This window comes from Ranitomeya imitator, chromosome 1 (assembly GCF_032444005.1).
Source record: "Ranitomeya imitator isolate aRanImi1 chromosome 1, aRanImi1.pri, whole genome shotgun sequence".
In the NCBI taxonomy this organism is placed as follows: Eukaryota; Metazoa; Chordata; class Amphibia; order Anura; family Dendrobatidae; genus Ranitomeya; species Ranitomeya imitator.
The window spans coordinates 861,620,254-861,850,487 of NC_091282.1; the positions used below are offsets into that span (position 1 = coordinate 861,620,254).

At 46.2% G+C, this 230,234-nt stretch overlaps 6 protein-coding genes across 7 annotated transcripts; 3 read left to right on the top strand and 3 right to left on the bottom strand.

Annotated features, from left to right (window-relative positions):
* The first annotated feature begins 2,128 nt into the window (after positions 1-2,128).
* On the top strand, positions 2,129-69,399 carry PPP2CB (protein phosphatase 2 catalytic subunit beta). Its single transcript, XM_069742221.1, has 7 exons — positions 2,129-2,578; positions 49,272-49,481; positions 54,919-55,092; positions 56,505-56,594; positions 63,962-64,123; positions 67,987-68,105; positions 68,671-69,399. The coding sequence occupies exons 1-7, from the start codon at positions 2,477-2,479 to the stop codon at positions 68,741-68,743; spliced, it is 930 nt and encodes a 309-aa protein (XP_069598322.1). The 5' UTR covers positions 2,129-2,476; the 3' UTR covers positions 68,744-69,399.
* A 17,559-nt stretch (positions 69,400-86,958) lies between these two features.
* Positions 86,959-152,866, bottom strand: UBXN8 (UBX domain protein 8). 2 transcript variants are annotated; one of them, XM_069742285.1, is made up of 9 exons: positions 152,644-152,866; positions 120,100-120,222; positions 117,312-117,382; positions 112,092-112,214; positions 102,503-102,580; positions 101,450-101,590; positions 99,671-99,712; positions 91,899-91,973; positions 86,959-89,572 (listed from the first exon to the last, which is right to left on the bottom strand). In XM_069742285.1, exons 1-9 carry the CDS (start codon positions 152,726-152,728, stop codon positions 89,411-89,413), a joined length of 900 nt encoding a protein of 299 aa, XP_069598386.1. In that variant the 5' UTR covers positions 152,729-152,866; the 3' UTR covers positions 86,959-89,410. The 2 variants fall into 2 exon arrangements, with proteins under 2 accessions (XP_069598386.1, XP_069598392.1); XM_069742291.1 differs by lacking the exon at positions 102,503-102,580 and having other exon boundaries at positions 152,644-152,855.
* Positions 121,557-125,986, top strand: LOC138651759 (uncharacterized). Its single transcript, XM_069742232.1, has 2 exons — positions 121,557-121,692; positions 124,575-125,986. The coding sequence occupies exon 2, from the start codon at positions 124,581-124,583 to the stop codon at positions 125,838-125,840; it is 1,260 nt and encodes a 419-aa protein (XP_069598333.1). The 5' UTR covers positions 121,557-121,692; positions 124,575-124,580; the 3' UTR covers positions 125,841-125,986.
* Positions 127,056-129,392, bottom strand: LOC138651768 (uncharacterized). Its single transcript, XM_069742245.1, has 3 exons — positions 128,968-129,392; positions 128,093-128,503; positions 127,056-127,735 (listed from the first exon to the last, which is right to left on the bottom strand). The coding sequence occupies exons 2-3, from the start codon at positions 128,501-128,503 to the stop codon at positions 127,205-127,207; spliced, it is 942 nt and encodes a 313-aa protein (XP_069598346.1). The 5' UTR covers positions 128,968-129,392; the 3' UTR covers positions 127,056-127,204.
* LOC138651769 (uncharacterized) lies at positions 129,756-134,175 on the top strand. Its single transcript, XM_069742261.1, has 2 exons — positions 129,756-129,892; positions 132,764-134,175. The coding sequence occupies exon 2, from the start codon at positions 132,770-132,772 to the stop codon at positions 134,027-134,029; it is 1,260 nt and encodes a 419-aa protein (XP_069598362.1). The 5' UTR covers positions 129,756-129,892; positions 132,764-132,769; the 3' UTR covers positions 134,030-134,175.
* On the bottom strand, positions 135,245-137,450 carry LOC138651774 (uncharacterized). Its single transcript, XM_069742273.1, has 3 exons — positions 137,157-137,450; positions 136,282-136,692; positions 135,245-135,924 (listed from the first exon to the last, which is right to left on the bottom strand). The coding sequence occupies exons 2-3, from the start codon at positions 136,690-136,692 to the stop codon at positions 135,394-135,396; spliced, it is 942 nt and encodes a 313-aa protein (XP_069598374.1). The 5' UTR covers positions 137,157-137,450; the 3' UTR covers positions 135,245-135,393.
* Positions 152,867-230,234: the final 77,368 nt, after the last annotated feature.

Sequence of the window (230,234 nt, forward strand, 5' to 3'; positions counted from 1 at the left end):
GGTGACAGTGGTGGGATCTCCTCAGCGTTATCTGTCCCACAGTGGTGACAGTGGTGGGATCTGTGTGATCTCCTCGGGCGTTATCTGTCACACAGTGGTGGGATCTGTGTGATCTCTGCGGTGTTATCTGTCCCACAGTGGTGACAGTGGTGGGATCTGTGTGATCTCCTCAGGCGTTATCTGTCACACATTGGTGACAATGGTGGGATCTGTGTAATCCCGTCGGCGTTATCTATCACACAGTGGTGGACTCTCCACAGTGTTATGTCACGCAGTGGTGGGATCTGTGTGATCTCCCTGGCGTTATATCACACAGTGGTGAGATCTGTGTGATCTCCGAGATGTTATCTGTTACACAGTGGTGGGATCTCCTCTGCATTATCTGTCACACAGTGGTGACAACGGTGGGATCTGTGTTTTCTCCTCAGCGTTATCTGTCACACAGTGGTGACAGTGGTGGGATCTGTGTGATCTCCTCGGGCGTTATCTGTCACACCGTGGTGGGTCTGTGTGATCTCTGCGGTGTTATCTGTCACAGTAGTGACAGTGGTGGGATCTGTGTGATCTCCTCGGGCGTTATCTGTCACACAGTTGTGGGATTTGCGTGATCTCCTCGGTGTTATCTGTCACATACACATAGTGTGACAGTGGTGGGATCTGTGTGATCTCCTCTGCGTTATCTGTCACATAGTGGTGAGAGCTGTGGGATCTGTGTGATCTCCTCTGCGTTATCTGTTACACATTGGTGAGAGTGGTGAGATCTGCGTGATCTCCTCGGTGTTATCTGTCACACAATGTGACAGTGGTGGGATCTGAGCGATCTCCTTGGCGTTATCTGTCACACAGTGGTGGAATCTGTGGGATCTCCTCGGTGTTATCTGTCACACAATGTGACAGTGGTGGGATCTGAGCGATCTCCTTGGCGTTATCGGTCACACAGTGGTGGAATCTGTGGGATCTCCTCGGCGTTATCGGTCACACAGTGGTGGGATCTGTGACCTCCCTGGCGTTATTGGTCACACAGTGGTGGGATCTTTGTGACCTCCCCGGCATTATCGGTCACACAGTGGTGGGATCTGTGTGATCTCCTCTGCGTTATCGGTCACACAGTGGTGGGATCTGTGATCTCCCTGGCGTTATCGGTCGCACAGTGGTGGGATCTGTGTGATCTCCCGGTGTTATCGGTCACACAGTGGTGGGATCTGTGTGATCTGTGCATTATCGGTCACACAGTGGTGGGATCTCCACTGTGTCTTCTGTTACACAGTGGTGGGATCTGTGTGATCTCCCGGCGTTATGGGTCACACAGTGGTGGGATCTGTGTGATCTACCCGGCGATATCGGTCACACAGTGGTGGGATCTGTGTGATCTCCCGGCGTTATGGGTCACACAGTGGTGGGATCTGTGTGATCTACCCGGCGATATCGGCCACACAGTGGTGGGATCTGTGTGATCTCCTCTGCGTTATCGGTCACACAGTGGTGGGATCTGTGTGATCTCCTCTGCGTTATCGGTCGCACAGTGGTGGGATCTGTGTGATCTCCTCTGCGTTATCGGTCGCAGTGGTGGGATCTGTGTGATCTCCTCGGCGATAATGGTCACACAGTGGTGGGATCTGTGTGACCTCCCCGGCATTATCGGTCACACACAGTGGTGGGATCTCTGTGATCTCCTCTGCGTTATCGGTCGCACAGTGGTGGGATCTGTGTGACCCTCCTGGCTGTTATTCTTAATAGCATACCCTTATTCCTCAGTATGTCCGTTTCCTATCTTGCAATGTTGGAAAGTAAGAATTGGGAACTGTAATATTACCATGTCCTGTATGTGACATTTGTAGGTACAGTTCAGTTGTTTCATAACTGCAAAAAATGCGTTTGCAGTGGTGTTCGAAAATGTCACTTTTTTTTTTTACAGCGATTCTTGACAAAAAAAATAATCTTGTCCTTAGAGAATCACAGTAATTATGACTAGGCCTACACTCTGGCTTCACTGTCATATTTTCTGTTGTCAATAAAGCACGCCTTTAAAAAAAACCCACACAACTGTCTGTTTCCCAGTGCGCATACGTCAACAACACTGCCTGGCAACGGCGTACGTAAAGCGCGACTCCCCTTCCTCTGCTGTAATGAGCAGTGCGGGCGCGGTCCCGGTGTCTCTACGTCTCCTGATGTTTACCATTCAGAGCCCGTGAACGCGCACGGCGCCCCCAGCCCTCCCCTCGTTCAGTTTGACGTCTTCGTGCGCGGAACCGTCAGCAGCCCCCTCCTCGGTGCTCGCTCCCGGCTGTGGGGGTGAAGGCGAGATTGAATGAGACGGAGGAGAGATAGAACGACGCAGCGGTGCGGCGGCCTCCTGTTCTGAGACAACAGCCAGCCCGGGTTACCGCCATAGCTGTGACGTGAGTGTATGTGCCAGGAGCGGGGCTGAGAGTGTCGTATTGTGCGTATCCCGGGGGCGCTCGGGGAGCTGCAGGACATGGAGGACAAGACGTTCACCAAGGAGCTGGACCAGTGGATCGAGCAGCTGAACGACTGCAAGCAACTGAACGAGAGCCAAGTGCGCACCCTGTGCGAGAAGGTGAGGCCGCCTCATTCACATGGCGGGGAGCGCTGCCTGCAGTCCCGCGTGCAGGTCCTCCCCTCCTCCCCTGCGGCCCGGGTCCTCCCCTCCTCCCCTGCGGCCCGGGTCCTCCCCTCCTCCCCTGCGGCCCCGGTCCTCCCCTCCTCCCCTGCGGCCCGGGTCCTCCCCTCCTCCCCTGCGGCCCGGGTCCTCCCCTCCTCCCCTGCGGCCCGGGTCCTCCCCTCCTCCCCTGCGGCCCGGGTCCTCCCCTCCTCCCCTGCGGCCCGGGTCCTCCCCTCCTCCCCTGCGGCCCGGGTCCTCCCCTCCTCCCCTGCGGCCCGGGTCCTCCCCTCCTCCCCTGCGGCCCCGGTCCTCCCCTCCTCCCCTGCGGCCCGGGTCCTCCCCTCCTCCCCTGCGGCCCGGGTCCTCCCCTCCTCCCCTGCGGCCCCGGTCCTCCCCTCCTCCCCTGCGGCCCGGGTCCTCCCCTCCTCCCCTGCGGCCCGGGTCCTCCCCTCCTCCCCCTGCGGCCCGGGTCCTCCCCTCCTCCCCCTGCGGCCCGGGTCCTCCCCTCCTCCCCCTGCGGCCCGGGTCCTCCCCTCCTCCCCCTGCGGCCCGGGTCCTCCCCTCCTCCCCCTGCGGCCCGGGTCCTCCCCTCCTCCCCCTGCGGCCCGGGTCCTCCCCTCCTCCCCCTGCGGCCCGGGTCCTCCCCTCCTCCCCCTGCGGCCCGGGTCCTCCCCTCCTCCCCCTGCGGCCCGGGTCCTCCCCTCCTCCCCCTGCGGCCCGGGTCCTCCCCTCCTCCCCCTGCGGCCCGGGTCCTCCCCTCCTCCCCCTCCTCCCCGGGTCCTCCCCTCCTCCCCCTCCTCCCCCTGCGGCCCGGGTCCTCCCCTCCTCCCCCTGCGGCCCGGGTCCTCCCCTCCTCCCCCTGCGGCCCGGGTCCTCCCCCTGCGGCCCGGGTCCTCCCCTCCTCCCCCTGCGGCCCGGGTCCTCCCCTCCTCCCCCTGCGGCCCGGGTCCTCCCCTCCTCCCCCTGCGGCCCGGGTCCTCCCCTCCTCCCCCTGCGGCCCGGGTCCTCCCCTCCTCCCCCTGCGGCCCGGGTCCTCCCCTCCTCCCCCTGCGGCCCGGGTCCTCCCCTCCTCCCCCTGCGGCCCGGGTCCTCCCCTCCTCCCCCTGCGGCCCGGGTCCTCCCCTCCTCCCCCTGCGGCCCGGGTCCTCCCCTCCTCCCCCTGCGGCCCGGGTCCTCCCCTCCTCCCCCTGCGGCCCGGGTCCTCCCCTCCTCCCCCTGCGGCCCGGGTCCTCCCCTCCTCCCCCTGCGGCCCGGGTCCTCCCCTCCTCCCCCTGCGGCCCGGGTCCTCCCCTCCTCCCCCTGCGGCCCGGGTCCTCCCCTCCTCCCCCTGCGGCCCGGGTCCTCCCCTCCTCCCCCTGCGGCCCGGGTCCTCCCCTCCTCCCCCTGCGGCCCGGGTCCTCCCCTCCTCCCCCTGCGGCCCGGGTCCTCCCCTCCTCCCCCTGCGGCCCGGGTCCTCCCCTCCTCCCCCTGCGGCCCGGGTCCTCCCCTCCTCCCCCTGCGGCCCGGGTCCTCCCCTCCTCCCCCTGCGGCCCGGGTCCTCCCCTCCTCCCCCTGCGGCCCGGGTCCTCCCCTCCTCCCCCTGCGGCCCGGGTCCTCCCCTCCTCCCCCTGCGGCCCGGGTCCTCCCCTCCTCCCCCTGCGGCCCGGGTCCTCCCCTCCTCCCCCTGCGGCCCGGGTCCTCCCCTCCTCCCCCTGCGGCCCGGGTCCTCCCCTCCTCCCCCTGCGGCCCGGGTCCTCCCCTCCTCCCCCTGCGGCCCGGGTCCTCCCCTCCTCCCCCTGCGGCCCGGGTCCTCCCCTCCTCCCCCTGCGGCCCGGGTCCTCCCCTCCTCCCCCTGCGGCCCGGGTCCTCCCCTCCTCCCCCTGCGGCCCGGGTCCTCCCCTCCTCCCCCTGCGGCCCGGGTCCTCCCCTCCTCCCCCTGCGGCCCGGGTCCTCCCCTCCTCCCCCTGCGGCCCGGGTCCTCCCCTCCTCCCCCTGCGGCCCGGGTCCTCCCCTCCTCCCCCTGCGGCCCGGGTCCTCCCCTCCTCCCCCTGCGGCCCGGGTCCTCCCCTCCTCCCCCTGCGGCCCGGGTCCTCCCCTCCTCCCCCTGCGGCCCGGGTCCTCCCCTCCTCCCCCTGCGGCCCGGGTCCTCCCCTCCTCCCCCTGCGGCCCGGGTCCTCCCCTCCTCCCCCTGCGGCCCGGGTCCTCCCCTCCTCCCCCTGCGGCCCGGGTCCTCCCCTCCTCCCCCTGCGGCCCGGGTCCTCCCCTCCTCCCCCTGCGGCCCGGGTCCTCCCCTCCTCCCCCTGCGGCCCGGGTCCTCCCCTCCTCCCCCTGCGGCCCGGGTCCTCCCCTCCTCCCCCTGCGGCCCGGGTCCTCCCCTCCTCCCCCTGCGGCCCGGGTCCTCCCCTCCTCCCCCTGCGGCCCGGGTCCTCCCCTCCTCCCCCTGCGGCCCGGGTCCTCCCCTCCTCCCCCTGCGGCCCGGGTCCTCCCCTCCTCCCCCTGCGGCCCGGGTCCTCCCCTCCTCCCCCTGCGGCCCGGGTCCTCCCCTCCTCCCCCTGCGGCCCGGGTCCTCCCCTCCTCCCCCTGCGGCCCGGGTCCTCCCCTCCTCCCCCTGCGGCCCGGGTCCTCCCCTCCTCCCCCTGCGGCCCGGGTCCTCCCCTCCTCCCCCTGCGGCCCGGGTCCTCCCCTCCTCCCCCTGCGGCCCGGGTCCTCCCCTCCTCCCCCTGCGGCCCGGGTCCTCCCCTCTTCCCCCTGCGGCCCGGGTCCTCCCCTCCTCCCCCTGCGGCCCGGGTCCTCCCCTCTTCCCCTCCTCCCCCTGCGGCCCGGGTCCTCCCCTCTTCCCCTCCTCCCCTCCTCCCCCTGCGGCCCGGGTCCTCCCCTCTTCCCCTCCTCCCCTCCTCCCCCTGCGGCCCGGGTCCTCCCCTCTTCCCCTCCTCCCCTCCTCCCCCTGCGGCCCGGGTCCTCCCCTCTTCCCCTCCTCCCCTCCTCCCCCTCCTCCCCTCCTCCCCCTGCGGCCCGGGTCCTCCCCTCTTCCCCTCCTCCCCTCCTCCCCCTGCGGCCCGGGTCCTCCCCTCTTCCCCTCCTCCCCTCCTCCCCCTGCGGCCCGGGTCCTCCCCTCTTCCCCTCCTCCCCGGGTCCTCCCCTCTTCCCCTCCTCCCCGGGTCCTCCCCTCTTCCCCTCCTCCCCGGGTCCTCCCCTCTTCCCCTCCTCCCCGGGTCCTCCCCTCCTCCCCGGGTCCTCCCCTCTTCCCCTCCTCCCCGGGTCCTCCCCTCCTCCCCCTGCGGCCCGGGTCCTCCCCTCTTCCCCTCCTCCCCTCCTCCCCCTGCGGCCCGGGTCCTCCCCTCTTCCCCTCCTCCCCTCCTCCCCCTGCGGCCCGGGTCCTCCCCTCCTCCCCTCCTCCCCTCCTCCCCCTGCGGCCCGGGTCCTCCCCTCTTCCCCTCCTCCCCTCCTCCCCCTGCGGCCCGGGTCCTCCCCTCTTCCCCTCCTCCCCTCCTCCCCTGCGGCCCGGGTCCTCCCCTCCTCCCCTGCGGCCCCGGCCCCCCCGCGTGCGGGTCCTCCCCTGCGGCCCCGGCCCCATAAAGTGACATGTGCACAACTACAGAAGGTTCCAGAGTAGGTTCCCACACTATAAACATGTATCAAAAAACTTGGCACTCAACTTGATGTGATTGATAACTATATTTAATGTTTATGAGGTAGTAAACAAAAAATGTTTCGGTCAAAATTAGACCTTCATCAGTTACCGTTCACTTTACTTAAAAAAATGTCTGAAAACGACAAGAGTGCCAACTAAATCAAGTGTGTGCCGATAGGTAATATCCCTTTAAATGGGGGTGGTGGTGCCTGCATCAATGCGGCGGACCTGGGATGTGGTGCCAGACGCGATATCCACCGCTAGTCCTGCTTGTTTTGCTGGAAGACCTAGCCATGACCCATATTTAATGACCTGGCGGAGGGAAGGAGGTTGTCACTCAAGATTTTACGGTACATGGCTCCATCCATTCTCGCATTGATGCGGAGTAGTCCTGTGCCTCTAGCAGAGAAACACCCTCAAAACAGGTTTCCTCCATGCTTGACAGTGGGGACGGTGTTCTTTGGGTCATAGGTATAATTTCTCTCCCTCCAAACATGGTGAGTGGAGTTAATTCCAAAGACCTCAATGTTTCTCTCATCTGACCACAGCACCTTTTCCCAATCACTCACAGAATCATCCAGGTGTTCATTGGCAAACTTCATTTGGATGGGTCTGCACACGTGCCTTCTTGAGCAATGCAGGATTTTAAACCTTTGCGGTTTAATGTGTTACCAATAGTTTTCTTGGTGACTGTGGTCCCAGCTGCCTTGAGATCATTAATAAGTTCCTCCCGTGTAGTTTTAGGCTGATCTCTCACTTTCCTCATGATCAATAAGCCGAGAATTTCAGCCCATTTTTTTTAGGCTGAAATTGCACCTCTCGGCTTATACTCGAGTTATACCCAGGGGACGGCAGGGGAGGGGGAGCGGCAGCTGTCTAATAATACCTGCTCTTGGCGCGGTGTCCCTTGTTCCCCAGCGCGGCAGCTTCTTCCTGTATTGAGCGGTCACATGGTACCGCTCATTACAGTAATGAATATGGACCCCAGTCCCATAGGGGTGGAGCCGCATATTCATTACTATAATGAGCGGTATCATGTGACCGCTCACTACACTAAGAAGCTGCCGGCGCCGGAGAAGCAGGGACCGCGCCAGGAGCAGGTGAGTATAAGCAGTGCGCTATATTCACCTGCTCCCCGTTCCACCGTCGCCAGCCGCCTCTGCGTCTTCTGCATCCTTTGCACTGACACTCAGGTCAGAGGACATGGTGACGCGATTGGTGCACGCCGCACTCTGCCTGAGCAAGTCAGTGCAGTGGACGGGGAACGTAGCAACGGCGGTGCAATGTGGAGCAGGTGAATATAGAGTGTCGAGGGCCTGAGCGACGAGAGGTATGTGATTTTTTTTTTTTTTTTTTTTTTTTATTGCAGCAACAGCATATGGGCAAATGACTGTATGGAGCATCTTATGGGGCCATAATCAGCATTTGTGCAGCATTATATGGGGCAAATGACTGGAGCATCTTATGGGCCCATAATGAACTTTATGGAGCATTATATGGGGCTCCTGATTCAATATGGATATTCAAAAACACTTAACCTACTGATGTCTCAATTAATTTTACTGTTATTGGTATCTATTTTTTTTATTTTGACATTTACCGGTAGCTGCTGCATTTTCCACCCTAGGCTTATACTCAAGTCATTAAGTTTTCCCAGTTTTTTGTGGCAAAATTAGGAGGGTCAGCTTATACTCGGGTCGGCTTATACTCGAGTATATACTGTAACCCACGAGGTGAGATTTTGCATGGTGCCCCAGATTGATGTTGATTGACAGTCATTTTGTATTTCTTCCATTTTCTTACTATTGCACCAACAGTTGTCTCCTCACCCAGCATCTTACTTAGGCCGGTTTCACATTAGCATTTTGAGGAGCTGCGGAGGGCTGCGGACTTCCCCCGTGGAGCCCCGCCCTCGGCCGCTAGCTCCGCCTACTTCTGCATGCGGCCTGCATACCTATCTTTAACATTAGGTACGCAGGTCGTGCCGCTATATGCGGATGCTTCCGCATGCGTCGTTTTGACGGGTGACCAGCGTAGGACGCAGCTTGTAGCAATTTTTTTTTTTCTCTGCATCGTCAAAACGACGCATGCGGAAGCATCTGCATACAGCGGCACGACCTGCGTACCTAATGTTAAAGATAGGTATGCAGGCCGCATGCAGAAGTAGGCAGAGCTAGCGGCGGACGTGCGGCCAAGGGCTGGGCTTCACGGAGGAAGTCCGCAGCTCCTCAAAGCGCTAGTGTGAAACTAGCCTTATGGTTTTGTAACCCATTCCAGCTTTGTGCAGGTCTATGATCTTGTCCCTGACATCCTTATAAAGCTCTTTGGTCATGCCCATGTAATGTAATCCATGTCTGGGGGATAAATAGTTTTGAATCTGAACGGTGCCAAGATGCGACCGTTCAGGCTGAGAACCACTGGTGAATGAGCTTGCAGCAGATTATTTATCACTGGTTCTCAGCCTGGACTGTGTCTTTATTTACCATATAACTATAGGATTAGCAATGGATAGGTGTCTTATGGATGCCTCTCCATTACTAAAGGCCCCGTCACACATAGCGACGCTTGAGCGATTCCGACAACGATACGACCTGTCGGGGATCGCTCAAGCGTCGCTATGTGGTCGCTGGTGAGATGTCACACAGTGCGATCTCCCCAACGACGCAGCAGCGATGCGGCGAACTGTAGCGACCTGTAGAACGATGCTATTTCATGACGATTCAATGGGACGTCCTGTCAGCGAGGTCGTTGGTAAGGTGTCAAACACAGCGATGTGTGCTACCCAGCGGGACCTCAACGATCAAAAAATGGCCCAGGCCATTCCGACACGACCAGCGATCTCACAGCAGGGGCCTGATCGCTGCTACGTGTCACACATAGCGAGATCGCTACTGAGATCGCTGTTGCGTCACAAAACTTGTGACTCAGCAGCGATCTCGCTAGCGATCTCGCTGTGTGTGACGGGGGCTTAAGCCGTGGGCTTGGTGTCACTAGACAATACAAAGGTAACGGGCAAAGTGCATAATAGATGTTCCTTTTCATGGCGACTGTGGGCTGCTATTTTTAGGCTGGGGGAGGGCAATATCAATGTCCCCTCAGCCTGAAAATACCAGCCTCCAGCTGTCTGCTTTAGCAAGACTGGTTGTCAAAAAAATTGGGGGACCCCCACACTGTTTTTTTTTTAATTATTAAAATAATTTTAAAAACAGAGTGAGGACCCTGTTATTTTTGATAACCAGCCTTGCCGAAGATGACAGCTGAGGGTTGCAGCCCCCATCTTTCAGTTTTACCTGGCTGGTTATAGAAAATTCAGGGGAACACACTTTGGATTTTTTGAATTTATTTATAGCACAGTCGGTGGGTGATGTATACTCCCGTCAGCCGCCTCCTGCTCTGTTATTAGTTGAATAGAACGTTCATCATTCTCCCCTGCTCGCACTGATCGCCGGCAGAGCAGGGGAGAATGAAGCGAGCGGTCTTCAGCACCCGGGTACATGTCAGACAAATGATGTTTTATGGCCTGTGCTGCTGGTAAAAAAATGAACATGTCAGTGTGTTTTACCCATGGTCTGCAGAAAGACTGACATGTGCACAGACCTATTCACTTGAATGGGTCTATGTGTGTGTCTTTTGGTATGTGTGAAAACTGTCACCACATGTACCAGACACACTTGACTTCTGAAAGAGGCCTTACTCTGTGTTACCTGTAGCCTGAAAATGTTAGAAGTAGTCTTCAGGGGGAGTAATTTGATTGCCCAACTTGTTGGTGATAATAGTTGGTTCTGCTTCTCAGAAAACCATAATAAAGAAAAAAATTGCTGAAGAATATACTTTAAATATTTTGTTTAAAAAATTGTCTTTAAAGTACTTTCTAATAATGAAATTACTTTATCGTTTTATTACAAAGGGTTTATTCACCCCCTATTGGGTGAAGCGCTTATTGGCTCTCTGTTTGAGCCGAGTGTCATCTTGCTGTGATCCTTTTCTCTTGCATGAAAGAATCGCATCTGCAGAGAAGACAGAGATCTTAATTCCTCTATCTTCTCCATTGTCCGAGTGTACATCAGTTCCATGTTTCATACACATCCATAAACTTTGGAGGCATGTGATCCCGATCTTAAGATGTACCTTGAGCATTCTGCAATTGTTTTCTCACGGTGAATCGGCATGAGAAAAAATAGCTAATCTGCACTGCCCATAGTATAACATTGGACCAAGTGCTATCCGATCACATAGCACTCAGCCAAAAGGCAGAAAGGAATGGAAAACAAGCAGGTTGGAAGGTGGATACAGTAAGCGCTGTTCCCCGGCGCCGGGTGTTGAAGACAGCTCTCATCACTCTCACCTGCTTTGCCGGCGATCGGCGCGAGCAGAGGAGAATGATGAGTTATATTCAAGTCAGAACAATAACAGCAGGTGGGGGGTTTTGGGACTATTACTCCCATCAACCTACACCTGCTGCCACTAATAACAGTGACAGCAGGAGCAGTTGATGGGGGTATTCCTCACCCGCCACCTGCGCTATAACTAAAGTAAATGAATGAAAAACCTGTCATGGGTTCCCCTGTATTTTTGATAACAAGCCAGGCAATACAAACAACTGGGGGCTGCAACCCTCAGCTGTCATCTTCAGCAAGGCTAGTTATCAAGAAAAAAGGGGTCCCCACTTTGTGTTTTTAAATTATTTAAATAGAAAAAAACGGTGTGGGGTCCTTCCCCATTTTTGACAACCAGCCTTGCTAAAGCTGACAGCTGGGGGCTGGTATTCTTAGGCTGGTCAGGGGCCATTGGTATAGGCCTCCCTGCAGCTGCCCAGAAAAGGCGCATCCATTAGATGCGTCAATACTGGCATTTTGCTTGGCTCTTCCTACTTGCCCTGTAGCGGTGGCAAGTGGAGTTCATATTTATGGGGTTGATGTCACCTTTGTGTTGTCAGGTGACATCAAGCCCACAGCTTAGTAATGGAGAAGCCCCTTTAAGACTCCTATCCATTACTAATCCTATAGTTGTATGGTAAATAAAGACACAGCCAGAATAAAGTCTTTTATTAGAAATAAAACAAAATGGTTTTCCTTTTATATTTAAAAAGACCGTATTTTTTCGACCATAAGATGCACTTTTTTTCCTACAAATTTGGGAGGAAAGTGTGAGATGTGTCTTATGGTCTGAATGTAACATGTGGGTAGGAGGCAGCGGCGGAGTGGGATCACACTCCCTGGAGGCAGGAAAATGTCGCCGCTGCAGGAATCTGGCGCTGGGGAAACCATGTGGTCCCGATGCTTAAAGTGAAGGAATATTCATTAGCCGCTTCCCCGCCTACCTGTCAGTGCCGAGCAGTGGGCGGGGAGCAATGAATATTCCTTCACTTAAACAGCGGATCCACATGATTTCCCCAGTGCTGGATTCCTGCAACGGCTGGGGAGATCTGTCAGGTGGAGAAGGAGGCGGCGGCGGCAGGAGCAGGGTGCCACAGGAGGGGTCGCAGTTGCATACCTGACAGCCCAGCGCGGTCTATGCTGATGCTGAGTGCTCTCGTATAGGACATAATGAAGAAGGCAGGCTGGAGCATCACATGACAGTACAGAGCCCTCCCTCTACATTATGTCACCACAGGTCCTTTAGACACTGCACTAGAAACAATGCAGCTTCCTCTTACAAGACCTGTGGTGCTGTTATGTGCTGCTCCAGCCCTTCATTACCTCAACCAGGTCCTGTAAGGTGTAGAGAGAGAGAATTTCGGTTTTCTAGCCTGGCTGGCTGCAGGACCTGCACTGATGTGATCACAGCCTGTACAAGTGAGAAATAATTAAAAGGATAGCAACTACAACACATAAAAAGCACTCTGCCACTGCTCTGGTGAACTATAGCTCCCAGGATGCCATAGGATCTGCAGGACATGCTGGGAGTTATAGTTCTCCCAATGGGATCTTAAAGCAGCACTCCAGTGTTATTTTTCAGTGCTGGAGTGGAGCTTTAAATATAAGCCCAGTGCCCCCATTCTTATATTCATACCCCCCCCCCCTTCATTCAGTACTTTACAGACACCACACTGGTCCCGCAGCACCATCTTCTACCTGTAGCTTCCAGCATAATAACATACTATTATATATAATAACACCACCACGTATAATTCTATGTTATTTATGTTACTAAATATTTTACTACATTTTTTTTGCTTCAAATATTTTTTTCCCTTATTTTCCACCTCTAAAACCACGGTGCATCTTATAGTCTTATAATTGGGTGTGTCTTATAGTCCGAAAAATACGATAACACAGTTATACCCGCCTAACACCTAATTCCACCGAAGCCCTCGATCTCCTGTAATAAAACAGCAATATACTATACCTGTCGGTTGTCCTGTGCCACGCTGTAATCCATGGCTGGGGGATAATTAGTGCCAAGAGGCGACCGTCCAGGCTGAGCACCACTGGTGCATTAGATGCTGCAAGCGCAGCCTCTGTGACGTCACTGAGGCTGTGTTCCCAGGACCGTGGGAAAATGCCAGTGACGAGGTCCCCGCATTTCATCACATCCATGTGTGTTCTCCGTGTGCAGGACGTTTTGCGGCCCATGCTGACGGTAAAGAACGGACATGTCTACATATGGGGCATACGGACACACAGTCTGTGGAAACACGCTGACATGTGCACAGACCTATTCAGTTGAATGGATCTACATGTGTCAGAGTCTCCGGTACATGTGAAAACTGTCACCACACGTACCCGAGACATGGATGTGTGAAAGGGGCCTTATAGTGTATTTTAGTTCTGCCTAAGTAAAATAACTAGGGAATAGATGATGTCTGCCCTGTACCATGAAATGAAAATGCACGTTATTGAATGCCCTTGTCTGACAGCCGTTGGTGTAGTTGATCAGCGGCCTGTACTGGTATATCTAATAGTGGTATCTGTTGCTGCCAGCTAAGTACGTTGGCATTAAGTTTTACCTTTCTAGTGGTATGTGCAAATTATGCACATTTTGCTGTGGATTGCACTGAGGTCTAAGGGTATGTGCACACGTCAGGATTTCTGGCAGAAATTTTCCTGACAAAAACCGGACATTTCTGCCAGAAATTCACATGCGTTTTTTTCGTGTGTTGTTTTTTGCGTGTTTTTTATGTGTTTTTGATTTTTTTTGGGGGTTTGTTTTTTTCCAAATGCATAGAATAGTGGGAAAAACGCGAAAAAAACGCAAAATTAATGAACATGCTGCTTTTTTTTACCGTGATGCGTTTTTTTTCGCAGAAAAAAATGCATCATGTCCACAAAAATTGCAGAATGCATTCTAAATGATAGGATGCATAATGCATGCGTTTTTAATGAGTTTTTATAGCGTTTTTATCGCAAAAAAAGCGGAAAAAAACTGAACGTGTGCACATACCCTTAAGGTACCGTCACACTCAGCAACTTTGCAAAGAGAACTACAACGATCCGTGACGTTGCAGCGTTCTGGATAGCGATCTCGTTGTGTTTGACACGCAGCAGCGATCTGGATCCCGCTGTGCCATCGCTGGTCGGAGCTAGAAGTCCAGAACTTTATTTCGTCGCCAGGTCGGCGTGTATCGTCATGTTTGACATCAAAAGCAACGACGCCAGCAACGAGCATAGGCCCCCTAGATGTGTCGGATCGGTACACTCCGGCTGTTTTACATGGAGCTAACAACCAGCGAGAACGAGAAGTGAGTCGCCATTACGTCACTGGATCGCTCCTGCATCGTTCTGGAGCTGCTGTGTTTGACGTCTCTACAGCGACCTAAACAGCGACGTTCCAGCGATCTAGTTTACGTCGGCTCGTTGTCTATATCGCTGCAGCATCGCTGAGTGTGACGGTACCTTTAAGCAAAATTCTCAAGTCCAGTGTCAATAAATATTCTGTTTAGCTTAAAAACAAGCTTTTGCTTGCTGATTCCATCACTCCTAGCTAATTTTCCATGCCGTCCTTGGTACATCCTGGCCTTTCTTGGCAACATTTTGTCCCATGTAATTGTTACTGGCACACACTGTTGGCACAGTAACAGCCGGGGCTTTTTCCAATGTCCGTGAAAAAAAAAAAAAAAATAGATGAATCCATGACACTTTGAGGTTGGTGTTTCCTTGTGAGTGTAATTGGAATGATTACAGCTCTCCGTTCAATGCGGTGATCATTATTAGTAGTTGCTATCGGCATGTATAATCCTTATACAGTGGGGCAAAAAAGTATTTAGTCAGTCAGCAATAGTGCAAGTTCCACCACTTAAAAAGATGAGAGGCGTCTGTAATTTACATCATAGGTAGACCTCAACTATGGGAGACAAACTGAGAAAAAAAAAATCCAGAAAATCACAGTCTGTTTTTTTAACATTTTATTTGCATATTATGGTGGAAAATAAGTATTTGGTCAGAAACAAAATTTCATCTCAATACTTTGTAATACCGTATATACTCGAGTATAAGCCGACCCGAGTATAAGCCGACCCCCCTAATTTTGCCACAAAAAACTGGGAAAACTTATTGACTCGAGTATAAGCCTAGGGTGGAAATGCAGCATTTACCGGTGAATTTCAAAAATAAAAATAGATCATTATTTCCCCATTGCTGTGCCATATAGTGCTCTGCACCGTTCATATTTCCCCATAGGTGTGAACCATATAGTGCTCTGCACCGTTCATTGTGCCCCCTAGCTGTGCCATATACGGTGCTCTGCACCGTTCATTGTGCCCCATAGATGTGCCATATACGGTGCTCTGCACCGTTCACTGTGCCCCATAGCTGTGCCATATACGGTGCTCTGCACCGTTCACTGTGCCCCATAGCTGTGCTGTGCCATATACGGTGCTCTGCACCGTTCACTGTGCCCCATAGCTGTGCCATATACGGTGCTCTGCACCGTTCACTGTGCCCCATAGCTGTGCTGTGCCATATACGGTGCTCTGCACCGTTCACTGTGCCCCATACATAGCTGTGCTGTGCCATATACGGTGCTCTGCACCGTTCACTGTGCCCCATAGCTGTGCTGTGCCATATACGGTGCTCTGCACCGTTCACTGTGCCCCATAGCTGTGCTGTGCCATATACGGTGCTCTGCACCGTTCACTGTGCCCCATAGCTGTGCTGTGCCATATACGGTGCTCTGCACCGTTCACTGTGCCCCATAGCTGTGCTGTGCCATATACGGTGCTCTGCACCGTTCACTGTGCCCCATACATAGCTGTGCTGTGCCATATACGGTGCTCTGCACCGTTCACTGTGCCCCATAGCTGTGCTGTGCCATATACGGTGCTCTGCACCGTTCACTGTGCCCCATAGCTGTGCTGTGCCATATACGGTGCTCTGCACCGTTCACTGTGCCCCATAGCTGTGCTGTGCCGTATACGGTGCTCTGCACCGTTCACTGTGCCCCATAGCTGTGCTGTGCCATATACGGTGCTCTGCACCGTTCACTGTGCCCCATAGCTGTGCTGTGCCATATACGGTGCTCTGCACCGTTCACTGTGCCCCATAGATGTTCCACATAAATTTGTGCCGCCGCTGCCGCAATAAAGAAAAAAAACCACATACTCACCTCCCTTGATTGCAGCTCCCGGCGTCTCGTTCCGGCGCCTCCATCTTCCCGGCGTCTCTGCTCTGACTGATCAGGCAGAGGGCGCCGCGCACACTATATGCGTCATCGCGCCCTCTGACCTGAACAGTCAGAGAGCAGAGACGCCGGGAAGATGGAGGCGCCGGCCGGGAAGATGGATCGGCGCCCGGCGGCTGGAACGAGGACAGGTGAATATAACATACTCACCTAGTCCTGGCGATCCTCGCGCTGTCCCCTCCTGTCTTCGGTGCCGCAGCTTCTTTCTCTATCAGCGGTCACCGGCACCGCTGATTAGAGAAATGAATAAGCGGCTCCGCCCCTATGGGAGGTGGAGCCGCTTATTCATTTCTGTAATGAGCGGTCCCACGTGACCGCTGAAGAGAGGAAGAAACTGCAGCGCCGAAGCCCGTGGGACGGCAGGGACAGCGCGAGGATCGCTGGGACTAGGTAAGTATACCCCAGCGCCCTCACCCCCTCACCCGCCGACCCCACCGCTACCGTGACTCGAGTATAAGCCGAGGGGGGCACTTTCAGCCCAAAAATTTGGGCTGAAAATCTCGGCTTATACTCGAGTATATACGGTATATCCTTTGTTGGCAATGACAGAGATCAAACGTTTTCTGTAAGTCTTCACAAGGTTGCCACACACTGTTGTTGGTATGTTGGCCCATTCCTCCATGCAGATCTCCTCTAGAGCAGTGATGTTTTTGGCTTTTCGCTTGGCAACACGGACTTTCAACTCCCCCCAAAGGTTTTCTATAGGGTTGAGATCTGGAGACTGGCTAGGCCACTCCAGGACCTTGAAATGCTTCTTACGAAGCCACTCCTTCGTTGCCCTGGCGGGGTGCTTTGGATCATTGTCATGTTGAAAGACCCAGCCACGTTTCATCTTCAATGCCCTTGCTGGTGGAAGGAGGTTTGCACTCAAATTCTCACGATACATGGCCCCATTCATTCTTTCATGTACCCGGATCAGTCGTCCTGGCCTCTTTGCAGAGAAACAGCCCCAAAGCATTATGCTTCCACCACCATGCTTTACAGTAGGTATGGTGTTTGATGGATGCAACTCAGTATTCTTTTTCCTCCAAACACGACAAGTTGTGTTTCTACCAAACAGTTCCAGTTTGGTTTCATCAGACCATAGGACATTCTCCCAAAACTCCTCTGGATCATCCAAATGCTCTCCAGCAAACTTCAGACGGGCCCGGACATGTACTGGCTTAAGCAGTGGGACACGTCTGGCACTGCAGGATCTGAGTCCATGGTGGCGTAGTGTGTTACTTATGGTAGGCCTTGTTACATTGGTCCCAGCTCTCTGCAGTTCATTCACTAGGTCCCCCCACGTGGTTCTGGGATTTTTGCTCACCGTTCTTGTGATCATTCTGACCCCACGGGGTGGGATTTTGCGTGGAGCCCCAGATCGAGGGAGATTATCAGTGGTCTTGTATGTCTTCCATTTTCTAATTATTGCTCCCACTGTTGATTTCTTCACTCCAAGCTGGTTGGCTATTGCAGATTCAGTCTTCCCAGCCTGGTGCAGGGCTACAATTTTGTTTCTGGTGTCCTTTGACAGCTCTTTGGTCTTCACCATAGTGGAGTTTGGAGTCAGACTATTTGAGGGTGTGCACAGGTGTCTTTTTATACTGATAACAAGTTTAAACAGGTGCCATTACTACAGGTAATGAGTGGAGGAAAGAGGAGACTCTTAAAGAAGAAGTTACATGTCTGTGAGAGCCAGAAATCTTGATTGTTTGTTTCTGACCAAATACTTATTTTCCACCATAATATGCAAAAAAAATGATAAAAAAACAAGACAATGTGATTTTCTGGATTTTTTTTTTCTCAGTTTGTCTCCCATAGTTGAGGTCTACCTATGATGTAAATTACAGACGCCTCTCATCTTTTTAAGTGGTGGAACTTGCACTATTGCTGACTGACTAAATACTTTTTTGCCCCACTGTACATTGTCTAAACGTTAGCCCTTCCTCCATTGTTTACACCACTAGTTCGGGACTGGAGTTTGCACAGTGTGATGGACACTTCTTTTCTACACCAGTACGGTGTTAATGGTTCTCTATATACAGCCAATCTTGCCCGCCATCAGACACGTTTTCAATAATGCCCCTGTCCGCTGTTGAAAACCAGAAGCCAACTGCTTCTAAGAAGTGCAATTGCTTCTTCAACAGCATGAAGAACTTGTAGATGAAGTATTGGTGACCATCCTGGTAGACAACACTGCATGAAATAATAAATACCGTAGTTTATATTGCAGTTAAACATTGCCCACTTAAAGAGGACGTTTCACCAGGTTGAGCAGGTTAAACTGGCCACACCATGGAGTAGTGGCTGCAGAGCTGAAAAAAACTTCTATTTTTTATTTCTCTTCTCTGTTACGGAGATATTAGCCTGTAAAATTATTAGGTTATATTTTATGATAAACCTAACTGGGTGTTTTCAGAGACTCCTCTTTGGGCTCTTGTAACTTTTCCCCTCCATGAAGTTCACCAATGCTAATCGGGAGTTGTTTTACGGGGCAAAAAACGAACAAGTCGTTAGAAGAGCTGTAATGAAAGCTGTCCCTGATAGTTACAGCTAATGTTTAGAGTAAAACACAGCGAACTACCTCCAGCCTTCATCTCACTAATATAGGATTAATACTGTATTTTGGTGGTCTCCTGAGCTGTTACTGTGTTCTTATGGGGTTAGTCACTACTGAGGGGAGTCACCACTGTTCCAAATCTTTACCTGAGAAGAATGGATTTGATGGGAGTCCTAGAATGTATTCTAACAGTGGCTCCACTCCTTACTTTTACTTCCGAATAGTTCTAGAACAGTAAAATGGATACAGTGTTCGCCAACTATATAAATTGTCTACTTTCATTGATGCCATTGACAGGCATCTAAGTACAGACCACAGTTTACAATTGTAATTCCTGTACAAATCGTAAGAATTAAAAATAACAAAAATGGAGGCCACATAAAAGTGTGATTTGTGAATGGGAAAAATATTGATCCTTAACCGTATTTTTAATTCTAACACAAATCCAGAATGCATGTTAATGTCATTCATTTATCAAGAATTAAGGATCTACGTTACTGTGCCTGCAATGTAAAAGCAATCATAAACCTATACCAGGCTCACATTTATTGGAAGAGTCACCGGCAACAGGAGTCCAGTCCATCATTGTCTGTAAACCGTAGCTGGGCACTCCTTGCTTTGTCGCTATCTGTGAGAGTCGACAATTCCTTTTACTATAGTGACACATGGAGTAACCAGTTGTAGCTATAAACAAAGGAGTGGACTCCTGTTGCTGTGACTCTTCCTTACCTATGAAACCAGTATAAGTATATCGTTATGTTCTATAGAGAATGAACAACTCTGTAACGAAGCCGCCGCAGTAGGGTCTGATTGTGAGTGAATTTGTTGCATTTTTTATCAGGGTGGTTTTGATTTAAATCTAACTGATTTAAATCACGATTTAAATCATGATTTAAATCACTAGTCAGTAAGGCTTGATTTAAATCAGTGATTTCAATCAAAGTTTCTACCTAAACTAGTTCTTGCTACTTTAACGTGCAAGTAGATGAAGATTTTATTTAGAATCACTTTTTATATTACTTTTTTCTCCCCAGTTTAATGGGTTAATCATTCAAATTTGGACACCACTGTTCTGTTGTACTTAGGAAGGAGAAAAATAACCTGACCTTAATAACAATTTAAATAGATTTGTTCAACTGAAACAATAACAACATTACAGCATAAGTTATTTGCTTAAACAAACATCCATGTTTGTTAACTAATTTGGCTAAATAAAAAAAATAAAAAAAAAAAAAAAAAAAAAATATATATATATATATATATATATATATATATATATATATATATATATATATATATATATTATAAGAAACTTAGACTGTCAGCCCAGCCGACACATGAAAAACTTAAATACTACTGTCCCCGCTGTCCTCTGTAGCCCACTTGTCGTCATCATCATCTTCTTCTTTGTTCCTATTCATAATCTGGAAAAGAAAAACAAGCTTTCCTGCTTTATTGGGTCCCAACCGATTTCTCAATTTAGAATGAATGAGTCCAAAAGAAGAGAATATTCTTTCAATGCCTGCAGAAGAAGCTACCGCTGTTAAAAGTGAAATCATTACTTGAACAGTCTCTAAATCCAAGCGCTTAAGTGACTTCCACCAGTTTACTGGTGTGACCTTCCTTAAAATATCTTCAGCAAACATATATTTCTTGAATGGTTCCCCCTTAGCTCTGAAGTTTATTATAGTTGGCATTAAAGATGGAGGATTGCTGGATACCCATGTCATAGCTAACTCCTCTTCCTCAGCACTTAGGTTTTGACCCTGATATTGAATATTGACAATATTTGCCAAAAAATGAGCTGGAGTCAGTGCTTGTCCCATTCGTTTGTTTACTGCTTGTAATTTAATTCTGTCCATGTGTTGTACTGTTTTTAAATGTTCACTCAGTTCCTTCCAAATTTCAACAGCATCCGCAATAAAACAGCTATTTTTCTGTATTTTGTTTAAAGCTTGAGAGATGGGTTTCAGGAAGCTCAGCATATGTTCAACATTTCTCTTAAGCCCAATGTTGAGGATTTTGGCCGTGACAGTGCCATCTATTTTATCTCAATTTTCTTCACAAAGTGTCATCAGAATAGGCCAGTTTTTTATATACTGCTCAAAACAGTCCACCACAGAGTTCCATCTAACATCTTGTGGGAGCGTTAGCTTGGTTCCACCCATACTTTTTAGAGCTGCTGCAGCAAAATGATTATTACGGAAGTATTTAGCAATTTCAACAACATTAGCCTTTATTCCTGGAACACTTAAGTCTTTGGCTAAGAGGTGCAGCAAATGAGCACTGCAACCATATGTTATTAGCAGCTTTGTATTCCCTCCCTGCTCTTCTAAATCTCTTCTCATCTTGGATACGTTTGCAGCATTGTCAGTGACCAAACTGCGTACTAGACATTTGAATTTTTGTTCACATGTCGTTATAGCTTTTACTGCCACTCCTTGTAAGTATTCTGCTGTGTGTGCATTTCCTGACATCAGTTGTTTGTGCAAGGAAGACTTTACCTTCTTCTGTTGTTATACAAGCACATACAATAGGATCATTGTGGACATTACTCCACCCATCAATACATAGGTTAACAATTTTACCCTCCAGAGCTGTTGCACATTGCTCCATTGCTGCAACATCAGCTCTGCTGGGTGGACTGTATCCTGGTCTCAGTGACTGAACCATATTAATGAAATGTGGGTTCTCAGTCAGACGGAAAGAAGAGTTCGTTGCATAAATAAACTGGGCAATTTTTTCATCAATCAACTCTTTTTCTAATCTGCTAGTTCTTATCACAAACCTATCTATGGTGGTTCCAGGAGGTAAAGGTTTTTTCTTCCTTTTGGTTGATGGTGATATGTGGCTGTGGGTGTCTGATGATGATGCTGCTGCTAATGAAGCACTATCCTGGATGGATATCTCTGAAACTGTAGAACAGGATGATGGTGATCTTGGAGGTGGATAGTTTCCAGAATCCATGAATTCCCCTAAACAAAAAAAGTCAATGCTGTTATTTTATTGTTTATACAATTTCTGCTTCTTGTACACAACACATCACTGCGCCTGCCCCAAAAGGAGTATTTGTTTTTCTTCATAACTGTACCAAATGACAGTAACATGCAGTAATAATAAGAAATATAATTTTTCTCATACATGACAGTTCAGTCTTTAGAAATAGGATTCAATAAAAATGTTTACCAACCTGAAGATCCTGCCTGTTCAGAAGTGTTTCTTTGGTCATCTTCATCACCGCACTTCTCATGATGTTGCCTCATTCGCGCCACCAGGCCTTGCATCTCTTTGTTGCATCGTTTGCATTTTGCACGCATGCCTGCCTTACCGATAGGCGAAGGAGCTTCATTAAAATATTCCCAAACTGGGTCTCTTTTACGGCCTGCTGCCATTATAAGGAAAGAATGTAATAAACCTCAGATCGTACACACAAACAGATCCAGACTTGTCTGTCTGTGGCTATGCTGCAGTATTGTGCTCAAAGTTTCACTTTCATTTTCTTGTCTGCTTACCCTTCCTCCTCCTCACACTTAGATTCACATTCTTCTTGTGTTGTGCAGATCTATTCCACTCCAAACAATCAGAAACATATTGTCTAACTTCTTGGACTTGGCACTGAAGGGGTTGATTCTGTATTCATAGGTTTGTAGAACAATAGGATTAAGGTCTTTTTCTCAACTCTGTTCATGTTGTAACATTTTTGCCGTGAAGAAGAGGCTGGGACCTTTCACAGTGGGTGCCGGAAACTGTGGCTTGTACGCCGCTCCAGATCTCTAACTATTAGACAAGCAGGTGTTTATTTGGGAATGCTTCAGCAAGGCTGGAATTGGGCAGGTTAATGTTTGCGAAGGACGTATGACTCAAGCCGCAATTTTCTGAAATTTTTAGAACTAAAAAAAATGGCTTCCCCTTAGACTTCATTCAGACGTCCATGATTGTCGTTGATATGTGTATGTATATGTAATATATGTGTGTATATGTTATACAAATTATCTATATATATAATTGTCTAAGGGTCACTTCCGTCTGTCTGTCCTTCTGTCAGTTATTCGTTCGCTGATTGGTCTCGGCAGCTGCCTGTCATGGCTGCCGCGACCAATCAGCGACGGGCACAGTCCGATTAGTCCCTCCCCTACTCCCCTGCACTCACTGCCCGGCGTAATCCCCTCCACTCACCGCTCACACAGGGTTAATGGCAGCGGTAACGGCCCGCGGTGTAACGCACTCCGTTACCGCTGCTATTAACCCTGTGTGTTCCCATCTATTTACTATTAATGCTGCCTATGCAGCATCAATAATAAAAATAGGTCATGTTATTAATAATAATAATAATAATAAAAACCTGCTATACTCACCCGCCGCCGCCTTTTCCGCTCCCGTCCCAGCGCTGGTGTGCGACAAGGACCTGCCGTGACATCACGGTCATGTGACCGCGACGTCATCATAGGTCCTGCTCACACCAGCCCTGGGACCGCAAGCTGCCGCTTGCAATGGAGCGATCCCGGGAGCGTGGCAAGGAGCGAGAAAGGCGGCGGATGGTAAGTATAGCAGGACTTCCAACGGTCCTTCGGAAGGTGAGTATGTTTATTTATTTTTTTAAGTCTCTATACTACGTGGCTCTGTGCTGGCCAATATACTACGTGGCTGGGCAATATACTACGTGGCTGGGCAATATACTACGTGACTGGGCAATATACTACGTGGCTGGGCAATATACTACGTGGCTGGGCAATATACTACGTGGCTGGGCAATATACTACGTGGCTGGGCAATATACCGTACTACGTGGGCTGGGCAATATACCGTACTACGTGGGCTGGGCAATATACTACGTGGCTGGGCAATATACTACGTAGACATGCATATTCTAGACTACCCGATGCGTTAGAATGGTATCTAGTTTATAATATAAATAATTTTATTTTTAATTTGCCTCCACTGCGAGGAAAATGTATCTATACATGAGTCATTTAAATCAATGGTCATTGCTACAATGAGTACAGTGATCTAAACTACATTAGTTTACATCAGTGTGACTCTGCTGATATCCCAATCTCCTAAATTTCTGCATGGCTATTGACTATAAGGCTATGTGCACACGATGCGGATTTAGTGCGGATCCGCAGCGGATGTTTCCGCGCAGAAACGCTGCAGATCCGCACTGTGATTTACAGTGCAATGTAAATCAATGTGAAAAAAAAAAGCCGTGCAGATGGAGTGGAAAAATCCATGCGGAAATGCTGCGGATTTCAAAGAACTGCATGTCACTTCTTTTGTGTGTTTCTGCAGCGTTTCTGCACCCCTCCATTAACAGAAATCCGCAGTGGCAAAAACCGCAGAAAATCCGCGGCAAATCTGCACCTGCGGATTCTGCCAGGAGATGAGATGCGGATTTTGTGCAGAAAATTCTACACCCCATTTCGCAATGTGTGCATACAGCCTTAATAGTTGCAATTTTAACAGTCCGACACTGCAGTCTAAAGGTACCGTCACACTAAGCTACGCTGCAGCGATACCGACAACGATGTCGATCGCTGCAGCGTCGCTGTTTGGTCGCTGGAGAGCTGTCACACAGACAGCTATCCAGCGACCAACGATCCTGAAGTCCCCGGGTAACCAGGGTAAACATGGGGTTACTAAGCGCAGGGCCGCGCTTAGTAACCCGATGTTTACCCTGGTTACCGTTGTAAATGTAAAAAAACAAACACTACATACTTACATTCCTGGTGTCTGGTCAGGTCCCTCGCTTTCAGCTTCCAGCACTGACTGAGCGCCGGCCGTAAAGTACAGCGGTGACGTCACCGCTGTGCTTTGCTTTACGGCTGGCCGGCACTCACCAGTTAGTGCGGGAAGCTGACGGCGGGGGACCTGACCAGACACCGGGAATGTAAGTATGTACTGTTTGTTTTTTTTACATTTACAACGGTAACCAGGGTAAACATCGGGTTACTAAGCGCGGCCCTGCGCTTAGTAACCCGATGTTTACCCTGGTTACCAGTGAAGACATCGCTGGATCGGTGTCACACACGCCGATTCAGCGATGTCAGCGGGAGATCCAGCGACGAAATAAAGTGCTGGACTTTCCCCAGCGACCAACGATCTCCCAGCAGGGGCCTGATCGTTGGTCGCTGTCACACATAACGATTTTGTTAACGATATCGTTGCTACGTCACAAAAAGCAACGATATCGTTCAGTGTGACGTACCTAAATTTCTGGATTTCCTGTGCACAACTGGACATTTTCTACAAGAAATCCGCATGCGTTTTTTACCGCGTTTCTGGTGCCTTTTTTTTGCGGATTTTTCCAGATGTTCCCAATGCAATAATATAGTGGGAAATCCGCAAAATTAATGAACATGCTGCGTTTTTTACCGCAATGTTTTTTTTTTCGCGGAAAAAAAACGCATCATGTGCACAAAAATTGCGGAATGCGTTCTAAATGATGGGATGCATAATGTATGCATTTTTTCACATTTTTATAGCGAAAAAACGTGAAAAATCTGCAACGTGTGCACACAGCCTAATGTTACACCTCATTCAGATGTCTGTGTGCTGACCGCGCTTGCACAGATTGTCGGCCGGTCTCCTGACCAGGACTTGAAAGCTTCATATATTCCTTTATGGAGGTAAACAGACTACTGAATTTGTTCTTACATGGTCAAACTTATTGTGTAGCCTGAACCTAAATCGTCACAGAAGCAAAAAGGACAAGGCAGTTTTAGGGTGTTCTGTAATGGGAACCTTTGAGCCCCCACAGCTATGAAACCCAGGACTGTATAACCTTCAGCGTATTCCCATGTTAGACCTCTGTCATTACTGTTTGCACAGTGTTTTAGATGTGTCCGTTTTAACAGGTTCTTCCTACATGAGGGTTGAACTGGATCTCCTGCTGCCGATTTTCAGGTCCAGGAAGGCTTTCCACCCCATCACCTAGGCTCGTCCAACTCTGGTTATACTGATCTTGGTAGAAGAGAGATGTCGTTCTGCCTCTTGAATAGTCAGATCATACGTGCTGATTCCCGGATTGAACGCTTCTTACTTAGAATAAATGTGATATTGTGTTGTCTCAGAAGTATTTATAGATTTCGGCAGTTCCGTGAGCTCCATGACAACCCATATGCCTGATACATGTGCATTCACTGAAGAGTAATGGCACCAATGGGGCTGTTTTCTAGCTCTCTCCTACAGATCATTGTAAATTGTGCACACTAAATCATAAGTCTACATTCACAAGTATATGTTTTCATGCATTAAATCTGCATTCACTAAATGCAGATTTACTGTGGATTTCACCCTGTGCATTGCAGAGTGCAGTGCCCAGTGAAAAGCTACTATACAAATGGTCATGGATCATGCAATCTACTCGACAGATCAATTTCTGCTGCAAAATCTTACCCACTTTGCTTGTAGTAGAAAATAAGCCGTTTATAACTTAATTTGCAAATGATCCGTTTTTTGCTTACTGGATCAGCTTCAAGTGGAATATGACAGATGGTTAATTAACCCCTTAGTGTCCAATGATTATTATTATTAATAATTTATATAGCACCATTAATTCCATGGTGCTGTACATGATGGATATATCCGTCATTGGACGCCTCCACCTGTTTGCTGCGGGCTGCGGCGATGAACCCGCACCTTTTCCAGCACATGACATCTGATCAACCCACGGCTGTTAATATTTTAAATGCTGCTGTCAAACTCTGACAGCGGCATTTAACATGCGCTTCCGGCAATCGCGCCAGAAATTCTCCCATCGGTGACCCCCATCACATGATCGCAGGTCACCAATGGTTGGCATGACAACCAAAGGTTTCCTGCAGACCTCTGTGGTTGTAAATACTGGGTTGCTATGAGCACTGCACGATGGCCAGCGCTCATAGCAAGTAATTCTGCTACTTACAGGCAATCATCGCCGGTATGTAGCAGAGCCGATCAGGTTATAGCAGCTTCTAGTATCCCATGCAGACTATTGAAGCATGCCAAAAGTAACAAAAAAAAAAGTTTTTAAAGGTAACCTGTCACCCCCAAAATCGAAAATGAGCTAAGCCCTCCAGCATCGGGGGCTTATCTACAGCATTCTGGAATGCTGTAGATAAGCCCCTGATGTATCCTGAAAGATAAGAAAAAGAGGTTAGATTATACTCACCCAGGGACGGTCCGATGGGCGTTGCTGTCCAGTCCGGGGCCTCACATCTTCTTACGATGACGTCCTCTTCTTGCATTCATGCTGTGGCTCCGGCGTACTTTGTCTGCCCTGTTAAGGGCAGAGCAAAGTACTTAAGTGCGCAAGCGCTGGGAAAGGTCAGAGAGACCCAGCGCCTGCGCACTGCAGTACTTTGCTCTGCCCTCAACAGGGCAGACAAAGTACGCCGGAGCCGCAGCGTGAATACAAGATGAGGACGTCATCGTAAGAAGATGGGAGGCACCGGACCGCGACGCCCATCGGACTGGACCACCTCTGGGTGAGTACAACATAACCTCTTTTTCTCATCTCTCAGGATACATCGGGGGCTTATCTACAGCATTCCAGAATGCTGTAGATAAGCCCCTGATGCCGGTGGCCTTATCTCACCTTCGATTTTGGGGGTGACAGGTTCCCTTTAAGTAGGAATGTTTTAGAATCATTTTTTTTTCCTGCTAGCTAAATGACGGCACACTTTATTAATTGTTGTAATAATAATTTCCTCTTTTTGTGGGTTAATAATGCACTTTTAGCACTTTTACAGCAATTTTCTGAAATATGTAGAACAAAAAAATGGCTTCTCCTTAGATTTCATTCATGAATCTATATGTAAAATATATACAGTTGTGCTCAAAAGTTTACATACCCCGGCAGAATTTTTGCTTTATTGGCCTTTTTTCATAGAATATGAATGATAACGCCAAAACTTTTTCTCCACTCATGGTTAGTGGTTGGGTGAATCCATTTATTGTCAAACTACTGCGTTTTCTCTTTTTAAATCTTAATGACAACCCAAAACATCCAAATGACCCTGATCAAAAGTTCATACCCCATTTCCTAATGCTGTGTATTCCCTTTCTAACTTCAATGGCAGCTTGAAGTCTTTTGTGGTAGTTGTGGATGAGGTTCTTTATTTTCTCAGAGGGTAAAGCTGGCCACTCTTCTTGGCAAAAAAGCCTCATGATCCTGTAAATTCCTGGGCTGTCTAGCATGAACTGTGCGCTTGCGATTTCCCCAGAGTGGCTCAATGATATTGAGGTCAGGAGACTGAGATGGCCACTCCAGAACCTTCACTTTGTTCTGTTGTAGCCAATTACAGGTCAACTTGGTCTTGTCTTTTGGATCGTTGTCATGTTGGAATGTCGGGGTACGTCCCATGCGCAACTTCCAGGCTGATGAGCGCAAATTTGCCTCCAGTATTTGCTGATAATGTGATGCATTCATCTTTCCTTCAACTTTGACCAAGTTTCCTGTGCATTTGTAGCTCACACATTCCCAAAACATCAGCAAACCACCTCCATGCTTTACAGTAGGAATGCTGTTCCTTTCATCAGAGGCCTTGCTGACCTCTCTCCAAATGTAACATTTATGGTTGTGGCCATATAGTTCAATTTTGGTCTCATCACTCCAAATTACCTTGTTCCAGAAGTTTTGAGGCTTGTCTCTGTGTTGTTTTGCGTATTGTAGGCAAGATACTTTGTGGCGTTTGCGCAGTAATGGTTTTCTTCTGGCATCTCGACCATGCAGCCCATTTTTCTTCAAGTGCCTCTTTATTGTGCATCTTGAAACAGCCACACTGCTAGTTTTCAGAGAGTCCAGTATTTCAGCTGATGTTATTAGTGGGTTTTTCTTTGCATCCTGAACAATTTTCCTGGCAGTTGTTGACGACGTTTTTGTTGGTCTACCTGACCATGGATTTGTTTTTTCGGAGCCCCTGATTTTCCATTTGTTAATCGCAGTTTGAACGCTGCTGGCTGGCATTATCAATTCCTTGGATATCTTTTTATATCACTTTCCTGATTTATACAGTTCAGCTACCTTTTCCGTAGATCCGTTGACAATTCTTTTGCTTTCCTTATGACTCACAATCCAGAAACGTCAGTGGCTGGATAAAGGATGCAACAGTCTATCTGGATCCCAGAAACTCACTCAGCTTTTATTCAAACACACTGATTACAAGCAAACAGGTCACAGGTGAGGATGTTACCTTTAGTAACCATTCAACCCCATTTGTGTCAACTTCTGTGCATGTTATCAGGTCAAAATCACCAGGGTATGTGAACTTTTAATCAGGGTCATTTGGATGTTTGGGTTGTCGTTATGACATTTAAAAAAAGAAAAAACAGTAGTTTAACAATAAATGGCTTCACCCAACCACTAACCATAAGTGGAGAAGATGTTTTGGTGTTATTCATATTCTCTGGGGGGGGAAAACAATAATGCAAAAATTTTGTAAAGTCTGTAAACTTTTGAGCACAACTGTGTGTGTAATATATATATATATATATATATATATATATATATATATATATATATATATATTTTTTTTTTTTTTAAATAGCTCTTGCAATACCGTCAGTCTGCATACGAGAAAACAGAAACTTACCTTAGTTTGATCTGATTTGTGGACCAAACTCGTCCTTTCAAGTGTATGGGTCTGCAAAAAGACTTGTCCGTGAGCTGCATCGTGTCCGATCTGTTTTTCACTGACTGTTTGATGGAAGTTATGGCATTTTTTTTATTCCATCCATTGATGGTAAGTCAGTCAGAGGTAATCGAGATAGTTGGTTGAATCTCAAGCCTCAAGAGAGCATCAAGTGCTATTAAAGGGAACCTGTCACCCCGTTTTTGAAAGATGAGATATAAATAGTGTGAAATAGGGGCAGAGCTGGGCTTTACATTAGTGTCCTTTTGGTGCCTTTATTCCCCCGGGATGCTGCTGAAATACCTTTGTGAAGTGTCCGTTTTGTCCTGTCAGTCAAGTTGGTCAGGTCGAATGGGCGTTGTAAAATAGCGGTTCCTCCCCCTGATTCTCGGCTTGTCTTTCGTAAACGCGATCTGTGAATAGCACAGATCGCGCTTTTTCTTAGCGCCTGCGCAGTGAATTTGCCTCTGGCGCCTGCGCATTATGTTTTGCCCATCTGTGGGCAAAGCATAATTGACATCATTGCGCATGCGCGGGCCTTCACTTTAGCCGGGGTGCCCCGGAAGTTGTCATATCGGCAAAGTGTTATTCTGGATGCCGTATCTCATCCCACACTGCGAGCGTAAGTTTTGTGCCAAGATCGCTCGCCTGCCTTACGCTCGCAGTGTGGGATGAGATACGGCATCCAGAATAACACTTTGCCGATATGACAACTTCCGGGGCACCCCGGCTAAAGTGAAGGCCCGCGCATGCGCAATGATGTCAATTATGCTTTGCCCACAGATGGGCAAAACATAATGCGCAGGCGCCGGAGGCAAATTCACTGCGCAAGCGCTAAATATAACGCCAACGGCGGAACTAAACTTCGCAGGGAATCGCATGAGGTGGGGGAGGAACCGCTATTTTACAACGCCCATTCGACCTGACCAACTTGACTGACAGGACAAAACGGACACTTCACAAAGGTATTTCAGCAGCATCCCGGGGGAATAAAGGCACCAAAAGGACACTAATGTAAAGCCCAGCTCTGCCCCTATTTCACACTATTTATATCTCATCTTTCAAAAACGGGGTGACAGGTTCCCTTTAAAGCTCTGTCCACTAAAGCGGGAACCTATTTCTTATTATTGGGTATCTCCACCTCAGGAAAGCAAGCTCTGGAGAACACTCTGAGGACCACGTCTTATCAAAATGTAGTGCCTGCCAAGTCTTCTTCTGAGACAGAATAATTCCTTTTAGATCTCTTCTTCATGATGAAATCTAAAATTACTGATTTCTTTCACCTGCACGTGCCACTGGGGGAGGGAGGGTTGGTTGTAGTCATGAGGCCACCAACACATTACATAAAAGTTAGAGAAATCTGCTGACTGACCAAGGACCTTTTTAACATTGGTTCTGTATTACAAAATGGGACATGACAGGATATGTAGATTATTCTGCAGACAACGTGCTGTCAAAACCAGCTGAGCTCACACCCAGTGCTTCACAATGTGATACACTCCCTGACAGAAGTTATGTCGCTTATCCATGTTATGTAAATAAAAGCTTATAACCTGATGTTAAATTCATCCATTGGTTGTGTAAATTATTCTTTTGAAAGCTGAAACCCCCTGAAATGTGGTTTAGGTTAAGAAAATAAATTGGCTTTAATGCAGAAATATTGATCAGTTAACGGTCACAGAATAGTCAGTTTTTGTAAAGACAAAAGTTTTGTCGCCCACAGAAAGTAGTGTGATATTCAAACAAATAATTAACTTAAAATACAAATATATATTGCACATTGGTTAATCAAGTTGTGGTGCTATTAGAGTTATATTTAATATTTTGTGTGACTTCCATGAGCTTGAAGGACTGCATCCATGCGGTTCAACAATGATTCATACAATTTATTAATGAAGTCATCAGGAATAACAATGAATGCAGTCTTACATGCCTCCCAGAGTTCATCTAGATTCTTTGGTTTTGTCTTCCAAGCTTCTTCTTTCTTCCTACCCCAAACATGCTCAATGATGTTCATGTCTGGTGACTGGGCTGACTAGTCCTTGAGCAGCTTGATCTTTTTTGCCTGGAGGAACTTTCTTGTAGAGATGGATGTATGAGATGGAGCACCATCCTGCTGCAGAATTTGACCCCTTTTATGATTTGGAATATAAGAGTTAGCTAATACAGGGTGGAGCGCTGTAATTTGCTTTTTTGCACTGCATGCTATGGCGGCACTGTCGGTCGAAGAGAGGGGAGAGTGGGTGTGGCTTACAGTGGCTGATGGGAGATTTGTATTCCTCTGCCTTTCAGTTGCCATCATGCAGTGGACACGTGAGGAGAGGTCATTTTGTGTTGAAGCGTATTTTTCAAATGCCCACTCGATCATTGCAGTGCAGCGTGCTTTTCGTTTACAATTCGCTGTTCCTCCACGCGGACGTGTTCCTGGACGGCAATCAATTGTAAATTGGGTGAATGCATTCAGAACAGCAGGGAATGTGTCATGTGTACGAAGGGGACCTGAGAGAAGGATTACAACACCACAAAACATCGAGAGAGTAAGAGCAGCAGTACTGCAATCTCCGAAATCTGTGTGGTGCGCCATATCACGAGTAGGCATCATTGGTCCTTACTTTTTTCAGGATAATGGTCGTGCCATAACTGTGAACTCCGAACGGTACTTGTCTATGATACAGGATTATTTTCAGCCGGCTCTTGAGGCAATGGAACTAGAGGATACATGGTTCCAACAGGATGGTGCCACTGCACACACAGCGAGGGTTACCATGAATTGTTTGAGGCAAATGTTTCCTGGACGGCTTATCTCTTTGAGGGGAGATGTGAACTGGCCAGCACGCTCACCAGATTTAGCCCCATGCGATTTTTTCCTTTGGGGTTACCTGAAGTCTAAGGTGTATATCAACCGTCCCAACACCTTGGAAGACCTAAGGAACAATATTGAAGCTGAAATTGGCAGAATACCAGTGGACATGCTTGTTAGAGTTCATGAAAACTTCAGAAAACGTATGCAGCAGTGTGTGGATAGCGAAGGTCGACATTTGCCAGATACACTATTTAAAACCATGTAATTTAAAAATTCCATTACTGTTCAGTATAATTAAAATATAAAATAAATTTTTCTAATGATCATAATTTTTTTATTTCATTCCCAAATCAGCAAATTACCGCGCTCCACCCTGTACTTCTTGATATTTTAGGCTATTGATAATTCCCTTCAACCTTGCAAATGTTTCACACACCCCCATACTGAATCTAACAACAGACCATGATCTTTCCACCACCAAATTTAACTGTTTTCTGGGTGTATTTTGTATCCATACGGGCTCCAGTAGGTCTCCTCCAGTATTTGCGGTGGCTGTGGTGTAATTCTACTGAAGATTCATCAGAGAAATCCACCTTCTGCCACTTTTCCAGCGTTCATCTGTTTAGCAGGCTGTGGGACTTTGCAAATGCCACACAGTTTTTTTATTTGCCTTTTGTTTAGTGCTGGCTTCTGGGCACTGATTCGACCATGGAGGCCATTTCAAGCCATTCTGTGTCCATTAACTGATCGATATTTCTGCGTTGATGCCAATTTATTTTCTTAACCTAAACCACATTTCGGAGGGTTTCAGCTTTCAAAAGAATAATTTACACAACCAATGGACGAATTTAACATCAGGTTATAAGCTTTTATTTACATAACATGGATAAGCGACATACGGTAACTTGAGTCAGGGAATGTAGAAGAAAGGCAGCACCCTCCGTGGGCTTTATTCCATACGTAAAATACTTCTCCTAGTAGGCAATACTGACACTAAATGGGACAGAAGATTCACTCAAGCATACGCTTCATTGGGCCTGAAAAACGTCATGCCGGTGTCTGTAAATGCTTCTGATGTTTATACTGTAACCATGACAGTGAACACATGCAATAAAGCTCTAGATGTGTTAACTACAGAACCATTTTACATTATGCAAAGTGAGAGTTCTTGGTATATGTAATTTTGTGTCCATATGGGGCCCTCTAAATCAGAATACCTATACGTCCCTTGTACTAAAGCAAGATCAACAACCCCTCCTTCCCAAACCACACACGGGCCTGCAGCTGTTAGAAGATACAAATGCGTCTATTCATTCCCAAGAAATTGGTTTTAACTCGTTTGGAAATGAGGCATAAAGTGCTTCTGGGCGTAGCAGAGCACTTAAGGAGCCGCCTCCTCATTAGGTTGTTTTCCTGGCCAGCACCAGCCTCTTTAGCATGATCACTGTCTGATTTCCTTGCCCTGATGTCACACAGTGAGCTATCTATCAAGCTAGAAAGGCTGGTACTTCTTTGATTGTCAATTTCTCTGGAGTGAAGCAACAAATACATCATGGAAAGGTGTCAATGGATTTACTTTTCAAAGCCCTGCATGCTCGTATGTGCGGCTGGTGGGGATAGTAGGTTGATCTTGCGCACAGATTCCCTTTTACGGAGCATTTTAAATCAAGAATAATATCTGTTAAAGGAGGTAAGCCTCTTTCTAGTCACATGCATGGTGAGGTAGTACATCTTGCTGCATCAGTAGTTACAGTACAAGAGACTTCTCTTGTTATTGCACTCAGTACATAGTTTAACCCAGTGTTTCCCAAACTCCAGTCCTCACGGACCCCACGGCTCATGTTTTCAGGATTTCCTTAGTATTGCTCAAGTAGTGGAAGTATCATCAAGGCATCGGGAATTGTCTCACCTGTGCAACACTATGGAAATCCTGAAAACATGACCCGTGCGGTCCATGAGGACTGGATTTTGGGAAACGCTGGTTTAACCATACCCCTACTTGGGATCTTATGTTCATTGTTGGCATTCTGGACACGTTCAGTACTTGCCACACTGTACATTACAGTACGGCCCCCCAGTGATAGGATCACCGATCCTTCCTTCTGCCATTAGCCCAGGAAGTGTAGAAACCTGAATATACTCTTGTAGCAGCCCAATCCCAATAATACCGTGTATGGCCATGTTACTGAATCAGAGCAAGGTGCAACAGGCAGAGTGTAGAAGTTCTGTCTAAATAAAATAATTATAATTTTTTTTTTTTTATGAAGGGGAGAGGATACAATAGGAAGTACATCCATTTGGTTGTCTCCTCCTGGTTTTCCAAACTGACTTCCGATTTTGTCATGACAGTGGCATTCATCCCAGGGACAATGCTGGTTAGGTGCAGACTTATAATAACTACACCCAGGCAGTAACAAAACATGTCATCACATCAGGCTTTTGACAACCTGTTTGTCTTTGGCTTCCTAGACATAGTTTTGTTTCGTCAAGAGGACCTGCCTGCTGAAATTGGAGGTCTAAATTGGCTATTTCGGACTCTGGCCGTGATTATGGTTCACCTGCCTAATAGATCCATAAAAACTGTCAGAATAGTCTAGTGCCTTTTAGGGCATCTTTAATTTAGTGTGATGGGATTTTTCTGCAAAGCTTCTCATGGCCTTTATTTTTAAGCTGGAAAGGTCCTGCTTTGCGAATTGGTGGCTGGTCTGTTGCATTGCTGCAGCCATCTCCTCACATGAGAATTTTAAATAAGACCATTTAAGGGGAACCTGTCAGCTGATTCCTGTTGGCCAAACCACAGACAGCATTAATCGGACTAGCACCTGCATTGCTCTGAAGTACTGCTGCTAGATTAAAATGTCAGCCTAAGCCAAACAGGCAACACTACCTGCCTCTGGGACTAGTTCCCTCATGCCTTGCCACACTTTCAGCTTTGTTAGTAATAATGCAGCTGGTCACTTATTTATGTCTTATATAACAACTCTCAGAGAAAAACATGGGTTCCCTAAAAAGCCAATTACTGTCTAATTGACTGAAAGTCTCAACCCATATGTAAAAAGGACTAATGAGTGTATACTCCTACAATACTATTAAACACACAAAATGGAGTTCTATACACATAAAAATGTAAAAAATGCATAAGCTTTATTCAAAAATACAAAATACATCATAATACACATAAAAAATGAAAAAGACGAACTACCTAGTAAGGATATATGTAAAACCTCAGCACAACCTATATATATATGTGTACTCACACCAAGACCTATAATACATACTGCTCTATAGAGGTCGTATACCATCCAGTTAGTACCTAACAACAATGTGTGTGCAGATCACTGGATGTGCATGTGCATCTGTATGCACTAATGCTATGTCACAGTGACCAGCATACATAAAAAAGAGAGAGATAGAGCAAAATTACTGAGTGCAATATAGAGTTGTCTTACCCATGGTGGAGGGAAATAAAGTGCCGAGGTGCCAAATCAACCCCCCTGACGCGCGTTTCGCGTATGCTTGTTCACAAGAGGGAAATATAATATATATGCACATCCAGTGATCTGCACACACATTGTTGTTAGGTACTAACTGGATGGTATACGACCTCTATAGAGCAGTATGTATTATAGGTCTTGGTGTGAGTACACATATATATATATATATAGGTTGTGCTGAGGTTTTACATATATCCTTACTAGGTAGTTCGTCTTTTTCATTTTTTATGTGTATTATGATGTATTTTGTATTTTTGAATAAAGCTTATGCATTTTTTACATTTTTATGTGTATAGAACTCCATTTTGTGTGTTTAATACACTTATTTATGTCGCCTGTGATTTAGGCAGCTGAAATCAGTTCACCGGTTCCCTGTAAAGAAAATCTGCCAACAGGTATTTGCTATCCCATATGAAGGGAGGCAGAGACCCGATTCCAACAATGTATCACATACTGTTCTGCTTGCTGCAGATTTTATAAAATCACTATTTTACCTGCTGCAGACCTGCTAGTTCTCTGAATGCTCCTCATTGTTTAACCTACACTGATCACTGTATAAACTGTGCGCATCACTGATTGGCAGCTTTCTGTGTACACTGTGCATAGGCAGAACGCTGCCAATCAGTGGTGGGGCGGGTTCACAAAGTTCATGACTATGGAGGACTACATGGCTGCAGGTTTACTAGTCCTCTAGTGATAACTAGTGACTTTATCAGAACTTCAGTAAGCAGCCCAGTAAGTGATACACCGCAGAAATTGGGGTGTTTGCCTGAATGTCATGCTGCTGTGAAGTTAGGTGGCAAAAATCTGGTGACAGATTCCCCTTCAAGAACAAAAGATAACATTCGATAATGATTTGCTCTAAGTATCATTACTTAACATGAATCTGTATAGCTGCACCCTTGTAACCAGGTACAGTATATCTTCACAGGTCTCTCCAATGTGCAGAGGTTTGCAAAAGTATTCACCTCTCTTGACATTTTTTTTGTGCTTTGCTAACTCACAATTTCACAGTACATTTAAACAACTTGCCTACAACTGTGAACATTTTTGTTTTCGTTTTTTTTTTGTAAAGCAAAAGAACAAAATAAGTGAAACATTCCGTGTGCATAACTATTCTTCCCCCTAAAGTCAGTATTTTGTAGAACATCCTTTTGTGGCATTTACAACTGGATGTTGCTTTGTATAAGTCTCTGAGCTTTCCACATCTTGCACTGGGAGCTTTGCCCATTCTTCATGGTAAGACTGCTCTAGCTTTTTTAACCCCTTAATCCCTTATGACGTACTATCCCGTCGAGGTGACCTGGGACTTAATCCCCAGTGACGGGATGGTACGTCATATGAGCGCAGCCGGGCGTCAGCTGACTATCGCAGCTGACATCCGGCACTATGTGCCAGGAGCGGTCACGGACCGCCCCTGGCACATTAACCCTCGGAACACCGATCAAACATGATTGCAGCTTTCCGGCGGTACAGGGAAGCATCGCGCAGGGAGGGGGCTCCCTGCGGGCTACCCTGAGACCCTCGGTACAAGGCGATGTGCTCACCTTGTACTGAGCGTCTCCTCCCTGCAGGCCCCTTATCCGGAATGGCCGCGGGGCTACATCCGGATCCTGCAGGGAGGTGGCTTACCAGCGCCTGCTCAGAGCAAGCGCCTTTAAGCCTGGAGCAGTGCACGTCAGATCGCTGATCTGACACAGTGCTCTGCAAAGTGTCAGATCAGCGATCTGACCCTATAACATGATGCGCCCCCCTGAGGTAATGTTATAAAGTAAAATAATAAAAAAATATTCACACATGTAAAAAGTAAATAAAAAATAAAAATTCCTAAATAAAGAAAAAAAATATTGTTCCCATAAATACATTTCTTTAAATAATAATAAAAAAAAATAAAATTACATATTTAGTATCGCCGCGTCCGTAACGACCTAACCTATAAAACAGTCTTGCTAGTTTACCCCTTCAGTGAACGCGGGGAAAAAAAAGGCAAAAAACAACGCTTTATCATACCGCTGGACAAAAAGTGGAATAACACGCGATCAAAAAGACGGATATAAATAACCATGGTACCGCAAAAAAACGAGCCGCCATACAGCATCATCAGCGAAAAAATAAGTTATAGGACTTCCTCAGAATAAAGCGATGCAAAAATAATTATTTTTTCTATAAAATAGTTTTTATTGTATAAAAGTGCCAAAACATAAAGAAATGATATAAATGAGTTATCGCTGTAATCGATCTGACACGAAGAATAAAACTGCTTTATCAATTTTACCACACGCGGAACAGTATAAATGCCGCCCCCTCCCCCCCCCCAAAAGAAATTTAGGAATTGCTGGTTTTTGGTTAGGTCATTCTGCCTCACAAAAATCGGAATAAAAAGCGATCAAAAAATATCACGTGCCCGAAAATGTTCCAATAAAAATGTCAACTCGTCCCGTAAAAAACAAGACCTCACATGACTCTGTGGACCAAAATATGGAAAAATTATAGCTCTCAAAATGTGGAGACGCAAAAACTTTTTGCAATAAAAAGCGTCTTTAACCTTCGTCCGGCTGAGTAGGTACAATTGTAACTATTCCTTTTTAAAATTGCAATAACTTTTTTTTCTCGAAAAGCCTGAGAGGGCTGAAATTTCGTGACATCTCTGCAGTTTTGGTCCAGAATATATTGCCCGAATTTCTTTCCAACAATTTTATTGGGGAATTTTAACTTTTAACAAGGAGGAATAAATTAGGAAGGGGAGGATGGGATATGAGGATAGGGAAAAAATAAACCCCTATAGCAATAGGGGAGACAGGCAATCAATCATATAGTCGGTTAGTGTAGCGTAATAAGTTAACATTAAGTAGCATAACATATTGAACAATGAGTCAAATTTTAGGAGGTCGCTAAATAAACAGATTGGTGCTATGCACAAATTCGCTGACTAAACGTTCGTTGGAATGTTATAAAGATGATATATATATATATATATATAAAGCTTAGTCTAAAGTCGCTAAGTAGACCATTAGAGTATAAATATGAATGCCCGTCGTGGACTCTAAGTTTGGTGTATAGTAAGTAATAGCTTGACGTGTGCGGGAACATCTCCTGATGGCCCCGTAGCATTGTGGGCAGAAAGTCTGGCTCAATATCAAAGCTAATAGTTGGGAAGAAGATAATTTTGACCTATAAGTGTAGTAATAATGGTAAAGATTTTAAATATGGGACTGGACTCCCAGTACTGTAGTAGGTAATCAGTATGTAGTAGGAGTAGGTAACATTATGTATGGAACAGAACTACACTTCAGGTAGGACCATTGTAGGTTCTAGAAGGATTCAGACCATTTTGTTTCAGGAAGGATAAACCCGCTTTAGGGGTTGTAATATGTACAGTTCCGGTCAGGAGTTTCACCAGAAGAGTAGAGGATGGCGACCATGAATAAGAAAAATGGGACCTTCGGAGCTCCCGCGTAACTGGCGCAAAATCCCGTCTCTTTTTCAAAGTGTCTTTAGACAGATCTCTGAAAAATGTTAGGTGGCTATATGGGGAGAGTAGGAAGTTTTTTGCGGAGGAAAGGTCAAACAGTTTACCTCTAACCCATGCTGGGAAAAAGGAAACGATGATGTCTCTTGGCACGTCTGGCGGGAGGGACACAGGTCTTTTAATTCGGTAGGCTTTTTCAATGATGTTCGTATCGTTAATATCTGGTATAAATTTAGAGATCATTTTGAAAACATAGCTTTTTAGGTGAGGGGGTTTGACGGTCTCCGGGACTCCTCTGATTTTCACGTTGTTTTTTCGTTTATGGTCTTCTAGACTCATCAGGTTACATTTTAATGAATCAATGTCTTTTTGTAAGCTCTTTAGCAAAGCTGTGGAAATAGGAGGGGTCGGTGAATTGTCTGGGAAAGGAAGGTCCAAATCTTCAAGTGAATAGTCTTCCATACTACTGTTTGAGGAGTATATACAGGAAGCGTCCGAGTCATCTTTATGTGAAGAGTAGCTACATTGGGAAGACCTTGAGGATGACCCGGTTGAGGAGGAACCAAGGCTTTCGGCAATGGAAGTTAGTGCATCCCTGACATAGGACTCAGACGCTGTCTCTGTACGTGATGATCTCGTGTTTAATGCATTGAAAGAGAATAAGTATTTATCCAATATCAGGGATCCTTCATCCATTTTTTTATTAATGATGTCGCAGAAGTTTTTTAGCATATTATCCATTGCTAGTTCAGTGGGGGGTCCATCTGCACCTATCTCTTCCTCTGTGCCAAAGGATGGGTATGAGATTTCTGAGGTAGAACCTCCCTCCCCCTGATTGTCATGTCTGTTATCTCCCTGTTGTGGGGCAACCTGTGAGCGATGATTTTTTTGTGGCACACTCTCTGGTTTAGTCTGTGACACCGCAGTATTTGTAGCCTGATAATTTCCCCTCATCTGGGGTTTGGGCTGCGGTATGAATGAGGGGGCATCAAATCTTAGTGTGCGGCTTGTATTTTGGCTTATTGAACGCCTAGCAGCAGCATTGCTGCAGGGTGTGGGCGGAGCTATAGTTGGGGTCTCGTCCGGCCTCCCCCTCCCTTGTCTCGTCTGCTCCGGTGTATTTGCGGCTCCGTGTCTTTTCAAGACAGCTGTGCCGGACCGTGGACCCGGACCGGGGGAGTCCGGGGGCTCCAGCGGCAACACCGCCTGCTCACCTGAGTCTCCCTCTTCAGACGTGCTGCGGTTCCTTCCTCCAGCGTCTGTGTCATCGCTTGCCATGGGCGGAGCTTTGGACGGAGCCGTGGGCGGGGCCTCAACTCCACTCCGGCTTCCCCGCTCCGCCCGCAGATGTGGAGCCGCCGCTCCCCGGCTGGCTTCAGAGGTCTTGCCGGTTCGCTTAGACAGAGCAGAGCGCCCCAGGGGCACCGGAACGGAAACCGCCCGTGACCGGAGCTCACCTGGGGCTTTTTCTGCGTTAGGGTCCGGGCACAGTTCTCCGGGAGCTTGACTGCCGCGCTGGGTGGGCGGAGTTGTGGGCGGAGCTTCAGCGTTTCTCCTTCTGCTCGGACTCGCCTGCTCAGACGAGGCCGAGGCTTTGGGCCTAGTACTGGAGGCACCTCCGGTCTTTGTACTCGCAATAGGGGGTCTTGCAAATGTCACTGCTGGAGTCGCTGTGGATGGGGGCTTCTCCAAGGGTCCTCCTGTAGATGAGGCTGGTCTAAGGCACAAAGGCACCGATGAGTGCAGCGTCTTGTCCTTCTGTTTGTGTAGGCCTGCAGCAGGGCCACGGCTGGGGACCGCATGTCCCTGAGTTACTTGTGCCTTCTTGAAAGCCGATTTTTCCATTATGTATCCAAGTCCTGGACACTTTAGCATAAGTTTTAAGTAGTTTCTTCCCAAAAAAAGTAAGCAAATTGCCGCTTATAATAAGGGATTTAGCAGGAGCTCCTGAGACACAGGTCTGCTCCCAGTCCCTTGCAAGCCACGCCCCTCGCCCGAATTTCAATAAAATATATATGAAGGTACAATTGTACCTCTGCAGCCTGTTAATGTAAAATTATGCAGCCTGACGAAGGTTAAGTGTGTGACGGCTGCCAATCATAAAAATCCGCTAAAAAAAAGCTATAAAAGTAAATCAAACCCCCCTTCATGACCCCCTTAGTTTGGGAAAAATAATGAAATAAAAAAAATGTATTTCCATTTTCCCATTAAGGTTAAGGTTAGGGTTGGGGCTAGGGTTAGGGTTTCAGTTAGAATTGGGGGGTTTCCCTGTTTAGGCACATCAGGGGCTCTCCAAACGCGACATGGCGTCCGATCTCAATTCCAGCCAATTCTGCGTTGAAAAAGTAAAACAGTGCTCCTTCCCTTCTAAGCTCTCCCGTGCGCCCAAACGGGTTTACCCAAACATATAGGGTATCAGCGTACTCAGGACAAATTGGACAACAACTTTTGGGGTCAAATTTCTCGTTACCCTTGGGAAAATAAAAATTTGAGGTGCTAAAAAACCATTTTTGTGGGAAAAAATTATTTTTTATTTTCACGGCTCTGCGTTATAAACTGTAGTGAAACACTTGGGGGTTCAAAGTTCTCACAACACATCTAGATAAGTTCCTTGGGGGGTCTAGTTTCTAATATGGGGTCACTTGTGGGGGGTTTCTACTGTTTAGGTACATTAGGGGCTCTGCAAACTCAATGTGACGCCTGCAGACCATTCCATCTAAGTCTGCATTCCAAATGGCGCTCCTTCCCTTCCGAGCTCTGCCATGCGCCCAAACGGTGGTTCGTTCGCCCCCCCCCCCCCCCCCCCCCACATATGGGGTATCAGCGTACTCAGGACAAATTGGACAACAACTTTTGGGGTCCAATTTCTCCTGTTACCCTTGGGAAAATACAAAACTGGGGGCTAAATAATAATTTTGTGGGACAAAAATAATTTTTATTTTCATGGCTCTGCGTTATAAACTGTAGTGAAACACTTAGGGGTTCAAAGCTTTCACAACAAATCTAGATAAGTTCTTTAGGGGGTCTACTTTCCAAAATTGTCACTTTTGGGGGTGGGGTTTCAATGTTTAGGCACATCAGTGGCTCTCCAAACGCAACATGGCATCCCATCTCAATTCCTGTCAATTTTTAATTGAAAAGTCAAACGGCGCTCCCTTCCTTCCGAGCTCTGCCATGCACCCAAACAGTGGTTTACCCCCACATACAGGGTTCCAGCGTACTCAGGACAAATTGCACAACAACTTTTGTGGTCCAGATTCTTCTCTTACCCTTGGGAAATAAAACAAATTGGAGCTTTTGTGTGAAAACAAGTTAAACGTCAATTCTTATTTAACCCCTTTCTGCCAGCTGACGGAATAGTACGTCAGCTGGCAGATCCCCTGCTTTGAGGTGGGCTCCGGCGGTGAGCCCACCTCAAAGCCGCGACATGTCAGCTGTTTTGTACAGCTGACATGTGCGCGCAATGAGCGCGAGCGGAATCGCGATCCGCCCGCGCCCATTAACTAGTTAAATGCCGCCGTCAAGCGCTGACAGCGGCATTTAACTAGCGCTCCCGGCCGCGCGGCTGGTAGTGCTCGCACCGCTGACCCCCGTCACATGATTGGGGGGTCAGCAGTGCATTGCCATAACAACCAGAGGTCTCCTTGAGACCTCTATGATTGTTGATGGCCGATTGCTTTGAGCGCCACCCTGTGGTCGGCATTCAAAGCAACCCTGCATTTCTGCTACATAGAGGTGATCTGTACTTCACCTCTATGTAGCAGAGGCGATCGAGTTGTGCATGCTTCTAGCCTCCTATGGAGGCTATTGAAGCATGCTAAAATGAAAAAAAAAAAGTGATTAAAAAATATATAAAAGTTCAAATCACCTCCCTTTCGCCCCAATCAAAATAAAACAATTAAAAAAAAAATCAAACATACACATATTTGGTATCGCCGCGTTCAGAATCGCCCGATCTATCAATAAAACCAAAGGATTAACATGACCGCTAAATGGCGTAGCAAGAAAAAAAATCAAAACGCCAAAATTACGTTTTTTTTGGTCGCCGCAACATTGCATTAAAATGCAATAACGGGCGATCAAAAGAACGTATCAACACCAAAACGGTATCATTAAAAACGTCAGCTCGGCACGCAAAAAAATAAGCCCTCACCTGACCCCAGATCACGAAAATTGGAGACGCTACGGGTATCGGAAAATCGCGCAATTTTTTTTTTTTTTTTTTTTTTTTTAAGCAAACTTTGGAATTTTTTTTCACCATTTAGATAAAAAATAACCTAGACATGTTTGGTGTCTATGAACTCGTAATGACCTGTAGAATCATAATATCAGGTTAGTTTTAACATTTGGTGAACCTAGCAAAAAAGCTAAACAAAAAACAAGTGTGAGATTGCACTTTTTTTGTAATTTCATCACACTTGGAATTTTTTTCCCCTTTTTCTGTTACATGGCATGGTAAAACCAATGATATCGTTCAAAAGTACATCTCGTCCCGCAAAAAACAAGCCCTCACATGGCCATATTGATGGAAAAATAAAAAAGTTATGGCTCTGGGAAGGAGGGGAGCAAAAAACGAAAATGAAAAAGCGGAAAAAGCTCCGGGGTGAAGGGGTTAAACATTCCAAAAATTCTTGTGAAACACTTGAAGGGTTAATAAACTTCTTGAATGTGGTTTTGAGCACCTTGAGGGGCGCAGTTTTTAGAATGGTGTCACACTTGGGTATTTTCTGTCATATAGACCCCTCAAAATGACTTCAAATGTGATGTGGCCCCTAAAAAATATTGGTGTTGTAAAAAGGAGAAATTGCTGGTCAACTTTTAACCCTTAAAACTCCCTAACAAAAAAAAAATTTGTTTCCAAAATAGTGCTGATGTAAAGTAGACATGTGGGAAATGTTACTTATTAAGTATTTTGTGTGACATATCTCTGTGATTTAAGGGCATAAAAATTCAAAGTTGGAAAATTGCGAAATTTTCGCCAAATTTCCATTTTTTTACACAAATAAACGCAAGTCTTATTGAAGAAATTTTACCACCATCATGAAGTAAAATGTCACGAGAAAACAATGTCAGAATCATCAGGATCCGTTGAAGCGTTCCAGAGTTATAACCTCATAAAGGGACAGTGGTCAGAATTGTAAAAATTAGCCCAGTCATTAACGTGCAAACCATCCTTGGGGGTTAAGGGTATGTGCACACATTGCAGATTCGTGTGCGGATTTTTTATTGCAGATTCAGAAAAATCAGCAGGTAAAATGCCTTGTGCATTTGCGGCGTTTTTTGCGGATTTGTGTTTTTACATCTGCGAATTCCAATTATGGAACAGGTGTAAAACGCTGCGGAATCCGCACAAAGAATTGACATGCTGTGAAAAATAAACTGCAGCGTTTCCGCGCGGTATTATCCGCACCATGTGCACACGTTGCGGAATTGGTTTTCCATAGGTTTACATGGTACTGTACACCACATGGAATCTGCTGCGGATCCGCAGCCAAATCCGCAATGTGTGCACATAGCCTAAGATTATTATTTATTATTATAGCGCCATTTATTCCATGGCGCTTTACATGTGAGGTGAATGGTTTCCTCTGGTGAACAGCAATCTTCAAGTCTGACCACAGATTCTCAATTGGATTAAGGTTTCCCCTTAGGCTATGTGCACACGTTGCAGATTTGGGTGCAGAATTTTCTGCACAAAATCTGCATCTCCTGGCAGAGAACGCACGTGCAGATTTGATGCGTTTTTTTATGCGGATTTTGTGCGTCTGTCTTGCGGATTTCATGCGTTTTTTTACCCCTGCGGATTTCTTTGAAGGAAGGGTGCAGAAACGTTGCAGATCTGCAGAAAAGTGAGCTGCTACTTTCAATCCGCTGCATTTTCCATGTGGAATTTTCCGCACCATTAGCACAGCATTTTTTTTTCCATTGATTTACATTGTACTGTAAATCACTTTGCGGATCTGCAGTGTTTCTGCGCGGAAAAGAACGCTGCCGATTCACAGTAAATCCGCAACGTGTGCGCATGGCCTAAAACAACTCGTGTTGCTTTAGCAGTATGCTTTGGGTCATTGTCTTGTTGGAAGGTGAACCTCCGTCACAGTCTCAAATCACTGACAGACTGAAACAGGTTTTACTCAAGAGTGTCCCTCTATTTCACACTATCCATCTGCCTCTCAACCATTTTCTCTGTCCTTGCTGCCGAAAAACAGTGTTCTTGGGGGTGATGAGCTGTGTTAGTTTGGCGCCAGACATAGTGTTTACGTTGGTGGCCCAAAAATGTAATTTTGGTGTTTCCTCACCACAGCACCGTTTTCCATACATTTGGGGTCTCCCACCTGCCTTTTGGCAAACTCCAAAACAAGCCTTACAATTTTTGTGTAGAAGTTAAGGCTACTTTCACATTTCCGTCGGTACGGGGCCGTCGCAAGCCGTCGACCCGACGTATGTTATGCTAAATTTAGTACAACGTGGGCAGCGGATGCAGTTTTACAACGCATCCGCTGCCCGTTGTGAGTTTCGGGGAGAAGGGGGCGGAATTTCGGCCGCGCATGCGCGGCCGAAAATGACGGACCCGTCGCATAAAAAAAAGTTACATTGAAAGTTTTTTTGTGCATCGCGGCCGCCAAAACACGACGCATCCGTTGCACGAGGGATGCGACGTGTGGCCATACGTCACTAATGCAAGTCTATGCAGAGAAAAAAGCATCCTGCGGGCAACTTTGCAGGATGCGTTTTTTCTCCAAAACGACGCATTGCGATGTAGGCCATAAGACGGAAGTGTGAAAGTAGCCTAAGGGTATGTTTCCACATTCAGGAAACGCTGTGTTTTTGAAGCTGCGTTGATCCGCAGTGTCCAGATGTTACAGCATAGTGGAGGGGATTTCATGAAATCCCATCTCCATTGTGCATTAAAAGACGCATGCGGCAGACCCGCGAAAACGCACATGCGGCGCATCTTTTAAGAACGCAGCATGTCCTTACATTGCAGAAACAACGCAAGGACAGCGCAGGTGACCTGCCAGTGACCTCAGGTGCAGATTTACCTGCGTAAAATCCTGACCAAATCTTGATGCAATCCTGAACGTGGACACATACCCTTAGGCTTTTTTCTGCCACCTCTATGGAGTGTATGGCTTATTGTGGTCGCATGGATAGATACTCCAGTTTTTACTTGGGAACTCTACAGCTCCTTCAGGGTTGCCTCTGTGCTGCCTCTATGACTAATGCCCTCCTTGCGCGGCCTGACAGTTTTGGTGGGTGGCCCACTCTTGGCGGGTTTGTTGTGGTACCATGCTCATTCCATTTTATTATGGATTTGATGGAGCTCCAGGGGATCATCAGAGATTGGGATATTTTTTTTATAGCCCTACCCTGACTTGTCCTTCAACAACTTTGTTTTGTTGACACTTATGAAGGTAATTGCTTGCACCAGAAATTTTTAGGGGCTTCTTATCAAAAGGGGTAAATGCATATGCAAATACCAATTATAGTTATTTGATCCCATAAATGTAAGTTATACTTATATTTTTCTCATTTCCCTTCACCCACTTAGACTATATGAAACCAGAACACATGAGCTGCGCGCACAGTGAACAAGCCCGTAGAGACATGTTCACACCACCAAGAGACTTGAAAACACAAAAAAGCACAGTAAAACCAAAAACACACTGTTGCAAAAAAATCACAGTGGACAGCAAGTGCTAGTAAAAAGATGGAAAAAACAGGGTATTTGGTTGATAAGTTTTTTGCAAAAAATGTATATTAAGCCGCTCTATCAAACGTCAAGGTATACCCATATCAGAGCAGTCCTAACTAATGTATGTAATCCCTATCTGATGTATTTAAAACCTGGTCATATGTACAATACCTGTATGAGCAGGATTCAGAAAAGGAATGTCCATGTGGACACGCTGGACAGAACGGCTCCTGTGCGCACAGCTCAAAAAAAGAGGGGTGGAGGCCTCCCCAGTCTTGTGGACACAAGAAAACAATTATATGAAACCAGAACACATGAGCTGCGCGCACAGTGAACAAGCCCGTAGAGACATGTTCACACCATCAAGAGACTTGAAAACACAAAAAAGCACAGTAAAACCAAAAACACAGTTGCAAAAAAATCACAGTGGACAGCTGGACAGAACGGCTCCTGTGCGCACAGCTCAAAAAAAGAGGGCTTGTTCACTGTGCGCGCAGCTCATGTGTTCTGGTTTCATATAATTGTTTTCTTGTGTCCACAAGACTGGGGAGGCCTCCACCCCTCTTTTTTTTGAGCTGTGCGCACAGGAGCCGTTCTGTCCAGCGTGTCCACATGGACATTCCTTTTCTGAATCCTGCTCATACAGGTATTGTACATATGACCAGGTTTTAAATACATCAGATAGGGATTACATACATTAGTTAGGACTGCTCTGATATGGGTATACCTTGACGTTTGGTAGAGTGGCTTAATATACATTTTTTGCAAAAAACGTATCAACCAAATACCCTGTTTTTTTCCATCTTTTTACTAGCACTTGCTGTCCACTGTTATTTTTTTGCAACAGTGCGTTTTTGGTTTTACTGTGCTTTTTTGTGTTTTCAACCCACTTAGACTATTTAGTGCTGATGCATCACACACAAATCGGATTACAAAAATATTTAAACACAGGTTGTAATGTAACAAGATATGGGTAAAAAGCCAAGGGGGTACATAGTTTCACAAGCCACTGTGTGTACATAGGAAGATAGACCTGTCAATCACCTGCAGCTGGGAGCCACACTGTACTAATCAGGACTCTCCCTAGAGTCCATAACTGTTTTTTTTTTAAGTTTAGTTTTTTTCTTCATACTATGTTGTCTGAAACATTAGGGCACTGGTTCACTTTCCGGTGTGCTCAGCTTTTCTTTTTTTTTTTTTATGGGCATAATTGACATTTTCATGTTTAAAGCTAAATATACAGTACATGTGCGGGAAATGCAATATTGTCTGACCCGACCTTCCTCCTTTCTATCAGCTTGCATAGCTTAAATGCATAGCCACTCCACCAGCTGCTTTCAGCTGAACATAAAGGGTTAATTATATTGATCCAATCAATCGAAATTATTTTGCCTAGACTTGAAGAATCCATTTGTAGCATTTAAATTATTCTGCAAAGAGGATCGTCCTGCAGCCATTGTGTGTGATTTATACGGTCAGTCACAAATATGTTCACTATGCTGAGAAAATGAAACTGTCACAGTATGGCAGACACAGATATTCATTATTGAGATTCCCAGAATACTTTTCTGCAAGATTTTGAAGTGTGTCCGTGGACTTTCCACTCAATTTTGGATTGTCTGTGGGAATGTGTGCCCATTCATCCAGAAGAGGATTTGTCTGGGTTACTGTAGGAATTCCAGTTCATCCCAACGATGTTCAGTGGGGTTCAGGTCATAGCTCAGTTCTGCAGCCACTATTCTCATCATGCTTTATGGACCTTTCTAGGGGTTTTGACCAGATCTTTTGGAAGCAAAATGCCTCTATTGTTCCTAAGCACACAAACCAGGATTCTTTTCCTGCTCACCCTTAACCCTGCCCTCTGTAACTTCCCATCTGTCCTGGGGTGGTCTTCTGCTGTTGATACAGGATTGGGAGCAGCATTCTTGTGGGATTCCCAAACTCTCTCCTACATAGTCTGTTGGTGATCTAGAAGTGCACATTTCCTGCTGTCCCCTGCATTCACAGCACAGGCTAGCACATTCACAGCACACTTCCCACCAGAAGCCTCCACCTTCCCCACTCCATTGCTGCCACCCCAACGTTTTCTGCTAGATTGGAAGTGATCCTGTCCGGACCACCAGTCACATGACCCTGGCAGGGGCCTCGACTGTCAGGTCACTGGTGGTTGGGGCATAATCACTTCTGGTCCCATTGAGCGGGGATGGGGGATTCCGGTGGTAGGTATAGCATGGTTTTTCTGTTACATAGACTGCTTCTCAATAAATATTGATATTTAGTTTTTTTCTAAATGTCCTTAGATGTCCAGCCCATACAGAGTAACTAAAAACATGAGCCTAGTAACGGGAGAATTTCTAGGCGCTGTATGATTGTGGTATGGCAGGAGTGTGCTGCAGTGGTGGCTAGCTCACTGTGTTCTAGGGGCAGGAAGACTTTATATACTGTATATGCATAGTTCTGGATAGCCATTTCCATGCAGACCTTTACAACCTTTGCCATAATAAGAGACCGGGTGTACTAGGGGCAAATTGTGAGTCTAAAAAACCAAACTCCATTAAAACGAATAGTTTCAGAAGTGTGTGTATTGCGCTGCTGCCCTCCTGTGGTCTTCTTGGTTCTGTACATTAGAAGCTGCTTGACGTAGCTGGGTCTGGAAATTTCCGAGTAGCATCTGTTGTGTATTGGAAGTACATTGGTAGCATCCCGCCAACCGTAAAATGTATGGGTAAGGTGAATAGTTCCAGACTCTGCCTGTGAGGCCATGTTGCCACATTTTTAATTTGTATATGTGTGTTTTATGTTTAAGGCAAAAGAAATTCTTACTAAAGAGTCAAACGTGCAGGATGTTCGCTGCCCAGTCACCGTGTGCGGAGATGTCCATGGCCAATTTCATGACCTCATGGAGCTCTTCAGAATTGGGGGCAAATCTCCAGACACTAACTACCTGTTCATGGGAGACTACGTGGATAGAGGCTATTACTCTGTGGAGACCGTTACTCTACTTGTAGCACTAAAGGTAATTATTCAGGGTTTTTTTCTATTGTGTGTCACCACTTCATTCTCCATAGTTTATTATTATATAATTATATAATGATATAGGTCATTTGTGTCCTATTTATTAAATATACCTACTTGTTAAAGGGAATCTGTCAGCCATGTAATCTTAGAGCAGCATGATGTAGGGGCTGATAGCCTAATTACAGTGATGTTAGATACTGGGCTGTATTGTGCTGTTTTAGTACAATGAGTGTTATGAGTAGGAGATTATCACTAATAATAATAATTTTATTTATATAGCGCCAACATATTCTGCAGCGCTTTACAATTATACTGTAGAGGGGATTTGTACAGACAATAGACATTACAACATAACCATAATCACAGTTCAAAACAGATACCAAGAGGAGTGAGGGCCCTGCTCGCAAGCTTACAAACTACAGGACAATTGGCCTTGTGCCTTCTATTCCAAACCCAGCACTAATTAGCAGTGGTCTGTCACTGTACACTGAAAGCTGAGCTCTGCTAGGTCGGCAGCAAACTGTGACTGTGTCTCTAATAACTCCTGCACTCAGTAAACTAAGTGATACAACACTGGATTTGGGGTCTCTACCCCTTCACCATGCTTCTATCAGATTACATAGCAAAACCTGCTGACAGGATTTCCTTTAATCAGCCAGTCATTCGCACCAACACAATACATAAATGTATACAAGTTCAAGATGGTCAGTCTATCTGTAGACCAGAAGACCCTCTCTAAACTCAAACCAAACGGACCGTTCAAGTGTATCGTTTACAGCAGCCAAAAACTTCATCAGGTCCCACTTGGGGAAGTTGGCTAGCTGAAAGACAGGAATAACACAGTTGTCAGAGGGATCATGTGTGCTAGACACAATGCAAATGAGTCATAAATGGTGATGAGTAGTGTTGAGCGATACCGTCCGATACTTGAAAGTATCGGTATCGGATAGTATCGGCCGATACCCGAAAAATATTGGATATCGCCGATACCGATATCCGATACCAATACAAGTCAATGGGACATCAAGTATCGGAAGGTATTCTCATGGTTCCCAGGGTCTGAAGGAGAGAAAACTCTCCTTCAGGCCCTGGGATCCATAGGGATGTGTAAAATAAAGAATTAAAATAAAAAATATTGATATGCTCACCTCTCAGGCGGCCCCTGGACTTCACGCTGCTAACCGGGAGGCTTCTTTGTTTAAAAAGCGCGCCTTTCGGACCTGTGAATGACGTCCCGGCTTCTGATTGGTCGCGTGCCGCCCATGTGACCGGCACGCGACCAATCAGAGGCCGCGACATCATTCGCAGGTCCTCAATTCCTAGAATTAGCAGTTTTGTGAATGAGAATGACGTCGCGGCTTCTGATTGGCCGCGTGCCGCCCATGTGACCGGCACGCGGCCAATCAGAAGCCACGACGTCATTCTCATTCACAAAAACTGCTAATTCTAGGAATTGAGGACCTGCGAATGACGTCGCGGCCTCTGATTGGTCGTGTGCCGGTCACATGGGCGGCACGCGACCAATCAGAAGCTGGGACGTCATTCACAGGTCCGAAAGGCGCGCTTTTTAACCCTGCTGTTCTGTTCGGTCTGGGGAGACCTATTTTGAACTTTGGTATTTTTTGGGGTGTTCAAGATGCGGTTCTGAAACTTGTGGTTGATTGACTTAAATGAGGATGGGTCGGTCGGCCACGGGTTTCAGAGCCGCATCTTGAATATTTTAAAGAATATTGAAGTTCAAAGTCGGTCATTTTTGACCAACAGAACAGCAGGGTTAAACAAAGAAGCCTCCCGGTTAGCAGTGTGAAGTCCAGGGGCCGCCGGAGAGGTGAGCATATCAATATTTTTTATTTTAATTCTTTATTTTACACATCCCTATTGATTCGATACCGATACCCGATATCACAAAAATATCGGATCTCGGTATCGGAATTCCGATACCGCAAGTATCGGCCGATACCCGATACTTGCGGTATCGGAATGCTCAACACTAGTGATGAGCGAGTGAACTCCTTGCTCGGGTGGTCTCCGAGTATTTGTGACTGCTTGGAGTAGAGGCGTGTCTAGGGTTTCTGGCACCCGGGGCAAGAATTCATTTTGGTGCGCCCCCCCCCCCCCCCCAAGGCCATATGCGATTTGCACACTTAAGGCCCCTTCACATTAAGCGATGCTGCAGCGATACCGACAACGATCCGGATCGCTGCAGCGTCGCTGTTTGGTCGCTGGAGAGCTGTCACACAGACAGCTCTCCAGGGTAAACATCGGGTAACTAAGCGCAGGGCCGCGCTTAGTAACCCGATGTTTACCCTGGTTACCAGCGTAAAAGTAAAAAAAAAACAAACACTACATACTTACCTACCGCTGTCTGTCCCCGGCGCTCTGCTTCTCTGGTCTGGCTGTGAGCACAGCGGCCGGAAAGCAGAGCGGTGACGTCACCGCTCTGCTTTCCGGCTACCCGACGCTCACAGCCAGTGCAGGAGGAGTGCAGAGAAGCAGAGCGCCGGGGACAGACAGCGGTAGGTAAGTATGTAGTGTTTTTTTTTTTTTTTTTACTTTTACGCTGGTAACCAGGGTAAACATCGGGTTACTAAGCGCGGCCCTGCGCTTAGTAACCCGATGTTTACCCTGGTTACCAGTGAAGACATCGCTGGATCGGTGTCACACACGCCGATCCAGCGATGTCCACGGGAGTCCAGCGACGAAATAAAGTTCTGGACTTTGTTCAGCGACCAACGATCTCCCAGCAGGGGCCTGATCGTTGGTCGCTGTCACACATAACGATTTCCTTAACGATATCGTTGCTACGTCACAAAAAGCAACGATATCGTTAACAATATCGTTATGTGTGAAGGTACCTTAAGTCATGTACCCACTCCTCTCCCTAATGCTCTCAATGTTCTGTGAAAAACTGAGAAAAGCAGAAGAGAAGCTCGTTGTCACAGGACCGCAAGTTTGAAAATTGCACATGAGTGAAGTGTCCATGTGACGACTACTGGAACCTGCAGCGCTGAATCCTGACATCGCAGCTACTGAATTCTCACGAAGAATGCACTGCACACTTTTAGGGTTTTCCCTGGCTCGAGAACAGTCATGTCAGCACAAGCATGTGATTTGTATACTTCTGACCACATTCCGACTAGACGTGCCCGGCCTCTCTCATTTCATTTTCATTGAGTGAGGCCACAAATGTCTAGTTGGCAGGTGAACGCATGTAAGTAAATCACCAGCACCAGAGAATCCTGACAGTGTGCAGTGCGCACTGTGAGAAGTCAGAAGTCTGCAGTCACAAAGAATGACTGCAGACTCATCACAAACCTGGACATCCCCTTTAATGTTCCTAACATAAATAAAAACATGAGTTAGTCAGTATCACAAATAACATTTACATCCAGGTACCTTTATAGATGGCGTCGTCTCTGGAGCCGTTCTCCTTTTCTTCATCTTGTCCAGACCCCATTATGAGTTTTCTCATCCACAGCAGTCTCTGCAGACTTCCATCTTCTCTGCTCTTTTGCAGAAAATCTCCACATGACGCCCTTAAAGATACAAGTGTCATTATAATGCTCCTGAATGAAAAATTGCCACTCACTATATTGTCTGCATAAAATATGACCCCCACACTGTCCCTCTTATGGTACATGCTCTTTACACAGACCTCCCCTTTCCATACCGGCCCCCATTTTCACACTGTCCTCTCACACTGTGTCCCCCCTATAGGGCCCAGTATTTATACTGTACTGTTTCATCACACTCCCCCTCCTTGGTATACTGTCCCCTCCTGGCTGTGCCCTTACACTGTCCCCCCATGCTACGCATGCACACATCCCAACACCCTCACTCCCCGTACTCTGTCCACATTTTCACATCGCTACTCATACTGTGTCTGCATACGTTCCCCCTTTTGCTCCCCAAACTGTCTGCTCCCATCCCCCATACTGTTTCCTCATATATGCCCCCATTCCCTGGTATTGTTTCCTCATACATGCCCCCCATCTCCCCCTTTGCTCTTCGTTTTGTGTCCTCAAATCTCCCCCACACATTAAATCCCCCATCCCCACTCCAAATATCACCCCACATATTAAACACCCCCATCTCCATGACAAATCTCCCCCACACATTAAATCCCCCCCATCCCCATGAGATATCTCCCCCCACACAGATTCAATCACCCATCTCTCCACTCCAATTCTCCCCACACACAATAAATCCCCCCATCTCCACTCACATTAAATCCCTTCTCCACAATAAATCCCCCCATCTCCACTCATTAAATATCCCCCACCCAATAATAAATCCCACCATCCCCACTCACATTAAATCCCCCCCCATTCCCACTCATATTAAATCCTCCCCTACACCTTCGGTGTCTTCAGCTCCACTGGAGCACTTACCACCGATCTGCGTCTCAGTGCCTCTGCTCTGCAGCGCGGGCGAGTGACGTCAGCAGCGTGATCACATGACCAGATCACGCTGCTGGCGTCGCTCTGACCCGGCAGTCAGAGCTTCAATTGTACTCGCATCTCAGATGCAGTACTATTGAACACTGGGAGCCGGCGCGCTGCAGCTTCTCTGTGCCGGTTGTCAGCTTGATAGTCGGCACAGAGAACAGCTGACTCCCAGTGCAGGGGCGGCAGAATGCAGCCGCCAGGGGAGACACTGCGGACCGCCGCTTTAGGTGGCCCGACTGCGCCCCCCTGCCGGCTGCGCCCGGGGCACATGCCCTGGCTGGCCCCCCCTAGATTTAGTTTTCCTTGCCGCAGCTGCATGATTTACAGCTGACAGACAGCTTGAATACATGTGGGGATTCCCTAGAAACCAGGCAACCACCACATGTACTCAGGCTGGCTAGCAGCCGTAAATCATGCAGCTGCGTCAACAAAAACAAAATCTCCGAGCAGTTACAAATACCCTGAGACCACCTGAGCAACGAGTACACTCGCTCATCACTAGTCATAAATTGTCCTAAACCACATAATGTATTGTGTCCCCATCCCTGCATCTTTGGCTTGATAAAGGGCTTTCAGGCCTGAAACGTTGCCGTTGTGTGACACTGAAGTTGAGTGCCAATAAACATTACTGGAGAATTGATGAGGATCATATTTGTCGCCTTGGTCAAATGTTGTTCTGCGTAGCATGAGATCTCAGTTCATCTCCTTATGTGGGTTGTGGTGTAACAGAAGATTTGGAACATATTGCCATCAATAAATCTGGAGAAACATTTGGTTGCTGACCTCGCTAAGTGCACTCTACAAATTCAGACAGTTTTGATGGACTGATTTATTAGACAGGTGCTTATAGCAGTGGCCAATGAAGTTCAGATTGTCGTCGTTACGTGATTTTCTCTCTTATACTATTTTCCTATGGCAAATAATAATTTGAGATATAAATGTGTGTGTATTTAATTTAGTCGTTTACATGTATGTTTTCCTACCTAGGTTCGTTACCCGGAACGCATCACAATATTGAGAGGGAACCATGAATCTCGACAAATTACTCAAGTCTATGGTTTCTACGACGAGTGTCTACGGAAATATGGGAATGCAAATGTATGGAAGTATTTCACAGATCTCTTTGACTACTTACCATTAACGGCTTTAGTTGATGGCCAGGTACGTATTTTCTGCCTCCTAAGATTGAAAATGGCCATTGTGGTCTTTGAAGGAAAGACAGACTGGACTGCTGCCATTGTCTCGTGCGTGTTCTATGTTACAATATCAAACATTTATACCTCACAGTCAGCAGTGAGAAGAAAACCAAACCCTCATTAGGAAGAATAATTACCGAGCAGCTCTGGGTCAACTAGCTTCATTCTCTCGCTGTAGTCGCTGTTCCACCTACACACTTTATTTACAATGCTAATGTCAGGGAACATGATGAACCCATCTGAGCCTGGTGGCTCATGTAATGCACTGCAATACTCCTGCATAATGCCGACAGCCATCCTATTAGGCCCTGGACAGTGCATTGATTTCCCAAACCCATCTGTCCCATGCACACATCGCCCCCATGATGACCTCTTTATGTTGTTTGTGTATATTGTAAGCAGTTTATTAGGTACTTTCTCTTGTTTAGGATGTGCTCCAGTATTGCCTATTATAGTAGCCATAGCTAAGTGTGTTTTTATTTTTAGTTTGGAAAAAAATGGAACTGTGCAGTTTAAATGATGCTTTGTAGCATGTGATAGATGCCAGATTTAATATATTTCTTAAATTAATGGGATTGTCCACCACTAAAACGGTCCCTTCTCATTCCTCATGTTTGGCCCCATTAAAATACAAACACCTCTGAAATGCAAACCTCTCCGGATACAAGTACTCCTCTCTGGAGCCATTCCAGTGGTGTAGGCACTCATGTTCCTGGAGCTCACATTAGGTGGTTACATCAATGAGCGCTGGCATCACTGTCTCCTTCAGACATATTGAACAGGAAGCCAGGGCCGCGGCTGCTCTGACTGTCTTTTGATGTTCGATTTGTCCGAAGGTGGGACCAGTCACATCAGCGGTGATCGGTCGCAGGGCTCGTGTGATGTAACCACCTCACATGAGCTCCATGAGTGCAAGTGCCTACATCACTGGAATGGCGCCGGCACAAGAGGGGAGTATAGGTATTTTTATTTCAACAGGTCCAAACATAGGGAATGAGAGCGTTGACCAAGTAGTGGACAATCCCTTTGAAGAGTCGCCATCGTTTTAATTTTTTTTATCATAAATTAATAGTGCACATGAATATAAGAAACTTTGTAACATATCAAGGAAATCTACTTTTTACACTACCACTGGATAGATCATTTATTCTCAATCCAATGAAGCCTGTATTGTGATGTCAGATTCTTACATTACTGTGATGGGAGATGGCAGTTAGTGCAGATAAGATTCCATGTAGAGGGAAGGTAGCAGAAGAATGGGAGTTAAAGACAGAGCTCCTTCCTGCTCACATCTTCCATCTACATTGATGACTGCTGGTACTGATAGTGGGTTATTAATATGGAAAACGTGTCACTAAATCTTTCTTCTTTTCTTAGATCTTCTGTCTCCATGGAGGTCTTTCCCCATCTATCGATACGCTGGATCATATTCGTGCTCTGGACCGCTTACAAGAAGTCCCACATGAGGTATTAATGGAACTACCACCATATTGGAGCAGTAGGAATCTTGATAGGCACGTCTTAGTCTATAGCGAGTGTATAGGCACATTGCTAGCATTACTCCTGCCTTTATGTCCATTGTGAATATTTATTGTAAGTAACGGTATATCGACAGCTGTGACTTTAGTCTACTGGCCCCTAAAATCTAAAAAGATAGATATGGCAACAAATCACACTAGTGGAAGGAGTCCTATGTCACAATGGCAAGTAGGAAGTTTTGCATGAAGTTCTGTAGATTCATTAGCATTTCTTGCAGTTGAGGTTAATTTTCTTCTATTCTAACTTGTCTGGTAAATATTTCACAAGTAAAATGAAATGGTAAAAACGGTTGTCCAAATGTGCTTGAGTGGAGCTCTCGGACAACACCGGAGCCGGGTTTTTGCCGAGATTGGGAATACATTGGATATTGTATTCATTTAACATACAATACGTTGACATGATTCTTGATTGTACTATTGAGTGGAATTGCAATAATAATATATGTTGTGCATAAATATGTGATTCTTCAGAATTTGTTTTAGTCTTTGCCTGATGAAGAGACCTGAGTAGTAATGAAAGCTTGCAATTTGTTACCATCTTTTCAGTTAGCCATTAAAAGGTATCAACCACTGAGGACTCTCAATTCTAAATAATAATATAGATACTTTGATCATTAAGTTGCAATTATTATTAATATCTGAAGAAGGATACCCCAACTTTGGTAGAGTTTCAGAATGTGAATACCCGTATATACTCGAGTATAAGCCGACCCGAGTATAAGCCGACCCCCCCCTAATTTTGCCACAAAAAACTGGGAAAACTTATTGACTCGAGTATAAGCCTAGGGTGGAAAATGCAGCAGCTACCGGTGAATTTCAAAAATAAAAATAGATGCTCCATACCATTCATTATGGCCCCATAGCTGTTCCATATAGTCCTCTGCACCATTCATTATTGTCCCTTAGATGTACCATAGAAAGCTGTGCCATATAGTCCTCTGCACCGTTCATTATTGTCCCATAGAAAGCTGTGCCATATAGTGCTCTGCACCGTTCATTATTGCCCCATAGCTGTGCCATATAGTGCTCTGCACCGTTTATTATTGCCCCATAGCTGTGCCATATAGTGCTCTGCACCGTTCATTATTGCCCCATAGCTGTGCCATACAGTGCTCTGCACCATTCATTATTGCCCCATAGCTGTGCCATATAGTGCTCTGCACCGTTCATTATGGCCCCATAGCTGTGCCATATAGTCCTCTGCACCATTCATTATTGCCCCATAGCTGTGCCATATAGTGCTCTGCACAGTTCATTATTGCCCCATTGCTGTGCCATATAGTGCTCTGCACCGTTCATTATTGCCCCATAGCTGTGCCATATAGTGCTCTGCACCGTTCATTATTGCCCCATAGCTGTGCCATATAGTGCTCTGCACCGTTCATTCTTGCCCCATAGCTGTGCCATATAGTGCTCTGCACCGTTCATTCTTGCCCCATAGCTGTGCCATATAGTGCTCTGCACCGTTCATTATTGCCCCATAGCTGTGCCATATAGTGCTCTGCACCGTTCATTATTGTCCCATAGCTGTGCCATATAGTGCTCTGCACCGTTCATTCTTGCCCCATAGGTGTGCCATATAGTGCTCTGCACCGTTCATTCTTGCCCCATAGCTGTGCCATATAGTGCTCTGCACCGTTCATTATTGCCCCATAGCTGTGCCATATAGTGCTCTGCACAGTTCATTATTGCCCCATTGCTGTGCCATATAGTGCTCTGCACCGTTCATTATTGCCCCATAGCTGTGCCATATAGTGCTCTGCACCGTTCATTATTGCCCCATAGCTGTGCCATATAGTGCTCTGCACCGTTCATTCTTGCCCCATAGCTGTGCCATATAGTGCTCTGCACCGTTCATTCTTGCCCCATAGCTGTGCCATATAGTGCTCTGCACCGTTCATTATTGCCCCATAGCTGTGCCATATAGTGCTCTGCACCGTTCATTATTGTCCCATAGCTGTGCCATATAGTGCTCTGCACCGTTCATTCTTGCCCCATAGGTGTGCCATATAGTGCTCTGCACCGTTCATTCTTGCCCCATAGCTGTGCCATATAGTGCTCTGCACCGTTCATTATTGCCCCATAGCTGTGCCATATAGTCCTCTGCACCGTTCATTATTGCCCCATACATGCGCCATATAGTGCTCTGCACCGTTCATTTTTGCCCCATAAATGCTCCATATAAAGCTGTGCCATTGCTGCTGCAATAATAATAAAAAAAAAAAAAGCCATACTCGCCTCTCTTGCTTGCAGCTCCCGGCGTCTCGTCCCGGCGTCTCTCTGCACTGACTGATCAGGCAGAGGGCGCCGCGCACACTATGTGTCATCGCGCCCTCTGACCTGCACAGTCAGAGCGCAGAGACGCCGGGAAGGCAGAGCGGCGCCCGGCGTGTGGAACGCGGACAGGTGAATATAAAATACTCAACTAGTCCCAGCGCTCCTGACGCTGCCCCTGCCTGTCACACTGTCTTCGGGTGCCGCAGCTCTTTCTGTCAGCGGTCACTGGCACCACTCAGAGGAATGAATATGTGGCTCCACCCCTATGGGAGTGGAGTCCATATTCATTTCTCTAATGAGCGGTCCCACGTGACCGCTGAACAGGGGAAGAGCTGCGGCACCCGGAGACAGTGTGACAGGCAGGGGCAGCGTCGGGAGCGCCGGGACTAGGTGAGTATGCCTCAGCGCCCTCTCCCCCCTCACCCGCCGCCCCTGCCGCCCACCGTGACTCGAGTATAAGCCGAGAGGAGCACTTTCAGCCCAAAAATTTGGGCTGAAAATCTAGGCTTATACTCGAGTATATACGGTATATGCATAGAAAAAGTGAAAGTAATTGGTGTGGCAGTACGGATTGTCTTGGAAGGTGGAGGAGTTACGGTACCCCTTTCCCCCTTCAAATCCACCAACTCTCTATATTCGCTATATGTTTGTAGGAGTTACCATGTTGATAAAAGAAGTTTGTGACATGCCAGTTGCTTCAATGTTTCATGGAGCAAGCCGGAGGTCACTAATCAATGTAAGTCTATTAAGGCCTCATTCTGGCTCTCATAGACTTGCATTGAGAGCTTATGATGTACCTTCTGAGTTCCCGGGCACTCAGAAGCTGCGCTCACAAGATAGCGCTGCAGGACCAGAGTGGCCTGGAAAAATGGTGAAGATGCTGGAAGGGTGAGTATATGACCAGAGGAAGGGGACAAAGAAAACCCCTCTTGGGTGGTGCTTTTATGGTGTTTTGAACAGCTGACATGTGCCAGCAATAGCCGTGGGTGGAATCGCGATCCACCCGTGGTTATTAAGTAGTGAAGTGCTGCTGTCAATCTCTGACAATCATACCGGAAATACGCACACCACACCGGTGACGTGATCGGGGGGGTCATCAGTTCGTCGGCATGACAACCAGAGGTCTCCTGGAGACCTCTATGGTTGTCAGTGCCGTATGCTATGAGTGTCACCCAGTGGTCGGCGCTCATAGCAAGTCAGTATATCTGCTACATACACTGTGTTCCAAATTATTATGCAAATGATATTTTTCTCGGATTTTCCTAAATGGTCGGTGAAAATGACAGTCTAATAAAAGTCATCACCCGTTAGAGTATACATCGAATTTTATTGAAGAAACATCCCAATGATAACAGTATAATCTCCAAAATAAATAAAAACTCAAACTGCACTGCTCCAAATTATTAGGCACAGTAGAATTTCTATACATTTGATATGTTTTAAAGAACTGAAAATGATCATTTGTGGAATTTGCAGCATTAGGAGGTCACATTCACTGAACAAAACAGCTATTTAACTCCAAAACTTCCTAACAGGCCAAGTTACATGTTAACATAAGAACCCTTCTCGATATCACCTTCACAATTTTTGCATTCTTGAGTTTTTGGAGAGTTTCTGCTTGTACGTCTTTTCATGAAGTCAGAATAGCCTCCCAGAGCCGCTGTTTTGATGTGAACTGCCTCCCACCCTCATAAGGCCACATTCACACGTTGCGTCCTGTCCTGCGGGTTTTCCCGCAGCGGATTTGATAAATCTGCAGGGCAAACCCGCTGCGGTTATCCCTGCAGATTTATCGCGGTTTGTCCTGCGGGATTTTACCCCTACTATTGATGCTGCATATACAGCAATATGCAGCATCAATAGTAATGTTAAAAATAATAAAATAATTAAATACTCACCCTCTGACGTCCCGATCTCCTTGGCGCTGCAGGCGGCGGTCCGGTTCCAAAGATGCTGTGCGACCAGGACCTTCGGTGACGTCACGGTCATGTGACCGCAACGTCACCGAAGGTCCTGGTCGCATAGCAAACCTGAGACCGGACGGCCGCGTGCAGCGCTGAGACTTCAGAGGTGAGTATAACATGATTTTTTATTTTAATTCTTTTTTTTTAACACAAATATGGTTCCCGGGGCCTGGAGGAGAGTCTCCTCTCCTCCACCCCGGGTATAACCCGCACATTATCCGCATTACTTCCTGCATGGTGGGCACAGCCCCATGCGGGAAGTAAGCGGATCAATGCATTTCTATGGGTGCAGAATCGCTGCGATTCTGCACAAAGAAATGACATGGTCCTTCTTTTTTTCCGCAGCAATTCAGCGAGGTTTTTTTCGGGTTTTTCCGCATCATGTGCACTGCGGTTTTTGTTTTCCATAGGGTAACATTGTACTGTACCCTGCATGGAAAACAGCTGGGGACCCGCAGCGGCAAAATCGCCGTGGTTCCGCAGTAAAAACCGCATAGTGTGAACATACCCTAAATCTTTTGCTTGATGATACTCCAAAGGTTCTCTGTACGGTTGAGGTCAGGGGATGATGGTGGCCACACAATGAGTTTATCTCCTTTTATGCCCATAGCAGCCAATGACTCAGAGGTATTCTTTGCAGCATAAGATGGAGCATTGTCATGCATGAAGATGATTTTGCTCCTGAAGGCACGTTTCTGCTTTTTAGACCATGGAAGAAAGTTGTCAGTCAGAAACTCTACATACTTTGCAGAGGTCATTTTCACACCTTCAGGAACCTTAAAGGGCCCTACAAGCTGTTTCCCCATGATTCCGGCCCAAAATCATGACTCCTCCACCCCCTTGCTGACGTCGCAGCTTTGTTGGGACATTGTGGCCTCCACCAACCATCCACTACTCCATCCATCTGGACCATCCAGGGTTGCTCGACACTCATCAGTAAACAAGACAGTTTGAAAATTTGTCTTCATGTATGTCTGGGCCCACTGCAACCGTTTCGGCTTGTGAACACTGTTCAGGGGTGGCCGAATAGTAGGTTTATGAACCAAAGCAAGCCTTTGAAGGATCCTACACCTTGAGATTCAAGGGACTTCAGAGGCACCAGCAACTTCAAATATCTGTTTGCTAGTTTGTAGTGGCTTTTAGCAACTGGTCTCTTAATCCGATGAACTTGCCTGGCAGAAACCTTCCTCATTCTGCCTTTATCAGCACAAACATGTCTGTGCTCAGATTCAGCCACAAATCTCTTAACAGTACGATGATCACGCTTAAGTTTTCGGGAAATATCTCATGTTTTCATCCCTTGACCAAGGCATTGCACTAGTTTATGCTTTTCAGCAGCAGAGAGATCCTTTTTCTCTCTCATGTTACTTAAAAACTGTGGCCTGCTTAATAATGTGGAACATCGTTTTTAAGTAGTTTTCCTTTAATTAGAATCACCTGGAAAACTAATTATCACATGTGTTTAAGATTGATTTCAGTGATCCATTGAGCCCTGACACAATAACATCCACGAATTTATTTGCAAAAAAATTAAATCTTTATGAAACTTAAATCCAATTTGCATAATAATTTGGAACACAGTGTAGAGGCGATCTGAACATTGCCTCTATGTAGCAGAGCCGATTGGGCTATGGCAGCTTCTAGTCTCCTATGGAGACTATTGAAGCATGCCAAAAGTTACAGAAAAATGTTTTTAAAAATAGAAAAAAAATATAAAAGTTCAAATCACCCCCCTTTCGCCCCATTCAAAATAAAACAAAAAAAAATCAAACATATACATATTTGGTATCGCCACATTCAGAATCGCCAGATCTATCAATAAAGAAAAAGGATTAACCTGATCGCTAAACGACGTAGCGATAAAAAGTCAAAATGCCAGAATTACGTTTTTTTAGACGCTGCAACATTACATTAAAATGCAATAATGAGCGATTATAAGAACATAACTGCACCAAAATGGTATAATTAAAAACGCCAGCTCGGCACACAAAAAATAAGCCCTCACCCAACCCCAGATCACGAAAAATGGATACGCTACGGGTATCGGAAAATGGCACTTTTTTTTTTCACCACCTAGGTACAAAAGAACCTAGACATGTTTGGTGTCTATGAACTTGTAATGACCTGGAGAAACATCAAATGCAATGTCAGTTTTAGCATTTAGTGAACCTAGCAAAAAAGCCAAACAAAAAAACAAGTGTGGGATTGCACTTTTTTTTGCAATTTCACTGCACTTGGAATTTTTTCCTATTTTCTAGTACACGACATGGTTAAAATCAACGGTGTTGTTCAAAAGTACAACTCGTCCCGCAAAAAATAAGCCCTCATATGGCCATATTGACAGAAAGATAAAAAATGGCTCTGGGAAGAAGGGGAGTGAAAAACGATAACGTAAAACTGCAAAAAGCTGGGGTGTAGGGTTAAAAGTCACAATTTGTGCAAATTTTCTGCATCAATGTGCAAAATTTGAAACTCGCCTGCCCTTATTGCACATTGGATGGTGTACTAACTACAATGCTTGAAAAGTTGGCACTAAATGTACCATTAAGATGAGAGGCGTTAGAATATGGAGTGGCGGAGTTGAAATGTGAACACTAAGGGCATGTTCATGCGTGGTGTTTTTGCTGCGAGGTTTACAGAGTATATTTTCGCAGCATATTTTGTGCATAAAATACACAGCACTTCACAGTATCAGAATAAACCATGAGATTTCTGAAGTTTCATGCAGTCTAAAGTTTTAAGATTTTTTTTTTCTGATTGTATTTTGAGCCCTGCTGTGGTTTTGCCAAGCTGCAGCTTGTCAATTCTTTCAGCGTTTTTTGCAGCGCTTTTCACCCATTACAATTGATGGGTAAAAAATGCTACAAAAGCTGCAGGTACTTTATGCAATTGTTTGCCTGCCACCAATCGGGTTTTTGGTGCGGGAAAAAAAAGCTGAAAACGGGCAACATGTGAACATACTGATTTGGCTCAATTTACGTCATCATTGATAAATATGGGCAATTGTTTACTATTTGCTGTTTTTTCTTTTCTGCTAAATTTGTTATTCTTCTAGGGGCCAATGTGTGACCTTTTGTGGTCGGATCCAGATGATCGTGGTGGTTGGGGCATTTCCCCTCGAGGTGCTGGCTACACTTTTGGACAGGATATTTCTGAAACTTTTAACCATGCCAATGGACTCACTTTGGTGTCACGTGCTCATCAACTTGTAATGGAGGTATGCCTGGAAGCAATACATCAAAATACCAGTATTGTTTAGCATTACATATTGTATATTTCATTGTAACATACCGTACTTCAGTTTTATTGCAGTATGACACAGAGTGGGAGTTGCTGGATTTTAATTCATTTTTTAGGATGAAAAAACAAAGTTGAAACTAATAGGCTATAATCCAATGGCAAATAAATACATCAATGATGATAAACTATTAAAGAGAAACTGTTTAACCCTTTCGCTGTCAAGGTCATATGTAATACAATCGTGACCCAAAACGTGGCTAAATGTAAAATAGATTAGATCCTAGGGGCATGTTGACACCCAGAGTTCTAGGATTCAGTTGATATTAGGTTGATTGTTCTAGATATAATAACCTGGGCAGAATACTCAATTTCAAGTTGGAGCAGCATGAAAACTTTTGCTGGTTCCAGTGACCAGAATGGGAGCAGAAACTTGGCAAAAAAATATGGAAGAAAGATCAGAACCTCTTAAAAGGAACATGTCGTGTCTGACAATGCTATTAACTAGTGATGAGCGAATATACTTGTAACTCGAGATTTCCCGAGCACGCTCGGGTGACCTCCGAGTATTTTTTTAGTGCTCGGAGATTTAGTTTTCATCGCCGCAGCTGAATGATTTACATCTATTAGCCAGCATAAGTACATGTGGGGGTTGCCTGGTTGCTAGGGAATCCCCACATATAATCAAGCTGGCTAAGAGATGTAAATCATTCAGCTGCGGTGATAAAAACTAAATCTCTGAGCACTAAAAAATACTCGGAGGTCACCCGAGCATGCTCGGGAAATCTCGAGTAACGAGTATATTCGCTCATCACTACTATTACCTGTAGATATAGTGCTAATAGATGCAACTGGCAGAACGTATGTTGGGGTGAAGGGGGTGGGGTGGCTAACCTGTTCAGATCATCTTCTCCAGTGGCCTATTGTGCCTAGGTAAAGCGCATTACATTTTATTACTACCTAGCAATATTGAATTTAATGATTCGTCCATCTACTGCACATTATCTGCACTTCTATCCTTCCTGCATAATACCCTTGTTCCTTACTATGATATACTCTACAGCATAAGGGATATATGGTTAAATAACCTTGTATATTGTATACATAACCCCTGCTGGGAATACTCACATTTATAGATTTAAGCACTTTTTTGATCCACCTTCTCTGGATAGGATTAGTATCCCCTCTACTGGACACTCTGTTGTTTGTTTTAGTACCTTTCTCTTATTTGTATTTTAATTATCATTAACATTATGGTTCTCTTTTGGCTATTTTTCATGTAAGTCCGAATTTGTTTGTATGCCGCTAATCTGCAGGTTGATACTGTTAGAAAGAAGTCCGGTCTTACTGAAAATGTCGTCGGACTAAATAAACTTTATTCCTCTCGGGAGCCGTCGGCTTTTAGTCATACAGGCGCACCGACACTACTATTGCCACTGAGAGTGGCGGCTATAAGCACGCCCCGACACTTTGGCTGACTGCACTGGAGACTGAGCTGCACTGGGGCATGCTTACAGCTACCACTCTGTGGTGATGACTGACATCTCCCAGTAGGAACAAAATACATTTTCTCCCAGGAGCTGCACTTTCAGTACTGTGGCCGGGTACCTTTCTAACCATATTAACCTGCAGGTTAACCCTTGTTTCTGTAGGTTAATAGCGGTATCTGTAGTGCACGTTCCCTTTAAGGATGTTCTACATGGGGTACTAAGAGGCTGAATGGATGTTCTTTAGACTTGTCTTGTAAACATGCATGTGACCCCCAAGCAAATCGCTAGGTATAGCGTTAATGCAGAGGTAGTGGGCACACGGCACCGCTGAGCCGGTGAATAGTAATAGTCACATGCTGTATTTTAGGTTGGGCCAGTGGCGGAGAGGCAGTGCAAAAACAGCAATGAGTAACGCCAACGTTGATACTTTTGACTTGGTGGAAGCCTATAAGGATTAAATATATACTGGAAAACACCTTTTAAAGACACAACTTAAATAGTCTACCTAAAAGAAAAAATGTGCACGCTTCAGAAGAAATGTATTCTTGGATCTCTCCGCAGCATTCGACACTGTGGATCATCAGCTCCTCCACACTATGCTCCACTCCATCGGCCTCAAGGACACCGTTCTCTCCTGGTTCTCCTCCTATCTCTCTGACCGCTCCTTCACTGTATCTTTTTCTGGTTCCTCCTCCTCTCACCTTCCCCTTACTGTTGGGGTTCCTCAAGGATCAGTCCTAGGCCCCCTCCTCTCTCTATACACTGCCCCTATTGGACAAACAATCAGTAGATTTGGTTTCCAGTACCATCTCTATGCTGACGACACCCAATTATACACCTCTTCTCCTGATATCATGCCTGCCTTTTTAGAAAACACCAATGAGTGTCTTACCGCTGTCTCTAACATCATGTCCTCCCTCTATCTGAAACTGAACTCCTCGTGTTTTCTCCCTCTATTAACATACCTTTGCCTGACATTGCCATCTCCGTGTGCGGTTCCACCATGACTCCAAAGCAACATGCCCGCTGCCTTGGGGTTATACTTGATTCTGAGCTTTCATTCACCCCCATATCCGATCACTGGCTCGCTTGCAACTCAAAAACATTTCTAGAATTCGCCTTTTTCTTACTTTCGAATCTGAAAAAACTCTTACTGTTTCTCTTATTCTCATCTGGACTATTGTAACTCTCTACTAATCGGCCTCCCTCTTACCAAACTCTCCCCGCTCCAATCTGTCCTGAATGCTGCAGCCAGGATCATATTCCTCACCAACCGTTACACAGATGCCTCTACCTTGTGCCAGTCATTACACTGGCTACCCATCCACTCCAGAATCCAGTACAAAACTACTACCCTCATCCACAAAGCACTCCATGGCTCGGCACCACCCTCCATCTCCTCTCTGGTCTCAGTCTACCACCCTACCCATGCCCTCCGCTCCGCTAATGACCTCAGGTTAGCATTCTCAATAATCAGAACCTCCCACTCCCGTCTCCAAGACTTTACACGTGCGGCGCCGATTCTTTGGAATGCACTACCTAGGTTAATACGATTAATCCCCAATCACCACAGCTTCAAGCGTGCCCTAAACACATTTGTTCAGATTGGCCTACCGCCTCAACACATTACCCTAACTATCCCTGTGTGGCCCATTCAAAAAACTTAAACCATAATCAGGTTCCTCGCACTCATACGCTTTATGCAGTTATTAGCCCTCTGTGTCTGTACTGCTACATACTTAGGCAGCTAACTGGTTCATGCAGCTTTACATGAACACCTGAGCCTTACACTATGGCTGGTCCGAACAATGAAGCAATTGTTACCATCCACCTCTCGTGTCTCCCCTTTTCCTCACAGTTTGTAAGCTTGCGAGCAGGGCCCTCATTCCTTTTGGTATCTATTTTGAACTGTGATTATTGTTATGCTGTAATGTTTATTGTCTGTACAAGTCCCCTCTATAATTTATAAAGCGCTGCGGAATATGTTGGCGCTATATAAATAATATTATTATTACTATGATAAACTCATGATTGGCTTCTTTACACCCCATATTATGCCCCAAAATAATAGCTACTCCAGACTTCAAGACAGTCTAGTGAGGTGTAACATGGTTTTGCCACATAATACATCTAATTCCAATGTTTGGGTGTCGTGCGACTTAATATACTTTTAACTCCAACAGAAAAAACAGATTCTTAGATGCAAGTGGAACGAAAACGTACATCACAATTTCGTAAAAAATCAGACATCAGAACATGACAGGAGAAATAAATATGGAACAACCCCCCCTTGCTTGAATGTTGCTCGGCGGTCTTTTATTTCCTAGTATTACATCCATCTGTTGTCTTGCAGGGCTACAACTGGTGTCATGACAGGAATGTGGTCACCATTTTCAGTGCACCTAATTACTGTTACCGTTGTGGAAATCAGGCAGCTATAATGGAACTGGACGACACCCTAAAATACTCCTTGTAAGTGGCTTCATGTAATGTAAATCTGTTTATATGTCTAATGGCAAAAGTCACCGAATAGATCAGCGGTATCGAACTCGTGACCCAGGGACCTTCAGGAGAGCTTCATCTGCTAAGGATTTTGTTTTAGCCTCAAACAGTATATGCTCTAATGTCATGTTTTTTGCAGTAAATCATTTTAGCAGCATTGTAAATTAGATTTCCAAAAACCTCATTTGCCCACTGTGGGGAAAAAAGTCTGTGTAAATTGGTAGACACTGGAATCTGCGGCCTGTCCCTTCCGATTTCACCAGCACTAGGCTGTAGTGGCGTTGGCCTGTTGGAAAATACCCATGTGATGGAGTACTGTGCAGCTAAAAATATGGCTTTAGTCTCCCCCCTTTTTTTTTTTTTTTTTTTTTTTCTGATTTGGCCTTTACAGGTGGAACTGTTATGGAAGATTGTAATAATTTCTTTAGGCTTGTTAGACAGTCTCGAATGAATGATTGCATATCGTCTCTAGGCCGCCTTGCTGATATTTCACTCTGTTTTTAAATCCTAACTTGATTTTTTCTTTTCCCTGCAGCCTCCAATTTGATCCTGCTCCTCGGCGCGGAGAGCCGCATGTTACCCGACGCACTCCTGACTATTTCCTATAAGCGATCTCTACACATTGCCTTCATCTGTGCAATTATACTTGGCATTTAAACAACATACACGCGTCTGTATATAGACATGCAAACCAACAAATGAAAACCAAAATTATTTAAACATTCAGAATCTGCTGTTAAATCTCCCTGTCCTGACTGTCCCTGAAGTACACTTTTCATTTCCCCCAATTTATATTCCCAAACAAGCTAGAACACCACAATCACGGACCAAAATGTGCCATACTGTTGATGAAGCATTTAGCACAATTTGAGACTGCGGATAAGAACATACAACGCATAGTCCATTAGTCAGTTTGCCTGCTGTATTTGTATAACTTATGTTTCCTACTGAACTGTGTAAGCAGTTGGTACAAGGGAAAATACAAGGCCTTTACCCCCCTAAACCACCCTTTGCACCTACTTTGTAAATTTTAGTTGTAGTGATAAGCTGGCATGACAACTACTATTTGGAGTTATTTTTAAGAAAATGCACAAGCTAACCATCCACTCTTTTTTTGTTTTTAAAAAGTACAGATATATTGGACAGATTTGACATGAGTGTTTGCCATAACATTACCGTACGTTTTTTCTGTATATTTGTCAAGAAAGTGCTTGCGGCTCCTTTGGTGTATTTGAACAAATAAACTTTCAATTGTAGACCTCCAGCATGTGTGGAGAGTGCTTTTTACTTAGAAAAAAGGAACAAGGGAATGAGTGCGGGGATTTTTGGGGTCATAAAACTATAAACTTAGAGAAGGGTTGGACAATTAATTTTCCAGAGAGGCCACAGGAGAAACTGATTGTTGTGGGGTGCCAAACCAACAGGCTGAAATTAATTTGGCTCAATATTAATATCACCATATTAATTATATTAATTGTATCACTTAATATTGAGCAGAATCAAGTATGCCGACATCACACTATATACTTTTTGCACTTGAATATAGCCCCTTCTATATAACATATGAACCCCGCACTGCCTCCCCATGTCCAGCATAGGAGCCCCACACAGCCTCCCCATGTCCAGCATAGGAGCCCCACACAGCCTCCCCATGTCCAGCATAGGAGCCCCACACAGCCTCCCCCATGTCCAGCATAGGAGCCCCACACATCCTTGCCATGTCCAGCATAGGAGCCCCACACAGCCTCCCCATGTCCAGCATAGGAGCCCCACACAGCCTCCCCATGTCCAGCATGAGCCTCACATAGCCTCCCCATGTCCAGCATAGGAGCTCCATAGCATCCCCATGTCCAGCATATGAGTCCCACACAGCCTCCCCATGTCCAGCATATGAGTCCCACACAGCCTCCCCATGTCCAGTATATGAGCCCCACACAGCCTCCCCATGTCCAGCATATGAGTCCCACACAGCCTTCCCATGTCCAGCATAGGAGCCCCACACAGCCTCCCCATGTCCAGCATAGGAGCCTCACACAGCCTCGCCATGTCCAGCATACGAGTCCCACACAGCCTCCCCATGTCCAGCATAGGAGCCCCACACAGCCTTCCCATGTCCAGCATAGGAGCCCCACACAGCTTCCCCATGTACAGCATAGGAGCTCCATAGCATCCCCATGTCCAGCATATGAGTCCCACACAGCCTCCCCATGTCCAGTATATGAGCCCCACACAGCCTCCCCATGTCCAGCACAGGAGCTCCATAGCATCCCCATGTCCAGCATAGGAGCCCCACACAGCCTTCCCATGTCCAGCATAGGAGCCCCACACAGCCTCCCCATGTCCAGCATAGGAGCCCCACACAGCCTCCCCATGTCCAGGATAGGAGCCCCACACAGCCTTCCCATGTCCAGCATAGGAGCCCCACACAGCTTCCCCATGTACAGCATAGGAGCTCCATAGCATCCCCATGTCCAGCATATGAGTCCCACACAGCCTCCCCATGTCCAGTATATGAGCCCCACACAGCCTCCCCATGTCCAGCATAGGAGCTCCATAGCATCCCCATGTCCAGCATAGGAGCCCCACACAGCCTCCCCATGTCCAGTATATGAGCCCCACACAGCTTCCCCATGTACAGCATAGGAGCTCCATAGCATCCCCATGTCCAGCATAGGAGCCCCACACAGCCTTCCCATGTCTAGCTTAGGAGCCCCACACAGCCTCCCCATGTCCAGCATAGGAGCCCCACACAGCCTCCCCATGTCCAGGATAGGAGCCCCACACAGCCTTCCCATGTCCAGCATAGGAGCCCCACACAGCTTCCCCATGTACAGCATAGGAGCTCCATAGCATCCCCATGTCCAGCATAGGAGCCCCACACAGCCTCCCCATGTCCAGCATAGGAGCCCCACACAGCCTCCCCATGTCCAGCATAGGAGCCCCACACAGCCTCCCCATGTCCAGCATAGGAGCCCCACACAGCCTCCCCATGTCCAGCATAGGAGCCCCACACAGCCTCCCCATGTCCAGGATAGGAGCCCCACACAGCCTCCCCATGTCCAGCATAGGAGCCCCACACAGCTTCCCCATGTACAGCATACGAGCTCCATAGCATCCCCATGTCCAGCATATGAGCCCCACCCAGCCTCCCCATGTCCAGCATATGAGTCCCACACAGCCTCCCCATGTCCAGCATAGGAGCCCCACACAGCTTCCCCATGTACAGCATAGGAGCTCCATAGCATCCCCATGTCCAGCATATGAGCCCCACACAGCCTCCCCATGTCCAGCATAGGAGCCCCACACAGCCTCCCCATGTCCAGCATAGGAGCCCCACACAGCCTCCCCGTATCCAGCATAGGAGCCCCACACAGCCTCCCCATGTCCAGCATAGGAGCCCCACACAACCTCCCCCATGTCCAGCATAGGAGCCCCACACAGCCTCCCCCATGTCCAGCATAGGAGCCCCACACATCCTCGCCATGTCCAGCATAGGAGCCCCACACAGCCTCCCCATGTCCAGCATAGGAGCCCCACACAGCCTCCCCATGTCCAGCATGAGCCTCACATAGCCTCCCCATGTCCAGCATAGGAGCTCCATAGCATCCCCATGTCCAGCATATGAGTCCCACAAAGCCTCCCCATGTCCAGCATATGAGTCCCACACAGCCTCCCCATGTCCAGTATATGAGCCCCACACAGCCTCCCCATGTCCAGCATAGGAGCTCCACACAGCCTCCCCATGTCCAGCATATGAGTCCCACACAGCTTCCCCATGTCCAGCATAGGAGCCCCACACAGCCTCCCCATGTCCAGCATAGGAGCCCCACACAGCTTCCCCATGTCCAGCATATGATCCCCACACAGCCTCCCCATGTCCAGCATGAGTCCCACACAGCCTCCCCATGTCCAGTATATGAGCCCCACACAGACTCCCCATGTCCAGTATATGAGCCCCACACAGCCTCCTCCATGTCCAGCATATGAGCCTCACACAGCCTCCCCATGTCCAGCATAGGAGCCCCACACAGCCTCCCCATGTCCAGCATAGGAGCCCCACACAGCCTCCCCATGTCCAGCATAGGGGCCTCACACAGCCTCCCCATGTCCAGCATACGAGTCCCACACAGCCTCCCCATGTCCAGCATAGGAGCCCCACACAGCCTTCCCATGTCCAGCATAGGAGCCCCACACAGCTTCCCCATGTACAGCATAGGAGCTCCATAGCATCCCCATGTCCAGCATATGAGTCCCACACAGCCTCCCCATGTCCAGTATATGAGCCCCACACAGCCTCCCCATGTCCAGCACAGGAGCTCCATAGCATCCCCATGTCCAGCATAGGAGCCCCACACAGCCTTCCCATGTCCAGCATAGGAGCCCCACACAGCCTCCCCATGTCCAGCATAGGAGCCCCACACAGTCTCCCCATGTCCAGCATAGGAGCCCCACACAGCCTCCCCATGTCCAGCATAGGAGCCCCACACAGCCTCCCCATGTCCAGCATAGGAGCCCCACACAGCCTCCCCATGTCCAGCATAGGAGCCCCACACAGCCTCCCCATGTCCAGGATAGGAGCCCCACACAGCTTCCCCATGTACAGCATAGGAGCTCCATAGCATCCCCATGTCCAGCATAGGAGCCCCACACAGCCTCCCCATGTCCAGTATATGAGCCCCACACAGCTTCCCCATGTACAGCATAGGAGCTCCATAGCATCCCCATGTCCAGCATATGAGCCCCACACAGCCTCCCCATGTCCAGCATAGGATCCCCACACAGCCTCCCCATGTCCAGCACGAGAGTCCCACACAGCCTCCCCATGTCCAGTATATGAGCCCCACACAGCCTCCCCATGTCCAGTATATGAGCCCCACACAGCCTCCTCCATGTCCAGCATATGAGCCTCACACAGCCTCCCCATGTCCAGCATAGGAGCCCCACACAGCCTCCCCATGTCCAGCATAGGAGCCCCACACAGCCTCCCCATGTCCAGCATAGGAGCCCCACACAGCCTCCCCCATGTCCAGCATAGGAGCCCCACACATCCTCCCCCATGTCCAGCATAGGAGCCCCACACATCCTCGCCATGTCCAGCATAGGAGCCCCACACAGCCTCCCCATGTCCAGCATAGGAGCCCCACACAGCCTCCCCATGTCCAGCATAGGAGCCCCACACAGCCTCCCCATGTCCAGCATATGAGCCCCACACAGCGTCGCCATGTCCAGTATAGGAGCCCCACACAGCCCCCTCCATGTCCAGCATATGAGCCCCACACAGCCTCCCCATGTCCAGCATAGGAGCCCCACACAGCCTCCCCATGTCCAGCATAGGAGCCCCACACAGCTTCCCCATGTACAGCATAGGAGCTCCATAGCATCCCCATGTCCAGCATATGAGCCCCACACAGCCTCCCCATGTCCAGCATATGAGTCCCACACAGCCTCCCCATGTCCAGCATATGAGTCCCACACAGCCTCCCCATGTCCAGTATATGAGCCCCACACAGCCTCCCCATATCCAGCATAGGAGCCCCACACAGCCTCCCCATGTCCAGCATAGGAGCCCCACACAGCCTCCCCCATGTCCAGCATAGGAGCCCCACACAGCCTCCCCCATGTCCAGCATAGGAGCCCCACACATCCTCGCCATGTCCAGCATATGATCCCCACACAGCCTCCCCATGTCCAGCATGAGTCCCACACAGCCTCCCCATGTCCAGCATATGAGCCCCACACAGCCTCCCCATGTCCAGCATAGGAGCCCCACACAGCCTCCCCATGTCCAGCATAGGAGCCCCACACAGCCTCCCCATATCCAGCATAGGAGCCCCACACAGCCTCCCCATGTCCAGCATAGGAGCCCCACACAGCCTCCCCCATGTCCAGCATAGGAGCCCCACACAGCCTCCCCCATGTCCAGCATAGGAGCCCCACACATCCTCGCCATGTCCAGCATAGGAGCCCCACACAGCCTCCCCATGTCCAGCATAGGAGCCCCACACAGCCTCCCCATGTCCAGCATGAGCCTCACATAGCCTCCCCATGTCCAGCATAGGAGCTCCATAGCATCCCCATGTCCAGCATATGAGTCCCACACAGCCTCCCCATGTCCAGCATGAGTCCCACACAGCCTCCCCATGTCCAGTATATGAGCCCCACACAGCCTCCCCATGTCCAGCATAGGAGCTCCACACAGCCTCCCCATGTCCAGCATATGAGTTCCACACAGCCTCCCCATGTCCAGCATAGGAGCCCCACACAGCCTCCCCATGTCCAGCATAGGAGCCCCACACAGCTTCCCCATGTCCAGCATATGATCCCCACACAGCCTCCCCATGTCCAGCATGAGTCCCACACAACCTCCCCATGTCCAGTATATGAGCCCCACACAGACTCCCCATGTCCAGCATATGAGCCTCACACAGCCTCCCCATGTCCAGCATAGGAGCCCCACACAGCCTCCCCATGTCCAGCATAGGAGCCCCACACAGCCTCCCCATGTCCAGCATAGGAGCCCCACACAGCCTCCCCCATGTCCAGCATAGGAGCCCCACACAGCCTCCCCATGTCCAGCATAGGAGCCTCACACAGCCTCGCCATGTCCAGCATACGAGTCCCACACAGCCTCCCCATGTCCAGCATAGGAGCCCCACACAGCCTTCCCATGTCCAGCATAGGAGCCCCACAAAGCTTCGCCATGTACAGCATAGGAGCTCCATAGCATCCCCATGTCCAGCATATGAGTCCCACACAGCCTCCCCATGTCCAGTATATGAGCCCCACACAGCCTCCCCATGTCCAGCATAGGAGCCCCACACAGCCTCCCCATGTCCAGCATAGGAGCCCCACACAGCCTCCCCATGTCCAGCATAGGAGCCCCACACATCCTCCCCATGTCCAGCATAGGAGCTCCATAGCATCCCCTTGTCCAGCATATGAGCCTCACACAGCCTCCCCATGTCCAACATAGGAGCTCCATAGCATCGCCGTGTCCAGCATAGGAGCCACATAAACATAAGAAAAAAAAAACACATGCTCACCTTGCTCCCATTCCTATGGCGCTCTGCTTCTGATGCCATTTTGCCAGCTGTTTCACACATTGATTGGTGGAGGAAGGGGCCAGAGGCAATGCAGTCATCGTGGATGGAGAATGACAGTGGAGACAGTAAGCGGGTGGACATGGTGTAGCGGGTGGACACACTGTGGCCCGTGGACACGGTGTGGCCCGTAGTCACTGTTTCAGTCTGAACTAGAGGGAACAATAAGAGGAATTTGAGATGTGGTAATATAACCTATAGGGGACTATTGAAGGAATCTGGGATGTGATCAAATTATAAACTAGAAGGGGCAGTTATAGGACTCCACAATGTGAGAACACTATAAACTATAGGGGTCAATAGGAGGATCCAGGATGTGAGAACACTAAAATAGAGGGGACAATTGGTATAATCTGGTATATAAGATTATAAACTACAGGGGACAGTTGGAAGAACCCAGGTTGTGATGAAGCTATAAACTAGAAGGAACAATTATAGGACTCCAGGATGTAAGAACACTATGAACTGGAGAGGACAGTTGGTGTAATCTTGTATCTTAATATATACTTGCCTTGTAATGTCTTCACATCCCGTTCCGCCCAGATGTGTCCAGATCCCAGAATTCCAAGCTGTGGAAGTTCACCGACCTCCGTATTGGGACACCCAAGTGATGGGTGTCTCAATATGAAACACCAGCGGAACACACACACACACACACACACACACGGGATTGGGCTGGCCACTCCATAACTTCAATTTTGTTGGACTGGAACCAAGGTTTTGCTACTTTACAGGTGCGTTCAGGGTCGTTGTCTTGTTGAAGTACACATAAGGGCATATACTCTTCAGCGTCAGACGTCTTCTTGTATTTTAATATATGCAACTAATCCATGATCCCTGGTATGCGGTAAATAAATAGGTTTGGTCGGCAACATAGTAAGTGAAACATGCCCATATCATGATGCTTGCACCACCATGTCACTGTCTTCAGAGTGTACTGTGGCTTGAATGCAGAGTCTGCGGCCCTTGGACCCAAAAATAACAATTTTACTTTCATCAGTACATAACATTTTCTCCATTTCTCCTTAGGCAAATTGTATCCGCTTCAGTACATGTCGGTTTTTTTCTTTTTTTTTTTAGAACACTGGGACTTTGTGGGGACTTCTTGCTAGGAGATTAGCTTCACACAGGCATCTTCTAACGGTCACAGTACTCACAGGTAACTTGAGACTGTCTTTGATCATCCTGGAGCTGGTCATTGTCATTCTGACTATTCTTCCATTCATTAGAATGGTAGTGTCTCGTTTTTCAATTTCTTCCACATCTCTCTGGTTTGGCTTTCCAGTTTAAAGGGAACCTGTCACCTGAATTTGGCGGGACCAGTTTTTGGTGTTTGATTCACCCTTTCCTTACCTGCTGGCTGCATGCTGGCCGCAATATTGGATTGAAGTTCATTTTATGTCCTCCGTAGTACACACCTGCGCAAGGCAATCTTTTCCCAGTTTTTTGTGGCAAAATTAGGGGGGTCGGCTTATACTCGAGTATATACGGTATGTTGTTCTTCTGAACAATGTCTCGAACGACCCATATTTCTCAGGTTTTCAAGGAGAAATGCATGCACATGTCCCTGCTTCACCTTTAAATAAGGGCCACCTAATTCACACCTGTTACTTCACAGAATGATTGACCTCACTAATTGAACGCTACATTGCTATTATTTTAAACCCCCCCCCCCCTTTCAATTAATTATTCTAATACAAACTCAAAAACATGCAGATCGTGAATGCCGAGTCTGTTGGTTTTCTTAGAATCTACTGTATCAGCTGGTAAATTTTGACATGTGGTAATATAATTTATATAAAAAACAGTGATTAATCTGGTTAGTCATATTGGACTGCTATAATTTTGAACACTACTGTAACATTATAAACTATAGGGGATAGTTGGAGGAGTCTGGAATGTGAGAGAGCACTAGAAACTACATGGGACACTCAATTTGACCAAATATGAGACATACCGTATTTTTTTGACTATAAGACGCACCTAGGTTTTAGAGGAGGAAATTAGAAAAAAAAATGTGGTTAATTCTGTACTTAATATATCCTGGTATATATGGTCCCCTCATCCCCATCCTGGTAGGCATGGCTCCCTCATCCCCATCCTGGTAGGCATGGCTCCCTCATCCCAATCCTGGTAGGCACGGCCCCCTCATCCCCAGCCTGGTAGGCATGGCCCCCCCTCGTCCCTATCCTGCTAGGCACGGCCCCCTCATCCCCAGCCTGGTAGGCACGGGCCACCTGATCCCTATCCTGGTAGGCATGGCCCCCCTCATCTCCAGCCTGGTAGGCATGGCCCCCCTCATCCCCAGCCTGATAGGCACGGCCCCCTCATCCCCAGCCTGGTAGGCATGGGCCACCTGATCCCTATCCTGGTAGGGATTGCCCCCCCCCATCCTGGTAGGCACGGCACCCTCACCCCCAGCCTGGTAGGCACAGCCACCTCATCCCCAGCCTGGTAGGCACAGGCCCCCCTCATCCCCAGCCTGGTAGCAGCAAACAAGAACAAGCGTATGCATAAAAATAGGGATCACCACAATATAATTGAGTAGAACAAAATCTTTATTCAAAGGACAACGTGTACAAAAACATTTAAAAACATCTAAAAACATATAAACAAAAATAATGGGTCCACCAAAATAACAAGATAAATGTTGACAAAAACATGCAACCCACACAGCTGGTACAGGTACTTGATCACTATATAGTATAAGTCCCAACTGATACCGACCGCACATCCAATGCACGTGTGCACATTATAGAAATATTATTGTGACGCCCAGGAGACCGGGATACCCAGCACCGGACCAATGGAGTCTGTCTCTTGAGGGGGATGTCACGGGTGGCTTGACCCGGTGCTGTGGCCTCAGGCAATGCACAGTGTAAGGGGTATCATGAGGGGACAGGCACTTACTTGATCAGCAGCAGGTTCTCCCAGCGGTGACGATCCTGATCCTGGATAGATGGCTATTGTCCAAATGAAAGACTGAGGCACTGAAACGTTTAACCAGTTTACTTTAACATAAAAGGATTTACAACCAGTCCTGTCACCGGAGTCTGTATGGGAACTCTGAGTTACTTTGACCCTGCCGGGGTCTTCGCCTCTTATTGTGCGCAATTTCTGTGTGGCCCTGCTGCTGTATGTGAACTGGCTGCCGGCCCAATCTGTCCCCTCCGGGTCCTGGTTCGACGGGCAACCCGAGTCCTTTTATCGGTTTACCCCCTCTGGGAGTACCGCTGAACTCTGTGTCTGTTGCTGCGTCCGGCCCTAGTGAAGCTGATATCACCTCACGTTTTTCCGGTTGCTGTATTATATATAATGAATACAGCCACGGATCCGGTATCCGTCTTTGCGCCTATTCTGGGTAGTGATTAATGCTACCCGGTTCTCACAATGTCCTTTTTCTCTATCCCTCTTCTCCTCAGGCCGGTGATTTAGGCCTGGTAACAGTCACAGGGCTGTTAGAGATTCAATTGTATGACCTCTCACTTTCAGCTCCTTAGCCCAACTGCCATTTCTTCTCTCAGACCAGAATGGATCAAGGGGAGTCTCTGGAGCTCCCCCTTCTGGCCGGAGGTGGTAGTGCAGTCTTGCTATTTTAGTATTTGTACTTACTGTCAGTAACTATTTTTGTGGCAAATACCCCTAGGGGTGCCACATTAATATTCCAAGGTACTGGGCAGATAAATAGTTACTCATAGGCCACAGACAAACGTGGTCCCACAAATAAACCAGTACCTGGTGGGGATCTAGTACAAAGATTCTCAATACACAATAATTACCCCACTACGTCCTCCTCAGTGATCCACAAATAAATCTTGCCCAGTCCTAGTGCCGACACCTCTATGGGCAATCCTAAACCAACAGGCCCGTCATGTCAGATCAGTCAAGCTGGGTGGGTACCAAGACCCACGCGTATCGACGCTCAAGGCGTCTTCCTCAAAGTCAATGTGGTACTGCTCACATTGTTACCTGATATATATGGTCCAAAATCATGTACTGATCCCTGACAGCTGTGCCGGGACATGGCGGCGCCGGAGATTCCACCCGGCGTCATAGACAGTGTACTGCGCAGGCACTGAGACGCCGGAGTCCCAAGAGGCTGTGCGCGGACATCAGAATATGCGCATAGCAGCCAAAGTCCGGATTTGGTCACCATGGGAACCGCAAACGTAAGTTACATACAAAGCATCCGCCAAACATCAGAGTGCGCAGATCTGTCAGTGTCGTTAGTCACATGACACAGGAACACTAAGCTCACCACATGTGAGGGTTTTTTTTTTTTAATTCATCGCCCCGTACTACGCATGCACCCACAGGGGAAAATATCCCCCCATGCGTAAGGTACATACTAGTGCGGCGGTGCAACAATAGGCTATACATAGGCCACAGCGCCTATACCTGTTAAGTGTGTGGTAACCCTGATAGCCGCCGGTGCTATCCAAATAGATATTACTGCAACATCCATTTTGCTGTACAAAAGTACAGCAACATAGACATGGCCCCCACCAGCATCAGGGATTTTAAACTACCCATCGCCACAGCGGTTCCAGGAAAAATAAGGCTCACACACACAAAGATGACACACACATACAATCAAACAATAACCCTGGCCAGGGTACAAGCACCAACACATCCACGTCCACACATCGAAAGTAGGGGTGTGACAACAATCTAATGGATATATCCACCATCCACATCCATAAGGGGTGAATGGGAGGCTACCACCACATCAGGTGATGGTATTAGCAAGGAAAGCTTGCTTATGCTCTTTATTCCAACACTGTGTATTTTGAAACCATATGAGCTTCTTTCATAGCACTGGGTATATTCTGCTCGACCGCCTTGTGTATATTTGGGTTGGAGGATTATGTAAGACCTAAGTTGGGGGCAACCATTATTCTTTCCTTGCTGATACCATCACCTGATGTGGTGGTAGCCTCCCATTCACCCCTTATGGATGTGGATATATCCATTAGATTGTTGTCACACCCCTACTTTCGATGTGTGGACGTGGATGTGTTGGTGCTTGTACCCTGGCCAGGGTTATTGTTTGATTGTATGTGTGTGTCATCTTTGTGTGTGTGAGCCTTATTTTTCCTGGAACCGCTGTGGCGATGGGTATTAGTGGTTTATTTGTGGGACCACGTTTGTCTGTGGCATATGAGTAACTATTTATCTGCCCAGTACCTTGGAATATTAATATTTCTATAATGTGCACACGTGCATTGGGTGTGCGGTCGGTATAAGTTGTGACTTATACTATATAGTGATCAAGTACCTGTACCAGCTGTGTGGGTTGCATGTTTTTGTCAACATTTATCTTATTTTGGTGGACCCATTATTTTTGTTTAGATGTTTTTAAATGTTTTTGTACACGTTGTCCTTTGAATAAAGATTTTTTTCTACTCTTAATTATATTGTGGTGATCCCTATTTTTATGCATATGCTTGTTCTTGTTTGCTGCTACTGTTTATTGGTATGCATATGGTGATCCCCTCTCATTAGAATATTTTGATGGTGCCCGCTCAAACCAATGTTTATACATCCCCAGCCTGGTAGGCACGGCCCCCCTCATTCCCGGCCTGGTTTGATTGGCCCCCTCATCCCAAGCCTGGTTTGATTGGCCCCCATCCTGGTAGGCATAGCCCCCCTCAACCCCATCCTAGTATGCATTGCTCCCTAACCTGGTAGGCATGGCCTCCATCATTATCTGGTATGATTGCCCCCCATCTCCATCCTGGTATGCATGGCCCCCATCAGAAAAACATTTAAAAAAAAAAAAAACAAAACCATTCTACTTATCTTCCCTGTGCTCCCTTGCAGCGTCTTGTTCCAATGCCAGTAACTAATTTAGGGTATATGCACACGTTGTGGATTCCATTGCAGATTTTTCTGCGTGGATCCTGCAAAATCCGCAGGTAATCCTGCGTTTTACCTGCGGATTCACCTCGGATTTAGTGCCGTTTTTGTGCGGATTTCACCTGCGGATTCCTATTAAGGAATAGGTGTAAAACGCTGCAGAAATTAAACCGCAGCATTTCTGAGTGGAATTTTCCACAGCATGTGCACAGTGGATTTGGTTCTCCATAGGTTAACATGCTACTGTAAAACGAATGGAAAACTGCTGCAGATACACAGCGTCAAATCCGCTGTGGATCCTCAGCCAAATCCGCAACGTGTGCACATACCCTTATGCCTGTAAGCAGCACATCGCAGGGACGTCATGCTCTGCTTACAAGCCGAGGACAGCTGCCGAAATACTCACTGCTCTCCACTCCGGGTTTATGTGCATGGAGAGCAGTGAATATTCATTGCTCTTTAATAGCGAGCACAGTGTTAGCCGCAGCTGCCGGGAGTTCACATGTGCCGCTACTAAAAGGGAATGATTATTCACTGTATTCCATGCCTATGGGAGTGGAGAGCAGTGAATATTCATTGCCTTAAGTAGGAGGCACAGGAATGCCTGGCAGCTGCAGGAATCTGGCTGCTGAGGCTAACAGCGTGTACACTATTGAAGAAAAATGAATATTCACTGCCCTCCATGGTCATGGAATGCAGTGAATATTCATTTCTCTTTAGCAGCTGCCGCAGCCAGAGCGGGTGCATCCGGACTATAAGACGCACCCCCCATCTTTTTTCCACATTTTTGGAGGAAAAAAGTGAGTCTTATAGTCCTAAAAATATGGTTAGTGAATCCACGGTTTCATCTTGGGCTTGCTTGCTCATGGCCAGAAAATGCGTGCAAAATCTGTAATGAAGAATATAAAAAGATCAAGCAGCATAGACTTCTTGTAGCACTACTAATAAAATTATAGAATCTATTTTCTGGATGGTGACTAGCTTTACTGTTTTCTTTAAAAAAAACAAATTAGTGATCGTTGGTCATTAATTTGTGAAACAATTTGAAGCAATTTATTAGAACATTGTGAAGGGAGGCTAGCGCAGCCACGACAGCCATCATGTATGCGCCAACCTGAGGTCGATACAAGTCAAGTCTTGGTAAATGTAGTCAAATGTTTTCTATTATAATTTAATTGAGTTTCAACTTCTAAATACATTACCCTGAAACATAAGCATGTTCTATAGAAATTTTCCGATTTATCTACTTGTAATAGGAGATATTATGACATACACAGGATTGTGGCAAAATCAGATAATTACAGCTCAGGTTGTTGTGAGCCAAAAAAAAATTGCCTTGTGCAGGCGTGTACTAAGGAGGACAGAGAATGAACTTCAATCCAATATTGCAGCCAGCATGCAGCCAGCGGGTAAGGAAAGGGTGAATCAAACACGCGAAAACTCCGCCCATATGGTATGAAGAGCACATCTCAAAATGGTGAACTTTGTGAGTAGCCCTGCAGAGAAGAGCAGATCTGGGCACTCATCTACTGGACTTGGGGTTTTAGAGATAATTTGAGTATGGTATGCTGGAGACAGGATGATACTACCAGTCAGAGGAGGTGCTTGAAGCTGGATGTGACTGTGTTGGGAGTGTGTGATGGGAAAATGCTGAATGGGGGTTTGGTGGGAACCCCTGGATCTTGGTATACTGCTCCGAGATGAATTGTGTAGAAAAGCTTTGGTTATCATTATACCCATTATGGTGGCTTTGGTTTCCACTACTGTGAGGTGAGACAGGAGCTGGATGTGGCTCACGACCCTCTTGCAGAGTTGAATGTGGCTCTCGAAGTCAGAAAGGTTGGGGACCACTGCCTTACACACAGTCAAGGCACCCAGAGGCAGCAAAACGACCCCAAAACATCTTGGTACCTACAATCAAATATGGTGGAAGTTCAGTGTTCTTTTCTTTGTAGGCCTCATTCCATTTTCGGTAAACAGTAGAATGATGTGCTTTACCAAAAAGCTCTATCTTGGTCTCATCTGTCCTCAAGACTCTTTTCCTGCCACAGTGTTTCATTTAATTCAAATGTCTGCCGATAGTTTGTGCGAATACTATTGACCCTGAGCCTGCAGGACCGCAAGTTTCTTTGGAACTTGATTGGGGCTGCTTATTCATCTTCAGGACTATCCTGCATTGAAACTTTTCATTAATTTTCTCAGCCATAGAAATTAGCTACAGTGCCATGGGTTGTAAACTTCTTCACAATCAAGATCTCTTGAGGTGGACTTATAACCTTGAAATTGTTGATATTTTTCAACAATTTTCATTCTCAACAATACTCAATAGGACAGTTCTCTTTTCTTTCTGTTTTCCATGCTTAGGGCTTGTTTCCACTTGCGAGATATACGTCCGAGTCTCGCATGTGGAAACGAAGCTCTGGTGCCGGCACTTGGGAGCGGAGCGTGCAGCCGCACGTTCCGCTCCACAGTGTCGGCGCCAGAGCTTCATTTCCACATGCGAGACACGGACGTGTTTCTCGCAAGTGGAAAAGAGACCTTAGTGTTAGTGTGCCACACACAATGCAAAGATTGAGTCAACTTCTCCCCTTTTTATCTTGGTTTCAGGTATGATTTTCATATTGCCCACACCTGTTACTTGCCATTGGCGAGACTGTTTCAAGCATATCATGCTTGTTCAAAGTTTTTTACCCACAATTTTGAAAAGGTGTCAACAGTTTTGTTCAGCCCATTTTTGGGATTTGGCGTGAAATTATGTCCAATTAGCCCTTTTACACTCTTTGTGTTGTTCCAAAACATACAAAGGGAATAAACATGAAATTGCAATCATTTCCTGGGATAAATATTTCATTGTTCTGAAACGATTTCATGGGTGTTAACACTTTTGGCCATAGCAGTATATAAATGGGGTCTTACGAGACCAAATAAAATTAGAGAGTAAAGTCATAATGACAATTCAAGTTGCCTACAGTTGCCAATAATTTTCAATTTAAAAAAATAATAAAAAACATTGGGTGTTTTCCTTTCACCTTATGGGGTATAGTATGCAGGTGCTCACATGTTAAATGTTTGGTTTGTTACTAAAAGTCTTATTAAAAAAAGTCCTTTTTTAGTACTATAAAGTGTCAGTAAAAGTAGTGTGAAGTGGGCCTACTATTTTCGTATCAGTACAAAATGACTTTTTAACCCCTTAATGACAGCCAATATGTGTCTTTTAACTGACCCGAGATATAAGGGAATATCCTCCCCATACAGGTGACAATCCAGCAGCTGTTGACTGTCCACTATAGCTGACAACTTGCTGTATCAGCCACGATCAGTGTTTGCACCATCCAAATCTGTTTAACCCCTTAGATGCTGCTGTCAATAGTGACTACATCATTATAAATGGTTAACAGAGTGTGAGGGCTTCCTCTTTATCCAAATTGGTGCCCTCAGATCATGATTGTGTGGTCCTGATGTTTGCCGTGGCAAGTCATGACCAAATAGTGGCCTTAAGGTACCTTCACACTGACGTTGCAGCGTCCTGGATAGCGATCTCGTTGTGTTTGACACGCAGCAGCGATCTGGATCCCGCTGTGCCATCGCTGGTCGGAGCTAGAAGGCCAGAACTTTATTTGGTCGTCAGGTCGGCGTGATTCGTCATGTTTGACAGCAAAAGCAACGATGCCATCAATGTTTTTACATAGAGCTAACAACCAGCGAGATCGATAAGTGAGTCGCCGTTACGTCACTGGATCGCTCCTGCATCGTTCTGGTGTTGCCGTGTTTGACGTCTCTACAGCGACCTAAACAGCAACGCTGCAGCGATCGGCTCATTGTCTATCTCGCTGCAGCATCGCTGAGTGTGACGGTACCTTTAGAGTCTGCCGGCTATAGTAATCTGTTCAGAAGTTAGAGAAATTTTTCTCAAATTTTTGATATTTTTTTTATAAATAAACACAAAACATATTGACCTAAATTTACCATTATCATAAAGTGTAATGTGTCATGAAAAAACAATCTCAAAATCACTGGGATTAGTTGAAGAGTTGCAGAGTTATTACCACATAAATTGACACTGGTCAGATTTTAAAAATTTGGCTCTGTCACTAAGGGGTTAAACAAAGAGGTGCTCAGTGCATCCTGAATGGTTGAGCAGTTCAGTGCACCTTTCCACCATCTTGTTTATCTACCTCTGTCCTCCTATTCCTGGATTGAAAGGACCAGCTTTACAGAAGCCAGAGAAGGATGGAGATGGGACAGGTAGGAAGGTGTACTGAACTGCTCGGCCATGCCAAGGGTGCACAAAGATACTGTGCTTGGTTTGAACATTCATTTTGTGCTGACAATCACTTTAACCCCCTTCATACCAGGCAATTTTTCATTTGTGCACTTTACATTTTTCCTCCCTTCTTCCGACAGCCATAACTTTTTTTTTTTTAGTCAACATGGCTACATGAGGTTTTGTTTTTATGCAAAATTTGAAGTTTTGACGAAATTAATTTTAACCCCATTCACCACCTTGGGATTTTCAGTTACTGCGTTTTCGTTTTTATTTATGGTCCCCTTCCTCCCAGAGCCATAACTTTTATTTTTCTGTCAACTAAATTAATTAGTGTTAGGGGCACATGACAGCCGATCAGATCAGCTGTCAAGTGCCGGAAAAGGTGCAGGCTCATCGCTGTGATATCAATCATAGGGCATTAAGGGGTTAAAGAGAATCTAGCAGCAGATTTTTGCTGCGTAATCTAAAGACACCATGAGGCAGGGGTTAAAACACAGAATTCCTCTTAGGGTATGTGTCCACTTTCAGGATGGCCGGCGGTATCGTCGGAGCGGTTTGCCGCTCTGCGGTAAGCCCCGCCCCCTTCTGGGACGCGATGATGCCGGATGTGTTCACAGCACACATCCGGCATCATCGCACCCATCACATAGGGTCCTGTGCTATATCTTGCAGCGTCGCCGCAAGATATACGGACATGCTGCGATCTGAAAAGACGCGCATGTCCGGAGTCGGAGGGCCGCCGCGTGCGTGTTACCACGCATAGTGGAGACGGGATTTCATTCAATCCCCTCCACTATGCTGTAACATCTGGACGCTGCGGCTCTATGCAGCGTCAGACACGCAGCGTTTCCTGCACATGGAAACATACCCTTAGGTTTTGTTTGCTTATAATGATTGTTTTAGAAACCAGTAGGTATCATTGCTGTGATTAGCTGGTGGTGAGCCCTGGTACCACCCGCCCCCTCCTGTGATAAGCAGCTCACTTTCTATAGACTTTGTACATAGAGAGTGTGGTGGGGGCAGGGTTAGCTTCCTCAGCTCTGCTTCATCGCTAAATCTAAAACCTCTGTGTGAGAATGACTGCACCCAGCAGTCTGAAGTGATGCATTATTGGGTTGAGCTTCTCTTTGCCTACACTGCTCTCAGATGAGGTAGCAAAAACCTGCCGACAGATTCCATTTAAATGGTTGACAGCTGCAGGCAGAACTCATATCTCGCCACTGCTGTTAGACAAAGATGCCAGCTATGTAATGCATCTGACATCTAACAGTCAAACGGTGCTCTCTCTCTTCTGAGCCCTGCCATGCGCCCAAACAGTGACTTTCCCCCACATACAGGGTATGGGTGTACTCAGGAGAAATTGCACAACAAATTTTGTGGTCCATTTTCTCCTGATACCCTTGTGAAAATAAAAAAAAATTGATTTCAAAGTAAACTTTTTGTTCATTTTTTCCTTCCACATTTAGTTCTCGTGAAGCACCTGAAGAGTTAATAAACTTCTTGAATGTGGTTTTGCGCACCTTGTGAGGTGCAATTTTTAGAATGGTGTCGCTTTTGGGTATTTTCTGTTATATTGACCCCACAAACTCACTTGTTTTTTGATATTTACTGCAATCATATATTTTGTACAAAGGAAGGAAATTAATAAGAATAAATGCAGGTTGTTGCTGTTTTGAGGGGTCTGGGGGAGCAGTAAGGCTGCTTTCACATATCAGGTTTTTTTCTTTCAGGCACAATCCGGCAGTTTCAGGCACAATCCAGATCCGTTTTTTTCTTACGCCGGATCCGTTTTTCTCCCATAGAGATGTATTAGCGCCGGATTGTGCCTGAAGGACATGCGTTTCATCCGTTTTGTGCCGGATTTGTCCCTTCAGGCTTTTTTGCCAGACACAAAAAACGTTCACTGCAACGTTTTTTGTGTCCGGCGAAAAAGCCTGAAGGGATGTTTCCGGCAATAAACGCATGGAACGGATGTGTGAATGAACGTTCCCGGCTACCAAATCCGTTTTGTAAACATTGAGCATGCCCAGAAGCTTTGTTTTTTATTTAGGCATGGGAAAAAAATCTCTCTCCTTCTCCCTCTCCTCCAGGAAGTCAAAAATCCATGCGGAGTAAAGAGAGCCGGATCCAGCTAAAAAACGGATCCGGTGCATCAGTTTTTCACAATTTACGCCGGATCCGTTTTTTGGCAAATTTGCCGGATTTAGCTTGAAACCAAAAACCTGATGTGTGAAAGCAGCCTAAGGTTGCCTTTAAAGCAAATTTGTCAGCAGGTTTTTGCAATGTAATCTTAGAACAGCAGGAGCTAATCCCTCATATGACCACGCCCCTTCCTCTGATAAGCAGCTCACTGTCAATAAACAATGTACATAGAGAGCTGTGTTTTGGGCAGGATTAAGCTGGGTTCACATTGCGTTCATGGTGTCCGTTAGACAGACTACGTTACACCGCGGCATAACGTGGTGTAACGCAGTCCGTTAACGCCGCCATTGAATGCAATGTCGGACGCATCGCTAGCGCATGCCCACAATGGGCGTGCGCTAGCGATGTGCCGTCATTGAGTGACGGACCCCGAGACGCGGGCTGCAGCGTTTCCGGGTCTGTCACCACTAGCGCAGATAGAGCTAGCAGATGCTCTATCTGCGCTAGCACGCTGCCAATACGGCACTTGCATTAATAGCAGCCCGTTAACGTAAGTGTTGAACGGGCAGCTATTAACGCAATGTGAACCCGGCCTAAGGCTATGTTAACTCTGCTACATCTAAAATCTGAACTGCACACAGTAAACTAAGTGACACATCGCTCGAATCAGGGTCTCATTTCCTACATTATGTTGCTCTCAGATGAGGTAGCAAAAACCTGCAGACAGAGTCACTTTAAGTAGCTCTGATGTGTAATTTATAGCTGAATCATGCTATTATTTGCAGCCGGGGAGACTACCATTGGGGACTCGAATGCATCCCACCAAAGCCCATCTGTTAATGTAAAAATTACACTCTGCCCTTTTTCTACGACAGGTAAATGAGAGACATCTGCCTTTGATCTGAGGCAAGAATCAAAATCACACATTCTATGGGTCTGTGAAAAATCATTGAAAGCACATGTATGCCATCTGTGTGCTGTCAACTTTTAACATTACAATGGGTGGGAGAAGATTTTCATTATACTTATTATTTTCGTGAGAAAATCACTGATGAAAATCGTTTTTTTTTGATGTATGAGAAAAATCATTGAATTTGGAATGTAGCCTTACTTTCAGAGATATTGGCATATTAGTTCCACTATTGAATGTATTATTGTAAACAAACTAGTTGACACCATTTTTTTTTTCTTACAGTCCATTGCTATTCAGAATTCTGTTTTTTGTGGACAATCCCCTCTCCCTTCAGGCATTTCTGGCTTCACGTACACATAGAACGGATTCTTGCTTCTGGATTCCACAACACGTCACTTTGTGTTGAAAGCTTTGGCATCTCGCCGCTGCTATAAAAGCTGCTTAGGCTCGGTTCACACCTATGTTCAGAAATTCCATTTGTCTGTTCTGTTTTTTTACATGAATTGTCTGCTCTAAAAAGGATCAACTGCATAACTGAAGTAAACAGAAGCAGGGGGTTCCAATAACTATTATGGGGTCCAAATGGCCTCTGTTGTGGGTCCGTTTTTAAAAACAAAAGTACTACATTATGCGGATCAATTTTTTTACAATTTCTTCAAAAAACAGGAGAAACTGAGTTCCCAAATGCAGTTGTGAACCCAGCCTGAGCCAGATACGACAACAAAGGGCTTAAAAACCTACCCTTAATATTGTCAGGGATCAAACCGACCGTAATCACTGGAAAATAGAACAACACTTTCACGATAAACGTCATCTGAAACTTAACATGCAGTGGAAAACGGAGGCTGTAATGTGATCATAAAACTGATCATTTAGTAAATATTCGAACAGATTGGTTTTCGATTTTTCACCCAAACTGTAGATCAGTCTTATTGGTTTCCCCTTTGGAACTTGCATTATTTGTGTGGGCATCCCTGATGTGGATATAAAGTTACTACGGATCTTTTTCTTCAATATTTAAGGCTGTGTGCCTTGTGATGCCAATATTTTCCAGTGTTACATCCTCTTCCAGTTCTAGAGGACATCTTGGCATAGGCATACAAATTGAATAAAAGACCGGGTGATAGCCAATTTTCATCATCCAATCCAGCAATACCTGGTAAAAAAAAAACCCAAGACAAAAAATCTTATTAAAATGATAAATATAAAGGCTTTGAGCAGCTTGTCAACTGTTTTTTTTTCTTATTTTCTTTCAAAATAATTTTTCAATTCTGTCAATAATCTGCTACTAAAGGGAACCTGTCACCTCACTTTTCGCATATGAGCTGCAGCCACCGTCATTAGGGGCTTATATAGAGCATTCTGTAATGCTGTAGATCAGCCCCCGATGTAACCTGCAAGAAAAACAGGTTATATTATACTCACCCAGGGGCGGTCCCGGGTCCTATGGGCGTCGCAGGTCCAGCGCCTCCTATCTTCATGCGATGACGTCCTCTTCCTTGCTTCTGTCGCTGGCGTACTTTGTCTGTCCTGTTGCGAGCAGAGCAAAGTACTGCAGTGCGCAGGCACCGGGAAAGGTCAAGGAGGCCCAGCACCTGCGCACTGGAGTACTTTGCTCTGCCCTCAACAGGGAAAATCAGTACGCCTGCGCCGGAGCCTAAACAGAAGCAAGGAGGAAGACGACATCGTATGAAGATGGGAGGCGCCGGACCCGGACACCCACTGGACCGGGACCGCCCCTGGGTGAGCATAATCTAACTTGTTATTCTTATCTTTCAGTTTACAGCGGGGGCTTATCTACAGCATTACAGAATGCTGTATATAAGCCCCTAATGGCGGTGGCCGCAGCTTATATGCGAAAAGTGAGATGACAGATTCCCTTTAACAGTAAGGGCTTGTTCACATGACCGGATAAAAAAAAATAAATAAATGGTTGGTTTTATCTAGAAAAGTGGGATAATTTTTCTTCTTATTTGTCATCCGCATACAATCGTTTTTTTACCAACAGCTAATAATCATGTAAAAAAAAATTTCTATGTTACAGAATTGTAATGTATCTGTAAAAATCAGATGCTATACTGTGGCATCCAATTTTTTTCTTGCGTCCATAGACTTGAATGAGTGAGTCATCTGATTTCCGGAAGAAAATTGTGAACGGTGCCAATCTTTTCACAAGCCGAATCAGTCAGTGAAAAAATTGTTCATCTACCACTGCCTTGCTGAATAACATTGGTCAGAGGGCTTTTTTTATTTATGGTGAGCACTCAGACCCAAAATACGGTCATGTGCACAAGCCCTTGCTATGATTATCTTCAAGAGAAATCCCCATAAAGGGGTTTCCTGGGACTTTAATATTGATGGCCTATCCTTAGTGACTCCAGCCAATCAATTGTTTCCAAGGATGGCGGTGGTAGCGCAACTGCAGAGCAAAGCTCTGTCAATGGAACAGTAGTCACGGTTGGGTACTGCATATTCACTCCTCATTGATTTGAATAAGGTCGATCTGTAGTACCCTACTGCGGCCACTGACCATTTTGGCCGCTAGAGTACAGGCAGCATGAATCAGACACTAGCTATGTTATTTTAGGCAGATATGTTTTGTTCTGAAACACTGATGAGGGCACCATGCTGGCTCATTGGTTAGCACTGTTGCTTGTGGTTCAAGACGAACAACATCTGCAAGGAGTTTGTATGTTCTCCGTGGGTTTCCTCCATGCACTCCAGTTTCCTTCCACACTTCAAAGACATACTGATAGTGAATTTAGATTGTGAGCCCCAATGGGCACATTGATGAGGATTTCTGTAAAAGCGCTGTGGCATATGATAGCGCTATACAAGTAAGCATAATAAATAACTGCTTAGTTTCAGAGAAAACATACTTTGAAAGGACAGGAAAGCTGACTACTCCAAGAGACAGGACCTTTGCGGCTTCTCCCCGCCTTACTCCCCTAGACAGACAAGTACGGTATATAGGGAGAAACCTGTCAAGGCTAGACAGTCCCAAACTTTCAAAGTAGGTAGAGAAGTTCAGCATACAGATACATCTCTGTATAAAATAGGCTTCTTTATTTCACATAAAATAAAAACCTTGGTACACACCATATGAAAAACTAAAACTGAGAACTAAGAGCAAGTAATTATGGGAAACAAGGTTTATACCAGTATTTGATCACTTGATCAATGACAGTGCTCTGAAACACGTTTGGCAGTCTTATTTTTTTTGTACGGTCGGTACCAAAGTTTTTTAATATTATATATAAGAAGAAGATTGTTCTATACGAACAAAGAGCCATATACCGGATTTCTCTACATTGGATTTTTCACCTTGTTACCCTCTAAGCTAGCCATGTATTGGACCAGGTTGAGTTTGTGATTGGGACCACAAGTGAGATTACTTTTTTGCTAACTAAACCCACTTTAATATTAATATGTGTGGGTAAAAAGGTCCTCATTTAACATCCACTTTACTTAGCAGCACTTACAAGAGAACTGTAGGTCTTGTAAAATCGTCTTCTATAAACTCGACCACTGGGGCACCGTAAAGCTATGGTGACGACCTTTAAACAAGTCAGAAAACAGGCATGTAAGACATGTAATAAACGGACTCTCTAAAAAAGAGTCTATAATCATATTACTGCTTTCATTTTAATTTAATTCCAATGGTAGTGTGCAACGCCTCTACGATTTTATTAATTTGCTTATGTGACCATGCTACATAAAGGCTGTGTGGAAAATGTCTGTATCAATGTCTATTTTATTGCATCTACCAAAACCAGCCCAATTTTACCCAGTAACGTAAAGGAAACTTGTACTGCTCGTCACCAGCCTAAGTGTAATCCCGGTATTTCATTTCACCTCGTCAGTATAACTCAAGTCAGTTTTGGATGAAGGGCTCATATTCTTCTGCATATAAATCGGACGACTGCAAGCCGATAAAAAAAAAAAAAATCAGATTGCACTCGGACTAATGTTATTCACTGGTTTAGTGTTCATCTCCAGTATTTTTTCTCAGATCGAACTGAGAAAAAAATTGAAGGATGCTGCGAGTGGTCGCGTATATTGGACGAGACTCGCCAAAGCAAGTCAATAAGTGCGAGTAAAAGTGTAAGCTCCACATTGGGGAAAAAAATTCCTCCACATAAGGCAATCAGACTAGTTCCCTGGATCAACGTCCTATCAATGAATCTAGTATATATAACCTGTAACCTTATACTTTTCAAAAAAGGCATCCAGTCCCCTCTTAAATTTAAGTAATGAATCACTCATTACAACATCATACGGCAGAGAGTTCCATAGTATCACTGCTCTTACAGTAAAGAATCCACGTCTGTTATTATGCTTAAAGGGAACCTGTCACCCCCAAAATGGAAGGTGAGCTAAGCCCAATAGCATCAGGGGCTATCTACAGCATTCTGTAATGCTGTAGATAAGCCCCAGATGTATCCTGAAAGATAAGAAAAAGAGGTTAGATTATACTCACCCAGGGGCGGTCCCGCTGCGGTGGGCGTTGTGGTCTTGTCCAGGGCCTCCCATCTTCTTACGATCACGTCCTCTTCTTGTCTTCACGTCGCAGCTCCGGCGCAGGCGTACTTTGTCTGCCCTGTTGAGAGCAGAGCAAAGTACTGCAGTGCGCAGGTGCTGGGAAAAGTCAGAAAGGCCCGGTGCCTGCGCACTGCAGGTCTTTGCTCTGCCCTCAACAGGCCAGACAAAGTAAGCCTGCGCCGAAGCCGCAGCGTGAAGACAAGAAGAGGACGTCATCTGATGAAGATGGGAGGATACGGATCGGACCGCAGAGGGGAACGCCCCTGGGTGAGTATAATCTAACCTCTTTTTCTTATCTATCAGGATACATCGGGGGCTTATCTACAGCATTCCAGAATGCTGTAGATAAGCCCCTGATGCCGGTGGGCTTAGCTCACCTTCCATTTTGGGGGTGACAGGTTCCCTTTAAACCTTTTTTCCTCCAACCGCAGAGGATGCCCCCTTGTCCCTGTCTCAGGTCTATGATTAAAAAGATCATCAGAAAGGTCTTTGTACTGTCCCCTCATATATTTATACATTAAAATAAGATCACCCCTTAGCCTTCATTTTTCCAAACTAAATAGCCCCAAGTGTAATAACCTATCTTGGTATTGCAGACCCCCCAGTCCTCTAATAACCTTGGTCGCTCTTCTCTGCACCCGCTCTAGTTCAGCTATGTCTTTCTTATGCACTGGAGACCAGAACTGTGCACAGTATTCTAAGTGTGGTCGAACTAGTGACTTGTATAGAGGTAAAATTATGTTCTCCTCATGAGCATCTATGCCTCTTTTAATGCATCCCATTATTTTATTTGCCTTAGTAGCAGCTGCCTGACACTGGCCACTAAATGTGAGTTTGTCATCCACCCATACACCCAGGTCTTTTTCATTGACGGTTTTGCCCAGAGTTTTAGAATTAAGCACATAGTTATACATCTTATTACTTCTACCCAAGTGCATGACCTTACATTTATCCCCATTAAAGCTCATTTGCCATTTATCAGCCCAAGCTTCTAGTTTACATAAATCCTCCTGTAATATAAAATTGTCCTCCCCTGTATTGATTACCCTGCAGAGTTTAGTGTCATCTGCAAATATTGAAATTCTACTCTGTATGCCCCCTACAAGGTCATTAATAAAAATGTTAAAAAGAAGAGGGCCCAATACTGACCCCTGTGATACCCCACTGCTAACCGCTACCCAGTCCGAGTGTGCTCCATTAACCCCTTCATGACCTTGGGATTTTTCGTTTTTCCGTGTTCGTTTTTCACTCCCCTCCTTCCCAGAGCCATAACTTTTTTATTTTTCCGTCAATTTGGCCATGTGAGGGCTTATTTTTTGCGGGACGAGTTGTACTTTTGAACGACATCATTGGTTTTAGCATGTCGTGTACTAGAAAACGGGAAAAAAATTCCAAGTGCGGTGAAATTGCAAAAAAAGTGCAATCCCACACTTGTTTTTTGTTTGGCTTCTTTGCTAGGTTCACTAAATGCTAAAACTAACCTGACATTATGATTCTCCAGGTCAGTACGAGTTCATAGACACCTAACATGACTAGGTTATTTTTTATCTAAGTGGTGAAAAAAAAATTCCAAACTTTGCTTAAAAAAAAATTGCGCCATTTTTCGATACTCGTAGCGTCTCCATTTTTCGTGATCTGGGGTCGGTTGAGGGCTTATTTTTTGCGTGCCGAGATGACGTTTTTAATGATAGCATTTTGGTGCAGATACGTTCTTTTGATCGCCCGTTATTGCATTTTAATGCAATGTCGCGGCGACCTAAAAAACGTAATTATGGCGTTTCGAATTTTTTTCTCGCTACGCCGTTTAGCGATCAGGTTAATCCTTTTTTTAATTGATTGATCGGGCGATTCTGAGCGCGGCGATACCAAATATGTGTAGATTTGATTTTTTTTTTATTGATTTATTTTGATTGGGGCGAAAGGGGGGTGATTTAAACTTTCATATTTTTTTTATTTTTTTCACATTTTTTTAACTTTTTTTTTTTAACTTTTGCCATGCTTCAATAGCCTTCATGGGAGGCTAGAAGCAGGCACAACGCGATCGGCTCTGCTACATAGCAGCGATCTGCTGATCGCTGCTATGTAGCAGAAATGGAGGTGTGCTGTGAGCGCCGACCACAGGGTGGCGCTTACAGCCACCGGTGATCAGTAACCATAGAGGTCTCTAGGACCTCTATGGTTACCATCCTGACGCATCGCCGACCCCCGATCATGTGACGGGGGTCGGCGATGACGTCATTTCCGGCCGCCCGGCCGGAAGCGGTAGTTAAATGCCGCTGTCTGCGTTTGACAGCGGCATTTAACTAGTTAATAGGTGCGGGCAGATCGCGATTTTGCCAGCGCCTATTACGGGCACATGTCAGCTGTTCAAAACAGCTGACATGTCCCGGCTTTGATGCGGGCTCACCGCGGAGCCCTGCATCAAAGCAGGGGATCTGACCTCAGACGTACTATCCCGTCCAAGGTCAGAAAGGGGTTAATAACCACCCTTTGTTTCCTATCCCTGAGCCAGTTCTTAACCCACTTACACATATTTTCCCCTATCCCCATTATTCTCATTTTATGTATCAACCTTTTCTGTGGCACCGCAAAGTTACCGCAGTTCATTGGCTGTGAACTGCAATAACCTTAGCGACGTCTGCGCTCGTCACAGCAAGCGGATGCACATGCTATTCTGTGTGTTCCAGCGGTCATGGTGAGCGTTCACATTACTGATATCACTGCTCATCACAGCCTCCCAATGTAGCAGAGTCAAGGATCGTCATGGGACCTCCTTGTTATGGTTTTACGGGGGACCCCCTTGGACTATTTTATTTTTTAATGGTATTAAATGGGTAAACGAGGGTCAGGGACTTTTTTTTTTTTTTTTTACAATTAAAGGAGTTTTCTCTGTTTATTTCTTTTGACTACAGGGTTACTAATGGGGATGTCTTATAGATACCTCTTCATTACTAACCTCTGGGCTTGATGTCAGCGGACATTACACAGCTGAGATCAACCAAAAAACAATTACCCCATTACCCCAATTGCCAATGCACCCAATTGCCAATGCATCGTGAAGAGCCAAGGCTAAGCGCCATAATTGGCACATCTAATGGATGTGCCATTTCTGGGGTGGCTGAGGGTTGGTGTGATTAGTCTGGGAGGAGGCAACTATCCATGGCCCCTTTCCCCCTATTAATATCAGCCCACAGCTGTCAGTTTAGCCTTTGCCAGTTATTAAAAATAGGGGGAGACCCCTTTGTAATAACTAGTAGAGGCTACAGCTGTGAGCTGACATTAATACCCTGGGAAGATTCATGAATAGTGTCCCCTTCATAAAATAATAACAGCAGCCCCCAGCTGTCTGCTTTCCCTCAGCTGGTTATTAACAATAAGGAGGGGTCCCACGACTTTTTTAAAATTATTTATTTAATAGGTTTAAAAAGGCTAAACACCCTTTAGTGCCACATGAAAGACAATAAAGGGTGCTAGTTTATTATATGTAGGGTAGGCTTATGACATTAAATATCTACAGGACATCTATCCTATCTATATCTGTAGGAGATAGTTTTCTAAGTAATAAAGCAATCTTTAAATCACTGAACTGAGGTATGTAAAAACTGATGTTCAAACCACATTGCATACATACTCATGTCATACCGATGCTACTTGATAAAAATCACATTGTACTCGCATGACACTCGTCCTACTTTTCAGGAACACGGGAGCGATTTTATTTATGCAGATGAGTGTGAGCCCTTAAAGAAGACCTTTGACCAGTTTAGCATGTTAAACTGGCCACATAATGGAATAGTGGCCCCAGAGCTGAATACAATCTTTTTTTTCTTTTTTAATTTCTCCTCTCTTGTAAAGTTTAGGTTATGATTTAACTTCAGAGGGGCGTTACCATATATTCTTCTCTGGGAGCCTGTAGTTTGTCCCCTGCATGACGTTGACCAATCTCAGCCCTGATTTCTGCAGCTACAGAGTAGTATAGAGTAGAGCGTCAGTACATACACTTCAAAATCTCGTCAAAAGGCAGGCAGTGGAGACAGGGGTGATCACAAGCACTTCTAAATATCCTCTAAGGCACTGCTCCCCAACTCCGGTCCTCAAGAACCACCAACAGGTCACGTATTCAGAATTTCCTTAGTATTGCACAGATGATGTAATCCTTGCCTTTCCAAGTAATGCAATTATCACCTGGGCAATACTAAGGAAATCCTGAAAATATGACCTGTTGGTGGCTCTTGAGGACCGGAGTTGGGGAACACTGCACTAAGGGCAGTCAGTGGCAGTACAGCAGAGATAAGTGTGATAGCAAACACTCCCTATTGGGTCAGTTGTCAGTCTCCCTGATCAGTCCCCCAGCCCTCAACGTCATCTTCCTGAAAAAAGGAAATGGCATGCACTGTGCGCCAGCTGACATCTGCTGGCCAGTAACCGGCAACAATAGGGAATATTTCCAATTGGCTCCTTTTGATCACTGTGACCCTATCACAGTGATCAAAAGAAAAACCAAAAAGGGTAACTCAAATCCCACTTTGTCGCCCCCTTAGTTAGATAAAAATTCTAAAATAACAAAAAAAAATTCTTCAATTTCGTTGCAGTTGGGGTTAGAGTTGTGTTACAATTGTTTTTCGCATTTAAAAAAAAAAAAAAAAAAACAACAACAAAAAAAAACCTGATATGACGCCTAGCGTTGAGAGCAAGTCCTCCCTATTCCAGTTTGCATCGGGTGCACGGAGTATTGCAGATCCCCATATGTTTTCTTTTGGGTGTTTAACCCCTTAACAACCAGAAATATTTTTGGTTTTGCATTTTCATTTTTTGCTTCCCTTTCCCAGAACCATAACTTTTTTATTTTTTGGTCAAAATGGCCATGTGAGGGCTTGTTTTTTTGCAGGACTTGTTGTACTTTTGAATGACATCATTGGTTTTAACATATCGTGTACTAGAAAGCGGGAATAAAATTCCAAGTGCGGTGAAATTGCAAAACAAAGTGCAATTCCAATTTTTTTTTTTACTATGTCCACTAAATGCTTAAACTGACCTACTATTCTCTGAGTCATTATGAGTTCATAGACACCAAACATGTCTAGCCTCTTTTTTTTATCTAGGTTGGAATTTTTTTTCACTAAGTCTGTAAAAAAAAAAAAAAATTGCGCCAATTTCCGATACCCATAGCGTCTCCATTTTTCATGATCTTGGGTTAGTTGAGGGCTTATTTTTTGCATGCCAAGGTCTTGAGTACATATATACGAATTCTGGAGTGCATATATCACTGGTGTTTACTATAAAGGTCGGCGTGATAACAGGAGAAGTGTATAATTGGGTGTCGTCAGCATAGAGATGGTACTGGAAACCAAATCTACTGATTGTTTGTCCAATAGGGGCAGTATACCAAGAGAAGAGGAGGGGGCCTAGGACTGATCCTTGAGGGACCCCAACAGTAAGGGGAAGGTGAGAGGAGGAGGAACCAGCAAAACATACAGTGAAGGAGCGGTCAGAGAGATAGGAGGAGAACCAGGAGAGAACGGTGTCCTTGAGGCCGATGGAGCGGAGCATAGTGAGGAGGAGCTGATGATCCACAGTGTTGAATGCTGCGGAGAGATCCAAGAGAATTAGCATGGAGTAGTGACCATTAGATTTAGCTGTTAGTAGGTCATTAGAGACTTTAGTGAGGGCAGTTTCAGTAGAGTGTAAAGAGCGGAAACCAGATTGAAGAGAGTCGAGAAGAGAGTTATCAGAGATAGCGGGTAAGACGGGAGTGGACCAGGCGCTCGAGGAGTTTAGAGATGAAGGGAAGATTAGAGACAGGTCTATAGTTAGCGGCACAGTTTTGATCGAGGGATGGCATTTTAAGTAATGGATGTATGATGGCATTTTTAAATGAGGAGGGAAAAATACCAGAAGTGAGAGAAAGGTTGAATATTTTTGTTAGGTGAGAGGTGACAGCCGGGGAAAGGGACTGGAAGAGATGTGACGGAATGGGGTCACTGGTGCAAGTGGTTAGGCGAGAAGATGCAAGGAGCCTGATTACTTCTTCTTCTGTAACTGGTTCAAAGTCAGAGAGTGAACTAGATGCAGTGGGGGAGGGAGGACAGTGCATGGTATGAAGAGATTGGGAGATGATTTCCTGTCGAATGTGGTCAATTTTGTCTTTGAAGTAATTGGCCAGATCGTCAGCGCGGAGATCTGTGGTTGGGGCCTGCACTCTTGGGTTGAGTAGGGACTCGAATGTGTCAAAGAGACATTTAGGGTTATTGGACTGTGAGGTGATGAGGGCGTTGAAATAGGTTTGTTTGGAGAGGTGAAGGGCAGAGTTGTATGTTTTTAGCATGAACTTATAATGGATGAAATCTTCGGGTAGATTAGATTTTCGAGTCCGCGCGATTGTCAGGATCTATATGTACAGGGTTGTGGGGAACACCGCTACTGCAGCGCCATACATATATGGCACGTTGGGAAGGGGTTAAGTTTGGACTTCATATTATATGGCCTCATGTCTTTAATGGAAAACTTCTTCAAATCTATGCATAACAACTGGCTTTTCTTTTCTTTTTTTTTTAAAAGGCAACAATAGAGAGCTCCATAGGAAAATATAACATCTAATTTTTACGTTATTAGCACAAAAAGGCCAAAAGCGATCACAACTGGTTTAGTAGACCACTCTGCTTATTATGCAAATGCTTTTGGGTATATCTGGTGAAAAACAAACAATACTTACACCTCCCTCTGATTCACTGGGTTCTTCTGGAAGAATAATCACCTATTAATACAAACACAGTTACTGCATTATTGCCCAATGTAAAGAAATTCAACTTTTGCTTTAATATATAAAAGTATGAATTATGTAATTTTTATCATTTAAAGGGAACCTGTAATGTCAAAAACGCTATTAACTTGCAAATATGAGGTTTAATATGCAGTGGAATCCCCTCAATTCTAACTTCAACACTAACCCCAACACACCCCTAACCCTAATCCCAACTCTAGCCATAACCCTAATCACAACCCTAACCCCAACACACCCCTAACCACAACCCTAACCCCAACACACCCCTAACCCTAATCCCAACCCGAACCCTAACCACAACGCTAACCCCAACACACCCCTAACCCTAACCACAAGCCTTATCTTAACCCTATTTCCAACCCTAGCCCTAATTCCAACCCTAACTCTAAGGCCGGAGTCACACATGCGAGAAACACGTCCGTGTCTCGCATGTGAACAGCAAGCTCTGGCACTGTGGAGCGGAGAGTGCGGCTCTATGTGTTCCTATGCGGCCGCACTCTCCGCTCCACAGTGCCGGCGCCAGAGCTTGCTGTTCACATGCGAGACACGGACGTGTTTCTCGCATGTGTGACTCCGGCCTAATTCCAACCCTAAGGCTATGTGCCCACGTTGCGGATTCGTGTGAGATTTTTCCACAGCATTTTTTAAAAATCCGCAGGTAAAAGGCACTGCGTTTTACCTGCGGATTTGCAGTGTTTTTTGTGCGGATTCCTATTGAGGAACAGGTGTAAAATGCTGCGGAATCTGCACAAAGAATTGACATGCTGCGGAAAATACAACACAGCGTTTCCGCACCATGGGCACAGCGGATTTGGTTTTCCATAGGTTTACATGGTACTGTTAACCTGATGGAAAACTGCTACGAATCCGCAGCGGCCAATCCGATGCGGATCCGCAGCCAAATCCGCACCGTGTGCACATAGCCTAATTCTAACCCTAACCCTAGTTTTAACCCTAATTCTAGCCCTAACCCTAGTGGGGAAAAAAAAATTTTTTCTTTATTTTATTATTGTCCCTACCTATGGGGGTGATAAAGGGGGGGGGGGTCATTTACTATTTTTTTATTTTGATCACTTTTGGAAGATGGCGGCGTCCATGGAGAAGGAGAAGACGGACGGACACCGGGAGGCTCGGTAAGTATGAGGGGGGTGGGATCGGAACACGGGGGGGTGGATCGGAGCACGGGGGGAGCGGACAGGAGGAGATCGGTGGCGGGGGCAGATCGCGGTCTCCAGCCATAGCTGATGCTATTTGCAGCATTGGCCATGGCTGGATTGTAATATTTCACCAATTTTCATTGATGAAATATTACTATCGCTCTGATTGAAAGTGAAAGCGAAACATCACTTTCAACAGCCAATCATAATGATCGTAGCCAAGGGGGGGGTGTGAAGCCTGGGCTCAAGTAACACTCCCCCTGTCCCTGCAGGTCGGGTGAAATTACAGTTAACCCCTTCACCCGACCTGCAGGAGCACGATCCGACCATGACGCATATGCTGCATCACAGGTCGGATTGGCACAGGTTTTCATGACGCATACGCTGCGTCAAAGGTCGGGGAGGGGTTAAGTTCTCTCTGAAATAACACATACCTGGCTGTAATACTCATTTTGCTTGTGGTTTGGGCAGCATGAATCAGCTAACAGGTTCCCATTCTATAGGAAAACCTTGTAGGTCTGTTTTTATGGCGTACTTAGCAGTATGAACATACCCTTTTGGGTTTTGGCTGTTCTATCCGTGGTAAGGGCTTAGTGACATGCTCCGGAAGTTTCCTTTTCCGTACGGCTTCTTCATTTGCAGTTTCCACATGACTGTTTGGTCCTGCAGAGTCAGTCTGTGAATTCTCTGCCTCCTGTTAGAAAGAAAAGCTTTTTACTTCATGGGAACAGCCTTAACCCATTGCCTCTGCAGCTAATTTTTACATTTTCCCCTCCCTTTCCACCAAAAGACATACCTTTTTTATTTTTCAAATGTATTAAATATTAAATATTTGCGCTCGGTTCAATCCCTCATTGATTCCATGGATAGCCCATCATAATAGTAAAACCTTATAGCATATAAATGATGGCAAAGGGTTAGAATCGTGCTTTGCCTATATTTCGCGTGACCAATAAGGCTAAAATGTGAGTTAAAAAGATGAGGGCACTTAAGTTAAAAACTGGATTAGATTACCTGTTCCGCCGCGATGCTTAATGAATCACTAAGTGCTTCCAGTATTTTAATGTCGTCGTAGCAAAAAAATCTGTGCTTAGTGGTAGGAGGTTTTCTCTTGAGTGTGAAGACCCTGGGCCCTGCCCCGGCAGGTGGCAGATATCACCCAGGAGTCGTCACCAGCGTGGAGCGGAAAAACTATGCCGCTGCCGCAAGTGGCCGCTAGGTTCACTGTAGGTACAGGACCTTGCGTGACGTCACGGTCACGTGATTACTCACGTGACTGGCTATAGGAAGCAAAGTGGACCAATTCCTACACGTTTCAGAATAGACGTATTCCTCCTTCAGGGATGCTGGTGACGACTCCTGGGTGATATCTGCCACCGGCCGGGGAAGCCCAGGGTATTCACACTTAGTGATTCATTAAGCATCGCGACGGAACAGGTAATCTAATCCAGTTTTTAACTTAAGTGCCCTCATCTTTTTAACTCACATTTTAGCCTTATTGGTCACGCGAAATATAGGCAAAGCACGATTCTAACCCTTTGCCATCATTTATATGCTATAAGGTTTTATTATTATGATAGAAATATAAGGATTTTTGTGTACTCACCGTAAAATCCTTTTCTCCGAGCCATTCATTGGGGGACACAGACTGTGGGTGTATGCTGCTGCCACTAGGAGGCTGACACTAAGTGATACAAAAAAAGTTAGCTCCTCCCCTGCAGTATACACCCTCCTGCTGGCTCTCAGCTAACCAGTTCGGTGCAAAAGCAGTAGGAGATCAATAATAACATATGAGAGTATAGTATATCAAATTATATATGAGAGTATAGCATGTAAAAAAAATAAATAAAAATATATATATATATATATATATACACACACATACATATACATACACACACATATATATAAGCATGGCATGTGAAACTATATATGAGAGAATAGCGTGTTAATTATAAAAAACAAGTACAAACTAATAACAGGGCGGGAGCTGTGTTCCCCAATGAATCGCTCAGAGAAAAGGATTTTACGGTGAGTACACAAAAACTCCTATTTCTCCTTCACCTCATTGGGGGACACAGACCGTGGGATGTCCCAAAGCAGTCCCTGGGCGGGAACAACATCAGAACAAACCCTGTGTAACGCCACTTACAAGTGCGCCACCGCGGTCTGCAGAGTCCGCCTGCCCAGACTCACGTCTGCGGAGGTCTGGGAATTATGGTGCTTCAAGGGTGCATGCGGGCTGCATGAACCCGCAAAGCTGACAGATGCGCTTTGCTGACGCCTGGTGCCTAGAACCCCACGAACCTCGATCGATCGAGTGGAGTGAAAATAGGCTGACGTCTAACACGGAAGGACTTCTGGATGTGTAAAGAAACCACCAGACTAACATGGCCGAAGACACGGCTAAGCCCTTCCTGAAAAACGCCAGGAAGCCCAAATGAGGTGTCCATCCTCTCAAAGGACACCATCCTCGACACGTACTTGCTCAGGGCTCTCACATTGTCCAGGGAATGGGGCACCCATTCCGTTTTGTGGACTGGAGCTGAAAGAGAAGAAGGAAGAACGATGCCCTCGTAACAGTGGAAGTACGATACCCCCTTGGAAACAAGGGATGGGGACGGACTGAGGACAACCTTGTCTTGATGGCAATAAGGAAAAAAGATCTGAAGGAACAGAGCGGCCAGCTCTGAAGATTCGTCTGAATTGACCTGGACAACGCGGATGTCCAGGATCACTGGGGCGTTCCTGTTTCCTAAACACCCTCGGAACTAGTGGGAAAGGCGTGAAGGAGCTGGTATAACAGAAGAACCAGAGCATGCACAATGATGGCTATTGGGTCTCGAAGCCAAATCATGAACTGGAGTACATTGGCGTTCAGGCTGGACGCCATCCGATCTACATCTTCCGGATGAATTTCCCACTCACTTGAGGCGAGATCCTGGCGGCTGAGGAGAAGCTGCCGCCCAGAGCTGTACTCCTGGAATGAGTACTGCCGAGATCACCGGATGATAGATCTCGGCCCATCAGAGAGGGTGAGGTACGTAGGTCAAGGTCTCTGACCGCGGGTACCTGGTAGATGGTAGATGTATTGCACAGCCATGATAATATCCGACTGAGTTTGGATGGGGAGACCTGCCAGAGAGCATTGGGCCTGCTGCAGGCGCAGAGGTACCGTTGGGATCCTCAGAAAGAACTGATCGGGAGACTGGATTCCCGAAATAACCAGAGGCCTTGAGCTGGGACGCTCCGTAGTTACTAGCAACCATTGAACCAGAAGAAGGGATCTTCCCCAGATGAGAAAGACGCTCAAAGATTATCCTTTGTAAACCTGTTTGACCTGTAGAAAAAAACAAGCGTAGCGAAGGGAACTGCCTCCATTGCTATTATTCTACTGAAGGATACTCATAGCAACTCGGATGGAATGAGGGCAGGTACCGATTGGGGCTGAAATTCAGCCCTGTCTTGAGGACCCGCGTCTTTTAACGACATAGCAGAAGAGAGAGCCCACAACCAGACAGGCCATTCTGGCATTTGCCAGAATTGCCGGATGGCCATTCCGGCCCAGAAAGAGGGGATGAGTGACCAAGTGTGGGGGCTCCCTGTTGAAGGACCACGGCCTTGTTTCAAGGGAGGACTCCAACCCTCTGGAGGTGTCCAGCATCGTCCTTACAAAAGGATATCTGCTGGGCTGGAAACGAGGAAGACCTGTCTGAGTCTATCAGCTAGCCCAGGGAAGGAAGGGTATCATAAGGTACATATGTATATAGACGGGTTCAGCGTAATCCTGGAAGGATGGTTGGAAGTCGACCAGATAGGAGAGAACGGCCACGCACCCAGAGTGCCAGAGGGGCATGACAGCCGTCATGAAAATGGCGAACACTTTGGGAGCAGTAGCAAAGCCGAAGGGCAAGGTCATGACTTGTGAAGGTAAGCATCCCGAATGTCGGTGGATGCCAGGAAAAAACTCCAGGTTTTCCTATTGAAGTGATGGCTGAGTAGGGGAACTCCATCCAAAGGAGGATGACCTTTTCGAAGCTTGTTAGAAGTTAGAGTTCCAGGATCGGTCTTACCTTTCGGTCCTCTTTTTGGAACCAAGATCCCTCAGATCTAGACTGTCCTGGACAACCCTTCCACTGTTGGTTGGCTCCTTAGGACCCTGCTATCCTTTGTGCCCACGTGGGGAACACTCCCAATTATTTACCGAATAAGCGACCACTCTGTAAGGAAGTGATGACAGAGGCTTTTTTTTTTTAAAACGCAGATTATGCTTCTGTTCTCTGATCCATAAAGCTGAATGAAATGGGATTCGCTGCAGACAGCGTCGTGCAACTAGCCGCATTCAAAGAGGCATGCACCAGAAAAGCCTCCCGCTCAAGAGATTCGAATGGCCCGCTGTACTGTCTCCGGAGGAGAGATAATTGATCTGAAACAAACAAATATAGACCAGCACTGGAACCATCAGTAACAAAAAACTTCATAGACCAGGCACTCTATGGTGAGGTGTGTGGCATATTGTACATAGGACACTCCTATGTGTTGCGGACACTACTCAATCTTTTTGTAAATTAAATAAGCTAAGTTGTCCGACCAGTAGACCATTGGTCTGGTAACCCGTGTGGGCTAAGGAAGGGTAAAGCGCTGAACTCGATGCCGCAAGACGGAACGAGTCATTGTCTGACAGTCCGTGGCATTTTTAAAAGATGATCCATCGGGCAGGAAAACTGGTAGGCGCCAGAGATAAAAAGGATGAACTCTCAATCAACCAACCTCTTAACAGGGAGGTGGAGAGGAATCGTCCGCTTCCTCGTATCATCCGCTAAATAGTGGCGATGCAGAGGGGAACTGCTCGGACGTCAAAAAGAAAGGCATCTGTACAACTATGATCAAGTACCCTGGAGGGCAGGGTTGACATCAGGCCCGGTGGTAGCAGAGTATACGTAGAGGGGACACTCCATGTGCTCATTTGCTGATGATGACATGAGGAGATCGGTGTCCTTTGAAGGACCCGTCGCCCTTAAAAAAAAACAGTTAAACCAGGCATGGCACCTCATGACGTTTGAAGAAGAGTCTGTTTCTAGAGCAAGTCCATTTGCGATTATTCATTGTGTTTACTATTGCGCTACCATGGTGTTCGCCAGTAAGTCGCTTATCCGGACGCTCACTGTCCAGGAAAATTGCAAATGCACTACTAAGGGTTTCCGTTTTTGAGGGACCCTGGGTGATCTAGAGGAAGACCTTGTCAAATTACAGAGATTGTGGCCTAAATGAGCGAATCGATCCTGTTCTGAGGCTCTGGCGTACGATAAGTCCAGATCCAAGGCGATGTCTGATTCATATGCGGAGTCTTGTTCCTCTAGAATATATGTGGCCCCTGCTAGCCTAAAGCTCCCATGTAGGGGAGGATCTATGTATATTGGTCTTGCGAGCACGTCAAAGCCTGGGGGATCAATCTCTTGTCAGAGAAGCCATGGATTATGCCAGATGCGAAGCCCCTTGGGGGGAGCTAGGTACTCTGGGAAGAGCTGGGATCGGCGGCGGCGGTGGAGGGCTCTTGTGCTCATTTGAACTAAGTACTGTGTTAAAGGCGGCCGGCTTCTGGCTGGTCATGACTTTAAGAGCAGAGAAAAAACTGGTCATGAGTCTCTTTAAACTAGGAAACCTTTAAGACCAGGGAATGCTGGTCATGTGTCTTTAAGGCCAGGAAATGCTTGGCGTGTGCCTTATAGACCAGGGATTGCCATTCACTTGCTGGTCATGTGCCTTTAAGACTAGAGATTGCAGGTCGTAAGCATTAAACAAAACAGGGAACGCTAGTCCCTTTTATGCTGCCGGTGCATACGGGGAAGGGGTGCGGAGGGAGGGATTGCTGTCTCCTTACCCGGATTCTGAGTCCCCCTTCTGGAATAGCGCTGTTTTCAGTGTTGAATACCCCCGATGCATGCAGCAGCCACTTCCGGATGAGCATGTGTCTGGAAATGGCAGGAGGAAGAAGATGGCTGCCGAGAATAGAGTTCTCGTCCTGAATGAGAGGCGCCAGAATAAGGAGGCGGAGCCTGAAGCGCGGCCTAATAGGGGGCGGAGATCCGGGTTGCAGCCTACACAAACCTGAAGCCGGGGGCTAAATTTTTTAAGCCAGCCGGCGCCGAACGAGGGAAAACGGGGAAAGAAGCCGCCGATTGCGCAGAGCCCTCCACCGCTCGAGCCCCGACACTTACCCCAGTCTGCAGCTTTGTTCAGCAGGTCAGCTGCTGTTTGGACGGTGCAGGGATAGGAAAAGTCCTCAATCCATCATCCCTTTGGAGGTGGAGACGAACCGTCCGCCTCCTTGTACCATCTGCTTTTCATGGTGGTGCAGTGGGGGCTGCTCGGACGCCACGCTGGAAAGTGCCTCTGAACAGCCGAGGGTAAAAGCTGGTGGGCAAGGCTGAATGTCCGGCAATAGGCCTGGCTGCAGAAGAGGATACGTGGAGGTGACACTCCAGTGCTCGTCTGATAAGGGAGGGGGGAGATCGGTGCCCTTGAAGGGGCCCGTCGCCCCTAGAATCAGCTCAGGCAGTGGCTTCCCGCGTTGCAGGAGAGGATACGGAGAGGTAACACTCCCGTGCTCGCCTGTTGTTGGATGGGGAGATCAGAACATGAAAGAATCCGTCGCCCCATTCGTCCGTTGTAAAAGGTAAAAAGGTAAAAGTAAAGAGTTCTTTGGGTCTGAATAGCAGACCCGTCCGTGTGCCTCCTACGGACACTAAGCAAGAACTGGTTAGCTGAGAGCCAGCAGGAGGGTGTATACTGCAGGGGAGGAGAGAACTTTTTTTGTATCACTTAGTGTCAGCCTCCTAGTGGCAGCAGCATACACCCAAGGTCTGTGTCCCCCAATGAGGCGAAGGAGAAATAGGCAAAGCACGATTCTAACCCTTTGCCATCATTTATATGCCATAAGGTCTTACTATTATGATGGGCTTTCCATGGAATCAATGAGGGATTGAACCGAGCGCAAATATCTACCTTTTACATTTGTCTATAGATAGTGGGACAAAGGAGTGGTATTGTCTCATTATTTGCAGCATGGGCTCCAGCTACGTTAGCGCCACTCGTGATTGATTATTTCCTTTTTCATTTTTCAGTACTATTTTTCGGTTATGTTGTAGGTTTTTGAATGACACAATCTATTTTAACCACACAGTTTAGTGAAAAAAGGGGAAAAAATAATTCCAAGTGGGATGAAATGATGGGAAAAAATGCAATTCCGCAATTGTTTTTGACCTTTTGCTTTTATGGTGTTCATTGTATGGTAATAATGATTCCCCGTGTCAGTAGGATTATGATGATACCAAACTTGAATAGATTTTTATCTTAAGTGGTGAAAAAAATTCTGAAATTTGTAAAAAAAAAAAAAAAAAATTGTTTTAAGGGTCCATTTTCAGAAACTTGTAACAATTATATTTTTCTGTCAATTGAGCTGTGTGAGGGCTTATTTTATATGCCCCGAGCTGACAGTTTACTGATACATATTTGTTTTAATGGGTTTTATTGCATTTTTATTTTAGTGAGGTGCGGTGAGTGAAAAACCACAATTTAATGGTTTTTTTTTCCTTTGTCTTTTTAGGGTGTTTGCGATATACAGGTGCATTTATGACCCCAGCCTTATTCTAATTTACTGAGATAATGATTTTTTGTATTGAAGAACTGAAATCAATAAACAAAATTAGAACAACATCAAAAAGTTTATTGATTTCAGTTCTTCAATACAAAAATTGAAGCTCATATTATATAGAGTCATTACAAACAGAGTGATCTAACTCAAGTGTTTATTTCTGTTAATGTTGATGATTATGGCTTACAGCCAATGAAAACCCAAAAGTCATTATCTCAGTAAATTAGAATAAGGCTGGGGTCATAAATGCGAGTGCAATGCAAGAAACTTGCGCGAGTCTCTCACCTCAATACCCGGCAATAGATGTTTAAATGTCGCTTAACCCCTTAATGACCGCCAATACATCTTTTAACTGACCTGAGATATAAGAGAATAGCATCCCCACACAGGTGACAATCCCGCAGCTGTTGGCTGGACACTACAGCTGACAACTTGCTGCATCAGCCACGATCAGTGTTTGCACCATCCATATCGGTTTAAAGGGAACCTGTCACCCTCAAAATCGAAGGTGAGCTAAGCCCACCAGCATCAGGGGCTTATCTACAGCATTCTGGAATGCTGTAGATAAGCCCCCGATGTATCCTGAAAGATGAGAAAACGGTAATTAGACCTACCGGTAATTGTATTTCCAGGAATCCATCCTGACAGCACCATTGGAGGACGTCGTCCTTGCCCTCTGTGGAACAGGAACAACAAGCGGTTAAAAGGACCCTCCCCACTCCACCCACCAGTGATTTCCTAAGTACCACATCTGGATGGATGCAAAAAGAGTTTATTAATATCTTTACACTAATGTTACATCACATTAGTATATAATACAATCTTGCAGTGGGAGGGAACTAGTAGTGCTGTCAGGATGGATTCCTGGAAATACAATTACCGGTAGGTCTAATTACCGTTTTCCAGTTCACCACCTGACAGCACCATTGGAGGAATTCCAAAGAATGGTAATCTAGGGTGGGACTACTGCATGTAATATTTTTCTACCAAAGGCTAACTGTTCTGATGAGACATTTAGTTTATAGTGTCTGGCAAAGGTAGAAAGACTGGTCCAAGTTGCTGCCCTACAAATCTGCTCTGCTGATGCTCCCCCTTTCTCTGCCCATGATGTAGCAATAGCTCTAGTTGAGTGGGCTCTAAGGATATCTGGGGGATCTTTCCCTTGGGCTGTATACGCTAGATTAACAGTAGTTTTAATCCACCTTGCAATGGTTGATTTTGCTGCTTACCTGGTTGATCCTGCCCTCCTTACCGCTTCCATGCGGTGACCGTGCCTCAAAGGCCTCTCCTGAGGCCGGCGCTGCTGCTGGTGTCCCGAGCTCTTCGCGCCCGGAAGTGACGCGGCCGGAAGTGACATGGACGCTGTATCTGGAAGCGGACGTGCCGCTCATGCAGGCTGCCGCCGCCGCTGATGAGAGCGAACGCCGCTGATGGAAGCGGCCACTGTGCTGGAAGCGGCCGCCGCACTCACCCCCCAGTAGACAGGCGCCCAGACCGAGAGCCCCCTGTACGGAGGAAGCGGACCTGACCCCAGGAGCAGCGCTACACTGGGGAGGCTGAGGGACCCCCATGGCAGGTATCAGCAGCAGATATTCGCGGTGGAAGGGAAAGGCTGGGCCCCCCGATCTCCACCATCTGCACAGCACCATCGGAGAAGCTTGCCGTTCCTATCCACAGTGGGACAGGGAAAACACTGGTGGGTGGAGTGGGGAGGGTCCTTTTAACCGCTTGTTGTTCCTGTCCCACTGGGTCTCTCTGACCTTTCCCAGCTCCTGCGCACTGCAGTACTTTGCTCTGCCCTCAACAGGGCAGACAAAGTACGCCTGCGTCGAAGCCACAGCGTGAATACAAGAAGAGGACGTCATCGTAAGAAGATAGGAGGCCCCGGACCGGACCGTGACGCCCATCGGACTGGGACCGCCCCTGGGTGAGCATAGTCTAACCTCTTTTTCTCATCTTTCAGGATACATTGGGGGCTTATCTACAGCATTACATAATGCTGTAGATAAGCCCCTGATGCTGGTGGGCTTAGCTCAACTTCGATTTTGGGGGTGACAGGATCCCTTTAACCACTTAGATGCTGCTGTCAACAGTGACTATATCATATAAATGGTTAACAGAGTGTGGGGGCTTCTTTATTCCAATTGGTGCCCTCAGATCATGATTGTGCGGTCCTGATGTTTGCCATGGCAATTCACATCCAAATAGCGGCCTTAGAGTCTGTCGGCTACAGTGACCTGTTCAGAAGTTAGCGACATTTAGGTGGTAAAAATACACATTTTCATTTGTCATGTCACTTTGCATTAATTCCTGAAAAGCACCTGAAGGGTTAATAAACTAACTGACAGCAGTTCTCAATATGTCAGGGGGTGTTTTTTAAAAAAATGGTATCACTTTTGGGGGTTTCTCTCTATATGGGACCCCTAAAGTCACTTCAAACCTGGATAAGTCCCTAAAAAAAATAAATTTTGTAAATTTGCTACATTTTTAAACCTCCTAAAATGCTAACAAAATAAAATAACATCTTACAAATGGTGCTGATGTAAAGCAGACATGTGGGAAATATTATTTATTAATGTTTTGCTGTGGTATGACTATATGGATTCAAAGTTTAAAAATTGCTAATTTTTTTACATTTTTCTCAAATTAAAATAATAAAAATAATATTTTTTTTATAAATAAACACAAAACATATCGACCTAAATTTACCATTATCATAAAGTATGTGTCATAAAAAACAGTCTCAGAATCACTGTGATTTGTTGAAGCGTTCCAGAGTTATTACCACATAAAGTGACATGCCCCTTGAGGAAGGTACTACTACCGAAACGCGCGTCGGGGTGGGCGGGTGACCCCAGGAGACTGTTCCATCATTAACAAGGTATTGTTTGTATACTATGATCTAATTCACTATGATTATGGCATTGAATTGCTTGTTTTGCACCTTTGCCACATGGCAATATATATCTATTTATTGTGTGAATACTATGTCTTCTAGATATCTGTATACCTTGTATCCAGGGGGTCACCCAACCTTGGGCAATTGTTGATGCTGGTTACATCTGTTGTCATCTTTTAGCCCCATGTATCCGTTTGTTTGTATAGAATTTTTTACAATATATGTTTAATAAAGTAGATGATGTTTTTGGATTTATGACTGCTTGGGTTCTTTAGATGTTAGTATAAAGTGACACTGGTCAAATCTCAAAAATTTGGCTCCGTCACTAAGGGGTACAGGGTTAAATTGGTGGACCATAGTCATTTTCATCCAAAATCCCACATATTGATTGCTTTGTTTGTAAACTGAAATGATGACTGAGCCTTGGTTTGTAAAGTGACTAGACCTCAAAGTATTGGGCTGTTCCCAACACTGCAAGAGGAAAAGCAAGTCTACGCTTTATTGGCAAAGGAAGGTAAACGCTCAAAACTGTTCGTCCTTTCCAACCATGTGGTCCCCGTTTGTCACTTAAAAGTAACCCTACCATACCATACACATCCCTATGTGCAGTGTCCCTCTTTAATGTAGGCTCTATATACTTACACCAAGTGTATAACCTTCAGTTAATTTCCACGTTTGTCCTGTCATCTTGTAGAAGCGCTCCTCTAGGTTTTTAAGCTTTTTGTCCTGCCGTGGTTTTAAAACATTCTTACTGTATTCACTTGCCTGTCATCGAGAGAGAAGTGCCGTTATTCACTTATGACACCAAGTGCATGTATGTAGGACACTTAGGCAAGAGTAGACAAGATTTTAAGGGCAAAGTATAGCCACATACACCTTAATAATAATTTTATTATTATTATTGTTTATTGTTTTAGCATGTTGTGTACTGTAAAACAGGGTAAAAATTCCAAGTGCGGTTAAATTGCAAAAAAGTGCAATTCCACAGTTTTTTTTTTACCATGTTAGCCAAATGCTAAAACTGACCTGCCATTATGATTCTCCAGGTCATTACGAGTTCACATGCATGTAGAGGAGCGGCGGAGACACCATCACGTGTTTCTCAACGCAGGCAGTGAATAGCCAGGCCTTTCCCCGGGAAGGAACAACCAAGGGAAGGGCAGCATCCAATAAAGGAAAACATACAATAAAGGAAAACCACCTATGCCAAGCATGGTATCCATCCCCGAAACAGCTGTCTGTGGATGGATACCATGCTTGGCATAGGTGGTTTTCCTTTATTGTATGTTTTCCTTTATTGGATGCTGCCCTTCCCTTGGTTGTTCCTTCCCGGGGAAAGGCCTGGCTATTTACTGCCTGCGTTGAGAAACACGTGATGGTGTCTCCGCAGCTCCTCTACATGCATATGCATATTTGGGGGCAGTGTTCTGGATCACTGCGTTGAGAAACATGTGATGGTGTCTCCGCGGTGTTGGATGTTTTGGTCTCCACGAGGTCAATCATCCGTGCCTTTATATTACGAGTTCACAGACACCAAACATGTCTAGGTTTTTATTTATGTGGTGAAAATAAAAAAAAAAATCGAAACTTTGGTGCCAATAAAAAAAGGCACCATTTTTTCTGATCTTTGGCTGGGTGAGCACTTATTTTTTGTGTGCCAAGTTGACGTTTTTATTGATACCATTTAGGTGTACATACGATATTTTGATCGCCCGTTACTGCATTTTATTGCAATTTATTCTAGATTTATTTATTATAGATTCTGAGCGCGGCAATACCAAATATGTGTATGTTTGATTTTTTTATTGTTTTATTTTCAATGGAGCAAAAGGGGGGGGCGTTATTAGAACTTTAATATTTTTAATAGTTTTAAAAAATTTTTTTAACCTTTTTGTACGCTTCAATAGTCTCCACAGGAGACTAGAAGCTGCAGCACTTTGATCGGCTCTGCTACATACAGGCGATGATCAGATCGCCTGTATTTAACAGAAATGCTCACTTGCTATGAGCACCGACCACTGTATGGCGCTCATAGCATTCTAGCTATGACAATCAAAGAGGTCCGCTGGAGACCTCTGGTTGTCATGCCAACCCATCGATGATCTGAGATCACGTGACGGGGTCACCGATGGGCGGGATTTCCATTGCGCTTCCGGAAAGCGCAAGTTAAATGCCGCTGTCAGAGATTGTCAGCGGCATTTAACTAGTTAACAGCCGTGGGTGGATCTCGATTCCACCTGCGGCTGTTAGAGGCACATGTCAGCTGTTCAAAACAGCTGCCATGTGCCAGGAAAGATGTGGGCTCACATCAAAGGGATGGATTCCGGGGTGGGCATAATATTACACCCAACGTCGGAAAGGGTTTAAAGGGGTTTCCTGTTTAGCACCTAAATTACCTAATGAGAATAAAAAAAGAAAACAAAAAAAGAAAAATCATATTTCTGATCCAAATATCTCAAATAGAAGAGGTAAATCTTTACAAGGAGTCTTGTTTTCATAATAAAGGGGTTGTCCACCTTATAGGACAGTTTACATTTTTTTACTTAAAGGGCCACTGTCACCCCCCTCCAGCAGTTATAAGCTAAAAGAGCCACCTTGTGCAGTAATGCTGCATTCTAACAAGTTGGCTCTTTTAGTTTTGTGTTCATGTATTACTAAAATAAAGCGTTTTGAAACTTTTCAAAAATACCTGTCTTTGTCCATGGAGGCGGGTCTGAAGCCTCCTCTGTGAAGCGCCCAACTGCCGTCACTCATCTCTTGTGGGGCGATGGTCGCCGCCCCCTGCGCGCTGTTTTCTTCTGAAATCCGGCGCCTGCGCTGTGCGTGCCTGCCTGGGGCAGGCGCAGTGAGAATTGGCCGTCATAGCTCTCAGATGCCGGGTTCCTGACTGCGCCTGTGCAGGCACCCTGTTACTGAATCCCCGCCCCGCACTGTGTTATGCATTATGCACAGTGCGGGGCTGGGATTACTGGGCAGATTCCTGCACAGACCGACGCTGGAAGGCGGGGAACCTGGGGGAGCGTCTGACAAGCGCAGTGCGCATGCCCAGGAATCCCAGCCCCGCACTGTGCATAATGCATAACACAGTGCGGGGCGCGGATTCAGTAACAGGGTGGCCAAACAGGCGCAGGCAGGAACCCGGCATCTGAGATCTATGACGGCCAATTCTCACTGCGCCTTCCCCAGGCAGGCATGCACAGCGCAGGCGCCGGATTTCAGAAGAAAACAGCGCGCAGGGGGCGGCGACCATCGCCCCACAAGAGATGAGTGACGGCAGTTGGGCGCTTCACAGAGGAGGCTTCAGACCCGCCTCCATGGACAAAGACAGATATTTTTGAAAAGTTTCAAAATGCTTTATTTTAGTAATACATGAACACAAAACTAAAAGAGCCACCTTGTTAGAATGCAGCATTACTGCTGCACAGGGTGGCTCTTTTAGTTTATAACGGCTGCAGGGGGGTGACAGTGGCCCTTTAAAATCAGTGCTATGTCCATTTTAGTGGAGCCGGAGTTGGTATAAAATAGACCGGTAGTACAATGCAGGATGTGCTGTAAATGTTTTCAGAAGAATTTGGGAAAGTTATGAAATGTCCTATAAATGTCTGTTCCTGATCTGAGGATCCCGGTTTTAGTGGAGATGAATCTGTGCTGCACTTTATGCACAGGCTCAGTAGTGATGAGTGCTGTGGAGTCGGGGAAAATTGTCGGAGTCGGTGGTTTGGCTTACCAACTCCACAGCCCTGCTTAAAATGCATGTAATATGGGTTAAAAATAATTGCAATTGGGATTCATAAAAACAAAACAAAACATACTGTTTGCCTTCTAAAGGTGCTGCTTTGTACTGTCTATTGCTGGCAGCAGAATGCGTGAGTGTCCAGCAGTAACGCAGTTCCAATTTCATATATTCAGTGTTTACATACTATAGCGTTTCAGAGTGGAGCTAGCTACATATAGAGTGGCTCTGTTAGCTTGCGCCAGTTCACATTTGTTTGTTTGGAAGTGACGGTCAGTCTTTTGATAATTTTAACAGAGTATCCATCACTCAGTCCGGTATTACGGTCTGAAAAGGAGTTTGTGACTCTCCTGTCTTTTGCTGAGCTCACTTAAGCTGATTTATGACCACAAATTAAAAAGTTGAATGTGCAGGGGAAAAAAAAAAGCTTGTACAAGACAAACGGTGAAAAGTTTTTATTGCAATGAAAATGTAACAGGATTTTTAGATCCAAATACATACATTTAAGAAAAAGAAAGAGTTAATTGTTCTTTATAGAAAACCTGTCAACACTATTTGGTAATGTTAAGTAAATACATGGCTATAATGGCGCTGTAATACCGATTACACTTGATACTTTTAGTGAGGAAATCCGCTTTGTGGTTCTTCTTTATCAGCATTTTGAAGTTTTCTGCTAACTAGATTTCGGTGCACAAGGGCCGGACTGTACACTGGGTCTTCTCCTCGCTGTCTGTAATTCCCCAGCCCCTCCGGTCTGTGAATGACAGGTCACTGCTGAAATTTCAAACAGAGGAGGCTGGACATTTGCAGACCGGAGGGGTCAGGAAATCACAGACTGGGAGAAGAACATGTCCAGCTGCTGTGCACCAAGATCTAATTAGCAAGTATCAATTTAATCAATCTTACAGCACCAGTACAGCCATATCTTTACTTTTGAAAATCGTGCTGACAGGTGCTCTTTAAGTACACTGTCATCTTGATATAATAAATAATAATCACAAGATCAGTCAACCTGAGATTACTGAGCAGAGATGCCCACACTTTAGTGTCTTCTGATCTACAGCCTCTGGCTCTACAACCCCTACGATTTACAGACTTACCAGTGAAATTCCTAGGTTAATTGATATTGACTGCGGCTTTGCATGTTAAATGTATATTCAAAATACAGTGGCCCAACAAAGACAATCATAAGCTAGTATTAAATCATGAAGGCAGAATCATTTGAGGGTCCACTGTATAATGTGATGTGCATATGACGTCCTTCTAGGCCAAGACACTATGGGGAAAACGGAACAGTTGCCTTTTTTAGTGTTGAGGAACTGCCGTATATACTCGAGTATAAGCCGACCCGAGTATAAGCAGAGGCACCTACTTTTGCCACGAAAAATTGGGTAAGCTTATTGACTCGAGTATAAGCCGGGTATGCATTGCTCCTCCTGTCCTGTCCTGGTATGTGGCTTGTCCTGTCCTGGTATGAGGCTCCCCCTGTCCTGATCTGGTATGTGGCTCCCCTTGTCCTGTCCTGGTATGCGTGGCTCCCCTTGTCCTGTCCTAGTATGCATGGCTCCCCCTGTCCTGCTTGGTATGTGTGGCTCCCCTTGTCCTATCCTGGTACAATATGTGTGACTCCCCCTGTCCTTTTATGTGTGACTCCCCCGGTCCCGCATTGCTCAGCTCCCCCATTGCCCCCTCCCCGCGCCTGCATCTCTGTCCCTGCATCTCCGTTGTCCCGGTGCCTCTCCTCTGCTGAGGGGTCACCTGGCACCGCTCATTAAAGGTACTGAATATGTGCTCCACGTCTATGGGAGTGGAGACGTGTCCATATTCATTACCTTAATGACCGTGACCGCTCAGCACAGGAGAGGAGAGCTGCCGGGACAACGGAGATGCAGCAACGGAAGGCAAGTATGATATCTTCTGTTAGTTGGCGGCTGCAGCTGTCACTGTGCCACAGCCGCCAGCTCCTGCCGCTACTACGCCGCTGCCCCGCCAGTGTTCTGGACAATTGACTCGTGTATAAGCCAAGTGGGGCGTTTTCAGCACAAAAAAAATTGTTTTGAAAATCTCGGCTTATACAAGAGTATATACGGTATATTAGACAATTTGCTAGGTAGGTAAATGTTGCTCACCTTTTTGCTTAAAAGTTCCTGTTGCTCCTTTCTTACCATCTCTTGATGATATTCATTTTCTTCTTGTGGCACTAACAAAAGCAGTTATGAAACAAAAAGACATGAGTTACAAGATCGCATACCAAATTAGGTGCCCTTCTGCTACTTAACCCCTATGACGCAAGTACAGGATAGCCATGGTATGCTCATTCCATACCAGGTAGATGTCAGCTGTGTTATACAGCAGTGATCGGAGCTAGTAGTATTGCACTACATACAAGTCATCAAACAATTGCAAAGGACAGCCATTATCTCCTGTAAGCCCCTTTTTTTTGGGGGGGGGGGGGAGGGCATGAGCTATGAGCATGGATGTGTGGTCAGCCTACCTGAACAGGCTATTAAACAACCACTGTTTAATTAAACCACTGTTTAAATTTAGATGATCGCCGGTCATTTAACGGATGTGATCAGGTTATATAAATGCAGGCTTAGGCCTTATACAGACATCTGTTTTTCTAAGTACGTGCTCTATCCATTTTGTAAATGTACAAAACATATCCATGTCTGCATGGCATCTACAGCATTCTGGAATGCTGCAGATAAGCCCCCGATGTATCCTGAAAGATGAGAAAAAGAGGTTAGATTATACTCACCCAGGGGAGGTCCCGTCCGATGGGCATCGCGGTCCGATCCGGGGCCTCCCATCTTCATAGGATGACGTCCTCTTCTTGTCTTCATGCTGCGGCATCGGCATACTTTATCTGCCCTCAACAGGGCAGACAAAGTACGCCTGCGCCGAAGCTGCAGCGTGAAGACAAGAAGAGGACGTCATCGTAAGAGATGCAAACTCGGCTTTGGGAAAATGGCCGCCGCGATCTCTAATGCGCACGCGCGGCATCCCGCGGCCATTTTCCTGAAGCCCCGTGCAGCAGAGCACTCGATCTGCGCACGCGCGGCCCCAGGAAGATGGCCGCCCCCACCGACGAAAGGGATGACAGCGCAGATCGCGCGCTGCTTGTTCACCACTACGCCACCAACGTAAAGCTGAGGAAGAACCAGCGATGTCACCACGCCCTCCCGACCTGACCAGCCTGATTGACAGGCGAAAACGGCGACTTTGGTAAGTTATTTCTCAGCATACATGGGGAATCGGGGTACACTACATACACTATAGGAACACACAGCGCAGGCCCTATTTAACAGTATTTATAGCTCAATCTCAAAAAACGGGGTGACAGGTTCCCTTTAATCTTTATTTACACGTGGTTTTCCATCCCATTACCTCTTTGATTTTCAATTACATCCCATATATTCTATATGAAGATGACATCTAAATCTATCACTCTGTAAGGTCATTTTATGTAGATATGCCTGCTGAAGCTAAACATGGACAACACACTTGTTATTTTTCACATCACAGTAGGTCTCTGCCCCCTTATTATTCATATTGGTTAACGTCTCCTCGCTCGGAAAGGCCACAGAGTTTTAGAATAAAACATACACAGCTCCAATAATGCAGCTGGTGTCCGATTCATGCTGCCTATGTTTTGGTCAGGACGAATCTCATGACAGCTTCACTGGTTGATTTAAAGGGAGTGGAGTCTACCTCCCATTCCTCCTCCTGGGTCAGTCCTTGGCTGTCCATTACCTCAAAAATGTACTTTGAAATCCTCATTTCAACCAATAAAGTCTTATCCGATTCTGCTCCTTCTTGCTATGTCTACCACTCTTAAGGCCCCCATACACATTAGACTAGAGTGAACGGTACCTGCCGAAATCGGTGGGAACAGCCAACAGTTTAATGTGTGTGTGGACCTTCTCACTTTTGCCCGACAGATGATGGAGAGGCAGAAGGATCTGGCCAGTTGAATTTCAATGGCCAACCCTTTTATCCAAAGCCAAGAGTTCCTGAGTACAGGGAAATTGGAACAGATTGCCATCAGCCTACAGCTATCTAATGTGTGAAATTCTAACGGTCTGATGATGATGTTGATGGGGAGTGGAGTGGGTCGGACTCTGATCACAACTGTGTTTTCAGTTCGATTTCTCTCTTTAATTAAGGCCCCTTTCACACAGCAGTTTTTTGCCATCAGTCGCAATCTGTTGAAATTTGAAAAAAAAAAAAACGGATCTGGTGACTGAAGCCCCCGAAACCGTTTTTTTTCTCATAGACTTGTATTAGAGACAGATTGCGACAGATAGCCTCAAGTTTCATCCGTCGTTCACCGGATCTGTCAAAAATTGTACAGTGGTCGGAGGCAACGGACATAGTAACATTTTGTGTCCGTCAAAAAAACGGACAGCGACCGTCGTTTGCTAGAATGGAAGCCTATGGCACCGGATCCGTCAAATGATGGAATCCGGTGACGGATTCCGTTTTTTGTTTTTTTTTTAACAGATCATGCTCCGATTTTTTTAGGCTACAATTAGCTGGATCCGGTGAAAAAAACATATCCATCGCATCAGTTTTTCACAATCTGCAACGGATCCGTTTTTTTTCTAAATTCGATGGATTGTGCCTGACGGTAAAAAACTGATGTGTGAAAGGGGCCTTAAAGAGCAGAGAAGCAAAATTCATTATTAAAATGGATCTGTAAAAAGGATGCAAACATGAAGCAGAAGTGCTTCACTGACTATACACAAGAACTTCTGTGAGCTCTTTACTTTTCAATATGGGAGAAATGGAGAAAGTTTAGTTGAAAATCACTTTATAAAAGGAAAAAAGCTTTGATATACATAATCATGAAAGTATCTAAAGGTTAATACCTAGCTGGCATTACAATTACTTGGCCACAAATGTTTTCCTTACCTGCTTGAGAGCTGCCAGACAGACGAACCGTATTAAAATAAGGAGTCACCACAGAGACAAGGAAAGTAATAAGAGCAAGGATCAAAATAAATCTCCCCATCCAGAACGCAATTTCCTTCAAGCCTAACATAAAAGACAAAAAGTGACAAACAATCAAAGTAATTTGTACAGAAGTGTTTTACTAGCACAGAGGCTCAAGCTTCATTGATTAGCTTTATAAGCAGAACAGAACCATCAATAGCATTCAAATCTGCATGAAAGGAAACTTGGAATTACTGCACGTCGGATTCGCTTTAGACAACCATTCTTGATCCCCAGACTTTACTTTGATTGCATATGTTCATTTTTAGTGGATAACTAGAGTTTTTAATTTTAAAGGGAGTTTCAAACTAGTGTTTTGGCCCCATATAATGCCCGTACTGAATGTACTCACTGCTGCTCTCCCTCTTTTTGTTTCATTCCTTGTGGATCTTGAGAGTTGATAAAGGGAAACTCTGCTGAAAAGGGTCTTGAAAAAGTGCAGGCAGATGTCCACCATATCTGACAATATGTATTAGTGACAGCAGTAGGGCTGTCAACTGTACTACAGTCACCGGATGTTAGCCACTGGGGCCGATTTATTAAGCTACATGTGCCACAATCCTGACGTCTAGAGGACCTTTTAACAAATGTTTCATGTTGAGTTGGACACAACATATAATAGTGGCTACAGAACAGAATAAAATATGTTATTTTATTTCACCTCTCCTTTGCAGAGATATTAGCAAAGTATGTGCCACCTAACGAATGAAAAAAAAAAAAAAGTCCAAGTGGGTGTTATCAGACAGTGAGACACGCTCTGCAGTGAGATCAGGCTGTCATATGTCATAAGGAACAGTCTGTTCTCTAATAGATATAAAGACAGACCGCTCTAATGTCACTAATGTAAGTACAACAGATATTAAGTGTGGTTATTCACAACTCTGAACATGGAGTGTGGGAAATGGGCAGTACAGCAGAGCTACAGTGCTAGGAGAGCTGATAGGAGGGCTTGTAAGTTGACAAAAACTCAGCTGTGCTGCTCTGCCCCCTTCAGCAACCTTATCTGGTAGGTGTTAAGGTACCTTCACACTGAGCGAAGCTGCAGCGATATAGACAACGATACGACCAAAAGGCGATCGCTGGAGCGTCGCTGTTCAGATCGCTGTAGAGACGTCAAACACACCAACGTTCGAACGATGCCGGAGCGATACAGTGACGTAACAGCGACTCACGGATCGTTGTCGCTGGTTGCTTGCTTCACGTCAAACAGCAGTGGTGTAAACGATCCGATGAATTGGCAGTGTAGTCAGATAGGTGTCACCCAGGTGGGTGACACCCAGATAGGTGTCACCCAGGATGTGACGTCCCGGCGTCTCAGAATATAAACCGCGACTCTACAGCGATTGATTCACATTGTTCGAGAGCTGCGTATGCATGTTTTTCCTGCATTTCTAGCGTCCTGTCCGGAACGATCCTTCTCCAGCTACGATCCTCTTCTACCGTGAACGTTCTGTTCGGAACGCCGTACTCCACTGCCGGCGTCTTCATCGGTTCTTTTATTGCTCATCAACGGTATGTTCAATTTTTTTTTTTTTTTGTATAGTAATGGCTATGTAGTAATGCTAGACGCAATGCTTATCTAAGTATATGGTATAGTAATGTATAAAACATATCTGGCAGCTATCTTGTGCATCTGGTAAGCGGACACACAAGATGGAGGCACTTTCGGATGCAGTTTGCAAACTATTTGGCGCTGTGTAGCATTTTTTGCGCAAACTATATGGTAAGGCCAACCAACTCTTTTGTGTCTACCTTGGCTTAGCTGTTCCTGGCCTGCTCCGCAAGTAAATAAAAACAGCTCACAACTGGTAAACTAATTTTTTTTTTTTCACAAACTGACCTTATTTTTTTTTGATCAAGAGACAATCACTGTCACGCTATCTATATTCATCAAGTACGGTGTCAGAAAAAATGAATTCATGATAAACATATACAGGCTCCTGAATTCACTATTTCTGACACCTGGCAGGTGAGCATAGATATGTACCGTGTGACAACCATTGTCCCCTCAATTTGTGTGATTATGGAGATGCATGTAATATTTTTGGCCCACCTCATATCTGTATACTACAGACACACCAAGCTGCAGTCTTTTCATTTTTAACTACTGGAGATATTATGTGGGCCAAAAAGTGTGTGTGGCGACGTTTCTTGGCGCACGGTGTGTTGCCGGCGGCTATAGACACAATAAACCAAACATAATTGTGTCAAATCAAACTTTTTTTATGTTGTTAACTGAAAAATAACAAGTAACAGAACAATATCCCAAACAATGAAAGAAAAAAAAAAAAAAATCAGAACCTCCCACGCCTCAAGAGGTGTCGCAGCGTGCGGCCATGTTGCTGTACTTGTTGCAGCATGAGCGCTGCTGTCCGCTCCAGGCGGTCTTGCTTGGCCAGCAGCTCTCTCACGGTGTCCGGTTCTGTGATAGAAGAGGTTGGAGAATGGACAGTGATTAAGCTGCAACGGTGGCATGTGTTTACATAACCAGCAATTTTACGGTACCGTCAAAAATAACGATTTTTGTAACGATATCTTTGATTTCTGTGAAGTTGCAACGATATTGTTAACGCAATCGTTCTGTGTGACAGCGACCCAGCGACCACACAGTGACTTACCAACGATCACGACCAGGTCGTATAGCTGGTAATGATCGTTAGTAAATCGTTTATTGTAAAATGGTACTTTTAACTACACACTCAATTTTGTACTGCCCCAGAGGGCATTTTTTAGGTTCAATGTTTTAGAGTCCGTTTAGTCGTTGTCAAATGTGACATCCCACCGATAACCCCCTCCCACTTTCTCAATACTTACGGAAAAGGGACGCCTGTTGCTCATCCGCGGAGCTGCTGACCACCCATCCCCTGGCTCGGGCCACAGCTCCTGCTGCTGAAAGGAAGCAAATACATATCTGGTTAACAATTGAACTCACTGTGGTGAAGCGCTCGCTGGTTTTGTCACTTACGAATGCTTGTCGCTGGAGAGAATGACGCCGACCCGGGGGAGGAAGATGGGTGTTGAAAGGGCGGGGTTGTGGCCTGCGGTGGGGTTACTGCACCTGTAATGTACACAATATTTAACCTCCCTACTAATGGCCCGTATGGCGTCATTAAATTCTAAAAAAGGGTGGTTAACTTACGTGACGACACTGGCTGTGGGCTTCCGCTGCTAGCCGCTGTACTGCTGGCTGCAGTGGGTGCTGTCCTCTGCCGGCGGCGTCTCTCTACACCCCAAAAAAAGACACGCAAGGTTTAGACACCAGAAGTACAGAGCTGTAGACTTAAATAAAAAATTAAGTAGGCGCCATCGCAATTGCCAGACATGAGGGGTAACTTACGTGACGGCCCTGGCTGTGGGCGTACGCTGCTGGCCGCTGTAGTCCTCTGCTGGCGTTGTCTCTCTATACACAAAAAATAAAGAAACACAATGTTTACACACCAAAGTACAGAGCTTCCGACACCCCCACAAATAACAAACCTAGGCCAGTGGCATAAAGGAATAAAATTTAAATTTAACTCCCCAAATCGAGGTACATATATAGAAGGTGGGAAGCGCCACACGGCAGTGCGAGTGTCCCTATTCCCCCCTCCCGATACTGTGTGTCTCCCAATTACACTATACTGTTACTTGCCTTGCCTGGTCTCTGCCCGCAACGTTGCCAGATAAAGTGGCTGTTTGTACCGGAGGTCGGCCCACTTTTTGCGCAGCTGCAGCGCACTGCGCCGGATGCCGAACCTCCGCTCCATCTTCTGGGCAATGTGGCGCAACACCTCATTCTTGTGTAGATTTGGGTGTGCTGGGCGACTCTCCCGGCCCTCATAGTCCATGGCATCCATTTTTTTTACAAAAAAGCGGACCTCTGTCTGCCCCAAAGGAGGACATCGCTGTCTCGCCGCCATTTTAGCAAGAGAGACGCTGTATGGCACCACCCAGCCACGCCCAGAGGAGGTCCTTCATTCTACCGTTCTGGCGCGCAATTCGCAACGCTATAGCGTCTCCATTTATGCACACCGTCGCGGGTGTGACGTCGGCTCCAGAAGTCACTATTTGGCGTTCCCGTTATAAATCAGCAGCGCTCATCGTCCTGTTTGTTTCAGTGGATGGTACATTTAATGGAGGGTATCTATGGGGTATGGCTGTTGTGTTAACGTTGCTTACAATTAGCCATGTATATCTCTGTGTATGTATATATATGTGTGTGTATGTATGTGTATATATATATATATATATATATATATATATATATATATAGTACCTTACATCCTATGTTAACATTTTTGTCAAATGGTGCAGCATCGGTGACGCAACGGAGAATGCATTACAGTATTGGATGTCTTGTGTAAGTTTTGAAAATGATATGTAGTAATTTTTTTTTTTCTTTTTTCCTTTCTCAGGTTGCCATGTCTCATTCGGATGTACCTGTGATTGTTGCGGCCGCGTTATTGGTAGAAGCTCACAACCAGCTGGAGGTTCAAGCGCGAAACAATCGTGTAAAGCGTCAGCGCCGCATGTGGACCAAACAGTGGCTGCAGAAGAGGAATCAATTGTCCCATATGGGCCTTATAAGGGAACTGCAGGATAACAACCCGCATGATTTTCGTAACTACCTGAGAATGTCGGAGGACTCATTTAATGTCCTACTTGCAGCTGTAGAACCTTATATCAGGCGGCAAAATACACAGATGAGAGCAGCTGTCCCTGTGGATGAGAGGCTGGCTGTCACGCTGCGTTTCCTGGCGACTGGCAGGTCTATGCAAGACTTGCATTACAGCGCAGCTATATCCCGATCCCTACTCAGCGTCATCATCCCAGAGACATGCAAAGCTATTGTCTCAGTTTTACACCGCAGTTACATGCCTTTCCCACAGACCCCGGATGACTGGAAAGAGATTTCAAGGGGATTTGAGGAGCAATGGCAGTTCCCTAATTGCGGTGGGGCCTTGGATGGCAAACATGTACGCATCACCCAACCACCACACTCTGGCTCCTTTTATTATAACTATAAGGGATATTTCAGCATAATTCTCATGGCCCTCGTAAATGCTAACTATGATTTCATAAGTGTGTCTGTTGGGATTAACGGGAGAGTATCCGATGGAGGAGTTTTGGAGCACACAGATTTTGGGGAACGCTTGAAAAATAATAAACTTGCCTTGCCGCCCAACAGTGACACAACAGAAAACATGAACTTTGTCTTTGTCGGAGATGAGGCTTTCCCACTGCATCCCAACCTTTTGAAGCCCTTCTCCCAGAAGACTCTGACACCGGAACGACGAATCTTTAATTACAGACTTTCAAGAGCTAGACGCGTTGTGGAAAATGCATTCGGAATTATGGCAAACCGATTTCGGGTTTTCCACACAGCACTAAACATGAAACTAACGTCTATTGACTCTGTGGTGCTTGCTTGTTGTGTCCTCCACAACTTTCTACGTCGCCGTGATGCCACTGCATACAGCCCTCCACAGTATGTAGACTCTGTGGACCAGGGTAACGGAGATGTAACCCAGGGCGAATGGCGTCTAGACGCGCACAGGGTTTGTGGTTTGGAAAGTCTGGGTTCTGGAAGGTACTGTGATGATGCAACGAATAGCAGGGACAAATACTCTGACTTTTTCAATGGGCCAGGGGCTGTCCCATGGCAGTATCAACAGCTGTAACGTAACTGTTGGCATAACTTTTACCATGTATTATGGATGATATTGTTGGGGGGTTCAAGTGCTCTTGTGTAAAAGTGCTCATTTTTAACAATTTTTGGATGACCCATGATACTCCTTTTTCTGTAATAAATGTGAACATAACGATATATCTATTTGTTATTTCTTATTATTTTACATACATACCAATACATACCAATATACATATATATCTATGAACATACTCTACTTCTGTATCAATCATATGAAACCTGTGAGTCTGCAGCATCCTATGCACTAGTGATTTCCTGATGTGTGTGTGTATATATATTAGTAGATGTTCACCATATTCTAAAGGTACCTTCACACTCATCGACTCTGCAGCGATACCGACAATGACGTCGATCGCTGTTTGGTCGCTGGAGAGCTGTCACACAGACAGCTCTCCAGCGAGCACCGATCCAGAAGTCCACGGGTAACCAGGGTAAACATCGGGTTACTAAGTGCAGGGCCGCGATTATTAACCCGATGTTTACCCTGGTTACCGTTGTAAATGTTAAAAAAAAATTACAATACATACTTACATTCACGCTGTATGGTCATGTCCCTCGCCTTCAGCTTCCAGCACTGACTCAGCGCCGGGCGTAAAGTACAACGGTGATGTCAACGCTGTGCTTTACTACCGGACGGCGCTCACCAGTCAGTGCGGGAAGCCGAAGGCGAGGGACTTGACCATACAGCGGGAATGTATGTACTGTTTGTTTTTTTAACATTGACAACGGTAACCATGGTAAACATCACGTTACTAAGAGTGGCCCTGCACTTATTAACCCAATGTTTCCCTTGTTTCTTGTGACGACATCGCTGAATCGGCGTTACACATGCTGTGTGTAACGCCGATTCAGCGATGTCAGCGGGAGATTCAGCAACCAAAAAAAGTGCTGTACTTTCCCCAGCGACCAATGATCTCCCAGCATGGGCCTGATCGCTGGACGCTGTCACACAACAATTTAGTTAACGATATCGTTGCTACGTCACAAAAAGCAACGATATCGTTAACAATATAGTTATGTGTGACGGTAATGTATTGGGTATTCTAGCATTTGCATGTCCCCGTCGCATATTGCCCAGCAACGTAGTATATTGACCAGCGGCGTCATTTATTGCCAAGCCAAAGAGACACGTAGTACATACACAAATTTAAGAAACCAAAAATTTAATTATTTGTATTAAAAATTTTATTATTTTTTATTACAATACTTTTTTAATGTTGATGAGGCATAGGGGATTAATGACCGGGTGCCAGGAGGATGCCTGCAGGGGAGAAGGCATAGGGGATTACTTGTGGAGCATCTAAAACACAAGTCTCATTTATTTCAACTACAACACTACAAATTTTGGTAGTAAGTGTCCATCTCACTGTAGTGGTGCGTGGCCATAGGAGGTCCTTGTGATAAGTCACCAAAAGAAGGGGGTGCAGGTGGTGTCCGGAACTGAGAATTATGTGGCCCAGGTCTGCGGACAGGAGTGCTGTGCATGGGCTCCTGTTGGTGTCCCCAATAAAAATGGGCACTGGGCTGACGGACGTCAATGCTCAATGTTGATGTGTCGCATAGTTTTCCTGCGGCTGCCGCGTTCATAACGTCAAACATTATTCTCTCCGCGTGAGATCTTTGGGTATCATCCAGTCTGTTTAAACGTTCCTCAACCAAGGATGCGAATGGGGAGAGTTTGGTTGTGACGTGCTTGGACAAGATGCTGTTGGCCACTGCCAGGAGATCCACAGGTGTGGCTGCTGTTGATTTTCTTTTTCTAGATGGGCGCAGTGGACATGTCTGCTCCTCGACAGACGGGCTACTGGAGGACTGAGGGGACTGGACATTGTTCGCTTCCGTTGTTTCCCGCTGTTGCAGAGGCACCTGCAATTACATGAAAAAGAAAAATTTAAAATAAATAACATACAAACGACTCTGCCACACAGCCCTAGAGAGCCCACACCTCCCCAAACACCTCTATGCCCATTGGAACCTATGAGGAACAGTTACCTGGGTTAAAAAACAAAGGGGTTAAAGAGCTGTGCTGAACTACATTGGCCGGCAATACTGTACGAATGTGCGGAAGACACAATGTTAATTACGGACACAGGAAGTGGCAGCTGTTATCATCAGGGGGATTAAACATGAACAACGTGACTCACTATTACTGGAAGCCATGCAGTCTCATAAACATACAAGACACACGGCATGCTACAAGAAGGGAAGCTTGGGGCTACTTACATGGTCGTCAGGAGACTCAGGCAGGATATCTTCGGGCGATGGCTCACAAAGGCTAGTCACAGTCTGGCACGGGCGAGGGATCTCTTGGTCTCTAGTGAATGCCATCAGGTCGTAATACCACAGCCTGGGCACATAGACTTCCTCAGTTCCGGCCCCAGACTTCTTAGAATTTTCCACTTTGTTGACCTCTTTTTTGAAAACTGTGCGGAGAGCCTGGATCTTTTTCCTCACAATGTTTTCATCCACGGTCTCTGTGGGATGATACTCCCTGTAGACGGCCACCAGCTTCTCATACGCTTCTCTCTTCATGTAACGGTTGCTATAATCCTTAGATTTTATCTTCCACAAACAGGGCAGGGAGCGGTACATCTCTATGAGTGCCCGAACACAGTCCTGCTCATTTGTAGACATCTTTAAAAAATAAAAAAATAAAAGTTAAGAAACAGCAAAAATTAAAAGTTTGATGAGCCGTATGCCGTTCCTATTGTTATCAGTCATTTTTTGTATGGGATGGTCCGTGGGACTATTTCCACCATTTAGGGGATGGGATGGGGGCCGTTTGTGTGTTTCCCCATAGCCACCATTTGGGGATGGGATGAGGGCTATTTTTATCCATTTTGAGCGTTGAAAAATTTGTAAATTCTATTGGCTGCTATTTTGTCAATGGCCAATTTCATGTTGGTGAAACACACCATACTACAAAATCGTTTGCATTACCACTTAAAATGGAAATACTACGACGCTAAAGCGTCTTTGGTTATAAACGTGAAAGCTCTAAAAAAAAATCACTGCTGAGATGTAGTATACATCTATTTCTAGACACATAAATTAGTATTGCTGCATGGCAAATGAATACAGCACAAGGATATACTCACCGTAGATGTACTAATTGAGAACGCTGCAGAGTTGAAGATCTACAAACAGGTCGCTCAAAAGTTACAGCCAAGACGCCCACGAGTTGATGGAGAAGGAACACGATGGATTTCGAACCAAGACGCACACGAGATGCTCGTGGATGGCAGAGTACGCACAAGTGATTGAAAAGTTGTAAAGTCGCGGTTTATATTTCGGAACGCAGGTACACATGACCCCGATGTGACCGATCAGCGTTCTCAGTGAGACGTAACAACAAAGCCATTTGAAATATATAACGTTATGGCGTCACCTTTTGTAATGTAATAATGTGATTTAAAGGGGTCTTCTTTTGTAATAGTGATGCATTGTAAATACGCCCTTACGTAAAGTTCACACCTACCTCCTAGGCTGTCGTGACAGTTGGCGTCACCTTTTGTAATGTAATGTAAAGGTACCTTCACACTGAGCGACGCTGCAGCGATATAGACAACGATACGACCAAAAGGCGATCGCTGGAGCGTCGCTGTTCAGATCGCTGTAGAGACGTCAAACACACCAACGTTCGAACGATGCCGGAGCGATACAGTGACGTAACAGCGACTCACGGATCGTTGTCGCTGGTTGCTTGCTTCACGTCAAACAGCAGTGGTGTAAACGATCCGATGAATTGGCAGCGTAGTCAGATAGGTGTCACCCAGGTGGGTGACACCCAGATAGGTGTCACCCAGGATGTGACGTCCCGGCGTCTCAGAATATAAACCGCGACTCTACAGCGATTGATTCACATTGTTCGAGAGCTGCGTATGCATGTTTTTCCTGCATTTCTAGCGTCCTGTCCGGAACGATCCTTCTCCAGCTACGATCCTCTTCTACCGTGAACGTTCTGTTCGGAACGCCGTACTCCACTGCCGGCGTCTTCATCGGTTCTTTTATTGCTCATCAACGGTATGTTCAATTTTTTTTTTTTTTGTATAGTAATGGCTATGTAGTAATGCTAGACGCAATGCTTATCTAAGTATATGGTATAGTAATGTATAAAACATATCTGGCAGCTATCTTGTGCATCTGGTAAGCGGACACACAAGATGGAGGCACTTTCGGATGCAGTTTGCAAACTATTTGGCGCTGTGTAGCATTTTTTGCGCAAACTATATGGTAAGGCCAACCAACTCTTTTGTGTCTACCTTGGCTTAGCTGTTCCTGGCCTGCTCCGCAAGTAAATAAAAACAGCTCACAACTGGTAAACTAATTTTTTTTTTTTCACAAACTGACCTTATTTTTTTTTGATCAAGAGACAATCACTGTCACGCTATCTATATTCATCAAGTACGGTGTCAGAAAAAATGAATTCATGATAAACATATACAGGCTCCTGAATTCACTATTTCTGACACCTGGCAGGTGAGCATAGATATGTACCGTGTGACAACCATTGTCCCCTCAATTTGTGTGATTATGGAGATGCATGTAATATTTTTGGCCCACCTCATATCTGTATACTACAGACACACCAAGCTGCAGTCTTTTCATTTTTAACTACTGGAGATATTATGTGGGCCAAAAAGTGTGTGTGGCGACGTTTCTTGGCGCACGGTGTGTTGCCGGCGGCTATAGACACAATAAACCAAACATAATTGTGTCAAATCAAACTTTTTTTTATGTTGTTAACTGAAAAATAACAAGTAACAGAACAATATCCCAAACAATGAAAGAAAAAAAAAAAAAATCAGAACCTCCCACGCCTCAAGAGGTGTCGCAGCGTGCGGCCATGTTGCTGTACTTGTTGCAGCATGAGCGCTGCTGTCCGCTCCAGGCGGTCTTGCTTGGCCAGCAGCTCTCTCACGGTGTCCGGTTCTGTGATAGAAGAGGTTGGAGAATGGACAGTGATTAAGCTGCAACGGTGGCATGTGTTTACATAACCAGCAATTTTACGGTACCGTCAAAAATAACGATTTTTGTAACGATATCTTTGATTTCTGTGAAGTTGCAACGATATTGTTAACGCAATCGTTCTGTGTGACAGCGACCCAGCGACCACACAGTGACTTACCAACGATCATGACCAGGTCGTATAGCTGGTAATGATCGTTAGTAAATCGTTTATTGTAAAATGGTACTTTTAACTACACACTCAATTTTGTACTGCCCCAGAGGGCATTTTTTAGGTTCAATGTTTTAGGGTCCGTTTAGTCGTTGTCAAATGTGACATCCCACCGATAACCCCCTCCCACTTTCTCAATACTTACGGAAAAGGGACGCCTGTTGCTCATCCGCGGAGCTGCTGACCACCCATCCCCTGGCTCGGGCCACAGCTCCTGCTGCTGAAAGGAAGCAAATACATATCTGGTTAACAATTGAACTCACTGTGGTGAAGCGCTCGCTGGTTTTGTCACTTACGAATGCTTGTCGCTGGAGAGAATGACGCCGACCCGGGGGAGGAAGATGGGTGTTGAAAGGGCGGGGTTGTGGCCTGCGGTGGGGTTACTGCACCTGTAATGTACACAATATTTAACCTCCCTACTAATGGCCCGTATGGCGTCATTAAATTCTAAAAAAGGGTGGTTAACTTACGTGACGACACTGGCTGTGGGCTTCCGCTGCTAGCCGCTGTACTGCTGGCTGCAGTGGGTGCTGTCTTCTGCCGGCGGCGTCTCTCTACACCCCAAAAAAAGACACGCAAGGTTTAGACACCAGAAGTACAGAGCTGTAGACTTAAATAAAAAATTAAGTAGGCGCCATCGCAATTGCCAGACATGAGGGGTAATTTACGTGACGGCCCTGGCTGTGGGCGTACGCTGCTGGCCGCTGTAGTCCTCTGCTGGCGTTGTCTCTCTATACACAAAAAATAAAGAAACACAATGTTTACACACCAAAGTACAGAGCTTCCGACACCCCCACAAATAACAAACCTAGGCCAGTGGCATAAAGGAATAAAATTTAAATTTAACTCCCCAAATCGAGGTACATATATAGAAGGTGGGAAGCGCCACACGGCAGTGCGAGTGTCCCTATTCCCCCCTCCCGATACTGTGTGTCTCCCAATTACACTATACTGTTACTTGCCTTGCCTGGTCTCTGCCCGCAACGTTGCCAGATAAAGTGGCTGTTTGTACCGGAGGTCGGCCCACTTTTTGCGCAGCTGCAGCGCACTGCGCCGGATGCCGAACCTCCGCTCCATCTTCTGGGCAATGTGGCGCAACACCTCATTCTTGTGTAGATTTGGGTGTGCTGGGCGACTCTCCCGGCCCTCATAGTCCATGGCATCCATTTTTTTTACAAAAAAGCGGACCTCTGTCTGCCCCAAAGGAGGACATCGCTGTCTCGCCGCCATTTTAGCAAGAGAGACGCTGTATGGCACCACCCAGCCACGCCCAGAGGAGGTCCTTCATTCTACCGTTCTGGCGCGCAATTCGCAACGCTATAGCGTCTCCATTTATGCACACCGTCGCGGGTGTGACGTCGGCTCCAGAAGTCACTATTTGGCGTTCCCGTTATAAATCAGCAGCGCTCATCGTCCTGTTTGTTTCAGTGGATGGTACATTTAATGGAGGGTATCTATGGGGTATGGCTGTTGTGTTAACGTTGCTTACAATTAGCCATGTATATCTCTGTGTATGTATATATATGTGTGTGTATGTATGTGTATATATATATATATATATATATATATATAGTACCTTACATCCTATGTTAACATTTTTGTCAAATGGTGCAGCATCGGTGACGCAACGGAGAATGCATTACAGTATTGGATGTCTTGTGTAAGTTTTGAAAATGATATGTAGTAATTTTTTTTTTTCTTTTTTCCTTTCTCAGGTTGCCATGTCTCATTCGGATGTACCTGTGATTGTTGCGGCCGCGTTATTGGTAGAAGCTCACAACCAGCTGGAGGTTCAAGCGCGAAACAATCGTGTAAAGCGTCAGCGCCGCATGTGGACCAAACAGTGGCTGCAGAAGAGGAATCAATTGTCCCATATGGGCCTTATAAGGGAACTGCAGGATAACAACCCGCATGATTTTCGTAACTACCTGAGAATGTCGGAGGACTCATTTAATGTCCTACTTGCAGCTGTAGAACCTTATATCAGGCGGCAAAATACACAGATGAGAGCAGCTGTCCCTGTGGATGAGAGGCTGGCTGTCACGCTGCGTTTCCTGGCGACTGGCAGGTCTATGCAAGACTTGCATTACAGCGCAGCTATATCCCGATCCCTACTCAGCGTCATCATCCCAGAGACATGCAAAGCTATTGTCTCAGTTTTACACCGCAGTTACATGCCTTTCCCACAGACCCCGGATGACTGGAAAGAGATTTCAAGGGGATTTGAGGAGCAATGGCAGTTCCCTAATTGCGGTGGGGCCTTGGATGGCAAACATGTACGCATCACCCAACCACCACACTCTGGCTCCTTTTATTATAACTATAAGGGATATTTCAGCATAATTCTCATGGCCCTCGTAAATGCCAACTATGATTTCATAAGTGTGTCTGTTGGGATTAACGGGAGAGTATCCGATGGAGGAGTTTTGGAGCACACAGATTTTGGGGAACGCTTGAAAAATAATAAACTTGCCTTGCCGCCCAACAGTGACACAACAGAAAACATGAACTTTGTCTTTGTCGGAGATGAGGCTTTCCCACTGCATCCCAACCTTTTGAAGCCCTTCTCCCAGAAGACTCTGACACCGGAACGACGAATCTTTAATTACAGACTTTCAAGAGCTAGACGCGTTGTGGAAAATGCATTCGGAATTATGGCAAACCGATTTCGGGTTTTCCACACAGCACTAAACATGAAACTAACGTCTATTGACTCTGTGGTGCTTGCTTGTTGTGTCCTCCACAACTTTCTACGTCGCCGTGATGCCACTGCATACAGCCCTCCACAGTATGTAGACTCTGTGGACCAGGGTAACGGAGATGTAACCCAGGGCGAATGGCGTCTAGACGCGCACAGGGTTTGTGGTTTGGAAAGTCTGGGTTCTGGAAGGTACTGTGATGATGCAACGAATAGCAGGGACAAATACTCTGACTTTTTCAATGGGCCAGGGGCTGTCCCATGGCAGTATCAACAGCTGTAACGTAACTGTTGGCATAACTTTTACCATGTATTATGGATGATATTGTTGGGGGGTTCAAGTGCTCTTGTGTAAAAGTGCTCATTTTTAACAATTTTTGGATGACCCATGATACTCCTTTTTCTGTAATAAATGTGAACATAACGATATATCTATTTGTTATTTCTTATTATTTTACATACATACCAATACATACCAATAAACATATATATCTATGAACATACTCTACTTCTGTATCAATCATATGAAACCTGTGAGTCTGCAGCATCCTATGCACTAGTGATTTCCTGATGTGTGTGTGTATATATATTAGTAGATGTTCACCATATTCTAAAGGTACCTTCACACTCATCGACTCTGCAGCGATACCGACAATGACGTCATTCGCTGTTTGGTCGCTGGAGAGCTGTCACACAGACAGCTCTCCAGCGAGCACCGATCCAGAAGTCCACGGGTAACCAGGGTAAACATCGGGTTACTAAGTGCAGGGCCGCGATTATTAACCCGATGTTTACCCTGGTTACCGTTGTAAATGTTAAAAAAAAATTACAATACATACTTACATTCACGCTGTATGGTCATATCCCTCGCCTTCAGCTTCCAGCACTGACTCAGCGCCGGGCGTAAAGTACAACGGTGATGTCAACGCTGTGCTTTACTACCGGACGGCGCTCACCAGTCAGTGCGGGAAGCCGAAGGCGAGGGACTTGACCATACAGCGGGAATGTATGTACTGTTTGTTTTTTTAACATTGACAACGGTAACCATGGTAAACATCACGTTACTAAGAGTGGCCCTGCACTTATTAACCCAATGTTTCCCTTGTTTCTTGTGACGACATCGCTGAATCGGCGTTACACATGCTGTGTGTAACGCCGATTCAGCGATGTCAGCGGGAGATTCAGCAACCAAAAAAAGTGCTGTACTTTCCCCAGCGACCAATGATCTCCCAGCATGGGCCTGATCGCTGGACGCTGTCATACAACAATTTAGTTAACGATATCGTTGCTACGTCACAAAAAGCAACGATATCGTTAACAATATAGTTATGTGTGACGGTAATGTATTGGGTATTCTAGCATTTGCATGTCCCCGTCGCATATTGCCCAGCAACGTAGTATATTGACCAGCGGCGTCATTTATTGCCAAGCCAAAGAGACACGTAGTACATACACAAATTTAAGAAACCAAAAATTTAATTATTTGTATTAAAAATTTTATTATTTTTTATTACAATACTTTTTTAATGTTGATGAGGCATAGGGGATTAATGACCGGGTGCCAGGAGGATGCCTGCAGGGGAGAAGGCATAGGGGATTACTTGTGGAGCATCTAAAACACAAGTCTCATTTATTTCAACTACAACACTACAAATTTTGGTAGTAAGTGTCCATCTCACTGTAGTGGTGCGTGGCCATAGGAGGTCCTTGTGATAAGTCACCAAAAGAAGGGGGTGCAGGTGGTGTCCGGAACTGAGAATTATGTGGCCCAGGTCTGCGGACAGGAGTGCTGTGCATGGGCTCCTGTTGGTGTCCCCAATAAAAATGGGCACTGGGCTGACGGACGTCAATGCTCAATGTTGATGTGTCGCATAGTTTTCCTGCGGCTGCCGCGTTCATAACGTCAAACATTATTCTCTCCGCGTGAGATCTTTGGGTATCATCCAGTCTGTTTAAACGTTCCTCAACCAAGGATGCGAATGGGGAGAGTTTGGTTGTGACGTGCTTGGACAAGATGCTGTTGGCCACTGCCAGGAGATCCACAGGTGTGGCTGCTGTTGATTTTCTTTTTCTAGATGGGCGCAGTGGACATGTCTGCTCCTCGACAGACGGGCTACTGGAGGACTGAGGGGACTGGACATTGTTCGCTTCCGTTGTTTCCCGCTGTTGCAGAGGCACCTGCAATTACATGAAAAAGAAAAATTTAAAATAAATAACATACAAACGACTCTGCCACACAGCCCTAGAGAGCCCACACCTCCCCAAACACCTCTATGCCCATTGGAACCTATGAGGAACAGTTACCTGGGTTAAAAAACAAAGGGGTTAAAGAGCTGTGCTGAACTACATTGGCCGGCAATACTGTACGAATGTGCGGAAGACACAATGTTAATTACGGACACAGGAAGTGGCAGCTGTTATCATCAGGGGGATTAAACATGAACAACGTGACTCACTATTACTGGAAGCCATGCAGTCTCATAAACATACAAGACACACGGCATGCTACAAGAAGGGAAGCTTGGGGCTACTTACATGGTCGTCAGGAGACTCAGGCAGGATATCTTCGGGCGATGGCTCACAAAGGCTAGTCACAGTCTGGCACGGGCGAGGGATCTCTTGGTCTCTAGTGAATGCCATCAGGTCGTAATACCACAGCCTGGGCACATAGACTTCCTCAGTTCCGGCCCCAGACTTCTTAGAATTTTCCACTTTGTTGACCTCTTTTTTGAAAACTGTGCGGAGAGCCTGGATCTTTTTCCTCACAATGTTTTCATCCACGGTCTCTGTGGGATGATACTCCCTGTAGACGGCCACCAGCTTCTCATACGCTTCTCTCTTCATGTAACGGTTGCTATAATCCTTAGATTTTATCTTCCACAAACAGGGCAGGGAGCGGTACATCTCTATGAGTGCCCGAACACAGTCCTGCTCATTTGTAGACATCTTTAAAAAATAAAAAAATAAAAGTTAAGAAACAGCAAAAATTAAAAGTTTGCTGAGCCGTATGCCGTTCCTATTGTTATCAGTCATTTTTTGTATGGGATGGTCCGTGGGACTATTTCCACCATTTAGGGGATGGGATGGGGGCCGTTTGTGTGTTTCTCCATAGCCACCATTTGGGGATGGGATGAGGGCTATTTTTATCCATTTTGAGCGTTGAAAAATTTGTAAATTCTATTGGCTGCTATTTTGTCAATGGCCAATTTCATGTTGGTGAAACACACCATACTACAAAATCGTTTGCATTACCACTTAAAATGGAAATACTACGACGCTAAAGCGTCTTTGGTTATAAACGTGAAAGCTCTAAAAAAAAATCACTGCTGAGATGTAGTATACATCTATTTCTAGACACATAAATTAGTATTGCTGCATGGCAAATGAATACAGCACAAGGATATACTCACCGTAGATGTACTAATTGAGAACGCTGCAGAGTTGAAGATCTACAAACAGGTCGCTCAAAAGTTACAGCCAAGACGCCCACGAGTTGATGGAGAAGGAACACGATGGATTTCGAACCAAGACGCACACGAGATGCTCGTGGATGGCAGAGTACGCACAAGTGATTGAAAAGTTGTAAAGTCGCGGTTTATATTTCGGAACGCAGGTACACATGACCCCGATGTGACCTATCAGCGTTCTCAGTGAGACGTAACAACAAAGCCATTTGAAATATATAACGTTATGGCGTCACCCTTTGTAATGTAATAATGTGATTTAAAGGGGTCTTCTTTTGTAATAGTGATGCATTGTAAATACGCCCTTACGTAAAGTTCACACCTACCTCCTAGGCTGTCGTGACAGTTGGCGTCACCTTTTGTAATGTAATGTAAAGGGGTGCCTTTTTTAATGTAATAATGTGATGTAGGCATCACCTTTTGTCTTTGGAATGCATTTGGGAGTATGGTGATAATTACATTACTATAATAATGTTCACACCACCTCCCAGGCCATTATGACAGATGGCGTCTCCTTTTGTAATTTGTAATATATTGGGATCTTCGAAATAATTGCGTATCTATCTACGAGCGACATTGCTAAATTTAAAGGCGTCTCCTTTTGTAATGCATAACGCCTACCTGGCCACAACAAGACGCTGCGACGGCCCCTTTCATCGTTGCTGGCGTCGTTGCTTTTCATGTCAAACACAACGATTCAGGCTGATCTAACGACCAAATAAAGTTCTGAACTTTCGGCAACGACTAGCGATGTCACAGCGGGATCCGGATCGCTGCTGCGTGTCAAACACAACGATATCGTTATCCAGGACGCTGCAACGTCATAGATCGTTGTCGTTCTCGTTGCAATATTGCTCAGTGTGAAGGCACCTTTAGTCATCTGTGCTTTCTAACCATGCAAGAGGTTAAATCGGGAAATCAGGGCAGTCTGTCACACAGTTGTGTGAAAATGTGTTTGCCCGCTTCCTGGTTTCCTATTCTTTTGCATGTTTGTCACACCTATATGTTCCAGATCACCAAACAGATTTAAATATTAGACAAAGTTATTTTAAGTTATTTAAATATTAGACATTCTAACACAAGTAAACACAAAATGCAGTTTTTAAATGAAGGTCTTTATTATTAAGGGAAACCTACAGCGCCCTGTGTGAAAAAGTGATTGCATCACCTCCCTCCCACCTCTTAAGCATAAATTAACTGTGGTTTATCACATCTTTGGGAAGCTCAGTTCAAATTCCCTAGCCACACCCAGGCCTGATTACTGCCACGCCTGTTCTCAAGAAATCACTTAACTAGGACCTGCCTGACAAAGTGAAGTAGAACAAAAGTTAGACAACATGCCACGAGCCAAAGAAATTCTAGAACAAAGTAATTGAGATGTCAGTCTGGAAAATGGTATAGAGTCATTTCTTTGGGACTCCAGCGAACCACAGAAAGAGCCATTATCCACAAATGACAAAAACATAGAATAGTGGTGAACTTTACTAGGAGTAGCCGTCCGACCAAAATTACCCCAAGAGTGCAGCGATGACTCATCCAAGAGGTCACAAAAGACCCCACAACATCTGAAGCAATGCAGGCTTCATTTGCCTCAGTTAATGTCAGTGTTCATGACTCAACCTTAAGACAGAGACTGAGCAAAAATGGCCGGGATGGCAGAGTTCCAGAACGAAAACCACTACTGAACAATAATAACAATTAAGGCTTATCTCAATTTTGCCAAAAAACATCTTGATGACCTGTATTGCCAAGTTTTTAACACTAAGGTTCGGATACGGCTTTAAAGAAGGCTACTGCTTGCGATATAACGCAATTTTATTTCAAAATACAAAATTAAAGGAATAATATGATTGAATAGTATGATTGCATACACATTTGTATATTTTAAGATATAAAGTACATATAAGGATTAAATTCATATAATGATTAAGTACATATACTCACATCATCCATCACCAAGGGGCTTTTAAACATCATCCATCTTGAAAATCAGAGAAGCAACACCAAGACAGAGCACCCCTGGGAGATTCATAACACTGCACGGGGCATCCCCACTAATGCAGGTATCACAACACTGTACATGTACAGGTACTCCAGTTTATGCTTCTGTCTTAGTCATGTTTCTCTGGCCTTATATAGTGATTTGCAATATGTGTAATTTTGGTTTCACCCTGCCCTTCAAGTGGCCAGCTTTCAAGATAGGATGAGACCAAGCTATCAGTCATACATCAGACAATGGGCCATAAACCCATAGATACATAAAAAGCCCACAAAGGTTAGATAAAACCACCGTAGACAGAGGTTAAGGTACCGTCACATTTAGCGACACTGCAGCGATACCGACAACGATGCCGATCGCTGCAGCGTCGCTGTGTGGTCGCTGGAGAGCTGTTACACAGACAGCTCTCCAGCGACCACCGATCCCGAAGTCCCTGGGTAACCAGGGTAAACATCGGGTTACTAAGCGCAGGGCTGCGCTTAGTAACCCGATGTTTACCCTGGTTACCAGTGTAAATGTAAAAAAACAAAAACAGTACATACTTATATTCCTGTCGCGTCCCCCGGCTTTCTGCTTCCCTGCACTGTGTAAGTGCTGGCCGTAAAAGCAGAGCGGTGACGTCACCGCTGTAATTGCTTTACGGCTGGCCGGCGCTGACACAGGATGCAGGAGGAGTGCAGGGAAGCAGAACGCCACAGACACCGGAATGTAAGTATGTAGTGTTTTTTTTTTTTTTTTACATTTACACTGGTAACCAGGGTAAACAACGGGTTACTAAGCGCGGCCCTGCGCTTAGTAACCCGATATTTACCCTGGTTACCAGTGAAGACATTGCTGGATCGGCGTCACACACGCCGATTCAGCGATGTCTGCGGGAGATCCAGCGACGAAATAAAGTTCTGGACTTTCTGCTCCGACCAACGATGTCACAGCAGGATCCTGATCGCTGCTGCGTGTCAAAAACAACGATATCGCTAGCGATATCGTTGTGAAGTTGGTCAGTGTGACAGTACCTTTAAATAAACCTTGTTTTACAATAACAAACAGAAACTTAAAACGGTTTGTGAACTGAAAGGTCTTCAGACAATAAATAAACAGTTCTCAAGATTGTGTCACAATGAGCATTGTCTGTCTGTAAATGTATGACAAGAAATGCTGCTCTGCATGCATTCTGTATATTTCAATATGGACTCAAAATGGCCAATTTTATATTCACATTACATGACCCTTAAGACTTTTGGGAGAATACTCTGTGGATTGAAAAGTCAAAAGTTGAACTTTAGGCAGGTGTATGTCCCATTAAATCTGGCATAGTAGTAGGGCTAGTTTCACATTTGCGTTTTTTTGGGTGCGTTTTTGCGGTAAAAAACGCAAAAAAACGCATGGTCAAAAAACGCATGTAAACGCGTGCAAACGCTGCGTTTTTTTGACGCATGCGTTTTTGCATGTGGTGAAAAAAACGCGGCGTTTTGACGCGTTTACATGCGTTTTTCATGCGTTTGCGTTTTTTAAACGCATGCTGAGAAATGTGTGACAGCTGCCAATCATCAAAATACAGTAAAAAACCCACTATAAACAGAAATAGTTAGGGTTAGGGGTAGGGTTAGGCAGGGCCGCCATCAGGGCATTACAGCCCTTACTGTTGTATGGGGCCCGGAGATCAGGAGGAAAGAGGAGGGCCCGGAAATGCTGGCTGCTCGAGCCCCGCCCCCCTTTGCTTCAGCTGAGCAGCTCACCGAGAACCAGAGGAAAGGGGGCCAGTCACCGTCACCCATCACTTATTAACAGTAAGGCTTCTTTACTTTTCACAACTGTGTGCACGGTGCAGCATCTCCCATCTGTCTTCTTCCTCCTGCTCCTCCTCCCGGCTCGTCCTGTCTGGCACCTGCTAGATGCCTTCTTGTCCCTGCACTGCACACACTTCCAGCCTGTGCAGGACAAACAGGGTCTGCACACTCGTGGCTGGAGGGAAGCTGTGTGCAGGACCTCAATCTCCCCCTGAACAGGAGGTAAAGAACGGCCTGAATGTGTCCGATTGTTTAGGAGAGTAAAGACAGGAGGCAGGGGCTGCAGTCAGAGACTAGAAGCAGTGATTTACTGACTGTGACCCCGGAGCTTTGTGCTATCTGGTTGGTGTAGGATTCTCATCCACACACAGCACCGACCAGAGAGCTCAGAGCTCAGGAACACAGTCACTAAATCACTAGCTGTATTCTCTGACAGGCTGCCTCATGTCATTGATACTGAGCCCTGAGCCCATCCCCCAGTGAAGACTTTATTCACATAAACTGTACCTGTTGCATTTAACACACAGGTACAATGCATAGACACATAATACATAAATGTATAGTATATCACCAGGGCATTACTGACATGAGGGAGCATCGCCGCAGGAGCACGACCAGGTAAGAGGAAAGATTTTTTTATTTTTATTGAAAGCGGCAAGCCTGGGGCAGAATGGGAGACACGGGGGAACAATGGAGACACACGGGGAAAGTACGGAGACACAGGGGGAAGTACGGAGACACAGGGGGAAGTACGGAGACACAGGGGGAAGTACGGAGACACGGGGGAAGTACGGAGACACGGGAGAAGTACGGAGACACGGGAGAAGTATGGAGACACGGGAGAAGTATGGAGACACGGGGGAAGTATGGAGACACGGGGGAAGTATGGAGACACGGGAGAAGTATGGAGACACGGGAGAAGTACGGAGACACGGGAGAAGTACGGAGACACGGAAGAAGTACGGAGACACGGGGGAAGTACGGAGACACGGGGGAAGTACGGAGACACAGGGGGAAGTACGGAGACACAGGGGGAAGTACGGAGACACAGGGGGAAGTATGGAGACACGGGGGAAGTATGGAGACACAGGGGGAAGTATGGAGACACGGGGAAATATGGAGACACGGGGAAATATGGAGACACGGGGGGGGAACAACGGAGACAGGGGGAAGTATGGCGACACGGGGAAGTATGGAGACACAGGGGGAAGTATGGAGACACGGGGGAAGTATGGAGACACCGGGGAAGTATGGAGACACAGGGGGAAGTATGGAGACACAGGGGGAAGTATGGAGACACAGGGGGAAGTATGGAGACACCGGGGAAGTATGGAGACACGGGGAAGTATGGAGACACAGGGGGAAGTATGGAGACACAGGGGGAAGTATGGAGACACGAGGAAGTACGGAGACACAGGGGGAAGAATGGAGACACGGGGAAATATGGAGACACAGGGGGAAGTATGGAGACACGGGGAAATATGGAGACACGGGGGGGAACAACGGAGACAGGGGGAAGTATGGCGACACGGGGAAGTATGGAGACACAGGGGGAAGTATGGAGACAGGGGGAAGTACGGAGACACAGGGGGAAGTACGGAGACACAGGGGGAAGTATGGAGACACGGGGAAGTATGGAGACACAGGGGGAAGTATGGAGACACAGGGGGAAGTATGGAGACACGGGGAAGTATGGAGACACGGGGAAGTATGGAGACACGGGGAAGTATGGAGACACGGGGAAGTATGGAGACAGGGGGAAGTATGGAAACGCAGGGAAGTATGGAGGCACAGGGGGCAGAATGGAGACACAGAAGTATGGAGACACAGGGAAGTATGGAGACATGGGGGAAGAATGGAGACAGCGAAGTATGCAGACACAGGGAGGTATGGAGACACGGGAAGTATGGAGACACAGGAGGAAGTATGGAGACACAGGGGGCAGGATGGGAGACACGGGGGCAGGATGGGAGACACAGGGGGCAGGATGGGAGACACAGGGGGCAGGATGGGAGACACAGGGGGCAGGATGGGAGACATGGGGCAGGTTGGGAGACATGGGGCAGGATGGAGACAGATGGGGCAGGATGGAAACATGGGGCAGGATGGAAACATGGGGCAGGTTGGAGACAGATGTGGCAGGATCATGGGGCAGGATGGAGACAGATGGGGCAGGATGGAGACAGATGTGGCAGGATCATGGGGCATGATCATGAGGCAGGATGGGGCAGGTCCAAGGGGCAGGATGGAGACAGATGGGGCAGGATGGAGACAGATGGGGCAGGATGGAGACACATGGTGCAGGATCATGGGGCAGGATGGAGACACATGGGGCAGGATCATGGGCAGGATGGATATGATAAAGACAGATGGGGCAGGATCACGGGACAGATAGGGCAGGATCATGGGACAGATGGGGCAGGATCACAGGACAGATGGGGCAGGATCACGGGGCAGGATCACGGGACAGATGGGGTAGGATTGGACATCACATGGGGGCAGAATGGATACTCATGAGGGCAGGATTGGAGAACATATGGCTGGAAACAGGAATGAGATACATGGGGGTCACAATGGGGGATATTATTACCATAAGGGCTAATTAAGGGATATTATTATTGCAATGATGTATTTATTTTATTTTTTAAGGATACTGCTTTAAATGCGGGAGGCGGTACTGTTACTGTGCAGAGCGACACTATATCGCCTTTTTTCTTCATCTGGTGTAGTTTAGAAGTTGAGAAAAAATTAAGTAATGTGTTCTACAAGTGGTGCTCTAGCTAACTGTGTTATTTCCTGCAGAGACGAGCCCTGGCTGGAAGTGATGGCGGTCTGTGCTGGATGAAGATGAAAAGAAAAGATGAAGGACTTCACCTAGTGACGTCACTGGTGAGTGAGTGTTTTACCTGTAGACTGGCACTCTACACTGAATACCTGAATACTATATACAGCAGTCCTGAGTACAATTTCACCAGTGATCACTGTATTACCTTTACACTGATACTATATATAGAGCTCCTGTGTATAATGTCATTGATCACAGTATAACCTGTACAATATATACAGTTCTCGTGTGTATAATGTCACTGTTGATCACTGTATTACCTGTACACTAATACTGTATACAGACCTCCTGTGTATAATGTAATCTGGATCACTGTATTACCCGTACACTATACATTGTATACTGCGCTGCTGTGTATAATGTCACCGGTGAACACTGAATTACCTGTACACTGACCCTATATACAGAGCTCCTGTGTATAATGTCACCGATAATCACTGTATTACCTCTACACAGACACTGCATACTAAGTACAGATCTACTGTGTATAATAACACGTATGGTGAGATTAGTATTGTGTTTTTTTTTATTAATGATCAGTATTGTAGTGTTCAGTCACTATGTGGTGGTAATATGTTGTCCGGCCATGGTGCGGCGGTATTTGTTTCTTGCTTGTGCTATTTGGTCACTATGTGGTGGTAATATGTGATCTGGACATGGCGTGTTGGTATTTTTTCCTTGTATGTAGTATTATAGGTCTCTATGTGGTGGTAATATGGTGTCTGATCATGGTGAGGTAGTATTTGTCCCTTGTATGTGAGATTATTGGTCATTTTAAGAATTGAAAAATAAATAAAAATATACCTAGATTGTATTGCTTATTTTAACAAATGATTAATAGGTTGCAGTAGAGTAGGGCCCGACCAAAAGAGTCTACCTTGTCGTGGTGGCGGCTTAAAAAATTGTTTGGCAAAACAAAAGCTGCCGGCTATATGTGTGATCTGGTGATGGGAACTGTTGTGTGATTGGTGAGAATTGGAGTTTTTCCAAAAGAGTGGTGGAGCTGTGGCCAGTTTGAGGGGTGGAGGCGGGGCTGGGGTGGAGCCTGGGCGGAGTCTCGGGGGGGGGGGGGGGGGCTGAAAATTTTGCCAGCATGGGGCCTCAAAATTCCTAGTGGCAGCCCTGGGGTTAGGGGTAGGGTTAGGGGTAGGATCCCTTAGGGTTAGGGGTAGGGTTAGGGGTAGGATCCCTTAGGGTTAAGATCCCTTTATCACCTTTATGTTGGTGGGTGGCATATCAGTGTGTTTTCTGTTTTTTTAATAAAAAATGCATGCGTTTTTAACGCAAAAAATGCATGCACAAAAAAACGCATGCGTCCCCATTGACTCCAATGTATTTTTTGACCCAAAAAAAACCGCATGAAAACGCATGCGTTTTTTTTGGTCCAAAAAACGCCTCTCAAAAATACTACAAGTTGCATTTCTGAAAATGAACGCATGCAGAAAAAAAACGCATGCGTTTCAAAACGCGACCAAACGCGTACAAACAAAAACGCATGCGTTTTCAATGTTAAATATAGGGAAAAAAAACGCATGCGTTTTTTTGAAAAAAATGCTGCAGACAAAAACGCAAGTGTGAAACCACCCTAACAGTATATCAGAAAAGGAGCATCATACCAACAGTAAAATATGATGGCGGTAGTGTGATGGTCTGGGGCTGTTTTTCTGCTTCATGAGTTGGAACACTTACTGTAGTGAATGGAACCATAAATTCTGCTGTCTACCAAAAAATCCTGAAGGAGAATGTCCGACCATCTATTCATGACCTCACGCTGAAGCGCACTTGGGTTATGCAGCAGGACAGTGATCCAAAACACAGCAGCAAGTCCACCTCTGAATGGCTTAAAGGGAAAGTCACCTCATTTTTCGCATATAAGCTGTGGCCACCTGTTGTGAATTCCGCTCTTGGGCTCCCTCCGGTGGTTGTAAGTGGCACTTTTGTGAGTTCTGCTCTTGGGATCCCTCTTGTGGTTTCAAGTGGTATGGCTGCTCCTTGGAGTTAGCTGTCATCAGCTGCCTCCACTTATTTTCTCTTCTGCTCGGCTACTTAGGTCTGGCTGTTCCTTCAGCTAGTGCCACTTGTAAATGGTTCCTGGTTGGATTCACATCTCTTTGGATGTCCCTGTTTTCCTGACCAGTTCAGCAAAGCTAAGTTCTTACTTGCTCTGTTCTGTTCACAAATTGTGGACTTATCCGTTCAGTGCTTTCTATGTTTGTCCAGCTTATCAGTATGAATTAATTCTGTCTTGCTGGAAGCTCTGGGAAGCAGATTTACCCTTCACACCTTTAGTCAGGTGTGGAGATTTTTAGTAAACTCTGCGTGGATTTTTGTAGTGTTTTATACTGACCGCACAGTATTCCATCCTGTCCTATCTATCAAGCTAGACTGGCCTCCTGTGCTCATCCTGGTTTCATTCTGTGTATGTCTTTTCCCTCTCCACTCACAGTCATTATTTGTGGGGGGCTAATCTATCCTTTGGGGATTTTCTCTGAGGCAAGATAGTTTTCCTGCTTCTGTCTTTAGGGGTAGTTAGCTCTTAGGCTATGCCTAGGGAGAGTTAGGAGCATTCCACGGCTGCTTCTAGTGTTGTGTTGAGCTTAAGGACTGCGGTCAGTACAGTTACCACTTCCTTCAGAGCTCGTTCCATGTTGCTCCTAGACCACAGCATCATAACAGCCACCGCCTTTAGGGGCTTATCTACAGCATTCTGTAATGCTGTAGATAAGCCCCAATGTAACCTGAAAGATAAGAAAAACAAGTTAGATTATACTCACCCAGGGGCGGTCCGGGTCCGATGGGCATTGCAGGTCCGGCGCCTCCCATCTTCATATGATGTCGTCATCCTCCTTGCTTCATGTTGCGGCTCTTGCGCAGGCGTGTACTGATGTGCTCTGTTGGGGGCAGAGTAAAGTACTGCAGTGCACAAGTGCTGGGCCTCTCTGAGTTTTTTCAGCGCCTGTGCACTGCAGTACTTCGATCTGTCCTCAACAGGGCAGAGAATTACGCCTGCGCATGAGCCGCAACCCAAGCAAGGAAGAGGACGTCATCGCATGAAGATGGGAGGCTCTGGACCCGGACCGCCCCTGGGTGAGTATAATTTAACTTGTTTTTCTCATCTTTCAGGATACATAGGGGGCTTATCTACAGCATTACAGAATGCTGTCGATAAGCCCCTAATGGCGGAAGCTGCAGATTATATGCGAAAAATGAGGCGACAGATTCCCTTTAAGAAAAACCAAATTAAGATTTTGGAGTGGCCTAGTCAAAGTCCTGACTTTAACCTTCGTCCGGCTGAGTAGGTACAATTGTAACTATTCCGTTTTAAAATTGCAATAATTTTTTTTTCGAAAAGCCGTAGAGGGCTGAAATTTCGTGACATCTCTGCAGTTTTGGTCCAGAATATATTGGCCAAATTTCAATAAAATATATATGAAGGTACAATTGTACCTCTGCAGCCTGTAAATGTTGTAAAGTTATGCGGCCTGACGAAGGTTAAATCCAACAGATGCTGTGGCATGACCTTAAAAAGATGTTCCATGCTCGGAAACCATCCAATGTGGCTGTATTACAACAATTCTGCAAGGATGAGTGGGCCAAAATTCCTCCAGAGCATTGTAAAAGACTCATTGCCAGTTATTGCAAAAGCTTGATTGCAGTTGTTGCTGCTTACGGTGGTCCAGCCAGCTATCTAATAGCTGAATGATAGGGAAATCAGTTTTTCACACAGGGCCCTGTAGTTTGGATTTATTTATCCCTTAATGATAAAGGCCTTCATTTAAAAGCTGCATCTTGTGTTTACTTGTGTTATCTTCAGGGCTGGTGTTAGGGGCAGGCAGACTAGACAGCTGCCTAGGACTCCCAGTGGACCCCAGCCAGTGGCGTGCTGCAAATAGCGGTATTCCACACGGAAGCTATGGAGCCCGTGAGTCAGGGGAGCCAGCGCTAGCGCCGCTTCCCCTGTGCGCTGCATTCGACTGTATCAGTATCATAGATGCCGATACAGTTGAAAGCAACAATGGAGGATGGACAACACATCTTCATCTGACACAGCGGGTGCCCGATAACATCATTTCTTCGTGCACCATGCTGTGTGCCGGGCAGTCCAGCTGCTAAGATGCTCTGCAGAGTCTGGAGCAGACGGGGAATGAGACTGCATTATATTCTATGACAGGAGTGTGAGGGCTGCATTATACTATATGGGGGCTACATTATATGAGGGTGATTGCATTATAGTCTATGACGGGAGTAGAGAGGGCTGCATTACGCTATATGGGGGCAGAATTATATTCTATAGCGGGAGTTGGGGGGCTGCATTATACTATATGAGGGGGTTGCATTATACTCCATGGGATGTTACATTATACTCCATCGAGGACTATGGGGTGCATTATACTATATGGCGGCTGCATTCTACTGTATCGAGGACTATGGTGAGTGCATTATTCAATATTGAGAACCATGGGGCGTGCATTATACTTTACGGAGGACTATGGGGTGTGCGTTGTTCAATATGGAGGACTATGAGAACTGCATTATACTATATGGAGGACTATGAGGTGTGCATTACACTATATGGAGGACTATGGGGTGTATTATACTGAACAAGCAAAATGCTGCCTATTTATCAAGTGATTGGATTGGTTATGCCGGAACAAAAATCATTGTTCTTAGCAGCACATCGCTTGGTGAAAACTGAAGATATGCTGCTGATAATAGGATTCGGTATGGGGACAAATTGATCTACTAGTGATTATTCTGTCCCCACCATTGTTCCTCAGTTGGTGTAAAGAAGCCCTGAAACAAGCATCGTACGGCTTCAATATTGTCTATCACACTCGTTTAGCAGCCTGAACTCAGCGCATCTAAATACAGCCGAAATGTTTGTGTGATGGTGCAATATGTGAGCATTTGCTGCTCCATTTTAAACTTTTGCCAAGGGACCCACTTTGCCTAAAATTGGCCCTGGTTATCTTTGTTTAACCCCTTACCGACATCGGGTGTACATTTACGCCGATGTCGGTCTCCCTCGTTTTGATGTGGGCTCCGGAGGTGAGCCCACCTCTTTCTGGGGACATGTCAGCTGTTTTGAACAGCTAACATGTGCCCGCAATAGCCGCGGGTGGAATCACGATCCACCCACGGCTACTAACCAGTTAAATGTCACTGTCAAACTCTGACAGTGGCATTTAAATTGCACTTCTGGCCATTGGGCCAGAAATACACAAACCGGTGACCCCGGTCACAAGATCGCAGATTACCGGTGTGTTGACATGACAACCTGAGGTCTCCTGGAGAACTCTATGGTTGTCAGTGCCGGCTTGCTGTGAGCGCCATCCAGTGGTCGGCGCTCATAGCAAGTCAGTAAATCTGCTTTAGGCCGGGATCACACATGGGAGAAATATGCAATACATGCAGCCGCACGCTCCGCTCCTGAGTGACGGCGGCAATGCCGGGTATTAACATGCGAGACTCGGCCGTATTTCTCTTATGTGTGATCCCGGCCTTATTGAGGCAATCTGAAAATTGCCTCTATGTAGCAGAGCCGATCGGGCTATGGCAGCTTCTAGTCTCCTATGGAGACTATTGAAGCATGCCAAAAGTAAAAAAAAAAAAAAAAGTTTTTAAAAATATAAAAGTTCAAATCACCCCCCTTAGCCCCATTCAAAATAAAACAAAAATAAAATCAAACATACATATATTTGTTATTGCATTCAGAATTGCCAGATCAATAAAAAAAGGATTAACCTGATCGCTAAACGGCGTAGCGAGAAAAAAAAATCAAAACGCTAAAATTACATTTTTTTGGTCGCCGTGACAATACATTAAAATGCAATAACGGCCAATCAAAAGATTGTATCTGCATCAAAATAGTATCATTAAAAACGTCAGCTCGGCATGCAAAAAATAAGCCCTCACCCAACCCGAGATCACGAAAAATGGAGACGCTACGGGTATCGGAAAATCGCGCTTTTTTTTTGTCTTTTTAAACAAAGTTTGGATTTTTTTTTTCACCACTTAGATAAAAAAAAAAAATAGACATGTTTGGTGTCTATGTACTCGAAATGACCTGGAGAATCATAGAGGCAGGTTAAGGTACCGTCACACTTAGCGACGCTGCAGCGATACCGACAACGATCCGGATCGCTGCAGCGTCGCTGTTTGGTCGCTGGAGAGCTGTCACACAGACAGCTCTCCAGCGACCAACGATCCCGAGGTCCCCGGTAACCAGGGTAAACATCGGGTAACTAAGCGCAGGGCCGCGCTTAGTAACCCGATGTTTACCCTGGTTACCAGCTTAAAAAAACAAACAGTACATACTTACATTCAGCTGTCTGTCCCTTGCCGTCTGGTTCCTGCACTGACTGCTGGCCGTAAAGTGAAAGTGAAAGCAGAGCACAGCAGTGAGTCACACAGCGGTGACTCACCGCTGTGGCTGTGCTCTGCTTTCACTTTACGGCCAGCAGTCAGTGCAGGAACCAGACGGCAAGGGACAGACAGCTGAATGTAAGTATGTACTGTTTGTTTTTTTACGCTGGTAACCAGGGTAAACATCGGGTTACTAAGCGCGGCCCTGCGCTTAGTTACCCGATGTTTACCCTGGTTACCAGTGAAGACATCGCTGAATCGGTGTCACACACGCCGATTCAGCGATGTCTACGGGGAGTCCAGCGACGAAATAAAGTTCTGGACTTTCTTCCCCGACCAGCGATCTCCCAGCAGGGGCCTGATCGCTGCTGCCTGTCACACTGGACGATATCGCTAGCGAGGACGCTGCAACGTCACGGATCGCTAGCGATATCGTCTAGTGTGACAGTACCTTTAGTCTTAGCATTTAGTGAACCTAGCAAAAAAGCCAAACAAAAAACAAGTGTGGGATTGCACTTTTCTTGCAATTTCACCACACATAGACTTTTTTTTCCCGTTTTGTAGTACATGACATGGTAAAACCCAAAAAACAATGGTGTCGTTCAAAAGTACAACTCGTCCCGCAAAAAACAAGCCCTCACATGGCGATATTGATGGAAAAAAAAAAAACAACTTATGGCTCTGGGAAGAAGGGAAGCGAAAAACGAACATGCAAAACTGAAAAAGCTCTGGGGATTAAGCGGTTGATATTTAAATTTGTTTGATCTGAAACATATAAGTATGACAAACATGCAAAAGAATATGAAATCAGGAAAGGGCAAACATTTTCACACAACCGTACATCTCACACACTGAGAAACTTGTTCTAAACTATGGTGGGGCGTGTGCTTTTCTGCTTATGATTGGTCAGCATGATACAGGGAAAAGTACACATCCTCAGTGAAAACTGTCTGAGCACACCCACTCGGACTTCAAAATGAAAGCAGTCTAAAGAGGAGCCAAACTTATTAGGCAGTATGAGCCATTTTGTCAAATCTGGTGCTTTTTAAAGGGGTAGTCCAGGCTTGGAAAAAAAGTCCGCAGTTACTCTATATGTGAGTGTGCACGCTGTCGTGATCCTCCGGTGTGAGAGGGCAGACACGTGACAGCATGCGTGCGATTTGCATACTTTCATCCATGTACTGACTACACTCGTCAAAATTCTGTCATTTCTCCTCTATTGAGAGAAGCCAACTGGATAGAGAACACGGGACATATATGCATATTGCACATCTGTGGTCACTGGGATTACCAGGGAATTGTGCCGCACGCTGTGACATAGAATCATTGTAGACATTTGTGCCAAGCCCAGACAAACCCTTTGTATAGGCCAAATCTAAACAGTAAAAAGCAACTCCGCCGCCCTGCAAAAAAGAGGGTCGGATTGACTTTGACCCATGTCTAGATGGGAGAAAATGTTTGGATAGTAAATAGACATGAATCAGCAAGGCTTAAAAAACAGCAGCACTGTGGGCACAGATCCTTCATCACAGTGCCCGCTGTACGGGGGACAAAACTGCAGCACACACAGCATCTGACGGGTCTTGCCACAATATTTATTTTTTGTTGGATTAGTATCTACTACAGATCTTAGGATCACACTGTTGTCCCATCTGAAGAAAGTGGAAAGTCAACATTGTCCAGCATTCAGTGTGAGCTAGCCAGACACTGGACTCTGCCATCTCAGGCTGCCCCTTAATGGACTCAGTGGGGGTTCCAGTAGTGGACCCCTAAAAGATCAGCAAGTTGTTGCCTATACTCTGGATATTATTTTGGTACCAACCCTTTAAGAATGATTTAACAAACGTCGGATGCATAGATTTCCATGTTTGGAGCGTTTGGCTGGATTGACAACCGTAACTTTGGTTCATTTTTGCACAAGCACTGAGGCTGGAGACCCCAACCCTGTAGATTTAAAGTTCAGGGGTCACGCCAGGATTGGCATCTCATTTGAAACTATATCTCCCACTTGCCATCTCTTCCTGAATGTCCTGGAGATGGCCTGTGATTGGCTGCAGCGGTCAGGTGAATTCTCAGCTGTTTTCTGATGACGCTCAATGACAGGTCACAACAGTCCGACAGCTAAGAGAACAATGACATCACTGCTTTCTCGGATGCAGGCGATAAGGTAGAGTGTATTATTTCACATATACCTTCCTCAGGGGTAAGGTTTGTTTGCCTGGACAACCCCTTTAATCGCCGCTCATCTCCTGATTGCCGGCAGTGAGAAAGGACTTATCGTGCCCAGATCCACAGGCTTGTGACGTCACTTCATCAAAGAGGCTAGTGCGCACAAAGGGTTAAACTTCCTGCCAGCCATACAGCACATAACGCATGGAGAAGACGCAGGGCACAGATGGCAACATGCGAGAACAGTGACTGAGGGGCACCGAGTACCTAGCGGGTGACTCCTCAGACACAGCAGGATGAAGAACGACACCAGCAGCAGGCACAACACTGGAGCGCGGCTCCCGGCCGCCATGTCTCGGAAGCAGGAACCACCTGTGTGTCCGAGGTCACACGTGACCGGAAACCGCTCTAGTTCTGCGGTAGTTGGTGCTGTGAGCGCTGCTTGTGTACTGGACCCACAATGCACCTGTCATGCAATAGCCGCAATGCACCTTGTCGTCTTGTAGTGCACGCGCTGTAAGCCCACAATGCACCTCACCGGCCGGCAGTATTGCGATCTCTCTGTGTATAGGTGTACGGCCCCACAATGCACCTCACCGGCCGGCAGTATGGTGATGTGTCTGTGTATAGGTGTACGGTACCCACAATGCACCTTGTCCTGCAGCAGGGCACCCACGCACAGGTGTGCGGCACCCACAGCGCACCTTGCCTTGCAGCAGCGCACCCACGCACAGGTGTGCGGCACCCACAGCGCACCTTGCCTTGCAGCAGCGCACCCACGCACAGGTGTGCGGCACCCACAGCGCACCTTGCCTTGCAGCAGCGCACCCACGCACAGGTGTGCGGCACCCACAGTGCACCTTGCCTTGCAGCAGTGCACCCATTGTGATGCAGCGGTAGCACAGTGAAACAGCAGTGACCCAAGCAAGTTCAAACAAAACTTTCCTTTAACGTGTTACTTCACACAGTCTATTAGAAATACACAGTACACGGCTTTTTCATCCAGCCCAGAGGCGTAGCTAGAGCTTTTGCCACCCGGGGCTGTTCCCGAGTTTGGCGCCATCCCCCCCCCCAAAAAAAAAAAAAAAAACTACATGCAACCAAGCTGTAATCTGAGTCAGATTACAGCTTGGTTGCATGTAGTTTTTTTTCGTTTTTGTTTCTGTGCATAAGGCTGGTTTCACATTTGCGTTTTAAATGCATCCGCAAGTGGTGAAAAAAACGCATGTAAACGCGTACAAACGCTGCGTTTTTTAGACATGTGTTTTCGCATGCGGTTAAAAAAACGCCGCGTTTGTACGCGTTTACATGCGTTTTTTACTGCGTTTGCGCTTTTGGTACACATGAGAAATTTCACAAGCTGGTTTTTGTTCATTCTGCTTCACAAAAATCTGAATAAAAAGCAATCAAAAATGTCACGTGCCCGAAAATGTTACCAATAAAAATGTCCCGCAAAAACAAGACCTCACGTGACTCTGTGGACCAAAATATGGAAAAAATGTAGCTCTCAAAATGTGGTAACGCAAAAAATATTTTTTGGAATAAAAAGCGTCTTTCAGTGTGTGACAGCTGCCAATCATAAAAATCCACTAGAAAACCCACTATAAATAGAAATCAAACCCCCTTCATCAACTCCTTATTTAGGGAAAAATAAAAAAAAAAATGTATTTCCATTTTCCCATTAGGGTTAGGGTTTGGATCCCTTTGGGGTTAGGGCTAGGGTTAGGGTTTGGATCCCTTTGGGGTTAGGGTTAGGGCTAGGGTTTGGATCCCTTTGGGGTTAGGGTTTGGATCCCCTTGGGGTTAGGGTTAGGGTTTGGATCCCTTTGGGGTTAGGGCTAGGGTTAGGGTTTGGATCCCTTTGGGTTTAGGGTTAGGGCTAGGGTTTGGATCCCTTTGGGGTTAGGGTTTGGATCCCCTTGGGGTTAGGGTTAGGGTTTGGATCCCTTTGGGGTTAGGGTTTGGATCCCCTTGGGGTTAGGGTTAGGGTTTGGATCCCTTTGGGGTTAGGGTTTGGATCCCTTTGGGGTTAGGGTTAGGATCCCTTTTGGCTTAGGGTTAGGGTTTGGATCCCTTTAGGGTTAGGGTTTGGATACCTTTATCACCTTGATGGTGGGGGGTGGCTTATCAGTGTCTAGACTTGTTTTTCTCTATGAAAACGCATGCGTTCAAAAACGCAACCAAACGCATGTGTTAAAAACGCATGCGTTTACATAGACAACAATAGGTTTTTTTGACGCAATCGAACGCATTCGTGTTTTTGCGGCAAAAAAACGCCTCTAGAAATTACTACATGTTGCATTTCCGCACCAAGCCGCAAGTGACAAAAAGACACATCGTCAAACGCGGCCAAACGCATACAAAAAAAACGCATGCGTTTTTAATGTTAAATATAGGAAAGCAAGACGCATGCGTTTTTAATGTTAAATATAGGAAAGCAAGACGCATGCGTTTTTAGGCGTTACAAACGCAGCGGCAAAAAACGCAAATGTGAAACCAGCCTAAGAAATACAACATTTTACTGTAACAGCAAAATGAATGCGATTTCTAAAATCTCATTCACAGGATGGTTTTTTTTTTTATTTTCTATTCTTTCAGTGTCTTTTTTCCCATTTAGACCAAAATAGCTTAGTAACAAACAAATAAACCTGCATCTAAGAAGCTATGTGTGAACACACCCTACGAGCGTCTGTCTTTAGCGATCTGTGTGGGGTCTCGGCATCCAGGACCACCCACCAAACAAGACTTCTGTCATGTCACAACTTTCTGCTTGTGTGGCCACACCAGGCCGTATGGATGGAGCACAGTGGACGCCTCCGCAGCGCTTTCCTCACTTTTGACACATTTTTGTATTAACTCCGTCCGTATACAAGCTGCCCGGACGCCCTGCACTCCTGCGATCGCTGATCTGACGGTTCTTTAGCAGGCTACGTCCCATGATGAGCCCTTGGTGGAGGTGAGTTTTGGGGCCCAACTTACCTGACCGCGCTCCTGGCTCCTGCTCTCTCCACGGCGTCCATGCAGCTGAAGCGTGCACTCGCCGGCGACTGACAATGACGTCAGACGCCGGCGACATGCACGCTGGGACTGACGTCAGCTGCCAGCCTCAGATTGGCTGGCGGCTGTTAACTATTGACGTGCGGGCCTGCACGTCAATAGCGTTAAACAGCTGCAGCGCCGGCCGCGGCCCGGGGACCCACCCCCCACATTGTGCCGCCTGGGGCGGCCCGCACCCCCCTTCCTACGCCACTGATCCAGCCCTTTAGAAATACACGGCACACGGCTTTAGTTTGCAGTCAATAAACAGGCCGGACTTCCCTCTGTCCAGTTTCCCTGTGCGACTGCACACCGGTACCAAGTCTCTTTACTCACGCCGTGCACCACACACTATCCTCCGGATTTCAGCCTGATAAATAAAAACAGCCCGAGAGGCAGGGTGTCAGCCTCTTTGGTTCCTTTTGCCTCTGTGTTGCTTCACACAGAAAGAGTTCTGCAGACAACTGCTCTGTTTGCTTCCAAACCAACACTGACACCCCTCCCCCTCTACTACAGGGCTCTTAACCCCTTAAGCCCCAAGGGTGGTTTGCACGTTAATGACCGGGCCAATTTTTACAATTCTGACCACTGTCCCTTTATGAGGTTATAACTCTGGAACACTTCAACGGATCCCAGTGATTCTGACATTGTTTTCTTGTGACATTTGTACTTCATGATAGTGGTAAAATTTCTTTGATATTACCTGCATTTATTTGTGAAAAAAAATGGAAATTTGGCAAAAATTTTGAAAATTTAGCAATTTTCCAACTTTGAATTTTTATGCCCTTAAATCACAGAGATATGTCACACAAAATACTTAATAAGTAACATTTCCCACATGTCTACTTTACATCAGAACAATTTTGGAAACAATTTTTTTTTTGTTATAAGGGTTAAAAGTTGACCAGCAATTTCTCATTTTTACAACAAAATTTTACAAAACCATTTTTTTTAGGGACCACCTCACATTTGAAGTCAAATTTAGGGGTCTATATAGCAAAAAAATACCCCAAAGTGACACCATTCTAAAAACTGCACCCCTCAAGCTGATCAAAACCACATTCAAGAAGTTTATTAACCCTTCAGGTGCTTCACGAGAGCTAAAGCAATGTTGAAGGAAAAAATTAAAATTTAACTTTTTAGTCACGATCTTTTAGCAACAATGTTTTTATTTTCCCAAAGGTAAAAGGAGAAATTGGACTGCAAAAGTTGTTGTCCAATTTGTCCTGAGTACGCTGATACCCCATATGTGGGGGGAACCCCTGTTTGGGCGCATGGCAGGGCTCGGAAGGGAAGAAGCGCCGTTTGATTTTTTTCAACCTAAAATTTGCTGGAATTGCGATCGGATGCCATGTTGCGTTTGATGAACCTCTGATGTGCCTAAACAGTGGAAACCCCCCACAAGTGACCCCATTTTGGAAACTAGACCCCCTAAAGAACTTAAAGAAATCCTATATAGAAAAGAAATACCAAAATAAAATATGTGACCAATTTAGTAAATATTACTCAGAAATATATAACCTAAAAAAATATTTACTGACAACCCAATCATAAATTTGATAAAATAATTTTATTTATATAAAAAAGGACATAAGCACAACAAATAACATTCTTTTAATTTTATTATTGTATGTGACAATATCCAAATAACAAAAAATTGGTTAAAATATAAAATATAAAATACAACAAGTATGTGAGGGGGCCAAGGCACGCAGAGATTGATTGGCAACAATTCATAAAAATAATATCCAACATCAATTAAATGTACAAAGTAATACAAGAAATCTTGATAATTGATGAGAAAATCAACTCCCACTCCCTGACGAAGCGGTTGCGAAACGTGCGTTGGAGTGGTGTGTGCGGGGGCTGCGGCACGCTTATTTGGTTGGTAACGGCTGAGTTTACTTTTTGCATTATATGCACATTTTTATTTCTGTATAAATATATCCACACACTTGTTCATTACATTGTTGTGCTATCAACATCCTCTTATATTTTGGGACTGGTATACAATCGGCTAGTGCTTATATTCCCATATATTCCCATCATTGCACAGTGTTTTGTACAGGAATTCTTAGTATATGAATTAACACTCCTCACAATCTTATTCATTTTTTATGCACTATCAGTCAATATATATACATATTTCTTTATTTATTTATGGTTTCACATTTAAAGACACATTTATTAATTATTTGCACATATTTTAGTTTTTAGTATTGATTTACACTTAGTTTCATTAATTTTCTTTTTACACATATATATATTTTTATATATTTTTTATAACACATATACACTATATATATTTGTTTTTTCACTTCACATCTTTCATTTTTTTATTTATTATTTTTTAATTCCCATTCAATTTCCTTCATTACCGATTGTATTAATTACATATATGTATTGGTGATGATCAGGTGTGTGGATTAATTTAAATATTGGTTATATTATTATATGAATTATTCAATATTATTTATTCATTATAACCATATTTTATTTTACAAGGTTCTATTTATTTGTTTTCTGTTCAGCCATAGTATTATTATTTTCTCATCAATTATCAAGATTTCTTGTATTACTTTGTACATTTAATTGATGTTGGATATTATTTTTATGAATTGTTGCCAATCAATCTCTGCGTGCCTTGGCCCCCTCACATACTTGTTGTATTTTATATTTTATATTTTAACCAATTTTTTGTTATTTGGATATTGTCACATACAATAATAAAATTAAAAGAATGTTATTTGTTGTGCTTATGCCCCTAAAGAACTTGTCTAGATGTGTGGTTAGAACTTTGAACCCCCAAGTGTTTCACTAAAGTTTATGACGTCCGGGTGTGAAAATAAAAAATCCTATTTTTTGACCGCAAAAATGATCTTTTAATCCCCAATTTTTTAATTTCCCAAGGGTAAGAGGAGAAATTGGACCGCAAAAGTTGTTGTCCAATTTGTCCTGAGTACGCTGGTACCCCATATGTGGGGGAAAAGTACTGTTTGGCCCCACGTCGGGGCTCGGAAGGGAAGTAGTGACGTTTTGGATTGCAGACTTTGATGGAATGGTCTGCAGGCATTACGTTGCGTTTGCAGAACCCTGATGTACCTAAACAGTAGAAACCCACAAGTGACAACATTTTGGAAAGTAGACCCCCGAAGAACTTACGTAGATGTGCCTCCTTTGGAATAAATCTGTTTCCTGTAAATTTAGTAGTGCATGGAGGTGTGGTACAATTTAAAGCAATCCTTCATACACAGGCCAGGTTTGTCGGGGCAGGTGTCGCATTGATAGATGGTGTCCTTGCGTATTCCTCTTTTGTAGCACACTCGGCACCTTTTTTGTGGCTTACCTTTTTTTCCAGTTGGCGGGACCTGGTACGATACGTGCACCTTCAGGGTTAATGCCAGCGGTAATGGACCGCGTTATGCCGCGGGTAACTCACTCTGTTCCCGCCACTATTAGCCCTGTGTGACCAACTTTTTACTATTGACGCTGCCTATGCAGCATCAATAGTAAAAGGATCTAATGTTAAAAGTAATAAAAAATTATTATATACTCACCTTTCCCGCTCCTTGCGATGCTCCGGTGACCTCTCCATGCAAGCGGCGGGTTCCGGTGCCAACGATGGTATGGGAGAAGGACCTGCCATGACGTCACGGTCATGTGACCGCGACGTCATCACAGGCCCTGCGCGCCTGCACGAGAAAGACCTAACATGACGTCACTGTCATGTGACTGCGACGTCATCACAGGCTCTGCACGAGAAGGACCTGCCATGATGTCATGGCAGGTCCTTCTCGCGCAGGCACGAAGAAGCTGCGGTACCATGGGACAGGCAGGGACAGTGTCAGGAGCGCCAGGAGCAGGTGAGTATTTCATATTCACCTGTCCGCGTTCCATCCGCCGGGCGCCCTTCCGTCTTCCCATCCTCTTGCAGTGACTGCAGGTCAGAGGGCGCGATGACGTATTAGTGTGCGTGCCGCCCTCTGCCTGAACAGTCAGTGCGGAGAGACTGGACGCTGAGGAGCAGCAACGAGAGGTGAGTATGTGATTTTTTTTTTATTGCAGCAGCAGCAGCATTACATGTGGCACAATGCTGTATGGAGGGTCTATGGGGCCATAAAGGACTGCATGGAGCATTAAATGGGGCATCTATGGGGCCATAACTGCAGGGAGCATTATATGGGGCATCTATGGGGCCATAATGAACTGCATGGAGCTTTATATGAGACATCTATGGGGCCATAATGAACTGCATGGAGCATTATATGGGCATCTATGGGGCCATAACTGCATGGAACATTATATGGGGCATCTATGGGGCCATAACTGTTGTGAATTCTGTGGCTGAGTTCACTTCTGTGGTCACAAGTGGTATTGCAGTCTCTGGGCTTCCTCCCTCAGGTGTTTTGGTGAGCTCGTTGGCTGCCTTGCTATTTAGCTCCACCTGAGTCTGTCTTCCTTGCTCCTTGTCAATGTTCCAGTGTTGGATCTGAGCTACTGCATCTTTCCTTGGGCCTGCTGCTCTGCTAGATAAGTGCTTCTAGTTTGTTTTCTGTTTTTTTCTGTCCAGCTTGCTATTGTCTTTTGCTGGAAGCTCTGAGAAGCAGAGGGGTGCACCGCCGTGCTGTTAGTTCGGCACGGTGGGTCTTTTGCCCCTTTGCGTGGTTTTCGTTTTAGGGTTTTTTGTAGACTGCATAGTTCTCTTTGCTATCCTCGCTCTGTCTAGAATATCGGGCCTCACTTTGCTGAATCTATTTCATTCCTACGTTTGTCTTTTCATCTTGCTAACAGTCATTATATGTGGGGGGCTGCCTATTCCTTTGGGGTATTTCTCTGAGGTAAGTCAGGCTTGTATTTCTATCTTCAGGCTAGTCAGCTCCTCAGGCAGTGCCGAGTTGCATAGGTAGTTGTTAGGCGCAATCCACTGCTGCTTATAGTTGTGTGAGGATAGATCAGGTACTGCAGTCTACAGAGATTCCACGTCTCAGAGCTCGTCCTGTTGTTTTTGGTTGTTGCCAGATCTCTGTGTGTGCGCTGATTACTGCACGCTGTGTTGCCTGATTGCCAGCCATAACAGTACAAGGAGCCTCACCAATGATTCCCAATAGAGGGAAAAAAGAAATCCTGACATCATTTTTTTTTCTTAGCTCTGTCTTCAGTCTTTTTTTTCCCCTAGACATTAGAGTGCTTCAGGACACAGCTGTGGACATGGATATTCAGGCTCTGTGCTCCTCAATGGATAATCTCGTTGTAAATGTACAAAAGATTCAAGATACTATTGATCAGAAATCGATGCTAGAACCAAGAATTCCGATTCCTGATTTGTTTTTTGGTGACAGAACTAAGTTCCTGAGCTTCAGAAATAATTGTAAGCTATTTTTGGCCTTGAAACCTCATTCTTCTGGTAATCCTATTCAACAGGTTTTGATTATTATTTCTTTTTTGCGCGGCGACCCACAGGACTGGGCGTTTTCTCTTGCACCAGGAGATCCTGCATTGAGTAATGTTGATGCATTTTTCCTGGCGCTCGGATTGCTTTACGATGAGCCTAATTCAGTGGATCAGGCTGAGAAAAATCTGCTGGCTTTATGCCAGGGTCAGGATGATGTAGAAGTATATTGTCAGAAATTTAGGAAATGGTCAGTACTCACTCTGTGGAATGAATCTGCACTAGCGGCTTTGTTCAGAAAGGGTCTCTCTGAAGCTCTTAAGGATGTAATGGTGGGATTTCCTATGCCTGCTGGTTTGAATGAGTCTATGTCCTTGGCCATTCAGATCGGTCGTCGCTTGCGCGAGCGTAAATCTGTGCACCATCTGGCGGTACTGCCTGAGAGTAAACCTGAGCCTATGCAGTGCGACAGGACTATGACTAAAGTAGAACGGCAAGAACACAGACGTCTGAACAGACTGTGTTTCTATTGTGGTGATTCTACTCATGCTATTTCTAATTGTCCTAAACGCACTAGGCGGTTCGATAGCTCTGCCGTTATTGGTACTGTACAGTCCAAATTCCTTTTGTCCATTACCTTAATGTGCTCTTTGTCATCGTATTCTGTCATGGCGTTTGTGGATTCAGGCGCTGCCCTGAATCTGATGGATTTGGATTATGCTAAACGTTGTGGATTTTTCTTGGAGCCTTTGCGGTGTCCTATTCCGTTGAGAGGAATTGATGCTACACCTTTGGCCAAGAATAAGCCTCAGTACTGGGCCCAGCTGACCATGTGCATGGCTCCTGCACATCAGGAAGTTATTCGCTTTCTGGTACTGCATAATTTGCATGATGTGGTCGTGTTGGGGTTGCCATGGCTACAAACCCATAATCCAGTATTGGATTGGAACTCTATGTCGGTAACCAGCTGGGGTTGTCAGGGAGTACATGGTGATGTTCCATTTTTGTCTATTTCGTCATCCATTCCTTCTGACATCCCAGAGTTCTTGTCGGACTTTCAGGATGTATTTGAAGAGTCCAAGTCTGATGCCCTACCTCCGCATAGGAATTGTGATTGTGCTATCGATTTGATTCCTGGTAGTAAATTCCCTAAGGGTCGTTTATTTAATTTGTCCGTACCTGAACACACCGCTATGCGCAGTTATGTGAAGGAGTCCCTGGAGAAGGGACATATTCGCCCATCGTCGTCACCATTGGGAGCAGGGTTCTTTTTTGTAGCCAAGAAGGATGGTTCGCTAAGACCGTGTATTGATTACCGCCTTCTTAATAAGATCACTGTTAAGTTTCAGTATCCCTTGCCATTGATTTCTGACTTGTTTGCTCGGATTAAGGGGGCTAGTTGGTTTACTAAGATTGATCTTCGTGGTGCGTATAATCTGGTGAGAATCAGGCAGGGAGATGAATGGAAAACGGCATTTAATACGCCCGAGGGTCATTTTGAGTATCTGGTGATGCCGTTCGGACTTGCCAATGCTCCATCTGTTTTTCAGTCTTTTATGCATGACATTTTCCGTGAGTATCTGGATAAATTCTTGATTGTTTACTTGGATGACATTTTGATCTTCTCAGATGATTGGGAGTCTCATGTGAAGCAAGTCAGAATGGTTTTCCAGGTACTGCGTGCTAATTCCTTGTTCGTGAAGGGATCAAAGTGTCTCTTCGGTGTGCAGAAAGTTTCATTTTTGGGGTTCATCTTTTCCCCTTCTACTATCGAGATGGATCCGGTTAAGGTTCAGGCCATCCAGGATTGGACTCAGCCGACATCTCTAAAAAGTCTGCAGAAATTCCTGGGCTTTGCTAATTTTTATCGTCGCTTCATCTGTAATTTTTCTAGCATTGCCAGACCATTGACCGATTTGACCAAGAAGGGTGCTGATTTGGTTAATTGGTCTTCTGCTGCCGTGGAAGCTTTTCAGGAGTTGAAGCGTCGTTTTTGCTGTGCCCCTGTGTTGTGTCAACCTGATGTTTCTCTTCCGTTCCAGGTCGAGGTTGATGCTTCTGAGATTGGTGCAGGGGCGGTTTTGTCACAGAGAGGTTCTGGTTGCTCAGTGTTCAAACCATGTGCTTTCTTTTCCAGGAAATTTTCTGCTGCTGAGCGTAATTATGATGTGGGCAACCGAGAGTTGCTGGCCATGAAGTGGGCATTCGAGGAGTGGCGTCATTGGCTTGAGGGTGCTAAGCATCGCGTGGTGGTATTGACTGATCATAAGAACTTGACTTATCTCGAGTCTGCCAAGCGCTTGAATCCTAGACAGGCCCGTTGGTCGTTATTTTTTGCTCGTTTTGATTTTGTGATTTCATACCTTCCGGGCTCTAAAAATGTGAAGGCGGATGCTCTGTCTAGGAGTTTTGTGCCCGACTCTCCGGGGTTATCTGAGCCGGCGAGTATCCTCAAGGAAGGAGTCATTGTGTCTGCCATCTCCCCTGATTTGCGGAGAGTGTTGCAGAAATTTCAGGCTAATAAACCTGATCGTTGTCCGGCCGAGAAACTGTTCGTCCCTGATAGGTGGACTAGTAAAGTTATCTCTGAACTTCATTGTTCGGTGCTGGCCGGTCATCCAGGAATCTTTGGTACCAGGGAGTTGGTTGCTAGATCCTTCTGGTGGCCATCTCTGTCACGGGATGTGCGTGCTTTTGTGCAGTCCTGTGGAATTTGTGCTAGGGCTAAGCCCTGCTGTTCACGTGCCAGTGGGTTGCTTTTGCCCTTGCCGGTCCCGAAGAGGCCTTGGACACATATTTCGATGGATTTCATTTCTGACCTTCCCGTTTCTCAAAAAATGTCGGTCATTTGGGTGGTCTGTGATCGCTTTTCTAAAATGGTCCATCTGGTGCCCTTGGTTAAATTGCCTTCCTCCTCTGATTTGGTGCCTTTGTTCTTCCAGCATGTGGTTCGTTTACATGGCATTCCTGAGAATATTGTTTCTGACAGAGGTTCCCAGTTTGTCTCGAGGTTCTGGCGAGCCTTTTGTGGTAGGATGGGCATTGACCTATCTTTCTCCTCGGCCTTCCATCCTCAGACTAATGGCCAGACCGAACGAACCAATCAGACCTTGGAAACATATCTGAGATGTTTTGTTTCCGCTGACCAGGATGATTGGGTGTCATTTTTGCCGTTGGCTGAGTTCGCCCTTAATAATCGGGCCAGCTCGGCTACCTTGGTCTCTCCATTTTTCTGCAATTCTGGGTTCCATCCTCGTTTCTCTTCAGGACAGGTTGAGTCTTCGGACTGTCCTGGTGTGGATTCTGTGGTGGACAGGTTGCAGCAGATCTGGACTCAGGTAGTGGACAATTTGACCTTGTCCCAGGAGAAGGCTCAGCTTTTCGCTAATCGCAGACGCCGTGTGGGACCCCGACTTCGTGTTGGGGATTTGGTTTGGTTATCTTCTCGTCATATTCCTATGAAGGTTTCCTCTCCTAAATTTAAACCTCGTTTTATTGGTCCGTATAGGATTTCTGAGATTCTCAATCCGGTGTCTTTTCGTCTGACCCTCCCAGACTCCTTTTCCATACATAATGTATTCCATAGGTCGTTGTTGAGGAGATACGTGGCACCTATGGTTCCATCTGTGGAGCCTCCTGCCCCTGTTTTGGTGGAGGGGGAATTGGAGTATATTGTGGAGAAGATTTTGGATTCTCGTGTCTCTAGACGGAAACTCCAGTATCTGGTCAAATGGAAGGGTTATGCTCAGGAAGATAATTCCTGGGTTTTTGCCTCTGATGTCCATGCCCCAGATCTTGTTCGTGCCTTTCATGTGGCTCATCCTGGTCGGCCTGGGGGTTCTGGTGAGGGTTCGGTGACCCCTCCTCAAGGGGGGGGTACTGTTGTGAATTCTGTGCCTGAGTTCACTTCTGTGGTCACAAGTGGTATTGCAGTCTCTGGGCTTCCTCCCTCAGGTGTTTTGGTGAGCTCGTTGGCTGCCTTGCTATTTAGCTCCACCTGAGTCTGTCTTCCTTGCTCCTTGTCAATGTTCCAGTGTTGGATCTGAGCTACTGCATCTTTCCTTGGGCCTGCTGCTCTGCTAGATAAGTGCTTCTAGTTTGTTTTCTGTTTTTTTCTGTCCAGCTTGCTATTGTCTTTTTCTGGAAGCTCTGAGAAGCAGAGGGGTGCACCGCCGTGCTGTTAGTTCGGCACGGTGGGTCTTTTGCCCCTTTGCGTGGTTTTCGTTTTAGGGTTTTTTGTAGACTGCATAGTTCTCTTTGCTATCCTCGCTCTGTCTAGAATATCGGGCCTCACTTTGCTGAATCTATTTCATTCCTACGTTTGTCTTTTCATCTTGCTAACAGTCATTATATGTGGGGGGCTGCCTATTCCTTTGGGGTATTTCTCTGAGGTAAGTCAGGCTTGTATTTCTATCTTCAGGCTAGTCAGCTCCTCAGGCAGTGCCGAGTTGCATAGGTAGTTGTTAGGCGCAATCCACTGCTGCTTATAGTTGTGTGAGGATAGATCAGGTACTGCAGTCTACAGAGATTCCACGTCTCAGAGCTCGTCCTGTTGTTTTTGGTTGTTGCCAGATCTCTGTGTGTGCGCTGATTACTGCACGCTGTGTTGCCTGATTGCCAGCCATAACACATAACTGCATGGAGCATTATATGGGGCATCTATGGGGCCATAACTGCATGGAGCATTATACTATGTGACTGGGCAAAATACTACGTGACTGGGCAATATACTACGTGGACATGCATATTCTAGAATACCCGATGCATTAGAATCGGGCCACCATCTAGTTTAATATACAGTGGGGCAAAAAAGTATTTAGTCAGTCAGCAATAGTGCAAGTTCCACCACTTAAAAAGATGAGAGGCGTCTGTAATTTACATCATAGGTAGACCTCAACTATGGGAGACAAACTGAGAAAAAAAAATCCAGAAAATCACATTGTCTGTTTTTTTAACAATTTATTTGCATATTATGGTGGAAAATAAGTATTTGGTCAGAAACAAAATTTCATCTCAATACTTTGTAATATATCCTTTGTTGGCAATGACAGAGGTCAAACGTTTTCTGTAAGTCTTCACAAGGTTGCCACACACTGTTGTTGGTATTGTGGCCCATTCCTCCATGCAGATCTCCTCTAGAGCAGTGATGTTTTTGGCTTTTCGCTTGGCAACACGGACTTTCAACTCCCTCCAAAGGTTTTCTATAGGGTTGAGATCTGGAGACTGGCTAGGCCACTCCAGGACCTTGAAATGCTTCTTACGAAGCCACTCCTTCGTTGCCCTGGCGGTGTGCTTTGGATCATTGTCATGTTGAAAGACCCAGCCACGTTTCATCTTCAATGCCCTTGCTGATGGAAGGAGGTTTGCACTCAAAATCTCACGCTACATGGCCCCATTCATTCTTTCATGTACCCGGATCAGTCGTCCTGGCCCCTTTGCAGAGAAACAGCCCCAAAGCATGATGTTTCCACCACCATGCTTTACAGTAGGTATGGTGTTTGATGGATGCAACTCAGTATTCTTTTTCCTCCAAACACGACAAGTTGTGTTTCTACCAAACAGTTCCAGTTTGGTTTCATCAGACCATAGGACATTCTCCCAAAACTCCTCTGGATCATCCAAATGCTCTCTAGCAAACTTCAGACGGGCCCGGACATGTACTGGCTTAAGCAGTGGGACACGTCTGGCACTGCAGGAGCTGAGTCCATGGTGGTGTAGTGTGTTACTTATGGTAGGCCTTGTTACATTGGTCCCAGCTCTCTGCAGTTCATTCACTAGGTCCCCCCGTGTGGTTCTGGGATTTTTGCTCACCGTTCTTGTGATCATTCTGACCCCACGGGGTGGGATTTTGCGTGGAGCCCCAGATCGAGGGAGATTATCAGTGGTCTTGTATGTCTTCCATTTTCTAATTATTGCTCCCACTGTTGATTTCTTCACTCCAAGCTGGTTGGCTATTGCAGATTCAGTCTTCCCAGCCTGGTGCAGGGCTACAATTTTGTTTCTGGTGTCCTTTGACAGCTCTTTGGTCTTCACCATAGTGGAGTTTGGAGTCAGACTGTTTGAGGGTGTGCACAGGTGTCTTTTTATACTGATAACAAGTTTAAACAGGTGCCATTACTACAGGTAATGAGTGGAGGAAAGAGGAGACTCTTAAAGAAGAAGTTACAGGTCTGTGAGAGCCAGAAATCTTGATTGTTTGTTTCTGACCAAATACTTATTTTCCACCATAATATGCAAATAAATTGTTAAAAAAACAGACAATGTGATTTTCTGGATTTTTTTTTCTCAGTTTGTCTCCCATAGTTGAGGTCTACCTATGATGTAAATTACAGACGCCTCTCATCTTTTTAAGTGGTGGAACTTGCACTATTGCTGACTGACTAAATACTTTTTTGCCCCACTGTATCATTGATTAGGGGTATTTTTTATCTCTTATTTTATTTAATATTTATATATATTTTTTTTTTTATTTATGTTATGGGGACATATGATTTTGTATTTATTTGATTTGTTACCTTGGTATGTGCATGTGTGTGCGTACACGCATGTATGTTTATGCATGCTCGGTTATGTGTATGTATGCACGTGCATATATGGATGGATGGGGATGTGTGTGTGTGTGTGTGTATGTACACAGCTCTGTGTCTGCAGCTGCTCTCCTGCTATATATTGCCTCTGTCTGCAGCTGCTCTCCTGCTATATATTGCCTCTGTCTGCAGCTGTTCTCCTGCTATATATTGCCTCTGTCTGCAGCTGTTCTCCTGCTATATATTGCCTCTGTGTCTGCAGCTGTTCTCCTGCTATATATTGCCTCTGTGTCTGCAGCTGTTCTCCTGCTATATATTGCCTCTGTCTGCAGCTGTTCTCCTGCTATATATTGCCTCTGTGTCTGCAGCTGTTCTCCTGCTATATATTGCCTCTGTGTCTGCAGCTGTTCTTCTGCTATATATTGCCTCTGTCTGCAGCTGTTCTCCTGCTATATATGGCCTCTGTGTCTGCAGCTGTTCTCCGGCTATATATTGCCTCTGTCTGCAGCTGCTCTCCTGCTATATATTGCCTCTGTGTCTGCAGCTGTTCTCCTGCTATATATTGCCTCTGTGTCTGCAGCTGTTCTCCTGCTATATATTGCCTGTGTCTGCAGCTGTTCTCCTGCTATATATTGCCTCTGTCTGCAGCTGTTCTCCTGCTATATATTGCCTCTGTCTGCAGCTGTTCTCCTGCTGTATATTGCCTCTGTCTGCAGCTGTTCTCCTGCTATATATTGCCTCTGTCTGCAGCTGTTCTCCTGCTATATATTGCCTCTGTGTCTGCAGCTGTTCTCCTGCTATATATTGCCTCTGTGTCTGCAGCTGTTCTCCTGCTATATATTGCCTGTGTCTGCAGCTGTTCTCCTGCTATATATTGCCTCTGTCTGCAGCTGTTCTCCTGCTATATATTGCCTCTGTCTGCAGCTGTTCTCCTGCTATATATTGCCTCTGTGTCTGCAGCTGTTCTCCTGCTATATATTGCCTCTGTCTGCAGCTGTTCTCCTGCTATATATTGCCTCTGTGTCTGCAGCTGTTCTCCTGCTATATATTGCCTCTGTCTGCAGCTGTTCTCCTGCTATATATTGCCTCTGTCTGCAGCTGTTCTCCTGCTATATATTGCCTCTGTGTCTGCAGCTGTTCTCCTGCTATATATTGCCTCTGTCTGCAGCTGCTCTCCTGCTATATATTGCCTCTGTCTGCAGCTGTTCTCCTGCTATATATTACCTCTGTCTGCAGCTGTTCTCCTGCTGTATATTGCCTCTGTCTGCAGCTGTTCTCCTGCTATATATTGCCTCTGTCTGCAGCTGTTCTTCTGCTATATATTGCCTCTGTCTGCAGCTGTTCTCCTGCTATATATTGCCTCTGTCTGCAGCTGTTCTCCTGCTATATATTGCCTCTGTGTCTGCAGCTGCTCTCCTGCTATATATTGCCTCTGTGTCTGCAGCTGTTCTCCTGCTATATATTACCTCTGTCTGCAGCTGTTCTCCTGCTATATATTGCCTCTGTCTGCAGCTGTTCTCCTGCTATATATTGCCTCTGTGTCTGCAGCTGGTCTCCTGCTATATATTGCCTCTGTCTGCAGCTGTTCTCCTGCTATATATTGCCTCTGTGTCTGCAGCTGTTCTCCGGCTATATATTGCCTCTGTCTGCAGCTGTTCTCCTGCTATATATTGCCTCTGTCTGCAGCTGTTCTCCTGCTATATATTGCCTCTGTCTGCAGCTGTTTTCCGGCTATATATTGCCTGTGTCTGCAGCTGTTCTCCGGCTATATATTGCCTCTGTCTGCAGCTGTTCTTCTGCTATATATTGCCTCTGTCTGCAGCTGTTCTTCTGCTATATATTGCCTCTGTCTGCAGCTGTTCTCCTGCTATATATTGCCTCTGTCTGCAGCTGTTCTCCTGCTATATATTGCCTCTGTGTCTGCAGCTGTTCTCCTGCTATATATTGCCTCTGTCTGCAGCTGTTCTCCTGCTATATATTGCCTCTGTCTGCAGCTGTTCTCCTGCTATATATTGCCTCTGTCTGCAGCTGTTCTCCTGCTATATATTGCCTGTGTCTGCAGCTGTTCTCCTGCTATATATTGCCTCTGTCTGCAGCTGTTCTCCTGCTATATATTGCCTCTGTCTGCAGCTGTTCTCCTGCTATATATTGCCTCTGTGTCTGCAGCTGTTCTCCTGCTATATATTGCCTCTGTGTCTGCAGCTGTTCTCCTGCTATATATTGCCTGTGTCTGCAGCTGTTCTCCTGCTATATATTGCCTCTGTCTGCAGCTGTTCTCCTGCTATATATTGCCTCTGTGTGCAGCTGTTCTCCTGCTATATATTGCCTCTGTGTCTGCAGCTGTTCTCCTGCTATATATTGCCTCTGTCTGCAGCTGTTCTCCTGCTATATATTGCCTCTGTGTCTGCAGCTGTTCTTCTGCTATATATTGCCTCTGTCTGCAGCTGTTCTCCTGCTATATATTGCCTCTGTCTGCAGCTGTTCTCCTGCTATATATTGCCTCTGTGTCTGCAGCTGTTCTCCTGCTATATATTGCCTCTGTCTGCAGCTGCTCTCCTGCTATATATTGCCTCTGTCTGCAGCTGTTCTCCTGCTATATATTACCTCTGTCTGCAGCTGTTCTCCTGCTGTATATTGCCTCTGTCTGCAGCTGTTCTCCTGCTATATATTGCCTCTGTCTGCAGCTGTTCTCCTGCTATATATTGCCTCTGTGTCTGCAGCTGCTCTCCTGCTATATATTGCCTCTGTGTCTGCAGCTGTTCTCCTGCTATATATTACCTCTGTCTGCAGCTGTTCTCCTGCTATATATTACCTCTGTGTCTGCAGCTGGTCTCCTGCTATATATTGCCTCTGTCTGCAGCTGTTCTCCTGCTATATATTGCCTCTGTGTCTGCAGCTGTTCTCCGGCTATATATTGCCTCTGTGTCTGCAGCTGGTCTCCTGCTATATATTGCCTCTGTCTGCAGCTGTTCTCCTGCTATATATTGCCTCTGTGTCTGCAGCTGGTCTCCTGCTATATATTGCCTCTGTCTGCAGCTGTTCTCCTGCTATATATTGCCTCTGTGTCTGCAGCTGTTCTCCGGCTATATATTGCCTCTGTCTGCAGCTGTTCTCCTGCTATATATTGCCTCTGTCTGCAGCTGTTCTCCTGCTATATATTGCCTCTGTCTGCAGCTGTTTTCCGGCTATATATTGCCTGTGTCTGCAGCTGTTCTCCGGCTATATATTGCCTCTGTCTGCAGCTGTTCTTCTGCTATATATTGCCTCTGTCTGCAGCTGTTCTTCTGCTATATATTGCCTCTGTCTGCAGCTGTTCTCCTGCTATATATTGCCTCTGTCTGCAGCTGTTCTCCTGCTATATATTGCCTCTGTGTCTGCAGCTGTTCTCCTGCTATATATTGCCTCTGTCTGCAGCTGTTCTCCTGCTATATATTGCCTCTGTCTGCAGCTGTTCTCCTGCTATATATTGCCTCTGTCTGCAGCTGTTCTCCTGCTATATATTGCCTCTGTGTCTGCAGCTGTTCTCCGGCTATATATTGCCTCTGTCTGCAGCTGTTCTCCTGCTATATATTGCCTCTGTGTCTGCAGCTGTTCTCCTGCTATATATTGCCTCTGTCTGCAGCTGTTCTCCTGCTATATATTGCCTCTGTCTGCAGCTGTTCTCCTGCTATATATTGCCTCTGTGTCTGCAGCTGTTCTCCGGCTATATATTGCCTCTGTCTGCAGCTGTTCTCCTGCTATATATTGCCTCTGTGTCTGCAGCTGTTCTCCTGCTATATATTGCCTCTGTCTGCAGCTGCTCTCCTGCTATATATTGCCTCTGTCTGCAGCTGTTCTCCTGCTATATATTGCCTCTGTCTGCAGCTGTTCTCCTGCTATATATTGCCTCTGTCTGCAGCTGTTCTCCTGCTATATATTGCCTCTGTGTCTGCAGCTGTTCTCCTGCTATATATTGCCTCTGTCTGCAGCTGTTCTCCTGCTATATATTGCCTCTGTGTCTGCAGCTGTTCTCCTGCTATATATTGCCTCTGTGTCTGCAGCTGTTCTTCTGCTATATATTGCCTCTGTCTGCAGCTGTTCTCCTGCTATATATTGCCTCTGTCTGCAGCTGTTCTCCTGCTATATATTGCCTCTGTGTCTGCAGCTGTTCTCCTGCTATATATTGCCTGTGTCTGCAGCTGTTCTCCTGCTATATATTGCCTCTGTCTGCAGCTGTTCTCCTGCTATATATTGCCTCTGTGTCTGCAGCTGTTCTTCTGCTATATATTGCCTCTGTCTGCAGCTGTTCTCCTGCTATATATTGCCTCTGTCTGCAGCTGTTCTCCTGCTATATATTGCCTCTGTGTCTGCAGCTGTTATCCTGCTATATATTGCCTCTGTGTCTGCAGCTGTTCTCCTGCTATATATTGCCTGTGTCTGCAGCTGTTCTCCTGCTATATATTGCCTCTGTCTGCAGCTGTTCTCTTGCTATATATTGCCTCTGTCTGCAGCTGTTCTCCTGCTGTATATTGCCTCTGTCTGCAGCTGTTCTCCTGCTATATATTGCCTCTGTCTGCAGCTGTTCTCCTGCTATATATTGCCTCTGTCTGCAGCTGTTCTCCTGCTATATATTGCCTCTGTGTCTGCAGCTGTTCTCCTGCTATATATTGCCTGTGTCTGCAGCTGTTCTCCTGCTATATATTGCCTCTGTCTGCAGCTGTTCTCCTGCTATATATTGCCTCTTTCTGCAGCTGTTCTCCTGCTATATATTGCCTCTGTGTCTGCAGCTGTTCTCCTGCTATATATTGCCTCTGTCTGCAGCTGTTCTCCTGCTATATATTGCCTCTGTGTCTGCAGCTGTTCTCCTGCTATATATTGCCTCTGTCTGCAGCTGCTCTCCTGCTATATATTGCCTCTGTCTGCAGCTGTTCTCCTGCTATATATTACCTCTGTCTGCAGCTGTTCTCCTGCTGTATATTGCCTCTGTCTGCAGCTGTTCTCCTGCTGTATATTGCCTCTGTCTGCAGCTGTTCTCCTGCTGTATATTGCCTGTGTCTGCAGCTGTTCTCCTGCTGTATATTGCCTCTGTCTGCAGCTGTTCTCCTGCTATATATTGCCTCTGTCTGCAGCTGTTCTCCTGCTATATATTGCCTCTGTCTGCAGCTGTTCTCCTGCTATATATTGCCTCTGTCTGCAGCTGTTCTCCTGCTATATATTGCCTCTGTCTGCAGCTGTTCTCCTGCTATATATTGCCTCTGTCTGCAGCTGTTCTCCTGCTATATATTGCCTCTGTCTGCAGCTGTTCTCCTGCTATATATTGCCTCTGTGTCTGCAGCTGGTCTCCTGCTATATATTGCCTCTGTCTACAGCTGTTCTCCTGCTATATATTGCCTCTGTGTCTGCAGCTGTTCTCCGGCTATATATTGCCTCTGTCTGCAGCTGTTCTCCTGCTATATATTGCCTCTGTCTGCAGCTGTTCTCCTGCTATATATTGCCTCTGTCTGCAGCTGTTTTCCGGCTATATATTGCCTGTGTCTGCAGCTGTTCTCCTGCTATATATTGCCTCTGTCTGCAGCTGTTCTTCTGCTATATATTGCCTCTGTCTGCAGCTGTTCTCCTGCTATATATTGCCTCTGTCTGCAGCTGTTCTCCTGCTATATATTGCCTCTGTGTCTGCAGCTGTTCTCCGGCTATATATTGCCTCTGTCTGCAGCTGCTCTCCTGCTATATATTGCCTCTGTCTGCAGCTGTTCTCCTGCTATATATTGCCTCTGTGTCTGCAGCTGTTCTCCTGCTATATATTGCCTCTGTCTGCAGCTGTTCTCCTGCTATATATTGCCTCTGTGTCTGCAGCTGTTCTCCTGCTATATATTGCCTCTGTCTGCAGCTGTTCTCCTGCTATATATTGCCTCTGTCTGCAGCTGCTCTCCTGCTATATATTGCCTCTGTCTGCAGCTGTTCTCCTGCTATATATTGCCTCTGTGTCTGCAGCTGTTCTCCTGCTATATATTGCCTCTGTCTGCAGCTGTTCTCCTGCTATATATTGCCTCTGTGTCTGCAGCTGTTCTCCTGCTATATATTGCCTCTGTGTCTGCAGCTGTTCTTCTGCTATATATTGCCTCTGTCTGCAGCTGTTCTCCTGCTATATATTGCCTCTGTGTCTGCAGCTGTTCTCCGGCTATATATTGCCTCTGTGTCTGCAGCTGGTCTCCTGCTATATATTGCCTCTGTCTGCAGCTGTTCTCCTGCTATGTATTGCCTCTGTGTCTGCAGCTGTTCTCCGGCTATATATTGCCTCTGTCTGCAGCTGTTCTCCTGCTATATATTGCCTCTGTCTGCAGCTGTTCTCCTGCTATATATTGCCTCTGTCTGCAGCTGTTTTCCGGCTATATATTGCCTGTGTCTGCAGCTGTTCTCCTGCTATATATTGCCTCTGTCTGCAGCTGTTCTCCTGCTATATATTGCCTCTGTGTCTGCAGCTGCTCTCCTGCTATATATTGCCTCTGTCTGCAGCTGTTCTTCTGCTATATATTGCCTCTGTCTGCAGCTGTTCTCCTGCTATATATTGCCTCTGTCTGCAGCTGTTCTCCTGCTATATATTGCCTCTGTGTCTGCAGCTGTTCTCCTGCTATATATTGCCTCTGTGTCTGCAGCTGTTCTCCGGCTATATATTGCCTCTGTCTGCAGCTTTTCTCCTGCTATATATTGCCTGTGTCTGCAGCTGTTCTCCTGCTATATATTGCCTCTGTCTGCAGCTGCTCTCCTGCTATATATTGCCTCTGTCTGCAGCTGTTCTCCTGCTATATATTGCCTCTGTCTGCAGCTGCTCTCCTGCTATATATTGCCTCTGTCTGCAGCTGTTCTCCTGCTATATATTGCCTCTGTGTCTGCAGCTGTTCTCCTGCTATATATTGCCTCTGTCTGCAGCTGTTCTCCTGCTATATATTGCCTCTGTCTGCAGCTGTTCTCCTGCTATATATTGCCTCTGTGTCTGCAGCTGTTCTTCTGCTATATATTGCCTCTGTCTGCAGCTGTTCTCCTGCTATATATTGCCTCTGTGTCTGCAGCTGTTCTCCGGCTATATATTGCCTCTGTCTGCAGCTGCTCTCCTGCTATATATTGCCTCTGTGTCTGCAGCTGTTCTCCTGCTATATATTGCCTCTGTGTCTGCAGCTGTTCTCCTGCTATATATTGCCTCTGTGTCTGCAGCTGTTCTCCTGCTATATATTGCCTCTGTGTCTGCAGCTGTTCTCCTGCTATATATTGCCTCTGTGTCTGCAGCTGTTCTCCTGCTATATATTGCCTCTGTGTCTGCAGCTGTTCTCCTGCTATATATTGCCTGTGTCTGCAGCTGTTCTCCTGCTATATATTGCCTCTGTCTGCAGCTGTTCTCCTGCTATATATTGCCTCTGTCTGCAGCTGTTCTCCTGCTGTATATTGCCTCTGTCTGCAGCTGTTCTCCTGCTATATATTGCCTCTGTCTGCAGCTGTTCTCCTGCTATACATTGCCTCTGTGTCTGCAGCTGTTCTCCTGCTATATATTGCCTCTGTGTCTGCAGCTGTTCTCCTGCTATATATTGCCTGTGTCTGCAGCTGTTCTCCTGCTATATATTGCCTCTGTCTGCAGCTGTTCTCCTGCTATATATTGCCTCTGTCTGCAGCTGCTCTCCTGCTATATATTGCCTCTGTGTCTGCAGCTGTTCTCCTGCTATATATTGCCTCTGTGTCTGCAGCTGTTCTCCTGCTATATATTGCCTCTGTCTGCAGCTGTTCTCCTGCTATATATTGCCTCTGTCTGCAGCTGTTCTCCTGCTGTATATTGCCTCTGTCTGCAGCTGTTCTCCTGCTATATATTGCCTCTGTCTGCAGCTGTTCTCCTGCTATATATTGCCTCTGTGTCTGCAGCTGTTCTCCTGCTATATATTGCCTCTGTCTGCAGCTGTTCTCCTGCTATATATTGCCTCTGTCTGCAGCTGTTCTCCTGCTATATATTGCCTCTGTGTCTGCAGCTGTTCTCTGGCTATATATTGCCTCTGTCTGCAGCTGTTCTCCTGCTATATATTGCCTCTGTCTGCAGCTGTTCTCCTGCTATATATTGCCTCTGTCTGCAGCTGTTTTCCGGCTATATATTGCCTGTGTCTGCAGCTGTTCTCCTGCTATATATTGCCTCTGTCTGCAGCTGTTCTTCTGCTATATATTGCCTCTGTCTGCAGCTGTTCTCCTGCTATATATTGCCTCTGTCTGCAGCTGTTCTCCTGCTATATATTGCCTCTGTGTCTGCAGCTGTTCTCCGGCTATATATTGCCTCTGTCTGCAGCTGTTCTCCTGCTATATATTGCCTCTGTGTCTGCAGCTTTTCTCCTGCTATATATTGCCTCTGTCTGCTGCTGCTCTCCTGCTATATATTGCCTCTGTCTGCAGCTGTTCTCCTGCTATATATTGCCTCTGTCTGCAGCTGTTCTCCTGCTATATATTGCCTCTGTCTGCAGCTGTTCTCCTGCTATATATTGCCTCTGTGTCTGCAGCTGTTCTCCTGCTATATATTGCCTCTGTCTGCAGCTGTTCTCCTGCTATATATTGCCTCTGTGTCTGCAGCTGTTCTCCTGCTATATATTGCCTCTGTCTGCAGCTGCTCTCCTGCTATATATTGCCTCTGTCTGCAGCTGTTCTCCTGCTATATATTGCCTCTGTCTGCAGCTGTTCTCCTGCTATATATTCCCTCTGTCTGCAGCTGCTCTCCTGCTATATATTGCCTCTGTGTCTGCAGCTGTTCTCCTGCTATATATTGCCTCTGTCTGCAGCTGTTCTCCTGCTATATATTGCCTCTGTCTGCAGCTGTTCTCCTGCTATATATTGCCTCTGTCTGCAGCTGTTCTCCTGCTATATATTGCATGTGTCTGCAGCTGTTCTCCTGCTATATATTGCCTCTGTGTCTGCAGCTGTTCTCCTGCTATATATTGCCTCTGTCTGCAGCTGTTCTTCTGCTATATATTGCCTCTGTCTGCAGCTGTTTTCCGGCTATATATTGCCTGTGTCTGCAGCTGTTCTCCTGCTATATATTGCCTCTGTCTGCAGCTGCTCTCCTGCTATATATTGCCTCTGTCTGCAGCTGTTCTCCTGCTATATATTGCCTCTGTCTGCAGCTGTTCTCCTGCTATATATTGCCTCTGTCTGCAGCCGTTTTCCTGCTATATATTGCCTCTGTCTGCAGCTGTTCTCCTGCTATATATTGCATGTGTCTGCAGCTGTTCTCCTGCTATATATTGCCTCTGTGTCTGCAGCTGTTCTCCTGCTATATATTGCCTCTGTGTACAGCTGTTCTCCTGCTATATATTGCCTCTGTGTCTGCAGCTGTTCTCCTGCTATATATTGCCTCTGTGTCTGCAGCTGTTCTCCTGCTATATATTGCCTCTTTCTGCAGCTGTTCTCCTGCTATATATTGCCTCTGTGTCTGCAGCTGTTCTCCTGCTATATATTGCCTCTGTCTGCAGCTGTTCTCCTGCTATATATTGCCTCTGTGTCTGCAGCTGTTCTCCTGCTATATATTGCCTCTGTCTGCAGCTGCTCTCCTGCTATATATTGCCTCTGTCTGCAGCTGTTCTCCTGCTATATATTACCTCTGTCTGCAGCTGTTCTCCTGCTGTATATTGCCTCTGTCTGCAGCTGTTCTCCTGCTGTATATTGCCTCTGTCTGCAGCTGTTCTCCTGCTATATATTGCCTGTGTCTGCAGCTGTTCTCCTGCTGTATATTGCCTCTGTCTGCAGCTGTTCTCCTGCTATATATTGCCTCTGTCTGCAGCTGTTCTCCTGCTATATATTGCCTCTGTCTGCAGCTGTTCTCCTGCTATATATTGCCTCTGTCTGCAGCTGTTCTCCTGCTATATATTGCCTCTGTCTGCAGCTGTTCTCCTGCTATATATTGCCTCTGTCTGCAGCTGTTCTCCTGCTATATATTGCCTCTGTCTGCAGCTGTTCTCCTGCTATATATTGCCTCTGTGTCTGCAGCTGGTCTCCTGCTATATATTGCCTCTGTCTACAGCTGTTCTCCTGCTATATATTGCCTCTGTGTCTGCAGCTGTTCTCCGGCTATATATTGCCTCTGTCTGCAGCTGTTCTCCTGCTATATATTGCCTCTGTCTGCAGCTGTTCTCCTGCTATATATTGCCTCTGTCTGCAGCTGTTTTCCGGCTATATATTGCCTGTGTCTGCAGCTGTTCTCCTGCTATATATTGCCTCTGTCTGCAGCTGTTCTTCTGCTATATATTGCCTCTGTCTGCAGCTGTTCTCCTGCTATATATTGCCTCTGTCTGCAGCTGTTCTCCTGCTATATATTGCCTCTGTGTCTGCAGCTGTTCTCCGGCTATATATTGCCTCTGTCTGCAGCTGCTCTCCTGCTATATATTGCCTCTGTGTCTGCAGCTGTTCTCCTGCTATATATTGCCTCTGTCTGCAGCTGTTCTCCTGCTATATATTGCCTCTGTGTCTGCAGCTGTTCTCCGGCTATATATTGCCTCTGTCTGCAGCTGTTCTCCTGCTATATATTGCCTCTGTGTCTGCAGCTGTTCTCCTGCTATATATTGCCTCTGTCTGCAGCTGTTCTCCTGCTATATATTGCCTCTGTCTGCAGCTGTTCTCCTGCTATATATTGCCTCTGTCTGCAGCTGCTCTCCTGCTATATATTGCCTCTGTCTGCAGCTGTTCTCCTGCTATATATTGCCTCTGTGTCTGCAGCTGTTCTCCTGCTATATATTGCCTCTGTCTGCAGCTGTTCTCCTGCTATATATTGCCTCTGTGTCTGCAGCTGTTCTCCTGCTATATATTGCCTCTGTGTCTGCAGCTGTTCTTCTGCTATATATTGCCTCTGTCTGCAGCTGTTCTCCTGCTATATATTGCCTCTGTGTCTGCAGCTGTTCTCCGGCTATATATTGCCTCTGTCTGCAGCTGCTCTCCTGCTATATATTGCCTCTGTGTCTGCAGCTGTTCTCCTGCTATATATTGCCTCTGTCTGCAGCTGTTCTCCTGCTATATATTGCCTCTGTCTGCAGCTGTTCTCCTGCTATATATTGCCTCTGTGTCTGCAGCTGGTCTCCTGCTATATATTGCCTCTGTCTGCAGCTGTTCTCCTGCTATGTATTGCCTCTGTGTCTGCAGCTGTTCTCCGGCTATATATTGCCTCTGTCTGCAGCTGTTCTCCTGCTATATATTGCCTCTGTCTGCAGCTGTTCTCCTGCTATATATTGCCTCTGTCTGCAGCTGTTTTCCGGCTATATATTGCCTGTGTCTGCAGCTGTTCTCCTGCTATATATTGCCTCTGTCTGCAGCTGTTCTCCTGCTATATATTGCCTCTGTGTCTGCAGCTGCTCTCCTGCTATATATTGCCTCTGTCTGCAGCTGTTCTTCTGCTATATATTGCCTCTGTCTGCAGCTGTTCTCCTGCTATATATTGCCTCTGTCTGCAGCTGTTCTCCTGCTATATATTGCCTCTGTGTCTGCAGCTGTTCTCCGGCTATATATTGCCTCTGTCTGCAGCTTTTCTCCTGCTATATATTGCCTGTGTCTGCAGCTGTTCTCCTGCTATATATTGCCTCTGTCTGCAGCTGCTCTCCTGCTATATATTGCCTCTGTCTGCAGCTGTTCTCCTGCTATATATTGCCTCTGTCTGCAGCTGTTCTCCTGCTATATATTGCCTCTGTCTGCAGCTGCTCTCCTGCTATATATTGCCTCTGTCTGCAGCTGTTCTCCTGCTATATATTGCCTCTGTGTCTGCAGCTGTTCTCCTGCTATATATTGCCTCTGTCTGCAGCTGTTCTCCTGCTATATATTGCCTCTGTCTGCAGCTGTTCTCCTGCTATATATTGCCTCTGTGTCTGCAGCTGTTCTTCTGCTATATATTGCCTCTGTCTGCAGCTGTTCTCCTGCTATATATTGCCTCTGTGTCTGCAGCTGTTCTCCGGCTATATATTGCCTCTGTCTGCAGCTGCTCTCCTGCTATATATTGCCTCTGTGTCTGCAGCTGTTCTCCTGCTATATATTGCCTCTGTGTCTGCAGCTGTTCTCCTGCTATATATTGCCTCTGTGTCTGCAGCTGTTCTCCTGCTATATATTGCCTCTGTGTCTGCAGCTGTTCTCCTGCTATATATTGCCTGTGTCTGCAGCTGTTCTCCTGCTATATATTGCCTCTGTCTGCAGCTGTTCTCCTGCTATATATTGCCTCTGTCTGCAGCTGTTCTCCTGCTGTATATTGCCTCTGTCTGCAGCTGTTCTCCTGCTATATATTGCCTCTGTCTGCAGCTGTTCTCCTGCTATACATTGCCTCTGTGTCTGCAGCTGTTCTCCTGCTATATATTGCCTCTGTGTCTGCAGCTGTTCTCCTGCTATATATTGCCTGTGTCTGCAGCTGTTCTCCTGCTATATATTGCCTCTGTCTGCAGCTGTTCTCCTGCTATATATTGCCTCTGTCTGCAGCTGCTCTCCTGCTATATATTGCCTCTGTGTCTGCAGCTGTTCTCCTGCTATATATTGCCTCTGTGTCTGCAGCTGTTCTCCTGCTATATATTGCCTCTGTCTGCAGCTGTTCTCCTGCTATATATTGCCTCTGTCTGCAGCTGTTCTCCTGCTGTATATTGCCTCTGTCTGCAGCTGTTCTCCTGCTATATATTGCCTCTGTCTGCAGCTGTTCTCCTGCTATATATTGCCTCTGTGTCTGCAGCTGTTCTCCTGCTATATATTACCTCTGTCTGCAGCTGTTCTCCTGCTATATATTGCCTCTGTCTGCAGCTGTTCTCCTGCTATATATTGCCTCTGTGTCTGCAGCTGTTCTCCGGCTATATATTGCCTCTGTCTGCAGCTGTTCTCCTGCTATATATTGCCTCTGTCTGCAGCTGTTCTCCTGCTATATATTGCCTCTGTCTGCAGCTGTTTTCCGGCTATATATTGCCTGTGTCTGCAGCTGTTCTCCTGCTATATATTGCCTCTGTCTGCAGCTGTTCTTCTGCTATATATTGCCTCTGTCTGCAGCTGTTCTCCTGCTATATATTGCCTCTGTCTGCAGCTGTTCTCCTGCTATATATTGCCTCTGTGTCTGCAGCTGTTCTCCGGCTATATATTGCCTCTGTCTGCAGCTGTTCTCCTGCTATATATTGCCTCTGTGTCTGCAGCTTTTCTCCTGCTATATATTGCCTCTGTCTGCTGCTGCTCTCCTGCTATATATTGCCTCTGTCTGCAGCTGTTCTCCTGCTATATATTGCCTCTGTCTGCAGCTGTTCTCCTGCTATATATTGCCTCTGTGTCTGCAGCTGTTCTCCTGCTATATATTGCCTCTGTCTGCAGCTGCTCTCCTGCTATATATTGCCTCTGTCTGCAGCTGTTCTCCTGCTATATATTACCTCTGTCTGCAGCTGTTCTCCTGCTGTATATTGCCTCTGTCTGCAGCTGTTCTCCTGCTGTATATTGCCTCTGTCTGCAGCTGTTCTCCTGCTATATATTGCCTGTGTCTGCAGCTGTTCTCCTGCTGTATATTGCCTCTGTCTGCAGCTGTTCTCCTGCTATATATTGCCTCTGTCTGCAGCTGTTCTCCTGCTATATATTGCCTCTGTCTGCAGCTGTTCTCCTGCTATATATTGCCTCTGTCTGCAGCTGTTCTCCTGCTATATATTGCCTCTGTCTGCAGCTGTTCTCCTGCTATATATTGCCTCTGTCTGCAGCTGTTCTCCTGCTATATATTGCCTCTGTCTGCAGCTGTTCTCCTGCTATATATTGCCTCTGTGTCTGCAGCTGGTCTCCTGCTATATATTGCCTCTGTCTACAGCTGTTCTCCTGCTATATATTGCCTCTGTGTCTGCAGCTGTTCTCCGGCTATATATTGCCTCTGTCTGCAGCTGTTCTCCTGCTATATATTGCCTCTGTCTGCAGCTGTTCTCCTGCTATATATTGCCTCTGTCTGCAGCTGTTTTCCGGCTATATATTGCCTGTGTCTGCAGCTGTTCTCCTGCTATATATTGCCTCTGTCTGCAGCTGTTCTTCTGCTATATATTGCCTCTGTCTGCAGCTGTTCTCCTGCTATATATTGCCTCTGTCTGCAGCTGTTCTCCTGCTATATATTGCCTCTGTGTCTGCAGCTGTTCTCCGGCTATATATTGCCTCTGTCTGCAGCTGCTCTCCTGCTATATATTGCCTCTGTCTGCAGCTGTTCTCCTGCTATATATTGCCTCTGTGTCTGCAGCTGTTCTCCTGCTATATATTGCCTCTGTCTGCAGCTGTTCTCCTGCTATATATTGCCTCTGTCTGCAGCTGTTCTCCTGCTATATATTGCCTCTGTCTGCAGCTGCTCTCCTGCTATATATTGCCTCTGTCTGCAGCTGTTCTCCTGCTATATATTGCCTCTGTGTCTGCAGCTGTTCTCCTGCTATATATTGCCTCTGTCTGCAGCTGTTCTCCTGCTATATATTGCCTCTGTGTCTGCAGCTGTTCTCCTGCTATATATTGCCTCTGTGTCTGCAGCTGTTCTTCTGCTATATATTGCCTCTGTCTGCAGCTGTTCTCCTGCTATATATTGCCTCTGTGTCTGCAGCTGTTCTCCGGCTATATATTGCCTCTGTCTGCAGCTGCTCTCCTGCTATATATTGCCTCTGTGTCTGCAGCTGTTCTCCTGCTATATATTGCCTCTGTCTGCAGCTGTTCTCCTGCTATATATTGCCTCTGTCTGCAGCTGTTCTCCTGCTATATATTGCCTCTGTGTCTGCAGCTGGTCTCCTGCTATATATTGCCTCTGTCTGCAGCTGTTCTCCTGCTATGTATTGCCTCTGTGTCTGCAGCTGTTCTCCGGCTATATATTGCCTCTGTCTGCAGCTGTTCTCCTGCTATATATTGCCTCTGTCTGCAGCTGTTCTCCTGCTATATATTGCCTCTGTCTGCAGCTGTTTTCCGGCTATATATTGCCTGTGTCTGCAGCTGTTCTCCTGCTATATATTGCCTCTGTCTGCAGCTGTTCTCCTGCTATATATTGCCTCTGTGTCTGCAGCTGCTCTCCTGCTATATATTGCCTCTGTCTGCAGCTGTTCTTCTGCTATATATTGCCTCTGTCTGCAGCTGTTCTCCTGCTATATATTGCCTCTGTCTGCAGCTGTTCTCCTGCTATATATTGCCTCTGTGTCTGCAGCTGTTCTCCGGCTATATATTGCCTCTGTCTGCAGCTTTTCTCCTGCTATATATTGCCTGTGTCTGCAGCTGTTCTCCTGCTATATATTGCCTCTGTCTGCAGCTGCTCTCCTGCTATATATTGCCTCTGTCTGCAGCTGTTCTCCTGCTATATATTGCCTCTGTCTGCAGCTGTTCTCCTGCTATATATTGCCTCTGTCTGCAGCTGCTCTCCTGCTATATATTGCCTCTGTCTGCAGCTGTTCTCCTGCTATATATTGCCTCTGTGTCTGCAGCTGTTCTCCTGCTATATATTGCCTCTGTCTGCAGCTGTTCTCCTGCTATATATTGCCTCTGTCTGCAGCTGTTCTCCTGCTATATATTGCCTCTGTGTCTGCAGCTGTTCTTCTGCTATATATTGCCTCTGTCTGCAGCTGTTCTCCTGCTATATATTGCCTCTGTGTCTGCAGCTGTTCTCCGGCTATATATTGCCTCTGTCTGCAGCTGCTCTCCTGCTATATATTGCCTCTGTGTCTGCAGCTGTTCTCCTGCTATATATTGCCTCTGTGTCTGCAGCTGTTCTCCTGCTATATATTGCCTCTGTGTCTGCAGCTGTTCTCCTGCTATATATTGCCTCTGTGTCTGCAGCTGTTCTCCTGCTATATATTGCCTCTGTGTCTGCAGCTGTTCTCCTGCTATATATTGCCTCTGTGTCTGCAGCTGTTCTCCTGCTATATATTGCCTGTGTCTGCAGCTGTTCTCCTGCTATATATTGCCTCTGTCTGCAGCTGTTCTCCTGCTATATATTGCCTCTGTCTGCAGCTGTTCTCCTGCTGTATATTGCCTCTGTCTGCAGCTGTTCTCCTGCTATATATTGCCTCTGTCTGCAGCTGTTCTCCTGCTATACATTGCCTCTGTGTCTGCAGCTGTTCTCCTGCTATATATTGCCTCTGTGTCTGCAGCTGTTCTCCTGCTATATATTGCCTGTGTCTGCAGCTGTTCTCCTGCTATATATTGCCTCTGTCTGCAGCTGTTCTCCTGCTATATATTGCCTCTGTCTGCAGCTGCTCTCCTGCTATATATTGCCTCTGTGTCTGCAGCTGTTCTCCTGCTATATATTGCCTCTGTGTCTGCAGCTGTTCTCCTGCTATATATTGCCTCTGTCTGCAGCTGTTCTCCTGCTATATATTGCCTCTGTCTGCAGCTGTTCTCCTGCTGTATATTGCCTCTGTCTGCAGCTGTTCTCCTGCTATATATTGCCTCTGTCTGCAGCTGTTCTCCTGCTATATATTGCCTCTGTGTCTGCAGCTGTTCTCCTGCTATATATTACCTCTGTCTGCAGCTGTTCTCCTGCTATATATTGCCTCTGTCTGCAGCTGTTCTCCTGCTATATATTGCCTCTGTGTCTGCAGCTGTTCTCCGGCTATATATTGCCTCTGTCTGCAGCTGTTCTCCTGCTATATATTGCCTCTGTCTGCAGCTGTTCTCCTGCTATATATTGCCTCTGTCTGCAGCTGTTTTCCGGCTATATATTGCCTGTGTCTGCAGCTGTTCTCCTGCTATATATTGCCTCTGTCTGCAGCTGTTCTTCTGCTATATATTGCCTCTGTCTGCAGCTGTTCTCCTGCTATATATTGCCTCTGTCTGCAGCTGTTCTCCTGCTATATATTGCCTCTGTGTCTGCAGCTGTTCTCCGGCTATATATTGCCTCTGTCTGCAGCTGTTCTCCTGCTATATATTGCCTCTGTGTCTGCAGCTTTTCTCCTGCTATATATTGCCTCTGTCTGCTGCTGCTCTCCTGCTATATATTGCCTCTGTCTGCAGCTGTTCTCCTGCTATATATTGCCTCTGTCTGCAGCTGTTCTCCTGCTATATATTGCCTCTGTCTGCAGCTGTTCTCCTGCTATATATTGCCTCTGTGTCTGCAGCTGTTCTCCTGCTATATATTGCCTCTGTCTGCAGCTGTTCTCCTGCTATATATTGCCTCTGTGTCTGCAGCTGTTCTCCTGCTATATATTGCCTCTGTCTGCAGCTGCTCTCCTGCTATATATTGCCTCTGTCTGCAGCTGTTCTCCTGCTATATATTGCCTCTGTCTGCAGCTGTTCTCCTGCTATATATTCCCTCTGTCTGCAGCTGCTCTCCTGCTATATATTGCCTCTGTGTCTGCAGCTGTTCTCCTGCTATATATTGCCTCTGTCTGCAGCTGTTCTCCTGCTATATATTGCCTCTGTCTGCAGCTGTTCTCCTGCTATATATTGCCTCTGTCTGCAGCTGTTCTCCTGCTATATATTGCATGTGTCTGCAGCTGTTCTCCTGCTATATATTGCCTCTGTGTCTGCAGCTGTTCTCCTGCTATATATTGCCTCTGTCTGCAGCTGTTCTTCTGCTATATATTGCCTCTGTCTGCAGCTGTTTTCCGGCTATATATTGCCTGTGTCTGCAGCTGTTCTCCTGCTATATATTGCCTCTGTCTGCAGCTGCTCTCCTGCTATATATTGCCTCTGTCTGCAGCTGTTCTCCTGCTATATATTGCCTCTGTCTGCAGCTGTTCTCCTGCTATATATTGCCTCTGTCTGCAGCCGTTTTCCTGCTATATATTGCCTCTGTCTGCAGCTGTTCTCCTGCTATATATTGCATGTGTCTGCAGCTGTTCTCCTGCTATATATTGCCTCTGTGTCTGCAGCTGTTCTCCTGCTATATATTGCCTCTGTGTACAGCTGTTCTCCTGCTATATATTGCCTCTGTGTCTGCAGCTGTTCTCCTGCTATATATTGCCTCTGTGTCTGCAGCTGTTCTCCTGCTATATATTGCCTCTGTGTCTGCAGCTGCTCTCCTGCTATATATTGCCTCTGTCTGCAGCTGTTCTCCTGCTATATATTGCCTCTGTCTGCAGCTGTTCTTCTGCTATATATTGCCTCTGTCTGCAGCTGTTCTCCTGCTATATATTGCCTCTGTCTGCAGCTGTTCTCCTGCTATATATTTCCTCTGTCTGCAGCTGTTCTCCTGCTATATATTGCCTCTGTGTCTGCAGCTGTTCTCCTGCTATATATTGCCTCTGTGTCTGCAGCTGGTCTCCTGCTATATATTGCCTCTGTGTCTGCAGCTGTTCTCCTGCTATATATTGCCTGTGTCTGCAGCTGTTCTCCTGCTATATATTGCCTCTGTCTGCAGCTGTTCTTCTGCTATATATTGCCTCTGTCTGCAGCTGTTCTCCTGCTATATATTGCCTCTGTCTGCAGCTGTTCTCCTGCTATATATTGCCTCTGTCTGCAGCTGTTCTCCTGCTATATATTGCCTCTGTGTCTGCAGCTGCTCTCCTGCTATATATTGCCTCTGTGTCTGCAGCTGTTCTCCTGCTATATATTGCCTCTGTCTGCAGCTGTTCTGCTATATATTGCCTCTGTGTCTGCAGCTGCTCTCCTGCTATATATTGCCTCTGTGTCTGCAGCTGTTCTCCTGCTATATATTGCCTCTGTCTGCAGCTGTTCTCCTGCTATATATTGCCTCTGTCTGCAGCTGTTCTCCTGCTATATATTGCCTCTGTGTCTGCAGCTGTTCTCCTGCTATATATTGCCTCTGTGTCTGCAGCTGTTCTCCTGCTATATATTGCCTCTGTGTCTGCAGCTGTTCTCCTGCTATATATTGCCTCTGTCTGCAGCTGTTCTTCTGCTATATATTGCCTCTGTCTGCAGCTGCTCTCCTGCTATATATTGCCTCTGTCTGCAGCTGGTCTCCTGCTATATATTCCCTCTGTCTGCAGCTGTTCTGCTATATATTGCCTCTGTGTCTGCAGCTGTTCTCCTGCTATATATTGCCTCTGTGTCTGCAGCTGTTCTCCTGCTATATATTGCCTCTGTCTGCAGCTGTTCTCCTGCTATATATTGCCTCTGTCTGCAGCTGTTCTCCTGCTATATATTGCCTCTGTCTGCAGCTGTTCTCCTGCTATATATTGCATGTGTCTGCAGCTGTTCTGCTATATATTGCCTCTGTGTCTGCAGCTGTTCTCCTGCTGTATATTGCCTCTGTCTGCAGCTGTTCTCCTGCTATATATTGCCTCTGTGTCTGCAGCTGTTCTCCTGCTATATATTGCCTCTGTGTCTGCAGCTGCTCTCCTGCTATATATTGCCTCTGTCTGCAGCTGTTCTCCTGCTATATATTGCCTCTGTCTGCAGCTGTTCTCCTTCTATATATTGCCTCTGTCTGCAGCTGTTCTCCGGCTATATATTGCCTCTGTCTGCAGCTGTTCTCCTTCTATATATTGCCTCTGTCTGCAGCTGTTCTCCGGCTATATATTGCCTCTGTGTCTGCAGCTGCTCTCCTGCTATATATTGCCTCTGTGTCTGCAGCTGTTCTCCTGCTATATATTGCCTCTGTCTGCAGCTGTTCTCCTTCTATATATTGCCTCTGTCTGCAGCTGTTCTCCGGCTATATATTGCCTCTGTCTGCAGCTGTTCTCCTTCTATATATTGCCTCTGTCTGCAGCTGTTCTCCGGCTATATATTGCCTCTGTCTGCAGCTGTTCTCCTGCTATATATTGCCTCTGTGTCTGCAGCTGTTCTCCTGCTATATATTGCCTCTGTGTCTGCAGCTGTTCTCCTGCTATATATTGCCTCTGTCTGCAGCTGTTCTTCTGCTATATATTGCCTCTGTCTGCAGCTGGTCTCCTGCTACATATTCCCTCTGTCTGCAGCTGTTCTGCTATATATTGCCTCTGTGTCTGCAGCTGTTCTCCTGCTATATATTGCCTCTGTGTCTGCAGCTGTTCTCCTGCTATATATTGCCTCTGTCTGCAGCTGTTCTCCTGCTATATATTGCCTCTGTCTGCAGCTGTTCTCCTGCTATATATTGCCTCTGTGTCTGCAGCTGTTCTCCTGCTATATATTGCCTGTGTCTGCAGCTGTTCTTCTGCTATATATTGCCTCTGTCTGCAGCTGTTCTCCTGCTATATATTGCCTCTGTCTGCAGCTGTTCTCCTGCTATATATTGCCTCTGTGTCTGCAGCTGTTCTCCTGCTATATATTGCCTCTGTCTGCAGCTGTTCTCCTGCTATATATTGCCTCTGTCTGCAGCTGTTCTTCTGCTATATATTGCCTCTGTCTGCAGCTGTTCTCCTGCTATATATTGCCTCTGTCTGCAGCTGTTCTCCGGCTATATATTGCCTGTGTCTGCAGCTGTTCTCCTGCTATATATTGCCTCTGTGTCTGCAGCTGTTCTCCTGCTATATATTGCCTCTGTCGGCAGCTGTTCTCCTGCTATATATTGCCTCTGTGTCTGCAGCTGTTCTCCTGCTATATATTGCCTCTGTCTGCAGCTGTTCTCCTGCTATATATTGCCTCTGTCTGCAGCTGTTCTCCTGCTATATATTGCCTCTGTGTCTGCAGCTGCTCTCCTGCTATATATTGCCTCTGTCTGCAGCTGTTCTCCTGCTATATATTGCCTCTGTCTGCAGCTGTTCTCCTGCTATATATTGCCTCTGTCTGCAGCTGTTCTCCGGCTATATATTGCCTGTGTCTGCAGCTGTTCTCCTGCTATATATTGCCTCTGTCTGCAGCTGTTCTCCTGCTATATATTGCCTCTGTGTCTGCAGCTGCTCTCCTGCTATATATTGCCTCTGTCTGCAGCTGTTCTCCTGCTATATATTGCCTCTGTCTGCAGCTGTTCTCCTGCTATATATTGCCTCTGTGTCTGCAGCTGTTCTCCTGCTATATATTGCCTCTGTGTCTGCAGCTGTTCTCCTGCTATATATTGCCTCTGTGTCTGCAGCTGTTATCCTGCTATATATTGCCTCTGTGTCTGCAGCTGTTCTCCTGCTATATATTGCCTCTGTGTCTGCAGCTGTTCTCCTGCTATATATTGCCTCTGTCTGCAGCTGTTTTCCTGCTATATATTGCCTCTGTGTCTGCAGCTGTTCTCCTGCTATATATTGACTCTGTCTGCAGCTGTTCTCCTGCTATATATTGCCTCTGTCTGCAGCTGTTCTCCTGCTATATATTGCCTCTGTCTGCAGCTGTTCTTCTGCTATATATTGCCTCTGTCTGCAGCTGTTCTTCTGCTATATATTGCCTCTGTCTGCAGCTGTTCTTCTGCTATATATTGCCTCTGTGTCTGCAGCTGTTCTCCTGCTATATATTGCCTCTGTCTGCAGCTGTTCTCCTGCTATATATTGCCTCTGTCTGCAGCTGTTCTTCTGCTATATATTGCCTCTGTCTGCAGCTGTTCTTCTGCTATATATTGCCTCTGTCTGCAGCTGTTCTCCTGCTATATATTGCCTCTGTCTGCAGCTGTTCTTCTGCTATATATTGCCTCTGTCTGCAGCTGTTCTTCTGCTATATATTGCCTCTGTCTGCAGCTGTTCTTCTGCTATATATTGCCTCTGTCTGCAGCTGTTCTCTTGCTATATATTGCCTGTCTGCAGCTGTTCTCCTGCTATATATTGCCTCTGTCTGCAGCTGTTCTTCTGCTATATATTGCCTCTGTCTGCAGCTGTTCTTCTGCTATATATTGCCTCTGTCTGCAGCTGTTCTTCTGCTATATATTGCCTCTGTGTCTGCAGCTGTTCTCCTGCTATATATTGCCTCTGTCTGCAGCTGTTCTCCTGCTATATATTGCCTCTGTCTGCAGCTGTTCTCTTGCTATATATTGCCTGTCTGCAGCTGTTCTCCTGCTATATATTGCCTCTGTCTGCAGCTGTTCTCCTGCTATATATTGCCTCTGTCTGCAGCTGTTCTCCTGCTATATATTGCCTCTGTGTCTGCAGCTGCTCTCCTGCTATATATTGCCTCTGTGTCTGCAGCTGTTCTCCTGCTATATATTGCCTCTGTCTGCAGCTGTTCTGCTATATATTGCCTCTGTGTCTGCAGCTGCTCTCCTGCTATATATTGCCTCTGTGTCTGCAGCTGTTCTCCTGCTATATATTGCCTCTGTCTGCAGCTGTTCTCCTGCTATATATTGCCTCTGTCTGCAGCTGTTCTCCTGCTATATATTGCCTCTGTGTCTGCAGCTGTTCTCCTGCTATATATTGCCTCTGTGTCTGCAGCTGTTCTCCTGCTATATATTGCCTCTGTGTCTGCAGCTGTTCTCCTGCTATATATTGCCTCTGTCTGCAGCTGTTCTTCTGCTATATATTGCCTCTGTCTGCAGCTGCTCTCCTGCTATATATTGCCTCTGTCTGCAGCTGGTCTCCTGCTATATATTCCCTCTGTCTGCAGCTGTTCTGCTATATATTGCCTCTGTGTCTGCAGCTGTTCTCCTGCTATATATTGCCTCTGTGTCTGCAGCTGTTCTCCTGCTATATATTGCCTCTGTCTGCAGCTGTTCTCCTGCTATATATTGCCTCTGTCTGCAGCTGTTCTCCTGCTATATATTGCCTCTGTCTGCAGCTGTTCTCCTGCTATATATTGCATGTGTCTGCAGCTGTTCTGCTATATATTGCCTCTGTGTCTGCAGCTGTTCTCCTGCTGTATATTGCCTCTGTCTGCAGCTGTTCTCCTGCTATATATTGCCTCTGTGTCTGCAGCTGTTCTCCTGCTATATATTGCCTCTGTGTCTGCAGCTGCTCTCCTGCTATATATTGCCTCTGTCTGCAGCTGTTCTCCTGCTATATATTGCCTCTGTCTGCAGCTGTTCTCCTTCTATATATTGCCTCTGTCTGCAGCTGTTCTCCGGCTATATATTGCCTCTGTCTGCAGCTGTTCTCCTTCTATATATTGCCTCTGTCTGCAGCTGTTCTCCGGCTATATATTGCCTCTGTGTCTGCAGCTGCTCTCCTGCTATATATTGCCTCTGTGTCTGCAGCTGTTCTCCTGCTATATATTGCCTCTGTCTGCAGCTGTTCTCCTTCTATATATTGCCTCTGTCTGCAGCTGTTCTCCGGCTATATATTGCCTCTGTCTGCAGCTGTTCTCCTTCTATATATTGCCTCTGTCTGCAGCTGTTCTCCGGCTATATATTGCCTCTGTCTGCAGCTGTTCTCCTGCTATATATTGCCTCTGTGTCTGCAGCTGTTCTCCTGCTATATATTGCCTCAGTGTCTGCAGCTGTTCTCCTGCTATATATTGCCTCTGTCTGCAGCTGTTCTTCTGCTATATATTGCCTCTGTCTGCAGCTGGTCTCCTGCTACATATTCCCTCTGTCTGCAGCTGTTCTGCTATATATTGCCTCTGTGTCTGCAGCTGTTCTCCTGCTATATATTGCCTCTGTGTCTGCAGCTGTTCTCCTGCTATATATTGCCTCTGTCTGCAGCTGTTCTCCTGCTATATATTGCCTCTGTCTGCAGCTGTTCTCCTGCTATATATTGCCTCTGTGTCTGCAGCTGTTCTCCTGCTATATATTGCCTGTGTCTGCAGCTGTTCTTCTGCTATATATTGCCTCTGTCTGCAGCTGTTCTCCTGCTATATATTGCCTCTGTCTGCAGCTGTTCTCCTGCTATATATTGCCTCTGTGTCTGCAGCTGTTCTCCTGCTATATATTGCCTCTGTCTGCAGCTGTTCTCCTGCTATATATTGCCTCTGTCTGCAGCTGTTCTTCTGCTATATATTGCCTCTGTCTGCAGCTGTTCTCCTGCTATATATTGCCTCTGTCTGCAGCTGTTCTCCGGCTATATATTGCCTGTGTCTGCAGCTGTTCTCCTGCTATATATTGCCTCTGTGTCTGCAGCTGTTCTCCTGCTATATATTGCCTCTGTCGGCAGCTGTTCTCCTGCTATATATTGCCTCTGTGTCTGCAGCTGTTCTCCTGCTATATATTGCCTCTGTCTGCAGCTGTTCTCCTGCTATATATTGCCTCTGTCTGCAGCTGTTCTCCTGCTATATATTGCCTCTGTGTCTGCAGCTGCTCTCCTGCTATATATTGCCTCTGTCTGCAGCTGTTCTCCTGCTATATATTGCCTCTGTCTGCAGCTGTTCTCCTGCTATATATTGCCTCTGTCTGCAGCTGTTCTCCGGCTATATATTGCCTGTGTCTGCAGCTGTTCTCCTGCTATATATTGCCTCTGTGTCTGCAGCTGTTCTCCTGCTATATATTGCCTCTGTCGGCAGCTGTTCTCCTGCTATATATTGCCTCTGTGTCTGCAGCTGTTCTCCTGCTATATATTGCCTCTGTCTGCAGCTGTTCTCCTGCTATATATTGCCTCTGTCTGCAGCTGTTCTCCTGCTATATATTGCCTCTGTGTCTGCAGCTGCTCTCCTGCTATATATTGCCTCTGTCTGCAGCTGTTCTCCTGCTATATATTGCCTCTGTCTGCAGCTGTTCTCCTGCTATATATTGCCTCTGTGTCTGCAGCTGTTCTCCTGCTATATATTGCCTCTGTGTCTGCAGCTGTTCTCCTGCTATATATTGCCTCTGTGTCTGCAGCTGTTATCCTGCTATATATTGCCTCTGTGTCTGCAGCTGTTCTCCTGCTATATATTGCCTCTGTGTCTGCAGCTGTTCTCCTGCTATATATTGCCTCTGTCTGCAGCTGTTTTCCTGCTATATATTGCCTCTGTGTCTGCAGCTGTTCTCCTGCTATATATTGACTCTGTCTGCAGCTGTTCTCCTGCTATATATTGCCTCTGTCTGCAGCTGTTCTCCTGCTATATATTGCCTCTGTCTGCAGCTGTTCTTCTGCTATATATTGCCTCTGTCTGCAGCTGTTCTTCTGCTATATATTGCCTCTGTCTGCAGCTGTTCTTCTGCTATATATTGCCTCTGTGTCTGCAGCTGTTCTCCTGCTATATATTGCCTCTGTCTGCAGCTGTTCTCCTGCTATATATTGCCTCTGTCTGCAGCTGTTCTCTTGCTATATATTGCCTGTCTGCAGCTGTTCTCCTGCTATATATTGCCTCTGTCTGCAGCTGTTCTTCTGCTATATATTGCCTCTGTCTGCAGCTGTTCTTCTGCTATATATTGCCTCTGTCTGCAGCTGTTCTTCTGCTATATATTGCCTCTGTGTCTGCAGCTGTTCTCCTGCTATATATTGCCTCTGTCTGCAGCTGTTCTCCTGCTATATATTGCCTCTGTCTGCAGCTGTTCTCTTGCTATATATTGCCTGTCTGCAGCTGTTCTCCTGCTATATATTGCCTCTGTCTGCAGCTGTTCTCCTGCTATATATTGCATGTGTCTGCAGCTGTTCTCCTGCTATATATTGCCTCTGTGTCTGCAGCTGTTCTCCTGCTATATATTGCCTCTGTGTCTGCAGCTGCTCTCCTGCTATATATTGCCTGTGTCTGCAGCTGTTCTCCTGCTATATATTGCCTCTATGTGCAGCTGTTCTTCTGCTATATATTGCCTCTGTATGCAGCTGTTCTCCTGCTATATATTGCCTCTGTCTGCAGCTGTTCTTCTGCTATATATTGCCTCTGTCTGCAGCTGTTCTCCTGCTATATATTGCCTCTGTCTGCAGCTGTTCTCCTGCTATATATTGCCGCTGTCTGCAGCTGTTCTCCGGCTATATATTGCCTGTGTCTGCAGCTGTTCTCCTGCTATATATTGCCTCTGTCTGCAGCTGTTCTCCTGCTATATATTGCCTCTGTCTGCAGCTGTTCTCCTGCTATATATTGCATGTGTCTGCAGCTGTTCTCCTGCTATATATTGCCTCTGTGTCTGCAGCTGTTCTCCTGCTATATATTGCCTCTGTCTGCAGCTGTTCTCCTGCTATATATTGCCTCTGTGTCTGCAGCTGTTCTCCGGCTATATATTGCCTCTGTCTGCAGCTGTTCTCCTGCTATATATTGCCTGTGTCTGCAGCTGTTCTCCTGCTATATATTGCCTCTGTCTGCAGCTGTTCTCCTGCTATATATTGCCTCTGTGTCTGCAGCTGTTCTCCTGCTATATATTGCCTCTGTCTGCAGCTGTTCTCCTGCTATATATTGCCTCTGTGTCTGCAGCTGTTCTCCGGCTATATATTGCCTCTGTCTGCAGCTGTTCTCCTGCTATATATTGCCTGTGTCTGCAGCTGTTCTCCTGCTATATATTGCCTCTGTCTGCAGCTGTTCTCCTGCTATATATTGCCTCTGTCTGCAGCTGTTCTCCTGCTATATATTGCCTCTGTCTGCAGCTGTTCTCCTGCTATATATTGCCTCTGTGTCTGCAGCTGTTCTCCTGCTATATATTGCCTCTGTCTGCAGCTGTTCTCCTGCTATATATTGCCTCTGTGTCTGCAGCTGTTCTCCGGCTATATATTGCCTCTGTGTCTGCAGCTGCTCTCCGGCTATATATTGCCTCTGTGTCTGCAGCTGTTCTGCTATATATTGCCTCTGTGTCTGCAGCTGTTCTCCTGCTGTATATTGCCTCTGTCTGCAGCTGTTCTCCTGCTATATATTGCCTCTGTGTCTGCAGCTGTTCTTCTGCTATATATTGCCTCTGTCTGCAGCTGTTCTCCTGCTATATATTGCCTCTGTGTCTGCAGCTGTTCTTCTGCTATATATTGCCTCTGTGTCTGCAGCTGTTCTTCTGCTATATATTGCCTCTGTCTGCAGCTGTTCTCCTGCTATATATTGCCTCTGTGTCTGCAGCTGTTCTTCTGCTATATATTGCCTCTGTCTGCAGCTGTTCTCCTGCTATATATTGCCTCTGTGTCTGCAGCTGTTCTCCTGCTATATATTGCCTCTGTGTCTGCAGCTGGTCTCCTGCTATATATTGCCTCTGTCTGCAGCTGTTCTGCTATATATTGCCTCTGTGTCTGCAGCTGTTCTCCTGCTATATATTGCCTCTGTCTGCAGCTGTTCTGCTATATATTGCCTCTGTGTCTGCAGCTGCTCTCCTGCTATATATTGCCTCTGTGTCTGCAGCTGTTCTCCTGCTATATATTGCCTCTGTCTGCAGCTGTTCTCCTGCTATATATTGCCTCTGTCTGCAGCTGTTCTCCTGCTATATATTGCCTCTGTCTGCAGCTGTTCTCCTGCTATATATTGCATGTGTCTGCAGCTGTTCTCCTGCTATATATTGCCTCTGTGTCTGCAGCTGTTCTCCTGCTATATATTGCCTCTGTCTGCAGCTGTTCTCCTGCTATATATTGCCTCTGTCTGCAGCTGTTCTCCTGCTATATATTGCCTCTGTCTGCAGCTGTTCTCCTGCTATATATTTCCTCTGTCTGCAGCTGTTCTCCTGCAATATATTGCCTCTGTCTGCAGCTGTTCTCCTGCTATATATTGCCTCTGTCTGCAGCTGTTCTCCTGCAATATATTGCCTCTGTCTGCAGCTGTTCTCCTGCTATATATTGCCTCTGTCTGCAGCTGTTCTCCGGCTATATATTGCCTCTGTCTGCAGCTGTTCTCCTGCTATATATTGCCTCTGTCTGCAGCTGTTCTCTTGCTATATATTGCCTCTGTGTCTGCAGCTGTTCTCCTGCTATATATTGCCTCTGTCTGCAGCTGTTCTTCTGCTATATATTGCCTCTGTCTGCAGCTGTTCTTCTGCTATATATTGCCTCTGTGTCTGCAGCTGTTCTCCGGCTATATATTGCCTCTGTGTCTGCAGCTGCTCTCCTGCTATATATTGCCTCTGTCTGCAGCTGTTCTCCTGCTATATATTGCCTCTGTCTGCAGCTGTTCTTCTGCTATATATTGCCTCTGTCTGCAGCTGTTCTCCTGCTATATATTGCCTCTGTGTCTGCAGCTGCTCTCCTGCTATATATTGCCTCTGTCTGCAGCTGTTCTTCTGCTATATATTGCCTCTGTGTCTGCAGCTGTTCTCCTGCTATATATTGCCTCTGTGTCTGCAGCTGGTCTCCTGCTATATATTGCCTCTGTGTCTGCAGCTGGTCTCCTGCTATATATTGCCTCTGTCTGCAGCGGTTCTCCTGCTATATATTGCCTCTGTCTGCAGCTGTTCTCCTGCTATATATTGCCTCTGTGTCTGCAGCTGTTCTCCTGCTATATATTGCCTCTGTGTCTGCAGCTGGTCTCCTGCTATATATTGCCTCTGTCTGCAGCTGTTCTGCTATATATTGCCTCTGTGTCTGCAGCTGTTCTCCTGCTATATATTGCCTCTGTCTGCAGCTGTTCTGCTATATATTGCCTCTGTGTCTGCAGCTGCTCTCCTGCTATATATTGCCTCTGTGTCTGCAGCTGTTCTCCTGCTATATATTGCCTCTGTCTGCAGCTGTTCTCCTGCTATATATTGCCTCTGTGTCTGCAGCTGTTCTCCTGCTATATATTGCCTCTGTGTCTGCAGCTGTTCTCCTGCTATATATTGCCTCTGTCTGCAGCTGTTCTCCTGCTATATATTGCCTCTGTGTCTGCAGCTGTTCTCCTGCTATATATTGCCTCTGTCTGCAGCTGTTCTCCTGCTATATATTGCCTCTGTCTGCAGCTGTTCTCCTGCTATATATTGCCTCTGTCTGCAGCTGTTCTCCTGCTATATATTGCCTCTGTGTCTGCAGCTGTTCTCCTGCTATATATTGCCTCTGTCTGCAGCTGTTCTTCTGCTATATATTGCCTCTGTCTGCAGCTGTTCTCCTGCTATATATTGCCTCTGTCTGCAGCTGTTCTCCTGCTATATATTGCCTCTGTCTGCAGCTGTTCTCCTGCTATATATTGCCTCTGTGTCTGCAGCTGTTCTCCGGCTATATATTGCCTCTGTCTGCAGCTGTTCTCCTGCTATATATTGCCTCTGTGTCTGCAGCTGTTCTCCTGCTATATATTGCCTCTGTCTGCAGCTGTTCTCCTGCTATATATTGCCTCTGTGTCTGCAGCTGTTCTCCGGCTATATATTGCCTCTGTCTGCAGCTGTTCTCCTGCTATATATTGCCTCTGTGTCTGCAGCTGTTCTCCTGCTATATATTGCCTCTGTCTGCAGCTGCTCTCCTGCTATATATTGCCTCTGTCTGCAGCTGTTCTCCTGCTATATATTGCCTCTGTCTGCAGCTGTTCTCCTGCTATATATTGCCTCTGTCTGCAGCTGTTCTCCTGCTATATATTGCCTCTGTGTCTGCAGCTGTTCTCCTGCTATATATTGCCTCTGTCTGCAGCTGTTCTCCTGCTATATATTGCCTCTGTGTCTGCAGCTGTTCTCCTGCTATATATTGCCTCTGTGTCTGCAGCTGTTCTTCTGCTATATATTGCCTCTGTCTGCAGCTGTTCTCCTGCTATATATTGCCTCTGTCTGCAGCTGTTCTCCTGCTATATATTGCCTCTGTGTCTGCAGCTGTTCTCCTGCTATATATTGCCTCTGTGTCTGCAGCTGTTCTCCTGCTATATATTGCCTGTGTCTGCAGCTGTTCTCCTGCTATATATTGCCTCTGTCTGCAGCTGTTCTCCTGCTATATATTGCCTCTGTCTGCAGCTGTTCTCCTGCTGTATATTGCCTCTGTCTGCAGCTGTTCTCCTGCTATATATTGCCTCTGTCTGCAGCTGTTCTCCTGCTATATATTGCCTCTGTCTGCAGCTGTTCTCCTGCTATATATTGCCTCTGTGTCTGCAGCTGTTCTCCTGCTATATATTGACTGTGTCTGCAGCTGTTCTCCTGCTATATATTGCCTCTGTCTGCAGCTGTTCTCCTGCTATATATTGCCTCTTTCTGCAGCTGTTCTCCTGCTATATATTGCCTCTGTGTCTGCAGCTGTTCTCCTGCTATATATTGCCTCTGTCTGCAGCTGTTCTCCTGCTATATATTGCCTCTGTGTCTGCAGCTGTTCTCCTGCTATATATTGCCTCTGTCTGCAGCTGCTCTCCTGCTATATATTGCCTCTGTCTGCAGCTGTTCTCCTGCTATATATTACCTCTGTCTGCAGCTGTTCTCCTGCTGTATATTGCCTCTGTCTGCAGCTGTTCTCCTGCTGTATATTGCCTCTGTCTGCAGCTGTTCTCCTGCTATATATTGCCTGTGTCTGCAGCTGTTCTCCTGCTGTATATTGCCTCTGTCTGCAGCTGTTCTCCTGCTATATATTGCCTCTGTCTGCAGCTGTTCTCCTGCTATATATTGCCTCTGTCTGCAGCTGTTCTCCTGCTATATATTGCCTCTGTCTGCAGCTGTTCTCCTGCTATATATTGCCTCTGTCTGCAGCTGTTCTCCTGCTATATATTGCCTCTGTCTGCAGCTGTTCTCCTGCTATATATTGCCTCTGTCTGCAGCTGTTCTCCTGCTATATATTGCCTCTGTGTCTGCAGCTGGTCTCCTGCTATATATTGCCTCTGTCTGCAGCTGTTCTCCTGCTATGTATTGCCTCTGTGTCTGCAGCTGTTCTCCGGCTATATATTGCCTCTGTCTGCAGCTGTTCTCCTGCTATATATTGCCTCTGTCTGCAGCTGTTCTCCTGCTATATATTGCCTCTGTCTGCAGCTGTTTTCCGGCTATATATTGCCTGTGTCTGCAGCTGTTCTCCTGCTATATATTGCCTCTGTCTGCAGCTGTTCTTCTGCTATATATTGCCTCTGTCTGCAGCTGTTCTCCTGCTATATATTGCCTCTGTCTGCAGCTGTTCTCCTGCTATATATTGCCTCTGTGTCTGCAGCTGTTCTCCGGCTATATATTGCCTCTGTCTGCAGCTGCTCTCCTGCTATATATTGCCTCTGTCTGCAGCTGTTCTCCTGCTATATATTGCCTCTGTCTGCAGCTGTTCTCCTGCTATATATTGCCTCTGTCTGCAGCTGCTCTCCTGCTATATATTGCCTCTGTCTGCAGCTGTTCTCCTGCTATATATTGCCTCTGTGTCTGCAGCTGTTCTCCTGCTATATATTGCCTCTGTCTGCAGCTGTTCTCCTGCTATATATTGCCTCTGTCTGCAGCTGTTCTCCTGCTATATATTGCCTCTGTGTCTGCAGCTGTTCTTCTGCTATATATTGCCTCTGTCTGCAGCTGTTCTCCTGCTATATATTGCCTCTGTGTCTGCAGCTGTTCTCCGGCTATATATTGCCTCTGTCTGCAGCTGCTCTCCTGCTATATATTGCCTCTGTGTCTGCAGCTGTTCTCCTGCTATATATTGCCTCTGTGTCTGCAGCTGTTCTCCTGCTATATATTGCCTCTGTGTCTGCAGCTGTTCTCCTGCTATATATTGCCTCTGTGTCTGCAGCTGTTCTCCTGCTATATATTGCCTCTGTGTCTGCAGCTGTTCTCCTGCTATATATTGCCTCTGTGTCTGCAGCTGTTCTCCTGCTATATATTGCCTGTGTCTGCAGCTGTTCTCCTGCTATATATTGCCTCTGTCTGCAGCTGTTCGCCTGCTATATATTGCCTCTGTCTGCAGCTGTTCTCCTGCTGTATATTGCCTCTGTCTGCAGCTGTTCTCCTGCTATATATTGCCTCTGTCTGCAGCTGTTCTCCTGCTATATATTGCCTCTGTGTCTGCAGCTGTTCTCCTGCTATATATTGCCTCTGTGTCTGCAGCTGTTCTCCTGCTATATATTGCCTGTGTCTGCAGCTGTTCTCCTGCTATATATTGCCTCTGTCTGCAGCTGTTCTCCTGCTATATATTGCCTCTGTCTGCAGCTGTTCTCCTGCTGTATATTGCCTCTGTCTGCAGCTGTTCTCCTGCTGTATATTGCCTCTGTGTCTGCAGCTGTTCTCCTGCTATATATTGCCTCTGTCTGCAGCTGTTCTCCTGCTATATATTGCCTCTGTCTGCAGCTGCTCTCCTGCTATATATTGCCTCTGTGTCTGCAGCTGTTCTCCTGCTATATATTGCCTCTGTGTCTGCAGCTGTTCTCCTGCTATATATTGCCTCTGTCTGCAGCTGTTCTCCTGCTATATATTGCCTCTGTCTGCAGCTGTTCTCCTGCTGTATATTGCCTCTGTCTGCAGCTGTTCTCCTGCTATATATTGCCTCTGTCTGCAGCTGTTCTCCTGCTATATATTGCCTCTGTGTCTGCAGCTGTTCTCCTGCTATATATTACCTCTGTCTGCAGCTGTTCTCCTGCTATATATTGCCTCTGTCTGCAGCTGTTCTCCTGCTATATATTGCCTCTGTGTCTGCAGCTGTTCTCCGGCTATATATTGCCTCTGTCTGCAGCTGTTCTCCTGCTATATATTGCCTCTGTCTGCAGCTGTTCTCCTGCTATATATTGCCTCTGTCTGCAGCTGTTTTCCGGCTATATATTGCCTGTGTCTGCAGCTGTTCTCCTGCTATATATTGCCTCTGTCTGCAGCTGTTCTTCTGCTATATATTGCCTCTGTCTGCAGCTGTTCTCCTGCTATATATTGCCTCTGTCTGCAGCTGTTCTCCTGCTATATATTGCCTCTGTGTCTGCAGCTGTTCTCCGGCTATATATTGCCTCTGTCTGCAGCTGTTCTCCTGCTATATATTGCCTCTGTGTCTGCAGCTTTTCTCCTGCTATATATTGCCTCTGTCTGCAGCTGCTCTCCTGCTATATATTGCCTCTGTCTGCAGCTGTTCTCCTGCTATATATTGCCTCTTTGTCTGCAGCTGTTCTCCTGCTATATATTGCCTCTGTCTGCAGCTGTTCTCCTGCTATATATTGCCTCTGTCTGCAGCTGTTCTCCTGCTATATATTGCCTCTGTCTGCAGCTGTTCTCCTGCTATATATTGCCTCTGTCTGCAGCTGTTCTCCTGCTATATATTGCCTCTGTCTGCAGCTGTTCTCCTGCTATATATTGCCTCTGTGTCTGCAGCTGTTCTCCTGCTATATATTGCCTCTGTCTGCAGCTGTTCTCCTGCTATATATTGCCTCTGTGTCTGCAGCTGTTCTCCTGCTATATATTGCCTCTGTCTGCAGCTGCTCTCCTGCTATATATTGCCTCTGTCTGCAGCTGTTCTCCTGCTATATATTGCCTCTGTCTGCAGCTGTTCTCCTGCTATATATTCCCTCTGTCTGCAGCTGCTCTCCTGCTATATATTGCCTCTGTGTCTGCAGCTGTTCTCCTGCTATATATTGCCTCTGTCTGCAGCTGTTCTCCTGCTATATATTGCCTCTGTCTGCAGCTGTTCTCCTGCTATATATTGCCTCTGTCTGCAGCTGTTCTCCTGCTATATATTGCATGTGTCTGCAGCTGTTCTCCTGCTATATATTGCCTCTGTCTGCAGCTGTTCTTCTGCTATATATTGCCTCTGTCTGCAGCTGTTTTCCGGCTATATATTGCCTGTGTCTGCAGCTGTTCTCCTGCTATATATTGCCTCTGTGTCTGCAGCTGTTCTCCTGCTATATATTGCCTCTGTCTGCAGCTGTTCTTCTGCTATATATTGCCTCTGTCTGCAGCTGTTTTCCGGCTATATATTGCCTGTGTCTGCAGCTGTTCTCCTGCTATATATTGCCTCTGTCTGCAGCTGTTCTCCTGCTATATATTGCCTCTGTCTGCAGCTGTTCTCCTGCTATATATTGCCTCTGTCTGCAGCCGTTTTCCTGCTATATATTGCCTCTGTCTGCAGCTGTTCTCCTGCTATATATTGCCTCTGTGTCTGCAGCTGTTCTCCTGCTATATATTGCCTCTGTGTCTGCAGCTGTTCTCCTGCTATATATTGCCTCTGTCTACAGCTGTTCTCCTGCTATATATTGCCTCTGTGTCTGCAGCTGTTCTCCTGCTATATATTGCCTCTGTGTCTGCAGCTGTTCTCCTGCTATATATTGCCTCTGTCTGCAGCTGTTCTCCTGCTATATATTGCCTCTGTGTCTGCAGCTGTTCTCCGGCTATATATTGCCTCTGTGTCTGCAGCTGCTCTCCTGCTATATATTGCCTCTGTCTGCAGCTGTTCTTCTGCTATATATTGCCTCTGTCTGCAGCTGTTCTCCTGCTATATATTGCCTCTGTGTCTGCAGCTGTTCTCCTGCTATATATTGCCTCTGTGTCTGCAGCTGTTCTCCTGCTATATATTGCCTGTGTCTGCAGCTGTTCTCCTGCTATATATTGCCTCTGTCTGCAGCTGCTCTCCTGCTATATATTGCCTCTGTCTGCAGCTGTTCTCCTGCTATATATTGCCTCTGTCTGCAGCTGTTCTCCTGCTATATATTGCCTCTGTGTCTGCAGCTGTTCTCCTGCTATATATTGCCTCTGTCTGCAGCTGTTCTCCTGCTATATATTGCCTCTGTCTGCAGCTGTTCTCCTGCTATATATTGCCTCTGTCTGCAGCTGCTCTCCTGCTATATATTGCCTCTGTCTGCAGCTGTTCTCCTGCTATATATTGCCTCTGTCTGCAGCTGTTCTCCTGCTATATATTGCCTCTGTGTCTGCAGCTGCTCTCCTGCTATATATTGCCTCTGTGTCTGCAGCTGTTCTCCTGCTATATATTGCCTCTGTCTGCAGCTGTTCTCCTGCTATATATTGCCTCTGTGTCTGCAGCTGTTCTCCTGCTATATATTGCCTCTGTCTGCAGCTGTTCTCCTGCTATATATTGCCTCTGTCTGCAGCTGTTCTCCTGCTATATATTGCCTCTGTGTCTGCAGCTGTTCTTCTGCTATATATTGCCTCTGTCTGCAGCTGTTCTCCTGCTATATATTGCCTCTGTGTCTGCAGCTGTTCTCCGGCTATATATTGCCTCTGTCTGCAGCTGCTCTCCTGCTATATATTGCCTCTGTGTCTGCAGCTGTTCTCCTGCTATATATTGCCTCTGTGTCTGCAGCTGTTCTCCTGCTATATATTGCCTCTGTGTCTGCAGCTGTTCTCCTGCTATATATTGCCTCTGTGTCTGCAGCTGTTCTCCTGCTATATATTGCCTCTGTGTCTGCAGCTGTTCTCCTGCTATATATTGCCTGTGTCTGCAGCTGTTCTCCTGCTATATATTGCCTCTGTCTGCAGCTGTTCTCCTGCTGTATATTGCCTCTGTCTGCAGCTGTTCTCCTGCTATATATTGCCTCTGTCTGCAGCTGTTCTCCTGCTATATATTGCCTCTGTGTCTGCAGCTGTTCTCCTGCTATATATTGCCTCTGTGTCTGCAGCTGTTCTCCTGCTATATATTGCCTGTGTCTGCAGCTGTTCTCCTGCTATATATTGCCTCTGTCTGCAGCTGTTCTCCTGCTATATATTGCCTCTGTCTGCAGCTGTTCTCCTGCTGTATATTGCCTCTGTCTGCAGCTGTTCTCCTGCTGTATATTGCCTCTGTGTCTGCAGCTGTTCTCCTGCTATATATTGCCTCTGTCTGCAGCTGTTCTCCTGCTATATATTGCCTCTGTCTGCAGCTGCTCTCCTGCTATATATTGCCTCTGTCTGCAGCTGTTCTCCTGCTATATATTGCCTCTGTGTCTGCAGCTGTTCTCCTGCTATATATTGCCTCTGTGTCTGCAGCTGTTCTCCTGCTATATATTGCCTCTGTCTGCAGCTGTTCTCCTGCTATATATTGCCTCTGTCTGCAGCTGTTCTCCTGCTGTATATTGCCTCTGTCTGCAGCTGTTCTCCTGCTATATATTGCCTCTGTCTGCAGCTGTTCTCCTGCTATATATTGCCTCTGTGTCTGCAGCTGTTCTCCTGCTATATATTACCTCTGTTTGCAGCTGTTCTCCTGCTATATATTGCCTCTGTCTGCAGCTGTTCTCCTGCTATATATTGCCTCTGTGTCTGCAGCTGTTCTCCGGCTATATATTGCCTCTGTCTGCAGCTGTTCTCCTGCTATATATTGCCTCTGTCTGCAGCTGTTCTCCTGCTATATATTGCCTCTGTCTGCAGCTGTTTTCCGGCTATATATTGCCTGTGTCTGCAGCTGTTCTCCTGCTATATATTGCCTCTGTCTGCAGCTGTTCTTCTGCTATATATTGCCTCTGTCTGCAGCTGTTCTCCTGCTATATATTGCCTCTGTCTGCAGCTGTTCTCCTGCTATATATTGCCTCTGTGTCTGCAGCTGTTCTCCGGCTATATATTGCCTCTGTCTGCAGCTGTTCTCCTGCTATATATTGCCTCTGTGTCTGCAGCTTTTCTCCTGCTATATATTGCCTCTGTCTGCAGCTGCTCTCCTGCTATATATTGCCTCTGTCTGCAGCTGTTCTCCTGCTATATATTGCCTCTGTCTGCAGCTGTTCTCCTGCTATATATTGCCTCTGTCTGCAGCTGTTCTCCTGCTATATATTGCCTCTGTGTCTGCAGCTGTTCTCCTGCTATATATTGCCTCTGTCTGCAGCTGTTCTCCTGCTATATATTGCCTCTGTGTCTGCAGCTGTTCTCCTGCTATATATTGCCTCTGTCTGCAGCTGCTCTCCTGCTATATATTGCCTCTGTCTGCAGCTGTTCTCCTGCTATATATTGCCTCTGTCTGCAGCTGTTCTCCTGCTATATATTCCCTCTGTCTGCAGCTGCTCTCCTGCTATATATTGCCTCTGTGTCTGCAGCTGTTCTCCTGCTATATATTGCCTCTGTCTGCAGCTGTTCTCCTGCTATATATTGCCTCTGTCTGCAGCTGTTCTCCTGCTATATATTGCCTCTGTCTGCAGCTGTTCTCCTGCTATATATTGCATGTGTCTGCAGCTGTTCTCCTGCTATATATTGCCTCTGTGTCTGCAGCTGTTCTCCTGCTATATATTGCCTCTGTCTGCAGCTGTTCTTCTGCTATATATTGCCTCTGTCTGCAGCTGTTTTCCGGCTATATATTGCCTGTGTCTGCAGCTGTTCTCCTGCTATATATTGCCTCTGTCTGCAGCTGCTCTCCTGCTATATATTGCCTCTGTCTGCAGCTGTTCTCCTGCTATATATTGCCTCTGTCTGCAGCTGTTCTCCTGCTATATATTGCCTCTGTGTCTGCAGCTGTTCTCCTGCTATATATTGCCTCTGTCTACAGCTGTTCTCCTGCTATATATTGCCTCTGTCTGCAGCTGTTCTCCTGCTATATATTGCCTCTGTGTCTGCAGCTGTTCTCCTGCTATATATTGCCTCTGTGTCTGCAGCTGTTCTCCTGCTATATATTGCCTCTGTCTACAGCTGTTCTCCTGCTATATATTGCCTCTGTCTGCAGCTGTTCTCCTGCTATATATTGCCTCTGTGTCTGCAGCTGTTCTCCGGCTATATATTGCCTCTGTGTCTGCAGCTGCTCTCCTGCTATATATTGCCTCTGTCTGCAGCTGTTCTTCTGCTATATATTGCCTCTGTCTGCAGCTGTTCTCCTGCTATATATTGCCTCTGTGTCTGCAGCTGTTCTCCTGCTATATATTGCCTCTGTGTCTGCAGCTGTTCTCCTGCTATATATTGCCTGTGTCTGCAGCTGTTCTCCTGCTATATATTGCCTCTGTCTGCAGCTGTTCTCCTGCTATATATTGCCTCTGTCTGCAGCTGTTCTCCTGCTATATATTGCCTCTGTCTGCAGCTGTTCTCCTGCTATATATTTCCTCTGTCTGCAGCTGTTCTCCTGCTATATATTGCCTCTGTGTCTGCAGCTGTTCTCCTGCTATATATTGCCTCTGTGTCTGCAGCTGTTCTCCTGCTGTATATTGCCTCTGTGTCTGCAGCTGTTCTCCTGCTATATATTGCCTCTGTGTCTGCAGCTGTTCTCCTGCTATATATTGCCTCTGTGTCTGCAGCTGTTCTCCGGCTATATATTGCCTCTGTGTCTGCAGCTGCTCTCCTGCTATATATTGCCTCTGTCTGCAGCTGTTCTCCGGCTATATATTGCCTCTGTCTGCAGCTGTTCTCCTGCTATATATTGCCTCTGTGTCTGCAGCTGTTCTCCGGCTATATATTGCCTCTGTGTCTGCAGCTGCTCTCCTGCTATATATTGCCTCTGTCTGCAGCTGTTCTTCTGCTATATATTGCCTCTGTCTGCAGCTGTTCTCCTGCTATATATTGCCTCTGTCTGCAGCTGTTCTCCTGCTATATATTTCCTCTGTCTGCAGCTGTTCTCCTGCTATATATTGCCTCTGTGTCTGCAGCTGTTCTCCTGCTATATATTGCCTCTGTGTCTGCAGCTGGTCTCCTGCTATATATTGCCTCTGTGTCTGCAGCTGTTCTCCTGCTATATATTGCCTGTGTCTGCAGCTGTTCTCCTGCTATATATTGCCTCTGTCTGCAGCTGATCTTCTGCTATATATTGCCTCTGTGTCTGCAGCTGTTCTCCTGCTATATATTGCCTCTGTGTCTGCAGCTGGTCTCCTGCTATATATTGCCTCTGTGTCTGCAGCTGTTCTCCTGCTATATATTGCCTGTGTCTGCAGCTGTTCTCCTGCTATATATTGCCTCTGTCTGCAGCTGTTCTTCTGCTATATATTGCCTCTGTCTGCAGCTGTTCTCCTGCTATATATTGCCTCTGTCTGCAGCTGTTCTCCTGCTATATATTGCCTCTGTCTGCAGCTGTTCTCCTGCTATATATTGCCCCTGTGTCTGCAGCTGCTCTCCTGCTATATATTGCCTCTGTGTCTGCAGCTGTTCTCCTGCTATATATTGCCTCTGTCTGCAGCTGTTCTGCTATATATTGCCTCTGTGTCTGCAGCTGCTCTCCTGCTATATATTGCCTCTGTGTCTGCAGCTGTTCTCCTGCTATATATTGCCTCTGTCTGCAGCTGTTCTCCTGCTATATATTGCCTCTGTCTGCAGCTGTTCTCCTGCTATATATTGCCTCTGTGTCTGCAGCTGTTCTCCTGCTATATATTGCCTCTGTGTCTGCAGCTGTTCTCCTGCTATATATTGCCTCTGTGTCTGCAGCTGTTCTCCTGCTATATATTGCCTCTGTCTGCAGCTGTTCTTCTGCTATATATTGCCTCTGTCTGCAGCTGCTCTCCTGCTATATATTGCCTCTGTCTGCAGCTGGTCTCCTGCTATATATTCCCTCTGTCTGCAGCTGTTCTGCTATATATTGCCTCTGTGTCTGCAGCTGTTCTCCTGCTATATATTGCCTCTGTGTCTGCAGCTGTTCTCCTGCTATATATTGCCTCTGTCTGCAGCTGTTCTCCTGCTATATATTGCCTCTGTCTGCAGCTGTTCTCCTGCTATATATTGCATGTGTCTGCAGCTGTTCTGCTATATATTGCCTCTGTGTCTGCAGCTGTTCTCCTGCTGTATATTGCCTCTGTCTGCAGCTGTTCTCCTGCTATATATTGCCTCTGTGTCTGCAGCTGTTCTCCTGCTATATATTGCCTCTGTGTCTGCAGCTGCTCTCCTGCTATATATTGCCTCTGTCTGCAGCTGTTCTCCTGCTATATATTGCCTCTGTCTGCAGCTGTTCTCCGGCTATATATTGCCTCTGTCTGCAGCTGTTCTCCTTCTATATATTGCCTCTGTCTGCAGCTGTTCTCCGGCTATATATTGCCTCTGTCTGCAGCTGTTCTCCTGCTATATATTGCCTCTGTGTCTGCAGCTGTTCTCCTGCTATATATTGCCTCTGTGTCTGCAGCTGTTCTCCTGCTATATATTGCCTCTGTCTGCAGCTGTTCTCCTGCTATATATTGCCTCTGTCTGCAGCTGTTCTCCTGCTATATATTGCATGTGTCTGCAGCTGTTCTGCTATATATTGCCTCTGTGTCTGCAGCTGTTCTCCTGCTGTATATTGCCTCTGTCTGCAGCTGTTCTCCTGCTATATATTGCCTCTGTGTCTGCAGCTGTTCTCCTGCTATATATTGCCTCTGTGTCTGCAGCTGCTCTCCTGCTATATATTGCCTCTGTCTGCAGCTGTTCTCCTGCTATATATTGCCTCTGTCTGCAGCTGTTCTCCGGCTATATATTGCCTCTGTCTGCAGCTGTTCTCCTTCTATATATTGCCTCTGTCTGCAGCTGTTCTCCGGCTATATATTGCCTCTGTCTGCAGCTGTTCTCCTGCTATATATTGCCTCTGTGTCTGCAGCTGTTCTCCTGCTATATATTGCCTCTGTGTCTGCAGCTGTTCTCCTGCTATATATTGCCTCTGTCTGCAGCTGTTCTCCTGCTATATATTGCCTCTGTCTGCAGCTGGTCTCCTGCTACATATTCCCTCTGTCTGCAGCTGTTCTGCTATATATTGCCTCTGTCTGCAGCTGTTCTCCGGCTATATATTGCCTCTGTCTGCAGCTGTTCTCCTGCTATATATTGCCTCTGTCTGCAGCTGTTCTCCTGCTATATATTGCCTCTGTGTCTGCAGCTGTTCTCCTGCTATATATTGCCTCTGTGTCTGCAGCTGTTCTCCTGCTATATATTGCCTCTGTCTGCAGCTGTTCTCCTGCTATATATTGCCTCTGTCTGCAGCTGTTCTCCGGCTATATATTGCCTCTGTGTCTGCAGCTGTTCTCCTGCTATATATTGCCTCTGTCTGCAGCTGTTCTCCTGCTATATATTGCCTCTGTGTCTGCAGCTGTTCTCCTGCTATATATTGCCTCTGTGTCTGCAGCTGTTCTCCTGCTATATATTGCCTCTGTGTCTGCAGCTGTTCTCCTGCTATATATTGCCTGTGTCTGCAGCTGTTCTTCTGCTATATATTGCCTCTGTCTGCAGCTGTTCTCCTGCTATATATTGCCTCTGTCTGCAGCTGTTCTCCTGCTATATATTGCCTCTGTGTCTGCAGCTGTTCTCCTGCTATATATTGCCTCTGTCTGCAGCTGTTCTCTTGCTATATATTGCCTCTGTCTGCAGCTGTTATTCTGCTATATATTGCCTCTGTCTGCAGCTGTTCTCCTGCTATATATTGCCTCTGTCTGCAGCTGTTCTCCGGCTATATATTGCCTGTGTCTGCAGCTGTTCTCCTGCTATATATTGCCTCTGTGTCTGCAGCTGTTCTCCTGCTATATATTGCCTCTGTCGGCAGCTGTTCTCCTGCTATATATTGCCTCTGTGTCTGCAGCTGTTCTCCTGCTATATATTGCCTCTGTCTGCAGCTGTTCTCCTGCTATATATTGCCTCTGTCTGCAGCTGTTCTCCTGCTATATATTGCCTCTGTGTCTGCAGCTGCTCTCCTGCTATATATTGCCTCTGTCTGCAGCTGTTCTCCTGCTATATATTGCCTCTGTGTCTGCAGCTGTTCTCCTGCTATATATTGCCTCTGTGTCTGCAGCTGTTATCCTGCTATATATTGCCTCTGTGTCTGCAGCTGTTCTCCTGCTATATATTGCCTCTGTGTCTGCAGCTGTTCTCCTGCTATATATTGCCTCTGTGTCTGCAGCTGTTATCCTGCTATATATTGCCTCTGTCTGCAGCTGTTTTCCTGCTATATATTGCCTCTGTGTCTGCAGCTGTTCTCCTGCTATATATTGACTCTGTCTGCAGCTGTTCTCCTGCTATATATTGCCTCTGTCTGCAGCTGTTCTCCTGCTATATATTGCCTCTGTCTGCAGCTGTTCTTCTGCTATATATTGCCTCTGTCTGCAGCTGTTCTTCTGCTATATATTGCCTCTGTCTGCAGCTGTTCTTCTGCTATATATTGCCTCTGTGTCTGCAGCTGTTCTCCTGCTATATATTGCCTCTGTCTGCAGCTGTTCTCCTGCTATATATTGCCTCTGTCTGCAGCTGTTCTCTTGCTATATATTGCCTGTCTGCAGCTGTTCTCCTGCTATATATTGCCTCTGTCTGCAGCTGTTCTCCTGCTATATATTGCATGTGTCTGCAGCTGTTCTCCTGCTATATATTGCCTGTGTCTGCAGCTGTTCTCCTGCTATATATTGCCTCTATGTGCAGCTGTTCTTCTGCTATATATTGCCTCTGTCTGCAGCTGTTCTCCTGCTATATATTGCCTCTGTCTGCAGCTGTTCTTCTGCTATATATTGCCTCTGTCTGCAGCTGTTCTCCTGCTATATATTGCCTCTGTCTGCAGCTGTTCTCCTGCTATATATTGCCTCTGTCTGCAGCTGCTCTCCTGCTATATATTGCCTCTGTGTCTGCAGCTGTTCTCCTGCTATATATTGCCTCTGTGTCTGCAGCTGCTCTCCTGCTATATATTGCCTGTGTCTGCAGCTGTTCTCCTGCTATATATTGCCTCTATGTGCAGCTGTTCTTCTGCTATATATTGCCTCTGTCTGCAGCTGTTCTCCTGCTATATATTGCCTCTGTCTGCAGCTGTTCTTCTGCTATATATTGCCTCTGTCTGCAGCTGTTCTCCTGCTATATATTGCCTCTGTCTGCAGCTGTTCTCCTGCTATATATTGCCGCTGTCTGCAGCTGTTCTCCGGCTATATATTGCCTCTGTGTCTGCAGCTGTTATCCTGCTATATATTGCCTCTGTGTCTACAGCTGTTCTCCTGCTATATATTGCCTCTGTGTCTGCAGCTGTTATCCTGCTATATATTGCCTCTGTGTCTACAGCTGTTCTCCTGCTATATATTGCCTCTGTGTCTGCAGCTGTTCTCCTGCTATATATTGCCTGTGTCTGCAGCTGTTCTCCTGCTATATATTGCCTCTGTCTGCAGCTGTTCTCCTGCTATATATTGCCTCTGTCTGCAGCTGTTCTCCTGCTATATATTGCATGTGTCTGCAGCTGTTCTCCTGCTATATATTGCCTCTGTGTCTGCAGCTGTTCTCCTGCTATATATTGCCTCTGTCTGCAGCTGTTCTCCTGCTATATATTGCCTCTGTGTCTGCAGCTGTTCTCCGGCTATATATTGCCTCTGTCTGCAGCTGTTCTCCTGCTATATATTGCCTGTGTCTGCAGCTGTTCTCCTGCTATATATTGCCTCTGTCTGCAGCTGTTCTCCTGCTATATATTGCCTCTGTGTCTGCAGCTGTTCTCCTGCTATATATTGCCTCTGTCTGCAGCTGTTCTCCTGCTATATATTGCCTCTGTGTCTGCAGCTGTTCTCCGGCTATATATTGCCTCTGTCTGCAGCTGTTCTCCTGCTATATATTGCCTGTGTCTGCAGCTGTTCTTCTGCTATATATTGCCTCTGTCTGCAGCTGTTCTCCTGCTATATATTGCCTCTGTGTCTGCAGCTGTTCTCCTGCTATATATTGCCTCTGTCTGCAGCTGTTCTCCTGCTATATATTGCCTCTGTGTCTGCAGCTGTTCTCCTGCTATATATTACCTCTGTCTGCAGCTGTTCTCCTGCTATATATTGCCTCTGTCTGCAGCTGTTCTCCTGCTATATATTGCCTCTGTGTCTGCAGCTGTTCTCCTGCTATATATTGCCTCTGTCTGCAGCTGTTCTCCTGCTATATATTTCCTCTGTCTGCAGCTGTTCTCCTGCTATATATTGCCTCTGTCTGCAGCTGTTCTCCTGCTATATATTGCCTCTGTGTCTGCAGCTGTTCTCCTGCTATATATTGCCTCTGTCTGCAGCTGTTCTCCTGCTATATATTGCCTCTGTGTCTGCAGCTGTTCTCCGGCTATATATTGCCTCTGTGTCTGCAGCTGTTCTGCTATATATTGCCTCTGTGTCTGCAGCTGTTCTCCTGCTGTATATTGCCTCTGTCTGCAGCTGTTCTCCTGCTATATATTGCCTCTGTGTCTGCAGCTGTTCTCCTGCTATATATTGCCTCTGTCTGCAGCTGCTCTCCTGCTATATATTGCCTCTGTGTCTGCAGCTGTTCTTCTGCTATATATTGCCTCTGTCTGCAGCTGTTCTCCTGCTATATATTGCCTCTGTGTCTGCAGCTGTTCTCCTGCTATATATTGCCTCTGTGTCTGCAGCTGGTCTCCTGCTATATATTGCCTCTGTCTGCAGCTGTTCTGCTATATATTGCCTCTGTGTCTGCAGCTGTTCTCCTGCTATATATTGCCTCTGTCTGCAGCTGTTCTGCTATATATTGCCTCTGTGTCTGCAGCTGCTCTCCTGCTATATATTGCCTCTGTGTCTGCAGCTGTTCTCCTGCTATATATTGCCTCTGTCTGCAGCTGTTCTCCTGCTATATATTGCCTCTGTCTGCAGCTGTTCTCCTGCTATATATTGCCTCTGTCTGCAGCTGTTCTCCTGCTATATATTGCATGTGTCTGCAGCTGTTCTCCTGCTATATATTGCCTCTGTGTCTGCAGCTGTTCTCCTGCTATATATTGCCTCTGTCTGCAGCTGTTCTCCTGCTATATATTGCCTCTGTCTGCAGCTGTTCTCCTGCTATATATTGCCTCTGTCTGCAGCTGTTCTCCTGCTATATATTTCCTCTGTCTGCAGCTGTTCTCCTGCAATATATTGCCTCTGTCTGCAGCTGTTCTCCGGCTATATATTGCCTGTGTCTGCAGCTGTTCTCCTGCTATATATTGCCTCTGTCTGCAGCTGTTCTCCTGCTATATATTGCCTCTGTGTCTGCAGCTGTTCTCCTGCTATATATTGCCTCTGTGTCTGCAGCTGTTCTCCTGCTATATATTGCCTCTGTCTGCAGCTGTTCTCCTGCTATATATTGCCTCTGTCTGCAGCTGTTCTCTTGCTATATATTGCCTCTGTGTCTGCAGCTGTTCTCCTGCTATATATTGCCTCTGTCTGCAGCTGTTCTTCTGCTATATATTGCCTCTGTCTGCAGCTGTTCTTCTGCTATATATTGCCTCTGTGTCTGCAGCTGTTCTCCGGCTATATATTGCCTCTGTGTCTGCAGCTGCTCTCCTGCTATATATTGCCTCTGTCTGCAGCTGTTCTCCTGCTATATATTGCCTCTGTCTGCAGCTGTTCTTCTGCTATATATTGCCTCTGTCTGCAGCTGTTCTCCTGCTATATATTGCCTCTGTCTGCAGCTGTTCTCCTGCTATATATTGCCTCTGTCTGCAGCTGTTCTTCTGCTATATATTGCCTCTGTGTCTGCAGCTGTTCTCCTGCTATATATTGCCTCTGTGTCTGCAGCTGGTCTCCTGCTATATATTGCCTCTGTGTCTGCAGCTGGTCTCCTGCTATATATTGCCTCTGTCTGCAGCTGTTCTCCTGCTATATATTGCCTCTGTCTGCAGCTGTTCTCCTGCTATATATTGCCTCTGTGTCTGCAGCTGTTCTCCTGCTATATATTGCCTCTGTGTCTGCAGCTGGTCTCCTGCTATATATTGCCTCTGTCTGCAGCTGTTCTGCTATATATTGCCTCTGTGTCTGCAGCTGTTCTCCTGCTATATATTGCCTCTGTCTGCAGCTGTTCTGCTATATATTGCCTCTGTGTCTGCAGCTGCTCTCCTGCTATATATTGCCTCTGTGTCTGCAGCTGTTCTCCTGCTATATATTGCCTCTGTCTGCAGCTGTTCTCCTGCTATATATTGCCTCTGTCTGCAGCTGTTCTCCTGCTATATATTGCCTCTGTCTGCAGCTGTTCTCCTGCTATATATTGCATGTGTCTGCAGCTGTTCTCCTGCTATATATTGCCTCTGTGTCTGCAGCTGTTCTCCTGCTATATATTGCCTCTGTCTGCAGCTGTTCTCCTGCTATATATTGCCTCTGTCTGCAGCTGTTCTCCTGCTATATATTGCCTCTGTCTGCAGCTGTTCTCCTGCTATATATTTCCTCTGTCTGCAGCTGTTCTCCTGCAATATATTGCCTCTGTCTGCAGCTGTTCTCCGGCTATATATTGCCTGTGTCTGCAGCTGTTCTCCTGCTATATATTGCCTCTGTCTGCAGCTGTTCTCCTGCTATATATTGCCTCTGTGTCTGCAGCTGTTCTCCTGCTATATATTGCCTCTGTGTCTGCAGCTGTTCTCCTGCTATATATTGCCTCTGTCTGCAGCTGTTCTCCTGCTATATATTGCCTCTGTCTGCAGCTGTTCTCTTGCTATATATTGCCTCTGTGTCTGCAGCTGTTCTCCTGCTATATATTGCCTCTGTCTGCAGCTGTTCTTCTGCTATATATTGCCTCTGTCTGCAGCTGTTCTTCTGCTATATATTGCCTCTGTGTCTGCAGCTGTTCTCCTGCTATATATTGCCTCTGTCTGCAGCTGTTCTCCTGCTATATATTGCCTCTGTCTGCAGCTGTTCTTCTGCTATATATTGCCTCTGTCTGCAGCTGTTCTCCTGCTATATATTGCCTCTGTGTCTGCAGCTGCTCTCCTGCTATATATTGCCTCTGTCTGCAGCTGTTCTTCTGCTATATATTGCCTCTGTGTCTGCAGCTGTTCTCCTGCTATATATTGCCTCTGTGTCTGCAGCTGGTCTCCTGCTATATATTGCCTCTGTGTCTGCAGCTGGTCTCCTGCTATATATTGCCTCTGTCTGCAGCTGTTCTCCTGCTATATATTGCCTCTGTCTGCAGCTGTTCTCCTGCTATATATTGCCTCTGTGTCTGCAGCTGTTCTCCTGCTATATATTGCCTCTGTGTCTGCAGCTGGTCTCCTGCTATATATTGCCTCTGTCTGCAGCTGTTCTGCTATATATTGCCTCTGTGTCTGCAGCTGTTCTCCTGCTATATATTGCCTCTGTCTGCAGCTGTTCTGCTATATATTGCCTCTGTGTCTGCAGCTGCTCTCCTGCTATATATTGCCTCTGTGTCTGCAGCTGTTCTCCTGCTATATATTGCCTCTGTCTGCAGCTGTTCTCCTGCTATATATTGCCTCTGTGTCTGCAGCTGTTCTCCTGCTATATATTGCCTCTGTGTCTGCAGCTGTTCTCCTGCTATATATTGCCTCTGTCTGCAGCTGTTCTCCTGCTATATATTGCCTCTGTGTCTGCAGCTGTTCTCCTGCTATATATTGCCTCTGTCTGCAGCTGTTCTCCTGCTATATATTGCCTCTGTCTGCAGCTGTTCTCCTGCTATATATTGCCTCTGTCTGCAGCTGTTCTCCTGCTATATATTGCCTCTGTGTCTGCAGCTGTTCTCCTGCTATATATTGCCTCTGTCTGCAGCTGTTCTTCTGCTATATATTGCCTCTGTCTGCAGCTGTTCTCCTGCTATATATTTCCTCTGTCTGCAGCTGTTCTCCTGCAATATATTGCCTCTGTCTGCAGCTGTTCTCCGGCTATATATTGCCTGTGTCTGCAGCTGTTCTCCTGCTATATATTGCCTCTGTCTGCAGCTGTTCTCCTGCTATATATTGCCTCTGTCTGCAGCTGTTCTCCTGCTATATATTGCCTCTGTCTGCAGCTGTTCTCCTGCTATATATTGCCTCTGTGTCTGCAGCTGTTCTCCTGCTATATATTGCCTCTGTGTCTGCAGCTGTTCTCCTGCTATATATTGCCTCTGTGTCTGCAGCTGTTCTCCTGCTATATATTGCCTCTGTCTGCAGCTGTTCTCCTGCTATATATTGCCTCTGTCTGCAGCTGTTCTCTTGCTATATATTGCCTCTGTGTCTGCAGCTGTTCTCCTGCTATATATTGCCTCTGTCTGCAGCTGTTCTTCTGCTATATATTGCCTCTGTCTGCAGCTGTTCTTCTGCTATATATTGCCTCTGTGTCTGCAGCTGTTCTCCTGCTATATATTGCCTCTGTCTGCAGCTGTTCTCCTGCTATATATTGCCTCTGTCTGCAGCTGTTCTTCTGCTATATATTGCCTCTGTCTGCAGCTGTTCTCCTGCTATATATTGCCTCTGTGTCTGCAGCTGCTCTCCTGCTATATATTGCCTCTGTCTGCAGCTGTTCTTCTGCTATATATTGCCTCTGTGTCTGCAGCTGTTCTCCTGCTATATATTGCCTCTGTGTCTGCAGCTGGTCTCCTGCTATATATTGCCTCTGTGTCTGCAGCTGGTCTCCTGCTATATATTGCCTCTGTCTGCAGCTGTTCTCCTGCTATATATTGCCTCTGTCTGCAGCTGTTCTCCTGCTATATATTGCCTCTGTGTCTGCAGCTGTTCTCCTGCTATATATTGCCTCTGTGTCTGCAGCTGGTCTCCTGCTATATATTGCCTCTGTCTGCAGCTGTTCTGCTATATATTGCCTCTGTGTCTGCAGCTGTTCTCCTGCTATATATTGCCTCTGTCTGCAGCTGTTCTGCTATATATTGCCTCTGTGTCTGCAGCTGCTCTCCTGCTATATATTGCCTCTGTGTCTGCAGCTGTTCTCCTGCTATATATTGCCTCTGTCTGCAGCTGTTCTCCTGCTATATATTGCCTCTGTGTCTGCAGCTGTTCTCCTGCTATATATTGCCTCTGTGTCTGCAGCTGTTCTCCTGCTATATATTGCCTCTGTCTGCAGCTGTTCTCCTGCTATATATTGCCTCTGTGTCTGCAGCTGTTCTCCTGCTATATATTGCCTCTGTCTGCAGCTGTTCTCCTGCTATATATTGCCTCTGTCTGCAGCTGTTCTCCTGCTATATATTGCCTCTGTCTGCAGCTGTTCTCCTGCTATATATTGCCTCTGTGTCTGCAGCTGTTCTCCTGCTATATATTGCCTCTGTCTGCAGCTGTTCTTCTGCTATATATTGCCTCTGTCTGCAGCTGTTCTCCTGCTATATATTTCCTCTGTCTGCAGCTGTTCTCCTGCAATATATTGCCTCTGTCTGCAGCTGTTCTCCGGCTATATATTGCCTGTGTCTGCAGCTGTTCTCCTGCTATATATTGCCTCTGTCTGCAGCTGTTCTCCTGCTATATATTGCCTCTGTCTGCAGCTGTTCTCCTGCTATATATTGCCTCTGTGTCTGCAGCTGTTCTCCTGCTATATATTGCCTCTGTGTCTGCAGCTGTTCTCCTGCTATATATTGCCTCTGTCTGCAGCTGTTCTCCTGCTATATATTGCCTCTGTCTGCAGCTGTTCTCCTGCTATATATTGCCTCTGTCTGCAGCTGCTCTCCTGCTATATATTGCCTCTGTCTGCAGCTGTTCTTCTGCTATATATTGCCTCTGTGTCTGCAGCTGTTCTCCTGCTATATATTGCCTCTGTCTGCAGCTGTTCTCTTGCTATATATTGCCTCTGTGTCTGCAGCTGTTCTCCTGCTATATATTGCCTCTGTCTGCAGCTGTTCTCCTGCTATATATTGCCTCTGTCTGCAGCTGTTCTCCTGCTATATATTGCCTCTGTCTGCAGCTGTTCTTCTGCTATATATTGCCTCTGTCTGCAGCTGTTCTCCTGCTATATATTGCCTCTGTCTGCAGCTGTTCTCCTGCTATATATTGCCTCTGTGTCTGCAGCTGCTCTCCTGCTATATATTGCCTCTGTCTGCAGCTGTTCTTCTGCTATATATTGCCTCTGTCTGCAGCTGTTCTCCTGCTATATATTGCCTCTGTCTGCAGCTGTTCTCCTGCTATATATTGCCTCTGTCTGCAGCTGTTCTCCTGCTATATATTGCCTCTGTCTGCAGCTGTTCTCCTGCTATATATTGCCTCTGTGTCTGCAGCTGTTCTCCTGCTATATATTGCCTCTGTGTCTGCAGCTGTTCTCCTGCTATATATTGCCTCTGTCTGCAGCTGTTCTCCTGCTATATATTGCCTCTGTCTGCAGCTGTTCTCCGGCTATATATTGCCTCTGTCTGCAGCTGTTCTCCTGCTATATATTGCCTCTGTCTGCAGCTGTTCTCCTGCTATATATTGCCTCTGTCTGCAGCTGTTCTCCTGCTATATATTTCCTCTGTCTGCAGCTGTTCTCCTGCAATATATTGCCTCTGTCTGCATCTGTTCTCCGGCTATATATTGCCTCTGTGTCTGCAGCTGTTCTCCTGCTATATATTGCCTCTGTCTGCAGCTGTTCTCCTGCTATATATTGCCTCTGTGTCTGCAGCTGTTCTCCTGCTATATATTGCCTCTGTGTCTGCAGCTGTTCTCCTGCTATATATTGCCTCTGTCTGCAGCTGTTCTCCTGCTATATATTGCCTCTGTCTGCAGCTGTTCTTCTGCTATATATTGCCTCTGTGTCTGCAGCTGTTCTCCTGCTATATATTGCCTCTGTCTGCAGCTGTTCTCTTGCTATATATTGCCTCTGTGTCTGCAGCTGTTCTCCTGCTATATATTGCCTCTGTCTGCAGCTGTTCTTCTGCTATATATTGCCTCTGTGTCTGCAGCTGTTCTCCTGCTATATATTGCCTCTGTCTGCAGCTGTTCTCTTGCTATATATTGCCTCTGTGTCTGCAGCTGTTCTCCTGCTATATATTGCCTCTGTCTGCAGCTGTTCTCCTGCTATATATTGCCTCTGTGTCTGCAGCTGCTCTCCTGCTATATATTGCCTCTGTCTGCAGCTGTTCTCCTGCTATATATTGCCTCTGTCTGCAGCTGTTCTTCTGCTATATATTGCCTCTGTCTGCAGCTGTTCTCCTGCTATATATTGCCTCTGTCTGCAGCTGTTCTCCTGCTATATATTGCCTCTGTGTCTGCAGCTGCTCTCCTGCTATATATTGCCTCTGTCTGCAGCTGTTCTTCTGCTATATATTGCCTCTGTCTGCAGCTGTTCTCCTGCTATATATTGCCTCTGTCTGCAGCTGTTCTCCTGCTATATATTGCCTCTGTCTGCAGCTGTTCTCCTGCTATATATTGCCTCTGTCTGCAGCTGTTCTTCTGCTATATATTGCCTCTGTGTCTGCAGCTGTTCTCCTGCTATATATTGCCTCTGTGTCTGCAGCTGTTCTCCTGCTATATATTGCCTCTGTCTGCAGCTGTTCTGCTATATATTGCCTCTGTGTCTGCAGCTGTTCTCCTGCTATATATTGCCTCTGTCTGCAGCTGTTCTGCTATATATTGCCTCTGTGTCTGCAGCTGCTCTCCTGCTATATATTGCCTCTGTGTCTGCAGCTGTTCTCCTGCTATATATTGCCTCTGTCTGCAGCTGTTCTCCTGCTATATATTGCCTCTGTCTGTAGCTGTTCTCCTGCTATATATTGCCTCTGTGTCTGCAGCTGTTCTCCTGCTATATATTGCCTCTGTGTCTGCTGCTGTTCTCCTGCAATATATTGCCTCTGTCTGCAGCTGTTCTCCTGCTATATATTGCCTCTGTGTCTGCAGCTGTTCTCCTGCTATATATTGCCTGTGTCTGCAGCTGTTCTCCTGCTATATATTGCCTGTGTCTGCAGCTGTTCTTCTGCTATATATTGCCTCTGTCTGCAGCTGTTCTCCTGCTATATATTGCCTCTGTCTGCAGCTGTTCTCCTGCTATATATTGCCTCTGTGTCTGCAGCTGTTCTCCTGCTATATATTGCCTCTGTCTGCAGCTGTTCTCCTGCTATATATTGCCTCTGTCTGCAGCTGTTCTCCTGCTATATATTGCCTCTGTCTGCAGCTGTTCTCCTGCTATATATTGCCTCTGTGTCTGCAGCTGTTCTCCGGCTATATATTGCCTCTGTGTCTGCAGCTGTTCTCCTGCTATATATTGCCTCTGTCTGCAGCTGTTCTTCTGCTATATATTGCCTCTGTCTGCAGCTGTTCTCCTGCTATATATTGCCTCTGTCTGCAGCTGTTCTCCTGCTATATATTGCCTCTGTGTCTGCTGCTGTTCTCCTGCTATATATTCCCTCTGTCTGCAGCTGTTCTCCTGCTATATATTGCCTCTGTGTCTGCAGCTGTTCTCCTGCTGTATATTGCCTCTGTCTGCAGCTGTTCTCCTGCTATATATTGCATGTGTCTGCAGCTGTTCTCCTGCTATATATTGCCTCTGTGTCTGCAGCTGTTCTCCTGCTATATATTGCCTCTGTCTGCAGCTGTTCTCCTGCAATATATTGCCTCTGTCTGCAGCTGTTCTTCTGCTATATATTGCCTCTGTCTGCAGCTGTTCTCCTGCTATATATTGCCTCTGTCTGCAGCTGTTCTTCTGCTATATATTGCCTCTGTCTGCAGCTGTTCTCCGGCTATATATTGCCTGTGTCTGCAGCTGTTCTCCTGCTATATATTGCCTCTGTCTGCAGCTGTTCTCCTGCTCTATATTGCCTCTGTCTGCAGCTGTTCTCCTGCTATATATTGCCTCTGTGTCTGCAGCTGTTCTCCTGCTATATATTGCCTCTGTGTCTGCAGCTGTTCTCCTGCTATATATTGCCTCTGTCTGCAGCTGTTCTCCTGCTGTATATTGCCTCTGTCTGCAGCTGTTCTCCTGCTATATATTGCCTCTGTCTGCAGCTGTTCTCCTGCTATATATTGCCTCTGTGTCTGCAGCTGTTCTCCTGCTATATATTGCCTCTGTGTCTGCAGCTGTTCTCCTGCTATATATTGCCTCTGTCTGCAGCTGTTCTCCTGCTATATATTGCCTCTGTCTGCAGCTGTTCTCCGGCTATATATTGCCTCTGTCTGCAGCTGTTCTCCGGCTATATATTGCCTCTGTCTGCAGCTGTTCTCCTGCTATATATTGCCTCTGTGTCTGCAGCTGTTCTCCTGCTATATATTGCCTCTGTCTGCAGCTGTTCTCCTGCTATATATTGCCTCTGTGTCTGCAGCTGCTCTCCTGCTATATATTGCCTCTGTGTCTGCAGCTGTTCTCCTGCTATATATTGCCTCTGTCTGCAGCTGTTCTCCTGCTATATATTGCCTCTGTGTCTGCAGCTGTTCTCCTGCTATATATTGCCTCTGTGTCTGCAGCTGTTCTCCTGCTATATATTGCCTCTGTCTGCAGCTGTTCTCCTGCTATATATTGCCTCTGTCTGCAGCTGTTCTCCGGCTATATATTGCCTCTGTCTGCAGCTGTTCTCCTGCTATATATTGCCTCTGTCTGCAGCTGTTCTCCTGCTATATATTGCCTCTGTGTCTGCAGCTGTTCTCCTGCTATATATTGCCTCTGTCTGCAGCTGTTCTCCTGCTATATATTGCCTCTGTCTGCAGCTGTTCTCCTGCTATATATTGCCTCTGTCTGCAGCTGTTCTCCGGCTATATATTGCCTCTGTCTGCAGCTGTTCTCCTGCTATATATTGCCTCTGTGTCTGCAGCTGTTCTCCTGCTATATATTGCCTCTGTCTGCAGCTGTTCTCCTGCTATATATTGCCTCTGTGTCTGCAGCTGTTCTCCTGCTATATATTGCCTCTGTCTGCAGCTGTTCTCCGGCTATATATTGCCTCTGTCTGCAGCTGTTCTCCTGCTATATATTGCCTCTGTGTCTGCAGCTGTTCTCCTGCTATATATTGCCTCTGTCTGCAGCTGTTCTCCTGCTATATATTGCCTCTGTGTCTGCAGCTGTTCTTCTGCTATATATTGCCTCTGTCTGCAGCTGTTCTCCTGCTATATATTGCCTCTGTCTGCAGCTGTTCTCCGGCTATATATTGCCTCTGTCTGCAGCTGTTCTCCTGCTATATATTGCCTCTGTGTCTGCAGCTGTTCTCCTGCTATATATTGCCTCTGTGTCTGCAGCTGTTCTCCTGCTGTATATTGCCCCTGTCTGCAGCTGTTCTCCTGCTGTATATTGCCTCTGTCTGCAGCTGTTCTCCTGCTATATATTGCCTCTGTCTGCAGCTGTTCTCCTGCTATATATTGCCTCTGTCTGCAGCTGTTCTCCTGCTATATATTGCCTCTGTGTCTGCAGCTGTTCTCCTGCTATATATTGCCTCTGTCTGCAGCTGGTCTCCTGCTATATATTGCCTCTGTGTCTGCAGCTGTTCTTCTGCTATATATTGCCTCTGTCTGCAGCTGTTCTCCGGCTATATATTGCCTCTGTGTCTGCAGCTGTTCTCCTGCTATACATTGCCTCTGTCTGCAGCTGTTCTCCTGCTATATATTGCCTCTGTCTGCAGCTGTTCTCCTGCTATATATTGCCTCTGTGTCTGCAGCTGTTCTCCTGCTATATATTGCCTCTGTCTGCAGCTGCTCTCCTGCTATATATTGCCTCTGTCTGCAGCTGTTCTCCTGCTATATATTGCCTCTGTCTGCAGCTGTTCTCCTGCTATATATTGCCTCTGTCTGCAGCTGTTCTCCGGCTATATATTGCCTCTGTCTGCAGCTGTTCTCCTGCTATATATTGCCTCTGTGTCTGCAGCTGTTCTCCTGCTATATATTGCCTCTGTCTGCAGCTGTTCTTCTGCTATATATTGCCTCTGTCTGCAGTTGTTCTTCTGCTATATATTGCCTCTGTCTGCAGCTGTTCTCCGGCTATATATTGCCTCTGTCTGCAGCTGTTCTCCTGCTATATATTGCCTCTGTCTGCAGCTGTTCTCCTGCTATATATTGCCTCTGTGTCTGCAGCTGTTCTCCTGCTATATATTGCCTCTGTGTCTGCAGCTGTTCTCCTGCTATATATTGCCTCTGTGTCTGCAGCTGCTCTCCTGCTATATATTGCCTCTGTCTGCAGCTGTTCTCCTGCTATATATTGCCTCTGTCTGCAGCTGTTCTCCTGCTATATATTGCCTCTGTCTGCAGCTGTTCTCCGGCTATATATTGCCTCTGTCTGCAGCTGTTCTCCTGCTATATATTGCCTCTGTCTGCAGTTGTTCTTCTGCTATATATTGCCTCTGTCTGCAGCTGTTCTCCTGCTATATATTGCCTCTGTGTCTGCAGCTGTTCTCCTGCTATATATTGCCTCTGTCTGCAGCTGTTCTCCTGCTATATATTGCCTCTGTGTCTGCAGCTGTTCTCCTGCTATATATTGCCTCTGTGTCTGCAGCTGTTCTCCTGCTATATATTGCCTCTGTCTGCAGCTGTTCTCCTGCTATATATTGCCTCTGTCTGCAGCTGTTCTCCGGCTATATATTGCCTCTGTCTGCAGCTGTTCTCCTGCTATATATTGCCTCTGTCTGCAGTTGTTCTTCTGCTATATATTGCCTCTGTCTGCAGCTGTTCTCCTGCTATATATTGCCTCTGTGTCTGCAGCTGTTCTCCTGCTATATATTGCCTCTGTCTGCAGCTGTTCTCCGGCTATATATTGCCTCTGTCTGCAGCTGTTCTCCTGCTATATATTGCCTCTGTGTCTGCAGCTGGTCTCCTGCTATATATTGCCTCTGTCTGCAGCTGTTCTCCTGCTATATATTGCCTCTGTCTGCAGCTGTTCTCCTGCTATATATTGCCTCTGTGTCTGCAGCTGTTCTCCTGCTATATATTGCCTCTGTCTGCAGCTGTTCTCCTGCTATATATTGCCTCTGTGTCTGCAGCTGTTCTCCTGCTATATATTGCCTCTGTCTGCAGCTGTTCTCCTGCTATATATTGCCTCTGTGTCTGCAGCTGTTCTCCTGCTATATATTGCCTCTGTGTCTGCAGCTGTTCTCCTGCTATATATTGCCTCTGTCTGCAGCTGTTCTCCTGCTATATATTGCCTCTGTCTGCAGCTGTTCTCCTGCTATATATTGCCTCTGTCTGTAGCTGTTCTCCTGCTATATATTGCCTCTGTCTGCAGCTGGTCTCCTGCTATATATTGCCTCTGTCTGCAGCTGTTCTCCTGCTATATATTGCCTCTGTGTCTGCAGCTGTTCTCCTGCTATATATTGCCTCTGTGTCTGCAGCTGGTCTCCTGCTATATATTGCCTCTGTGTCTGCAGCTGTTCTCCTGCTATATATTGCCTCTGTCTGCAGCTGTTCTCCTGCTATATATTGCCTCTGTGTCTGCAGCTGTTCTCCTGCTATATATTGCCTCTGTCTGCAGCTGTTCTCCTGCTATATATTGCCTCTGTCTGCAGCTGTTCTTCTGCTATATATTGCCTCTGTCTGTAGCTGGTCTCCTGCTATATATTGCCTCTGTGTCTGCAGCTGGTCTCCTGCTATATATTGCCTCTGTGTCTGCAGCTGTCCTCCTGCTATATATTGCCTCTGTCTGCAGCTGTTCTCCTGCTATATATTGCCTCTGTGTCTGCAGCTGTTCTCCTGCTATATATTGCCTCTGTCTGCAGCTGTTCTCCGGCTATATATTGCCTGTGTCTGCAGCTGTTCTCCTGCTATATATTGCCTCTGTCTGCAGCTGTTCTCCTGCTATATATTGCCTCTGTCTGCAGCTGTTCTCCTGCTATATATTGCCTCTGTCTGCAGCTGTTCTCCTGCTATATATTGCCTCTGTCTGCAGCTGTTCTCCTGCTATATATTGCCTCTGTCTGCAGCTGTTCTGCTATATATTGCCTCTGTCTGCAGCTGTTCTCCTGCTATATATTGCCTCTGTCTGCAGCTGTTCTCCTGCTATATATTGCCTCTGCCTGCAGCTGTTCTCCTGCTATATATTGCCTCTGCCTGCAGCTGTTCTCCTGCTATATATTGCCTCTGTCTGCAGCTGTTCTCCTGCTATATATTGCCTCTGCCTGCAGCTGTTCTCCTACTATATATTGACTCTGTCTGCAGCTGTTCTTCTGCTATATATTGCCTCTGTGTCTGCAGCTGTTCTCCTGCTATATATTGCCTCTGTGTCTGCAGCTGTTCTCCTGCTATATATTGCCTCTGTGTCTGCAGCTGTTCTTCTGCTATATATTGCCTCTGTCTGCAGCTGTTCTCCTGCTATATATTGCCTCTGTGTCTGCAGCTGTTCTCCTGCTATATATTGCCTCTGTGTCTGCAGCTGTTCTCCTGCTATATATTGCCTCTGTGTCTGCAGCTGTTCTCCTGCTATATATTGCCTCTGTGTCTGCAGCTGTTCTCCTGCTATATATTGCCTCTGTGTCTGCAGCTGTTCTCCTGCTATATATTGCCTCTGTCTGCAGCTGTTCTCCGGCTATATATTGTCTCTGCCTGCAGCTGTTCTCCTGCTATATATTGCCTCTGCCTGCAGCTGTTCTCCTGCTATATATTGCCTCTGTCTGCAGCTGTTCTCCTGCTATATATTGCCTCTGCCTGCAGCTGTTCTCCTACTATATATTGACTCTGTCTGCAGCTGTTCTTCTGCTATATATTGCCTCTGTGTCTGCAGCTGTTCTCCTGCTATATATTGCCTCTGTGTCTGCAGCTGTTCTCCTGCTATATATTGCCTCTGTGTCTGCAGCTGTTCTTCTGCTATATATTGCCTCTGTCTGCAGCTGTTCTCCTGCTATATATTGCCTCTGTGTCTGCAGCTGTTCTCCTGCTATATATTGCCTCTGTGTCTGCAGCTGTTCTCCTGCTATATATTGCCTCTGTGTCTGCAGCTGTTCTCCTGCTATATATTGCCTCTGTGTCTGCAGCTGTTCTCCTGCTATATATTGCCTCTGTGTCTGCAGCTGTTCTCCTGCTATATATTGCCTCTGTCTGCAGCTGTTCTCCGGCTATATATTGCCTCTGTCTGCAGCTGTTCTCCTGCTATATATTGCCTCTGTCTGCAGCTGTTCTCCTGCTATATATTGCCTGTGTCTGCAGCTGTTCTCCTGCTATATATTGCCTCTGTCTGCAGCTGTTCTCCTGCTATATATTGCCTCTGTGTCTGCAGCTGTTCTCCTGCTATATATTGCCTCTGTGTCTGCAGCTGTTCTCCTGCTATATATTGCCTCTGTGTCTGCAGCTGTTCTCCTGCTATATATTGCCTCTGTGTCTGCAGCTGTTCTCCTGCTATATATTGCCTCTGTCTGCAGCTGTTCTCCGGCTATATATTGCCTCTGTCTGCAGCTGTTCTCCTGCTATATATTGCCTCTGTCTGCAGCTGTTCTCCTGCTATATATTGCCTGTGTCTGCAGCTGTTCTCCTGCTATATATTGCCTCTGTCTGCAGCTGTTCTCCTGCTATATATTGCCTCTGTCTGCAGCTGTTCTCCTGCTATATATTGCCTCTGTCTGCAGCTGTTCTCCTGCTATATATTGCCTCTGTCTGCAGCTGGTCTCCTGCTATATATTGCCTCTGTCTGCAGCTGTTCTCCTGCTATATATTGCCTCTGTCTGCAGCTGGTCTCCTGCTATATATTGCCTCTGTCTGCAGCTGTTCTCCTGCTATATATTGCCTCTGTCTGCAGCTGTTCTCCGGCTATATATTGCCTCTGTCTGCAGCTGTTCTCCTGCTATATATTGCCTCTGTCTGCAGCTGTTCTCCTGCTATATATTGCCTGTGTCTGCAGCTGTTCTCCTGCTATATATTGCCTCTGTCTGCAGCTGTTCTCCTGCTATATATTGCCTCTGTCTGCAGCTGTTCTCCTGCTATATATTGCCTCTGTCTGCAGCTGTTCTCCTGCTATATATTGCCTCTGTCTGCAGCTGTTCTCCTGCTATATATTGCCTCTGTCTGCAGCTGTTCTCCTGCTATATATTGCCTCTGTGTCTGCAGCTGGTCTCCTGCTATATATTGCCTCTGTCTGCAGCTGTTCTCCTGCTATATATTGCCTCTGTGTCTGCAGCTGTTCTCCTGCTATATATTGCCTCTGTGTCTGCAGCTGTTCTCCTGCTATATATTGCCTCTGTGTCTGCAGCTGTTCTCCTGCTATATATTGCCTCTGTCTGCAGCTGTTCTCCTGCTATATATTGCCTCTGTGTCTGCAGCTGCTCTCCTGCTATATATTGCCTCTGTCTGCAGCTGTTCTCCTGCTATATATTGCCTCTGTCTGCAGCTGTTCTCCTGCTATATATTGCCTCTGTCTGCAGCTGTTCTCCTGCTATATATTGCCTCTGTCTGCAGCTGTTCTCCTGCTATATATTGCCTCTGTGTCTGCAGCTGCTCTCCTGCTATATATTGCCTCTGTCTGCAGCTGTTCTCCTGCTATATATTGCCTCTGTCTGCAGCTGTTCTCATGCTATATATTGCCTGTGTCTGCAGCTGTTCTCCTGCTATATATTGCCTGTGTCTGCAGCTGCTCTCCTGCTATATATTGCCTCTGTCTGCAGCTGTTCTCCTGCTATATATTGCCTCTGTCTGCAGCTGTTCTCCTGCTATATTTTGCCTCTGTACCCTGCCAACATCACTCCCTGACGAAGCGGAAAGCGAAACGTGCGTTGGAGTGTTGTGTGCAGGGCAGTGGCATCCTGATACTGGTTGGTATTGTGATTACTAATTCTGTGGCACTTGGTCTATATACTTTATATGTGGCACAAATTATTTTGGTTCTGGTATAAATTATTGTGGCTTTTGGCACTAATATTTATTTATTATTTATTATATATTGATGAACTTTGCACACAATATTTTATTCTTTTGCTTTGCACTAATTTTCTTTGATATGCATTTTCATTGGATTATATAAAAAAAAAAATTTGGTTTCAATTATAATTATTAGCACTTTGCACTTAGATTATGGTTAATGAATGAAATTTCTTGCTAATAAATTGTATGTTAGTTATAGTATAATTTGTGTATATGTATACTATGCACACTGATTCTTCTGTAGCACCACAAGGCCCAGCAAGAGTAAATCTGGCTGTGTGACCGCTCTTCAGGAGTCCTCAGCTAGAGTGGGGACCCCTGCAGAGCGGTCAGACAGGTCACCTGCAGGTGACAGACAGGTCACAGAGCGGTCACACCGCTGCTGTGAGCTGTCATTAGTGGGATCGAATGATAACATCGATCCCACCAATCCCTGCAGGCCCTGGTGACCATGGCAACTGCCTAGGATCCCTCCAATCCTAGGCAGGTCACAGCCAGGTCACCAGCAGGGCACACAGACCGCCGTTGTGTCCTGTGATCGGCGTGAACGTCGATAGCATCGATTGCGCCAATCAGCTCCTGCAGGCCCTGCTGGGCCTGCACTAGGCTCTCGCCTACGATCGGTTCTATTGCAGCACCGATCCAGGCTGGTACATCAGGGCACAGCGCGGTAATACCGCCAATTGGGGGGGGGTTTGTCAGGGCCTGGCGTTGCCAGCCACCGGCCCTAGGATCAAGTACATCGGTCCTAGCCTGGGACCTCATTGTTTCAGCCAATCTGATTGGCTGAAACAATGAGAAACGCTGTGATTGGCTGTTCAGAATTGAACAGCCAATCACAGCGATCGAGAGCCCTGGGGGGTGGAGCCAGGCCCTGGGATGCCGACGCCATCTTCCTCCAGGTAAGATGGCGCCGGAAATTTAATGCGATCATCGCGACTTAAGTCGTGATGTCACATGAAACTGTATGATGTACTATCCCGTCACTGGGAATTAAGTCCCAGGTCACCTTTACGGGATAGTACGTCATATGGGATTAAGGAGTTAATCAGTCACTGCTTCACTATTCTAATTACAGCTACACCTGTGTACTGACACCCATGTGCGGTCTGGTCCTATGGGCGTCGCGGTCCTGCACCTCCCATCTTCATGCAATGTCGTCCTCTTCTTTGCTTCCTGTCGCGGCTCCGGCGCAGGCGTACTTTGTCTGCCATTTTGAGGGCAGAGCAAAGTACTGCAGTGGTCAGGTGCCGGGAAAGGTCAGAGAGGCCCGGCGCCTGCGCACTGCAGTACTTTGCTCTGCCTTTTGTCCATTTGCTCATTTTGTATCTCCACATTTTGGGAGCTATAATTTTTCCATATTTTGGCCCACGGAGTCATTTCAGGGCTTGTTTTTTGCAGGACGAGTTAATGTTTTTATTGGCACCATTTTCGGGCACGTGACATTTTTTGATCACTTTCTATTCCGATTTTTGGGAGGCAGAATGAACAAAAACCATGCCCCTTGAGGAAGAAAGTTTTTACTTCCGAAACGCGCATCGGGGAGGGTGGGAGACCACCTGTGCCTTGGTCGCATACCACTAGGTAGATTATGTGAATACGATGCTTTCATGATGATTATTTTCTTAACATATGTTGCGCATTTGCTCTTGTGACGGTTTGCTACCATGTGTGGTCTCTCACTATTCATGCTGTAATGTGTCTTACCGCTTGTTCCAGTCCTGCCCCTGTCTTTTTCCTTTACAATGCTTTTATTAATAAAGATGATTTCTATGTTTGCTAACTAGTATGGACGTTTTTCCACTATTTGTTCTGTGGTTGCTCTGTGTCTATAGGAATACTGTGCCAAAAACCTGTGTGTGTAATCTGCATGTGTCTTTGTGGGAGTACTCTGAAAAAACCCTCTGCAGGAGTACTCTGGAAAGCCTTGCCTGGTTCATTAAGCCCTTACTATGACCATTTTGCAGCCATTTTAAAGCACAGAAGTTTGTTTTCCCATAGACTTCTATTGGGTTCGTGTTCGGGGTCAAGTTCGGGTCACTTTCAGATGCTGAACTGAAGTTTGAATTACAGTTCATCCTAGCCTGACGAACCCGAACATCCACGAGTCCACTCATCCCTACTTGCAACGCTGGGGTTTGGGGTTTAAATCTCAACAAGGACAACATCTGCAAGGAGTTTGTATGTTCTCCCCGTGTTTCTGTGGGTTTTCTCCAAGTTCTCCGGTTTGCTCCCACACTCCAAAGACATACTGATATAGAATCTAGATTGTGAACCCCAATAATAAAATCACAGAATGTTAGAGTTGGAAGGGGCCTCCAGAGTTAATACAATTCTGGGATGTATTACCAGAAGCATACAGTCTAGATCACGTGAAGTCATTATTGCCCTCTACTCCTCTTTGGCCAGACCTCATCTGGAATACTGTGTCCAGTTTTGGGCATTACATTCTAAAAAAGACATCAACAAATATCTCAAGGGCTGTCACATTGTAGAAGGATCATCTTTATTCTCATTTGCACAACGAAAGACTAAAAGCAATGGGATGAAACTGAATGGGAGGAGACATAGATTAGATATTAGAAATAACTTTTTGACTGTTAGGGTAATCAATGAGTGGAACAGGCTGCCACGAGAGGTGGTGAGTTCTCCTTCAATGGAAGTCTTCAAACAGAGGCTGGACAGACATCTGTCTGGGATGATTTAGTGAATCCTGCTTTGAGCAGGGGGTTGGTCCAGATGACCCAGGTGGTCCCTTCCAACTCTACCATTCTATGAGTCTAAGACTTCCATTGAAGGAGTAATCCCCACTTATTGATCACCCTCACTGTCCAAAAAGTAAATTTTCTAATATCTAATCTGTATATTCTCCTTTTCAGTTTAATTCCATTGATTCTCATGTTTCCATGTGCAATCAAGAATAAGAATGATCCCTCTACATTGTGAGATCCCTTCAGATATTTGTAGATAGCTATTAAGTCTCCTCTTCTGTTTTTGCAAGTTCAAAATTCCCAGATCCTTTAAAGGGACACTGTCACCTGAATTTGGAGGGAACAATCTTCAGCCATGGAGGCGGGGTTTTTGTGTTTTTGATTCACCCTTTCCTTACCCGCTGGCTGCATGCTGGCTGCAATATTGGATTGAAGTTTATTCTCTGTCCTCCGTAGTACATGATTGCACAAGGCAATCTTGCAATCTTGTGAATCAAAAACACAAAAACCCCGCCTCCATGGCTGAAGATTGTTCCCTCCAAATTCAGGTGACAGTGTTCCTTTAACCATTTCTCGTAGGACCTAGTTTACAGTCCGCTCATATTCCTGGTATCTCTTCTCTCTCTTATCCAGTTTTACAATGTCTTTTTTTAAAAATGTGCCCACAACTGGACTCAATTTGCCAAATGAGGTCTGACCAAGGACGAGTAGAGAGGGATAATTACTTCATGTGATCAAGACTCTATGCTTTTCTTAATTCATCCTAGGACTGTTTTGCCTTTTTTGCTGCTGCATCACACTTTTGACTCATGTGCAGTCTGTAATCTATTAGTATACCCACGTATTTTTCACTCATGCTGTTGCTTAATTCTATTCCTCACATTCTGAAGATGTCATTTTCATTTTTCTTGCAGATGTAGAATCTTTCATCAATGTATAATCTCAAGGCCTCTCACTGTGCTAACCGACTGGAGAGGTCATTAGTTAGCTACACCATGGTACACATTTTTCTTAATTACCTTCTACTTCTGACCATGGGATGCAATAGCTTTCTCCTTTTATCCGCTGGATACAGACAAATTTTATACGTTGCCATGCTCTGGCAGTCTGGGCATGGGAACTGTGTCCTCATATTTGTATTAAAAGTTTACCCAGCATATACTGTAGAAGATTTGCAAGAACTATAGTGTTTCAGTAACATGCAGTAGAATCTTTACAGCTCTAAAAAAATAAGAAAATTGCCATTTCCTACCCCCTTTTACTCCAACGCTGCCTCTCTGCCACTGCTTCCGTTTTTTGTAGACAAGGCTTCAGTGCTAACATCACGGCTCCAGCACATGGTTGCTTAAGCCAATCAATGGGCTCAGTGGTCATGCCAATATAGTTGGCATGATCTGCTGAGCCCTAAAATGGGAGTGGCTAAGTAATACTAATTTTATTTTTATGCAAAGAATGCCTTTAGACTAAAAGAAATTAAGTTCTTATAATTCCCCCACCTCTACAGACTCACTGCTTTTGGGGTGCTTTGCTGCAGTGGTCACATGCTGTACATCAAGAGTCCTGCCGCAAATCAAGAAATCTTTAAATCAAATTATTAAACCAGGGTAACTATTAGTCCAAAATCATAATAAACCCCATAAAATCGATTTTATTCATTAATATTAAAATGCCACCAACCTGT

What these genes read in the sequence shown, in the direction of transcription:
- PPP2CB (XM_069742221.1), top strand. Translation starts at nt 2,477, where the DNA reads ATGGAGGACAAGACGTTCACCAAGGAGCTGGACCAGTGGATCGAGCAG. An exon ending in CGGCTTTAGTTGATGGCCAG is followed by an intron (nt 55,093 to 56,504) that starts GTACGTATTTTC and finishes TTCTTTTCTTAG; the next exon opens with ATCTTCTGTCTCCATGGAGG. An exon ending in TACAAGAAGTCCCACATGAG is followed by an intron (nt 56,595 to 63,961) that starts GTATTAATGGAA and finishes TTATTCTTCTAG; the next exon opens with GGGCCAATGTGTGACCTTTT.
- LOC138651759 (XM_069742232.1), top strand. Translation starts at nt 124,581, where the DNA reads ATGTCTCATTCGGATGTACCTGTGATTGTTGCGGCCGCGTTATTGGTA.
- LOC138651768 (XM_069742245.1), bottom strand. Translation starts at nt 128,503, where the DNA reads ATGTCTACAAATGAGCAGGACTGTGTTCGGGCACTCATAGAGATGTAC. An exon ending in CTGAGTCTCCTGACGACCAT is followed by an intron (nt 127,736 to 128,092) that starts GTAAGTAGCCCC and finishes ATGTAATTGCAG; the next exon opens with GTGCCTCTGCAACAGCGGGA.
- LOC138651769 (XM_069742261.1), top strand. Translation starts at nt 132,770, where the DNA reads ATGTCTCATTCGGATGTACCTGTGATTGTTGCGGCCGCGTTATTGGTA.
- LOC138651774 (XM_069742273.1), bottom strand. Translation starts at nt 136,692, where the DNA reads ATGTCTACAAATGAGCAGGACTGTGTTCGGGCACTCATAGAGATGTAC. An exon ending in CTGAGTCTCCTGACGACCAT is followed by an intron (nt 135,925 to 136,281) that starts GTAAGTAGCCCC and finishes ATGTAATTGCAG; the next exon opens with GTGCCTCTGCAACAGCGGGA.
- UBXN8 (XM_069742285.1), bottom strand. Translation starts at nt 152,728, where the DNA reads ATGGCGGCCGGGAGCCGCGCTCCAGTGTTGTGCCTGCTGCTGGTGTCG. An exon ending in CTGAAGGTTATACACTTGGT is followed by an intron (nt 102,581 to 112,091) that starts GTAAGTATATAG and finishes TGTATCACTTAG; the next exon opens with TGTCAGCCTCCTAGTGGCAG. An exon ending in ACAAGACCTACAGTTCTCTT is followed by an intron (nt 89,573 to 91,898) that starts GTAAGTGCTGCT and finishes TTTTTTTACCAG; the next exon opens with GTATTGCTGGATTGGATGAT.